Source organism: Emydura macquarii, unplaced genomic scaffold, assembly GCF_026122565.2.
Source record: "Emydura macquarii macquarii isolate MOO-44397 ecotype Brisbane River unplaced genomic scaffold, CSIRO-AGI_Emac_v2 contig_1551, whole genome shotgun sequence".
In the NCBI taxonomy this organism is placed as follows: domain Eukaryota; kingdom Metazoa; phylum Chordata; order Testudines; family Chelidae; genus Emydura; species Emydura macquarii.
In genome coordinates, this window is record NW_027131688.1 from 9,247,784 (window position 1) to 9,531,367 (window position 283,584).

Below are 283,584 nucleotides of genomic sequence, written 5' to 3' on the forward strand. Positions count from 1 at the left end.
CACTGCAGAGCATCGTGGTGCCATCTAGAGGCAGGCCTGCTCTGACACGGCACTGGTCACCCTCACCTCGGCACCATTCCCCGAATACGCCCCGTTTGGCACTGTCGTGGTCCCCGTGCTCTGAATCCTAGTCATCAGGCGCAGAGTCGGAATCCGATGTGTCTAGGCACAGCCAGCATCAATTGCACGGGCCTGGTCATAGACAAGAATGGGCAAAACCCCTTTATGAGACCATGGCAAGTGCAGTGGCAGATGCTGGTGCAATGGCCCTTTTGGACCCCGTGGGCTTACCATCAGGCCTAGGGGTCCTCATACAAAAGTTCCTATTAGAATGCCTCACAAGCAAGGGGCTGGAGACCATCAGCTACCTGACCATCTCCCTGCGGCACCAAGAGGGACAACAACCCCAGCACCAAGGGGAGAACGGTGCACAGTGTGGAATCTGGTACCAGTGAGGATCCTGGTACTAAGAGGGATGTCCCAGGGGAATCACAGGACACAGTGGGACAGGAAGACTCAGTCCTGTTCAAGGCATTGTCATCATCGTCTCCAGATGAGGCCGTAGCAGGGATCTCAGCTGTTCCACATCTGGTGGATAATAGAGCCCACCAGCAGCTGCATAGGAGGGTGGCAAAAATCTTGGGTCTCCAAGCAGAAGGGGTGCAAGAGTCAGAGGACGACATCTTGACGCCTGAGGGCCTCTCTCGGGTAGCCCTCCCCCTTATTAAGAGAGTTCAAGCCATCATGAAGACGCTGTGGCAAACACCTGCCTCTATTCCCCCAACAGCTAAGGAGATAGAATGGAAGTGCTTTGCCCCATCCACCGGACATGGGTATCTCTTTACACACCCGCAGCCAGGGTCAGTGGTGGTGGCAGCAGCAGCAAATGATAAAGAGAGACAGAGTCAGCAGGCACCAACCGCAAAGTCCAAAGATGCTAAGAAGCTGGATCTCTTGGGGAGAAAGGTATACTCTACTGGAGGGCTCCAGCCTAGCATAGCCAACCAGCAGGCCATCTTGAGCCGCTACAATTTTAATTCCTGGGAGGCTACGACAAAATTCAAGGAGTTGCTCCCAGCCAATGCCAAACAAGAGTTTGACGCGTTCGTTGAGGAAGGTAAGGCCATGGCGAGAACATTGCTGTAGGTGGCCTTGGATTCAGTGGACTCTGCCACATGCGCAATGTCCTCAGCGACTGCGATGAGAAGATGCTCATGGCTGCAGGAGTCATGCCTCTCCCCGGAGGTTCAGCAGACAATAAAAGACCTGCCATTCGAGTACTCGGGGTTGTTTCTGGAGCAAAACTGACTCCAAACTGCATGGCCTAAAGAATTCTAGGGCTACCCTGAAGTCCTTGGGCTTGCATACTCCGAACATCCAGAGGAAACACTTTAAGCAACAGCCTGCCCCACGTTTCTACCTGATAGAGAGACAGGATTACCCCAGAAAGAGGGGCAGGAGCAATAGGCTCAGAACACCACAGCCCCCGCCTAATCCGGGTCGGAGCTCAGCGAGACAGCCTTTGAACTCCAATCAATCATTTTGAAGGTGTGCCCAAGAGTGACGCAGCAATCCAAACCCAGAATCCCTCTCCGTGTTTCCTAGATCGTCTATCCCATTTCTACCAGGCATGGACTCACATCACCTCGGACGTTTGGGTGCTACCCACAGTAGAACTGGGATACTCTTTCCAATTTTCCTCCTTTCCACCCCAACCCCACCCCTTCCCTGTCCCTCTCAGGGACCCCTCTCATGAGGAACTCCTTATACAGGAGTTGCAAGAGCTTCTTCAATTAGAAACTGTGGAGGAGGAACTAAGGAGAAAGGGGTTCTACTCCCAATATTTCCTAAGGCAAAAGGGGGTCTCAGACCCATTCTCTATCTGTGAAACCTCAACAGATTCATGGAAAAAACCGAAATTTTGCATGGTCTCTTTGGCTGCAATCATCCCCTCTCTCGATCCCGGGGATTAGTGCACCGCCCTCAACCTAAAGGATGCTTATTTTCCTATTTCGATAGTTTCATCTCACAGAAAGTTCCTCAGGTGTGTGATAAATCACACTCACTGTCAGTTTACGGTCCTTCCCTTCGGACCATCAGCCCTGTAGGTTTTTACCAAGTCCATGGCGGTGGTTGCCACCTTCCTGAGGAAATGGCAGGTGCAAGTGTTTCCATATCTAGACAACTGGCTAGTCCAGGGCCGCTCCAAGGAGCAAGTAGGAGGCGCAAGTCAACCTGGTACAGATAACTTTCAACAGACTAGGTCTTCAGCTAAACGTGCCCAAACCGACACTACCCCTACCCAATGGATAGAGTTTATAGAGCTGTCCTAGATTCGGTTCAGGGAAAGGCTCTCCTGCCAGTGTCTCACTTCAAGGCTACGGGCTACATCATAAGTGACCTGAGTCGCTTTCCTACTACGACAGCAAGGAGTTGTTTGAAGCTTCTGGATCACATGGCCTCCTGCACATATGTGGTGCAGCACGCGAGGCTGCGGCTCAGACCTCTCCAGGCTTGGCTGGCATCGACTTATTGACTGAACAGAGAGAGGTTGCACAAGGTGGTTTCACTTCCCCCTTGGGGCATCGAATCCCTTCAATGGTGGCTCGACACACAGCTAGTATGTGCAGGATTCCCCTTTTCTAGACCCCAACCATCTCTGTCTCTGGTTACAGATGCATCCGAGTTGGGATGAGGAACACATTTAGGGTCTCTTAGGACTCAAGGCTTCTGACCTCAGGCAGAGCTGTCACTCCACATCAACGTCAGGGAGCTGAGAGCGGTTCGCCTAGCACGCCAAACATTCCCGCCTCACATAGCAGGTAGATGCGTATCAGTCATAACAGACCATATGACAGCGATGTTTTATATAAACAGACAGGGTGGAGCATGCTCCTCTCACGTGTGCCAAGAAGCCCTCAAGTTGTGGGGACTTCTGCATTGCTCACGCCGTACACCTAGAGACGTCTTACCTTCTGGGGGCCCAGAACGTGCTGGCGGACCGGGTCAGCAGATCCTTTCACAGCCATGAAGGGTCCATCCATCCAGATATCCTGAACAACATCTTCCAGCAGTGGGCAGTCCCCCAAGTGGACCTGTTCGCGACTTGACTCAACAGGAAGCATCAGCAGTTCTGCTCTTTCCTGAACCACAGCCCAGGCTCGATCACGGACACGTTCCTCCTTCCTTGGGGACAACACTTGCTTTACGTGTTTCCTTCATTCCCATTTGTTCAGAAGGTCCTTCTAAAGATCAAGAGGGAAAATGTGTCAGTCATTCTGATAGCCCTGGCCTGGCCCCGACAGCACTGGTATACAACACTACGGGAGTTGTCCATGGTCACTCCCATTGTTGAGTTGTAAAGTTTTAAGAATGTTTATGAGGAAGCAAATGCCATTTTGCTTGGCAGAGTGCCAGCACCTCCATCTTGGTGCCCCTTCTTCTTGGGCATTTTTCCCGCCTTTTCAGTCTGGGAGCGGGAAAGCTAAATTGACACATGAGAATCTGCCTAGAGACAGAACTGTATATAAGGTAGAAAAAAGCCAACAAGGGTGCAGTCTTCATGGATTGTCAAGAGGAGAGGAGCTGAAGAAGAAGGAGAGCTGAGGAGCACTCAAGCTAAGCCGAAATCACTTGCTGAAATCATTCTTGAGCTGATAAATCACTTGGACACTCTTGCCCTGTTCAGGGCTGCGCCTCCTCCGGTCATTGGAAGGAGACTCACCCGCCCAAGGCCCACCGTCTGTCAGCTGCCACCCACCTTCCATCATTCACCGGTCCCAGCTGATCCACCTACCTTCCATCACTCTCGTACCTGATCCTGATCCACCCTCGCTGGACTGGTCGTAGCCAATACCCCGTGCCGAGGAGAAGACCCAATGGTGATGTACAGCTCTTGTTCCTAATCCCTGGTTTATGTTTTGGTATGGGATCTAGGTTTAAACCTACTGCTGCTGAGAATCCTGAGCAACCCTTTTTCTTATTGTTAGTTTCCCTTCAATAAATGTTCAAATGTTTTAATAACCAGCCTGTCTCCGATGATTAGATGCGGGGAAGGGGTCCGAATCCAAGAATTAGGGTTTCTTTTGTAACACCATAGCCTTGCTGTTGGTGCCAGATCTACTCACGCAGGATTACGGTTGCCTGCAGCATCCCAACCTTGAATCCCTTCACCTCACGGTGTGGAAACTCCATGGCTGAACCCCAGAGAGTCTGTCTGCTCGGGGCCAGTCAGGGAGGTCCTTCTAGGTCGCAGGAAACCATGTACCAGGGTGACTTATGTGGCTAAGTAGAAGAGGTTCTCCATCTGGGCAGCACAAAAAGGCAGGCCCCCAATGCAAGCATCGCTACCCTGCATCTTGGACTATCTACTGCACCTAAAGCAACAAGGGCTGTCAGTATCTTCTATAAGGGTACACCTACTGGCAATATCTGCCTTCCACCTGAGTACAATGGGGCATTCGATCTTCATGGATCCCATGGTGGGCCATTTTCTCAAGGGACAAGGTGCAGTTGCATCCCCATCTGGCCTTCCTCCCTAAGGTGGTGTTCCAGTTTCATACGAGCGAGAATATCTTTCTTCCAGTCTTCTTCCCCAAACCACACACCAATAGCAAGGAACAGAGTCTACATTCCTTAGATGTTAGGAGGGCGCTGGATTTCCACATAGAAAGGACTAGGCCTTTCCGTAAGTCAAATCAACTCTTCATTGCCATAGCGGATGGGACGACAGGTCTACTGGTATCGTCCCAAAGGATCTCTTCTTGGATCACCTCCTGTATTAGGACTTGCTACGACCTGGCCACGGTGCCAGCTCCAGCACTGACAGTGCACTCCACCAGGGCGCAGGCCTCCTCGGCCGCATTCCTGGCACATGTCCCAACACAGGAGATCTGCCGGGCAGCAAACCTGGTCATCAATCCGCATGTCCACTGAGCATTATGCCATTACTCAGCAGGCCAGAGATGACGCAGCCTTCAGCAGAGCAGTGCTTCGGTCTGCGATTTTGTGAGCTCCGACCCCTCCACCTCGGTCAGCCTGGGGGTCACCTAATTGGAATCAACATGAGCAAGCGCTCAAAGAAGAAAAAACGGTTACTGACTTACCTTCATCACTGTTGTTCTCCGAGATGTGCTGCTCACGTCCATTCCCAGACCCACCCGCCTTCCCCTCTGTTGGAGGCAGCCGGCAAGAAGGAACGGAAGAAGTGGGGGGTTGGCAGGGTGCCATATAAGACGCCACGAAGGTGCAACTCCAGGGGTACCTGCATTGACTTGACGGTACTGCTAGGGGGGAAACCTCCCAGCAAGGGTGTAGGCTTGGTCTTAGGCCCAGATCCCCAAAGGTACGTAGGCTCCTAACTGCCACTGATTTCAATGGGAGTTAGAAGCCAAAATACCTTTGTGGATCGGGGTCTAAGAGCTGACTAGCCCCACCCTCTGGGTCGACCGTGCGGTGAGTCCGCTCTCAGGTGGAATCAGGCCATGGCACATGAGGTGCCGCCTCCTCCGTTACAAATGGGCAAGACGTAAGCTGTGGGTGTCACCCCACGGAGTGTGTCCCTTCCGCTCTGAGGGCTACCATTTCAGCAGTGCTCCTGCACCACCCTTCCATGTCACCTGCTTCTCCCTGACCCCACCTGGTTCTCCTGCTCCTCTCCCTTGCCCACTTTCCAGGTCCCCTCACTGTGCAGATGCCTTTCCCCCCTTCTTCCCCCACTTAGCCCTGACTTCCAGTTCCTTCTATGTCCAGTAGCCTCTCAAGCACCCTCACCTGTCTCTCCCCTCCACTTGCAGTGGTCACTCTCTCTCAGCTGTCAGCCTCATTTTCCACCTGATCTGGCCCCTCTCTCTCCACTTCCCGCCGCCTCCACCTTCCAGCCGCAGCTTCGCACAATTCCACCCCCTCCCTTGGCTCACAGGCCGTCCCTCCACTGCCTACCACTCTGTCTGCTTCCCAGCTGCCACGCCAGAGCCCCTGCCCTCAGTCCAGCTGACTGCCAACCCTCCCTGTGTGGCATGTTAAGAAAACACAGGGCATGGGGGATAGAAAAAAATCCCCTCTGTATACATACGATGCTACGATGTCTGGGTCCAAGCCTCGGGTTGTCCTACACCATCCCACTTATTTGATCCTCCCATTAGCCATCATTTTCTCAAACGGCTCCAAACTTTTTCACCTCCAGACCTGCCTGGCACTGAGGTCTAATGGAAAGTTCCAGCAAGCCCAATGTCCTCTGGGGCCCCGGGCACAAGGAATGTGGGCTTTGAGCTGATGCGCTTCTGAAACCAGAATGCATCAGCCAGGCTGTTCCCAATGTATCTGGTTTATAAGTCTTTGCCCTGAAGCTGATATCTGAAGGGAGAGCGCAGAGGAGAGAAGCTCACACCAAATGCATGGTCTTCTCTGTTTAGGGGGGTCTGGTGACTACCAATATAAATCAGTTAAGCCTGCCTCATTTCCCCCAGTGTGTGGAAGTTGGGAATACCCTTCTTCTGTCTTAACAACCAGTGGTGTGATTACTACTGCTGTCCACTAGATGGTGGTTTCCTCTAAGCACCCAGGGAGTTGATTTGGAGATTATATTTTGGCGGTTTTTTAGAATACTTTTAATTGTATGTGTGAATTTGTTGCTCATCAAAAGGTGCCACACTGACATGGGTGGAGATGGAAGTCCTCCACTTATCCCCAGAACAGCTCCAGGCACAACACCAGTGCAAATTCACCCACCAGCCTGCGTCTGGGGGGGAACCACTGCTATGGACCGGACTAACTAAGCCCAAGTCCACACCACAAACTTTCGGCAGCAAAGGAATGTCAATGAAGGGTGGGATTTTTGTGACATTTCTAGGCTGACGAAAGCCCTCGTGTAGACACAGCTGGCATAAAAGTACGTTTCAAGGGCCAAACCAGTATAAGCCATACTGGCAAAAGCACTTTTTTTGCTGGTATAAGCTGCACCCGCACTCGGAAGGTTTTGTTGTTATAGTTATAATGTCAACATTTGTAAATGGAGACTAGGCCTAAATGTAATCTTCTTGCCTTATGGGAAAATCCTATGGCATTTCAGTTTTTTATAGGGTTGGGTTTTTGTCTGGATCAGCCTGTAGAAAGTAATGGAAAATTAAACCCCTGCAGAATTCTGTGGAATGGTTGGACAGTCCAATGGGAACGGACTACGAAATGACTATACCACCACTAGTTTTGACTTTTGGCCCTTTTAATTTCAGAATTGCTCTCATTCAGTTCTCAGCCTTTCCGCTGAGTCTGCCAACCCGGTTTGCAACAAGAGTCAGCTGTGCAGTGGTGGTTTTTATGAGGTAGACACTTGTCTGTGGGGGGGGAAAGGCTGAAATCACTGAACTCAATGTACTTAGACTATCAAATGGCCTTCAGCTAGAAGCAACTTTTGCTCATTATTGTTACAAGCTGCATTCAAACTAACCCCTATAGATAAAAGGCTGCGGAACCAATGACCATCACCATAAGCTACCCCATTCTCTTGGCTTTGCCTACTACCTTATTTTATACCCTTAGCATAACACCAGTTAGGGGAAATTGGCACAATGCCTTCACAATGTTTATTTTCATTTAAAATGTATTCGGGTCAGTTTCACAATTAGTATCAATGAAACCTAAATCACAGACAAGTGAGACTAAAATCGCTTACATAGTTGTGATTTCTGCCTGCTGAGCTGAATTCAGGTGGCATATTACAATGTGTGTACAGCTAGTCTGTGAAAATATGCTCATTTGATTGTCACACCTTGTCTTTCTTCTCCTGCCTCTATCCATCTGTTTGTTTGATTCACCTGGGATGTGTTGTCATTAACCAGGACCCTGAGCTGTCTGGGTCAGAGACTGTCTCTTTGCTTCGTGTTTATACAGTGCCCAGAACAATGGGGGTCCCACCATGTGATTCTCAATTCTATTGTATTATAAATAATTCATTATTAGTAGAAATCATCGGTGTGTTCAAAATATTCATGTTCATGTTTCAGTGTTTAAAATATTTGCATGTGATTGAAATACACTGGGTCATTATTATTATTTATTTGTATTATCACAGTATTCGGCTCTTGGTTATACTGGTGTAAATCAGGAATAGAACCACTGCAGTCTTTGGAATTACTTTGAATTTACACCGGTGTAGTTGGACCCATTCACTGAAACAAGCACATTTGTGAAAGTTCAAACTTATTTTAATACCCAACACCATCTAAAACCACTAATGTAGTAGCATGGGTTTGGTTAATTTCCACAGGCTCTCTGGTCCCCTATACCATAATATTTTGATCGCACTCAGAGGTTGGTTTTTTTTCCCAGACAGTGCCACACAAACCACTGATTTGTATCACCACCAACAATCCCTGTACACCCTGGAAAGCATCATTTCACTGCACTGAGTCAGCCCCCGCCACAGGGAACGTGCACTTTGCAGAATGGTTTCCAGCCAGCTTGCAGACTTAATCCTGATCCTGTTAAATAGCCGATAATGGCAGGTTCTCCCTGCTTCATTCAAGTGGCTTAATCCACAGAGATGCTCCAAGACAAAGTGCTTGCATTCCAATGCATTGGGACATCCTTATGTGAGCATTTTCCACATTCTTCCCCTTTCTATTCGCAGATAATGGGAGGTGGCGGAGATATTCCCTTTAATTTTCCCTTGCGAATTAATGTTACAGTCTCACAGAGAAGACACTCTGTGTCTGTCAGGCAGAGCTCCTGCTTACATTGCATTGTTTCTCAAGCTCCAGGATTGCGAGGTTGGTTTTTTTGTTTTTTTTGAATGAGTATCCAATGGCTCATTGTAGCATGTGACCAGCCATCCAAATAGGCTCTGCAGCTGCACCAGTGTGGAACCCCGCCTGCCCCATCCACAACCACGCAGGCCTACTTTCTGAACTCCCTGGAAATGCCCTGGCGTAGAGGAGAGCGGATTTGAACCCTCTTCCTTTAGCAAGAGAGGTGGGGCTCGCTCTCCCAGCCGCCCAGAAAGCTTCCCTGAGTCACTCTAAAGGGCTGTCACAGCTCTTTACAGACCAGCTTTGTTACTTAGGAGGAAAGAGCATCTCTCCTATCCTCCCTGGTCCGTGGCCCATTCCCACCTGCTGCCATGTGTAACACACACACACCGTGGCATGAAAGAAGAGCTCATTCGCAGTTGATATTTGCAATACACCCTTATTAAAAGAGGCCTAGAGTACAGTAATGGTCCAAAGCTGGGCTTCTTATCCTAATGCAGGGTTCTTCTGAGGGACTGCTGCTCGATGCCACCAACTTATGTTCTGCATGTGCAGGCAATGAGAACAGTTCTTCAGCCTGTGGCAACTTTTGTACCAACACTCCCTGGATGCTGCGAAGGGGAATCCCTGCCCACTGGGGGTATTTGCCCTGTTTCAGATGCCGGAAGGGAAAGCTTTGCCAATTGCAATATTTGGAAAACACACACATATCATGCAAGCAAAAGCTCGGGCGATTGGGTGTATTTACAACATACACTCACACACACTGGGGTGTGAAGCTCTGCTGGGGGGCACACACACACACACAGTGGGTGCGAAAGGAAGCCCCTCTGAGTGTATTTGCAGCACACACAGCGGGTGCGAAGCCCAGCTGGGATGTTTTGCAGCACCCCCCTCCCCACACACACACACACTGGAGTGTATTACACACACACACACGGAGAGTGGGTGTGAAGGGAAGGAAGCCCCTCGGGGGTGTTTTTGCTACTCACACACAGTGGGTGTGATGCACCACTGCGATGTTTTGCAGCACACACAGCCAATCTCCACACACAGGAGGTGTAAAGCCCCGCTGGGTGTATTTGCAGCACACAAATACACACAGGGTGTGAAGCCCCAATGTGGTGTATGTGCAGCACACGCCCAGGAGGTGAAGGGAAGAGCAGCTGGGTGTATTTGCAGGACTCACACACAAAGGGTATGAAGGGAAGTCCCGAGGGGGTGTATTTGCAGCACACCAACACGGTGTGAAGGAAAGTCAGAGGGGGTGTATCTGCAGCACGCACACAGGGTCTGAAGGGAAGCCCTGCCGGGTGCATTTGCAGCATGGGTGTGGTGTGAAAGGGAAACCCACCGGGGTGTGTTTTAGCGCACACCCACACAGGACGTGAAAGGAAGCCCTGCCAGGTGTGTTTTAGCATGCGCGCACACACAGGGTGTGAAGGGAAACCCTGCCGGGGTGTGTTTGCAGCACGCACACACACAATCACACCCAGGGGGCGGCAGAGCCTGGGCCGGGTCGGGTGCCGCTGGCTGGGGCCCCGCAGCGGGGCGGGGCGGGGCCGGGCCGGGCCGTGAAGGGGGGGAGCGGGCAGAAGGGAGGCGCCCGCGAGGCCCGCCCGCTACGGTCTCCCCAGGCGTTGGCGGGGGCCGGGCGCGCGCGAGCGAGCCCATGACGTCATGGGCTATGCTAATGACTCGCATGTGGGCAGCTGAGCTGGGGCGCGCGGGGCTCGCTCAGTCCGTCTCGCCCAGCAGCCGCCGCCGCCGCCGCCGCCGCCGCCTCCTCCACCACCGCTGCAGCCCCGGCGCCGCACCGCCCGGCGGGATCCGCGCGGCCCCGCCATGGCACGGCCCGGGCGCCGCCACCGCCGCTGCCAGCCGCAGCTGGTGTGACGGCAGCCGGGCACCTGCCTCCGCCTCCCGAGGGAGCCGGGCGGCGGCATGGGGCTGAGCCAGGTGGGTGCCCGGCCTGGCCCCCGCTGCCGCTGCGGGGCGGGACGGTGCAGCTGGGGGGCGGGCGGAGGGAGCCGGGGCTGCCCCTGGCCCGGCACGTGCGCCCGGGCGGCCAGACGCTGCCTTGCCTGCGCCCTGCTCCCGAGGGTGCCTGGGGCCCCCCCAGCAGCTCCAGGGGCGCCCCACTGCTAAGGGTCGGTGGGGGGCAGCCCCTGACCTTATCCCTGCTGGGGCTGGCCCGGGCCAGGCCCCGCTCGCTTCCCTGCCCGCCCCCTCTGGGCTGGGGGCCGCAGAGGGGGAGCAGCTGGCAGGTGTGAAACATCCGGCGGGGGGGTGATCCGCGCCTATGTAAGACCAAGCCCCAGATATCGGGACCGTCCCTATAACATCAGGCCAGCGGGGCACCCTGGGGGCAGCGGAGGGAGCAGCTGGGGTGGGGGGGTGCTGGGAGCCAGCCTAGGTGAGCAGAGAAGAGGCAGAACAGTGCAACTTTTGGGGGGGGGTTGCAGTGCAGGGGGGCTCGTTGCTCCGCGTTGGTTTGCATTGTGCACGGCTGCCGGGGGTGCGGGGGGCCGCTTCGGTTCGCAGGGCGATGCCGTGAACGTAGAACATGCGTCTGTGAAAAGCGGGCTGATTCCAGGAGCGCTCCAGTAGGACACAGAGAGAGAGAGAGAGAGCCCCCCTTCCCCCCATTGAGCAGAGGCTGGGGGAAGCTATTTGGAAGAGGGGGAGGGGGGGTGCTTTTTTTTTTTTTTTTAGCAGCCTGAAAAGGGAGCGGGGGATCCGAAGAGTCCCTGGGCTGGCCAGTGCCTGCCGGGCGGGGTGCTGAAGCCGTGGGTGGGTCGAGTTTATTTTTGTCTCACGCTGCCGCTGCTTAGGGCCTCCATCCAAAGGGGCTGGCTCGAGATGCTTGATTGCTGTAGATGGAGCTGCAGCAAGTCGGCTGCTTCCCGGGGAGGAGGAGGAGGAGGCGGCGGCGGAGGGGAGAGGAAGGCACCAGGGCTGCTGCTGCTGCTTTGCATTAGAGCCGCAGTGTAAGTTCTCCTGTGCATGCATGGTCTGGTGCAGCAGTTGCATTTTAAAGCAGGTAGGTCCCTAGAGAGGCAGCAACAGGGAGCTCCCTCCTCCACTTTCTGTGCAGGAGGGAGGTTTCTTTCAACCACTTGCTGCAATGCCTGCATCTCTCAGTCACTGTGTTCGGGGGCTGAATTTTTAGAGGCTTGGTGTCTTCCTCCCTTCTTCCACGTCTCTCTCTCTCTCTCTTTTTTTATTTTCCTGTTATCTTTCCCTCCATGGTTGACCTGAAATCTCCTTCGCAACCGTAGGAAGTAGACTCCGCTGCTGTCATGCTGAATCATAGCGTTTCCTTGCAAAGTGTGTCATCGTCACAGCAATTCTTTTCTCTTTCCAGTTGTGAACATTTGCTTTGGGAGGAATGCGGGTGTGGATGGTCCAGATTGCCACCCAGGGGAGGAGAAAGCTGGAGACGCTAGGCTAAAATAACCCGAGGGAAAGAAGAAGAAGCTATAAACCCACTCCTGTGCCTTGCTGAGATTTATATATATGTGTGTGTATATACATATAATATACAATTTCCCCTCCCTCTTTCCCTGTGCCACTTTGTGTCATCATCTTTGGGGAATTTAACAAGAAACCACCAGAACACTCAACTGAAGACGGGAGGAGAAGAGAAACCACACCACATCTGAGCTGACGGCTGTGTCCAAAAATCCATCTTCTTAATAAACACGATTGTGAGACAGGCACAGAAAAAAAAACTTTGGAGGGAATTTTTTTTTTTTTTTTTTTTCTGCAGAGGGATTTTTTTCCCCCCTCCGTCCCCACCCCAACCTAATCATGATGTTTAGAGACCAGGTCGGCGTGCTGGCAGGTTGGTTTAAAGGCTGGAATGAATGCGAGCAGACTGTTGCTTTGCTCTCCTTGTTGAAGCGGGTGAGCCGAACCCAAGCTCGTTTCCTCCAGCTCTGCCTGGAGCATTCCCTGGCAGACTGCACTGAGCTGCACGTTCTTGAAGGGGAAGCCAACAACCCTGGTAAGTTTTGGTGCAACCAATCCATTTTGAATGCTACATTGTTCTCTGATTGATACCCTAATGATGGCAAAAAAGGGGAGGTCAGGGAGCTGGGGCTCCACATGAACCAGCCTCATTGTTAACAGCTTCCCGTTTTACATTTTATGTTTCAGATTGGTGATGACTTATTTCAGTTTGATTTTTTCACAGAAAACTACTACAGTCTATTCCGTGTGTAACTACGGTAGCATGAATGATTGATTTTTTTTTTTTTTTCCTCCCATGCAGTTTCCTGTGAAATAAGTAAGTCAGGTCACGTAGAGTCTGGATTTTCTAGGCTTCTTTTGGGCAGCGTGACTTGCTTTGCTTTAAGCAACATGCAGAAGAATCTCATCATTATCTTACACAAACGAGTATTTTGCTGAGCAATGGCCTGCTGAATTATCTTAATCTTTTGCTAACTGGTAATTTGTTCATCATTCAGGTCCTGTTTGAACATACTTTTTTTCCTGCAGCTCTGGGAAGATTTTATTAGCCCATTTAGGCTGCTACACATAATTCGTTTAATGTGTGCTGTCTATGGACTTTCCCGGTGATGTACATTGAATGTTTCTGAGCATGATTTTGATCTCATTTACACACCCGTGTGAGGAGAACTAAAATGAAGTAAGTGAAATGAGACTCAGGCTTCGTGTATGTGTGCAAGCATTCATGCACACTCTTTTAAAGAAACCTTCCAAAATAAAACCCAAAACTACTCTTTGCCGGGATTAGGTTAAACACATACCTAAATTACATGGTTCTGTTCCATTTGCAAGAACTCCCTCTCCCCCCCCCCCAAAAAATAAAATCCCTCCTATTCCTGTCTCAAATATTTTAATACAGTTTTTAGGATTAAACATGCACACCTTGGACTTTTGCACATGGTTGAAAGAACACAAAAAGCATAGTCTGTGCGGGAGGAAAAGTCTGTCAGTTGATAGGTGAAATTCTTTAGGCTTTATTGCAGTCGGATACTGAACAGAGCCCCCAGTGTTTACTGAGAGAAAAGAATGCAGAGTCCTCTTCCAGCTGTTCCATATTAGAGCACTGAGCCTGCAAGATTTGGCAGCTGTCTATGCTGCCATTTGATGACAACGTCCAGTGCAATGCTGTTAGACCTAGGATATATTTAAGTCCGCCTTTAGGAAACCAACTCGGGCTGTTCTAGTGTACAGACCTCTAGCATCACAATGGTGAACCCACTGGAATTGGATATTTCCTTATATAGTTTGTATGAGTGCAGGGGAAGAATGTTGCAGTGTACATTTCAGTGCAATACTACATTTTAGAAACAGCTGAACAGTCTAACCTCATACATTTGGGTGTGGAGGCCTCACTGAAAATAAATTGGGAAGGAGAGCACACTCTTTAAACTGATCTTCCACAGAATAAAATCACCGTTCATCTGACCTGCATTAGCAATTTATCTTTGGTTCCCAGGGTATGTGGCTGTGTACAAATGTATAAACGACTGATTTTTTGTTTTGTTTTACCTGGATTTCCTGTAATAGTCATGTCACACTTATTTGGCAAAAGATCACACACACACATGATTTATCTGCAGCCTGCAGTAGCAGTGACATACCTGTTTAAATTATGACAGAAAAATTTCCTTTGAAGCCCATCCAGCTACTAGGTCGTGTATGAATGAACGGGTTTCTGCACAGTGATCAGTTTCTTGCCAAAACAGTAGTAGACACTAAGGTCCTGATCCTTCCAGTACTTATTCATGTGACTAATCCCATTGACCCCAAAGGGTACAAGGATTGCTCCTGGGAATAAAGTTTGTGGAATTGGGCCCCTGGTTTGCCTCGTAATGATGACATTTGTGATGCTGATGGCATTGCTCAGATGTTTATTCTAATAATCAGCTGTTCTTTTAGGGCTTTTAGAGGCCCAGCAGCAAGACTTAAGAACCTTTGTTCAATTTCCGATGCCAGTAACCATTTCTTCTTCTTCTTGTGTCTTTGATGCTTGATAAACATAAGGCAAACACCCCTTTGCTTCAGAGAAGCGAGATGTCTGCTTTTTGATTAGGGTGATCCTGTTGTTACAGAGGAATGTCTGTTCTCTGTGTTTGGCAGTGACGAAATGATAGGAAGTGACTTTGTCTGGTATAAAACCACCTGTCTTTTAAAGTGCTTTGAGATCTCCCGTTGAAATAATATTAAATCGCCCTTATTCACCACATATTTCATACCTTGGCATTTGTCACTTGGCTAGACATGAAATCGCACCAGGTTGTTTAAAAAACCTCACCACCAACAATGTAATGGTGCTAGCCGTTAAAAACCATGGACTCAACAGGGACACTGATTTGATGGCTCATAACAACTGCCTGTAACACACACACCTGCCTGCTAACCCTGAATGGCCCACTTCAAACCCCTTTTGCATAACAATCTAACCCTTACTGCTCACTCCATCTCAAATGACCTCCTATGACATGCATTACCCCTTATGCTTAACTATCCCGACTTGTATCTAGCGGGCAGACACTCTGATTTCGTTCCCCAGGCCTGGCGAAGAACTCTGTTTAGTTTGAAGGCTTGTACCTTCCACCAACAGAAGTTGGTCTGATAAAACTTATCTCCCGTACCTTGTGTCTGACAACTACTACTACTACTACTAACTTTTTATTGTTTTTACTGCTTGAATTCCACAATTTACACAATTAAACTGGCTGGGTTTGTTTCTTCTGGGGGTGGTGGTCCCTAACAATATCAATTTGTGCCCTACTTTTTTGGCCTATTTTTTCTCCCATTGATATAGGTGAGAGTTTTGCCAATGAGACAGACTCTGATCCTGCAACTTCTTGCATGCAAGCAGACTGTTGTGCCTCTGTGTTTGAATTAATGGATCTGCACTTGGATGCAACAATCTGCCAAAGTACAAGGGGTTTTGGGACCAGAGTCTTAACTTGGGAACAGGATTGGGCCATAAATCTTTACAACTGGTGTATGGCTCTTACTATCAGTTAAATTCCGTGCTATCTCTAGCTTCCTCAGTGCAGTAAAATGGCAAAAAAGACCATGGCACAAACGTGTCCTGTTTTCTCCAGTGAAGCTAGTATGAAAACGTTATGTGAGTCTAATATGCCAGAATGAATGTTGGAATTGACTTTAAAGTTAGTCTCTCGTGGGAAAAGAGTTATTTTGTAGACACAGAGCCTGTGTTGCTTGTTTAAATCTGGCTGAAGTAGATAGTGCTGACCACTGTTGAAATGGGGGTGTAGGCTCATCACATTTCTTACTGGATAGATGTCCATCTTACAAGTATCATCCACAGCTAACTGGACTCAGCAGAGGCACCAAGGGCTGAATAGACATGGAAGGGAAAGCACCGTCTCACCAGCAGATCCCACAAGAACAGGCCTTGAGGGATTTTGACTGAGAATGGGAGGGAGCTTTCAAAGATGTATGGTTTTTGTTTTTTGCTCTGTGTGCCGCATGGACCCCCGTCTAATTCAGTGCTGCCAGCCTGCCGCTTCTCACAAATGTTGAAAATGAAATGAAAACCATTGAAAAAGAAAATGAATTATTTTTAATTGGCTGGTTTTAATAGTGAAGCAAGCACATTTATTTGGTAGAGTTTCAGCTTTCTGTTTTCTTCATGTGGTTTTCTTTAAAATAGTTCAGCTCTCATTTTTAGCACCTGCCACATGGAATGTAAATCTGACTGAAGTGCACAGCTACGGTGTAACTCTCAAAAAGGGATTTTTCTAAGAACCTTACTGTTGCTGCAGCCAGTTGGTTACCAGTGGCGCATACCAGACAAAATAGCTGTATACAAAATCCTTGGAAGAGGGGTCTCCGCAGGCTTTGCTGGCCTGAAAGCTACTCTGTCGTCTTTGAGTGCAAGAGAGTCACGCTTTTTGACTAGAAGTGATGCAGGTGCCACAGTGAATGTACACGGTGTTCTAAAACCACGCAAAAATGTCATCTCATTTAAAATGATTGGTATTTGATAGGAAACAAAAAAGCAAACCACACAATCTTCGCAGTTCACTATAAGATAAAATGTACAATCCATGCCAGAGATCTTGAATGGTTGTAGCAAACACGAGCATGCAACTTAAGAAATCCACAAAGAACAAACAAAGCAGAGAGAGCCTCAAACAACCGTTTGGCTCTTCAGTGCTCATACCACAGTGGGGCTGGGAAGGGAAAAAAACAACAACAAACAACAAGTAAAGAGATCCATGCTGATCTGGGCAATGGGAACTGTAGTACCAATGCAAGCACTCAGTCCAGAGTGAACTTAAATGTCTACATGGCCTCTTCCTGCTCCCATTGGGATCAGCTCCTAGTGCTGCGGGGTCTTGGTTCATGACTAGGGTTCCTAGGTGCTATGGTAATATAAATAATAATAGGGAAACTCCCGTTGATTTCACTGGGAACAGGATGGGGAGTGCAGATAGCACCAGTGAGGAAATCAAGTTCCTTCCTCCATAAAGATTGAGAATGGTTTAGCCAGTCACAAGCATGGGGTGGAGTTTGGAAACCAGGTTAGACGCCTGAAGCTTCTCCCATTGAGTGTTACTATTTTTTAGTATTATCATTTAAATTTGTTTCTAAATGTGGTTTTGCGGGGGTGGGGGGAAGCTGCCTAGGGAGCTTCAAACCCAGCTGGAAAGAGCTGTCAGGACATAACCCGCCTTGATGTCACAGTCACAAATAAAAGGTTAGCCAAGAGTGAAATTCAGCCCAGGCAGCAAGCTGGCACAAGGTGGGAAGTATTGTCAATCTGGAGGAGGACCAGAATATCAGACAAGATGATCTGGATGACCTTGTAAACTGGAGTAATAGAAATGGGATGAAGTTTAATAGTGCAAAGTCCAGGGTCCTGCCAGTAGGGACTAACACCATGATTTTTTTCCTATAAGCTGGGGCTGCTTCAATTGGAAGTGACAGAGGAGGAGAAAGGCCTGGAGGTACAGGTTGATCACAGGATGTCCGTGAGCCGTCAGTGTGACGTGGCTGTGAAAAAAGGTTAATGCAGTCCTAGGCTGCATCAGGCGAGGTATTTCCAGTACAGACAGGGCAGTGTTAGTACCATTATACAAGGCACTGCTGAGACCTAATCTGGAATAGCGTGTGCAGTTCTGGTCTCCCATGTTTATGAAAGATGAATTCAAACTAGAGCAGGTGCAGAGAAGGGCTACTTGGTTGATCCGAGGACTGGAAAACCTGCCTTATGAGAGGAGACACAAAGAGCTTGGCTTGTTTAGCCTAACCAAAAGAATGCTGAGGGGAGAAATGATCGTTCTCTATAAATACATCAGAGGGATAAATACCAGGGAGGGAGAGGAGTTATTTAAGTTAAGCGCCAATGTGGACACAAGAACAAATGGATATAAACTAACTATCAACAAGTTTAGGCTTGAAATTAGACAAAGGTTTCTAACCATCAGAGGAGGGAAGTTTTAGAACAACCTTACAAGGGAGCAGTGGGGGCAAAAAACCTAGCTGACTTCAAGACAGATCTTGATAAGTTTGTGGCGGGGATGGTGTGATGAGACTGTCTGCAATGCCATGTAGCTGACTTGTGACTGCTAGTAACAAGCATCTCCAATGGCTGATGATGGGACACTAGATGGGGAGGGCTCTGAGTTATTACAGAGGTTTCTTTCCTGGGTGTCTAGCTGGTGGTGGGTCTTGCCCCTATGCTCAGGGTTTAACTGATCACCATATTTGGGATCAGGAAGGAATTTTCACCTGGGTCAGATTGGCCCAGACGCTGGGTTTTTTTCATCTTCCGCTGCAGCATGGGACATGGATCAATTGCAGATATAAACTAGTGTAAATGATGGATTCTCTCTAACTTGAAGTCTTTAAATCATGATTTGTGGACTTCAGTAACTCAGCCAGAGGTTAGGGGTCTGTTCCAGGAGTGGGTGTGTGAGGCTCTGCGGCTTGCAATGTGCATGAGGTCAGACTAGATGATGAAGTCCCTTCTGACCTTAAAGTCTATAAGTCTAACCTTTCTTTGCTGTTTGCACAGTGCACTGATTACTGGGTATATTCAGGCTCAGATCTTTCTCTCACACAAGCCATCTATGTCAAGTGCTAAGAGCATCGTTATTGTTCTGGGGAAGCTTGACGCGAACTGCGCCACTCCCACCTAGTAGCATCCAATCAGTGAAAGTCCCCCGACCATTTAATTTGAAGACACTTGTATTTTTTAGCTTGGAGTTACGATGAACATCCTTTATGCTGAGCCATCGTGTTGACTCAAGCCAAGGTAGAACAACAGCACTTGCATTCCAAAAAGCTCTTGCCAGCCTTCAAGGCGCTGGCCTGCATGCATTGTGGGTGACGGGGAGCTGGAACCAGGAGGCATACCACCTTAGGGAAGCACAGTGCTTCCCAGAGCTCCTGGGTGCATTGAAGGAGAGCTGGCGCTTCCACCTCACCTAAAGTGGTGGAGCATAATCTCCGTTCTTCACCTGGCCTGCTCTTTTTGTTTGGGGGGGAAGGGGAGCAGGGGAGCCTCTGCTTTTTCCCTTCTTTTCTCTGAAATGATGGGGCCTAAAAGTTACCGCTCTTTTAAATGGAAAGCTAAGATTTTCATCTGATCACTTGACTCCTGGAGCTGGGGATTTAAGAACAACACCATATATTGCAAGCCTCCTGATAAAATTATGACAGCTGGCAACACTGTGCACAGAACTGTACTTAAAGGGCTTTCCAGAGCAGAATCACCAACCCCAAATCACAAGTCAGGCACTCCAAAACCATGAGTTTTGCTTAAAAATCATGAATGTTGGGTTCTTTAATTTTACCAACTGGTCTGCGAGTCTTTAGAGTTCAAAATTTTGGTCCACAACTCTGAGGGCTGAAATCTCACTTGGTTTTTTAAACAAAAGCGAAGATTTTCACATTGTCATGTGACTCCAGGAGATGGTGCTTTAAGAGAGAGACCAAATAACATGCGACTTGTGGTGAAATTGCAGGAGTTGGCAACACTTGGAATGATAGCACAAAGCAGTGAAACTTCTTGCATTTTTGAACCTGCTGCCTGACAGGTGCCCTTATTTGTGGGTAAATTTGTAGCTAGAGTGTAGGAAAATGGTTTCTCTTCCTTCTCCCACTTTTTAATTTTAAAGAAGAAAATCAGCTTGCAATGCTTATAGATTTGAATATGAACTAGAGGAAATATTTTCTTTGAACTTTACAGCTCATGTGTTCCACTCTGTATTGTCATTCTTTAAAAATTCAATTCCTTGTCATTCTCAGTCTGTTTCTGTTGCATTTGGGAACGCTGGAGGAGACCCTCAGTGGCTAATTAACACTTAAGAGTTCCCAAAGGAGGGAAATGCAAACATAGGTCCCAATGCTGCACTGAGAGAGAGCCATGCCGGCAGAAGAAGTTGCAGGATCAGGGCTGTAGTGGAGAATATGTTTGTTTCATATTTCAGAGTTAGTGAGTGGTACTTTAAAAAAAAAAAAAATCCTTTCACTTTTTCCTATTAGCAGGATGAAAACAGATTATTATCTGGTGGGTGCATTGCATTCCATGCATATTTAATATCTGGTCCGAAACATTTCACATGTAATAAAAGTTGCATTAGAAAAATAATTGTTTATCCTTAGCAAAATGGGAGCCAGTATGTAGTTAGAGTAGTACAAGCCTGTGAATCAAGACCGTGGTGTTCTATCTCCTACTTTGCTACTAGTTCACAAGTCAAGTCACTCACACCCTTTCCTGCCTTAGTTTCCCCATCTAGAAAATGGATAAAATAGTTGCTACTTCACAGGTGTGTGTGGAAACTAAGAGTGGGATTGAAGGCAATGTTAAAACTCCCACCCACTTCAGTGGGAGCAGAGTTAGGGTAATGTTGAATGCTTTTGAAATCCCACCTGAAATGCTTGTAAAGTGCTTTGAGATTCTTAGAGGAAAAGTCCAAAGTATTATTCGATAAATGACCTAGTTTCTTTTAACTTGGCTTCTTTCCGAATTAAATATTTTTATTCAGATATCTTTCTGTTACACTTTTTCTTTTGGAAAATGATAAGAACTAAATCTACTTGCTTCTCTGCATAAATGGGCGAAGAATAGCTGAGGAAGTTAAATGTAAAGAAGAGGAAGCGACAACAGAAGCTCAGTAGCTTATGGCAGTCTTGAATTTGATAAGCTACAGATTGATGGGCTAGGTCAGGAATTGTTTTAGATTGGTAGATAAATAGGGGCAAACCTCAGTGCCATAAATTAAAATAAGTGCTCACAGTGTATTTATAAACTGAGTTATCTTAAAATGAGATTAAATGGGAGAATGGGGCCCCGGTCTGTGAGTGCAGTCCAAATTCTTGCCAGTGGATGACAGTTTGTACCTGTGCTGCAAAGCATAGCTAGCTGATTTGGCATATTGGAAACTAATTGTTAACCAGGCTGGTCCCTGTATTTGCCACATTTGTTTCTGGGTAAAATGGCTTTCAGTATTCCCAACGGTCCTAGCAGAAGTACACTCGGAAGAACTTTCAGACCCAAATTATTGAAAGAATCCATTCATTTTGGATGTTTCAATTCTCAGGTGCCCAGCCTGAGACACCTCGCTGGGCCTTCATCTCTGTCTCTGGGAAGGACCAAAAAAAAAAAAAAAAGCTTGCTAGCTTTGGAAGGGATGTAAACCTACCTGATGCCAACCTCTAACTACTGGGGGTCAGGAAAAACCTTTCACGGTGGGCATGTTATCCCAGAACTGCCTACTCATGCTCATCTCTCTGCAGTAGCTGGCACTGGCTTCTGCTGGAAATGGTACTGGATAAGGCAAACTATTGGTCTGATCCACTATGGTAATTCCTGTGCTCCTACTAGTTTTGAAGCCTGGCCTTCCTTTCTCCTGTAGTTGTAGATGTTTTTGTGCTCCATGAATGTGAATTGTTCCAAGCCAGGAGTTATGTTTGCCATCAGAGTGAGTAACTGAAATAGTAATTAGCGTGAACGCTTGCTGTATTTTAAGATGCATTAGTCAGTACTTTAGCTTTCATGCTTCCCACTTGTATCTGATGTTACTGCAGATAACTGTTGAGAGTGTTCCCTACTGGTAGATTTCATGATTGCTGCAGTAGTTTGAGAGAATCGGAGCGGATTAGAAACAAGAGATACTTAGGGCCAAATCCATCTGGGTTTTCTGCAGCTTTGGGAGATCCAGAAAAGCAGTGGAACCACAGTGGTTGCTTTTGCACTGAGTCTGGGGTAGGAGACACTTGCACAATCCCCTTGTAGACAGCAGAGATCAGCACCGAGCAAGAGTTTGGTGGTGGTTGGAGGGTCCGATGGCCAATGGCTTCATGACCCGGATCCATTAGCCACAAGTCCCATGTGCAGTCCTCCAACCTGGCAGTGCATTTGTCCTGACTCTGGGTTATTGTGGACAATTCCATCTCCTCCTGGTCTCTGTTGGCTCCCTTTAATGTGGGTTTTAAGTAGAGTCACCAAAATATGATTTAAATTATTCCTCTTTTGGAGACAGAGTATGAAGTTGGATTATTTTAAGGAAGTTTTGCAGACAAAACAATACGTTACAGCATGGGTGTTATGGTTATTGTTTGCCCTGCCTTTTCCAAAGGGGGGGCCTTCAGAGTGAAGGAGAGAGGGTGTGAAGAAATGGCTCTGGGAGGCAGGGATACAATGTTCTCTCTCTTACCTGGCTGGAGTTAAAATTTGAGTGGAGTCCAGAGTCATTTATTGGCCTTTCCTTAGAGAAGGCAAATGCATTTGTCTCAAGTCAGAGAGCAGATACAGATGCAGAGTTTCTCTACTCAGAGATTCACACATCAGGTGTCTGGTTAACAGCTTGTAATTTTATTTATTCATTTTGCATGTAGTAACGTCTTTTCATGACACAGTTGTATCAAGGATTTTGGCAGGGGCTTTTACATACCCGCTTTTTTCTGCTCTGGGCTCTGATTCTGCAGGGACCTTTTATGTGCATAAACGGAAGGATTCATGTGCTTAAAGTTAAGCAACTTGCATTAATTGATCCAGGTTCAGAGCCCTAATCTGTAACAAGTCTATGCCCTCTTTACGGGCCTGAGTCAAAGTCGGAGGACATCAGTGAGCTTTGGATCAAGACCTAGATGGTGATGTGCTACTGCTAATTTTGGCTCTGATCCTGCAAGATGCTGAGTGACCTCCCCTCCTGTTGAAGTCGATGGCAGATGTGGGTGCTCGGCATATCTTAAGAGTGGGCTACTGGGCTTTTGAGACCTCTGAATATTCTCACGCAGTCTGAGTAAAATGGATTGGGCCAGCCAGATATGGTGACTTTAAGGTTTATGGGTTCTCAGGAGCAATTTCTTTTGGAGGAGGAATTTTTTGCGGTGGTCTGTATATGGTGCCCTTGCAGAATGGACGAGCTGAGTTCTTGGGACTATTCTTCCTTTGAACCAGTTTGTGACATTTTTGCAGTACTGGAATTGGAAGCATGAGACATTTCTCTGATTGTATAAAGTAATTCACCTGGGAGTTATGAGGCCTTTTCTCTTTTGCAGCTTGATGGCTAATGACATGCGTCAGCAGACGTAGTCATTTTGTGATACAGATACACGGCTCTCGGTAGCATGTGGTTGATTTTTTCTGACAGTGCTGTTGCACTACAGCTTCCACCGAGTGGGAAGGGTCCCCTGGACTTTAATGGCAGCTGGATCCACTCTAGTCTGCTGAGTTGCCATGCTTAAAAAAGAGTGTTTATTTTTCTTAAATTAAAACCACCTTTTTACACTTCAAGTGGCATCTCCAGGATCCTTTCCTGATTCACTTGACTCTGCTCCAAAGCAATAGATCACCCTAGGCTAGGGTGGACGCAAACACAGCTCACTTTACAAAACTCTAGCTCTGTCTAGTTATTACTTTTAGCTCGTAATTGGTTCCAGATTTTCTTCTCAACTTTAGTTCAGCCAGATAACTAACACGGCCTTGCTTGTGGTGTGTTAGTTTTCCTGCTGTTTGCCATGTTGTATGACTTGCTCTGCACATAGATAGGCTTCTGTGTTATGTTAGTAATTGTCTTCTTATTATGAAAAGTAACACTATGTGAGAGCTGGTCAAAATTTCTCCTTTGAAACTTTTCTTTCCAATGAAAAACAGTCTTTTTGTGAAAATGAAAATTTGAACAGAATTTTTCTTTTGATTTCTGATTTTAATGAAAACTGAATACCAAATTTTGTTGGTTTTTGGTTTTTTGCTCCTTCTCTTCCTTTTTTCCCCCCTTCATCTTTTTTTTTTCCAGTGGCAAAATGGAAGAAGGGAAAAAAATTGGGGAATCCAAAAAAGCAAAGAAAAAAAGTCAGATTTTCATTTCTTTGTTGAAAAATTACATTTTTTTTTTGTTTGGTGAAACTTACTTACCATTTCTCAACCAGTTTTAGTGTCCAGTTAAACATTTTCCTTACAGATTTTGTCTTTACCATTGGGATATCCCCACACATTTCTCATGGAGCACGTCAACATGATTTTTTTGCCTTCTCTCTAGCTGTGCACTGAAATTGCCAGTTGTGTCAGCAGAGCTCTGAAAAGAGAGTTTGTTAACTCAGAAACCCCACACCTCACAGTGCCAGAGAGGTGGATTTTAAAAATAGAAACCTTAGGCTGTTTCCCTCCAGATAACGTGAATGTTGAGACTATGTTGAGTTTAACTACCTGCATGACCCTTTCAGATAAGAATGACTATGCACTTGCAGTATTATGCTAAACTGATAAGAATTCTTTTAAAAAAAAAAAAAACCTAGGAAAAAATGCTTTATATAACAATCCGCTCAAATCAGAGCCGGTGCCACAGACTCCCTCCTTACACTCAATCTTTGAGGTTATTATGCTTGATGTATAAGAGTCTGACCCAACAAGGTGCTGCCGGCCCTTAGCTTCTGGTGGAAAATGCTCAGCTCAGGCTCGGACCCTTCAGAATTTTATTGTGGCTTAATCTGTATATCCTGAGAAGTGCAGAGCGTTGGTTCTCCATCAGGGGGTCCTGACGTGGTTTTGTGGGGCTGTGAGCCTCCCTGCTTCCTCCCAGCAGAGAAACATGGGGGGAGGAGGTGAGTGGTGACACACAGATCTCCATGCCCTCCCCTAAGAAGCTGGGGTGGGGTGGGGTGGAGAGCAAAGAACAACGCCAGGGCTCTCTGTATCCAGGTCACTTTCCTCACCTGGGCAGTGCTGTGAGGCCAGCCTCTGGAGCTGCTGCTCCCTGCCCTCCCTTTACCCAGCCTGACCTGGATGCAGGGAGTCCTAATGTTGCTCCTCGCCTCCCCCTCACAACCTCCTAGGGGAGCGCAGAGGAGCAGCGCTCGAGGGGGCAGCAAGCAGCATAACCAGCTGCCCCGTGCATGCAGGTCAGTTTCCCCAGGTGGACACAGGAGGGGGGGTGCAGGGGCTAGGGCGAGTGGAGAGCCCATGGGGGCCAGGGGCGAAGGGGGGTGCCCCTGGGGGCTGGGGCAATGGGAGGGGGTGCCCATGGAGACCGGGGGCGGGGTCACACTCAGAGGCCTGCTGTGTGAAAGGGGTCACCAATACAAAAAGTTTGAGAATCTGCGGTGCAGTAGCGTCTCCTGAAATGCCTAGAGTGAAATCCTGGGTGCATTGGAATCGGTGACAAAATTCTTCCTGGTTTCAGTGGGGTTAAGATTTCACCCCTACTGCCCAAACGGTGGTTTCCTGGGGGTTTGATCCTGCACCCAGGATAAATGAGTCTAATGACGTCAGTATTGGAGGCTCGGACACAGAGGGCTAATTTCAGCGCCCGCTGAAGTCCGTGAGAGTCTTTCTATTGATTTTGGTGGGTGCTGGGTTGGATTCTGGGTGAGAAAAGCATGCGGGGAGCCATTTTCTCCTCTCCCCCAGGACCATGAGCGTCAGCGCAGGGCCTGGCAGCAGCTGGGTGCTGGAGCTCCCCGAGCACAAAGTTGGGCTGGCTAGCATGGCTGATGGCGCTCGGTGCCCCGAAGGGGTATGTCCAGCCAGGCAGTGTACACTGTGTGTGCATATCCTCAGGCCAGGCTGGATGGGGTCTCTCTACACCATTTCACAGGAAGTGTAGTGAACACTAGGGATTGCTCTCCCCTGCAGATAAATGGGCTGCTCCAGCCACTTAGCTCCTGTCTCTTAGAGTGGCCGTTGGGCTGGAAGGCAGGAGCTAGCTGTTGGTGTTAGGATGGATATTTGGATCCCTTCTGTGCACATTACACGGGGGGTGTAGGCTGCTGTTACGGGCAGTTTCGATGTCTCTGATATCAGCGTGCACTTAAAGCCCTACACATCTCCCAGCTGACTGGTGTTTTGCGGAGTTTTTACATGCAAATCAAGGGGACATCGCCAACTTAAACTCCCCCCCCCACACACACTCACACACACAAGCACACACACTTTCATCAGCAAACTTTGTACCTAGCATTGTGACGGACAGCCGTGGGAGATACTAGAGCTAAAAGAGATTCAGTGAGCGAGCAAAGGGGATGGAGCTAGGAGTGCTGCCACATCCTTGGGCTTGAAGTAGTTTCTATGATACACAGGCTTTACAGTTTTGTTCAATAGCTCTCAGCACCCCCCCACTGTACAAATTCTAACGCCACTGGGAGTGAGTGACTTTTTTTTTTTAACCTCTGTTTTCCAGTTTGTTTACTCTAGATATTTGGCAGCGCCTTGGCGTATAGTCAGTTTCATTTCTGATGGTGCACGCTTTTGCCAAGGCTCTACAAGAGAGGGGTTTAACAGTAAGACCAGTGGCGGAACTGGTGGAAAGTGAACTGGCCCCAAGCAGCCAGGTGGGATGTGAACAGAGAGAACCAGGAGGTGAAGAAAAGGGGGAGGCCCTAATTATGTTTGTTGTTGTTCTCGGGCCTTCCCAAAGGAGTCTTTTAAACATATCCATGGCGGAGGGAGGCCAGCAACATCCTTATAACAATTTTTTAAGGATTATTTTTAAAATCCAGGTCCTGCTATTTAAAGGGTATCTTCTCAGGAAGTTAATTATTTGAAATTCATCAGCTAAAACAAAGAATCGAGTTTGCAGTGTCTCTTTAGCAGTGCACAACTTTGTGACTGTCAGCGTTGGTTGGGCCTTTTAGTAACTTTTCATCATGGAAGGATTCTGAAACCATTTGCTCGACATTGAATGCTTTGTATAGCAGATGTGAAATCTTGGTCTTTAAGAGTGCCTCTATAAATAAAGATGTATGCTACATTCAAATACATAAGGGGGGTAGCCAAACCGCCCAACCTTTTAAACGGCTTATTAGAGATTCCACAAAGAATGACTGTTTGGAGTGGTGGAGCTGCTAAAAGTGGTCTCTGTACTAATAAGTATAGTAAGCGTCTCTGCTAGTAAATAACAGGTGGGCTGTATTGACATGCTTTGCTTGAGGTCCTGGTTTTATATTTCACGCAAAGCAAATGTTGCCTTGATATGACTTTTGTGTTATGGTTCAAGTGTCAGACTCTGCATTAATTTTCTGCAAATTAAACTTGCAGCTTTCACTTTGTCCTCTTTTTTTTTTTTTTTTTTTTTGTTGGGAGCGGGTAAACACTAAGAGATCTCTGGACAAGTCACAGCAGCTGGAGGGTACGGGGTTTCTCTGTGGAGTGAAGGAATTTCATCAGAGAAGCTACTGTTCGACTGTGTTCTCAGCATTTTGGCAAGTGTTCTTCAGATTAACCCTTCTGTACAAACAGTTGCAAAACTATAATCAGGTGCTTCTGCGTTGTTCGAAGTAATTATATTTTGGCCATGTCTAAGTGCGAAATAGAGGTTGAAGAGTGAAGATGTGTGGGGTCGCTGCTTTAAATCCCTCTTCAAGCCAAATTCAGTGTTGTCACTGACGTTCAGTTATTTTCTGATTTTTCTCGGATTTTCCTGAGCAAACATGGTATCAAAGAGAGCTACCAAATCAGGGGCCCTGAAGTGTGGTCTGTGGAACACTGAAGAGGGTCACCCATCAAGTCAGAGTATCCAAGACTTTGGGACTGAACATGCAACTTTATTTAGACCCGTTAAGTCACACTCATCTCTGCTCCCAGCCGTTACTGTGCTCCCTGCTGAGGTAATACTGGTGTGACCACTGCTAGAATGCTCTGTCCTGTTCTGGTGTCCACAATTCAAGAAGGATGCTGATAATTTGGAGAGGGTTCTGAGAAGAATCACGAGAATGATTAAAGGATTAGAAAACCTGTTTAACAGTGGTAGACTCAAGGAGCTCAACCTATTTAGCTTACCGAGGAGAAGGCTAAGGGGTGACTTGATCACAGTTTATAAATACCTAAATGGGGGTGGGGGGAAATTGATAATGGATTCTTCAAGCTAGCAGACAAAGGTATAACAAGATTCAATAGCTGGAAGTTGAAGTTAGTCAAATTCAGACTGGAGATAAGGTACACATTTTTAACCATGAGGGTAATTAACCGTTGGAACAAGTTACCAAGGGTCATGGTGGATTCTCCATCGCTTTTGATTTTTAAATCAAGATTGGTTGTTTTTCTAAAAGATCTGGAGTAGTTCAAACAGCAATTAATTCAGCAAAGTCCTGTGGCCTGTGTTCTGCAGGAGGTCAGACTGGATGATCACAACGGGCCCTTCTAGCCATGGAATCTATGAATCTATTCAGAGCACTGCAGAGGTCACCTCCCCAATGTCGGGGTTGTGGAAAAGGCTTGCCCAGCCCGTGCCTCTACACCCGGGGGCTGCAGGGAGTTACAGTAGGGAGGGCATTTGCAATGGGCGGATCCCCCCCGAATGAAATAACACAGAAATCCACCCACAGAAGAGCTATTGCTAGTTAATCCGTTTTCCTAGGTGCAGTGTCTAGTGCATTAGGAATAAAGCAGTGATCAAAAACGCTGCCTGGACTGTGCAGGAAGGAGAAACACTCTGATGGCTGTCAGTCAAGTTTGAAATATTTTTGCCCTTATCTGCTTTCGTACAGGTTCTCTTCCCCTCATCCTCTAATCTGAATCTGACAGAACTGTTTACGTTGCTGTGTCCATTTCAGAGGTGCACATCTCATGTCAGTAGTTGCATCTCCTCCAGTAAACATTTCAGCAAATCTTTTCTTAGGAATGTCTCCGATTGCATATTAAAAAAGCCGCGGGAGTGCTTCGCTAGAGAAAACGATCGTTTCTTGCCTGACTTCTCACATTGAGCTCATCACCAGCAAAGGCTGTGCTTAAACCACAGAGGTAATGCAGGAGAGGAAGAGCCCAAACTCCGTGTGGGTGTGTGTACACAGCTTTTTAAAAAATGACTCGCGTAACAATATTGGCTCTTTCCCCAGTTCCTAGAGGCCTCCGCTGTTGTCTCTGAAACGCCTTGGATTGTGTGCACAGGGTAGGGGGTGAGGATGGGGGAATTTTCTCTCTCTCCCCCCCAGCGAATGTCAGGGGTCAGACCAGCTGGGACCAGCTGCTGGCCTGCTCCCTGCTTAACTTGGCTGCTAGGCAACCGGTGAGCGCAGCTGCACGGCCTTGGTAAGTGTGGCCCCCAAAGCAGATCAGCAGCTGCTCAACGTGTACCACGCCCACAGCTGTGCTTGCCCTTCTCCCGCCCGATTCCCGTCCTGCTCGTCTTGTTTCCAAACGTGCTCCTACCCCACCGACTGTCAGCTCCGGCTCCAGCCCTTGTTCCCCCTCCGACTCCTGGCTTCGATCCTCATCTCCCCTCTGGCTGACCCTCCAGCTCTGGCACTTGGCGTCTGTCCCTCCGGTACTGACCCTTGGCTCGTTCCCGGACAGTTCTCCCTGGAACCCAGCTCTAACCAGTAGGCCAAACTCTCCCTTCAACCATTAGGCTTGAGCACCCACGGCCCAGTCGGCTACAGTAAGGGTCTGGGCTGTGCAGTAACGTCGTAGCTGCTACACCGGTCTTCCGGGGGTAGCTGTCAGAGCTGTCCAGTGGGGGAGGGCAGTTTGCCCCAGACCCCCTGTTTTGAAAGGCCCCCCAAACCCCTTCAGTTTGCGTGAGTGGCGTTGCGATGTGGTGTTGCAACCCTGTGCACAAGGAGCCGGGAGCATGAGTTGGGCCCAGCCCTATGGGACAGGAGCCGTCGCCACGTGAGGTGAGGGTGTGCCGTCCTGGCGCCTCAGTTTCAGACAGGAGAGTGTGGGGGGCCCTCGGTAAAAACCTCTTTGCGGCCCTGGTTATCGTCATTCTGCACCCCTAGGTGAGGTGTTAGCATCACTGAATCTGTGCAGTCTCAAATCCCAGGGGGCAGGGGCTCTCCCGTTGCTTGCCACCAAACCTCTCCTATGCCCTGGCCTGTTTGGGGCCAGCTTAGAGCTCTCTCCCATGGCAGGCCGTGAAGGTACACTGGGGCGTGGAGGAGTCTCCTCCGTAGCTCCACCGTGAGAGAACGAGTATGGTGGGCCTTTTCCAGGCTAGGGGCGTCACAGGAGAATTAAACCCCATTACAGTGCGGAGTCGCTTGTAAGGCATTTCCCTCTTGAGATCACCTCTGACCCTGACCGTTCTTATCCATCTTTCTTCATTCTCTGCAGAGCACAAGGGCTGTTGTCTTGCTCTCACATCTAGCCTAGACAGGAAACTGATTTTGAAGCAATTGCTGTGTGTTTCTGTTTTTCCTGCGCTTGATTTCCATTTCCCCCTGCCTGTCCATGTCGCCAGAAATGTCCTTAGCTTTGTCTGTGGCAGGTCATGGGTGCTACCAGGTGTAATAAAGTCTTTGCCCCTAAAGCGTTGTTGCATTCTGAAATGTACTGCATGGCAGTATCCTGTCTTGTTAAGGGCCAGACTTTGCTGCTTTTGCTCCTACTGAATAGTGGTTCACACCACGTGCAGCTGTTGATTTCAGTGGCATCACTCATGGGAGAAGATACTCCGTGGTGTGAGCAACGGCGTCAAAATCCGGTCGGAAGTGAGGAGCCAGAAAACAGAGGGCTGTACTCTGATTCCCTGACTCTTGCTTAGCAGCATGTGACTCCACATACGATCCCATTGAGGCCGACAATGCTACTAGTGGGGTGAGATGCTCTTTGACGTGAGTCAGGGCTTCCGGGTTCTGGTTCTGGGTTTATTTACCCCAGATTGGCACTGCTGTTACCCCACTGGGCCGAGCTGGGCTTTCTGTTGCGCCAGTGTACGTGCAGAGTAGAGTCCCTCCTTGGACTTTGATGGACTCATTCTGGGTTTACATGGCCGAATTTGATCCAGTGACTTCACTGAAGTTGCTCCTAATTGATACCGGTTTAATAGAGTCACCAGGTTGTGGTCTTCTCAGGATGTTTGCTTCATAGGCCTGCAGGTGAAGTGCTTTGCAACAGCGGACACATCCTACATGAAGGCAGATCAGAGTTCCCGAATTTATAAGTAAAACAAATTGACGGAAGAATAGCCGTTGGTTGGCTCTCCTGCTTGTGTAACTTTATAGAGGGGCAGCTACAGAGGAGCAAGGAGCATGGCATACTGCAAAGTCAGCTCTCTTCTACCCAGGCAGGGCTGTGATAGAATCCAGAGCCGTTTGCTGCTGCTTGTTGTATTGGTCATATTGGATAGAAGTGAAACCACCAGCTTTTTTAGGAGGGCAGCAATTGGCTATGCGTATGGAGCTAAGGTCTTATCTACGCTGGGGATTTTTGCAGTGGTGTAGCTGCACCAATGTGTTGTCATTATTATTATTTATTTGTATTATCATCGCTCCTAGGAGCCCCCGTCACAGACCAGGACCTGTGGAAATGCCTAGTGCAGACGCACTGCTTCCATGCGAAACGTGGCTAGCACCATTGCAGCTTAGCCTGAAACTACAGTGCTGCCAACTTCCTCTCTCCCAACAAAACAATATTACAGTACTGCCAAACCCCCCCAGCGTCCCTTAGCTGTGTTGTCTCGGAAGTGCTAACAGGAGTGAAAGATAGTAAGTTATTTTTGTCGTTAAAGTAAGCAGAGCTGACTCTGCACACAATCAGAGAGCAGTTACACGAAGAAGGTGACATGTTTTGTCTTTGTCCAGAGTAGAACCTTTCTTTGCGATAAATTCCACTCACATTTACACTGGTGTAATGTGAAGTCAGTGAACCAGATTCCCAGTGGATGTAAATCAGTGTAGCTCCACTGACTTTATTGGAGGAAGGATGGTTTAGTGGAAAGGGTGCTGGACAGGGTCTCAGTCCGATTTCTGACTCCGCCACAGACTTCCTGTGTGACTTTTGGAAAGTCACTTAATCTACCCTGTGCCTTAGAGCCCCATTATGAGATAATGCTACTTCTTCAAGTTCTTGCTCGCATCCATTCCTTGCTTGTTGCGTGCACAGTTGCCGGGGATTTTTCCTTTAGTGGTATCTGTAGGACTGGCTTTTGCACCTTCTGGAGCCGTGCATCTATGTGCTGGTATAAGGGGCACCGCCGGCTCCGCACCCTCTCAACTCCTTCTTTTACCCCCTGTTACTGTCGGGGGACCTGGGCAGTCTCCCATGCCCCCAGCCATGTGGGGTAGGGTTTTTTCATTTTGCTGTGTTTGTTGGGTCTCATCCTTCACACTGTCCCAATGACACAATGTGCCCTTATCCTGGGCCCGTGGCTCTGACTGTAGCATCAGGCCTTGGGTTACAAGCCCTGCTATTATGCTCTGGTTATTGCTTGTATTATGGTAGTGCCTAGAAGGCCCAGTGCTACATTAAGGCTAGTAGTACTGGCTTTCTTTATTATTTTTCAAACCCTCTTGTCAGGTTGATACTTAAATTTTAAGGCCAGACGAGACCATTCTGATCATCACCTCTGACCTGCTGCATTACACAGGCCAGAGAATTGCACCCACTGACCCCTGCATAGAGCCCAGTAACTTGTGTTTGACGGACGCGTATCTTGGTTTGAGCCATACAGTCCTGTGTGATCCTGCTGCGTTTGCCGGGGCCACTCAGATCGCTGTTTCAGCCAATGTTAACAGTAGTAACAGAGCATTTATATCTGTTGCGTAACATCTTAACATTCCAGGAATACATTGTGGTTAATTCAGGAACAATTTCCAACATATTCTTTGTTGCGTGTGTTACTTCTGTCCAAAAAGCGAGTGGTAGTTGACATGATCTTACTACTTTCCTTTCCATGTGGCATGATGACTGAAGAGCTGAGATGTGCACAGCCAAAGCTTCCTGAAGCAAAGATCCAGACTGCTTAGCAGAGAGCCTGGTGACATAGGTGAAAGTAACCAGCAAACGTAAAACTCCAGCTTACTCTGCACTTAATTTGGTTGGCGCGCTCTTTAATTCACGTCGTTTGCCTGAAGATCTATTTTGGTTTATGTGCAGCTTATGTAAGATTTTTGACTATGAAGATGGTGTTTTAGCCATAACTGAAGTTGATGATAACCATAGGAAATGCTTATGAAAATGTAAACAATGCCATGCTTTAAAGAAAACCCTGAGTGTGTTTCAGATAAGGAGGGGGAATGCCTTGGGGGCGTTGTGTGCATCAGTTTCCATAACACCTGTTCACAGCGGGATGAGCTGTGGCCCCGGCACCAGCCCAGTGTATGGGGCAGTGCATTGTTGCACTGTCCTGGCATGGCCTCAGAGGCAGGTTATGACCCAGCTCTGATTCCTGGTTCTCCCGTGCTCTGGTGGGGAGATACTCTGACAGCTCTTGTACCTGGCGCAACGTCCATCCCATGTGTGTGTCTGTTAGTATGCTGGGGAGGCAGAACCAGGCTCCACCCATTCCCCACCCCACCCACCAGCCAGAGTAAATAAACGCTCAGTGAAGGACTGTGCCCTCTCTGTTCTGCTACCTGCAGTGTAAGGGAGTGAGGTGGCGTCTTACCCCCCACCCCATGTGGGTGCACAGGATAAGCCGTGATCTGGTTTAGGCTTTAATCTCCATCACATTCAAATGACTGTGTACTATATTTTGGAATGGCATCATAAGTAACTACTTCCCCAGCTCCATTGCATGGGTTAGACCAACGGTTCCCAACCTGTGGCCCGGGGGCCAAAAGTCGCCTGCGGGGGCTTTCAAAATGGCATGCGGCTCCCCTCCCGCTGGCTGCAGAAGGGAGCCGCTGCCTAAGGACCCAGATGGAGCGTGTTTCCACGGGGCTACGAGACCCTTGCAGGCTCCTTGATGTAGCCAAGGGGATGGGAGATCAGTGCTCCCCTCCCCCTGGCTGTAGCAGAGAGCACAGCAAAGCGCTCTGCCTTGAGTCCCTAGGTGCTGAGGTCCCTGCTGGAGCCAGAGAGAGGGGAGCAGTGAGCTTCTGTCCCCATGGTTGCAGAAGGGAGCCACTGCCCAGGGACCCAAGTGGAGCACATGGGGCTACAGGATGCCTGCGGTTTCCTTGCTGCAGCCAGGGGGAGGGGAGATCAGCAACCACTTCGTGAGAAAGTTAACACCCTATATGCCACTCTTTTGTGTATGATAAATAGTCCGGCAGCCATTCTAGGGGAATACAAATGTCCCTTTGGTTTATGACAGACAAGGCGGGTGAGGTAACATCTTTTATTGGACCAACTTCTGTTTGTGAGAGTGACAAGCTTATGAGCAACACCGCTCTTCTTTGGGTCTGGTTTATGATGCAGTTCCAGATCCTAGGATGGATAATGACAGTGGTTAACTTTTGAGCTGCCTTGTTTCCTGTTTGAATAGTGAGAAAGTGATTGAGGTTTTGCTGGTTTAGAAATTGTCTCTACTGGTGGTTTCAGTAGCACTGTAGATTAATTTAATAATCTGATATAAAACTAGAGAGTGAGGCCATAGTTACAATTCAGTCTCTTCCAAATCATTACTTTACAGTAATTTTAAAAAACCCTAAATAAATTCCAGGAGAAGAAACTAGAGTTTGTAGCACAAACCTGACAGCTAGCATTTAATATGATAAAAAGACCACTCCTAAAGATGCAGTTGACCAAGGCAACTACTACACACAATAAAATCTCTCAAACAGCAAAAACTATATTAAAACACTGGTTGTAATTTAAACCAAAATACTTTGAATTGGTTAAAATGTTCCAAATTTTGATTTTTGCTAAAAAAATGCAAAGGGGCTTCGGGCTCCATCCATCCGTTCTCCATCCAGACCGTTACTTATGTGAGTAATCTGCTTGCAGCTAATGGGGCTGTGCTGGTGAGTAAGCATTTGCAGATTCAGTTCCTTGGAGCTACACCTGAAACTGTTAACTTGGCGTGTGTCCTTTTAGGCCCCAGGTTTCAGCTGTGGGTGCGCACGTTGCAATCAATGCCAACACAACTGCCCAAAAGCCCCCAGATTTGTGCAGCAAATCAGGTGCGTCTGCCACAGCCCATCTGATTAGCACACGCAGGTGTCTGATTGCATGAACAACGGCAGGGGCTCATCCGTTGTATCAACTTTTGATAGTTTGACTCATTTTGTACCTTGCCACCTAAAGGGACATGCAGCTGGAGACTTGTTCTTTCAGGTGAGACATTCTAGCAAATGACAGGTGTAAAAATCCAACCAGTGGTGTGGAGTCATTGGTCTTTGTTTACTGGTGAGACGGTTAACAGTGCAAAAGAGGAAATCAGTCCAACTACAGTTCATTTCATAAAAGCTTAAGGTGCGGAGGGGATGTGGAGAAGTTCACCAAAGCCGGGAGAATCGGAGGGAGAGCTCTGCAGAGGATGTTGCTTTAGGCTGAGTGAGGAGTAGGGAGGGTTCAGATGGTTTCTGGGGCTGTCAGAAGCGAGGGGCCCTAAGAAATGATTTGGGGGAGGGGGAATTTCACCCTAAAAAAAAAAAGCAGTGTTCTGAGCCAATCAGAACGTGCCTCTGAAACAGAATTTCAGTGTAACTGGTTCACACACCCAGCAGAGTAAACTAATTGGCCTCTTGCTGTTTTATTATAGTGCCTAGATAAACTTGCTCAGAACAAAAACTCATGGCAGAGTTTTCCTTCCCTTTCATTATTATTACTTATTTATTTATTTATTATTTTTATTTATTTGTATTACCACCATAGACGCTAGAAGTGCTAGACAGAACAGAGAACAAAAACACAGTCCCTGCCCCAAAGAGTTTACAGTCTTACCGTGTAATGCCAGTAAAGTCACTTCCACAGCATGGGTGAAGTGCAGTGAAATCTTGGCCTCATTGAAGACGGTGGCAAAACTCTCATTGACCATCAGGGGATCTAGGATTTCACCCGTGCTGTTTATCTGCTACCATAAAAGGGCACATCTACATCAAGGTATTTGCTGGTTAGGGAATGTGCTTTGCTGAATTGATCTGCCACTGCTGGGATCTCTCTGCTTACTTTGGATAATTCCTTTTGCAAAGGTTCATAGAGTCATAGATTCCAAGGCCAGTAGGGACCATTGTTATCATCTAGTCTGACCTCCTGTATCACATAGGCCATAGAACGTCCCAAAAATAATTCCTGGAGCAGATCTTTTAGAAAAGCATCCAATTTTGGTTTAAATATTGTCATTGATGGAGACTCCACCATGACTCTTGGCAAACTATTGCGATTGTTAATTACCTTTACTTTTAAAAATATATGCCTTATTTCCAGTCTGAATTTGTCTAGTTTCATCTTCCAGACGTTGGATCATGTTATACCTTTCTCTATAGATTGTAGAGGCCACTTTTAAATATTTGTTCTTCATATCGGTACTTTTAGACTGTAATCAAGTCACCCTCAACATTCTGTTTGTTAAGATAAATAGATTGAGCTCTTTGAATCTGTCACTGTAGGGTGTGTTTTCTAATCCTTTAAACATTTTCGTGGTCTTTCTCTGAACCTGCTCCAGTGTTTCAACATCCTTGAATTGTGGGCACCAGAACTGGACACAGTATTCCAGCAACTGTTGTGCCAATGCCAAATATAGAGGTAAAATAACCTCTCTACTCCTACTTGAATTTCCCCTGTTCATGCATCCCAGGATCGTGTTAGCTCCTTTGGCCACAGCATCACACTGGGAGCTCATGTTCAGCTGATTATCCACCATGACCTCTAAATCAATTTCAGAGCCACTGCTTCCCAGGATAGAGTCCCCCATCCTGTAAGCAGAGTTTACATTGATCAATATTAAAATACATACTGTTTGCTTGCGCCCAGTTTACCAAGTGATCCAGATCACTCTGTCAGTGACTTGTTCTCTTCATTATTTACCACTCGTCCAATTTTTGTGTCATCTGCAAACTTTATCACTGATGATTTGATGTCTTCTTGCAGGTCATTGATAAAAATGTTAAGTAGCATAGGACCAAAAATGAATCACTGTGTGACCTCACAGGAAACACACCTACTCGATGGCGATTCCCCCATTTACATTTAGATTTTGAGACCTATCATTTAGCCAGTTTTCAATCCATTTGCTGTGTGCATTGCTAATTTTATACCGTTCTAGTTTTTTATTAGATTGAGTCTCATATCAGCTGCTCCATTATCTTGATGAGGATCAATGTCAGGCTAACAGGCCCGTAATTACCCAGCTTATCCTGTTTCCCCTTTCTAAAAACTGACACAACATAATCTTTCTTCCATTCTTCTGGAACTTCCCCAGTGATCCAAGACTTGTTAAAAATCAACATTAACAATCCATTAAGCTCATCAGCCAATTCCTTTAAAACTCTTGGATGCAAGTTTTATAGACCTGCTATTTTAAAAATGTTGAATTTTAGTAGCCTATAACATTTTCCAGGGATACTACTGGAATGAAAAAAGCGATATCATCAGACGATGAGACTATATCATCTGTTTCCCCCCAAAAAACAGAACAGAAATATTTATTGAACTACTTCTTTTTCTGCATTATTAATGATAATTCTACCTTTTCCATCTAATAGTTGACCAATAACATTGTCAGGATTCTTTTTGTGCCTAATATATTTTGAAAACTCCTTCTTCTGCTGACCATAGACTTCTCCTTGTGTCCTTTTGTTTCCCTTATCCATTTTCTACAATCCTAATTTCTGATTAATATTCATTACTATCAACTTTTCTTCCCTTTGTTACATATTATTTTTTTATTTTTTTAATAGCTGACTTCACTTCCCCTCTAAGCCAGGTGCATGGTTAATTAATATATTCATATATATAATGATTCCGCTTAATTGCAATCCTGATATTAGCAACTTCTGGTTAATTGAAACGTATTGCAGGGAGTCAATCCTGTCACATTGCCATCAATGTTAACGGGATTTGGACATTAGTCACTCTTTCTGGAAGAAACATGCCACCTTCAGCAGCCAGGGAAGGAAGTGCTGGGACATGCTTTCTTTGGTTGAAGCCCCACAAACCTGGTGCTCAGCATGTCCCAGTGTTTCCTTCTGGGGTTGCAGCTCGGCAAACCTGCAGACAGGGACTGCACAGGTGTTAAGGGGCTGCGGGCTTGGGGGAGAGGCTGTGGACTGAGCAGTAGTGGGGAGGCGGACGGAAGCCCAGATGCCCAAGCTGCCTGGTACTGCTCTCTGGACTGCGTGCATGGGAGGAAGCGCTGGAATGTGTTGAATGCTGACCCCGAGAGGAATGTGTGGAAAGTATCCAGGCTGACTCTGCTGCTGCCCTCCGCACAGGCAGATTTGCAGGGCTCCAGCCAGCAAAGGCGCATCCCAGCACTTCCTTCCCTGGCTGCTGCGTCACAAACCTGCTTTCTGCCAATTGGCAATTGCTGTGGAAAGTCTCTGATCTGGGGAAAGGTATGGCACAGGACTGTGTGCAGCCCAGACACCGTTCATTCCATCCCCCTCTGCCTTGCTAGCTGCCCTCTTCACTCGTTGCTTTGGAGACTTTCCAAGGAAAACATTGCTAGGGGAACCTCCTGCAGATCCACAGCCAATACAGATAATACTAGAAGCCAGCCTGCTGCCCTGAGGGGTAGGCAGATGGGAATTCATACTTGTCAGGATGAGAAGATGTGCAACTTCTGAAACTTGACTCGGTAAATTGCCTAGGTTTATAAGTGGCAAGTAAATGCCTTTGGGAGTGTGTCTAAATCACCAAGAGCTTTTACCTCCAGCAAGAGGCTCACTTCTGTGCAGAAAGATGACCAGGAGAGAGTGACTTATGTTCAGGAAGAGCTAACCCCATGAGCCAGCTTTGTGACTTTTTTCATCAGGCAAATGGGAAAGTGCTTAGATCAGGGGGCCTGCCGTCAAGTGACAGGGACAAAGGTATGTATCTCAAACAGATCTGTTCACTTCCAGGAGCAATAGGTTCAGAAGTACTGGCCCAGTACATTGGAGAAGAAATCCTGAGACTCAAACAATATTTGTTGTTGTTATAATATTTGTTAGTCTTTAAGGTGCTACAGGACTCCCGTTGTTCTAAACAATATTTGCTTCCCTTCATTTTCTACCAGCAGGAAGAGGAGCAGTGAAAGAGCTCTGTGAGCACACAGCTCGACACTGGCTTTCTCACTGCGTAGGAATGCATCTGTCTGATTTGGGTATATACCCTGGTTACTCCAGCAGTAGTTCTTCAGAGTGATGACGGCGTAGCTCTAAGCTGATAAATGTACAGCAAAAAGAAAATTTTTCTTTCTTTCTTTCGGTGGGCGATAGCATTGACTTGAAACCTGGCAACTTTTTTGAAAAAAAGGTAGAAGTTTTTGCAAATATAGAGTTTGCCCTTGAGTCCCCCGATAGTATTAAGAGGGTCAGGTTTCAGGAGGAACCTAGCTTGTAAGACACCGGGAGCCCAAAGCATGCAAGCTGGGGCCAAGCTGCTACCAGACAGACACAGGCCTCAGTGTATAACCTTCGCCCCGATGCAAGCTCCATAAAGATCTCTTTCCTGCAGTTCTGGCTGCCAGCTGCATTGCTCATTGCTAATGAAACGTCATCTCCCAATTTTTACAATCACATATTCCTGTTATGAAAGTCTTTTTCTCACGCCTGTTGTGTGAAAGACCCACATAAATAATGGGGGAATCCAACGGACAGTCCCGGAGAAAAGGTGACCCTGATTACACACAGAGGGCTGTCAAATTAATAAAATAAAGGGAGAAAATAGACAAGGATTTGTTTTCTCTGATCTCTTTTTGTTACATGATCGTCACTTAATGTATTTGCAAAAAATAGCAGGAAAGTAAGTTTCAGACAGAAGTGTGATTTGTAAGTTGAAGCTTTATTTAAAAATGTGCAGTAAGGATAGCCTCATGCTGAATGCAGTTACAAATATGAATAGTTTTCATGTGTTAAGAAGCATTCTAGGCTGGTTTTCTGTCAGAATGGTACTGGGAGAAGCACAGGAGGAATAGTGACAATTGCAAAGAAAGAGGAAAGGGTCTTTTCCCCTTGTTACCCACCTCTTCTCCCAAGATTTGAAGAGAAACTGAAGGGAAGTGCAGGGGATATATTTATTCCCTCCCACAACATCCAAATAACTTTGAGGTTTGGCTGTTGTTTCAAAGTTTCTGTCTGTTAGCTGTTTTAAATGTAGTAGACAGCTCAGACAGCATTCTATTGTAAATGCCTGCCAGGGAATAGGATCAGAACATGGTTTTGGTAATAACAGGTGCTATGTTTGTTATTAAATTCGGATCCACTAAAATGCAAAATCCAAATTATGACTCAGATATTTATTTCCATTTTACCTATTACACACTCACTTCTGCAGTAAGGGAGGTCATCAGGAATTTTCTTTGCCTGTCTTTAGAGCATATGGTGACACAAATAGGAAAATTTTCTAAGTGATTCATGGGGTTTAGGGATGTGATGCCTTTAATGTCAGCAGGAGCTGTGCACCTAGATCCCTGAGTTCATTTCTTTGAACTCTTGCCTCATGAGCATCTTCTACTGTAAAATGAATTCCTTTCAGATCTGAAATGTTATCATCTGAGAACTTATGTACATCGCTGTGGTCTGTTTGAACTTTTACATCTCGATCCATGAGTTTGAGTCAGAATATCAACATGTATTAGTGTGTTTTGGGGTTGTAGGTAATTGTTGATCCTTGCCATCCATGTGCTGTCTTCATATTGGGAGTAGAGCTTTTAAAAAATAAATCAATATATTAAGTTGCATGGCAAAGACAAATGGGGCTTCCCTACTTTAAAGACAGTTCCAACAGTTCTTTACATAAAAGCTTATTAAACGACCTTTTAATCTCATGTGATGCCAATGATAGAATTAAATTAAAGAAGCATTGTAGAAATGCTAGTTATTATCCTCTTTTATGTTAACCAAAGCTCTGGCGTGGGATCTGATAACGTCAACCCTTGCACCTGCATGGAGCTCCACTGAGTTTACTATAAAATAGAGACCTCAAATAATATTTTGGTCACTGTGTCCCAATGGAGAAAAAGATGGTCTTGTGCTTTAGATCAGTGTTTCTCAGCCTTTTTGATACCAGAGACCAGCTTGCTGCCTTCCTAGCCATGTCCGGGAAATCTCAGGAACTGGCGTCAGTCCCCAGACCAGTCATTAAGAAACACTGGTTTAGATAAGACTGTGTGTGAGGGGATGTGGGTTGTATTCTTGGCTCTGTCCAGCATGTCGCATGAGTCAGAGCACTCTCTCTCTGCCTCAGCTTCCTTCTCTGGCAAATGGGGATAATTTGCTTGACAGGGTTGTTGAGAGGCTTAACTAATGAACGTTTATTGAAGCATGCTGGGTTCTTCAGGCAGAAAGTGCTGTCATAAATACAAAGTGTGGGAGCATGCACAATACTATATAATACACATGTGCATATGTGTACATAAAAATGTGCTGACATCTCAATTTGTCTTAACCCAGTTTCTAAAAACTAGCTGTAAAGTTGAAAGTTTGACTATGGGAAGGATAATCCGTTGAATGCTGCTGTGTTGACCTCTGCCTTCTGAAGTGAGGTGTTTTTCACCTTTGCATTTTGACTTCCTAATTTTATGTTACGTTTCCTTGATCACAGCAAAGATTTGAAAGATAGGGAAAAATAAACAATCTGACAGCTACAAAAATGTACAACTCTTTAGTGGGCTTGGCCTTCTCCTGTCATTGGGCAATGAGGATTTTAAAAAAAGTTTCTCTGGGTAGAAAAAACCAAATTTCCTGTTTTTGTATCAGAATGGCCTGGAATGTTGCTGGCTGTAAACAAGTGAGCACGGAGGTGTCTGGGTTTAGTTTAACAATTATTTTGGGCATACTGTGGAAGTAGGGAGGATACCACAGACTTGTCTAGACTTTGGTAGTTCTTAATATGACAGTTCTGTAGTCTAAGGGGAGAACAGATGTGCTTTCATCACAGAATGTGATCACCTAATACAGAATGGGTCAAATTCCCCCTGTGCAGTGGGCCTGCATGAAGCCACTAGTCTGTAACTGAAGTCCCTCTGAAATCCTATTTTGAGGCTTCCCTGATGCATAGACCTGTTTCTGGCTCTTTAAACAGGGGCGAATTTCACCCTGTTTAAGAGTCTTGTCCTACTTAATATCTGACCTTTTGAAATTCCATTTAATTTTATTTTTCTGCACAGAAAACACTTAGATTCATAGCTCTGAAAGCCTGAAGTGACTACTCTGATCATCTTCTAGACTGTCCTGCATAATATTTGCCAAATAATTTCACCCCGTAATTCCTGCACCAAGTCCATGCCTTCTGACAGAGCCACATCTTATTTCATTGTTTTCCATAGAATCGGCAAAATTGGTTAATTTTTGTTTGTTTTTTCTCTGCTGGGGCATGGTTGATATGCTATCCCAGAAGGAAGAAAACTGGAGTGTGGTTAGAATTGCTGATGATAGATATCAGGTGCAGGTAGTTGCTTTTAGTTTTAGATGCAAGTAGCTTGTAACATTTAATGCTTGACAGGCTGGGAATATTATTTCCACCTAGCCACTAACTGATAAGAGCTTTGTGCTCGCTCTCTCTGCCTGAGCTAAGGAAGAGGGAAGTGAATGTTCCCAGCGCTTTCCCCTTTGCCACATAAGTCTGATGGCTCTCTGTCCCCAACCACATGGATCTGTTGGTCGCCACCACCAGGAGCAAACATCACATGAAGTCTTAGCGCCAAATCCATAGCAAGCTTAGGACAGAATATGAAGTAAAATAGTTTCTTATTAAACGTCGTAACTGCGCTTGCTTTTGCCAAGGAGAGCCAGGTTGGGTGAGAAAGGCCACCTTGTTTCAGTTTTATTGCTTGAACTACGTTTCCTCTGCTTTCGGTTTGTTTGCAGAGAATATTCAAACACATGATTCCACAGGCCTCGGCTTGTTACAGAAAAGGTTGGATTATTTATGTTCCATTGCTCAGGCCAAAACACGCCGGGTCCAGAACATTAACAGCCCAGCTCGGAGTCTCTTTTAATGGGGGTTCTCACCTGCTTTTTCCTTGTCATGCTCTCATTTCCTTTTTGCCTTTTTTATTTTAACCACTCTCATTCCTATCTCTGTGACCCTGGTGCTGTCCTACAGTTCATTAACTGGAAAGGAGGGTGACCATAGACCAGTGTTTCTCAACCTGGGGGGTTTAGAGGGGTCGCAAGTGCAGAGCTGGTATTGGGGGTGGCAAGAAAGGCAATTGCCTGGAACCACAGGGGCGCCATGAAACTAAGTTACATGCCTCAGCCCCGTGGGGGTGGGACTCAGGCTTCAGGGGTACAGTAGCTTGGAAAGGTTAAGAACCACTGCCATAGACCCTTCCTGACGTTTCAGCAGAACATTGGACGTGGAATCTTCACATTTGATTTCAGTATTTCAGTCTTTTTAACTTTATTTCTCAGTGGCATTCTTTCCCCTGCCCGCCATCATCTCTGCCATCCCCTCTTCCTCCCCAGTTCTATTGATCCAGCTAAATTCTGCTTCAGAAGCTGTATGCGTATGTTACGTTCTATCAGAATTTATCCTAGTACTAGCCTGACTTTAAATGTTGCGCTGTTATCACTAGCTGCTTTAAATTATTACCTTTCTGTGTGTTCATCAGGTTATGCCATAAAACTTGTAGAAGGATAGGCTGGAGGACAGTATGATAACAGGGTTTCTTTTGTGAGTAAATAACCAAAACCATTCTTTGAGGTCTTTTATGGCGTTTTTACTTAGTCCTTACTCAGGCAAAGTTTAAAGGGGGTATAAACTGATCAAGGACTTCAGCATTGTCTCTTGTCTTATACCTAGATTGTAAACTCTTTCAGGCAGGGACTGTCTATTTGTTCTGTGTTTGTACAGGCCCTAGCACAGTGGGGGGTCCTAATCCATGACTGGGGCTCCTCTGCTGTGGTAATGTACTAAATGAATAATAGTTAGGGTTAGATCCCACTGAGTATCACTTAGATTATGACAGATTTAAAATCTGTTTAAAGCATCGTGAGCCAAGCGTGTGCATAATACACCCAGATGCCCTTTAGAAAAAGACTAGGGATGTTTAGGCATCTGATGTATGTGCGTTCAGAACTTTTTCATAGACTCACAGCACTTTGTGCCATGATGAAGCTGTTACATGGTGGGTTTTGCTTTTGCTCTTATCACCTCTCCTTAACTCATCCGTTTTTCACTTCTGCCGTTTACCCTTGAAGTAGGGCTAGCCTCAGATACCCGTGAAAAGAAAGAAGTGGTTGCAAAATCCAGAGAAAGCTTTGTATAAATGACATAAATAATAACTGTGCTGAGGATTCAGAATTAATTTGCGTTCAGTTCGGCACACGTGCCCTCCTTAACCTTTGGTAGCCAGCTAAGTACGCACGAGAGGGAGATCATTACATTTATGGAATTAACCTTATAGTCGGAACAGCTTTCTCAGGGCTTGATGCTGCTAAGGTGTGGCAACCACAATTGCATGCAGTATCCCTGGTGTAGGCATTCCGTGAATTTATAAAGTGGCTTTATGATATTTTCTTTGTTATTTTCTATCCCTTTCCTAATGGTTCCTAACATTCTGTTTGCTTTGTTGACTGCCGCTGCACATTGAACAAATGTCTTCAGAGAACTATCCACAATGACTCCAGATCTCTTTCTTGAGTGGTAACAGCTAATTCAGACCCCGTCATTTTTTATGTATAGTTGGGATTATGTTTTCCACTGTGCATGACTTGGCATTTATCAACACTGAATTTCATCTGCCATTTGATGCCCAGTCACCCAGTTTTGTGAGATCCCTTTGTAACTCTTCGCAGTCAGCTTTGGACTTAATTATCTTGAGTGATTTTGTATCATCTGTAAACTTTGCCACCTTACTTTTCACTCCCTCTTCCAGATCATTTATGAAATATATTAAACAGTGCTGGTCCCAGTACAGAGCCTTGGGGAATGCTACTATTTAGCTCTTTCCATTGTGAAAACTGACTACTTATTCCTATCCTTTGTTTCCTATATTTTAACCAGCTACTGAACCATGAGAGGACCTTCCCTCTTATCCCATGACTCCTTACTCTGCTTAAGAGTCATTGGAAAGGGATCCTGTCAAAGGCTCTCTGCAAGTCCAAGTACACTATATCCACTGCTTCTTGACACACTCAAAGAATTCTAATTGATTGGTGAGGCATGATTTCCTTTTACAAAAGCTGTGTTGACTCATCCCCATCGTGTTCATCGACGTGTCTGATAATTCTATTCTTTATAGTTTAAACTAATTTGTCTGGTATTGAAGTTAGGTTTACTGGCCTGTAATTGCCAGGATCACCTCTGGAGCCTTTAAAAAAAAATCAGTATCACATTAGCTATCCTCCAGACATCTGGAACAGAGGCTGATTTTAGTTATAGGTTACAGTCCTCAGTTAGTTGGCAAATTCATATTTGAGTTCCTTCAGAACTCTTGGGTAATACTATCTGGTCCTGTCTTGTTACTGTTTAATTTATCAATTTGTTTCAAAACCTCCTCTATTGACTCCTCAATCTGGGACAGATTTGTAACCTAGAAAGAATGGCTCAGGTGTGGGAATTTTCCTCACATCCTCTTCAAATGCAATGCAAATGATGCAAAGAGTTCATTTAGCTTATCCTCAATGGCTTTGTCTTTGTTGAGTGCTCCTCTAACACCTTGATCATCCAGTGGTCCAGGTTTCCTGCTTCTGATGTTTTTTGTGTCTTTTCCTAGTTGCTCTTCATATTTTTTTTGGCTTGCCTAACTGTACTTTTATACATGACCTGCCAGAGTTTATGCTGCTTTGTTTTCCTCAGTGGCATTGGACTTCCAATTTTTAATAGATGTCTTTTTTTTCAGTCCTCTTACTGGTTTTTTGTTTTTATTTGGGGTTATACATTTAACTTGAGCTTCTGTTATAGGTGTGTTTAAAAAGTTTCCATGCGGCTTGAAGGCATTTCACTCTTGTGGCTGTTCTGTTTAATTTCCTTTTAATTAGCTTCTTCATTTTTGTATAGTCCCCCTTTTTGAAGTTAATGCTACTGTAGTGGGTTTCTTTGGTATTTTCCCCCTACAAAAATGTTAATTTTATTATGGTTGCTATTACTGAGTGGTTCAGCTATACTCACCTCTTGGACCAGATCCTGTGCGCCACTTAGGTCTAAATCAAGAATTGCCTCTCTGTTTGTGGGCTCCAGGACTAGGAGCTCCAAGGAGAAAGTTTATCTCTGCATTCCGTGCTGAGGTGATATATATCCAGTCAATATGGGGATAGCTGAAATCCCTCATTCTTACTGGGTTTTCTGTTTTTGTAGCCTTTCTAATCTTCCTGAGCATTTCATAGTCATTGTCACCATCCTGGTCAGGAGGTCGAAAGTATATTCCTACTGCTATACTCTTATCATTCAAGCATGGAATTTCTATCCATAGAGATTCCATGGTATAATTTGATTCATGCAAGATTTTTTACAGTATTTGACTCTATGCTTTCTTTCACATGTAGTGCCACTCCCCCACCAACATGATCTAGTCTGTCATTCCTATATATTTTGTATCCCAATATTACAGTGTCCCACTGATTATCATTGTTCCACCAAGTTTCTGTGATGCCTTTATATCAATATCCTCATTTAATATCAGGCACTCAAGTTCATCCATCTTAGTGTTTGGACTTATAGCATTTGTATACCAGCACTTATAAAATTTGTCATATTTAGTTATCTGCTTTCATGTGATGTAATTCAATGGGACTCTTCATTTGTCTTTTCTCTTCATTTCCTACCTGCACTTGAGAAATGTCTATCCTCTCCTCTTTACTAGGATATGGAGCAGTGATACTCAGCCCTACGTGGTTCAGGACCCAAATTAGCCATCAGAATTACTCAAAAGAGCCACAGTAGTGTGAACTCATTGTTTCATTCACTATAGTACTATTCATATTTAAACAGTGTGACGGGAAATATTTAGTTTTATATATAATATATATATATATTATTCTCACAGCAGATAAGTTAAAAACTTAGTGCAAGTTGATAACTTAATTGGATAATAACATAATAAAAGCATCCTGACAGGTTAATAATTTAGATTGCAGCACATGATATTAGAACACTGTGTGATTTAATTATTAACCAAAGAGCTTGCTGGAGACACATTGATGAGCCACTTGGAGCTTGGGAGCTGCAGTCTGAGTATCACTGATATAGAAGATCTGTCCCTTTTCTGCCAGCCTTGAGTTTACTTTAAGATCTCCTCTATAATCTTTTTAAATTTGACATGCCAGCAATCTAGTTCTGTTTTGGTTTAGGTGGAGCTCATCCTTTCCTGTCTCTCCTCCTCCTTTCCCAAGTATAGCTCGGCAAAGGAAGAAAAATGCTGCTTGAGAGTTATTAGTTTGATTTAAGGATAACTACTCTGTGTATTTTGACTGTTTGTGTTTGAACAGTTATAAACCTTTAGCTTTTGGAATCTGAATGTCTGCTGTCATTAAATAATTATCTGACTCCCCACCATCATTTTCCACAACTGTGGACATTTAAATTGATAAAAATGGGGAAAAGCTTAAAAATAAACATCAGTATTATCCATTAAAATGAGAAACAAATAAAAATTGAATTCTGCCAGCGCTACCAAGTGAAAAGAAAGGAAGGTCTTATGGGTAAGGCAATGGACTGAGATTTAAGAGGTCTGGGTTCAATTCCTGGCTGTCATGGGGGCGTGCTACACTCACCGCTTGGCAGTGTCTCCCAAGGGCGCATCTGGGGAATTAGCTCGCCACTGTCTGTGCCCCGTCCTGCAGTCGCTCAGCCTGTTGCCTCCATCACTCGCCCTGTGGCCCCTCTCTCGCGGTCAGGAGTTGCAGCACCTTGCCTTTGTGGCTTAGCCCTCCGGCCAAGTCAGCATCATCCTCCCCTCCCGGGGTATTATCAGACTCTCATCTCCACTCCTGTGGTGACTGTGCCACTCCCTCAGTTGCTGATAGGGGAACCTGGGCCCATCCTACACCGGGTTCCAATCCACAGGGACCCTCAAAGTGGCAGGTCAGGTCTATCCCTCCTCAGCTCTGACTGCTCCTTCCCTGGACTGCTTCCTACCCTGCCTTTCTCAGGCTCCTACTCTCCCCCTTGTATCAGGGAGTGTGACTGCAGGGTTCCTCACTGCAGCCCCCCACATCTACTGCCAACTTCCTCTCTTTATAAACCCACCCAGCTCCTCCCCCAGCTGGACTTCATCAACAGTTAGGCCTTAGCATGCCCTGGATTTCCTCCAGGTGCAGCCCATGGTTAATTTACTCCTTTAGGCCTTGTGTGGGGTGGACACCCCATCACACTGGCTCTGCCACAGATATTCTGTGTGACTCTGGCAAGTCATTTAGCCTTTCTGAACCTTAGTTCCCCATCTGTAAAGTGGTGCTGACGGAGTGCTGCTTGACTAGTGTTTTTGGGGCACTCTTATATGAAGGTGATGGAGGCCATAGACTAGAGCTTCGTAGAGATTAAGACCCTAAGGGTCCATTAGAACATCTAGTCTGACCTCCTGTATATTACAGGCTATTACATTTCACCTAGTTACCTCAGCACAGAGCCCGGTAACTTGTGTTTAGCTACAGCACACTTCCAGAAAGTCAGGCAGTCTTGATTTGAAGACAGCAAGAGATGTAGAATCTACCGCTTCCCTTGGTAACTCGTTCCGTTGGTTCATCATCCTCACTGTTAACCATAGGTGTCTAATTTCTAATTTGAATTTGTCTGGCTTCAGCTTCCAGCCATTGGTTCTTGTTCTACCTTTTTTTGTCAGATTAAAGAGCTCTTTAGTACAGAGCAGAGTTGCCAACCTTGCATTTTAGTTTTTACTGACATGAAGATCTGAAGTTGATTTTTTTTTTTTTTTTTTTTTTTTACTGACACGGTGAACTTTTTACTGACATCACTAAAAAAACCATAAACAATACAATAATGCCAAAAAAAGTGTGTACTCACTCACGATAATCTGTACACAGGAATTTGGAACCATGCAATTGTTTTATCTGCAGTTTAATCGATCAATCGGATTCTTGGGGTGTGTGCAATAAAAAACAGGAAATTTGGTAAAGTTATGATCATGCAGTTTTATGATACAAGAGGTGATTCTGAACGATGATCATCAATGTCAAAATACAATGTTTTTTTTCTACCCAAATTTACAGACGTTTTCATTTATTTACAGATTTATGGACAGCGTTAAAATTGTACATTTTTTTTACTGACTGTCCGTAAATTTACGGATGGTTGGCAACCCTGGTACAGAGATCCCCAAACTGTGCAGGGTGCCCCCTAGGGGGGCATGGAGGAATGTTCCAGGGGGCACGGCAGGGCCCGGGCCGCCCCCACAGGAAGGGGGCTAGGAGGGAGTGCTACCCAGCCCCATTCTGCCCTGAACTCTGCTCCAGTCCTGTCCCCCCAGCCGCGGCCGTGGCCCCGGCTGTGGCCCCGGCTGTGGCCTCTGGCCTGACCTCGGCTCCCAGTCCCCTGGCTGTGGCTTCTGTGCCTGCCTCTGATCCCAGTCATGGCGTCAGCGCCCAGCTATGGCCTTGGCACCTTGCCCAGCCCCCCTGCCACAGCCCATTAGTCCCCAGCCCAGCCACAGTGCCCATCCTTGGTGTCTGGCCACGGGCACCCAGCCCCCGGCCGCTGTGGGCCCTGGCCACTGTGGCCCCTGGGGTCTCCCAGCCAGGCACCGGCCTCCACCCCACTCCCAGCCTTGGCCACTGCTCTCAGGCCCCGGCTCCAACCGTAGCCCTGCTCCCAGCCCCAGCTGGGGATGGAGCGGGTGGGGGGCATTGACAAGGGTTAGGGGAGATGTGATGTAAAAATTTGGGGACCACTGCTTTAGTAGCTAGACTCTTATCCCATGAAGATACTTGCAAACGGTAATCAAGCACTTCTTTCATCTTTTTGATAAACTAAACAGATTGAGCTCTTTAAGTCTCTTACCATAAGGCATTTTCTGTTGTCCTCAGAGAATTTCTGTGCTCTTTCCTGCACCCTCTTCAGTTTTTTAACATGATTTTTAAAATGTGCACACCCAAACTTCACACAGTAATCCAGTATGAGTATCACCAATGCCATGTGCAGAGAAAAAATTACCTCCCTACTACTATTTATTACTCGCCTGTTTATACATCCAAGGGCCTCATTAGCCCTTTCTGCCACAGCATTGTACTGGGAGTTCATGTTGAGTTGCTTGTTCACTATGACCCCTAAATCTTTTTCAGAGAAGCTGCTTTCCAGATTGTCCCCCATTCTGCAGGTATGGTCTGCGTTCCTTGTTCCTAGACATATACCTTTGTCTCTGGCTGTACTAAAATACATTTTGTTCGACTAGGCCCAGCATACCAAGCGATCTAGACCTGCTCAGTCTGACTTCCCTGGCATCGTTGTTTATCACCCCGACAAACTTTGGGTGATCCACAGATTTGACCCACTGTGATTTTATATTTACTTTCAGATCATCAATGAAAGTAGGGAATAGTGTCAGAGCTCCTACTGATTCCCGTGGAACCTCATTAGAAACAGTCCCATTCAATGATGATTCCTCATTGATGACGACTTTGAGATTTGTCAGTCACTTGTTAATCCATTTAACCTGTGCTTTGTTAATACTGTGTAGTGCTAATTTTCTAGTTAGAAAGTTGTGCAGTGGTAAATCCAACACTACCTTACAAAGTCTAAGGCTGTTACATATATGCAGATACCTTTAACCACCAAACTTGTAATCTCAAGAATGAAATCAGATTTGTTTAACAAGACCCATTTGCCATAAAATTATGTTGACTGGTATTAATTATATTCCTGTTCTTTAATTCTTTATCAGTTGAATCCTGTGTTAGCTTTTCCATTATTTTTCTAGGGATTGATGTCAGGCTAACCACTCTATAGTTACCCATGTCATCTTGCTTACCCTTTTTGAATACAGGCATGACATTAGCATTCTTCTAGTCTTCTGGATTTCCCCAGTATTCCAAGATTTTATTAAAAATTAACAGTAGGCCAGCGGTCTCTTCAGCCAGCTCTTTTAGGACTCTCTTCAGTGTGTAAATTATCTGTGCCTGCTAATTTAAAATTTTTTATCCTTAGTAGAATTGTTTAACATCCCCCTTAGTATCTAATGGTCTGGAACGTATTTAATTGTCCTTTGGTGATACAAGTACATCATCCTGCTTCTTTCCACATAGAGAACAGATAGATAGACGTAACTGTTAAAGGAAGAACTTTCTACAGGAGAGGAGTTTTGTTGTTGATAAAGCATTGAAATTACACAGGTTTTGCTTCCATGCAACCAGTGCTTGAAATTTGCTTGGGGGATAATAGCAGGAGTGTAGGTAGGTGATAATGCTTTATCAGCGTTTCTCAACCTTTTTGGTACCAGGGACCAGCTTGCTGCCTTCCTAGATTGTGTCAGGGAGATCTCAGGGAACGGCGACGGTCCATGGACTGGTCATTGCGAAACACTGTGCTATCCCCATATTGTTCATTGTTGCATGCTGGTACATGCCATCCTCCCTGCAGTTTGAGCGCTGCATGCACACTGATAACTGAACAGTGAAAAATGTGGCCCACTACAACTGTTGAATTGTCTTTTTTGTTCTGCCCAACTGCATTTACTCATAGTTGCTCAGTACTTTCTTTGGTGCTAAGATTAAGGACGTAGGTGTGGTAACCATGTTTGTTTGGGAGACCAAGAGCCCAAAACAAAAATTAACAAGAAGCTCTTTGAGATTTAAAAAGAAAAACAAGGTCAGAGTATTCTTCATCCTGGAGAAAACGAGTCTTGGGGTCTTTTTTGTTTCGTTTATTGTTGGTCTTTAATTTTCAGTCCAGCATAATGAGACCGATAACCCATAATATCCTGTTTTGAGTTTATTTTCTGTTTAAAGTATGTATTCTTTTACCAACTTTTGTATCTAGCAGCATTTGCTGCTGCTGCTGTGTTGAGAGATGGCCTGTATTTGACAGAGTCTGTGTTTCCCAGTCAGGGAGCTAGGCATCATACTGACAGTACTCAGCACTTATTTAGTACTTTGCATCTTCAAAACACTGGACAACTTTAAGTAACTAATCGAACAAATCTCTGAGTTCATTCTGCTGCTTGGTCAACTTTGTTTTGAATCTTTCAGGCCAGGTGGTGAACTCTTTACTCAGATTGGTGAGCAGTTAAACACAAGAGGAGCCGTGAGGGTACAAGCAGATTACTTGTCTGAGTAATGGCTCACATGTGTAAGGATTGTCTTCATTTGAAAGTTAGCCTGGGGGTTAACTTGAAGTGGGTTAAGCTAAACAGGAACAAGGTTCTGTTCTTCTGTAATAAGTGAGTCCACACGTGGAGTTGATCGGGCACAGTTCCATGGGTGTGTCTACACTGCACTCAGAGATGTGACTGCAACGTGTGTAGACATACCCAGGTTAGCTTTGATCTAGCTAGATCAAGTTAGCTTGAGTAACAATAGCAATGATGCAGAAACAGCTCAGGTGGTGGGTGCTCAAGTATGTATCCAGGGTCAGGAGGGGTGGCACTAGCCCATGCAGCCGCCCGTGCTGCTGCGGCTTCATTACTCAGACTAGTTTGGGTAGGTCTACACGGGCTGCAGTCATACCTTCCCATTGCAATGGATACATATCCTATGTGTAGACACGTCCTGGGAGATTCACACTCTGGCCCTACAATAGCTCCTTTTCCCTTCATTTAACAAGGCGGAAGAAACTGAGCAGGGAGGCACTCTGCTTTAGTTGACTACATTTGCTTCTTAGTAGCTTCTGAGTTAAACACATTGAAGTTTGCGTACATGTCAAGTTTTACATACAGCAAATTGCAAATGCCTCAGATCTCCTTCTCCATCAGACCTCAGATTAGCTTTTTCCCTTCTCCCTGCCTGATGTGCAGTCGAGTCTGAATATCATGTCAGATCACAAAAGGAAGGAACTGTTCGAGTTCATAAAATGTTTGACATTTGAGAGTTGTTTTGAAGACATGACCTCCAGGCGAAGGTTTGGTGCTTTTCAACTCCCAGATTTCCTGTTTAAATTTTTAAATAGTAACACTTGAGCTGCATAATCAGAAGACAGTCTTTATGCTGGCTACCACAGAGAGGCTTTGAATGCAGATAATAAAGCTTATTAGACTTTTATGTTTTTTAAAATGCTCCATGTGGCATTTCTAGTGGCATTTTTGTTTCAAACTTGACTTTGAAATGAAAAGACAGTGTTAGGATCTAGAAATACCCAAGGCATTAGCTGTGCCTTTCCTCTTCCACACTTTCTATCCAAAGATAATAAAGGCTATAAGCTTAACTCTCCTTCCCAAAGATGCGGGGTTTTGTGTTGCTTTTTACTGCGTATTTTGGCAGCAAAAACTATCCTTGATGTTTGGAGGAAGGTAGAAGTAGATTCCAAGAGCTTTAAATGTGCCGGAGCATCAGGAATGAAATAAATCTCTTTGGGGACAGAGTGAGATAACAGAGATTGTTTTCTTTGTTTACTGTTGCTGTGAAGTCTTTATGAGAAAAGTTTTCATTTTAGGGAAGGAATATCACAAATCCTTTCCTTGGTGGGAGAAATGGTTCAAACGGTTACAATTTTCAAAGTGAAAACAGAACAAGGGAAGGGCTGGATTTTCAGCAACAAAATCTTGCTCTGTTTGCACAATTTTCTTTTGTCTCCAAGTCACTTTTAAAAAAATGACATTTATTTAGCAGTTTTTATGATTTAGCAGCATCATTTATAAGGCTGTGGCTTAATAATGCAAAACCAATGTAATTCCTTAGTATTCCCTTAGATCCTGGTACTGTCGCTTTCCATAGGAGTGGGCAGGGGCGTGTGTGTGTGTGTTTGTTTTAGAACGTCTGTCTTTTTTTAAATGAAGTTCAGAATGAAGGAGCGGCAGCTGGAAAGTGGAAAACTGTTGTTCTATTCTCCAGACTGCTGTCAGAAATCCTCTACAACACCAGGGGCTGAGTCTCTTCTCCCGCTCATCGATTGACACCAGAGTAAAACTCCATTGGGTTAGTTGGAGTCTCTTCTGATTTACACTGGTGTGAGATGAGAATCTTGCTGTAGATTATTTAACAGAGAGCCATGGAGCTCTGTTTCCTTTCAAGTGTCCTGCAGATCTCTAAGGGCACTGAATTTATCTAGCCTGTGGGTGGCTCATGGCTAGAGCCCCCTGTTTTTTCAACAAATGTGAAATAAAATGAAAAACTAACCCCACAGCAGCAGCTCGTCAGGCTCCTGTCCCATGTGGCTGGGCCCAGCTCCCTGTTTCAAGCATTGCCGCATGGTGCATGGCATTGCAGCACCACTTGCTCAGGTTTGGCCCATCCACTCCTCTGTCATGATGCGGGGGTGCTCAGGCCAAACCTGAGCAGCACTGCAACCCTGGACATCAGGTTGCAGCACCTGGAGTGGGGAACCGGGCCCAGCATGACAGGAGCTGCCGCTGTGGAATGAGTGCGATGTGGGTTTGCTCTGCAACCCCCCCACCAGGTCCCAGCACCTGGCGCAGGGAGCCCGACTCAGCCCCATGGGACAGGAACCGCAGAAGCTGCTGCTGTGGGGTGAGTGCAGGGTGAGCTTACTCTCCAAACCTGCCCACCTCTGGGGAAGGTCTGCCCCCCCACGGATAAAATAAACAAAACGAAATAAAAATAAATTTAAAAAATACATAAAGAATTGTAAAAGAATTTCCTGGGGCTCTAGTCATGGCCATTTGAAAGGCTTTTCAGTGATGGGACATTACTGCACCGAATTTTCCAGTTAGAGTGAACGTAGGATAACACGTGTCCAGGATCAGGGTGGGAAAGGCGGGTCGGGAAGTTAGAATTCCAGAACAGGAGAGCTGGGGGCCCTGGAAGTTAGGAGGGAGGTGGATTTGCAGAGCTGTGTGGAACACTCGCACAGTGCTTGTCTGTGCCGCTAGTTCATCACATTTCCGAGTCCCAGATACACATGGCAAATCATACATGTGTATAGGAATGATTTAGGGCCATATCAGCCCATTTTCTTGGAAGCCCTGAGAGCAGGGAAATGGGGGGAGACCTGGTGCACTGCTCCCAGTTGTCTGGGGTAGGACGCAATTAGGCAGCACTTTCTTTTCCTTCTGACATCCCAGGAAATTGCACAATTGCCATGGGTTTGGGACCTTGCATTATGAAGTGTGTGGCAGGGCAGGGATGGGATGAGGTTGGGGGAGAGCCACTATCCCACAGCATCATGAGTCCTGTGAGTGCACCAGGGATTTCCCTGCATAAAGAGATGCTGCAGTTGCCAGTACACCGTCAAACCCCACACCTTTTGGGGGGCAGGCAGGCGTGAGGGTCCTGTGACAGCACAGGTTCTGAGAGAATCATGGTGCTGTGAGAGCTAAGGAGTCCACAGCCCTTCGTGTGGATGGTTCACATCTTATGTCTGCTCTCTGGGGCGCATAATCCTATCTCAAGACAAGTTGATTTGCAGGAAACCCTTATGAGTTGAAACTCAGATTTTCTTGGCCCTCCTATCTTGGGCTCTTCCTGCAGAAAAGATGATTAGGCACATCGATTTTGGTGAGCATGGTCTAGTCTACACTTAAAATGTAGGTCGACATAGCTGTGGCACTCAGGGTATGAAAAATCCACACTCCGAGTGAGGTAGCTCTGCTGCCCTGACTCCCAGTGTAGACGCAGCTAAGTCAACAGAAAAATGCTTCTGTTGACTTAGCCACTGCTGCCTGGGGAGGTGGTGTTCCTACAGCAAAGGGAAAACCCCTTGTGTCGCTCTAGGTTGCGTCTACACTATGGGTTGACGCCGACAAAGCAACGGCTCTAACCATGCTGCTGTCGTTCCTGTAGAGTAGATGTGGCCCAAGTATCGGTAGCTCTCGTGATCTATTTTCACCCACAAAGCACTAAGTGTGAGCTTCAGTGGGGGTAGAGTTAGGCCAACGCTGAGCAATTCTTTAAAACTCGCCCCCAGATTTCTGCGTAATATCTTACCAAAACTGCTGGCAACAGAGAGAGCCCGCTGAGAGGACCCAAGCGTCATTTTCATGGGCACGGTTTTGCAAGGAAGAAGTTTTACTGCCCCGTGTGCAGCCATGCAGATGCGTCAGGGCTTTTGGTTACATTAACAGCCTGGAAAAAACTGAAATCTTCCATCCAGCGCCATCAACCACTTGTGCTGAACCAAATATCATCCTTGATGGCAGAAAACTGAAGAACAGCGATCACTTTACATGCCTTGGCAGGATCATCTCCAGTGAGGGATCCCTGGATCAGGAAATATCAAACAAAATACAGAAACACGCCAGGCTTTTGGAAGACTTCTCTGTAAGATACTCAACCAGCATACCTTCAAACTGTCAACAAAACTGGTGATGTACAGTGTGACAGTGATAGGATCCCTTTTATACAGGTGTGAAATGTGGACAGTTTACTGCAGGTACATCAAGCAACTTGAAAAATTTCACATGCGCTGTCTTTGGTCTGTTCTGAAGATCCACTGGCAAGACAAAGTGTCTCACATTAACATCCTTGAAAGAGCAGAAACAAACATGATTCTCGAAGTTCATCTTAGATGAACAAGTCCTGCAATCAGAATGGGTGGTGATAGACTCCTGAAGAAAGTCCTGTATGGAGAGCTGAAACTTGGAAAGCACCGGTGGGGCAGTCCACCTAAATACTTCAGAGACCCCCTTAAGTAGAATCTCAACTCATGCAGCATAAATATTGATCACTTCAAAGACACAGCCAAGGACAGACCTGGATGGAGAGCAACTGTTGATAAAGGCTGTAAACACTTTGAGAGGGACAGATGCGAAAAACTGATTGAAAGGGGCCACACACCGGGCCCAGTCTTCAGTGAGAGTCCACACGAGTGACATTTGTTTGACTTTGCTCTTCGCAGTTGGAACTGTGCAGTCCCAAGAGACCACACTAGATGCTGTGACATCATTGTCAGATATGATGGACCGTCATACACAGCAGTTTTGGTGAAGATTTCCCCTCCTGAGTTGAGAGATTCAGAGCTGCTGATGGCTCCTCTGTTAACTGTATATTCTGCTAAACGGAGATACTGGCTCTTCCTCTTGCGCCGGCCCTTTGTGCCCATTCTTTCTGCTGCAGAATGGTTTGGCATGTGAAAAGAGCTAGCAGGCACAGAACCATAGGGTGACATCTGAGGATCTCCTGAGATCAACTGATCTGACCTCCCTTGTTATTTTTCCAACATGGGCGTAATTTGCCAGCACTAATTTAAGTGAGTGCACCTGACTTGCCCATCTTGCATTACAGACAGGCACTTGATTTTCTGTTTTCAGTTGTGAGCACTTCTGAACGCTCCCTGATAAGTAAGGCTAAGATTTAGCCACGGGTATTTTTAGTAAAAGTCACGGACAGGTCACGGGCAATAAACAAAAATTGACGGAAGCCCGTGGTCTGTCCCTGACTTTTTTACTAAAAATAACCATGACAAAATGGGTCTGATGGGGGATGAGAGACTGAGCCCTGCTGCGGGAGAGGAGTCGAGAGGGATGGGGTCCAGCACCCCTCCAGTGGAGGTTTCAGACTCCAGGGTCCCTCACTGCCTGGGGTGGCAAGGAGGTGTGGGGCCCCACTGCCTGGGATTTGTGGGGACCTGGCTTGGAATTCCCGCCGACCATGGCAGCAGGAGTCAATGGAGTTTTCCCAGATTGACCCCTGTTGTAACTGAGATCAGATTTTGGCCCACAGAGCAGATACAACACGGGAGAAAAATCATTTTGCTCTGTTGCTCAACATGTTTCCTCAGTTAAATTCTGTCTGGCTAGCTAATCTTGTACTGTGCCCATCACTACGCTAGTGTCTAAATTCAAATGGTGAGCTTAATGATAAACATAAGATTCTTTGGGGAGGAAGAGAGGAGAGATCTTTTGAAAAGTGACCAAGAAATGACCATTCATGATAAGCCAGCACAGCTCTGATCTAAACAAGAGAGCTCTGTAGTTTAAAAAAAGGGAGCAGAGAAAAGTACTGTGTATCAATGATGCCTTCAGCAAAAAAAAATTATTCCAGATCGCAAAATGCAAGGAATCTGTCTGCTACAGAACTTTTTGTGAAACATCTTGTGTACACAGCAAATTGCTCTCTCGCTATTGTCACGTCCTTTGTTTTAATTTAGCCCTGCAAGCTGTATTTCATCCATGTGTTATAATTCTGCTTTTACACAACACTGAATTGCTTCTGAAATTCACCTTTTTTTGCAAAAACTTATGTTAATAGCATACCAAATTTAATCCGTCTTTCAAGAGATTATGCAACTCAAGAAAACAATAAGTATTAGCATTTAGCTGGTCCTGACTTCATTTTTATAGTTGTGACTCCAAAGGTATATTCAACCCTTTCAGATTTTCAGTGTGATTTCAGCCTTTGGAGGAATGATTTTTCCTTCTGTCATAGCTATTGCGATTGATTGTTTCCCTTCAGTAACGCCCGGCACATACATCCAAATATTTGCCTTAAAATCACCTAACTCCATTACCCAATAGTAGGTATAAAGAGAGCATTGCACATTGGCCTAAATTCTGCTCACATTTATACTTGTGTGAAGCCACTGAATTCATGGCGGTTGCTTGGGTGTAAATACAGCATTTACCCCATCACCAGTCTACCATCTGCGTGCTTGCAATGCACCCACTTTTGTGCTACCTTGGTGCCATATAAAGACGTTGAAAGAATATTAGCTGGGTTCTGTCACCGATTATCGACGCCACTTGTGGAGGAAGGCAAAACTCACTGTGTCTGCAGACGAGACCGTGCCAGTCCTGTTGCTATTAAGGGAAGTGCAACAGGACTGCTGCTTACTAAATAATCCCCTCGTGGCCAGAATTTTCTCTGCAGCAGCCACTTTCTGTCCTTCCTTCCAGACTCCCACAGCCTCTTATAAGTTCTGCTGCCCTCCATTTGGGGCTGGTTAAATGACTGCAAACACTTCCAGACAGTCCCACCAATAAAGTCCATCACTGATATTCAAAGGTTCGTGTTTTCTGGCTCTTCTGCCATCCACACAGAACTCTTCCCCGTTCACAGGGTCACTTCTCATAGCTGGCTGTCTCTGCAGTTTAGCTTTCTGGCCCTGGCTTCGTTCTCTTACCAGTGCTTTCCCTGGCTGGAGAGAGCAGGCAGGCTATATACTGCCGTCCTCCAGAGAATTCCTCCCAATTAGCTGGAAGAGAGCAGAGCCCTACCCCTACCCTTCGCTACAGGGCTCCTGATCCTGGGCCCTTAAAGGAACTGTCATGGGGTTCCTCGCCATCCAACTCCTAATGCCCCCGTGCTGCTTTCTCTCTTCTGCTACCCGGTCATTTCCTAGGCCTTTGTTCATTCCACCTCCCTGGATTGGGGTCTTCTGGCCGCCGCTCCTATTAAAGGACCAATATACCCTATTACAAGAAGGGGGGGGTCTGTCTTTGCACCCCATTAATGGCAACACTAGGTTTCTGGTGGTGGGAATCTTCATAGTGTAGGTTTTGCCATGGACCCTCTAAGGGCCACTTGCATGAATAAGCTGCCATCTTCAGTGCTATAATTCCTAATTGAAACACCCGTATTTTAATGGTGAAATGCAAAGATCTATGTGTGTGTGTGCGCGCAGTGAGGGAATAAACTGTATAAAATCCAGAATTCATATTCAGATTATGCCCTACAAAAAAGCATATCCATAGTTAGGTTCTGACCTCTGGACTGTGAGGTTCCTGAAAGCTGTGAGTGTTTTGTAAAACTGAGGCCATCTCTATACTACAGGGACTATACTGGCATAGCTACGGTGCCCTACCTCTGCCGACATGACCCTGTAGCGTAGACGCAGCCTATACCCACGGAAGGGGTTTTTCTGTTGTTGAAGAGGCTCTATCTCCCCGAGCAACAGTAGTTAGGTTGATGGGAGCATTCTTTCCTTGAGCTACCTGCATCTACGCTGGGGGTTAGGTTGGGGTAACTACAGCTCTCAGGGGTGTGGTGTTTTCACACCCCTGACCAACGTAGCTGGATCAACCTACATTTTAAGTGTAGACCAGGCCTATATGAACCTCAGTCTGGCCTGTGGAGGTTTTCCCAGCCTCTCTCAGGCCCAAATCCACAAAGGTATTGATTCTAAGTTTAGGTGCCTAAATATTTTGGTGAATCCGGACCTCAGACATTAGGGTGTTTGAGTGCAATATAAAAAGCCAGCCAGACTGTTTGGACAGGTAAGCCCTGTCTGTAGTAGAGAACTCTCCAGTTCCATGGCTAAACACTGCAGCTAGGTGTTTCTAGCACCCTTGTTCTAACTACACTTCCCTGTCCATACTTAATTGTGTCACATGCAGCATTTCCTGCACCAGTTCTTTACCTGTGCATTCCTGGAACCACTCTCTGCAGTGGATTTACGGGGAATGGCCTGCAAAGAACTGTGGGAGCAGAAGGGTATCTGGACCTTCTAGGAAAGTGCTTTGCCTTATTTTTTTCTTAATTAACCTTTATTTGTTAAAAAAAAAAAAAAAAAAAAAAATTTAACATTTATGTTGTTAAACATCCGGAGTGTTACTTCTCTGGCATGTTGTTCTTTACCAATTCTGCTGTGCATTTGTTTCCTTTCTGTTGCTGACTGAGGACAGAGGGTGATATCGCCAAGGCTGATTTTACTGGCTATTGTTAATTTGTCAGAATTTTATTGTTGATCATGGTTTGGCCCTTAGTGAATTGGGCAGTGATGAAATGTGCCATTCTCATGGTCCCAGAGACTGAGGGTCAGATTCACAAGGGTATTTAGGTACCTAAAGATGCAGATAGGCACCATGTAGCATTTTTTAAAAGCTCCTAAGCAGGCTAAGTACCTAACACCAATTGAAGCCAATGGGAGTTAGGCACCTAAGCTGCGTAAGCGCAGTTGTAAATCCAACAGGGTGCCTGGTTGCATCTTTAGACGCCTAAATACCTTTGTGCATCTGGTCCAAAAGCTCTCTAGTGATTCACAGCATGATAAGATAGGTCTGGGAGGGACACCTTACCTGGTGCAGCTACAATGCTGGGAAGTTCCTCCACCCTCACATTGAAATGGTTGGAACTGAACCAGTGTGGGCAAAGGTGTTTACAAGGCTTGTCACTTAGGAGCCAGGTATGTCTTCACTGATGGAGGCAAATTCGCCACTGTCAGATCAATTTCTCAGGATCAGTTGAGCGGGTCTTCACTTCCACTCAATCGATCTGGAAATCGACTTAATAAATAAATCCACTCCCGGAAAAAGTAACTCGGCGTCAGCGGGAACACATTTCCTGTTGGCGCAGCGTAATGGAGATGGCGCGCAGAACAGACTTTAGGAAGTCGACAGAAGATAGGCAAACTGCTATATGTTCTATACGTCACTTGCGTATCTTCCGTCAGCTGCCGCCAAATTTGCTGGTAAGTGTAGACCAGGCGTGAGTCTCTTTGAAAGTCAGTAGGACTTAGGCTGCTAAGCAGCGTATGCACTTGGGAACATATCGCCCGGTACTCTTCGTTGCAGCACACTGCTGGTGGAAGATCTGGCATTTTGGCCTGTAGCGCCCACATCCACATCATGTAGTTTTCCATAAAAACAACGTATCCATCCCTTAGCTTTGCCCTAGGATTTCACCACTGCCGGTGAAAGAAGGCATAGTCCAGACCTATGTTAAGAAAAACCCTTAAGTGTTTTCCCAAGGCAGCTTAGATATTCCACAAAGATGATTCCCATTTTGCTCTTGGAGAGCAGTGAATAAGCACAATGTATCTGGGCACGCTAATAATTTGAGCTTGTGTAATGATGCAGAACGTGTCCTTTGCCTTTGTGGATTTGAGTTGCACCCAACAAGAGTCTCTTGGTAGCCTAGACAGGTTTTCGCTGAAGACTCATGTGTAAGAAACCTTGCCATTTGCTGCATTTCTGTGGTGAGATCTCTGTGCTGTAGCAGGTTCCTGAGTCGTTTTCCTATCCCGCTCTTCACAGGAGTTTCCATAAGATTGTCATAGTCTCTCGTTCTGGACAGGTAGAGCTGAGGAAAAAAACAAGCCAACGTTGTACCTGCAGATTGGTTTCGTGACTCAGGGCCCCAGTCTAGGGAAAGGCCCTGGCCTCAGATTCTTCCTGCTTTTTTTGTTTTTGTTTCTAGTGTTTTTGATTTTTCTGGGAAGAATGTTCAACTCCTCTCTGCCTTGGAAGAGCCAGCCAAGGATTCTGCAGATGGAGAGTGAGGGTACAGCTTGTACACGGGATGGAGTGAGAAATGCTCTCGGTCTAGAAGCATGGGTCCGCCAGAGAGAGCACACTTTTGCAGACATTACCCTCTCTCTCCTCATGCTAACCAGGTGCACCATACCGGCTATATATAATATATATATATATATAATTTGTTATTGACAGACTGTCGTATAATGTAATTTGCCCAAAGGACCTGCCCCAATGCTTAGGGACATCCAAGAAAGAACAGGAATAAGGATTTAACAAGGGGATTCAGCATGATATTCCTTGTTTACTAGAGCCAAAATTGTACCTTCCACTGGCAATGTGTATGAATGGGGGACAAAGAGACACAGTCCAGTGAAACTTGTACTGTTTCCTTCCGGTTACCTTCTCAGGGGAAAGGGGTTAGAGGAGGCAAGTCGTGCAGCCTCCCAACTCTACTGCTTCACACGTCACCCCCTGCCCCTTGTGTAAAGGAGGACCTGTGGAGGAACCATGCAGTCATCAGACTGGTACCTTATACTCGGGCAAAGAAATCTGTGCAGACACTGTTAGCACTGCCTGCAGTTGCGGCAGATGTCCACTAGGGTTTGGGAATAGTGGCTCCTCCCCCTCCTGCGCCTAACCTTTCATTCCTGTGTAGATCCTGATCTGCACAGCAGCATTGGATGGGGAGGGAGGGTTTCCATGGGAAGGAGGGAACCATTCCATGGAAACCACTCCCCTGTCTTTCCCCCACCCTCCCTGGACTGCCAGGTCTGAGTCGCCTTTGCCCATGAAAGCAGCTGACCCCTTGTCATTTGGACTAAGGCCTCTTTACACTGCTCTGGAAGTATAGAGGGACCTAAAGGGGCCTTTAGTGTACATGAGAATCTGTCCCTTGACGACATGACCTCCAAAGAGTTTTATTGCTACCACAGGAATAAAGAAAACCGTGCCTAATTTTTCTCACCTTTTACATCTGCATTGTACGTTTTATACAAGGACGTGTGCAACCCGTTTCCCCCCCCCCTCCCCCCACACATAATGGCATTGCACAGTTGTTTTACACACTTCACTTTTCTAAGCAGACCTTTGCTTCCGCTTATATTATACTGTGTACAGCAAGAGGGTTTCAATGTTCAGCTGCCGCCGCCCAGCTCTTGGTGTCAACCTCATATCCTCCCGTCTCTGTTCAAGAAAGGATGCGTTTTGGTCAGGAAGTCTGAACAGCTGTGTTATTTATAGGAGAATATTTGTACTTGGAAGGGAGTAGCTTTGGCGTTTGTCTCCAGGGTGCCTATAGGCCGGTGTTGTGCATGCCTTGTTACTGCCTCTCCGCCAGCTAAGCTAGGGAGACTGTTAGCTCTTGCACCATTTTTCTTGTCCATCAGTTTTGTGTGTTCTTGTGTTGTGTGTCTGGTTCTCTGCAGCTGCCCATTGCCTGGTGTCATGGCTCTGCATCACAGTCTCGTTTTGCATCTCACTCACGTGGCTTTTTAACTCAGGCATTTTAGACAGGCTTCAGCTGTGCTTCACAGCATCAAAGGCTGCTCTGTGCTTGCCTCTGACAGCTCCAGGGATAGACTGTACCCCATGGAAAGCGAGGCACAGGTGGGATTCTGTCTCCAGTCCTGAGGAAATCCTGGGATGGTTCCTGGAAAGTGCATGCTGTGCTAATAGCTTCATCCCCAACCTTGCAGTGAGGGTGGCGTGCCAACTCCAGCCGCCGGTGCAGATAGGAGCCTCAGGTCAGCTGTTACCCCACCCTTGTCTGCTTCCTTTTGGGTCGCTAGCACAGTTCATTCGCAACACAGTTGTGCCCAGATGGGTGCCCAAGGTACAGAAGCCTCTTCAGCCCTTCCCTCCACCCTTGTGCACGCCATCTGGCCCATACGCTTCGTGGGCTGTGTCCTGCCATCCTCGCTCAGCTCCGAGTCAGGCAGAGCTCCCTGTGACGGCTTGTAGGATTTGCTCACGTGTTTGGATGACCCGTTAAGCCATAACACGCAGCTTCATTTGTCAGTGGGTGAAGGAGAAGGAACGGGGTCAGGTCCCATGCTGCTTTGGGGGATGCTGGCAGGGACGATGTCACCTTTAGGCCATCCCTGCCTCTCATGGCACTTGCTGGCCCATTTGCGTAGGGCCCCGTTGCCTCAGCGTTACTCCCTGGCCTGCTCCTCCTTGGTAGTAAGTGGGGCTGGCTCTAGGGGTGGGCGAGCAGGAGGGGCCACAGCACTTGGCCATCTTTTTTCCTCAGCCACTCTGGAGGGCACCGAAAAAAGCTTTCTGCTCTGGCTGGCAAAATGCCTGCGGCTGAGGGGCGGCGGGGTGGGGGTCAACTTTCTAATTCGTGAAACTGGACCGTGAGTGCTGTAACCCCTCCCTCCACCCTGCCTCTTCCCCCGAGGATCCGCCCCCTGCTCCGCCTCTTCCCCGACAGGGGTGGGGGAGCCGTGCTCCAGGAGTGGAGAGGATGACTGGGGCAGGGTGGGGGAGGGGGAGCCGCACTCCAGGGGTAGAGGGGGTGACTGGGGCAGGATGGAGGAGCCGCCGGGTCCTCTCTCCGCTGGAGCCGTTCCTGAGTGCTTCTCCATGCTCCAGCAACAGCTGCTGCTCTTCCTGCCGGGTCCTCTTTTCAACCGGACTGCCAGTCGAAAACCAAACACCTGGCAACCCTACCTACAGTCAGCCCTGGCAAGAAGGGTGCCTCAGAAGCTCTGCTCCCGTTGGTTCCCTGCTAGGGACAAGCCTTTCCTCGCAGAAGTCTGCCTGTTCAGAGCCAGATCCCATGGCGGGCAGGGGGTGCATTGTCTGCTTGTAGGACATTCGGGGGAGGCGATGGCCAAGAGAGTTGTTCCGTCTCGCGTTGCTCCTGCCCTTCCTAGCCACTCTCCCTCAAGGAAGCAGAGCTTGCACCCGGGGCCCTCTTCATGGTCCCGAGGAATGGGCAGGAAAGACCACACCACTGAGCTCAGCTGCCTGAGGTTGCAGAGGGAAACCTCTCAGTGGTGGATTAAAAGAGCAGTGAGTAATGTTTGAAAGACTCTGTAAAATACCTTGGTAAGTGTTCGCTTCATGGAGCGTATTTCAAGAATTCTCCTTCGCAGACAATCCCCAGGCACAGCAGATAAACTTGTTCCAGTAGCTGATAGAGGCACTTTTTTTTTTTCCCTTTCTAAATTCTAACTTAAAAATAGACACTAGTATGTGTATTTTTGGCTGTATCGTACTCATTTCACTGGTTTCCACATTTTACTTTTGAAATGAAATCATCCCTCAGCACATAACGAATGGAAACTTGTTTTAGCTGCCAAGCTCAGTTCTCCTGCCATTGCAACTATTTTTCCAAAGGCCTAGAAACACTATGCAGCTACTATCCATGAAGCAGAATGGAAATGTTCGAATTTATGCTGTCTGTGAAACCTATTTTCCAGAGAGAACCATTTAAGCCCCATGTACCATGTTTCAACTAGGTATGTGTATTTTTATTTTTGGGATAAAGGCAAAAGGCTTGATCCTCATCTACACTTTTGGCTTGTCTACGTGATGGGATAATTCAGCCTCCTCAGAGTGCTTTCTAGAGAGTTCACACTAACGTGTTGCACATTAATTGGTCTGTGTAGAGCCGGCTGGTGCGATTTTATCGTTCAAGTGCACTAGGGAATCATTTTAGTGCTCATCAACAGAGTCCACGTGGACCAATTTATGTGCAACGCATTAGTGTGCTTTGGAAATCATGCCCCCATAGAGCGTGCTACCTCACAGTGTAGACAAGTCCTCAGACCTCTTCACCCCATTCTGCCAATGTAAACAGGTCTCAAAGTGTGTGAATTCCATTTGCACCCACTCTAAGACCATTTTATACTGTCAGGAGTGGTGTAAAGAAGTCTTAGCATAAATGAGAATCAGCCCCCCTTTTATTTTAAATGAAGGGAGAAAGTAAGATTTTCATTTTATCCAAGTTGAAGTCCATGTGAAATAAAATAGCCTTTTGCATCGTTTTCATCTTAAATATGTAGTACAGTCGAGTAATGCAATGTTCAGTGTTGACTTTAGCTGCTGTTTTTCCCAAATGTGAGAATCAAGAAAAACAGGAGACTTAAAAAAATGTGTGTGGTTTGTTTGTATAGGGATTGGAAAACCTCTGAAGTTCTTTTTCACTACATGTATATGTAATCGTCAAGCATAGTTGTTTGACTGTCCTAACTGCTTATTTAAAGGTCAGAGACTTGGAGGTGTCCCAATGTATATCACATACCATGGTTTTTCCATTTAAAAATAGTTACATTTGCCAATAATGTGTAAATTGATTTTTTTTCCCCCAATTCATTTAAATTCTAGCGGTGGAGTATTTACACTTGCACAGAACTTCATGGAGCAGCTCTCTGTGGATGGGTGCAGTGACAGCAACAATCTATAGGAAAAAGTGTTTTTGAAATGCAGTTTGAGTCTGAAGTAAAAAGTCTTGTGGGGGAAAATAATGTATCAAAACATTTGCTTGTGGTTTTTCTTTTTTCTCTCTCTCTCTCTCTCTGTAGGGGGGAGGGGAGGGACGGGGGGACAGGGGAGGCAAAGGCGCAAAGAATTGCTGTCCAAAATGCTCAAAACTTGCATAGAACTGCACGTGCTCAGCACCGCTGAAAATCAGGCTTCTTATTTAGGTGCCTAAATATCTATTTAATTGCCTTCCTTATGACACCCAGGTTCACAAATCATGTCCATCAAGTTACCAGATTCTCAGTACCAAAAAGTCCTCTAGCCACAAAACATACCCAGCCACAGGCATGCCTCCCCCACACTGTTCCATTCCTGTGCCTTAGCTCTCATCAGGAGGTGCCGCCTCCCAGGGAGAAAGAGAATTCAGTCACCACGGCCATTCATTCCTGCCTGTACTGCTGAGATTCCCAAAGGTAGCAAGTAATCAGGATGATGGTTTTTCAATGAGTTTTTTTTTCATGCTACGGCTTTAGAAGTTTGTTTCTCTAAAGCCTTGTGCACATTCAGAAATTGCACCAGTTTAATTCAGATCAGTTTTTTAAACTGATTTGGTTATACCAGTGCAAGCCCCTGTGTGAATGTTCTTATTTCAGTGTACGTGTATGTCTACACTTTGAGCTGGAAGATGTCAATTCCAGCTCAAGGAGACATACCTGCCCTAGCTCTGATTGAGTTAGCACACTAAAAACAGAGCGTAGCTGTGGCGGTGCAAGTGGAGGGAAAGGCTAGCTGCCCCAAGGACATGCTACAGTGTCTCAGATGGATGCGTGCTCGGGGCAGCTGCTCCTCCTGCTTTTCGTGTTGCTGTATCTGTTCTCTGGTTTTTGCACACTAGCTTGATCAGAGCTAGCACCAGTATGTCTCCTTGAGTTGGAATTTACACCTCCATAGAACCATCGAAGATTAAGGTTGGAAGGGACCTCAGGAGGTATCTAGTCCAACCCCCTGCTCAAAGCAGGACTAACCCCAACTAAATCATCCCAGCCAGGGCTTTGTCAATCCACCCCTTAAAAATCTCTAAGAATGGAGATTCTACCACCTCCCTAGGTAACCCATTCCAGTGCTTCACCACCCTCCTAGTGAAAAATCTTTTCCTAATATCCAACGTAGCCCACCCCCACTGCAACTTGAGACCACTGCTCCTAGTTCTGCCATCGACTACCACTGAGAACAGCCTAGCTCCGTCCTCCCTGGAACCCCCTTCAGGTAGGTAAAGGCTGCTATTAAATCCCCCTTCATTCTTCTCTTCTGCAGACTAACCAAGCCTAGTTCCCTCAGCATCTCCTCATAAGTCTTGTGCTCCAGCCCCCCTAGTCATTTTTGTTGCCCTCCACTGGACAAATTTGTCCACATCCTTTCTGTATGGGAGGCCCAAAACTGGACACAGTACTCCAAATGTGGCCTCACCAGTGCCGAATAGAGGGGAATAATCACTTCCCCCCTCGATCTGCTGGCAATGGTCCTACTAATGCAGCCCAATATGCTGTTAGCCTTCTTAGCAACAAGGGCACAATGTTGACTCATACCCTGCTTCTTGTCCACTGTAACCCCCAGGTCCTTTTCTGCAGAACTGCTGCCTAGCCAGTCAGTCCCCAATCTGTAGCAGTGCATGGGAGTCTTCCATCCTAAGTGCAGCACTCTGCACTTGTTCATGTTGAATGTCATGAGATTTTTTTTGGCCCAATCCTCCAATTTGTGTAGGTCACTCTGTATCCTATCCCTACCCTCCAGGGTATCTACTGTTCCCCCCAGCTTAGTGTCACCTGCAAACTTGCTGAGGGTGCAATCCACTGCATCCTCCAGATCATTAATGAAGATGTTGATCAAAACCGGCCCCAACACTGACCCCTGGGGCACTCCGCTTGTTACCAGCTGCCAACTAGACATAGAACTGTTGATCACTACCCATTGAGCCCGATGATCTAGCCAGTTTTCTATCCACCTTATAGTCCACTCATTCAACCCATACTTCTCAACATGTAGTGAATTATTTCAGTTGAGCTCACATCTGTTCCTAATCAAAGCGAAAGTGAAATAAACCTTGTTTAAACCGTAGTGAGTGTCCATACAGCCTTTTGCACTGGTTTAACTAAATCAGTTGAAACTCTCACTCTAGATTAGTCAGTGCAACTTTCCTAGTGTAAGAAAGCCCTTTTCTCCAAGATGAATGGACCATCTATAATTCAGTCAGCAAGATAAAAGGAAGGAAGGCCTGTCTAGTTACAGATACTGTAGTTATGGTGTAGGCTTTTTCTAGAGCTTTCATAGTGTGTCCTGACTGTTCTTTAAGCTGGCTGGCACAATGCATGCTGATGCTGAAAGTTTTAAAATAGCACTTTACTAATTTTACGTGACCAGCATCCCAGTGCAAATGAAAATACCTTTAAAAACCTGTTGGTCCTGATTCTTATTTCACTTACATTGGAATAATGCTATTGACTTCAATGGAACTTATTTCTGTTTTACATCAGCCCTGGGAGAAGAGTTGGGCTATTAATGTCAAATAAGAAGTAGCTGGTTACTATATTTTCTCGGTTTTCCTCCACGAAATTTGTTCATGTGCATATGGAATTTAATAGGAACGTGCTTCCTTCTCTATGCTGTATCTTATAGTTTTGTGAATATAGGAAACAGTTACTGGTCAGAGCACTAACATGCAATTGGGTTAGCCTTGTTTTTGTAATTGATAACCTTTCCAGAGGGTTAAAGGTCTTAAGTCGTTTTAGTGGATCATATAAAGCATTATTGGTATGTGGGTGTCTGTCCCAACAAAATAAAATGTAAAACATCTCTAAAATAGATTATCTGCAATATGTGTGGCATGTGCAGAATACATGAAGTTGGGATGGGCTGTGTAACTCACTCATGGCTACGTCCCCACGCAGTAAAAAATAACCCTGCTATGTTTCCTTTTAACATACCATGTGACTTAGTAACTGCAATGACTGGCCTGCTGGAGATGAGCTCTCTTCAGAGGCTTGCTTTTATGTGGGTTACAAGTGCCTGTTATAAAGCAAAGTCTGTTCAGGGCTGCAGGGAGCCAGTGCTGGTATGTAGGGTGCAGAGGAGAACCCCACTGGATGACAGCTCTTGGAGTCTTGCACGAACACTGGGGTGGCTCTCACAGCAGCCACGCCCAGCAACATGCTGCAGTATGTACTGCCTCACCCTATAGTCACTTCACATCCCCGATGTGGGTTTTCACTGCCACTGTTGGTGTTAGTGTCTCCTGGTTGTTACGGGCCAAGGGCACAGGGACAGGTATCATGCTCGGCTCTTGGACAGAGTCACAGCAGGAGATTTAAACACACTGGTGCACTAGGCATAATTTAGCACTAAAAGTATAAATGCATGGGGCTGTGCACTAGCATCTGCAGTGTCAAATCTATTTAACCTGGAAGCCACTAACCCTGAAACGCGCATGTGCCCAATGAATAACAGTCCAAAGAATAAACTTTCTGGGCCTGATTCTCACCCGAAGGCCCCTTTACATGTTTTCATGGTAGAGTTAACAGGCTGTAAAATGGGTGGAAATTGCCCTCTCCTACCTCCCTTGAAAATACCCAAAGAGGCCTCTGCTCAGGGAGTATGTCTACACTGCAGTGTAAGCCCATGCTTTTAATTTAGGCTCAAGCCTAAGGCCATGTCTGCACTTACAAACTTACAGTGAGAGCTGTACACAACAGCTGTGCCACTGTCAGAGCACTTGTGTAGCCGCGGTATGCCATGGGAGAGAGCTCTCCCGTTGACGACATAAAACCAGCTCAACCAGTGGTGTTAGCTATGTCAGCGGGAGAGTGTCTCCCGCCGACATAACACTGTACACACAAGCGCTTATGCTGGCAAAATTGACGTCGTTCAGGGGGCTGTTTTTTCACACCCTTGAGCGACTGACAGAAGTTTTGCCGACATAAGTGCTAGTGTACATGGCCTAAACCCCCTTCCATCTACACACAAACTGTGCTAGCCTGGGGCTCAGACCAAGGATCTCACAGGGATGGGGGTTCTGAGCCTGAGTCAAGTCGGGATGCGGGTTCAAGCCCTATTGCTTTGCAGTATAGATGCAGCCCCACTGGACTCGTGCTCTGGGAGTCTCAGTCCCACAGGCTGACGTTCTTTGTCTTCTGGACAGTCAAGTTTCCCCACATTTCACCATGAACAAAGGGATAAAGTGGCACATTTGGGGAGGACACTAGGAAGTCTGGGATATGGGTGGTTAGGCCTGCATAATGCAGTGTAGATACTGGGACCCAAGGTTCAACAATTCCTAACTTGGGTTTACAAGTGAGTGTAGACACTCAAAAGCTATATAGGTTAACAAAACCAGGAGCTGCTAAATCTGATTTCTACTAACCCTGAGTTTACATTGCAGTGTAGACAGACCCTTTGTCTATTGTAGATCTGACATAAGGGCTCAGCCACACCCTTATTCTCAGTCCTTGGCCTATGGGACATTGGGGGTGGCACAGTGCACTGCACTTTAGCTAGAGCATAAGTTAGAACAGCCCTGAGGTTGCTCTGATTTACACTGATAATTGGTAGGTCCTTTTCCAACCCCAGAATATGGGGTCAGCAAAGTTACCTTTACTCCCTCACCCTCTCGCTGCATCATAGAATTAATAGATTTCTGATACATTGAACTGAGACTCATAGTTTTAAGGCCAGAAGGGACCATGATGATTGTCTAGTCTGACCTCCTGCCTAGCACAGGCCATAGATTTCCACTCAGTAATCGCTGAATCGTGTCCCTGGTGTGCATAATTGAATTGTGCACCTAGTGATGACAGCGTTTTATTCCAAGAAGCTTATTGTTGAACGAACACTGTTGAAAAGTGAATTTCTTCTGTACACCCAGGCCCTCTCTGGGAAGCTTTCGGAGAATGCTGGAAAAGTGAAGTCTCCCTATATCGTGTGATTTTTTAGCCAATTGATTACACCTGTTTTTGTAGCACTGTTAGCTGCGTGGTTGAATTCTAAAAGAATTTAAATGTCAGATCCCCAGCCTATTCCCTTGTGTTGATAAATGGATAACAGTGATCTAAAAGTAAAAATATGTGGCTAACCACTGTCATTTGGGATCTTCTCAAGTCCTACGGAAACTCCACATTTTTAAGGCCAACTTGTGGTATGCCAGCACATTCCAATACTATGAAGTGGAAGGAATACTGGTAGTGTGTGCTCTGATTTCTATGACTGGGGTGGGGAAATGCTGCTTTAAAAATACTCTTAATTATATTCTTTCCCAGCAAGGCATTGATGCCATTTTTAGCCCATTACAGATGCTATGATTTTCGCTTAAATGGGAGCTCATTATCTCATTGACCTAGTTTTTATTTTTTGCAGTTGAAATGTTCTATTTTCAGACACTTTATAGGCCCTTTTTCACATTCAGCTCTTTTCTCCCTTGCTGATCATAGTGTTTAGCTCTCAGTTGGGAAGTCCAGTTGCAGCACAAGTTGCTGTGCAGCGTCACCCTATTTGTAGCTGTTTTTTGTGTACTTAAACTGGGCCTCTAATTTCCTCCGGCCACGAAGTTCTAAGCAGCACTTGGCACTAGCCATTAGGTTGCTCTGTTACATCGGTCTTTCACCGGCACCTAGCCAAGTGGTTACGCTGCAAGCTGGCCTCTTCATGCCCCCTTACCCGAGAGGCCTTGACCCACAGATTAAGGAGCACAGAGACCCCCTGCTTCTGTGGTGGGTGAGGAATCTCTGGTGCCCAGGCAGGGTTGTCAGGCTGAGACGGTGACGGTAGAGCGGCTGGGTTCTGGAGAGGCCCAGGAGGAGGAGAGGGCAGCTTGTTCCAATGAGTTCTCTACGCCTTCCACTGAGCCAGTGCAGATCTTTCCCCCATCTCCCCGCTGGGTAAAGACCACACAGACCATTGCCAGCTTGAGGCTGCTATAACTCCTCTCCATGGAGTGGAGGAGAGAGGGGTGCTAGTGATCAGGAGTCTCAGACTCCCCCCAGGAAGGTTGGCTGTCGGGTGAGGGGAAGGAAGGGAAGGGTGGGCTGTGTTACCCTCCTGCCCCATGAACGCCTGTGGGGACAGGGTTCCCTGATGACTCTGGTTCTGTCAGCTGGCGCTACTTCCGGGAGGAGAGGGGCTGCACTGCTGCTGCTCACTGACAAACGCCTGCTTGTCAGGCAAGGCACTTCCTTCGCCTCCCTGCCTCCCTTTCCTCCCCCCCCCCCCCCCCAGCAATCCCCCCACCCCAGTTTATTGCCATGACAACCCACTACCGATTTTTGCATAGGAACAGAGGAATTGCCATAGTGCACCAGATCTGAGGTCCATCTATTCCACTCTCCTAGCTGCCGGTGGCCAGGACCGACTGCTTCAGAGAAAGGTGCAACTATCCCATAGTAGGTGGGGGGGGGAGTGTTAATTCCCCCCCCCCCTCCCAATAAAGTCTCATTCTAGAGGTTGGCGGAAGCCCTGAAGCATGAGGGCTTTTTTTTATCCACTCCTGAATTTTCATTTGATGCTCTGATGGCACTCTCGGGTGGGGCGTGTGTTGGGGGTACTCGGCCTCTAGGCTAGAGGGAGGGACTGAGGCAGAGTAGGGTTCAAGCAGCTCTGTGACAGGCATGGGGGTTCTTCCCTCTCTGCATCCACCTAGTGCTCTGCCATGGGAGAGCCCAGCTGGGCCATGGAGCTGTGGCCAAATTCAGGGCACGCAAAGTCCCATGGTCAGGTTTTGGCCCCTTCCCTCCTATGACAATTTCCAGGGCCAGTTTCATTCTCCCTCTGGGTCAGGAATCAGTTTCTTTGGAGCCAGAAATCTCTACAGACAACTGACGAGTACACAGCGGTGAAATGAGGGTGGACGCAGGAATGGATGGAAGAGTCAGGCTGCAACTTGTATTAAACTTTAACGTGAGACGGGCGCCCTAACTAGGCATTGAATTGGTTCCTGGGCAGGGATTCCAGGGCTCCTACAATATAACCCATAACTCGGTGTCGCTTCCTCCACAGAGCTGAAGGAGCCCCACAAGGCCCCCATTCTAAGTTATATCCTGGGAGCTGGGCAGTGCTGGCCAATCAGTGCCTCTCCACCTTAGCTGGCCAATAGGTGCCCAAGACTCCCGGGGGAGGAGGAGCTACATGGTGTCCCTCTCTCTCACTGCTGGGGCTGTCCCCCTTCACCACCAGTGGAGGCAGATTGGTGGCATTTGGAACATTTGTTCTAGGTGGGACTCCGTCAGCGGCCTAGGAGCCCCAGAGACCTGTTCCAACGTAGGCGGCTGAGGTGGGGAGGCTCACTTGCTGTAGCCTTTTATTTTATTTAAAACGAATCTAGTGATATTGTATTACAGTACTGTGGGTTTGGCTCCAGTGTCTGCAAGCTCAACAGAGTGTAAGTTACCTCTGCCACTTGTTTCTGATCTAGAGCCTCCAGGAACACATGAAGACCAAGGAATGTGTAACATACATTCACAAGAACATCTAATAGCTTTTATCAATGCTATTACAGTTACCAACAAAGTTATGATTATCCAAGAATATATCAATCCTACAAATATCCATGCACAAATTATAACTATGGTCATACTCATATTCCCCTACATAGTCTTAGAGTCTGATGGGTCTCTCATGGATTGATCATCAGTCGTGGGATGGTTCCTGCTGGAGTTTTCCCATAGGGAGCTCAGTTTTCCCAATCCGGTCACCCTCTTTTATAATGTGATTCTGTCTATACCTCATACTCTGCGCATGTGCGTGAAAGTGTCAACCCTCTCTTTCCTTATTTGTATTGTGTCCCCCAAGAATATTAGGGTACCTGTTTTCCATAGGTTGTGTATAGTTCCATTTATTCTCATTAGCACTGATGCACAATCTGTAGCCTGTGGTTAAGGCATGCATTAGGAAAAAATGTGCTTCCAGTGCGTTTTGTGATCTAAAATTAATTTTACAGCTAATTTTTCGCCATACTACCCATTGGCACATCTTTTCCCATAGTCTTGTGGCATTAGGTTATTCTACGGTCACTTACTTATGTCAAGCATTTATTAACTCTGCGGCCTAGTATGGTGGAACTAAAATCTTACAGACCTCTTGTAAAATCTTGTATGCCTTGTGTTTCAGCCCTACTTACTTAGACACCTAATTCACATATATCCTTTCTAACTACTAATCAATCTTACACTTTTAACATCACACCGCACACAATAAATGAATGATAAAGTGATTGGCAACAGCTGATCCATGCTTTGCTTTCAAATAGGGGACAAGGGTGGATTTCTTTTCCCTGTGATCCCCACAATAAATTCTCCTGCACCAGAGCAGGCTTTGTGAGAACAAACTATTTGAAGCACTGATGCACAAGCAGGTTGCTGTATCTGGTGTGACTGTCCAGTTCGTAATCGGTTTGATGTCTATATTTTATAATTCTTCCTGGGTCCTTACACCTGCTGAGCAGAGTTGTGCTGTGTGAAGGTGATTTACTCATCCAAGTGTTTATGAAGTCCTAAGAAAAGTCGATTTGTCCATTTTGCATGTTAGTGAAGGTGGCCTTCAAGAAAGGGGTTCAGTGCAATCTTTAAAAGAGACCGGGAAGTTTAGGTGAAGTGAACAAAAGGTAACTGTGTCAGTTGGAGTATTTAATATAGTCATGTGTCACTATATGGTGTTGCACCTGCAGGAAGGAAACATGCCTTAGAGTGAGAGACTAAAGAAACTCAGTCTAGTGTTTATCCAAGAGAAGGTTGAGGTGACTTGATCATGGACTGTAGGAACCTACAGGGGGAAGTGATTTTGGACAGTAGGTGGCTCTGATCTTGTAGAAAAAGACATGATGAAATCCCGTGGTTGGAAGCTGAAGCTAAACAAATTTACATTAAAAATAAGATGCCAGTTTTTAACAGTGAGAGTAATTAACTTACTTACCTGGAGAGGTAGTGGGTTCTCTGTCACTTGAAGCATATAATTCAAGACAAGATGTCTTTCTAAAAGATTCACTAGAGCTCTAAAAGATTGGTGCAGGATCAGTGGGTGGAATCCTTTGCCCTGTGTTATGCAGGTGGTCAAACTTGATGATCATAATGGCCACTTTTGGCCTTAAAATCTAGGGGGCCTATGAATATTCTCCCTAACTTCAATAAGGGGATGCCTCGCTCCACAGCTGATGTGTTTTGACACCACACTGTGGTCCAGACAATAAACATGTTTGTAAATACTGGGAGCTCCACATCAAGGGCAGATGGTCCTGTAACTGTGGGGGTTTTCTAGGCACATGTTCCCTTGAAAGCAGGGCAGAGGAGCTGAATCGTAGTGCAGTGATCATTAGCTGACCTGGAAGTTGGGTAATTTTTATCTCTTTTAACTTCTTTGCTGTGAAGTTTATGTTTTTTTACTGCATCTGGAGGGTCTTACTGCATATTCTGTGCCCAAGTGTGTATGTTCTCACCAGCTTGTCTTTTCTATTTTTCTTTCTACTCTGTGAAAAGCAAATCAATGCTTCTTTGCTTTAAAGTGGATTTTGACTGTTCCGTCTGGGGAAGGCATTGACTGGTGGTGTTGTAGGACATTGCATTCTGTCCTCAAGGGAGGCAGAGAACTGTGAATGGGACAACTTGTGTACTAGCCCAGGGCATGAAGAAAGCTGTGATCTTCATTAACAGCAGTGCCACCGAAAGGTACCAGTGTGAGCACAAGAGGGGTCTGTCCCAGCGTACCAGTAGTCCCCTAATTACTGATGAAGTATCGGTGCACATGATGCTGATGACACTGCCTAATCACTCGTTGCTTCGACTAGCCTCATCACAAATGACGTACCTTTTCTTCCACCTGCATGTGGAGTTGGAGCTAAATTTTTAGATTTGTCTCCCCAAGAGTAGTTTTCTGAAGTTGCAGGCCCTGGTAGACCTGTAAAGCTAAAACAAAAAAGCAGAGTTACAAAGGACCCATGCCATCCTGGGTCTATTCTTAGCCATCTGTTGATACCAAGCGTGTATTTTTAGAACTGCAGTCATGTGTTTGCTATATCTAGTGTGCTGTGGTGCCTTTTTCCCCATGCAGTCAAATGGAAGTGTTTTTTCCTTTCAGATTGCCATTCTGAAGGATCTTTTCCTTATGCATGGGCTTTATTATTATTATTTTTTAAACCTTAAAGGGGATACTTGAATGTTTTTAATTGACTTATTCTAAACAATCTTGTTTCTGATAGCGCACACTTTAAACAGCGTATCATAAAACAAACAAAAGAAGCCTTTCCATTTTTTTGAGAGAGAGCTTTTTCTGCTCCCCTGTTGAGATTTATAAAGGTATTTTCTTCTGTGGAGAAAACTGTCTTATTGACTGACTATACAACAGGAAACAGTTCAATTAATTAGATGCACAAAGTAGACAAACTTTTCTACCAACATCTTTCAGTGACGGAGATCTTAGGTGTTAGTTATAACTATGACAGCTACAAAATTCTCGGGCAGAAATATAATTTTCATGATGTGGGTGTCTCTGACACTTATGGACAGGAAATAAATGGTTTCACAGAATGAAACTTAACTGTGCAAGATCTATATTTTCCTGTTGAACATGTGAAAGCTAAATGAATGCAAGCTCCATGCAGATTTTAATCTGCAGGCTACTATATTACCTGGACAGACATGAAGATCTCAAAGAGACAGTCAGCATAATACAAAGAATATGTCAATGGTATAGCTATAAAACAGAATGTAGTTGCACACTAAATGAAGGAAATTGATCTTTAATCAATAAGGGATAACTCATATTCCAAAGAGCTGCTCAAGACAGTCTTTGCACACTCCAGACAGATGGATAGGCGTGTAAGATTTACTCAGAAATAGTATATGGAGAAATCTCCCCTCAGTCTTATAATAGTAACACCTCTAAATTACATATTAACTCATTTAAAAAGCAAATCTAGTCTGTCAGCCAAGTAAAACTTGGATCGCTTATCAAAACCAGAAATTCTTTGGCTAGTCATTGTGTCTGGTCACATTAAAGTGTGGGAGCCAGTGCTTTTTAAACCTGTTTTTCCAACCTTTATGATGTTGTTCTGTCACCTCCTGTACTTGATGAATAGGCTTCCCTCTCACACCATACCGACACGTTTTAATTAAACCCGCCTCTCAGGAAGTTTAGAAAAAGTAGTTTTTGGTTTTTTAAATAATTGTGGCTGAAATTCTAAACCAAAGAACTCTTCGATATTCTGTTTGGGGTTACAAGTGTGTATTCTGAGCAACGAAGTAGGTGCAGAACTTGGTTGAGTCTCAAGGTCTGACCATCCATAGGATTTAAACCATTTTAGGCTCGATCCTCAGATGATGATGCGGCAAAGCACTCAGTCTTGCTGGGACGGGCCTGAGGTACATCTGCCCCACCCTGGCCGAGTTTGATGCTTCTCCCCTCAGCACCTCTGTCTAGAGTGTTCGGGTTGGCCCTTGCTTTGTGCCTGTGGAATGCCCCTCCAACCCACGGGAGTGGTGGTGAACCAGTAAGTCTATAACGCCCAGACCCCGGGGAGTACCTTTCCTTGCCTCCTTCAGGGGGGCTGCAGTCATGGTGTTGCAGCTCTGGTGGTCAGGGCAATATCAGCCCTTCCCCCAAGCTGGTGCCTGGATTTTTCCCTTTGCTGTCCCCACTGGGGGGAGAAGCACTATCTCCTGTATGGGGGAAGTCTCTCTTCCTACTGCCGCAAACCTTCTGGCAGCTTGTCTCTTCTCCCTCCTCTCTAGCAGAGGCAGGATTTTAATAGGCCTGGAGTAGCCTTTGATTGGACTCAGGTGTCTCTAATTGACCTGAGGTAACCTCCTCCCAGCCTGCAGGAAAAAGGGTCCTTGGCATTCTAGGGCTGGCATACCTGCCTTCAGGTACCCTTTTGTAGCCATCCGGCCTGACTTTATCACAATATCATCCTTGCTCCCTGGGAGCGCCTAGAGTGATACCAGTTTAAAGCAACTGAGCATCTAGCCTGAAATTCCAATACATTTGAGAGACTCTCCCAGCAAACTAATTCTGGTTTTAGAACGGAGATCAGCTTCACATCCGTTTTTTCAGGACGATGCAGAAAACCAAACATGTTCCTGTTGCAATTGGAGCAGATGGACTGCTGCATTGCAGGACCCTCAGGAAGAGCAGGTTTGGCAGATGCATCTTTTGGAAGGCGATTAACAATTACTATTTGCTGGATTGATATTTTTGTCTTACGAAAATGACAAAGGTTAACACATGTATGCATAACAGAAAAAAGATCCTCTAATTGGTATCAAAGCACCTCAGAGAATAACATCCACCATCATGAGATCGCAGGCAGGACACACAGCAGGGAGGAAAATCAGCAGAGATGGGACCAAGTTGTATCCCCGCTGCAAGTTGTGTCGGAAGGGGCTTTAATTACCCGCCCATGCTTTTGAATGTCACATTGTAAGGAAAGTTATGCTCTCTGTATTTGTCACCTTGGACAAAGCCGTTACAAAGGGCCTGGTAAGACATGCCAAATTCATTCTCAAACTTCAAGGCTTGATATGACGATTATGGGACAATACCACAACAGCAACAACAGGAAAATGTTTTGCAGCTTGGAATCAAGTGTAGATGAATGATCCTGACCCTGTGAAGGTGTCCCACCAGCGGGCGTGTGCTGTTGAGGATCAAGGGACTTTTTTGTGGACATCAGGCCTCAAGCTGGTGGTTCCCATCTCAGGATTGGCTTACACAACAGAGTTAGGGCGATGCTAGGCCACTGACGTCGACCTAACTCTGCATCTGTCGACACTAAATGGCGCTGTCGCCAGTGTAGCTCGCCCACTGTGCAGACTTAATAACTCCACCTCTGTAAGAGGGGCAGCGCTTAGGTCGACGTGGTTAGGTCTCAGAGACTCCTAGACTCTAAGGTCAGAAAGGACCAATATGATCATCTAGTCTGACCTCCTGCACAACACAGGCCACAGAGCTCATCCACCCACTTCTGTAATAGACCTCTGACCTATGGCTGAGTTATTCTAGTCCTCAATCAGGGTTTAAATACTTTAAGTATTTTACTTTAAGTACTTTAAGGTACAGAGAATCCACCAGCACGTGCCCCGTGCTACAGAGAAAGGTGAAAACCCCCCAGAACCTTTACCAATCTGCCCTGGGAGAAAATTCCTTCCTGACCCTAAATATGATGATCAGCTAAACACTGAGCATGTGGGCAAGACCCACCAGCCAGACTCCCAGAAAGAATTCTCTGTAATAACTCAGAACCCACCCCATCTAACATCCCTTCACAGGCCATTGGCATATTTACTGCTAGTAGTCAAAGATCAGTTAATTGCCAAATTAGGCTGTCCCATCATAGCATCCCCTCCATACATTTATCAAGCTCAGTTTTGAAGCCAGCTAGGTTTTTTTTGCCCCCACTGCTCCTCTTGGAAGGCTATTCCAGAACTTCACTCCTCTGATGGTTAGAAACCTGCGTTTAATTTCAAGTCTAAACTTCCTGATGGCCAGTTTATATCCATTAGTTCTTGTGTCCACATGGCGCTGAACTTAAATAATTCCTCTCCCTCCTTGGTATTTATCCCTCTGATGTATTTATAGAGAGCAATCATATCTCCCCTTCTTTTGGTTAGGCTAAACAAGCCAAGTTCTTTGAGCTGTCATAAGGCAGGTTTTCCATTCCATGGATCATCCTAATAGCCTTCTCTGCGCCTGTTCCAGTCTGAGTTCATCTTTCTTAAACATGGGGCACCAGAACTGCACACAATATTTCAGATGAGATCTCACCAGCGCCTTGTATAACGGTACTAACATCTCTCTATTCCATGTTGTATTTTATCCCAATTACCGTTAACCTTGATGTCCTTAACTACTTTCTCTTTCAAAATTTTTTCCAAGACCTTGCATACTACTGAGGTCAAACTAACAGGCCTGTAGTTACCCAGATCACGTTTTTTCCCTTTCTTAAAAATAGGAACTATATTAGCAATTCTTCAATCATATGGTACAGCCCCTTGCTAATGGGCTTGCAATTTCACGTGCTAGTTCCTTTAATATTCTTGGATGGAGATTATCATCATCCCCCCCCGATTTAGTCCCATTAAGCTGTTCAAGTTTGGCTTCTACCTCAGATGTGGTAATTTCTACCTCCATATCCTCATTCCCATTACCCACCCTGCTACTATCCCCAAGCTCATCATTAGCCGAATTAAAAACAGAGGCCAAGTATTTGTTTAGATATTCGGCCATGCTTAGATTGTCCTTAACCTCCACCCCATCCTCAATGCTTAGTGGTCCCACTTCTTCTTTCTTTGTTTTTTTCCTATTTATATGGCTATAGAACCTTTTACTATTGGTTTTAATTCCCGTTGCCATCCCACAATGCCCCACACTGACAGTTCAATTGGTGCAAGCGCTCCTGGTGAAGATGCGCACCATCGATATAAGTAGCATAGTGTGGACATGCAGAAGCAATTTAATTACTGTGGTGACTGTGGGTCGACATAATGTAGGTTGATATAATTTTGTAGTGTAGACATACCACAGACTTGTGGAAAAACATGACCTGCTTCCATCACTAGAAGACGCTGTGGGAGGAATATTTTTCTTGTTCTTCTTTGTCATGCACAACCCATTTAATGCATTACCGTGATGTTTTCATTGCAATGAAATTACAAAAACATGAAGCAGTTGTTGCATCAATTTACATGATAGCATTTCTGTAGACTGTCCTAAAGAAGAAGAAAGGGAAATTTTGATTCCAAATTATAGACATTCCTGTAAGCTAAGATCTTTTCAAAACATGGACATATAAGACGGATGTGCTATCTTTTTCATCTCTAGAGACCTGGGGTTCAAATTTGGCAGAGATCAATTGACTAATCTCACTGAGATGAAATCTTGAATGGACTCCATCTACATTAATCCTTAACTCATATGTGTCTGTACCTCATGTCTTTCTCCTCTCCCCAGGAAGACAATTAACAGTGTTTGCTCAGTGACAGTTCCAGGACTGGAACAGCAGGAAGACTGCAACGTAAAACTGCAAAGCATTTACCACATTGTTTGGTCGTACTATGGTTGGTTCAAACCAAAGCACTGTTAATCCTTTACCATCATGAACGCTAATGTCAGGGCTCAGAGTCAGCCAGTACCGTGCACGGGCACCTCTTTCATGCTGCCATTTTGTTCTCCAAAATCCGAACTTTCATATAAAAAGCAAAAGTAAGTCTCTGGTAGTTATGATTGCAGAGAGCCTTGTGTAATGGATGCAGTGACTCCTGTCTGTTTTCAGAATCTGAAACAATACTCTGAGATGTGAACTTCCTTATTCATCCATTGGGGGCCGGGCTCACATAGAAACCCAGTAGTGACAATGCTGATATTTTGGGTGAGAGCAAAAATCTTTTCCCAACCACCCAAGATTTTCATCACCTATGAGTCCTGTGCAGTTAGGTTAGTAGTAACTGAGCACACCAGCCCACTTACAGAGGAAGGCTGTAAGATATAATCCTCGTTTTTTAAATATGATTTTTTATAACGTCTTTGATATATCCCATACTGTTTCCTAATTTCCCTTGTGCTCATTCTCATCCCCTCTCTTACTCTTCTCCTTAAACTCTCACTCTCTTCTGGCTCTTCTTCTGTCTCATTCCCCCCCCACACACACACACCTTGACCCCAATTGTTGCTTCAACCACCATCCCATCTTCCATTTCCTCTTTCCCCTCTAAACTCATTGAATGTACAGTCTGTGTCTGGAATTCCTCTCCACCCCAAAGCCTCTCTACTCCAGCTTCCACTGAAAATGCTCTCGCCAAATAATTAATAATAATCATGCGGGGATGGTGTGCAACAAATATTCTAGGGGGGATTTTCAAAACCACCTGAGTGATATAGGACTGTAAATTCTATTGGTTTTCTGCACTTCATCTGCACTTGTGCACCTGCATAATTCACTATACTGCTCATGATTAATGGGTCCATCCCAAATTCATGCTCATAAAACCAATACCCCACACCATCGTGTATTCTGTCGAGAGAGAGTGTCAATGAAAAAGTTCTCATTCTTGGACCCATTTTGTTGGCAGTCTGGAAAATGCCAGTGTTCTACTGGCTGGACAGTGGTAGCCGGCTAGAGTGTGTTCATACGGTATGAGTAATGTAAAAGTGCTGTGTATTTAAAGAAATTTGGTAGTAAAGTGAGATTTGTTATTATTCTCTTTTCTTCCCTGGGGCTAGATTTTGTTGATGACAGACGGAGTCACTGAAGGCATAAACTGAGATCAACAGCAATTTCTTGCAGTGTATGTTAGGTGTGATTTTACATAGATAGAGAAGTGTTATTACCTCCCTCCAAATGCCTGTTCATCTGGCATGGCAGCTTTTGTTCAGCTCGGAGGAGACGTGAAGGAGCATGATTGTTTGAGACAGACTGCGAGTCCACTGGCAGATTTCTCTCAGTGAAGAGTGTGAACAAATTTGCTCTGCCCTTCTAGACAGAACAGCACATCAACTTCACTAAGTTAGATCTCCAGTGCCCTGGAGAACAACAGAACCAGTTCCTTCCCTGAAGACCGCTCTTCTGCATACAGCTATCATAGAATCATAGAAGTGTAGGACTGAAAGGGACCTCGATAGGTCAGCTAGTCCAGTCTCCTGCACTCAAGGCAGGACTAAATAAGGACTAAGTCATGTACTGCTTTGGAAAGCTTTCTCTACTGCACTGGATCCACTGCCGTGTGGATTGTCTGAGGATCCCTCCAAATAATTTTCTGCTAGCACCACCCTTGTCTTCCCACATCACAATCCCCATAGAAAAGCAACGTTTATTCAAAGGTTGCTATGCCAGATGCTGTCCATTTCAAGGCTTCAGAGGGGCAGCTGTAGTGTGTTACTCTGGAGGGAATTCTCTGCCAAAAAATTAAAAATTCTCCACCCAAAAAAAATTTTTTTTACCAAAATTAAAAAAAAAAATTCTGCAAATGTTATTTGTCTATATATAAATGCAGAGGGTTCAGCATGGCAGGGAGAGCACAGGCCACTGGCTGCACAGAAGTGAGAGATGACCCCGCAGCCCCCCTTCACACCCCCTCCCGGACATGGACTTTGGTGGTGAGGCTGCCCCTGACACAATGTAAGGGCCAGGCCTGCCCCAGAAATGCACTGGGGGCCTGCCCGTCTGCGCCAGGTGCAGCAGGTGTGGGCAGGCAGGCTCAGCCTGGCAGGACCCAAGCGTGGGGTGAGAGGATTCTGTGTGGGGCAATCTGGGTGCGGGTGGCTCAGTGGGAGGTGCAGCTGTGTGTGGGATCTGGGTGCACAGGGGCTCATCGGGGGTTCTTGGTGCATGGGCAATGGGACTCTGCAGGGGGGTTCAGGTGAAAGTGGTTGGGGATCTGTGGGGGGGTGGGGCTCAGCAGGGGGGGTGGGGTGGTCCAGGTGCAGGAGGGGTGGGGCTCATCAAGGTGAGGGTTTGAGGGGGGGGCTCAGCGGGGGATGGTCTGGGTGCAGGAGTGGGGCTCTGTATGCAGGGGGTGAGGCTCAGCTTGATGGAGGTTTGGATGCTGGGGGCTAGATGGTGGAGGGGTTCTGGGTGCGGGGAGTGAGGCTCGGCAGCGGGGTCTGGGTATAGGAGGGTCCGGATGCATGGGGGTTGGGTGTACGGGGGAGCAGCTCCCCATACAGTGACCCCTCCCCCTGCAGCGGAAGAGCAATGGGGGCAGCAAATGGTGTGTTCGTGCAGAGCTGCCTGCAGCCGGGGGAGGTTTCTGGGGGTGGGGGTGTCCTGGCCCCAGCCACTTCTTGCAGAGGAAGTCCCATCTTCTTCAGGAAGGTGGCTCTGTGGCTACAAAATTCAGGAGGAGTCCTGATAAGAGGGGCTTTTTGGGTGGTGAGGGCTGGGAGAGTCAAGGGTTCCCAACTCAGAAGGTCCCAGCAATCCTGGAGGAAGGGAGCCATCAAATTCCCAGAGGCAGAAGGGGCTGCCTCTCTGCCCCACCGCTCTGGCTCTCCTCTGCCCCAGGCGGTGCTGGCAAGGGCCCCCAGTTCTTGGAAGGCGTTGTTAATGGAAAGTCATTGCAAGCATTGAAAGGCTACGGTTGAGTAATGCATAAAGTTTGAGCAAGCAATATTTGTATAAGAAGTGTTTGGAAAGATGTCTTATCTTTAGAAGCATTGATGCTTCATTAATCTCTCTTAACGACGCTAGCCCATACATTATGTTTCTTTAATAGATGTACTTACATCATGAGAAATAGCGTCACTTGGGCCTTATGTGAAAGGGGATTAGAAGCAACAGCCTCCTCAGGAAGCCCGATTATCCTTCATAAATATGTACCAAACATTCCGATAATAGAAGAGCCTCAGTATGTTACTCAGCCCTGGTCGGATGTGGTGATGCTCTGTCTGTCCAGATTTCCCTGCTCAGTGGAATGGAAAATACATGTTCAGTAAACAAAGAGTTAAAGAAAATTGCCAGGCGATGCTAACAGTATGTTTGTGTTTTGCTACCAGCCTGAGAACATCCCATACAGCCTGTCTGACAGTAGAATTTAGAAGTCTTACACTTCTTCAAGTGCTTGCTCATGTCGATTCCATCTAGGTGTGTGCGCGCCGTGAGCACGGTCACTGGAAGATTTTTCCCTTAGTGGTATCCGTAGGGTGGGCTCTGGAGCTTCCTGAAGCCATGCCTTCATGGCACTGTATATAGGGTCCGGCCAACCCCCCACCTCTTCAATTCCTTCCTACCTCCCGAGATGGTCGCTGGAACATCAATTTTCTTTTGCTTTGCAAGTGTCTTCCTAGTGGTTGTTTGAATTGATACCTGCAAAGAGTCAAATAGTTTGAGTTAATTTGTAGTTTTAGATAGGACCCTGTTTATCGGGGTTACCTCCCCTTCCCTGGCGCTGGGACACGTCTTATTCCTCTGGCTTTAAACTGCAAATGGTTTGCAAAAAGCCCATACCCAGGAGCGATCTTCATATCATTTGTCTAAAGTGTCTCGGAGACCCATCAAAGGGATCGCTGTAAGATCTGCAGGAGATTCCACCCTAGGACAAAGAAAGAGAGGAGTCAGAGATTGAAGTTCATCCTAATAGAGGCTGCTCTCCGACCACACTCAGCGCCGAGCCAATACCTAGTACGTTGGCTTCGGTGCAGCGTGCACCGGTGTATGTAAGAGAGAAGGCACCAAGGAAGGACTCTGTGTCTAGAGACCCTCAGCACCATCATGGATCACCGGCACTGAGGGACACCGCATGGATGCAGCACCGCTCGCAATCCACTGTACCGCGTAAGAAGCAGAGGAAAACAGATGGGGCACTCGCCGACACAGAGGGCTTACTGTATGCTCCATCATAAAAGAGATAAAATGGTACCCCACAAACATGGCCCCAGACTGCTGGGGCACTTAGCAGCATGCACATGTGTCATTCAGCAAGCCATACTACATCTCAGACCACTCCAGGCGTGGCTAGCCTCAGTGTATCATCCATACCGAGACCACATAGACAGGGTAGTCCCCTTTCCTCCCTCTGTGTTAGAAACCCTCCACACCTTCTCCACATCTTACCTTTCCCTGTTCCTGGTCACCGATGCCTCAGTGGTGGGCTTGGGGAGCTCATCTAGGGGGCTCAGGACACAAGGCCTCTGGTCCAGGCAGAGCTCCCACTCCACATCAATGTAAGGGAACTGAGGGCAGTTCACTTTGCCTGTCAGACCTTCCAAGCCCCCCTGGAAGGCGAATGTGCATCGGTCATGGCAGACAATATAACAGCAATGTTCTATATAAACAGGCAGGGTGGAGCACGCTGCTCTCTCCTGTGCCAGGAAGCCCTCAGACCATGGGACTTCTGCATAGCCCACTCAGTTCACCTCGAGGCATCCGACCTGCCTGGGTCTCAGAACAAGTTAGCGGACCATCTCAGCAGATCTTTCTCCAACCATGAGTGGTCTCTCTGCCCAGATGTGGTGAACAACATCTTCCAATGGTGGGGAGTTCCCCACATAGACTTATTTGCAACAAAACGCAACAGGAAGTACGTGCAGTTCCATTTCTTCCAGAACCACAGTCCAGGATCAATCACGGACACATTCCTCATCCCTGGTACAGGCCATCTGTTCTACGTGTTTCCGCCTATCCTGCTCGTTCACAAAGTCCTGCTGAAGGTCAGGAAGGAAAGGTCCTCTGTAATTCAGGGCTGCGCCAACACTGGTACACCACACTCCTCAACCTCTCAGTGGAAACTCCTATCAGTCTGGTTCTGGACTTGGTCACTCAGACCACAGCCACCTTCATCACCCCAATCTAATCTCTCTCTACCCCATGCCGTGGAAGCCCCACGGCTGAATCCTCAGGAACTAGAGTGCTCAGAACCAATCAGAGATCTTCCATGGCATCAGAAAACATTCCAGCAGGGCCACTTACCTAGCTAAGTGGAAGAGGTTCTCCATATGGTCAACACAGAAGGGTACTCCGCCTGCACTGTCATCAATACCTTTTATCTTGGATTATCTGTTACATCTCAAACAGAAGGGGCTGTTGGTGTTGTCAATCAAGGTCCACCTGGCTGCAGTCTCAGAGTTTCATCCCTGGGTTGCAGGCCATTTGGTCTTCACCAACCCTATGGTGGGGCATTTTCTTAAAGGTCTAGAAAGGTTATACTCTCAAACGAGTCAACCGATTCCCAAGTGGGATCTCACCCTTCTACTGTCAAGACTGATGAATCCTCCATTCAAACCTCTAGTGACATGCTTGCTTCTCTATCTGTCCTGGAAGGTAGCCTTTCTGGTGGCCATAACTTCAGCCAGGAGAGTCTTAGAACTCAGGGCCCTCACATCTGAGCCTCCTTATACAGTTTTCATCAAAGACAATGTTCAGCTGCATCCTCATCCAGGTTTCCTTCCAAAGGTGGTGTCACTGTTCCACTCAAACCAGGACATATTCCTTCCGGTTTTCTATTCAAAGCCACACGCCAACAGCTGAGAGCAGAGGCTGCATTCTCTGGACATTAGACATGCTTTGGCTTTTTGTATTGAGAGGACTAAACCCTTTAGAAAAACAACGCAGCTCTTATAGCAATAGCAGACAGGATGAAAGGCCTTCCAGGCTCATCACGAAGAATCTCTTAGTGGATCATGTCATGTATCAGGACGTGTTATAACTTGGCAAAAATACAGGCCCCAGTGCTGACAGCTCCATCCACAAGAACGCAGGTGTCCTTGGCAGCATTCCTCACTCAGATCCTGATATAAGATCTGACATGGTCATCTGTTCACACCTTTGCTGCACACTAGGCTATTACACAGCAAGTCAAAGACAGTGCTACATTTGGCAGAGCAGTGCTGCAATCTGCAGGTCATTGAACTCTGACCCCTCTTCCTATGGATCTGTTTGGCAGTCACCTATTTCGAATGGACATGAACAAGCACTAGAAGAAGAAAAAATGGTTACTAACCTTCCGTAGATGTTGTTCTTTGAGATGTGTTGCTCATGTCCATTCCAAGACCCACCCACCAACCCCTCTGTCAGAGCCAGCCAGCAAGAAGGAACTGAAGAGGCAGGGGGTCAGCAGGGTGCCATATAAGGCAAAATGAAGGTGCAACTCCAAGGGGCTCCCGAGCTGACCCTACAGATGCCACTAGGGGAAAAACCTTCCGGCAACTGTGTACGTGGTGCGCACACACCTACCTGTATTGGACATGAGCAACCCATCTTGAAGAACAACAGTTACGGAAGGTTAATAACAGTTTTTGCCTTAGGAAATCGTTTGGAATCACAAGGTTCTGTGTTTGGAACTCAGTAATCCCTGAGAGTCCAAGCCAGGTTGTGTTTGTTTGCAATGCATTCTGAGAGCTGCCTAACCAAGTAGTAGAAGCTGATTCTTCCATGCCAAGAAAACCGCTCAATTGAATTCAAGCTTGACACCACGATCCTTATGCCACAACAGAGATGTGAGAAGTTTTTAGTTCTGTCGGCAACATTCAGAAATGCCTCAAACAAAAATGGCAAATTTGCTCTTCTTGTTAGAACTTTCCCTGCATTTGCATTTTAACGTTATTTCCCTATTTCAAAACTCAAACCTCCCACCTCCCCTTACCTCACTTACCATTCATATCCTCTGGCATGCGGTCTTCTTGCTTTAGGTCACCAGCTGGAATGCTAAGTTGATGCAATGTCACTGCTAGGCTGGTTTGTGCCCCATGTGAACAGAGAAAGGAGTCTCATTCCAGATCCTCGCAAATGGGAATCCACATCGCAAACCCCACTCTCACCATGGGAGACCCTGTAAAAAGACAAATGAGAGAATCAGTTAAAAGAGTGGCCATACTGGGTCAGATCAATGGTCCAGCTAGCCCAGTATCCTGTCTTCCGACAACAGCCTGTGCCAAATGGTTCAGAGAGAATGAAGAGAACAGGACAATTTTGAGTGATTGATCCTGTCATCCAGTCCCAGCTTCTGGCAGTTGGAGGTTTAGGGACACCCAGAGCCAGGGATTGCATCATCCCTGACTATCTTGGCTGATAGCCATTGATGAACCTTTCCTCCATCTAACTCTTTTTTGAACCCAGTTGTGTGTTGTATGAAGTACTTCCTTTTATTTGTTTTAAACCTGCTAACTGTTAATTTAATTGGGGGATCTCTCATTCTTTTGGTAAGTGAAACGGTAAATAACACTTCCCTATTCACTTTCTCCACGTCAGTCATGATTTTATAGACCTCTATCAAATCTCCCCTTAGCGGTCTCTTTTCTAAGATGAACAGGCAGTCTTATTAATCTCTCCTTGTATGGAAGCTGTTCCATACCCCTAATCATTTTTGTTGCTCTTTTCTGTACTTTTTCCAGTTCCAATATTTATCCTTTTTGAGACAGGGCATCCAGAACTGCATGCAGTATTCAAGGTATAGGCATACCATGGATTTATATGTCGGGATGAAGATATTTTCTGTTTTATTTTCTATCCACTTAACACTGCCCAGTCACTCCTAGAGGTGTTTCCTTAAGTGAAAGCTGAGTCACAGAACCCAGATCCTCCACTGCCTTGCACCCTGGGTGATCATTTGCCTGCCCGGGGCAGAATGGTAGTATTTCAGACCCACTCTGCAGAGTGGTAAGTGACTACATTTGATGTAAGGCAGTTGAGACTCACAACCATTGGTGACCGGGCAACAAGGGGCGTGGGAGAATTTTAATGCTGTACTACTCCTCAACCATCAATAGTGACTTCACCAGTATGCCTCGTGAGGTATCGTTTTAAATGTCTTAATCTATTGAACATTAACATCCTGTTGGATTGCGTGTGTTGTCTTTGTATATGAAGTTACGAAGTTTTACTATGTATGTGTTACTGAAATATGTTGTGGGGTTGGGAGCACCCGCAACCAGCCTTTCAGGTACAACAGTGGAGTAGCCAGACAGTGGTTAATGACTCATCAACACCCATCAAAGAAGGAATACACTATTCTAGAGATTGTATACAATGGAGATTGCTTGACCAGTGGGGCTACCTGATCCCAACATCACACAAAGATCTTTCCAGCAAGCTGAAAGAACATATAAAAGAGGGGAAGTGATATCATCATTTGGCCTCTCTCGTCCCCCCCAACTCAATACCCGGAGAAACGTGTGGAGGACAAAGGCTTTGAATGTGGGAAGGGAATCCCACGCTGGAAAAGAGTCCTAGCCTGTGTATTGAGGAACTATGCCATCTTTCAGGGTGAGACACTGCTTGATTCAAATCCTGTTTCGTTTATAGAACTCAGAACTGCGAATTTATTTTTATTTCTTAAGTAACAAACTTTGATCTCTACGCTTGCTACTTATAATCACTTAAAATCTATCTTTTTGTAGTTAATAACCTGCTTTATATTTTACCTAAAATAGTAGGTTTCGGTTGAATTCCTTGGGAAATCTGAGCTCAGTTTACAAATGCTAGTATGTGTCCTCTCCACATTGAGGGAGGGGTGGACTGGGTAGTGAACTTACCCTGGCCAGGCTTCTGACCAGTGCAAGATGGTACAGTTCTGGGGTGCAAGGCTGGGGAGTTGGGGGGAATTCATAGAATCATAGAAGATTAGAGTTGGAAGGGACCTCAGGAGGTCATCTAGTCCAACCCCCTGCTCAAAGGAGGACTAACCTCAGCTATATCATCCCAACCAGGGCTTTGTCAAGCCTCAGCTTAAAAACCTCTAAGGATGGAGATTCCACCACCTCCCTAGGTAACCCATTCCAGTGCTTCACCACCCTCCTAGTAAAAAACTTTTTCCTAATGTCCAACCTAGACCTCCCGCCCTGCAACTTGAGACCATTGCTCCTTGTTCTGTCATCTGCCACCACCGAGAACAGCCTAGCCCCATCCTCCCTGGAACCCCCTTTCAGGTAGTTAAAGGCTGCTATCAAATCCCCCTCATTCTTCTCTTTTGCAGACTAAACAAGCCCAGTTCCCTCAGCCTCTCCTCATAAGTCTTGTGCTCCAGCCCCCTAATCATTTTGGTTGCCCTCCGCTGGACTCTCTCTAACTTGTCCACATCCTTTTTGTAGTGGGGGGCCCAAAACTGGACACAATATTCTAAATGCGGCCTCACCAATGCCGAATAGAGGGGAATAATCACTTCCCATGACCTGCTGGCAATGCCCCTCCTAATGCAGCCCAATATGCCATTAGCCTTCTTGACAACCAGGGTACACTGCTAACTCATATCCAGCTTTTTATCCACCGTTACCCCCAGGTCCTTTTCTGCAGAGCTGCTGCCCAGCTCGTCGGTCCCCAGTCTATAGCTGTGCATGGGATTCTTCCTTCCTAAGTGGAGGACTCTGCACTTGTCCTTGTTGAACCTCATTAGGTTTCTTTTGGCCCCATCCTCCAGGAGCCTGGAGCCTCCCTGTTATTGGTTCATGAGTGCCTGGGAGGCCATTCATGTGACTCAGTTGGGTGTGTCCCTGCCTCTAGATATCTGTGTAAGTGCAGTACCTGCCAAAGGTTTGTGGCTTGACACAGCATCACAGTGTGAGAGGGATGTACCCCAGGTTGGTGGGATGGAGGGCTCAGTGGTCCCACAGTCCAGGTTGCACTTCAGGGACTCCGTCACAAATAGTCACCCCAGTGTGTTGTACATTGTTTGTGTGAGTTTGTACAATGCAATTTGATGGCTCCACTTTAGACCAGTTCTCATTTCTCATCCGATAGACATTAAATCCTTGCTGTTCAACCCTTTTTCAGTGGACTAGCAGCCCCTACTACATGCCTCTTGGCAGTTATACACATGATGGTAGATGGTTCTTCCAGGCATACGTTTCTCTCACAACTCAGGGCATGTTTTCTCTATGGTAGGAAATGAAATGCTTCCCCTAATTTTGAGACCCACAAATCTAGCTAGGTCTCACAAGGTTGTTTTCTGTGAAGCAGGTAACTGGAAGGTCCAAATGAGATTGTTCTATCAGCGATCCTTGCCGCATACTTGTGAAAACCTCTGGATTAAGTAAGGTGCATTTTGCACCTGCCATCAGAAAGGCTGGGTCACTTGAACATCTAACCCATTCTATAAAAACTAGAAATGGATTGAAGCTGCAACATTCAGATCCAGATCTGGGTCTATGGGCTGGTTCCTGGCTAGGGTTCTGAGCTGGACTCATTTCTAGACAAATTAATTAAAATAAGTGTTCAATAGCCTCTCTGACTAGTGAGTGATTCCATAGCCAGGGAAGCACTCTTCCCGCTCTTCAGAGTCAGTGGGTGCTGGGGATTCTGCTGGTGTGGAACTGAAGATAGGGAGCTATTACCACTGGCCGTGGGTATGTTTGTCACAGAAATTGGCCTGAAGTGCTGCTGTGGTGACAAGTCCTGGTGTTCGACTGGAGAGCCGAGAAATACACTAATACAACTGCCTGACTTCAGCTCCACATCTGGCTAAGAGCCAGCGTGTGCTTGGAACCCAGGCTGTGCTAGTGAAACTGCAACACTGAAGTGTACAGTTTCTGCAACCTTGTGTGCACAATCTGTTTCCTAGTGGGCATTCTTTAACTGGGAAGAATTTTTCATGCCCTGCTTGGGCAAGACACATACCTAACCTTCAGCACCTGAGTAAACCTATTGACTTCAGTGGCAATACTCATGTGCTTAATATTAGTCGTGTGCTTAAACACCTTGCTGAATGTGGGCCGTAATCTCTAAACCTGATCCTTCTGCCATTGACGTCAGTGGCAGAAATCCCTTTCTCTTTATCAGGCTGTGTTTAAAATTGAAAAGCCATTTTTAAAAATGTAACGAACCCTGCAGTTTCAGGGCGTACGCCAGCAGACCCTTCCGCGTATGAGCAGGCCTACCAAAGTCAACTAACCTTAATAAAGAGGAGGTCAGTTGGATTATTTGCATCAGAGACATTGTGGTCCAAAGTATAGGGAACTGGAGCTGGACTCGGAAGACCTGGGTTCCGTTCCCAGCTGTGTCACTGACATGTTGGATGACTGTGATAAGTCACTGCTCCCCTTTGTGTGCATCTCTTCCTCCTTTTCATCTGTCCTTTCCTTTTCAACTATGTACACTTTGGAGCAAGGTTTGTCTTTTACTACATGTGCAGCACCTAGCACAATGGGGGACCGATCTTGGGTTTTCTAGATGCTATTTTAATACAAATAGGAAATGAATGAAGAAGGGTTTGCACTGTTGGGTTTCTAGACTTTACTTGCCTTTTCTTTCCTCCCCTTACTTAAGATATCCTTTATGAATGCTCTCACTTCAGAAGAATTTTCTACAGCGACCTGACAGTACTCCTTTCATTAGTCCAGATCTTGAAAGGTGCTAAGTGAATTCTGAGAGGTTCTGAGTAACTCCATTAATATTGCAGGATTAGACCCTAAATCTGCCAGAATGTTTTACCTTTTCCAGCTAAAAAAGGAGCACACATGCAAATGGAGAAGAGTGAAACACAAAGTCTGATCTTTTTGAACTTGAAAAATATTAACCTCCTGAAAGTTTTCACACTGAGTGGATGAAATGGAGTATGTTAACTTGTTTCCAGAGGTGACGTCTCTTCCCTTAGCAATATAATGCTGAGTTATGGATTAGCTCATGTTTAATCAGGACAGTGGGTAGGCATGCGTTTTCGAAGACTGTTGTTTTGAGTTACTTAAAAAAGCCTTTTGCCTTAAATCTGTATTTATGTTGCTTGTTTTTAGAGCATTGATTACAGAGCTGTTATTTGTGTATCCTTCCATGTATGTGGAATTAGACAGCCTCTCTTTGGATGCAGGGCTGCACAGCTCAGAATGACTTTAGTGGAGGGGTGTGTGTGTGCGTGCACGTGCGCGCGCGCGCGCGTGTGTGTGTGTGTTGTGTGAGCGTTTATGTAAGGGTAAGTCTGTGCTGCAGCTAAACTCCTGTGGCTGGCCAGCATCAGCAGACCTGGGCCTGCGAGGCTTGGACTGCAGGGCTGTTTATTGTGGGGTCGATATTCGGGCTCGGGCTGGAGTCTGGGCGCTGGAACCCCACCGGGGGGGGGTGGAAGGGGGAGGGTCCTAGCTCTTGGGTTCTAGCCTAAGCCCAAATGTCTACACTGCAGTTAAACCACCCTGCAGCCCGAATCCCAGTCAGCGGGCCCGGGCCCGCTGCGGGTGTAATTGCAATGTAGACGTACGCTAAGAGTGTACAGAGTCAAGCCTTTAAAGAGAAGTAAAATTCAGACTAGCCTCAGGTTAATACTTCACCTCGCCATAAAGGGCGCTTTGTTTCAGCAAGGTGCACAGCGTGCTGCTGCTAAGTGGAGGAAGAAGAGGCTGTGGGGGAGGAGAGCAGCTGGGCTGGCACAGGTAGTGTTGCCTCTGTGATTTACATAGGTCTTTGGCAGCTGCATCCAAAAAAGAGCAGTCACACACATCTTCCAGATCTTCCTGCTGGCTGGGATGAAAGCAGATCAAGTTTCACCCTTAAATAACTAACTTCTGTGCGTGTAAACTGTAGTGGCAGTTATAAAGTTTGAAATCTGTTTGGCTCTAGATTGGTTATTTTATCAAGGCAGGGTTTGCTAATCTTTATTCATTGATTTATTTCTCCAAAATACTTCCACCTTTCAAAAAAAAAAAAAAAAAAAAAACGAACAAAAAGCCCATCCAAACAAACCCAAAACAAAAAACCCCAAACTTCTTAACACTTGGTCAGAGACTGGAGTACTTCAGCATCCTGCTGTCTTCTATGTCTGAATCCTCTGCTACTGTAAATCCGCGTGGCTCCACTGAAGTTAATGCAACTTCACTGATTGACACTAGCCGAGGAACTGACCCTCAGTATGTTATCGAGGCGGTTTCGCACTTTGGACAAAAACATTTCCAGCATGTCAGGTTTACAAAAAAAGCCTTCTCATTGTTCATTAGTTTTTCATAGTTTTTCTTGACACACTTACTAATTTTCTGTCATGACTGTGTGTGTACATACAGGTGTATGTAATGTGTGTATATATATTTTTGTGGATTTATTCTTTGTTCCTTTCTAGTGTACTTTCCCTTTCTACTTGATACTTCCAGTTAAACATACTATACTCTGTGTGTGGCATCATGTACACTGCCTGCTGATATGAAAGTGCTGGTTATAAAAGTAGCACAAAACAGGAGTCCACTCCTAGGAATCATTACTTATGTGAGTCACCCTCTTAATGGGAATACTGATAGGAATAAGGGTGGCAGGATCAAGCTCCAGTTTATTGAGGGCTTTCCTACACCAGTGTGCCCAAGATGGCTAGAACCGAAAGGAGAAGTGCTCTTAAATCCATTTGGTATAAAGGCGCCATGCAGCAAATTCAGACCTTCCTTTGGAGGAGTGTGTCATACAAAAAAGATCCATCACATCCTTTTCTGAGGAGGATGGGAGAGGCTGGTCCAGGGCTGAGGAGATGGATGGTAACTTGGATCCTTGCTAGACCTTCCCTTCAGACTGCACAAAAGAACTCCAAGCCTTAGGGGGCTATATAATGTTAGAAATCCCTTTGTCACTTGTAGGTGTGTGCATATTGGAGAGCATTCAGCAGGAGAATCCCCAGACTGAGAACTATGTCAGGGCTTTCCTCTCGTCTTGGAGAAGCAATAAACAAAAAGGGCTCTAGCACCCACGGTGGATGTGTCAGTGGTATTGGTGAAGCAGGAAGACTTTGTGACTGTTCAGTGGTAGGGCAATTCAGTGCAGCCCCAGGGGAAGCGTGTGCAGTTCAAACTAGGTTCTTCAAAGCTGTATCTGAATCGTGAGTGGCACTCTTCATCCGAGTGCAGAGTCAGAGGGTGCCCCTACCGTGTCGACAGATGTGTACCCATATTCCAGCAATGGTACAGCTAATAACACAACCTGAATTCTTGGAGGTTTATGGCACCTTGAACGTCTTCTCTGACCACCTGTCTTATTCTGAGCTGTTATTCCTGCAAAGCAGTCATGCTTGCCAATTGCGTGAGTATTTTCTCATTGCTCATCATCTTGATGATGGAACAGTTGTAATTGCATTTAACGTACACAGGGAAGGAAGCCTCTTGCACCATTTGTACAGATCCAGCAATGAAACCTGGTCTGTGCTAGAAAAGTGTGCATGTGGTTTCCAGCAATGAGTGATGCCCCCAGTGGTATAAGTGCTAGTGTAAACAGAGTACAGGCACTGGAGAGAGAAATGCCACCTACTTGGGATAGGACTTGGCTGTCACTGCAAGAGAACTAGGGGAAGAGGGAAGATCCTGCCCGCAAACAAAAACGAAATTAAAACTCTCATTGATAAGGCAAATACAAAACAAAGGAAAAGCACAAAACTTTTTCTTAATATAGAAAGCCGAAAATGACACCGTTCTTTGCGCCTATGTTAACTGAGAGAATGCAGCAAACCTTAGGTGCTGGCCAGTGCTGGAAAGTTACCTGTGCACAGTTTGATGAGAGACTATTAACGTTTCAGGCCACACAAATGATTAGACACCATTGCCAACTAAAGATAATAGAGGACCAATAGGACTGACAAAGCAGGACATGTCCACTGTTAATTCTAGACCACCTCGTGTAGCCTTCTGAGCCACCTAATTCACTGGGTTTCCACCAGTTTACTAGCCCTATGATGGACGTTAGCTGTGAGCTGCTTCAGGATCCTATTCGCTGATCTGCAGGAATCTGTAACCTGCAGGACAGGAGAGGGGTCAGTGCCCCTTCCAAAATCTAGTCACAAGTTGCATGTGTCAGTTCTACGGTACATGTAGGTAGTGTGTCTCTCCCTAGGTTATATCAGCATCTCCTTGCCTATGGGAGACTGACACCTAAAGATGTTTGGGAAAATATAATTTCCCTGTCAAAAAATACAATGAAAATGAAAAGTTTTCATTTTTGGTAAAATTTTCTACAGGTTTTTTTTGTTTGTTTTTTTTGAGGGGGCGGCAGGGGTGTTCATCAGAAATGGAACATACAAATCCCCCGAATTTTCAACATCTTTTAAAAATTTTCAGCACCTGAAAACTGAAAAAAGTTTCAGCCAGCTGGGAGAAAAAAATAGATTTTACTGAAAATTATCACCCCACTGGCCAAAACTTTTCAGCTTCCAGGTGACAGGCACCAACTAATTTATGAAAATGCTTGAGGTTTGCTCATCAAAAACCAAAAAAAAACGTTGGGGTTTTCAAGTTTTGGGTGGCAAACGTCGTCATAAGCAGACGTTTCCCATGGAAATCTTCATTTTTGATTAAAAATCTCTGTTTCTAAAAATGTATTGAATGTACATCAGCTCCACTAATGAGGTTTTTCAGGAGGTGCAACGCATGGACTAGATCTGCTCTCTGTTTTGATTCCTTCTTTCCCTCTGCCCTGAAAATCAAGTTTTATTAGTTGGATTAACTCTGTTAGACATGATGGGCCTGACTTTCTTCTCACACAGGATTCACTCCATCATTTTCTGTGGAGTTATTCCTGATTCACACCAGTGTGAATGAGGGCAAAATCAGGCTAAGTGAGTTTAAGACAGGTTTGTGTGTGTTGTGTGTTTGTGTTCTGTCTTAATTCTGTATTTGCACTTGGACGGCATGTATTTTATACTGGGAAGGTTTGATGATGGCAGTGAGTACAAGAGGAAATGAACATACACTTTCAGCAAAAGCAAACAGTAGAACATCAGGAGTATTTAATTACGTGGGGCCATATCTTGCCTTTGTTTTTTATAATCAGATTTCCCCCTTGACCTCATGTAATTTAATGTTCCAACTTATAAAATGGTTAGGAAATGTTCCTAACGAAACAGTCATCATAAAGGGAAACTGCCAGCTCCATTTAGGTCCTAAACCTAAATCACAGCTGAGCATCAATAAATAGTTCCATGAATTAAAAACTTTTTAAAAACTTTTTAGTTCTAAAGGAACAACATTCCCCCTTGATTTGCAACCCAAGCCCTGATCACCCTGCTACTGCACTAGAACCAGAAAGTGAAACTGACTGTAAACAGAAGTGAAACTGACTCAGCCTGTTTTCCTGCTCTGATCTGAAGGCACTGCTAAAGGGCAATAGGATGAGGAGTGAAAGGTGACTTTTAACCTGACGTATTTACCTTTCAGATCATCACCACAGTAACACCTAGTAGCTACAATCAAGGATCAAGTTCCCATTTCGCCAAACCCGGTACAAATAAGGTTTGTCTACACTGCAGCGGGGGGCAAACCCTCTAGCCTGGATATATAGAGTCACACTAGCTCCACTCAAGCTAGCACGCTAAAAATTGCAGTGTAGATGTTGCTGTAGCAGCAGTGGCTCGAGTTACCTTTCTGGGTGCGAGCTCAGGTGGGTGACCCAAGCCACTGCCTATGCCCCAGTGACCATACTGCTATTTTTAATGTGCTAGCTCGACGCAGAGCTACCACAAGCGTGTCCGCCCAGGCTGGGACACGTGCTTCCAGCTGCAGTTAGACATGAAGACAGTCACTCCCTCAAAGAGCTTACAATCTACGGCCAGTCCTGCAGTTAGCTGTGTGGGCTCAGGCGTCTGCCGTGTAAAGGATCAGGGGCCCAAAAGTAGCAAGATGCAAGGGGTGGAAGAGAGAAAACAAGAAAAGTTGCTTTAACAAGTTGCTCTGCTACAAACTGTTAACTGTATCCTTTAATACAGTTCTAGAGCAATCAGTGGTTTTGCTGTCCTAAGGAAAAAAATTAAAGATTTCTTTTACAAATGCCTCTATTAAACCCTCCTTCCCCACCGCTGTTTAACATAGATGTCAGATTTTAATAAAGCATATTCCTTGGAGTAGCTGACTCAGCTTTTTTCCCCTGGAAGTTTCCATTTTTGTGTCTGATGAAAATGGGGAAAATTAGTACTCTCTCTGTGTTGCATACTATCATGACTCATTCCTGGCTTTGTAGAGTGTTTTGTAATGGGAAATATATTCAGACATATCACTGGTAGAGTGGATTTGTGAATAACAATGATGTAAAAAGAAAGTTGGATCGACGGCAGCACTCCTGGATTTTCTGCACCTGGGGTGCACCATGAAGCTGCTTATGTTGTGGGTTGTCCATGTCTGTGAGTTACGCATGCCACACAACCACAAGATTGTATTAGCTAAGCTTTACAGCTACAGCAAAATATTTAGCTTCTTATCCAGAAGGGAAATCCTGTTGAATCTTAAACCAGATCAGCTAAAGGACATTTTGTCTTCAGTATTTGTTCCATGACTACGACGGAGATTTTTAAGTGATGATGAACAGACCTACTAGCTGTCTGGAGTTTCATGTTGCCGAGCCTTCGTGAGTTCCTGGGTTCCAGTTGGCAGGCTATAGGAATTTGGAGGCAGTCCTCTGACAATGATGTTATTTTAACCATACCCCTGAGGGGTGGAGAGCACCTTGCTAGACCCTTCTGAGTAACTCAAGAGCAGCAGTGATGTGAAATGTGTAGTTTACTCTAGGGGAGGCATTGCAGTAGCTTTGGACGGATTTTAATTGTTACAATAGCAGAATGTGTGTTTAAAAGAAAAGTCAGCATGACTCCTCTCATCTCTTGTATGGGAGCTGTGGTTTCTTACCAAGGGCCTGACGCTGCAAACGCTGGCATCGCCGTGTAACTTTACTCACTGGAGCAGTGCCATTGATTTCAGTGTGGTCCTCAGGATGTGTAAAGTTGCTTGTGTGTGTATTCACAACCATAGGCTCTTGGTGCTCTTATAAGTGTACTAAGATGATAATTGAATTATACTCTTTTTCTATAAGAACACTTAAAAATAGCCAGTTTGGGGTCTGATCCTGTGAGCTGTGAGGTATTTAATCCTACTGTGAGGTATTCCTCTCCATCAACTCCCATTGATTTCCCAAAAAGCTGCTGGGTGCTCAGCACTTCTAAAAATCACTTATTCAAGTGCCTAAATATGAACTCTGGAACCTAACTTCAGTTCCTGGTGTTTGAAAAACTTGGCCTACAGTGCAAATATTAATTGACGACACTGAAAAGCCTTTTAACATTGTATCCACAGCCAGAGATACTTTGTAGTACTGTAACGAGAAATGTCTTTTCCCTGTCTTCCGACACAATGCTGAACAATCTCTGTCATTTTAATAGGACACAAGGGTGGGGAAAGATGCAAGTGTGATATGTGATTTTAAGGTTTGGATCTGTTTTTTTAGTTTTAACGAAGAAGTACTAATCATTTAAAGGGACGCTGTCATATTAAAATAATATATTAAAAAGTCAATTATCAATAACATCGTAAGACCTCAGTTCGTCAAACACTTCTGCATATGAGTGTTTTAACTCTGATGAGCAGTCCATTGACTTGTCTACAGTCTGTTTCATTTCCTGGTTCTCATGCACTAGAACAATAATGCACTTTGTGTTGCAGATACTAAAGGAATGTTGAGATACCCAAAACAAAACCAAATCCAACTTTTTATTGAAATCAAAAGAAAAAGAATATATAAATATTTCTATTCACGTTAGGCTTACAAAACTTTTCTTTGAATTACGGTTTGCTCCCAAATGATATGTAAGTGGCCCTATGTATAAGAAAAGAAGCAAAGAAAGAAAGAGACTGAATTTCTACTATCATTAGATCAAATTTTGTCCACCTTACACAGCTAAATAGTTCCACTAACGTGAGTGGGCCACTTGTATGAATAAGACGTGATTTAACCCAAAATCCCAATCTTGGGAGTTCTTTGTGAGTACCAATTGATTTTGTATTGATGCTGTGAGATACCCAGTAATAATGTCACTTTTTGTTTTGAGGTTTGTCCCCCTGTTCTTAAATCTTCCATGCGCAGTACGCTGCAGAAAAGACCATGGATCATTTTGTAAGCAGCTTTGATATTTTATTCCGACACCTCCCTGCGAGGGGCTGAGGGTGTTGTGTGAAAGTCTTCCATTTTGTCAGCCAAGTGAGAATATTGGGTTAATGGTACTAGGACTCCCAACTGGGTGCACCTTGGTAGAAAAAGTAAACCAAGGGCTCACAAGAGTAGATGTGACACTATACAAACATTCAAAAATCCAGAGTCAGGCCCCCCAAAATCTTAAAAATCATGAGCCTTTCAAAAGAGAATACATTTTAGCTCATTTTATTTGCCTTCTGGGTTTTGAGCTCTTAGGTGCACGTTTTTAAGTTTTTCTTTGCAACCATGAGGGCAAGAAACTTACTTTTAAAAAAAATTAAAGCTGAGAGTCTCCTGTAATCACCTGATTCTAGGAGCTGGAGCTTTAAGAAAAACACCAAATATTGCAAGATTTGCAGTAAAATCATGAGAGTTGGCAGCAGTGCCAGAAAACAGAATTGTCATGGCAGGCGGCCGATGGTCTGAGGTTTGAGTTTACGGCTCCGTCGCAATTCTCGAGAAGTGCTTGCTAATTGGCAGGAACGTTTTCACTGAGGTGTACAGGTGTTGAGCCACACGGCTTGGCAGCGAAATATCTGTGCTGTAATGGTGCCTTGCATTGTTTAGCATTTGCAGAATCAGGCTGTAGAGGTCTGTTTCTGCATTGCAGAGTTCCCCTGTTCGGTATGTGTCAGAAGGGTGCATGTGTGCTAAAGAAAGATGCACACAAAGTAAACACATTATAGCACTGTGGCAATGTTGTGTAGCAATAGACTCTATGACCTTGTGGTTTGCAGGGATAGACAAATGGGTTCAGATGAATTAAGGACTGGACTAAACCTCAAACTGAACCACAACCTTTTTCAGTGTCCAAAAAGGTTTGCAGAGCTTTTTATTTTTTGCCCTCCCTGGTTTGGGCAAGAATTAAAACGAGCACAAGAGGGGCTATTTTTTGCAGTATTTTTTTTCCACCCTCTCCAGACACTACTGGAAATTTCAGCAAAGGGGTGTGTGTGTGTGAATACTTAACTGAATCTTCTATGCTGTGCCCATTACAGATAGACACGTGTCTTGAGCTGTAATGCTGAGTTCCTGTGTTCCAACCAGGTCTCCGTTTCTGACTTGCTATGGGACTTTGAACAGGTTCTTAGACTTTAACGATGCGTGCTGTGCAGAGATGTTGCCAGGAGAAGTTAATGCATGTTGGCAAAGTGCTGTGAAGATGAAAAGTGCTGGGTAAGAGCTAAGTGTCCTTACCATGGAACACGTGCTAGTTAGCCGGTACATGATCCATGGCCGGAGGACAAGCGCTATGGCTGGCGTTTCCTTTAAGAAGGAGGAGATGGCGGAAATAAATGGGCAATACAAGTACACAGACCTAAGATTACATGAGATGAGGGCCAGGCAGGGTGAAAAGAATTAGCATCTGGTAGAGCGTGAGTGCAGCATTGATTCTTTGTGTGGATGCCCTGTTGGCCTCATTTTCCTGAACACTGTAGTGGATTAAACAAAGACCAACACCCAGGGCTAACCTCACCTCCCATCTGCTCGCTGCAATAAGCTGAGACTTCTGGGGCTTTCCTTGCACACATCTCAGAAGAACCATTTGGGCACCTGGGGCCAGATTCAGCCCTGCTGGCCCAGGAAAGTGCATATTGCACCCGCCTGTGTCAGTGAGGAGTGCCGAGGCCTATGGGATCCGTCCCAGGGGAAGGCACGCACAAGGGAGGAGCACTGAATCGACCAGCGCGCACTCATCCCTTTCTGGGCTATGTCAGCTACCTGTGGAGTGTCTTGGTGGAAGGGAGGACCACAGCCCACCTCCTGCTGGATTTTCTACTGCCAGGAACTCTACACCAGAGCCTGCGTTTGCTGCCTCCGAGAGGCAGTGCAGTGCAGTGGGCAGGGAATTGGGCTGGGACTTAGGCACACAGAGTCCTTTCCCCGGCTCTGCCATCGACCTGCTGTGTGACCGTGGACGAGTCACTTCATCTCTCTTTGCCTCTGTTTCCCTTCCCACCTCTTGTCCATTTAGATGGCAAGCTCTTTGGGGCAGGGCTGGTCTCTTACAATGAGTTTGTACAGCACCTAGCACAGTGGGGCCCTGATGGTGGTTAGGGTCTTGAGACACCACTGCACTACAAATCAATGATAACGGTGGAGAAGACCCTGGAGTGAATCCGCCCACTGCAAGTTTAAGTGGGTAATGTTCCTTTTAACATATGACCCAGTATCTGCCCAGACATGGCTGGTATCAAACACAAATAAAACTACTCCTAGACCATGACCTTTCCAAGATAATTAGTTACGTTGGTAGCTCTCTCTGCTAATTTACTTACCTCCCCCTTGCTTTCTGCCTCAGCTGTGGTAGCCTGGGGGAGTACTCACAACACACAAAGGACTCTGCTTTACAATCAAGGATGAGATACTAGAGAACTGGTAGGGGATCTGCTGGGGAGCAATTTGTAGAAAATTTAAGCTGAATCCTCAAGGAAAAGGACGGTGGTTTTAATGATGATTTTCACACCAGTGAATATTTCGAAATCAGAGATCCTCACAAATATTTAGAGTAATTTGTTGTAATTCACAGAAGCTTAAGAAGGGTTGTCTGGGTGCTGAGTGACACCTAGAAGCTAGAGACTGATAATGCAGCCATACTTGCAGATATATTGTACCAACATGGGACCATTACATGTAACAACCTACAGTATAAGAGAGGATGTCCAGTGGCTCAAACATGCATCCTTCCAAGTGCAGAAGATGGCTTCCCAACGTTGCCCGCTGCATTAGATAGCACTGAATGGCCCAGAAGGAAAAGGTTCTAAGCTCTGTTTGATTTTGATTCCTATTGCTTGATGTATATTGTTATACAGTATAATAGTAACTGATGGGGGCATGGGGTGAGGTAATTGCTAGTGTCATCTTATTCAAACTTGATTCCGATTAGCTGGCTACCTCGATAGGGTTAGTTTGAAGTGGCTGGTTTAGTTTCAGTGGTTGAAGACACCAAGGATTTTCAAAGACCCTATGGGATATAAGCACCCAACCCCCACTGAATTCCAGTTGCAGCTGGGCACCTAACATCTGTCAGCTGCTCTGAAAATCCCAACCTAAGTTACTTATCTGTAAGACTCTTCTCAGTGTGTGTTTGCAAACAGTTGTGTTTGCCTTGGGAGCTATTGTTCCCCCATGCCCTGATGAACACTCACTGATATATTCTGAACAGCATTTCACCCACTCCAAGTCTCAGTGGAAACAGTAACGCTTGGATGAGATTGTCTTTTTCAGCAGTTTCCATCTCCTAAATCATAACCCCTAAAACAGGTCGCTCCAGGTTCTCTGGAGGGGTCAGACTGTTTTCATCTCCTGCCTCTGGATTCCCTGCTGAAGTGGGTTTGCCGTGTTGCTGCAACCTGGCTTTGTTAGAAACCAGCAACGCCCCTAAACATCAGCATCTCATTTGCAACATTCCCAACAGCTACTGAAAATATTTGGGGATACAACTGAGGAGAGCTGCTTTGCAAGTTGGTAAATGGACCTGGAATCACACTATGAAAAAAGGTGAGGACCTTCCTGGTCTGTTCTGTACAGGACTGTTGAGACTGGCTTTCAAAAGGCAGCATGGCCTAGTAGCGGATGTCAGAACCTCTTGGTTCTACTTCCAGGTCTGCTGCACACCTAGGGTACAAGTGACGGTGTGATTGGAGCAGGAGTATCCAGGGGTGCTGGTTTTAATCTAGCTAGCATGGGGAACAATCGCAGTGTGGATGTGGTGGCACAGGGCCTGACCCAGCAAACTAGAATTCATGTCCAGCATCCCGGCAGGCTTGTTCTCTGGTGGCTAGCCCTGCGCGGAAGCCTATCTACACTGCTGTTGTTATCCGTGATAGCTATGTTAAAGCTATTATGGGCAAGGCCACCCATGTTACAAACACACCTTCACTTGTAGTATAAATGTACCCTTCCTGAATAGACTTACTTTGTGGCCATAGCGAACTCATTCAACTTCTCTGTGCGCCAAGTTCTGCTTGTTACCTTCACACCGATTAGCCGATCGGACAAGCTGCGGGCAAGGCGAGCAGGATTTGGCCCTTGGTCTGTTTGTAGGAGGAGAAGAACACGACTGAAAACATCCCTGTGGGATAGGTAAGGATCCAATTACTACTCGAAATCCTGCTTGCCTTCCTCATGTGGGTGGTCCCACTGAAGCCAGCAGTGAGTAGGATTTGGACCAGTGTTTGAGACCTGCGAAGTATTATGTGATTGTTCAGTAGTGTTACAAAAAAATCCACAATGTAAAGTCAACGGCTCCACTGACGCTTGGATGGGGCCAGGATTTTGCGCCCTGGGTTTGAGGTTAAGCTGGACTATCTTCTCCCACCCCTCCCTTTTTACATATACACATATGTTTTGGTTTACTTGTGAAATATTTTGCTAGCAAAACCCATTGAGATCTGGCAGCCCTCTGGATCCCTGTGCTTTAGAACAGCTTGAGAGATTGCTCTGAGATACAGAAGGAGTTGTGCAGCCATGAGTGATGGCTAAGGAATGGGTGGGGGAAAGCCAGGGGGAGGGGGAGATCTGGAGATGCTCTCATTACAATGAACTTCCCTCTTTGGTGTTTCCTGTTAACTGGGGGAGTCTAGTTGATGTTGTAGCTTTTCCAGTCTTCCCAGATGAATTTAATTGTGGATGATTTCATTCTGCCCTTTTGTATCCTGAAGCCAGCGGTTTGCGTCATACAGCAGTGAATTTAGGCAGATTTTATTTGCATGTGAGTCACTGAGCTTTTCCAGCTGAATGTCACTTACTTGGAATTTTTGTCTGATTTTGTTTTTGTTTTCATCTCTTGGTGTTTTTCCACTGTGCTCTTTCACTACCCAGAAAAAGATGTATAGGAAAAGCTAAATCAGACTCCAGCAGGGCTTTGAATTGGCAACTGACAAGGAGAGTGTTATGAATGTGCAAAAAAGAAAAAAACAAAAACCCAGCAACAAAAACTGATTCTGTATTTTGCTTTGAGGGAGGGACTGAGGCCAAGTCAAATTGAGGATTCTCATTTGGGAGTGGTGTTATTACAGGTCAAATGGAGTCAGTTACAAGCTCAATTGAGAGGACAGTCACATGCAGGAGCCATAAATGCTGATCACATGAGTGTAGTACAGAGTCTCTTTTACAACTCACTTTTATTTTGTTTACAACACTAAAAAGGCTATTTATTTTGCATCAAAATATAGAATATATATTGGTTATCCCTCAGTCCCCAACATTGCCTGCCCTTTACACAGAAGGGTTTATAAATAGACCAGCTCCTGTATTATGTGCAACTTCAGTCTCTTTATTTTTATACTGGAATCTGTTCAATGATTAACAGTTTAAACCATGTGCTGTATATCAATACCTCACATACCCTTCATATCTTATTTTTAGTATTATTTTCCCCCTTCTAAATCCTTTATCCATGTTAGGCAAAGCATTCCTGACATTCAGATAATTTTTTTAGCCTTTGATGAAACTTGTCTGCATTTCACTGGAGCTTTTCCTAAAAAGTTTGCATGGAATATAAAAATGCCAAAGGAATATTTCCTGTGTGCTGTGTGTTTGTGTACATAATATTCCACAGAAAACAATGAAGGCTTTTAGCATTCTTGTGGATTAGCCATAAATGAGAGATCTAGAAACCCCAGATTTTTTAAAAGGAAGTTCAGGTTCTTGTATCCTATGAAGTTCCTCTAAAAATCTGGAATTATATTAGTGCAGGGGCATATAGGACAGCGGAGTTCTGATGTGAGGAACAGTGGAGAGGGAATTTATATACCTCTGGTTCTTCTAATGCCGCTTGAAGCAGCAAAGCAAGCAACATTTGTGACATCATTTAGGTGCCCTGTCTCCAAGAGGTCATGGAGACTTATGGAAGCTCTCTGTAAAAATGGCTCTTCAATTCTGCTTTTAATCCTCTCTGACCTGTTTGATTGCTGTGCTTTCTGGAATTGGCAGAGTCGTGTGCAGGCTGTTCAAACGAAGGTAACTTGGTAGCGCTTTGCAAACCAGCCAGAGAAAGCTGTTGGACACAGGAGCCAGTATGGAGATCTTTCTTCTGTGCGGGGCAATGGCAGCCCGTCCACCGGGCCTGACATCACATGTTTGATAATTCCACTTCCTCACTACATTCATTGGAAACTGACCGTCAGAGGAGGACGAGGCATTTGTCATAGGGCAGCAGCCCTCCCCGAAGTAAAGCTTTGGTGCCGTTTCTAGATTCCTCCCTGCTTGTGCTGTGACGTCCTTCCTTCCCCCACTCCAGGGATGGACGCATGCAGCACGGGAGCTCTTGCTTTCTGTGTTCCAGGGCCTCTTTCCTGTGCGGATGACCTGAAGCAGAAGAAAGTATCCATCCCGAGTGAGTCCACGGCCACTGCCCAGAACGTAACTGGACCACACTTGTTGCTCTTGAACTTCCCTTTGCCTTGAGTGGGGAGGATCAAGCTAAGGAGCCCTCCTCACCTAATCGAGGTGAGAAACACGATGGCCTCCTGGTGCACAGGGGGTTGCCTGGCCAAGCAAGTATTGGCGAAATAGCAACAGGCCTTTGTGGGTAAAAGTGGGCTTATTCCTCAGGCTGCCAGTCCAGCCTGGCAAGACACCCACGCTGGCTCCTATGTCCAACAGATTGCTCTAGGTCTCTGGATGCTGTTGGAGACCGACTCTCTTGGGGATGGCGAGCGGCTCTGAGCGAGGCTGCTTGTTTGTCATTGGCTGGAAATGTTTCTGTCCTGAAAAAGATGATGTTGGTTGGGAGACTAATAAGGTTGGACTAGTTCCGCTTTCGCTTAGAGAGTGGGTGTTCTTGTTCCTGCCTGCTATCAAGCCGTCTTAACTCCTGGGGAGTTTTTCCTAGTCATCTGTTCCTCCAAATGGTCCCGGGAGTCCAAGGTATTTCTTTGGACTCTGCTTTCTCGACGGCTACCACCAAGTTTCTGTCTAATTTACCTTCGATGCTGTTTTGTACCTCTGCTTTGGGAGTAACTGGGAACCTTCAAGGCCTCTCAGCCCATCTAGCTCTCAGGTTCACAATGGCTGCTGTCCCATGTTTGCCGCAGGTTTCTTTTTGCCTCTGTCTAACCCACTCCGCATCCTGATTCAAGCGTGTGAGTTTGAGAGAGGCAAGTTGTGACCTTTGGATCATCCCCGGGACGCCTGGCCCGTCGCCTTTAGAACATCCATTTCTGACGGCGAGCTTTTTCCAGCCAGTCACTCTCGCCTCTTGCCAGCTGCAATGTTCCTCAGAGCCCCTGATTCAGCCCTGCTCCTTGCTGCAGCTTCCAGTGGTGAGTGCGCTCATCAGTTGGGCAGATTTCTCAGGCTCTCCAGCTGTTGCTCAGGTTTGCGTGCTTTCCCTCCTCTCCAGATATTAGCAGCACTTTCACTGTCCCGTCCCCTGCTAAGTGGGACCCTGTCTGCTGGGCCACCGCTTGTGAAATTAATGAGGAGGATTTTCTCTCCCGTGATGTGCTCAGAGCCGGTGGAGAGACAACAGGAAAAATGTTGAAAAGCACCTGAGGGTCTGGCCGCAGGGACACTTGGTCTGCAGCAAGCTGGGATGTCGATCTATGTCGCGCTAGCGTGCCACTCTCTAAATGTCTTACCGGATATTGGTGCCATGCACCAGTTGTTCCCTAGTGCACTTGGACCGACTGGTTCTGACTTGGGTGCCTTAGAAAATTTTACCAGCATGTCTTTTCCCTTTTCTAAGTAAGCCGGATGCTCCCGAGGTGCTATCCACTGACAAAGGTCACATTCAAGAGTTCTTCTAGTGCCAGGCTTAGAGTAATATTTCTAATTAACTCTCCTGTTTTCATGGTATGTGGAAAACAAAACCATAAAACTTTCCACCGGATGCATGGCAAGACAATTCAAAGCCTTGGTGTGTTTTGGTTTGGTATTAAATATATCTTAGAAAAAAGACTTTCTCTCCCCCTGACTTCCCTGAAAATTTCTGCTTTTGGAGTGAAAATCATGGTGTCTGTACTCAATTTAGAAAAGAAAAAACCTGCTCCTCGTACTCTCTCTTCAGAAGCGCACTTGATGGGGAAGCTGGTTATAGCTTGCCGTTACCAAGCACTGGAAATCTGTTCTGTCTGGTTTCACATACACCACCTTACAATAACAGGAGCACTGCTAAGTTTGCTAATTGTGGGGAAAAATATAGCAAAATGTTGGAAAATCCTTCTTCTTCTGCTAACATTACAGTACAATAGAACCAGATTTAATTGGTGGTTGTGGTTGTCCATATGGTGTGAGGGACACACTGTGAAGGTTCTTCCCTGTAATACAATATGTCAACAAAATAGTTAATTTTTTCTTCATAACACTTTTTTTTTTAACAACTCATGAAGAACAACGAACTCCCTCCATTGGCGAATTCAACACCAGCAGAGGCCTATATCTGTGCACTCACCGAGCTGGTGAAGTATTGGTTGTTTATCAGGCTATTTGGAAGATGATTTCATGAAGAGGCCTCATGGTTTTTTTTCTCAGTCTGGGCTCAGTGACTTACCCTTTGTCTCTGTCATCCCCAGACCTGTTGTGTCTGGCTGAAACATCCCAACAATTTTGTTTTCAAGCTGAATATAATAAATTATAGGGCTGCCCCTCATGGCTTTCCTCACACAAAACCAGTAACTCTTCTCAGAGGAGTAAAAAATAGACCTATTTGTAAGGGCTACAGGGCTGGGCCCTAGCTATGATTGCCCTGGAGAGCTTAGTGGAAAGATGAGTTCCCAGCAGTGCAGAACCAAGTTTTTCTTCTCCAAAGACCTGGCTTCAAAAGTGAAAATGAATTTGCTGCTCTTATTCTAGTCTCCAGTTAGGGTTCCCAGGTGCCCAGTTTTCAATGGAAAGTCTGGTCGAAAGGGGACCTGTAGGGTGTCCGGTCAAAAGTATTGACCGGACGTCAAAAGTCCGGTTGCCACCTGCAGAGGTGCCGGAACAGGGGCGTCGCTGCCTGCAAACGCCGCTGCCAGCCTGTCTTTCCCTTCCTTCCCCCCCCTCCCCACCCACCTGGCCCAGATGTGGAGATTGGGAGAGGCCAGACCGAGGGACAGAGCAGCGTGGGGGGGGGGGGGGGAGGGGAGGAGGGATCCAGGTCATCAACCCATGCCATCCCCTTCTCAGCCAGGGCCACCTTCTCCGTGCATCTCCTGGGCGGGCAGGCAGGCTCCGCGTCAGCTCCAGGTAAAAGCGGGGTGCATTGGCAGAACTGCACTGGGAAGCTTGCTTATGCGTTGCTAGCCTCGGACACGGCTCCTAGCCCCTTCCTTTCATAACTCCATTTTTACACACAGGCTATAACGAGACACCCTATATACGCACCGTATCATACACAGTGTATGGAGAGGCTGATGTGGTTCTCAACCGTTCCAGACTACCCTTTCCCTCATCTGGTTTGTCTTGCGTATTCCCGAGTTTCACCTCACTTAATAACGACTTGCTTGCAAAATCAGACCTAAAACACAAAAGCGTCACAGCACAGGATTACTGAAAAATTGCTTCCTTTCTCATTTTTACCATATAATTATAAAGTACGTCAATTGGACTATAAATACTGTACTTACTTTTCAGTCTATAGTATATGGAGCAGTATAAACAGTATGAAATTTTTGTTTGACTTTGCTAGCGCTTTTTGTGTTGCCTGGTGTAAAACTAGGCAAATATCTAGATGAGTTGATGTACCCCCGGGGGTACGCAGGGCCCTGGTTGAGAAATACTGGCCTAGAGAACATACCTGTTTCTGAACCTGTACCCATTTGTTGTTGAATCCCGTTCTCCGTGTATTTCTATGTTTAAATTAACATTCCTGGAGCATCAGTGTATGTATTCCACAGACGTTCAGTACGTATAGAACTACTACAGCAGGCAGCTATGAGATTGTTAACATTTTTGCCAATGTCCATATGGTATCTTTTTGACAATGCCTAAATTCATCCCTAGCATAATTCCGTTGATTTCAGTGGATGAATTAACAATCAGCGGGACATGATGGCTCACTCTGGTAGTTAACTCTGATGAAATTCCTTAATCCTATAATCATCATGGAAGTTAAAGGCAGAAAAGACCTACTTTAGTCAATGATATAATCTGTGCTCCTGTCAGTGCAGGAGTGTTCCCTGCTATAGATTTTCTTGCGCTTTGTCTTCGTTTTACTCCTTAGCACGGACCCCATCTGATGGTCCATATGCCTAGCACTAGACTACTTGCCCCGCTATTCTCAATAGTGCATTCACCTCTCCTCCCGTTTGCAGTCACATAACTTCTCTGTGGCAACTGTAGCAATTGCTTATGTGGAAAAGGAACATTAGGAAAGTATTTAATGTATTTTTAGCTTCCTTTAATGCGATGTAGCAGCTGGAAACGAGGAGGAGGGCCAGTACCTTGTGACCAGATGGCTTTTAGTGGATCACTGGCAAGTTTTCCATGGATCATTGGTAGCCCTTGGACGCAGTTTTAAGAGTCAGTGGCCTACAGTGTGAGGTTGCTGGCATTGCTGTTGCAGAATGCAGATCCCAATTCTGGGTGGGTATGTTTTCATTTTTCAGTTCGTGCAGCATTATCTCTCTCTGTTGCCTCTCATTGTGGTACTGATAACTAAACTCCCACTTACTTTTCAAAGACGACACCTACTCTTTAAATGCTTCGCATGGCCAAAAACAGACTGGTTAGAAAAAGAATAAAGTCAGGCCTGTAATGAGGTACAAAAAGACAGTCACATCAATGACCAGCTGGGGCCAACGTGAATTCCTTCATGGGTTCATAAATCTAGAAATGGGAGCTCTGGGCAGTAAACAATAGAGCCTAATTATCTTCTTGAACATCCATGAACAGGTCTGCTCTTTGGTACTCTTTAGTGAGTCCTGCTGGTCTCTGCTAGCTTTTAGTGAAGCGTGAGGCATGTTCTGGTGAGGGATCTTGGCCTACACTTCCCATATAGGCCCAGGTATTTTCGTGTGTCTGCAGGCGGGTGGAAGAGCTGCAGGGGAGGGGTGGCAGGCAAACAGCCCCTTCGCAGATATCCCTGGCCTCTGGCAGATCCGCTGACATGTGCTGCGACTGGCCATGTCATTGGTCTGGGGTAGGAATGGCCCCGGCTGCATTTGGCACAGATTAGAGCAGCCAGTGAGCCGGTGCGCTAACCTGAGGTTGGGACAGAATTGGCCCTCAGCAGCCTCAGAATAAAGTAGGTACAAAAGGTGGCACAAAGCCACCTTCTCTTCAGTGCTTCAACCTGTGTCCATTGAAATTAATGGCAAAGCTTCAGTGGGGAAGGATCCGGGTGCCCTGATCCTGTGCTCCGCTCAGCTCGACCGCAGGAATGAGCAGCCCTAAGGAGTGTAGCCGGGTCTGAGTCACGCCACCTCATGCATCACTGCTGCATCTTCTGGCCCAGAGACGCCTTTAGAAATGCTATCGGTGCACTGGGTTTGGACATTACTCCCTTTTCCCTCTGTGGCAATTTTGCATTGACTTGGATGGAGCAGACGCAGCCCTCGCTGTCCTTGGGACAGACGCTTCGAAGCCAGTTTCATGAAGCGCATCTAATTCTGCTGTCTCTCAATGTTGTGGGACTGGCAAGTTTGTAATAATCTTTACTGTGGAGATTGTTTTAAATGGTGTCAGTTACAGTACAGAAAAGGTATGAACTGAAGTTTTTATTCTGTGGCGCAGGAGTTTTGCCAGGTTTCAACAGCAGAGGGAAGGGATGCTCTGGATGGATATACTGAGGGAGTTGAAAAGATTTCACTGATTCATTTTATTCGATTTCTTTATCATTGGTCTTTCGATGTCAGGTTAACTCAGGAAGAAAAGAAGATGACACAATTTTACCCATACTAAATATAAAATTTTAAAAGCTCAGCATACAGGTGGCAACAATTAATAACAAAAAATTTAAATATTTGTATCTGAATGGATGCATTTTTTTCCCTAACAAATGCTGTATAAGGATCTCTTCACACTCCATCAAAATGCAGCCTCTTCTGGGGTGGAATATGGCAGCTGTTTAACAGCGCACAGCAATATTACACAGGAATTTAGGACAAGCAGTGAAGAATGGTGGATCTAACTGATCGTGCAGAAGGAATTAGGTAGGGGGAAGGTGGCTAGTTATCTACTGTAATGGGAATTTAGACAGACTGGGCCAGATCCTCCTTGATGTAAATTGTTATAGCTCCATTGATTTCAGTGTCGCTGTGACAGGTTACACAAGTTGAGCATTTAGCCTCTGGAGGTTAACAAAAGGATACAGAGTGACCTAAACAAACTGGAGGATTGGGCCAAAAGAAATCTAATGAGGTTCAACAAGGACAAGTGCAGAGTCCTCCACTTAGGAAGGAAGAATCCCATGCACAGCTATAGACTGGGGACCGACGAGCTGGGCAGCAGCTCTGCAGAAAAGGACCTGGGGGTAACGGTGGATAAAAAGCTGGATATGAGTCAGCAGTGTGCCCTGGTTGTCAAGAAGGCTAATGGCATATTGGGCTGCATTAAGAGGGGCATTGCCAGCAGGTCACGGGAAGTGATTATTCCCCTCTATTCGGCATTGGTGAGGCCGCATTTAGAATATTGTGTCCAGTTTTGGGCCCCCCACTACAAAAAGGATGTGGACAAGTTGGAGAGAGTGCAGCGGAGGGCATCCAAAATGATTAGGGGGCTGGAGCACAGGACTTATGAGGAGAGGCTGAGGGAACTGGGCTTGTTTAGTCTGCAAAAGAGAAGAGTGAGGGGGGATTTGATAGCGGCCTTTAACTACCTGAAAGGGGGTTCCAGGGAGGATGGGGATAGGCTGTTCTCGGTGGTGGCAGATGACCGAACAAGGAGCAACGGTCTCAAGTTGCAGGGCGGGAGGTCTAAGTTGGACATTAGGAAAAAGTTTTTTACTAGGAGGGTAGTGAAGCATTGGAATGGGTTACCTAGGGAGGTGGTGGAATCTCCATCCTTAGAGGTTTTTAAGGTGAGGCTTGACAAAGCCCTGGTTGGGATGATATAGCTGAGGTTAGTCCTGCTTTGAGCAGGGGGTTGGACTAGATGACCTCCTGAGGTCCCTTCCAACTCTAATATTCTATGATTCTATGATTCTATGCCATGGAATCTTTCATGGCCACAAGTGGTTTGGACATTATTTTTTATGCCTCAGCTGAAAGGCGGTACATACAATAGCGCAGTCCTCCCTAAACCATGCTGGGCTATTCATATCATACTGATCCCGCCAGGAGCTGAAAATTATGAAATCTGGCAGTGCCCAGCTCCTTGTAGAAAGCACTCAGAACCTCCCAGGATCAGGCCCTGCTGAGTAAAGATTTGTCTATCCTTGGATTTTCACCACCAGTGCAAGCCCTTTGTGTAGACACAATTTACATCAATGCAGCACCAGATTGAAATTGGGGTAAACTGCGCCAGCACAAGTAGTATCTATACTAGTAGTTTGCACCTTTTCAGCTACACCATTGGCTAAAATCCCAGCATAGCTGCGGCTTAGTAGTGCTAACTATTACATCACCAGTTCCCCTCCATTTGGTACACCTAAACTTTCCTTCTAGGACTCCCAGCTAATGACTAGCCAGGCTTGGCATTGCTTAGCTTACAAGATATGAAGTGATCACAGCCTGAAGTGGTTATGCAAATAGAGATAAAAACAAGCCTTGCTATGCTTGAATCACTCCTGCGGGGTTTTGGACTACTTACCATGATGCGTATTTTTTTTTTGAGTTTAATTTTTTTCATTGAATTTTTAATACAATGTCTAATTTTTCTCCTAGACTACGTCCCACTTGGAATAGTGTTGTCATTTAGCAAAATTGTTAGGTTATTCCATTTAGCCAATAACTTTGGGATGTGCACATCTAATTCTTAGCCACTTCTCGCTTGAACAAATTATCTGAATGCACTTGTGAGACTTCTTTTATAGCAAATGTTGTTAAATAGAAAGCAAGAGTATAATTAAAACAGCAATTCAAGTGTAATTTACTAACAACTGGAGCCCTCTGACTTGCCATTGTGCAGTAATAATACCAGACTTAGTATTTAAACATGCTCTGTGTCACTCCAAGAGTCCTTGGGCAGTTTTTAAAATCATCATAGTCTTTAATTATAATCCTTGTTTCTTATTATAAGCTGTCATCTAGTTTATAAATAGCAAATCATTAGTTCTTATCTCTCTGTCTATGCCCCAGATGACATATTTGTGTGCCTTCCTTGTGAAATCTGATGAACCATACATGACAGTTTGAGGATAGCCTCCTTTCTGCTGCAAAGCTTTTCCATTCTGTTTTGAAAATGACAGTATTTGTCTTGAGCGGTTCTTTAAAAGCACTTCACAGTGGTTTCATGTTTTGAAATTGTACCTTTCAGCTGACTTATCTAATGAGATGAATCTGTTTGTGCCCGTGGTGTAAGCTGCCCTTTCCTGTCTTCCGTACAGGGCCAGGATTTTAAAAATGGAAGCCTATGGCTCCCAGGCGAAAGAAAAAAGAAATTGCTTGTGCTCCCATGCCCTACAGTTGCTGCACCTGTATTTTCACATTGCTGGAATCACAAGTCACTATGGAGCACCAAACTTGCATGTACATTGGCTGGATTTTCAGGCACATCTGCAGTAACTGTGCATACAGTTGTGTGTCTATGTGTGTGTCAACATTTTTCATGCATCCAGGTGGGCCTTTACCTTTTGAGAAGTATAGCCCTGATGTGCTCAGCTTGATTCATTAAGGGCATTAGAAAATTCACGTGTTTGGCATATGGCTTGAGTGACTATCTGGCAGACCGGTTTGGGATGACCTTTTGGAATTAAATTCTTATGGTCAGCAGAGGTTAACGTTCTCGTAGTCTCCAGACATGGATTATATTCCTCTCCACAGGGTGCAGGTGCAGCTGTGTTTCCTTTGACCTACGCTGCTCCCCATGGAATTATACGTACACTAGGGTGGCCCGGAGCCTTTCTGATCCCATTCTAGGTACCTTCCCCACTCCCTGAGCTGTATCTGGCCAAGGCCCTATTTGTTTTCTTTATGCTTATCGGTGTGTGCATTTTATTTGCCCATGGTGCCGGCTGTTTGGGTTTTTTTGAAATCCCAGTTTGTTCGAGCATGCGTGGTGCGCTGTTGCCTGGGTCTGAAAACCAGATTGCCTTCCTTCCCAGGGCCTCAAGAAGGAGCGTGGAACGCAGCGGGCAGGAAGGGAGAGGTGTGTGGCGGCTAGAGAGTGGAACATGTATGCTCTGTAAGTTGGAGCGTGCTTTGCGGGAGCGGATAGGTTGAAGGCACGTGCCAAACGGGGGAGAGCCGGAAGGAAGACACCTGTCATTGAGAGGAGGATGTTCAGGATTCTTCTCCTCCGCCCACCCTTCCAGCTTCCTTCCTTCTGTTGTTGCTCCCTCCGGTCCTCCCTCCCCACCCAACTCTAGATGCAACATTCTGAGCTGCGTTCTGAGCACACGGCCACAAGGGAGTGGGGGAACGTAATCCAGGACATCCCGTGTGAGCATACTCCGAATTCAGTGTGGAGGTGGGCAGCTGACAGGGCGGCAGTGCCGCGGGGCCGGCAGTTGGCATCGAGGTGGGATGAGGCGAGTAGGTGGTAAGCAACCGGAGTGGCAACAGATGGTCAGCATGCCAATGATGTATTGAAATTGGGAGCATCTGGTTGGCAGGCCTCTGGGAGTGCACCACCAAAGAGAGAGCTGGTCTTGCTGCTGAATTTTCCACACCATGGCACTAAACTATTGTGGGCAAGAAATAATAGAAAGTATACTGTAAAATGAGGGTAGAATTGTGGCATTTTCAATCCTACTTTTGTACAAGGTGGGGAGGGCCCAGCCCCAATGGCTTCTTCTGACAGTAACCTGAAAGAATCTGAACTGCCTCCGTTTCTTGCTTCCTTGGCACTAGTTTTGAGGATATGAAAATTCAGAGCTAGGTCTCAGCATTCAAGCAGGAATGAACCCAGCCTTCCCTTGTGCAGCCTGCAGTTATGTGCCCACAAGAAGAATTGTGGATAGAAATCAAAGTGCATTTTGCCCACAATCAAGTATTTACAAATGCCCGTACACCTGCAATTCAGATGCACGTGGGAAAATTACTGGTGCATATTTTATGGGTGAAAACTCGCAGGCCCTGTCCAGACTAGCAAAATGAGAGGTGTTTAGCAAATACAGAAGTTCACACGTTTTAAATGATGCATTTTAAAACACCACTTAACACCTGCTGTAGACGAAAGGTGTGTTTTCACAGCAGCTAGAGGTGGGATTGTGGATCCAATAGGCATCTCCATGCTAGCTTTACTCTAGCTAGCACGGCTAAAAATAGCAGGGAAGATGCAGCAGCACAAGTTTCAGTGCTGGCTGTACCAGCCACTCAGAACCCTGGGCGCATACATGCATTGCCAGCCCATTCTAGGGCCTTGCCAGTGCATCTTCCCTGCTACTTTTAGACACGCTCGGTAGAATTAAGCTAGCATATACAGCCTACCTGAGATGTAGTCACATCTCCGATTGCCATGCATACATGCCCAGAGATAGTGGTGTGTGTTTAAAAACATAATGACTGGCCATAGTCAAGCCTAGGTACTCAGTGGTGTTTCTACACTAGGTACTCAGTGGTGTTTAAAACATGTGAATTAACACGTTAGCTAACACTTTTGCAGTCACACCTCATTTGCCTCGTCTAGACAGGATCTTAAGGCATACAAACGCACTGAAATCACTAAACCCGTTTCAATTCACACCTCTTTTGACCACAGAGAGAGAACAAAAATAACTCCCCCCCTTTCCGTAATCAGGGAATTGTGATGGGTGGCTGCGAAGTCACGGCATTATACCGCTGTCAGACCTATCACACTGCAATGCCAAGCGGATTTTTGTCTTGCGCTAGCCTTTCCAAAAAGGGGTCAAGCCTGTCTGTACTGCTGTGTGTGAGATCTGGGTGAGCATCCCATTTGTGGTCTCTCGATCACTAGGCGAAGGCTGACATAACTTGTGAGTGCTGCACAGATGCTGTGCTCCATAGGGAGTACATCATGTCATTCCACAGTGACTCTCTGGCAGAGGGGTAGACAGAGGCGCTGAGAGGTGCTCCAAAGAGGGTCTCTCCCTGTGTCGTGATAGTGACTGTGACCTTCGCTCTCTCACCTTGCGGATATAAAGTGTGGCATGGCAATAAAGACATACAAATTGCCATACTGCATCAGACCAGTGGCTTGCCTCGTCCAGGATCCTGTCCCTGAAGATGGTCAGCACCGCATGCTTCAGAGGAAGGTGCGAGAAATCTGTATAAACAATTCAGGAATAAATTGCTCACAGAGGAAGTTTGTTCTTAACCCCCTGAGTCAGAGATTATGGAAAAGGAGTGTGTCATCATAGATGCAGAGAACACTCCCCCACAGAGAAAAACAAAGGAAATTGTTCTCCTTCCTTTCCATCAACAACCCTCCTCCATGGACCTTTCGCCATCCCTCATCCTCAGTTTTTGTACTGATACTATCTTGGATGCTTGTAGTCACTACCTCTGAGTGATGGGAGGCCCAATGGGGCAATCAGAATGATGTGCAGAAGTGAAATTGCTGGCTTTTCTGGCTTATGCACACATGCAATCTACTCAAATCATGGTTCTGACCCAATTAAACATATGTTTTTTTGCTCAAGTTAGTATAATTTGCTCACTAAATCCAATTCCCACCTCTATCAGCTTGCTATGAAAAGAGAAATCAGATAATTTGGAAATGATGTCAGAGGAATAAAGAGTGTAGAGTTACACTGGGGTGAGGGGAGGAAATATCTCTGCAGAAAGTTTGAGTTGGAATGATCAATGTTTCCAGAAAGCCATCTAGTGGTTTTGTGCTAAAACAGTTGTTTGCTTTTAAACAGGAATCTGAAGCTGGTAGGAGTGTGTATTATGTTCTGAGAAACTGTCAACATTCCTCCAAGGAAATATAAGTTTAGAGCACAATTTTGGCCCAGTCTTGCACAGATTCTGTAGCAGAATCCGAGTCTTTAATAGTACGTTTTAGAGTGACTTTCTATATTTGAGAGACAGGGTGGGTGAGGTAATGTCTTTTATTGGGCCAACTTCTGGTGGTGAAGGAAACAAGCTTTCGAGCTACACAGAGCTCTTCTTCAGGTCAATAATTGTATTATGCCGATCAGAAATATTTAAATTACTGAAAGTACCACCGCTCGTCTTTTCTGAAGAATTAGTCTGATGATGTGTTGACATTCTTACAAACAGGGTCAGGTCTTCTGCTGATGTAGATCAGTGGAGCTCCACAGGCAGTCAGTTTTCACAAACTGAGTATCTGGCATATGTAGTGCAGTAGGTGTTTTATATGTTGTGTTAGTTATGGTTCGCTCTGTATCAAAGCTGTCCACTTCTTTCACAAAGAAGTAATCAGCTGCTGTTTAAAAATTGTGCTTCTGTAGTGAAATAATTCCACGGTTTTCAGCTACAGTTATAAAAAACTTGCAGAGGAGACACATTTTGCTGTTAGTGTGTGGGTGCTGGTGACCTGTGATGTACGGAAGGTGAAGATCTAGATGATGAATACCAGATGCACTCATGGTCCCTTCTGGCCTCACACTCAGTTCTTGCTGATTTTAATAATATTCATTTTTCCTTTCATTGAATATAATTTTTAATCTGTGTTTTTGAAGGGGTATCTCAGTACATTAGCACATGAAACTATTTTCTGTATAACATGTAATGTTAAAAAAAACTTTGGGCCAAATTCTGCCATTGGTTACATCAACACAACCTCATTAAAGTCTGTAGAGTAACTCAGGGCAGAATGTGGGCTGTTAGTCAAATAGTCCACATAAGCAGAGATTAAAAAGACTGGGACTGTTCAGTTTAGAAAAGAGACTACAGGAGGATGTGATAGAGGTCTATATAATCGTGAACGGTATGGAGAAAGTGAATAAGGAAGTGATATTTCCCCTTTCACATAACACAAGAACCATGGGTCACCAATGAAATTAATAGGCAGCAGGTTTAAAACAAATATAAGGAAATATTTCTTCACATAATGCACAGTCAACCAGTGGAACTTGTTGCCAGGGGATGTTGTGAAGGTCAAAAGTATAACAGGGTTCAAAAAAGGATTAGATAAGTTCATGGAGGACAGGTCCATCAGTGGCTATTAGCCTAGATGGTCAGGGATGCAACCCCATGTTCTAGGTGTCCCTAAATCTCCGACTGCCAGCAGCTGGGACTGCATGACAGGGGATGGATCACTTGATAATTGCCCTGTTCTGTTCATTCCCTCTGAACCATCTGGCACCTGGCATTGGCTGCTGTCGGAAGACAGGATACTGGGCTATATGGACCATTGGTCTGACCCAGTGTGGCCATTCTTATGTTATGTTCTTATATGAGGATATTCAGAAATGACTAGTGATTTTGGGAATCCAACTTGAGATGTCTTAAAAGGAGCCTAATTTTCAAAAAGTGCTAAGCCCCCCTCAAAATCAGACCTCTTTAAGGGGTCTCAAATTGTATACCCAAAATCAGAGTTACTTTATACTTAAATATGTGCTATAAAAGTGAATCCCACACAGCACAGGACATCATACAAAGGAATCGCTTGTAACGTTTTATTTACCTTGTAGGAATCTATTTATTTATTTATTTATTATATTTGTTCACTGATTTCACAACTTTTTTTTTTTTTACCCCTCCAACAGGAATCATTAACCAATGGCAGCAAGAATCCAAGGATAAAGTGATCTCCTTATTGTTAACCCACCTGCCTTTACTGAAACCTGGAAACATTGACGCAAAAGTGGAATACATGAAACTGTTGCCTAAAATCCTGTCTCATTCGATTGAACACAACCAACACATAGAAGAGAGCAGGCAGCTTTTGTCCTATGCTTTGATTCACCCTGCCACTTCGCTGGAAGACAGGAGTGCCCTGGCCATGTGGCTCAATCATTTAGAAGATCGCACATCAGGTAGTTTTGGCAGCCAAAACAGAGGTCGGTCCGATTCTGTGGATTATGGACACACGCATTACTATCACCAAAGACAGAACTCTGACGATAAGCTGAATGGGTGGCAGAACTCTCGAGAGACTGGGATATGTGTCAATGCTTCCAGCTGGCAGGACAAAAACCTGGGGTGTGAGAATGGCCATTTGCCCCTCTACTCTTCTTCGTCTGTCCCCACCACTATCAATACCATTGGAACTAATACAAGCACAAGTAAGTACCCTAAACGTAAATCACTGCCGAAAGCCATTGCTGGCATGTTTCTGCAGCATGTTCGCCCCACAGGAAAATATTTCCTTGCAGCACTTGTCATTTTAGAAGAGGGGCCAGTTTGAGCTTGGCCACGGAAAAGCCCTTCTTTATACCTGATTGCCCAGATTTGTCTTTTTGCTGTTTTGCATCTCGTGGGGTTTTAAACACGAAGCTGCTTGGAACAAAGATTGAACAGCTAAGAGGTTATCAGAGCAAAAATGTCCATTGTTGAAGGCCACCACTTTCCTTTCCCGCTGTTTGCTCCAGATTTTAGGTAAAATTTTCAGATGTGCCTAAGTGAGTTAGAACCATAAATTCCATTTTCAAAAGTGGCTCAGGCACTTAGAAATTGGAGTCTCATTGGAAGTAAATAGGATGAGACTCCCAAGTATCGAAGTCATTTTTGAAAATGGGACTTGGTTCCTAATTCAGATGAGCACTTTTGAAAACATTAGTCTTTACCTACATTCGGCAGAGATGTGACCCTTATTGGTAATGTGTAGATCTTAGCCATGCAGTCTTCAGGGTTCTTTATTTCTAAAGATGCAAAATTCTGCAGTCTTTCCCCATTGAAAGCTCTCAGGAACTTCAGTGGGAACTACACAGGCTGCGTTACTGCAGGCCGGGGCCCCAGAATTGGATAGCGCAGATAGTCCAGGGCATTGTGGCTGGCATTTTTAACCCGAGATTTAGGTAGATTTTGTGTGGAGACTTAGTATCCCCCCCGCCCCCAACAAACTCTTGTGCCTACTTACTGTTTTGGGTGGAGAACAGATGTAACATTATCACAGTGTGATTGGAGTCTGTTCCATTGACTGGCGCTTGCTCTTTGTGTTGAAGGATGTTACGGTGGCTGGCATGCCTTTTGCCCTAATGAAGTGCAGTCTGTACACAGAGACCTTCCTTACGTCACATTATGAGGAACTGTTGTGTCTCCATGTACTGGGTACCTACTGTTTTAGGGAGACAGGTCCAGCTACCTTTTTTTCAAAACCAGGTTCCTATCTCAGTTTTAATTGGATCAGCCAAGCAGACATCTTCCCTCGCCTCCCTGCCTCCTGCTTGGCCTTTTCCTGGCTCCCCTGGCTCACTTCAAGTTTCACATCCTCCCCCTGATAGTGCTTTTGCTTCCTAGCAGTGACAGACACCTCCCTCTCCCCCTCCTGTGCCGCAAAATGATCCTAGGGCCCAACATGGCGCTGGTCTTTATGTTCAGTGTCTGTATGGTTAATGGAGTTGACATTCTTCCCCCTCTGCCACTGCTCCCATAACAAGAAACTTCAACTCATCCTTCCCCCTCCCCTCATCCTTGTCCCCCAGGACAGGCACCTTTAACCCATTCGTCTTCACATGCCCTGGGACAAGTCCACCCTAACTCAGCCTCTGGTGGCATAAATATCTCACATACAAACCTCCATTCCCTCCCTGGGGAACAGATTTAGAAAGTTCTCCAGGTCATTCCTTTTGATGACTCTGGTCACCCTAATTGTACAGAACGTAGAGGTAGCTTCCTGGAGGGAAAGCTGCTTGCAGTAAAGAAACTTACTTGTCCATCAACCTGTGGAAACCCCAATTAAAAGTTCTGAGAGCATTAGAATGGTTCTTAAAGACTTGGTTGTCTCTGTGGATAGAAATTCCATGCTTGAACAATCAGAGTATAGCAGTAGGTATATGCCACCAACCATGTGACCAGGATGATGGCGGTGATTGTGAAATGCTTAGGGAGACTAGGGATGCTACAGCGGCAGAAAACTCAATAATAATCTGGGATTTCAACTAGCCTCATGCTGTCTGGGTGTATGTCACCTCGGGAAGGGATGCAGAGAGAAAATTTCTAGACACATTAAATAACTGCTTCTTGGAGTAGCTTGTCCTGGAACCCACAAGAGGAGAGGCAATTCTTGATTTAGTTGTAGGTGGAGCACAGAATCTGGTCCAAGAGGTGAATATAGCTGAATCGTTTGTAATAGCTATCATAATGTAATTAAATTTAACATCCTTGTAGGGGGGGAAATGCCAAAGAAATGAACCCCACACTAGCTTTTAACTTCAGAAAGGGGAACGACCTAAAAATGAAGAAGCTAGTTACAAGGAAATTAAAAGGAACAGTCATAAGGGTGAAATGCCTGCAAACCACATGGAGATTATTTAAAATCACCATAATAGAGGCTCAAACTAAATGTATATCCTAAATTAAAAAACAACAGTAAGAGGACCAAAAAATGCCACTGTGGCTAAATAGCAGAGCAAAAGAGTGGTTAAAGGCAAAAAGACATCCTTTAAGAACTGGAAATCAAATCCTAGTGAGAAGAAACAAGAATAAACTCTGACAAGTACAAGTATAATAAGGTAGGCCAAGAAAGAATTTGCAGAGCAACTAGCAAAAGATGCAAAAACTAATAGCAATTTTTTACAAGTACATCAAAAGCAGGAAGGCTGAAAACAGTCAGTTGATACACTGAATGATCAAGGTGCCCAAAGAAGACGAGATCCCCATACCCAAGCCATTCTGTTTAGATGACAAATTTGAGGAACTGTCCCAAATTGAGGTATCATTAGGGGAGATTTTGGAACAAATAGATAAATTAAACAGTGATAAGTCACCAGCACCAGATGGTATTCACTCAAGAGTTCTGAAGGAACTCAAATATGAAATTGCAGAACTAATAACTGTCGTATTTATCCTATCTCTTCAATCAGCCTCCATACCAGATGACTGGAGGGAGGCCAATGTAACACCTATTTTTAAAAAAGGCTCCAGAGGTGATCCTACTAACTTCAGAACAAGGGACATTGGTTGAAACTATAGTAAAGAACAGAATTATCAGACACATAGATAAGCAAGATACGTTGGGCAAGAGCCAAGCCAGCTTTTGTAAAGGGAAGTCACGCTTCAGCAATCTATTAGAATTCTTTGAGGGGCCAACAAGCATGATAACAAGGGTGATCCAGTGGATATAGTGTACATGGACGTTCATAAAGTCTTTGACAAGGTCCCTCTCCAAAGGCTGCTAAGCAAATTAAGCTGTCATGGGATAAGAAGGAAGGTCCTTTCCTGGATCTGTAACTGGATAGAAGACAGGCTATTCTTTCTCTTGTAATGTAGGCCTTGTAACTAATGGTCTCTTTAAGATGGAATTGCATATCCCGAGTGATGGTTATGAATTACCATTGTTACCTGCATTGCTAGAGCGCCCACCCCCATGGAGTGTAGGAGCTCCTGTGTATGGTACGTAGAATGCCGTGGGACAAGGAACATGGTTCTCCTTGCTGTCCCCTGCTCCACAGATTGTTTGCTGAAGGGTCAGACTCCAAGTGCTCCAGACATGATCTATGTGGACCGCTTGCCGCTTTTGCGGCATCTTCAACGAGTGCAGAAACTAAATGGCTTTTTCAGCGAGGGCTGGCTCTGTAGAAAATTCAATTTGATTGTTTCACAGACCGGTCACCCAAGAGGGGATCGTTTTCATTAGGCCCTGGTAGGAGGGAGAATGACAGGCTGATGGTGAAAATAGCCACGCGAAGGATCCAGTTGCACGGCCAGTGCCTCTTATGTTAATAATGACCACAACCTGTTTCACTTTTGCCACACAAGCTTCCTAACGGTCCTGAATGTTATGGCAGCCCTGCCCTCAGGTACCGGCTTTTGCACTAGGGCCTCTATTTAAACCAGCCACTACAAAGTATATTTTCATTACAACTCTATCCTGAGCTAGCAAGCACGGGCTGCCTCCCCCCGGTGTCCATGGAGTTAGACCGAGACATCTAACCAATCTCTGGTGATGAAGATGACCCTGTAGGTTTTTTTAAGGCTTGGGAGATTTAAAGGAGAGGGGAACGGCTGCAGTGCGTGGATAGGAAGTGTCCATACCAACAGGCAGATGTGCATTTTATTTTCTCTTTAGAAAAAGAATGGGGCAGATTTGCTGGTCTCCTGCGGGCGTGTGCAAAGGGATGTTGGGCGGGGGAGCTTTCACAGGGGCTATGCGCAGTTTCAGTCCCTGCCATTTCCTGAACGCAGAAACTGCACCCTGCTAGCTTCCACTAGGGCGCAAGCCACCACAAAAGGGGAGGGGGAGACTATAAGGTCATCCCTGCCCTCGACTGCACCCTCCTTATGTGTGGCTCAATGGGCGTGCTCTGCTATGTAAGCAAGCTCCATGAAGGATAATGCCTCTGGCCAGTACCCAGCAGACACAGTCTGGCCTGATGTGTGCAGGTTTGCAATGACTCTAGATGAGATTGCTCTGTGAACTGCAGTGTTGCCTGCGCTTGCCGTTGGATCGTGAATCTCGCAATATTTGGTGTTCTTGTTAAAGCCCCAGCTTCCAGAATCCTGTGATCATGGGAGAATCTCAGCTTTCGTTCAGTAAAAGCACGTTCCTAGCCTTCCTGGTTGTGCTGGAAAGCTGGCAGACGTGACCAGAGTGTGCCGCAAAGGCTCAGAACAAGAAGGCAAATAAAACAATCCTCAAATTTATTATTTTAAAAAATCCTGTGATTTTTTTAAGCCAATCTCATGATTTTGTGGAGTCCCTGACTCCTGATTCTTAAACACTTTGTGTTGGTAATGCTGAAATTGTAGGAGGTATGTTCACACAGGGCATTGGTCCCTTATGTTATGGGCTGAAAATGGGGCAGATACGACATGGGGGGATGAGTTTAGTCTCTGGGAGGGGAGGGAGAAGAGCCCTTTCTGAGTAGCAGGAGAAACAGAAAGACTGGAGACACTGATCTCCCTGTGTGAAAGGCAGTTGCATCAAACTCTCCTGAAGATGAAATGACCTGAGACAGGAGTGGTGGTCAGGACATTTACCTAAGGGGAAAAAAGCCATGAGTATGGTGAAACCAGGTTGGGGGAAAATAGCTTCTGAGAAGATGGTTCCAACAGTCTGTCTGCAGCAGGTGAATCATTGCTGGCGGAGATGCCCTGCACGAAGTTTTAAGTTCTAAAGTACAACACGCTTCCCACTTTTCAAAAAATCATAGCATTCCATTAAACTCTTTGGTGCAAAGACTTATCCCTTCCAGTACGTTTGTACAGAGCCTAGCTCAGTGGGACCTGATCCTGATCGCGACCGCTATGCGTTGCCCCAATGCGTAGAAATAAACGGAGACAATAATAAATAACTCCTCTATTTTCTGAAATGCCGAGACTTTTATGAGTTAAAACAGCATGCCAAAAAGCATGTAACTCAGCAGACCATCCCAGGCGATTCAGCAGAAGCACACCATCCAAGAGTAGCATCCTGTTTTGCTGGATGATGGATCTGACAGGGTTGGTTTCCTCAGAATTGCTGGTCCTCCTGTTGGGAAGCCCCTGTGCTTGTCTCTCTCTCCGCTGCCCCTTCCTATTCCATTTGCCTTTGCTCCCTCCTCCTGGTTCTCCTCACCACTCTCGTGGCTTGCTGTATGCTACCTCTCCTTTACATCAACGCTCCCTCACAGAACTTTCCTGCACAAAAAACACCCCTCACCCCGACGAGCTACTTCCTGGCACATTACAATGACTTCTTTTTGCATCGCCAGAGCAGTTCACTCCTGCCATCAAACTGCTCTGATTCCGCTGAGAGATTTATAGAGTCTGTATTCATGGAACCTTTGCACCTAGTTTAATGCCCGGGGTAAGTGTACAATTTTATAAAGCCAAGTGGTTCTGCAGTGTATCTGAATGTTCCCGCAGCCCAGCCCCAATCTTTAATGATACACTGTCGCTTTGATAAACGGTTGCAGTAACGGGTGCAGTGGTTCACTAATATCCTGTGTAACCCTGAGGTTTAGCTATGGCCCTGTGTTTCTACTCCAGTGTTTTTATATAACCACAGGTTCCCGGTGAAGGAAGCACATCATATTCTGTGCAGAGAACTGCTAGAAGGGGCAGCGGTAGCCAGTTACTTTCCAATACAGTTCCCCTAGCATGTTGCACTGGATCACACATGAGAATCCCAGTGTTACAAGGTGCTGACCTTCAAGCAGATTTGAGGTTGCAAAGCCTGCTGTTGTTTTTTGATGGCAACATGTTTTGACAACCTGCAGGCACAGCTGGCGACAACCCAATTGTACTTCATATGCTAGTCCATAAGCTTCCTTAACACAATATTTGCTTGGACATGAAGCACAGTAAGTCCACAAACAGAGGCTAAAAAATAAACATGGCTAGTCAGCCTTTGTCCCAGCCCCTCGAATCAATCAATACGCTCATTAATCTTCTAGTCCAAAGCAAATCCCTCAAATACGTAGTGTTTGTTTAGTCGGTTGGTTTTTTTTTAAAGTTCCCCTTTTACCCATAATAGCTTCTGTCCAGTCAGTGGTGTACACCATCAGTGTGTTCCAGGGCACGGACTTCAGCATGCCTTCTCTACAAAGGCGCTGCTTGTTTCTGACGTCAGATCTGGGCAAAGTCTTTCCCAGAGGAGTGGTGTGGTAATCTCGCTCTAGGGACACTTTGTCTTGTGCCTTGGCGTATTAATTATTATTAGTGTTTTATTATTAAACACTGTTATGTTTCAGGTTTTAAATGTGATCGCTTGATGTCCCTTAAAGCATCCGCCTTGTGAGTTGTTCCGACATTGTTTGCTTCCCTGTGTCTCAGTCTGGAGCCCAGAGTGACACACTGAGATCAGGCTCTGCTCTGCGGAGTGGCTCAGCGGGCATATCAATGGCTTTGGAACTTCACTCCACTCTCTTCCTTTCTTCCTAGTTTGCATTACAGTTGCTGTTGCATGTGAGCACAGATTTGAGAAAATGGCCAGTAAAGGGTAATACATATATTGTTTGTAGGTAGGATAACTATGGGCCAAATTCTGTTCTCCATTCCAACAAGGGTAAATCTGGATTAACTACGTTTAATGGAGTTAGTCTGGGTTTGCACCAATGTAAATGATAACGAGAATCCGACCCACTGTTAACAGCCAATCACAACAGTCGGACTGTCCAAACTGTCAGTGGGCAGGGTAGTAGGTGACATATCTTGTCCTCTGTACTTAATTTACAATATCCCATTAATAGATGTATCTGTTTCTATGGCTGGAGAATAGGGCTTGGTCTACACTGACCTCGGCGATTCGGCAGCAGTCGACCGGAGTTACGCAAAGTACACAAAGAACTTGCGTAACTCCTGGCAACTACTGTGCTTCTCTTCTGCGCGCCATCTTCACTGCACTGCGCCGACGGGAACCACATTCCCATTGACGCAGCGCTACGCCACTTGAGGAGGTGGTTTTAGTACATTGACTTCTGGATCAACTAAGCGGGTGTTCACTAACTGCTCAGTCGATCCAGATAAGTTGACTGCCGCCGTCAGTCTAGACATAGCCTAGAAGTGGACATTAGACAAAACTTCCAGTAGGACCCTGGGGGAAGGAAGAAACAAAAGAACCCTTGACTGCAGATACAACTTTGGGAGCTCTTTGTAGATTTGCTATTGTCACTGTTGTTTCGGTCGCTGTTGTATGAGAATGTCACTGCCCAGCCCCAATTCCATGCGGATCTGCTACTGTCCTCAGAGTGCGACAGGATGCCAAGCAGTAAACCCCCACCCCTTTTAAAAAGCGACTGAAAAGTTACGAAGTCCATATTTAATCAGGAAAAACTCCCATAGATTTTGGCGAGAGGGTCACCCAGGTAAAGACTGAATAAAATGTAATTAAGATTGTTATGATCTGTCCTGGGGACTGAATAGCAATTGTGGGGAGCAGTGATCCCCAAGGAGAAAGAAGACTCAGAGGAAGAGAGAACAAAGGATAAGAAAGGGGTTGTCCACATAGGGCTCTTAAAGGAACAGGAGTTCAAGGCACTGCTGTGTTCTCAGTATCACTGACATCATCGCTTTTGTGTCCTAACACAATAGGACATTTCTGAAGTCTGATTATCCTGTTCAGCAGTCCAAGAATGAAGATTATGGGCTGGACTCTCTTCTGAGCTACACCAGAGCACGCCCACGAAGTCTGTTTGTGGTCTCATGCTGGCATAAGTGGGAGCAGAATCTGCCTCATTGACTCCAACGGAGATACTCCAGATTGACACCAGGGTAGCTGAGAGCAGAATCCAACTCTGTGTTTTCACACAGTGCTCCAATTTGTTCACAAGACTATAAAAAGTCTGTTGTTTTTTAAATTACAGTTATTGCATGTCGAATGCCAGACCATGGGAGACATCTAGGCCTTGTCTATATTTCAGTTCTTACCGGAGCTTGCAAGTTAACTAGTTAATGATATGTTTGACTCTAAGCATGCTTTCGGTCTGCACACAGCATGTTAATTCTTGATTAGTAACCATGATACCTTGCCATGTGTCATTCCTACAAGGCTGGTGCATGGTTGACTTCCTGTACCCAGATCACAATGCCTTTATTTTGCAGTGTAAACAGGAGTGCACCCTTTACCCATTCTCTGTAAATGGTTTGATTGAGTCTCCTCCTTCCCAGCTCTCTGTGCAATAAAACACCCCAGAATACATTGCTCCATCTGCATCTGATGCCATTCTTCATGCATGTCCTCCCTATCCCCTGCTGAGGCATTATGGGTAGATGCCCAGTTTTTCCCAGAGTGCACAGGTTCAAACACAGGCAGGATGGTTGAAGTGAGTTGCAAACTTATTCAACTCATGGTTGCATTATGGAAAAAAACGACAGCATAGACCCAGTCATGGTTGTTGCAGCTGAGTCAGATGATAATTGCAAAAGGATCTGGTTACAAAATCATGGCTGCTCTGGCACTGTAGATAAAGCTTTAAAAAAAATCCCAGCATGAAACAATGAAAACTGAAGATCCTTTCTGCGTAAAGCCAAGGGGCAGTTGTGACGAACTGCCTTTTCTCAATGCGATTCTTACTGTGCCAGCCTTCTCAAAGACAAACTGTCTATAATTTGCCTTCTCTATTCTTCTGCCTACACAAACGCACTTCCTCTTAATGTTATCCAGGCATCATTAAATATTCTGCTGTTCAGTCAGCAATGGAATGAGCAGCGTCTTTTAAAAACTCAATTTAATAAAACCAGTACGAGCCTTTGGCTTCTCTCTCGAGATGTATGACGGAGAGGTAAGAAATGCAAGTTCCAGACCAATAGTTTATTACATTCAGGCACTGTCTTTTTTTTTGCCTATGTAATTGGTTCCACCTGAAAATGATCTTGCTGCATATGAGTTTTCATTTGTCAAATGGAAATACAGTACAGTTTAACCCCATATATGCTGTTAAATTGACTCTGCATCCTTTGCCTTCACGAGAAAGGGTGGTTAAGACCCTAGACTGACATGGAAGAGATAGGGATTCTGTTCCCACCTCTGCCAGGCACTTCCCGTCTCCTGGTGTGTCCTGCTCCCAATATATAACATAGGAATAATATTACCTCCTTTCTCTTTTTAGGGTGGGATTTTCACAAGTGCTTATTGCTGGCCTAACTTTGCTCTTGCTGAAGTCAGTGTTAAAATCCCAGTGGGCTGTAAGCTCTTAGGGGCTAGGACTGCCTCACTTTGTATGTGTACAGCCCCTAGCACCATGGTGCCCCAGTCTCAGGATGGGCTTCTAGGTGTTGCTGTAATGCAAATAAAAATTTCCTCCCAAATGCTCTAATTAAGCTAAGAGCCTGCCAGACTCACCCATAATGAGTAGTGGCTTGCTGTGCAAGAAGTCCCTTTGGTTTTTTAAGGAGGGCATAAATATGAGGATAAATGCAAAAAAGACTCCTTAATGCAACAAGGCTGAGAAGCCAAGCACTGAACTCGGTAGGTTCCCAAAGTTGTGGCCTCTCCTACAGTGTTAACTTGGCCACACCACATGTCCCATAATATTAAATGAGCCACATTCATAAAGTAAACAATAATAGGTCCACGTTTACACTGGCATCAACAGAGGGATGTGGGAGAGTCCCCTTTATCCCCCTCTTCCCCCCACCCCTGTCATAGAGTCAGTTCTGTTCAGGGTGGATTGACTTAAAACCAAGTGATTATTTAGCTGAGGTTAGTCCTGCTTTGAGCAGGGGGTTGGACTAGATGGCCTCCTGAGGCCCCTTCCAACTCTATGATTCTATCATGGTTTAAATCCGCAAGCTGGAAACCTTGATTTAAATGATCAATTCTAATCATGTTTTGCATTTGTACTTTTTGACTTATTTTCCTAAAGAAAAGTTGATCTGATTGGTTGGTAACCATTAAAACATGTTGATTTGCAATTAAGCATAGCCTTAAAACTAATTTGGTGCTTCTTTTTGCTATCCAGGAGGATACACTGTATTCTGTACGCATTTATTAACTTTTTACTGGATGATGATTAATTATTTTCTTGTGATTTGTGTCAAGCTCTATTTGGATGGAAATTTAAATTCAAATAAAATGCACAAAGCCAGCATTTTGTTTAAATTAGTCGATAAAACTACCTTAAATGTGCTGGATACATAAGAAAAAAAGTATATCAAAACATATATTGCATTTAAAACTAAATGATTGGTTAAACAAAGGAAGCATTATCTGTAATTAGTGAATTGAACTTATGGTTTCTAGTCACTATATCCTTCAAGATTTTAGAACTAGTAGATCTCATCTTCTCACACCTAGTTTTCATTCATAGATTGTGAAAGAGGAAAACAACTTTCCTGCTTTTTAAACTCCCAACTGGTTTCCTAAATTTGAATGAACTAGTCAATGAACTGACCTAGTTGAATAAACTTCAGTAAAGGAAATATTTTCTCTGCACCTCCAGCAGAGTCTGCTGCTGTCAAAAGCTGGTTTAGCACTTCAACAACCTCAGGTTCCAGTTGCTTAGCCAGTGACTTCCACCAGTTCAGTGGTCTTGACTTTCTTTAAAACTTGGCAGCAAACGTGTACTGCTTAATATTATTCTCCATATTTAAATGATTATAATAAGTTTAGGATTCAACATAGGTTGTCAATTTCAAATTTAGTTTTAAATATTTAATTTGAATAAAAAATCCAGCGTAAGTAAAAAATCCAATTTAAATAAAAAAATCTGATTGATTGAGTTTTTAAAAATCATCAATTTGTTATCCACCCTGCTTCAGTTGTTGCAGTCTTACCATGATTCTTGCTGATTCCATTAGAAGGTTGGTGTTTTCAAAGGGGCACCCTGCCCCACTGTATCCGTTTGTGTGCACCCCATCCAGTTCATGGTCTCGTTGGTCAGGGAAGGGCACAAGAATGGACCCGTTTTTGAGCTGATCATGTGAGAGATGTTCAGGGTAAACTGGCGTTCCATGGGTTGAGTTGTATGAAAATCCCATTCTGGGCAAGAGGTCAAGTGAGAGTGGGATATTTGTTTGCTATGGAGAACAGAGGGGAATATGGTGTAGAGTAAAAGTGCTTCCTAGAGGGATGCAGCAGTGGTTTAAGGCGTGGTCTACACTGCCGACAGCCATCAATGGGAGACATGCAAACTACATAGTGTCGCTTGTGTATCTCTCGTCGACTTACTTTCATTTACATGACGTCCACACTGTGCTACGCCGACAGGAAATGCCCTCTGGTCGATGCAGCCTTACGCTTTTCGTGGAGGTGGACTTACGGCGTTGACTGGAAAGCACTTCTGGGATCGATTGACCGGGTCTCCGCAGCCCACTCAATCGATCCCGCGAAATCGATCCTGCAGCACCAGCACAGCCCAAGCAGTGTAGACATACCCAAAATTTCTGTTTGGCTGTAACAGAACAACATCTGCACCTCGGGCCTCCAGCTTTGGTGACTGCAGCCCTTTGATGACTGGTGTCAGAAGAAGATTATTGCCAGGGATTTGGACAGATTACTTCAGAAGAGACGAGCTGTCATAATTCCAGTCACTTTCCGAACTGGCATGGGGAAAATAGACCAGAGAAGTGCAGGATGGGCAAAGTGTTCGGTAGCTGTTTATTATCAGTCACGCTGGGCCTGATGTTCTAAGATATTTAGGTTCCTAAAGATGAAGAGAGAAGGCTAATGGTATTTTCAAAAGTGCCTATACAGAGTAGGTGCCCAACTCCCACATGATTTCATAGTAGTCTAGCGTCTTAGGCTGTCAGTTCTTCAGGTCAGGGGCTTACGTTGATACCGCCTAGCCCAAAGGAGTGGGGGCCTCCGGGCACTACCACGATACAGAAATAACAATAAGAATTAATAATAGCAATAATTGGGTCAGCCCACTGTTGGTTGACACTGTCAAAGTGGGACAAAGTGCCCGTCTTCCCCCAGACTCATGCTTAAGAAACTCTCTCTTAGCTTTGCCACCCAATAGCCCCGTCTTTAACTTCTCTTTTTCAGGGGAAGGTTACTAAGGTGGGAATAGTGGGGTGACTGTTGCTTCTGAGTCCTCTGACTTCTTGACCCCAATCAGGCTGGCTTTTGATCTGGACATGGCACAGAAATGGTTCGTTTTGTTGATGGATGACCTCCTGGCAGTGGAAAGAAGTCAGACAACCATGATGATTCTTTAGAGGTCCCTTAGCAGCCTTTGATGCCTTTGATTAGGAGCTTTTGTTGACTTTTCTGCAGATGCCAGAAAGCCCAGAAATCAGCATTCTCAGCAGATTCCAGAGGATGGTGTTGAACAGTTACTCACCTGCTCCAGGAGCCTGGGGTTTACACAGCTCCTTGGGTTTCCCTTCCGTCACTCCTCATTGCACGCCTGAGGCTGCTGGAAAGGAGAGAAAAGTTGAGCTTCATGTGGATGATGGATCAGAACTGAGGCGCACTTTCTCAGCTGTTCCAGGGCCTAGCAGAGATTGTAGCGTGGATGACAGTAAGCTGCAGTGGGACTCGCTCCTGATAAAAACTGTTGCCCTTGCGAATGAAGAAATGTGCCTGCCTGGGTTTTCTCTGCATTCTGGGGGGCATTTTTAGGGCCCCCTTTGCTCCAAAAGTACCTTTATCCATCTGCACTGGGTTAGGTAATTGCAGCTATTTCTGATGCTCTCCCTGCCAGTCTCACACCTTTGAGCTGTAGATTGGATTATTGCAATGTATTCGGCCTGAGCCACCTTTAACTTCCACTTGGAAGCTACCACTAGTGCAGAATTCAGGGTCTACTTAATTAGTGCAGCTAGCCACAAGGAGCGCATTACAGCTGTCCCTCGTTGTCTTCCAGCTGCAGAATAAAGTGACAATTTGGATGTATAAAGTCTGATGTTGCTTGAGTCATGGCTATCTAAGAAACCCCCTCATTCCTTCTTCATTTACATGACAGTTGAGATCAGATGGGTTGGTTTTGTTGGCCTGGATGGTTTTGCTAAGTCTTAGATTTGAATATCTGGGGAATGGGGACTGGGCATTCTCAAGGCCCTCTGCTATGGACATTCACTTCCCTGACTGGTTCAAGGAAGCCAGAAGGCATGAGGTGAAGCTCATCTGTTTCTCCCAAGGCTTTGGCGTGGGTGAGGAATATGCTCAGTTTATTTTTGGAGTCTGCTTAGAATAGACGTTGGCCAGAATGTTGTGTTTTGTTTTAAGCTCTTTAAACATACCCAGAGAAGACTGGATGGATGAGTCCAGCAAACCTACAAATAAATAAAACCACCCTTTTTTTCCCCCTGCTACTGTGTAAGGAGGTAGGTCTGAGTCTGGTTTTGCCTCTCCCGTGGCCTGGCTCAGATTTTGCTTGTGAGACACCCCTGGATGTAATGGCTGACATTCTCAGAGCAGAGGGAGCGGACTCTTCTTCTTCGAGTGTTTGTTCATATTCGTTCCATGCTAGGTGTGTGCGTGCCGCATGCACAGTTGCCGGAGATTTTTCCCCTTTGTGGTATCCATAGGACCAGCTCTAGCGCCTTCTGGAGTTGTGCACGTATGTGCTAGTATAAAGGGCACTGCTGGCTCCGCACCCTCTCGGTTCCTCTCAGGTCTCAGGCAGGGTAGTGCAGGTCTTGACAGACAACGCTGCATCAGTGTTTTACATCAACAAGCAGAGAGGGGCTCGATCTTCAGCCCTGTGCCAGGTAGCCCTCTGACTGGGGGACTTCTGTGTGAAGCACGCCATTCACCTCGAGGCGTCACCTCTCACCAGAGTTCAAAATGTACTGTCGGATCGCTTCAGCAGTTCCCTTTCCTCTCACCACAAATGGTCTCTTCACCTGGAGGTTGTCAGTGTCATCTCCCAGAAGTGGGGGGCCTCCCCAGGTGGACCTGTTTACCACCAGACAGAACAGGAAATTCCATCAGTTCTGTTTGCTGCGCGGGCGCAGCAAGGGCTCCCTCTCCGATGCCTTCCTGCTCTCATGGGCAGGTAGCCTACTATACGCCTTCCCACCCATCCTCTTGGTCACAGGGTCCTCCTAAAGGTCGAACGGGACAAGGTGAAGGTTATACTAATAGCTCCGGCGTGGCCACGCCAGCATCAGTTCGATATGCTTCTGGATCTCTCAGTGGCTGCTCCACTCGTGCTCCCACTGCGCCCGGACTTGATTTCACAAGACCACGGCTGGTTGCTTCACCCGAACCTCGCCTCCCTGCACCCGATGGCATGGTTGCTGCGTGGCTGAACCCTAAAGAGCAGGCCTGCTCGGAACAGCTCCGGCAAGTCTTGCTGGGTAGCAGAAAGCCTTCCACCAGGGCTACCTACATAGCCAAATGGAAATGTTTCACTTGTTCAGCCTCCGGTTGGAATCTCTCCCTCTCCCGTCTTCTCTGCAGTCTATCCTGGACTATTTGCTCCACCTGAAACGTCAAGGTTTGGCTCTTCTGGTCTACTAAGATTCACTTGGTAGCCATCTCAGCCTTCCACCTTCTTGTGTAGGGCAGGTCAATGTTCTCCCACAAGAGGAAGGTCAGGTTTCTCAAGGGCCTGGAAAGACTCTACCCTCAGGTTGGTGACCCAATTCCCTGGTGACCCTGGTCCTGTCGAGGCTCACGGGACCTCCCTTCGAGCCATGAGCATCTTGCCCCATGCTGCTTCTCTCTTAAAAGGTCACCTTCCTGGTGGCAATCACCTCGGCCAGAAGGGTCTCTGAGATCAAAGCCCGGATGTCAGAAGAACCCTCTTGTATGGTATTCTTCAAGGACAAGGTCCAGCTGCACCCCCATCCAGCCTTCCTACTAAAAGTGGTGTTGCAATTCCACAACAACCAGGACATTTTTCTTCCTGTCTTCTTTCCGAAACCTCCCAAGACCGCTGAGGAATGTCAGCTCCACACATTGGATGTTAGGCAGGGCCCTCACCTTCTCTGTTGAGAGGACTAAGCCCTTCCATAAGTCTATGCAACTCTTTGTAACAGTAACTGAAAGGATGAGAGGCTACTTGTGTTATCCCAAAGAATCTCATTCTGGATAATCACCTGTATCCAAGGAGGTGAAGGTTCCACCTCCAGTCATCGTGACTGCTCATTACATGGGATCTCAGGCTTCGCCAGCAGCATTCCTCATGCAAGTACCAATCCAGGACATCTACAGAGTTGCAACATGATTGTTGGGTTATACCTTTGTGTTCCACTGCGCCATCACCCAGCAGTCCCGTGACGATGCCAGTTTTGGGAGAGCAGTGTTGCAGTCAGCACGTCCGTGAACTCCGAGCCCACCTCCAGGGGTACTGCTTGTGGGTCACCTAGCCTGGAACGGACGTGAGCAAGCACTCAAAGAAGAAAAAACGGTTACTAACTTTTTGTAACTGTTGTTCTTCAAGGTGCGTTGCTCATGTCCATTCCTGACCCACCCTCCTACTCCTGTCGCAGTTACTGGCGAGAAGGAACTGAGTGGGTGCAGAGCCGGCAGTGCCCCTTATATTGGTGCATATGCATGTGACTCCAGAGGGCACTGGAGCCGGTCCAATGGATACTACTAAGGCAAACATTTCCGGAAACTGCATGCGGCGCACACTCACCCAAGAGGGAATGGACATGAGCAACACATCTGGAAGAACAGCAGTTACACAAGGTTAGTACCCGTTTTTTCTTTGAGTATGGAGACTATGATTATCCCTGGCTGGTGCATGAGGGATGGTAGGGCTTGTGAACACACACCCATCCTTTGCAGATCTTTGCAGTGGCTGGGCAGAATCTGGTCCCCAGAGAGCTACCTTTCCCATCCCCCCCTAGCATTCCCTCCAATGGCAAGCTCCTGGCAATGTCATGAGAGCTGGCTTTCCTGTGACATTCCCAGCATTTACCAGTTTGTCTGGTTGGAAATCCCTAGGGAATATTCCCCACACCTTGTATTTTGCCTGAAGTGCGAGGCAAGTGAAAGGCCTGAAAAATGTACAGCTATTAGAGCTGGTTGAAAACATTTAAATTTCAAAATGTTTTGACCAAACAAAAGTCAAATTTTTCCATGAAAATTTTCACAAAAAATGTTCCTATTTTTGACCATTTTGCTCTAAAAACTGTATAGAAATTGCTGTATATAAATATGGTGTACAAACCGCTTCTCTGAACATGGGGGGAAATGGAGTGGGCTGGTCCTTATTGTATCTGAACTGGATCAGATCTGGGTCTTGGTTGAACTAGATCTTAGCTGTCGAAAGTTGCCTGTCACCAACATTTGGAATGGCTGTGTTACACTGATTCAGTAACATACACTGAATTAACCTCTGACATATGGTTTAAACAAGCAATGTACAAAATAGTTATTTTGCTTCATTTGCTAAGACTTTTAATAGCTCCCATAATTATAGCTTCCTTCCCTTTTTTGGATATTTTTTTTTGGGGGGGGGAATGTTTGCTGTTATGCTTAGTGATATTGCATCCTTCAAATTGCTAAAGGAGGGTGGGATAATAGGTCTAGTGATTTGATGTTTCCATACTCTGTATAAGCAACATCTGCTCCATGACTGCTTCCTATCAAAGTGCATTTAAGAGATTGCAGCAAGGATGTTTTCTTTCAAACTACATTAAGACTTTGTTTCTATCTCAGATCCAAAGCAGAGCTATCCAAATGCAAATGGATAAAATGCATAGCAATTAATGGCTCATTTTGGCAAGTCACGAACTTGAACTATTTGCGTTAAGTTTCTTGCTCTCGTTTGTTATGTAATTCTATTAGACGGTGGTTGATGTTCAGTGTTCTCTTGTGACTTCCGACTTTCCAGTTGGCTGATCAATATAGTTGGAGAAATTGTTTTCTTAGGCAGGAGAGATACATTTGCATCAATTTCTAGCGTGAGGAAATGTGCATTGCTGATAGAGGTTCAGGCAGACTTTTAGCACCTGTCAGTTCTCAGCTTTTGGAGAAGGTAGAAGGATGGGCAATGAGTTGGTGTTATACTGAGTAAGGACTGATATGCTATTGGGGCAGGTCTGACAGCAGGTCTGGAGTTATCAGGAGAAGTACCAAATATCCTTGTTAAATATCAAGTTGGGGATTATCAAGAGGATTATATTGCTGTTTGAGACAGTATGTGGGACAACAGATGGAGTCATGCCAGCTTCCTGGATAAGATGTGATGCGTAGTATCTGTTAAATATCTTTCACAGCTTCTAGTGGCGAACTGCATCTTGTATTTGGCCAGAGGAAGAACTCAGAGACCTAACAGGTCTTCCCCGTGGCTAACTGATATTATGCCATGGTCTTTTCAGAGCCCCCTTTGACGCAAGAGATGTATGAGAGGGAATGTAACAAGCCTCCGTAGGTCAGGAAGGACAGATAACAAGACTGCTGGGAGCAGAGCACAAACAGAACACAGTTGGGGCAGTGCATCTAGGGTATACAAGAGAAAAGGACAGAATCAGAGCATGAGAGAGGCTGAAGAGAGAATAAAAATAAAGAAGAAAAACTAACTAGTAGACCAGAAGGACAGAATGATACGATGAGATGAATGACAAAAGCAGTAATTCTTTTAAATTCACGTAACTTCCTGCGTGGTGTTTCCTAGACAGTTGTATATGATGTGACTTATGCACACATCATTTTTTCCAGTGGTTCATTACTGTCAAAAACATGCATTTTCCCAGTAGTATGTCCAATTTACCTATTTCTATGTGAATTTTAATGACTGTTTAGGGTTGTCAGACACTATGGCAATGGACCAAAGGCTGCCCAGTGCTTTGTACAGGCACATTTCTGAAATCCACCCTACTGTGTGCTCTCCAGGATTATTGGGTAACTTCCAGGGGGTGGGGGAGGCGCAGTGCAGGGCTTTCCATCTAACGTGTATTCTGGTGTAGAAGTTAGTGCTATCAAACCTACCTCTTCTTCTTCAGGGAAACGTTTTCTGAAAGATGGCGCTTTTGATGAGCAGCCCCCTGCAGGTGATTGATGCATGCAGCTAATAAATCTACAAATAAATATAAGCCCCTTTGCCTTCACTTGCCACTGTGTTGGGGATTAGTAACCAAGAGCTCATCACCAGCAGCCTGCAAAATGTCTTTAATAATCCAGCAGCTGGACTTTCAGGTGATATAAATCAGCGCAACTCCATTGTCTTCAATGAAACTACACTGATGTAAACAAGCCGCGGATTTGGCCCAGCATCTCTTCTCTGGTTAGAGCTTTTTAAATCTTGATGCAGTGTTGTGGCAAAGGGCAATTTGATTGAAAAGTTTCCCTCTGGGAGGAGAGAGAACAAACTAAACCTAATCAGCTTTCTTTGTGGTATGAGTCCCTCCAGCCCGATACGTAGTATCCAGCAGCATCCTCAGCATAACCTTGTGGGCTGGGTTAGCTCGTGTCTGGAACACATCAATACCTAAATACCTTTGAAAATATGGCCCATGGTGACTGAGGACTTGGTGAGAAAATTATTGTGGCATAACTTGAATATAAAAGATTGTGAAGTGCTTTGAGATCTACTGATGAAAAGTGCTAAGAGCCAGGTATCATTATTACTAGTATTAGTATTATTTAATATTATTATAATTATAAACCAGTATAGTTAAACTGATGTAAAAGGCTGGGAGGGGACTCCTATTTCAGGATAAGGGTGGCTTATTCCTATTTAGTTAAACCTGTTCTTAATCAAATTTAGCTAAACCAAAATAAGCCAATCTTATACTGAAATAAGAGCATCCACAAAGATTTTTGCACCAGTTTAGGTATCAGTTAAAATTTACACTTTAAGTTATATTGGCACAACTTCCTCATGGGTTTTTAAGAAGTGGTTCGACAAACACCTGTCAGGAATGGTCTAGATAATACTTAGTCCTTCCTCAGTGAAGGGGACTGGATTAGGTGACCTGTTGAGTTCCCTTCCAGTCTTACATTTCTGTGATTCTATAGAGAAACCCTAGGTAGCTTACCGCTATTCCTACGTGACAGCTGGGAGGGAAGGTCGTGTATGCAGGGAAGATAAGACGAAGAAGTTCAAGTGAGAACAGGTAGTTTGGTGGCACTTTCATAGGGAACCTATTCAGGAGTTTGCAACTCTTCAGGTGTCTGATTCTATTCTGGGGAGTGAAACAGAATTTGCTGTTCCCAGAGGTCTCCTCCTGTTAGGGGAAAGAGAAGATGAGTGGAGACAGCTGAGTCATCAGGCAGTTTATTTAGGAGACCTTGGTCAGCAAGCTGTAGGAAACCCCCCCTTAGGAACCAATAGCAAAATTAGCAACTTGCAGAGCAGTTATTGAGCCTTGGGTTAACAATGAAATGTTGCTGTTGATGATCTGGGACTCCCCACTTATGCACAGTGTTTAACTGTGGTTTGTATTTTAAAGGGATTTGAGTGTGTGAAAGATGCCACATGTACAGCTCTGGGGATTAGGGTCCTCTCTTCAACCACAGAATGAAAACACAGTGGACGAGGGTAGAGCCTTCTTCCAAAGTCCCATAATGCCCATAACCTAGTCAGCAAATACTGACCCAGAAGATGGAGGGTGAAATCCTGGCCCCACTGAAGTCAATGGGAGTTTGGCTACTGACTTCAGCAGGGCTGGATTTCACCCTGAGACTTTCGGTTGTCCTTTTTCCCACATGTGAAACAATCATCTGAATTTAAAATGGATAGATACCAGTCTCATGCCTCAATGCGCAACTGGAAGACAGTCAAATATTATAGTGATAAGTGTGGTATAAGAGTCTATGCAGAATAGAATATTACCAGGCCTCTACTGTTCTGGAGCAGTTACAGGGCCCTTCTCCAGAGATGGGTACATTTTGTTTACTAAAGTCATGGAATAGATGTGTTCGTGTCTTTGGAAGCAATCAGGGCACAAAGACTTACCAGCCATGATTGTGGATTTATTGCTAGTGATGTTCCCCCCCTGCAGTCTGGACTGGTGTGTAGCTGTGTCACCCCAATTTCTCACTCCTGGGCCCTGACTTACCCCGCTTTGCTGTGTGAGCCACCCATTACAGGGTTGGCCCACGCCCAGCCTCCTGCGAGTAATCGGTCCCTGCTTAGTGGAGGAGTGCTTCTGGCCAGCAGCTCATGGGATAGACCGCCAGCAAACACCCCCAGTCCCAGACGCAACCATGAGAATTGCCATCTTGCAGGGTTCAGTGTGTACACTGCACCCTGCCGACTCATTTACATTTGTCTGTCAGTTTATCAAAGAAATTGAAATGCACCGGCTCTGTCACTCTGTGAGGTCTCTGCACACACTCAATCCACGTGCGCTGTTTTAGATAAAACAAACAAATAAATGTGTTGACTACAGCAAGATTTTAAGTGAATCTAAGTCAGATTAACATAAATCAAAAGATTAATAATAAAGTTGATCACAATTAACTAAAAGATAACTCGTATCCTAAACTAAGATGAATATTTCAGTCTCTTTCAATCTGTGACCTTAGTTTACCACACAGGCTGGTTGCGTTGCCTCTTGCAACCAGGCTCTCCCTCCCCCCATGGGTACTTGCCAGTCTGTGACGTTGCTTGGAAGATAGATTCCAGGGGAGAGCCCTTGAGACCAAGATGCCTCTTTCTTTTTAACAAGTTCCCTCGACCCCCCTTCCCCTCTGGTCAGGTGATCGTCCATGTGTGGCAATAGACGTGATTTTTCCCTCGAGCCAAAGTGCTCACAGGTGCTTAGGCCCGTCCATTGTTGCTGTATGCATGCCTCTGCTGGGCATCGAAGTTGGAACCACAGCTTTGTGTTTGTCTGCATCTATCCAAGAACGTTTGGGGATAGGACACAGCGGAGTTTCATATCTGCACACATGTATGACATTGCGGGGAACATGCTACCATAATAATAATGTTCAGGATGTCATGAGCATTCCAGAAACACCTGACATGACATACTTTGCATTAGACAATACACAGTTACACTATGAGGGTGACATGAATGCTACACAAATCACACCATAAGGGTGTACATGGGGTACTGCGTGTCACACTGCTTATCAAAGGTCATTTGTCAGAGCAATGACAGTGTAGTGTCAGCGTATGCATTTGTGCTGAGCTCAAGAATGTCCCAGTCCTTACTGGGGCTTGTGCATGCTTCTGTCATATCAATGAGCAAATAACAGTTGTGCAGCGAGTTGCAACGGAAACCAACCTACCAGGTAAGAAATCACGACTTACCTTATTTGGACTTCAGTGGGTGCCGGGTTGGGCCCGACAGGCTCTGCTTCAAAAGACCAGCAGTAGTAGTAACAAATGGGTTATTGCTACTGTGTGTAATCTTTATCTTGAATGGGCAACTGTGCATTAACACCGCTATTGTTTAAAAGTGTCAGGTTTTAGTTTGCTTGAAAAGCTTTTTAGCAGTCAGTTTCCTCCTAATTTTCAGTCCAAGACAATGTTCGGCATATATAAAGACACAGACAGACAGACAAACACACACACATATATATATACACACACACATTTAATGTATAGAATTGCAGAAAGATAATTTGGGGTTTGCGTTGTGATTTTATTCCCCTCAGCTGTTGGCATACATTTCAGAGACCAGAGTTTTCTTCTTTGATGTTGCAAAAAATGAAGTTACCATTACAACAACAATAGCCGAAGAATGGAATGTAAAGAAAAGACTCCAAGGGTTAAGGGATACATTTTTCAACACAGTAGTTTCATCAAGATCCTTTTCATACATGTCTGAGCTTTTCCATTCATCTGCATATCACTAGCTCTGTGAGTGAACTACTGCAGGAAAGGGAACCAATAGCAGGTCAGCCTGTATGATTCTCTGGCTTTTGTTTCTGGGTTCTTCACTAGAGAAAGTAGGAGAAACAGCGTGAAAGAGGCAAGCGGTTTGTTTGCCTTAACAGGATGCTTTTCCTGGAACAGACTATTCCTAACGATCTGAATAGCAGCAGGGGGGAAAAGGGCCCGTTCTGTTCTGAACTTGCTGTTTCCTTGCAAATGAACTGAAGGAGCTGTTCAGTATTGTCCCAGTCTGGTCCGCAAATTGAGCTGTAGCGGAAAGATGCAGTGGAGCCAGGATGGGCTGAGAACACAGTGATTTCATATGGGAAACTATTCAGGATCAAACTGCTACTTTATGTGTCTGTTTTATTGGTATATAGCTTATAACAATGCTAAATTACTCACGCATCAGACTCAGCAGCCATCAAAGAACTCATCGGCGCATACCTCATGCTCTGAAAAGAGTGACGGTGCAGTTGATTGATTCACTGATTGACAGAGTAGAAAAATGTAGTTGTCAATAGGACAACATCCTTTGGTGACATATCCTAACAAAAGACGGTTCACACCCATGCCCTCTGAGAGTACACTGTTTCTTAAATTAAAAATAAAAAACCCGACCCAAGTGCTGTTAGGTTAGATACGTGCTTTGGACAGCGTTTTCTTAACTCAGCAACTAGAAAACTGTGTTCTACGTTGTATTCACATGGTTTGGCCTGGCACAGTGTAGAGCAACTTCAGGACTACTCTGAATTGTGCTTGGTTGCGATTGCCCTCAGGGGCCATCCAGCGGTTAAGAATCATCAGAGCGCAAAGGTGTTCTGGCCAGGCTTCCCTACCCCAGCAATATCCCTGGCAGGCCCCTTACACGGGAAGATCTGAGGACGGGGGAAACAGAGAGCCTTTCCAACAGCTCTGCGCCATCCAGTGAACCTCCTTGCGCCATGGGATTCTCCCCAGGTGCCAGATCTGAGAGGACCATAAATCAAGTCATTTGTGTCAAAGTCAACCACTGCATTGTGAAATAGCGGAGTTTTTAATTCTGTTTTAGAGGTAAAGCTTAGTGGTGGATTCACTGGCGCATCTCCACAACTGTACTAGGTTGAGATTCTCATGGCACTTACAGTTCTAGTCTCCACATTTTTAGATGGGTGAACTGAGGCAGAGAAAAGTTAAGCAACTTGTCTCACGCTGCACATGGCATCGATGGATAATGGAACCCGAATCCTGTGCTCACAGGAGGGGTTGCTTTTGCCTTCTGAGACACAGGCTGAACATTTGGTCTGCACTCCCAGGAAGCCACAGCACAAACGTCCTCCGCTGTTTCGCATGGTCATTAGTGAAAAATGCTTCTGAAATTAGCCCTTGTGTATACAAATAGGCAACCCCACTTCAAAAAGGAGAGAGAATAAACAAACCCCCATCTGCCTGGCCCACATCCTACTGGGATCCAACAGGATGAGATAAAGAGCTACCGTTCGTGTGGGAGGTGAACAGAGTCTATTTCATGGAGAGAGCCACCAAAGATCTAAACCAGCCCACCTCAGAATTGCCCTAAATAAGTTTCAGGATTTTCCAGCACCTCAGTGTTTTTAATTGTAATTGAGTTAGTGTTATCTCATGTGCTGAAGGAGCTGTGCGATTGCTACCAGCTGAGGATCTGGCCCTGACTGGCTACCACAGACCACACACCAGTTTTCCTGCATAAAGGATTGCAAATTGCAAGTCCCCTCTCCCACGGCTGTTTCTGCAGACCAGATGAAAATGTCTTCTCTGTTGTAAACCATAATCTCAGCCCTCTGGAGAAGAAGTTATTGGCCTCTCTTCGCTACAGTACGTTCAGAACCCAAGCCCTGATAGGAAGAGTCCTGCCCTCCAGCAGTGTCTGGAGTAGGTCAAGTCATTGTCATAGGGTTTTTTTCTATTAATTTTAAGTCTAAATTGGTTTGAAACCTGAGAGACTGCAGTATCTGGCAATTCCAAATGCCATTGGGGGGAAATGGCTCCAGGTCATTTAGTGCAACTTTCCCTGGGACGCAAACCATTTCATGTTCCTATGTAAGCCCTCATATTTAGTAATCAACCCCCAGACTGTGACTGGCCTTCGCTCAGGTACCTCAGGATGTTTGGGGGGGATGCACGGACCCTTCTCGCTTCTTCCAAGTGTAGGCGACAGGCCCATTTGCAGTGTATGTGCTTTCCTGATGGCTCCTTGCCAGCACTCCATGGGGAACAAAGCATGCCAGAGGTGCAGAGGGGAGACTGACTTACAGCCCCCAATCCCTTCACCATGTTATGGAGGGAAGCTCACCCCACGCCCCCATAAGAGGGTGCAGCAGAGCCAGGTGTGTCAGCAACCGACTGCTAAGATGCCCTGAAGGGAATGGGATCTTGGCATGAGTACAGGCTGCAGGGTTAGAGCAGCAACAGAGAAATGAAGTCTGACCAACAAGTACTTACGTCCCTCCGGACAACGAACTGCATGCTCTGTGTCCTGCCCCATTAACTACCTGCGTGCCAAATAAAGAGTGTCGGAGAGGTGTCTCCCCTGAATAACTAGTGGAGCAATGCTCTGGTCCACCATTTTGGCTAGCATTCATAGTGGTAGGATGTACTTCTGCAGGATGCCTGAGCGTCTCCTTCGTCCAGACAGAAGCCTTTCTTGGACCAAGAGGAGCTGGGGACATGGAGTTCCTCCTAAGAGGCACCCAGCACCTTGGGCGATCAGGCACTGAATTTGCAGTATTAATCAGATTAAAAGTATGTGTGAGTGAAATTGTGCATTGCGACTGTGTCTTGCGAGGAGCAGCAATTGTGTATTTAGTGCAAATTGCTGACAGAGGGATGCCCCTTTCTGAGACTAAATAGGAACGTTTTTTATTTCACAGGAGCTTATTGTGCTGGATGTTACATGACCATTGAGATGATGCTTGCAATGCAACCCTTTGAGCTTATTTAAAAGCTCTTTACTGGAATATTGGCTACAGTCTAGCATCTGTTATAATAGAGTAGGGTCAATATGGCCCATTAACCACTGTTGCTGCTTTGTGGTACAGAGGGTCCGGCTCAGTAGGGTCTAGCAGTAATTTGAACTGTTTAAACATCACACCACAATTCAGATTCTTTTTACTCCAATTTTTTTATCAAGTACAAATACATAAAACATGGAATTGTTACAAAGGCAGTGCAATCTATACAATGCAAAACCAATGCAGATTATACAATACATGCCAGAAAGGAGGATAGTATGCTGTTGATTGCATGGTAAAAAAAAATCACAAGAAACCAGAAAATTGATGTTGCAACTTTGTTTTCCAGTGCAAACATGGTCTCGTTGCGCATTCTTTTAATGTATTCATTTTGCAGTAGACATTACACCACATCAGAAAACACTTCATAAACAGAAATTGCCCATACTTCATAATTTTAGCACTTTAATGGACCCTGGTAGCGTTTGAAGTTCAGACATCATTGAGGGGGCATAAGATTCTCCTATTTACTACTGCCGTTAGTTTTCTGCAAAACTGTGTTAACAAGGTAGTAGCCAATCTGTTTACATTGTGGCCCTTGATTTTTACAGTGGAAAAAAAAATTTTTCAATGAAAGCTTAGTCTTTGCATGATGTAGAATGCAGCAAAAAATGTGGAGACCTTAACTTTGTGGGATAGACACTTCTTTCATTAATTCCTGCAGTTTTCTCCCACCTCTAAAGTTGTCAGGTCGAGGGGATATGATTTTGTTGTATGTTTCTGGGAGACTCTTTTTCTTCCTTTTATGAATTGCAGTGAAATGCAAGCGCTGTCTTGTCCCTGTTCAGACCCTTGGCTTGTATTAGGCCTACCTGAGAAAATGTGCAGTGATCTTATAAATGGGCCAAGGACTTCATTAAAGGAATAGTTTCAAAAGCGTGAGCCACATCTTCTGCTTCCATCAGCTCAGGATCTGACCCTATTGTTAACAAGCCTGCTTCTTTACTAGTAATGTTCTTGATTATTTAAAAGTAGATGAATCTAAAATACCTAGAAAGAGAGAGAGAGAGATTCAGTTGTACTGGGCAAATATAATACCAGGATGTACAGCACTTATGCAATGTATGGGTGCTTGCTAAACGTTTAACATGGGATTTTTAAAAGCATTTTTCATTCACCTATTTTAATGGAAGTCAGCAGGAGTTTTACCTTTGGCATTTACCAAAGCCAATGCTAAGCATTTCTGAAAAGTCACTCCTTAAGTTAGAAATCATGTTTCTGGCATGATTTTGCAATAGGCAGGCAAGAAACTAATTAGCCTACCTCGCTGAATTTCTACCAGTCCAGTTCATTGTCCCACATTTTCCGTCACTTCACTTATCCGTTTACTTCTTGGTAGGCTGCCAAGCACAATGTTGGTACCCGGCCCACTAGGAATAAACGTGTATCAAAGCCAGTGCTTCTGTAGCAGGGTTTGTACCAATACCGAGCAGCAATTCTGCTGTGCTTGGTATTCCTTTATTTATGTATTTATTTATTTCAAGCATCTGTCCCAAGATCCAGGTCCTCTTATAACAGTTAATATGTTCATTCTGCTGTGCTTGGTATTCCTTTATTTATGTATTTATTTATTTCAAGCATCTGTCCCAAGATCCAGGTCCTCTTATAACAGTTAATATGTTCAATTATATCTGTATAATTTAGAACATCTCAGCTGTTACTTGTAACAAGAGTAGGTCAGAAATTTTCAAATATGTGATTTTTCTGTTGATGATATCCCTTTAAGCAGAATTGTACCTACTACATCTTTCCGACGTTATCTGTTATGGTTTAGTACAGAGCTTCTAAATCATGGAGCTTTGTTTTTCCACAGTAAAAGGAGCAACACTAATTTGTGGATGTTGTGCACAGTGATTGATTTACATTCCTTTCCTGACCATCTTGTGGAATCCATCATCTTTACTTTTGCCTTTGTGGTGTCCTACTTACGGGATGCTAAGTTACGTTGGAAGGGCTGACATTTACAAACGTAGTGCGATATAGTGCTATTCACGTGTTAGTCTGTGCTTCACTTTTTAAAAAACATTTCTCTTGTCATTTGGAAGAAGTATTTTTTTTCTTTTGGATGTCTGAACTCTGCAACACATAACTGATGTTTTGCTCCCACACCCCACCTCCTCTCCCAGCTGCCCCCTACTCCATTGCATTGTTCTCAAAATGCTTCATTCTCCAGACAACAAGGATGGCCTCCACAGATAACAGCTTGAAACCATTGTGATAAATTACACCTGCAGCAGTACTTTCAAAGTACATGCCGCTTGGTAGGATGAGTCTTTTTTGGTTCTCTTTACAGCACTGAAGAGTCACTCAAAGTGTAGATTCTCGCTGTACGCTGGCGGATCCGGCCAGCGGGGGTGTTGCGGTCCTTCCTCGCACTCAGGCTCCGAGGAAGGCCACACTGCCGGGCTACAGGGGGAAAGTTAGTGGGTGTGATCGTGTCTCAAGCCTGCACCTAGTGCCCCCGACGGACAGGCAGGCAAAGAAGTCCATAGCCCCCAGCCCCTCAGGCGGGGTGGGGCTGGCAACAAGTCCATAGCCCACGGCCAGGGCGAGGCTGGCAAGAAAGTAGCCCAGGCCCTTAGTTCAGTAGTCTCCAGCCCCAGACTGTATGAACAAACACTTTGTGTCTTCTGCAGCTGCAGCCCCAGAGGAGACAAGCTCTGCATGGGTGGTTAGAAAAGGGGAGAGGAGAACACAGACCCACCCGACTCCGCTGCGTCCCAGTCCAGAACCCTACCAGTGGCAAAGGATTCTGCCACTAGGTCAGCGGGTCTCCAGCTGCAACACGCTGACACTGGTTCAAGTGTACGCTCAGCCAGACCCAAGTCAGTTGCCCCTGGGCTACTTCCTCCCACCCTGAACCTAGGTATCTGGAGCTAGGGGTTGTCCTTGGATTCCCCAGGATAGGTGGCTAGCGGGAGTCCCACCAGTCCCTTGCCATCGGCAGGTCTGGGAACTCCTTGGGGCCATCAGTGGATGGCAGCTTCTCCAGCACACAGGGCTCAGGCATCTCCAGCAAGTCCCAGGTGATGGGCAGCTCCTCTGGGTCATGGCTGGCTTCAGGGGGTCCTTCCCAGTCACTAGGGCCCAGCAGCCCTTTTCAGTCGCTAGGGTCTGGTAACCCTGGCAGGCCCATAAGACTCCAACTAGAGGATGGCTAGCCTTGCCCTGCCCTGCCCTGCCCTGCCCTGCCCTGCCCTGGAGCCTGGGTTGGGCTCAGACCACAGCCCAGGGGAAGGCACGTTCTTCTCCAGCAGCAGCTTCCCCCTGACTGAGCTGCTAGGCCGGCCTTTTATACTTCCCCTTCCTGTCTTGGCCCCGCCGCTCTGCTCCCAGGGTCTGAATCCTGCAGTTCCCTGATCCAGCCAGCAGGGGTGTCGCAGCCCTTCCTCGTGCCCCGGCTCTGAGGAAGGTCACAGCGCTGTGCTACTCTCTCATAACATATAGAATTCTGATTTTTAATCTAGTAGCTCCTCAATTGGCTGTTTCCTAAGACAAGACAATTATTTCATGTTCTGCAAGTCAATCTAGTTGCTTCTTACTAGTGTCACTTATTTTAATGATGTGTATGTTTGCCAGTGATAAAAACATAGGTCACCTTCTTTGTTTCTTGTGGTATGGTAAAGAGCTCCTTCATCTTTTCTTACGAAAGTCACTAGATTCTGCTTCATATTTTCTGAACTTGGAGGCTTGTTTCAACTATGAACCATTTACCATCAACAAACTATTGGTGGTTCTTCCTCTTTTGGGGTTTCAACAAGACCATGCTGTCAGTGCTGCTGAGTACCATTCACAGCATGAAATTGAGGTGATGGTCAGTACTGGTGACATTCACGTCAGGTATAAATAGAGCACTTCAAGTGGTGAAAATCTTCATAAAATTTGCCAACTGCTTGATTTTTGCCCCGTACGTCCAGCTTTTGGTGTAGGGCGTTGATATCAAATATTTCCTTCACCTGAGATCTAATATTGGAAGAACAAAGCTGTTGTGTGAAGAGTGACATGACATTCCAAATCTGTTGTGTACTGTGGAGTTAAAGAAAAGTGGAAAGATAGTGAAGATCCCATGGTTCCGTTGTCTGTAGCTTTTGTTGAAGTGTGTCACTAACTTTTCAGAGTCTCATTGCAAAGGCAAGGGTGTTTCATTCATCTTCCCTGCACTTTTATTAGGGCTAACTGACCCGTCTTGTCCAAGCAGAGCTTCTTAAATGTACCTAGTTTCCTGTCAAGAAACCCACAACCTCAGCAATATTTAATTCTTCTTTGAGTAGATGCTGATGTGTATTTCACTTAGGTGTGTACGCACCCAGCATGCTGAGATTCTGTCTAGCAGTACCCGTAGAAAGGTGGCCCTCGTGGCTGTGGCCCCCTCCCCTGGCTAAATGAGGTGGCGCTGCCCGACCACCCTCAGTTCCTTCTTACCACCCACAGTTGGAGTCAGAACTCTGTGTGGTTTTAGCCTCACAACCTCGCAAATAGACTTAGTCTAATTTCTGATTGTACATAGCTAGTAGTTAGCGTTAGTAGTCTGTTTCCCCGGTGATGCAGTCAGGGAGCGTTGTCCATGGTGTGGAGGAACAATCCCTACATGTGGTGCTTGATCTCTCTCAGCGCAGCTCACCTCAAGGAGTGTTGCATGATCTGTAGATCGTTCCAGAAAAGAACTCAGGTGGCTCAGGACCTTCACTTCAAGCAGCACCTACTTGAACAGGCCAAGTGGCCTGATCTGGTACTGAGGCCCTCATCAGGTGGAAGATCACCCATGGGCTCCAAGAGCACTGCTACGTCATGTTCTGGAGCAGGCATCTCTCCGAAGCAATGGAGGAGCCGTTTCTCGTCGACTGCGCCAAGGAAGTGGTCACATAAGACCAATTAAAACTGCTTCAGGTCTCAGGCTGACTCGTCTGCCTTCCCCAGGAAAAGCGCAGACTGGCACAGAGCTGGCACCAGTGCGCAGGATGGCGCAGATACTTCTGACCCTTCCTTGTACTGTTGACTCCAGTTATGGCCTCCAAGCATCCTTCAAGTCCAGTAAGGATGAAGGAGATGCTGGTACCAACTGTATATAGGAAGAACCTGGAACGATTTCAATACACGGTCCTCCCATTCAGCCTCTTTTCTGCCCCCTGAGTTTTCACCAAATGCATGGTTGTGGTTACAGGATATCTCAGAAAAAAGGAAATCCGCATCTTCCCATACGTTGACTGATTACTTACTGAGGGGCAGATCCAGAGAGGAAGTTCTTGCTCATATCAACCATACTTTGCACTTTCTCAACTATCTGGGTGTCTTCCTAAACACCAGAAAGTCAACCTTGGCTCCCACTCAAAAAATCGGGTTCACTGGGTCCCTGTTAGAGTCCATGGTGTCGAGCATGTTCTTGCAGACTGACCGTTTTCAGACAGTTTGATATCTCAGTCTGTAATCTCAGCCTTCCACTACAGTTCGAATGTGTCTGAGACCGTCGGGCCGCATGTCCGCTTGCACGCAGGTAGTCCAGTTTGCAAGGCTGTGCCTTGGCCCCCTTCAGATGTGGTTCAGGACGGTTTACCATCCTACCCTTCATTCTCTGGACAGTCTGGTTTATCTTCCTCCACCGGTCCTAGACTCCTTGCAGTGGTGGATCTCTCCACGGAATGTTTTCTAGGGTGTTCCCTTTGCCTGGCCCTCACCAACCAAATCATTTGTTACCGATGCCTCCCTACTGGGCTGGGGTGCGCACATGGGATCACTGAAGGAATAGAGACTGAGCAGCAGGCCTCACTCCATTTCAGTGTGCTGGAACTTCTGGCCATCCACAACGCATGTTGCACCTTCTGGGAGCCTATCGGACACTCAATGGTTGACTTACTTACTGACAATACCACTGCCATGTACTAGGTGAACAAAAAAGAGGGAGCACACTCCAGGATTCTGTGCCTAGAAGTGATCAATCTGTGGCAGTTTTGCATCGAGGAGAACATTACTCTGACAGCCATCCACGTGCCCATGGTACAGAATCATCTCATGGACTATCACCAGTGGTCCCTGAAGAGGAATTGTCCTCCAGGTCATCTTCACAATGTGGGGCGTTCCCAAAATCAATGTGTTTGCTATAAGGGAGAACAGGAAATGTCTCCTGTTCTTCTCTTGGGGGGCATCGGTCCAAGCTCCCTCTCTGATGCCTTCCACTGCAGTTCGCAGTCGACTATCCTATGTGTCTTTCCCCCATCCTAATAATTTCTTAGGTCATCCTCAAGCTCAAGGAGGATTGGGCCAGGCTCATTCTCATTGCCCCAGCATGGCCGAGCCAATGCTGGTTCTCCGATCTTCTGATGCTGTCAATTCAGCCTCCTATGTCGCTTCCCTCCATCCCGGCCTGCTCACTCAGAATCACTGCTGCACTTCCATTCCCTGCATCTGATGGCGTGGCTGCTGCATGGTTAAAGAAGAAAGGCAGTGCTCAGTGGCTGTCCAACATGTCCTACTCAACAGTAGAAAGTCCTCTACCAAGATGGCCTACTTGGCGAAGTGGAAGAGGTTTTAGGTGTGGTCTTTGAGCCACAGGATCCAACCGATGCGGACTTCTATCCAGGACATCTTGGAGTACCTTCTATACCTTCAGAAGCTGGGGCTTTCACTTAGTTCATTGAGAGTGCATCTGGCAACAGTATCTTGCATATCATTCCCCTGTTCAGGGAAAATAAGTCTTCTCTAATACCATGGTGACGAGATGCTTGAAAGGACTTCTCCCTCTACATCATCTGGTATGAGAGCTGGTCCACTTGTGGGACCCAAACATGGTTCTGATAGTCCTAATAGGTCCTCCATTTGTGCCCCTAGCATCTTGTCCACTGTCCCTCGTGTCAGAAAACGATGTTCCTGGTACCTAACGTCTGTGTGAGTTGCCGGCTCTGATGGCAGGCCCTCCTTGCACACAGTCCTCCAAAGACCAGATGACTTTATGACCACACCCAAAATTTTTGAAGTTGTTTCTCAGTTTCATTTGAACCAGGCAGCATATTTACCTGTGCTTCTTCCTAAATCGCATTTATCTCCAGAGGAGCAGTGTCTACATACCTTGGATGTCAGGTGATGTCTAACTTTGTGTCTGGCTAGGACTGAACCATTTCATGCTTCGCCTCGCCTGTTCACGTCATATGTAGACCTCATGAAGGGTCAAGTGGTTTCTTCACAGATCATCTCTAGATGGATAACATCCTATTTCAAGACTGCGTATGAAATAGCTTTGGCTACGCCTCCTCAGAGAATATGAGTTCATTCGGCAAGAGTGCAAGCAACATCAATAGTGTTTCTCGGTGACATTTCCATGTTGGATATTCGCAAGGCTGCCACGTGGTCATCCATACTTACATTTATGGACTGTTATGCCATTCCTGCATCTTCCAGAGCAGATGCGAACTTCAGAAGGGCAGACTTGTGATCTTTATTTAGGTAGACTCCGAGCCCCGCCTCCTGAGAGGTGTACAGTTTCGGAGTCACCTAAATGGAATGCACGTCTGCATCTGCTCGAAGAAGAAGGAACGGTTACTTACTGTAACAGCAGTTCTTTGAGATGTGGTGCAGACGTGTATTCCACGATCCACCCTACATCCCCTCTGCCTCATTCTCCTCTCATAGGTCTTCGGTACAAAGGAACTAAGGAGGGTTGGGGCGACGCCTCCTCATATAGCCAGGAGAGGGCCACAACCACAAGGCACCAGCACCAGCTTTGTATGGGTACTATTAGACAAAATCTCCAGTTCTGGTGTGCTGGATGCGTGCACATATCTAAGTGGGATACACGTCTGCATTACATCTCGAAGAACCACAATTACAGTAAGTATGGTTTCATATTTAACATTGCTCTTAAAGTAATATCAAGTACCCATTGACACGTCTTTTACTGTGTCAGGGAAAGTTGGGCAGGAATCACTTTGTTTAATTGAGAGAGAACCAATTATTCCACCTGCACCCATATTATTCTGCTATGTTCCTGAGAGGCACCAGATTCTCTGACAGCGAGAACCTGAAGATGGAAATGCCTGAAGACAAAGGAACTCTTTAGAAGTTGGAGGAGGCAACTGTCTCGTGTCATCATCTATTAGATTATGCACAGTAGCAGGCGACTTTTAAATGCGTGCCTAATAAATAAGACCGGCTATGAAATAAATAAAATTACTGAATTTCTCACTTGCTTTTTTCCCTTTTTCCACTATTTGTTCATTTTCTCTCCAGGGTTCTGGTCAGTCAAGAATGTCTGGGTGACATGATTTCCCCAGAGCAATAGCTGAAATGGAAACCTGAAGTATTTTTACTGCATATCTCTTCTCACCCTGATAATGAAACTTATAGCTAATGCAGTCAAAAATCAGGGATGTGGAGGAATCTTCCTGTGTTGTGAAACTAGCCTCTTCCTGCAGATTTTGGTCTTTTCTGCAAAAATTAAGCCTTCCTTTTAGAAATAAATAAATAAATATTAGCCATTACAACATAATCCATGCTGGCTTGAGTTTGCACCCAGACCGATTTAGGAACGTGTGCCTGAGGTTCTGAACACAGAAGGCTGATTGCCAAAACTTAAATATTAGGAAAGTTAACTACATCTCTGCTGGCCAGTCTGTCAGTAGGTGCATCAGACAGACTTCCCCAGCACAGCTAGAGGTACCTAGAACTTTCTCATGTTCTGTTTGTTTGAATAGCTGTGCCACTGAGAGACAGCAATTAAAACTCAGTTTCACCAGTTAGAGCAGTTTAGTAGAACCCACAGACAAGTGGATCCAGAAGTATTTTTGACTTGGAGAAACCAACCTCCACAAAGACTGACCAATTCCGTTCAATGCTCTACAACAGCGGTTCTCAACCGGTGGTATGCGTACCACCGGTGGTACTTACCGGAGGGCTGGGTGGTACATGCGGCGCTGAATCCGCCGCCGCCGGACGGGCCCTCCCACCCGGCCTTGGGAAACTGTGCCGCCGAAAATGGGGAAACGGCGGAAGGGTTTCGGCGGCGGGCATTGTTTCTGCTGCGAAACCCCGCCGCCCGTCTCTCCCCGCCGCCACGAAACCCCGCTGGAAATCCCTCCCGCCGCCGCCGTGAAACCCCGCCGCAAGTCCCCTCCCTTTTTTTTCCCGAGTGGTACTCAGGTCGGGTACAGTCGGGTCCAGTGGTACTTGACCTGACTGTACCTGGCCCAAGTGGTACTCGGGAAAAAAAGGTTGAGAACCGCTGCTCTACAATAAACCATGTTTAAATGGACATTTTGGACCCTACTTATCTAAATTAAAACAAACACATTAAATGCATCTTGTAGTTTGGTCAGTCTGTGTCAAAGTAATGACTATAAAATAATTTAATTTGCATTTTCTGAAGCAAACAGAGCAATCTTTTCAGATACTTTTCACCCCTAGAAAACAGCGATAAGTCCTCAGTTTCTCTCCTGTTGCCCACACACTTCAAATTGCCCGTATTTGCAACCAAAACAAACTGATGAGAAAGATTCATTGACAGGTGCCTACAAATGAATTAGATAGTACCTTGAAAAGGCACTGAATGAATGTTGAACTGTGTTTGAGTAGTAGCCTGAAACTCAGATCCTGCAATAAAAATAATTGCATTTAAATTATATTCAGAATTAAATACTCCTCCAGAAAAGTCTCAGACATCCTAAGAGTTTTTAAAAATAACTTTTTAAACTCAGAGCCAACTAAATACACACCCAGCTTTGAAATCTCTCCAAGAAAAGAATCCCAAATCGTTGTATTGTTCTTCTTTTCCCTAGCATTGTAAATGTTATTTGCCAAAAACAAATTGAACTAGGTCATGTTATATCAATCAGGGAAAATGCAAATGCATATATAACCGGAGAGACAAACCTCAAAGGTTTCTAAGAGAGAGATTCTTCGGAATCTGATTCATCTGTTTGTCATCTAGGCATATTTATAGCATTACTTTTGATGTCTGTTTTTCTGGAAGGCTGAAAGACCTGCACTTTATAGCACACCTGCTGGGCTCCTGTGTTGTGATGCTCTCATTTCTAATCATAGATTGACTGGGTATGACTACACTGCAAAGAAAGACCCACAGCACCAAGTGTCAGAGCCAGGTCATTTGATTCGGAGCTTGCAGGGAATGGGCTGCAGAGCTAAGAATAGCAGTGTAGACATTCTGGCTCAGGTTGGAGCCCAGGCTCTGAAATTCAGCAAGCAGGGAGGGTCTCAGAGCCTTGGCCCCAACCCAAATTGGAACATCTACACTGCTATTGATAGCCCCACGGCCTGAGCCCCGCAAACCCAAGTGAATTGACCAGGGCTCTGAGCCTCGGTACCATTCTTTGCCATGTAGATATAGATATGAGTCCAAGAGCTTAGTAGTATTCAGAAAGGATTAGACATTTATATGGACGATGAGACCTCCAATTACTCTAGATCGGATAACAACTATAAGGGATGTAAATGCTCACGCTTTGGGGCATAAGCTGACCACTTGCTTAGGGGAAGTAGAAAGAAACTTCCCCTATGAGCAGATTGTTGCAGAATTGTCCATTATGGAGATTATTTCACCTTCCTCAGAAACATCTGGTGTTGGCCAACAGAGAGGACACAGGACTAGGAGGAGCATGGGTCTGATCCAGTGTGGCAAGTTTTGTGGTCCTAAGTGTAGCTGTCTGAACATTCCTGCTCCATCTAAAACATCATCACTGCATCTTTTAAGCAAGACAGATCTAGTCTGTGCAGAAATGAAGACAAATGGCGGCAACAGAATACCTGTAGCCTCATACTCCCTGTGTTTTCTGTCCTGCATGTAACTATGCCCTTGATGCCAGGAATCATAATTTTAGAGTGACAAACAAAATGATTTTTTAAAAATTAGAAATCAAAACTGTGCAATATTTTTCCTGAGCGATTAGATCTCGATGCTGTGAGCCTCTCCTGCTTGAGCTGCTGCAGCTTTCTCTTTCCGAGAAGGCAAAAAAAAAGATCAGGCTATGACCCAGTGACCAGGGGTCAGTCACAAAATGGCAGTTCTGCAAGCAAGCAGCACACACCATGATTAACTAATTAGCTTCACTGGGGATTCTGCTGCATCCCAGAACTTGAGGGGGGGGAATAACCTGTTTAATTTTATTTTTTTTCAGTTCTCTCAGGCCAGACACACCACAGCCCTTTGAAACGATCTCTGTCCCTTACCCCACCCATGAGCGTGCCAAACCAGCCTCTAGGACATGGATGGATGTCTCATGAGGATTTACGAGCTAGAGGACCCCAGTGCATCCCATCCGATCACGCCCCCCTGTCTCCACAGAGCAGTGTAGCCTCTTCGGGAAGTGGTGGGAGTGAACATTTAGAAGATCAGCCTTCCGCTCGTAACACATTCCAGGAAGAAGGGAGTGGTATGAAAGGTGAGTGACAATAAGACACTTCGCTGCCCCCCGCCCCCGCAGCAGGTTCTGCTCCTGTTATATATGATGGCCTCGTTTAAAAAGAACAGATGGCAAGAGAGAGAGGGAAGGAAAAGATATTCCCCTAGCTTTCCCAGAGATGACAGCTTTTCTTCATTTTCATTGAGAATCCAGCCAGTGTCTGCTCAGGATATGTTTAAGTGCTTGCTATCCTAGCGTTATTAATGTTTTAATACCGGTATTTTTGTACAAAGCTTAGTCTGAGTGGAGAAATAAACATTGCCTTGCAAAAGATTATTTTCCTTTTAGCATTAGTTTCAGACTAAGCAAATGAGTGCCACACAATACCGTATGGGTAGTGTAGCAGGTGGGCATTTCTCTACACAAGGTGTCTTCTTCAATCTCTGCTGCCTTCATGGTGTCTGACAGCGATGCTTTGATGTGCCAGTATGCCATTTTACCGCAATTCACGTCACACTGTCAGCTATTTGAAGAGCTAGTTTGTAATCTCCGCAGCGTGCAGCCTTCAATTCAGAGTTGATGCTCTTGGGGGAGGGAGGTTGAATTGTTTTGTTTTTTATTATCGTCTAAAGTAGCGTAGTATGAGCTTAGCATGCCCTGTGTGATTTACCATTGCGGTGTGTGATGTAATGAGAATACCACTGGGTATTTGGAAAAGTTGTGCCTGAAAAAGGATATTTATTTGAATTGAATTTTTTCTGTGCAGTTCGGTTGAATTTTCCACTCTGCCTGTATTTTTAACAGCTTTTTAGCAATAAAAATAACTATTCTTTGAGAGAGGCTGCAGAATTCTAAGTAAACCATAAGGCCCCTATCCGGCAATCAGATCTGCAGGGTGGGCCTGACTGCAGGATCAGGGCCTCAGATGTCAAGGTTGGGTTTGGTTTTTTTTAAATATCTAGAATGTCTTTTTAAATAATACTGTGTTTGAGAATGGCAATAATTTACTGAACTTGACCTAATGCTGCAAACAAAACGCTTGCAAATGTCTCATGTACTCAGCTGTCACCTACTGGCACCATTTCAGTTTCACGTTAGTGCTGACATGCACCTTTTTCTGTCACTGGCCTCTGCGCACTGCTGTTGCTTCGGATTAGTGAGCCCTGTTCCCTGCTGTGGGGTTTGGGCCAAGTCACTTCTTGCCTCTCTTTCTCCCCCATCCTTTATCTGTCTTGTCAATTTGCACTGTAAGCTTCTGGAGTCAGGGGCTGTGTCTTAGGGCTTATTTACACGGGGAGATTTATTGGTATGGTTACACCAGTGCACCTTCCCATGTGGACACTCTTATTCTGGAATAAGTATTACCCGTGTGGTTATGTCAGTAAATTTCCCCATGTAGATGAGCCCGGTGTTATGCACATAATGCCCAGCACAATGGGTCCTAATTTCAGTTAGGAATTCCTGTCGTTATATTGACACTAAATAATAATCAGATACAAAATGTACTAAGGAGCCTCAAGAGACCAGTGCTAAGCAGCTAATCAGAATTAACAGCATCTCCTTTCCTTGATGCCTCTAGGAGCTGTCCCACCATTAGCCAGACCAAGAACACTTGAGCAAAACACAGTGGTGTAGTACTTACTGAATTTCATCCCATTTGTTTCAGACCATTTCTCCAGTTTGTCAAGATCATTTTGAATTCTAGTCCTCCTCCAAAGCGCTCGCAGCTCCATCCAGCTTGGTATCATTTGCAAGCTTTATAAGTGTACTGTCTATGCCATTATCCAAATCATTTATGAATAGAACCGGACCCAGGACAGATCCTGATGGGATCCCACTCGATATGTCCTTCCAGCTTGACTGTGAACCACTGATAACTACTCTCGGAGTATGGTTTTCCAACCAGTTGTTTACCCACCTTATAGTAGGTTTGTGTAGCCTATTTTTCCCTAGTTTCTTTATTAGAAGGTCATGTGAGATGGTATTAAAAGTCTTCCTAAAGTTGCAATATATCACATCTACTGCTTCCCTCCTAGCCACAAGGTTTCTTACCCTGTCAAAAAAAGGATATTAGGTTGGTTTCATATGATTTGTTCTTGACAAATCCATGCTGTTACTTCTTATCTTCTAGGTACTTACAAACTGATTGTTTGATTTTTTGCTCCATTGTATTTCCAGATACCAAAGTTAAGCTGACTGGTCTGTAATTTCTTGGGTTGTTCTTATTCCTCCTATTATAGATAGGTGCTATATTTGCCCTTTTCCCAGCCTCTGGGATCTCTCAAACATAATCGCTGATGGCTCAGAGAGTTCCTTAAATATTCTAGCATGTATTTTGTTAGGCCCTGCCAACTTGAAGCCATATAACTTGTCTAAGTAATTCTTAATTTGTTCTTTCCCTATTTTAATTATTTATATCTGTATATAGCATCAAGGCAAAAAGGGCAGAAATTTCTTCATCTTTCTCCACCCATCATTATTTGTTTTGCACCAACAATGTGCCCAACGTTGTACAGAACACAAAAATAAAGAAAGTTGCTGCTCCAACGAGAAACAGGCTTAGGGAAAGGAAACTCAGTTCCCCTCTCCTTTTTTTCAAAGCAGGCATCATTTACAAGACTGTTTGTCAGCAAGCACAACTGCTAGATTGCACACTGACCAAGATTAAATACGTACACTTTCAATTCCTTGCTTCCTGTGTTCTCCTAGATTCCTCACCTGGAATGGTCTATGAGCCAAGTTGTTCTACCATTCAGCCAGGATGTTCAGAGCCCTTTGTTCCATGATGATTACGCAACAGAATAAATGTACCTTTGAGCTCTTTCTTTTCTTCAACCTGTTGTCTCCCAGCTTCTTCATCTACAGCAGCAAGGAGATGGTATTTTAGACATAGGAACCTGGTGCTCCCATGCTCTTGAGCTGTTATGTGACACTAGAGGACGTCCTCAGGATGCAGCATAAACAAATACAATAGAAAAGGAATAATAGAGAGGACAGACAAACAGGGAAGGAAGCTCCGTGTATGGACATTTTATCCAGAATCCCACCAAGCATGCAGGGGGAGTTGCCCAAAATACTACAGTGGTTTGAGAGTTGCTGTTCAAAAGTTTTGTCATTTTCTTCACTTTCAGATCCACCTACCCTGACGCTTGGGTTCCATCTTTCTTCTTGTTCGTGCAAAGCAATGGCACCAGTGGTGGTCACTAGGAACTGAATGTTCTGCATTTCGCCCGAGTCCCCCAGTCTCTGAGATTTGTGTGCAGGTGGTCCCAGTGCAGGGGGGTACGATCGCCAGTTCTACTGTGCACTCTAGACATGGTCTGAAATGGACACTGAAAAGAGAAGTCAAGATGAGTTACAAAATGCCAGCGTTTTGATCATGTTTTTGGTGGAACTAAATAGTGGGCTGGATCGTCAGCTGATGCAAACCAGCGTTCTCCGGAGCCCATTATCATCTCATCTAAGCTATCAAATTATGTACTGCTAGGATGTGTAACTGGGCTGGCAGCATGAAATCTACCCCCCACACCTTAGAAACATTAAGTGGATTAGCATCAGCAACACACAGCAAGATGTATTATTCAGAAATGCAACTTGTGACTTTTCTATTTCTAGCCGTCCATTCCCAGCCCAGTCCTGCAACCCGGAGTCACTTGAGCATGCTTTGTTTGCATAAGTAGCAATGAAGCTGGTGGGGCTGTTCATGTAAGTAAGAGCCGCTTGTGTGCATCAGGCTTGTCGCGCTGGGTCCCAGCACACTGCAGAGACATCCATTATGTATTTGAATATAATAAAAAAGATGCATAGTGAGTGGCTTTGAAATTGTGAAAAGACAGAATGCTAAGAAGGATGCAGCCACACACAATTAATCCAGCTGCAGCCAAAGTGTAGGTCAGAGTCACTTATTTAGCCCCATAATATAACGAATATGTTCCACCCAGTTCCCTTATCTTTGCAGTAGATGTTGCCTTCCACCGAAAGGAAAGTGTGGCCTGTTCTGAAACTACATGCTGTGGGCCAGATTTTACTCTTAGATATATTGGTGCAAATTTATTTATACTGACGTATCTGAGGCTAGGTCTACACTTAAAATCTCTTCCAGCGTATCTATGGGTGTGTCTACACTGCAGTTAAACACCAGTAGCTGGCCCATGTCAACAGACTTGGGCGCACGGGGCTCAGGCTGTGGGGCTGATTAATAGTGGTGTAGACGTTCAGGCTCGGGCTGGAGCCCAGGCTCTGGGCCCCCCTGAATGTCTACACCATAGTTAAACAGCCCCATAGCCTGTGGCCTGCCTCCCCGAGTCAGCTGACACAAGCCAGCCATGGGTATTTAATTGCAATGTAGACATAGCCCCATAGTGTATTTTCGGATTTCATGCTGATGCCCATCTGAGTACCTTCTATGTAAAATCCATAGCAGTAGTGAAGTCTGTAGTGGATTTTATGGAGTCTCTGGCACTTTTCTCTTTTCAGGCTCAAAACTCTGCTTGGGGTTGGATTTTTTTTGCGGGGGGTGGGGGGAATGAGAGGAAAGGTAGTTAAGGATTTGGGACTAGATGTGAGTGTTCATAGTGTGGGCAGCTTGGTCTGTTAGGGATGTGATTATTTTGGTGACATGGTTATGATGACCGAACCCCCAGTGTAGATGTGGTTATGCTGGCATAAGGTAACTTGTTTTGCTCACCAAACCAGAATAAACTATGCCCTCGTGAGCACTTTTTTTGCCAGTATAAGTGCACCTCCATGAGAAGGGTTTTCTGGTATGGTTATACTGGGATAGCCGCACCAGCAAACCCACTGAGTGGAGACCAGGCTTGGGAGCAGAATTTGGCCCTTTGGCTCCAGACTTCTGTTTGAAAGGTAGAGTGAGCTTACAAGGGTTTTCTCACTAACAGCTAGAAACACGTGGCATTAAAAACACCTGTGGACACTGGACACAGTGTTTCAGAACGATCACCTGGTGACTGAGTAATTAGCTGTTCAGTAATTGGTGATTAAAGAATAACCCTGTGGGCGTGCAGAATAGCTCGGTGCTGCAGGGCATTGGGGAGTAATAACTGTATCATGCGTGCTGACTTTCAAGCACGGCCTTGGATTCATTAAATTGTTTGAGGGCTCCACACCTCGTAATTTCCTCCCCTTTGCATCCAGTTTTCCTTTCATGGGGCCAGAGTCTGTCTGACCCTTTTGCAGGTGTACAATGGAGGGGGGGAGTTCCCCTTCCCCACCTCCCGCCAGCTTGTAGAACTGCATTGAGGGGAGCTCAAGGATTCCCCCAGCTGCTTCCAGGGTGGTACCCCGAAGGTATAATCATACCACCACCACCACGTGCCCCCATTAGAGCCGGCTGGCCAGAGGCAGGGTGGGGAGCATGCTGAGCCTGCTACAGAGATACAGCGCTTCGCACGCTCTCTATGTGTATGGGGGGCTGAAGAACTCCGGTGCTGCCCTGGGGGTTGTGTGGGTCTGTGCTGCGGCCCCTACATTTTCCTCAAGGCTCCACGTTGGACTTCCTATGGGAGCATCACCAGTAAGAAGGGCCCCATCACAGGCAGGGGTGGGCCACAGCTGGGAGCCGAAGTTCTGCAGAGTTTGTGGGTTATTCGCACCTGAGGTTCAGTGCCGTCTGCTCTGGAGGATAATTGTTTACATCTAGCTTGCACCTGACTCGTCCCAGCATGCTCTGCTGGCACCGTGTGCGTATGCGGAAGACAGATGCCCATTGGGGACGTGGGGACAGATGTGGCTCTACTAAAACAGCCCTGCTACAGCTGCGGGGTTTTGTGTAAACAGGAGTTAAAATGCAGTCCCGAGCACCTGCCGGGTTGGGTGACATCTGTTTATATTAGAGACAAAAGGCTTTCTGATGCTGTGCTCTTCAGCTTGCCGTCGGTTTAAGTGACCTAACAGGACTCTTTGTAAGACTCTCGCAGGTCAGGGCTTTTGGAACAGATCTCTCTTTAGACCTTCCAGGTTTGGTGGGTCCCTGGCTCCCATGTTTGCTCTGCAATTGCCATTTTCTTCCTTGCCTCTCAAAATCTAGCCTTTGAGTCATTTCATTTAAATGCCCTTGGGGGTGGCTGGAGCCAAGGAACGTGAGCTAAACGCTGCTGCCTGGGCAACTTGGCTTTTCCTCTGTTTGCTTTTGAATTGAGTTTGGGGTGAGACCTTCAGCAAACAGCCCCTGTGTGGCAGGTGCCGTGGTGGGAAGCTCTCCCCAAGACACATAAAAGGGGCTATATTGTCAAATGAAGGATCGTAGGCCTGGTCCGCCCTGCCAGCGAAATTCGGCGGCAGTCAACAGGAGTTATGCAAGCTGCACAGAGTAGCTTGCGTAACTCCCGCCGACTCCGTAACTTCCCTTTAGCGCGCCGTTTCCACGGCGCTCTGCTGAGGGGAAATGCGTACCCATCGACGCAGGCGCTACGCTTTTTGGGGAGGTGGTTTAATTGAATCGACTTCTGGATCGATTGAGCGGGTCTTCACTGCCGCTCAGTCGATCCAGATAGATCGATCTGACGGTGGCGAATTTGCCGCGTTCAGTGTGTACGTACCATTAGGTTGCTCTTGCACCTACAACCATGTTTGTATGGGCCTTGTCATGTGTTTGTGCACACAGTTAGCCAGCGTGTGGACCTAATTTAGGTGGCTGCATTGGAAGGCTTGCCCCCACTGAATCTTTCTGGACTGTTAAATTAACTGAGCTTCTGATAACCATTTTTGTAAGAAACATCTTTCCAGGCTTTCCAGTCCTGCGTGGGGTAACATCCAGCTCAGGGAATTACGGCTCAGAGTCTGAGACTGGGTGCATATGCACTTCTGACACCGATTGAACTGGTTAAAGTTAAACTCTCTTCAGCTGTAACATGCCTTTGCAATTTACAAATCCCAGAGAAATGTTTCACGGAGGGGCAGGCCTGCCCTAGCAGACTGCCCAAGCCACCAGGGTGAGGAGAAGTCCTTCCCAACATACGGCAGAACCACTGCACTGCTGTTCTTGTGGCATCGGGGGGTGGTAATCCCACTCCCATCCCTTCGGAAAGGGGGAAATAGGCTGATGTCCCCGCTCAGTTTCAGGCCCACCAGTCCTGCCCTTCATCCTCATCCTCGCCACACTCTCCCTCTGTGGCCGCACAGTAGGCATGCCCATAGACTGGGACTCTGCAGCATGGAGAATTCTCTCCTCCAAAGCAGGTTCCCTCCACCCTGCCTCAGCACAGAATCAGAGTAGTTCCAGCGAGGACAGGGCTTGGCCCTACCAGAATACAGGACCGGGCGGTCTAGTGACGCCACCGTGATCAGAAGGCCCATTCTACTCCAGCTCACACCAACGGGAGTTTCGCCCTTGATTTCAGTAAACGAAGGGTCAAAGCCGAAGTCCATCCAGCTTCCAGGTTGTTGTGAGCTGAGCGTGCGCCACGTTCTTTGTAGGGGGAAGCACGTAGTGTCTCGGTCCAGCAACGTACCCGACGCCTCTGCCGAGTGAGATTTGTCCAGCCCTCTTCTCCGAAACAAAAGTCGTGTGTTGGGGGTGGGGAACCTTGGAAGGCGAGATCATCCCTCACCCTTGACAGGAGTATACTGCAAAAAAGCACCAACCATCCAGGTGTTTTCTTTTAACAGTGGCTTCTTACCTATCATTTGCATATGCATTGATTGCTCGATCTAGGAGTGGTCAGTCAGCTCTCATAACCAGACCACTTCTAAGTCACTTGCACTAAATACAGTAAAATGAGAAATTACCATAACCTTTTATCTGGTCAAAAACTAAGACAAGAGGGTGTCTGTTGAAAATGTCAAGAGCCCAGATGGACCCGTTATGCTAAAACAAAAATAGGTAGATTGAGATTCTGATACTAGACCCAGTTCAGCAAAGCATTTAAACATATGCGTAGCCACCAGCACATGCTTAAATTCACCCCTGCTGGGTTAAGTACTTAAGCATGTATCTGACATCAGTAGGACTTATGCATGTGTTTAAATGCTTTGTTGAACCGGGGCTGTAGTGTGTTGAACAGCAGAACAGAACCGAGAAGAAAGTCTGTTTCAGGTAATATGATGGAGGTTGGATTTCAGACTAAACTACACTTCTGAACTTCGTTACACACCCAGCTGTGACAGCACCTGGTTCTTCCATGTATTAAAAAAAACTAAGATTTCTTTATACCATTTTAAATGGTCATTTCAATTTTTTAGCACACTCCCTTTTCCCTCTTTTCATATATCAGCATGTGTGTTGTGTCTGTGTGAGAGGGGTGGTGGAAATAGTCTTTTGATCATTCGCATTAAAACCCACTCACTCATTTCTCAGGTTTCCAGATTCCAGAAAATGTGGAAAACGAAGGGCCTCTGGTGTAGCTACACCAGCGTAGATGCACTCTGCACTCATGTAAAATAGGGGTTCCATCAGGGCGCTGATCTCTCATTGTGCAACAGTGGAGTTTTATTCGTTCTTAACCCTATTTTAGGGGTTGGACGGCTGTTTAAATACCTAAATAATGCCCATCCCCAGTGATCAAAGGGGTCTGGTCCTAAACCCGGTGAAATCAATGGAAGTCTTTCCAGTCCAGGCCCTGAGTTTAATTATTTATTTGCCGGGTTTGCAACACTGTGAGACCCGACTCTGGATCAAAGAGTCATCTCCTCTGTCTTGTCTCCATGCTGTGAATGTAGTTCTGTCTCGGCTCTGACACTAGTATTTAAAAACAAGAACGTGAACAAGGAATTTAGAAGAATCTTCAAAAGACAGCAAACTCACTAATTGTGGCTCGTAAACTGAAATCAAATCTAATAGGTAACGCCCCACATCAAGGGACTGACCCTGCCAGTGGATATACATCTGAAACACCATTGAAATCGGAGGGAACTTGGGGTTTATATCCTCAGGCATGTTCACGCCTTCATTGCTAACGTTAAAGTGCAATAAAACTTTTGAAGCTATCAGTGCAACAGTACTGTGGGAAACACAAGAAAGCCATTGCCTAATAAACTCCTCCTGTTGTTGTTGATTTGATGTTACGTTGTTAAAGAGTGTCATCAAATAACAGGGCGTTTTTGTCTGTTTGTCTTTGTGCTGCAGATGTTCCTGCCTGGCTGAAGAGTCTCCGCCTGCACAAATATGCAGCTCTTTTCTCCCAGATGACATACGAAGAAATGATGGCACTTACCGAATGCCAGCTCGAGGCACAAGTATGTCTCAGATTAGCGAGGAAACAGTTAGTCACGCTGCATTTCTTCTGCTGTTTGTCACATTTAAAAATGCTCTGTTTGTGCAGGTTGTTGATAGGTTTCCCTGAAAACCTCCCTTCATTTGTTAACAGTGCAGAAAACCCCAAAACCAGTTGGAGAGAGAGTGGTGAGGAGCAAATGACACATGGTACCCAAAAGTGACTTGGCCAAAAGCTTGTCAGTGGAGTCATGGGATGAAATCCTGGAGCCATTAAAATCAATGGGAGTTGTGCACTGGCTTTCATGAGGCCAGATTTTCACCACTAGCAGTTAAAGAGGACATTTTCAGAGGCATAAATGGTATTCAGACATCCAACACCCATTGAAAATCAGTGAGAATTTGGTGGCTGACTTCTTTGTTCCTTTACAAATCTCCTTAATAGATTGCTTTCCCTGCTATCCCGGGGAGAAATAGATCTGATTAGCATCTTTACAGATAAAATGCTGCTGCCGGGTGCAAATAGATTCCAGTGTCTCTGAGCTATGATTCCAAAGGTGTGATGGAATTAATGGTCTAGTAACACTTCCATTGCAGGAGAAGGATACTGTGGTCTTTTGGGGTGTAAGGCCTATGGAACTGCTCAGCTGGTTTTTGATGGGGTCTTTTTTTTAACTTCCAATTTCTTCAGCCCCTTCTAAACTTTCTAATGTCTTCACTAAACACTGACTTCTACCGGAGGAAGGAAACTAGCAATGCCAGAGGCTAACTTCCCTTAAAACCGGGGTATGTCGTTGTTGTTAATCCACCTCTCTGAGAGGCGGTAACGAGGTAATGAATTCTCCCGCTAACCTATCTGCGTCTACACTGGGGGTTAGGTCTGCCTAACTACAGTGCTGTGGGTGCGAAATTTTTTGCAGCCCTGAGTGACATAGCTAGGTTGATCTAATTTTTAAGTGCAAACCAGTCTTAAGCTTCTCACACCTCTCTTAGGGCAAATGGGCCTGATTTTCTACACCCTTATTCCAGTTTTATGCCAGGGCACCAGTGGAGATACACCAGTGTGGAGCTAGGGTAACACTGTAGAGTTACCCCAGCATAAAACTGGAGAGCCACAGTGGTGAAACACGCTGGGTGCTGCTATTTTGGTTCCTAACTCTGAGAGGTGTGTTTCTGGGGATTGCTTTTGTCTCTGCATTGTCACACGTTGTGCAAAATAATTTAAAACTGGAGTGTGATATACAGCATGTCCTTCCCTGGAGGAACTCTTAATGACACAAGTGGTCCCATAGGAGTCAACAGGACTTCTCTTAATGTCAGTACAGTACATTCTACTCAGCCAGAGTAAGGCTTGCAGAGTCAGCCCCCTAGAGAGCGGTGAGCAACCGCAAACAAACTGTGAACAAAGGCAGCAGGTGGCAGAGCATAATTTTCTCACTTTCGACCAAGCGCTTGTTTGATTTGAATCACAGAAAGAGCTGTGTGCTGGCACCGAGTGCCATAGTTCTGCTCCCAGACCTGACATTGGATTTAAAAACATTTTTCTTAAGTCGCTGAGACCTTTCTCCCCTGGTGAGCACTTATAAATATTGCCTCTTCAAAGAAGTCATCCACAAGCGTGTGGGAAATCTATATCTTCAATGGGTTTCTAAGCTGTTTTCCTAGATCCTGTGTCTCTCTGATAGTCCCTGAATTCAGAGGTTTGTTGAATTTACAGTAGCCCTTTTCACTTATGAAAGAAAGGACTTTTGTGCATCCTGCTGTCTTATGGGAATGTTGACGTCGCATTGTACTCTATCTTCGCAGAATGTTACCAAAGGTGCAAGGCACAAAATAGTCATCAGTATCCAAAAGCTGAAAGAGAGGCAGAATCTTCTCAAGTCTTTAGAGAGGGTAAGTTATTTCTGCTTCTTTTTCCAATTCAGATAGTAGCCAGGAATTAATTCTCAGATAAAGTGCTTTTCGGTAATTACTGTGTATTTCCTGTATAGTACAGCTCTTTCACTGGGCATTTTCTGTGTTGGTTTTGCCACATCTGGTTCATTGTATCACAAACCTGATGCTATACCAAACACGGCATTTTATTGCCCATGGGCTTTTGTACAGAGTTGTAAGCTGCCTCCTGGTTCTCCCCCACCTCTGAGAGATTATAACCTGTACCAGCCTTTTGTACCTAGCACTTTGTACATGCCCTGGCATTGTCTGGCCCGTTAGGGTTGAAGCCAGCACTCCACCCATTCCCTGACCCTGCTTGTCCACTCTCAGGGGGTATGTCTGCACAACAGCTGGAAAGATGATGCCTAACTGGGTAGACATATAGAGGCGCTATCTCTGCTTGAGTTAGCATTCTAAAAATAGCAGCGTGGCCGTGGCAGCCCGGGGGGTGGCTCAGGCTAGCAACCCAAGTACAGTCGTGTCTTTCCCCCGACCCTGAGCCACCGTTCGTCCCGCCACAGCCACACTGTTATTTTTAGCGCACTAACTCAAGCACCACTCGCACAGGTCTGTCCACCCAAGCTGGGACTCACCCTTCCAGCTGCTGTGTAGATGTACACTGAGTGAGACAGGGAATGCCGCTCCACGTCACGGGTACTTGTACCCCTGATATGGGATACATGGAAGATGAAGCCACATGATCACTTATGTGTCCCTCTGCTGCCCTGCTCCCTTCTACACAATGCAAAGAGCCCCCATGAGCAGAGCTGCTTCTTCGAGTAGCATCCCAATGGGTGCTCTGCAGTAGGTGTGTCTGCGTCCCTGTGCTGCTGATCGGAGAATTTTAGTAGCAGTGTCCGTTCAGCCCGTGCATGCGCTGCTCCTTGCCTGCCACAAGGCTCGCCAGCATGCAGAGACTCTTAAACTCTAAGGTCAGAAGGGACCAATATGATCATCTAGTCTGACCCCCTGCATAACGCAGGCCACAGAACCTCACCCACCCACTCCTGTCATAGACCCCTAACCTATGACTGAGTTCTTAAAGTCCTCAAATCATGGCGTAAAGACGTTAAGGTACAGAGAATCCACCAGCAAGTGAGCCATGCCCCATGCTGCAGAAGAAGGTGAAAAACCCGCAGAACCTTTGCCAATCTGCCCTGGGGAAAAATTCCTTCCTGACCCCAAATATGGAGATCAGCTAAACCCTGAGCATGTGGCAAGACCCACCAGCCCGACACCCAAGAAAGAATTCTCTGTAGTAACTCAGAACCTACCCCATCTAACATCCCATCACAGGCCATTGGCATATCTACCACCAGTAGTCAAAGATCAGTCAATTGCCAAATTGGACTGTCCCATCACACCATCCCCTCCATAAATGTATCAAGCTCAGACCTGAAGCCAACTAGTTTTTTTGTCCCCACTGCTCCCCTTGGAAGGCTATTCCAGAACTTCACTCCTCTGATGATTAGAAACCTGCATCTAATTTCAAGTCTAAACTTCCTGATGGCCAGTTTATATCCATTAGTTCTTGTGTCCACATGGCGCTGAACTTAAATAATTCCTCTCCTTCCCTAGTATTTATCCCTCTGATGTATTTATAGAGCAATCATATCTCCCCTCAACCTTCTTTTGGCTAGGCTAAATAAGCCAAGCTCTTTGAGTCTCCTTTCATAAGGCAGGTTTTCCATTTTGCAGATCATCCTAGTAGCCCTTCTCTGCACCTTTTCCAGTTTGAGTTCATCTTTCTTAAACATGGGGGACTAGAACTGCACACAGTATTCCTGATGAGGTTTTACCAGCACCTCGTATAATGGTACTAACACCTCCCTATCTCTACTGGAAATACCTCGTTTATTAATACCTTGTTATTAGTCCCTAAATGCATGACCTTGCACTTTCCACTATTGAATTTCATCCTATTTCTATTACTTCAGTTTACAAGGTCATCCAGATCTTCCTGTATATCCCAATCCTTCTCTGTATTGGCATTACCTCCCAAATTAGTGTCATCTGCAAACTTTATTAGCACATTCCCTCTTTTTGGGCTAAGGTCAGTAATAAAAAGGTTAAATAAGATTGGTCCCAAGACCGATCCCTGAGAAACTCCACTAGTAACATCTCTCCAGCCTGACAGTTCACCTTTCAGTGTGACCCATTGTAATCTCCCCTGCAACCAGTTCCTTATCCATCTTTCAATCTTCATATTAATCCCCATCTTTTCCAATTTAACTAATAATTCCCCATGTGGAACCGTATCAAATGCCTTACTGAAATCTAGGTAAATTAGATCCACTGCATTCCCTTTGTCTAAAAAATCTGTTATCTTCTCAAAAAGGAGGTCAGGTTGGTCTGGCATGATCTACCTTTTGTAAAGCCATGTTGTATTTTATCCCAATTACCATTAACCTCAATGTCCTTAACAACTTTCTCTTTCAAAATTTTTTCCAAGACCTTGCATACTATTGAGGTCAAACTAACAGGCCTGTAGTTACCGATCACTTTTTTTCCCTTTCTTAAAAATAGGAACTGTGTTAGCAATTCTCCAGTCATATGGTACAGCCCCTGAGTTTACAGATTAATTAAAAATCCTTGCTAATGGGCTTGTAATTTCATGTGCTAGCTCCTTTAATACTCTTGGATGGAGATTATCCGCCCCCCCCCCCCCGCCCCTCCCACCCGATTTAGTCCCATTAAGCTATTCAAGTTTGGCTTCTACCTCGGATGTGGTAATTTCTACCTCCATATCCTCATTCCCATTAGCCACCCTGCTACTATCCCCAAGCTCATCTTTAGCCGAATTAAAAACGGAGGCAAAGTATTTGTTTAGATATTTGGCCATGCCTAGATTATCCTTAACCTCCACCCCATCCTCAGTGCTTAGTGGTCCCATGTCATCTTTCTTTGTTTTCTTCCTATTTATGTGGCTATAAAACCTTTTACTATTGGACCACAAAATTCACCCACTGCCCCTAAGGCCCACTCAAACTCCCCTGTTTTCAGCACTGTTTCCTGGCTCCTGTGCCACTGCAGCTGTGCACTCCTGATTGAGCAAACCCTCCTCAGCTCCTTGTCAACCGCCCCTGCCTAGAGACAGATCTGTAACTGGCCATTTCTGGATCGTTAACGATTTTAGAATTGCTAATTTTTAGCTTCCCTTGAAGCTTTTTCTTTGTTACTTTGTGTTTTATTTGGCTGTGTCCCCCCCCCCACCCCAGAAGAAAAAATAAAAGCACTTGTGGGAGGAGAGGGGACACCCCTGGACAAGGGTATGCCCGGCTCTCCAGGCTTCAAAAAGTGCTTCAATCGCCAGGAATCTATCCCAGTGACTGACGGACACTCGCGGTGCGTTCGCTGCCTGGGAGAGAAGCACATTCCACAAAAGTGTGGCTTGTGTCGGCTATGAAGCCCAGATCCAGGAAAGACAGAGAACCGAGGTTCAAAATTCTACTCCTGGAGTGGACCATTCAACCTCCAGAGTCCCAGCGGGAGCTCTCACTCTACTTCAAAGGGAGGTGAGCCCAGAGAGACGAGCCGCTCACCTAAAGCCTCCAAGAAAAGGTCCAGGAGTCCCTATAGCGAGCCCTGATCGAGCCAAAAACGATCCCCAGCTTGATCAATATCACAAGTGCTGATGGCACCAAAGCCGTCTGAATCTGGTAATCAGGGCATACGTGGTACCGAGCCAATGGAGCAAGTTGGACTGCCTAAAGGACCCAATGGGCGCGGGCAAAAAAACACTGGTACCGCCGGGGCGCAAAAGGCATAGAAGATCCACCCTGGGAAAGGCACCTCGGTATGGGTGTCAGCATCAGGACCGACCCTGGTACATGAGGGACCGACGGACCTTGCTGCCAGCTCCACATCTCTGACCCCATCGGTGCAAGCCTCTCAGAACCAGTGCCCGATGCACCCGTCTTGCCTCTACTCTACCGGGACCTCAGTACCGAGTTCACCCAGAGCCCTGGACTCTCTGCCCTTCTCATCGTCGGAGTCACAAAGTGAGCGAGAGGACGTGGGTTCCCCCCGCTCGTCTCACCCACCATCACCGTGGACATCAGGCTTATCGTCCCCCCAGTCCACAGCTTCCCTGGTTGGGTCAGCCATGGTACCAACCAGTGGGCCACTGCCCACCACAGTGGCCGTGCTGGGACCCTTGGTAGGCTCAGAGACAACAAGACTCCCATGCCACTGGTCTGGCACATCAGCAAACAAGGAGACACCCTCCTTCAGCCGTGTCTTCGAGGGCGTATGAATCCCCCAGACAGGTAAGGGAGGATGCAGAGGCTGAGGTGGAGGAGGAAGTCACTTCTCAAGCCCACTTCTCCTCGTTGTCACCAGATGAGACAGTGATGCCCCTTCCACCATTGATGGCTGAGGATTTCAGGCTATTCCCGGACCTGGCACAGAGGGTGGGGAAAGCCCTGCGAATACCGTGACAGGAGGTGACTGAGTCTCACCACAAGCTGGTGGACATTTTACATTCCTCCTCCACCTCCTCCTTATTAATGAGACACTCCTGGACCCCGCCAAACTCATATGGCAGACCTCTGCGACGGTCCTGCCAACATGTAAGCGGGCAGACAAAAAGTATTGCATGCCAGCAGAGGACACTGTGTTTCTCTCGTCCCATCCACCTCCCAATTCGATCATTGTGGACGCAGTCAACCCTAAGGGCCGCTAGCATCAATTCAAATCCACACCGTATGACTGGGACTGGAAACAGCTGGATCTGTTCAGCAGGAAGGCATATTCCTTAGCCACCCTCAAGTTCCACGTAGCAAACTACCAAGCCTTGTTGGCGCAATATGACTACGAGAACTACACGAAAATCAGTTCCTTTATTGAGAAGCTGCCTGATTCTCACAAGGAGCAGTTCCAGGCCATAGTCAACGAGGGCCGACTGGTGACTAAAATGGCCATCCAGTCCATATTAGATGCAGCTGACATGGCGGCATGCTCGATTTCCCCACCCATTGTGATGAGACCGGCTTTGTGGCTTCAGTTATGCAGCTTCCCTAAAGAGGGCCAAACTATGGTGGAGGACCTTCCGTTCAAAAGGATAAAGCTGTTTGCTGAGAAGACTGACGCATCTCTTCATATGTTGAAGGATTCTAGGGCAACTCTTCAATCCGTTGGGATCTGTACTCCTGCCTAGAAGAGAAAGTACAGCTCTCCACCACCATTCAAGCGCCGCTCATCACAGTACTCTCAGTATTAATCTCAATACTCATCTCAGAGATCTTACGAGCAGCAGAAGAAGAAGCCTAGATACCCCAAGCGAAAGCAGTTGGGATCTCAACCAACTTCCCCCCAGCCCTCAACCTCAAAGAGGCAGTTTTGATGGGTTGGTCAAGGTGCCTGTAGAACATTCTCCTGGCCTTCTTACGCTGTAAAACCCCACCCATCTCTTCAGAGACCATCTTACCCCATTCTGCAGTGCCTGGGAACAGATAATCTCTGACAAATGGGTGCTGGAGATCATCCAGGATGGATATGCCATCCATTTCTCCTCCCTCCCTCCTCCCAAACACCTTTCCCCATCCCTCTTCAGGGACCTTTCTCATGAGAGTCTGCCATGTCAGGAGATGAACCATCTCCTCAGCATAGGAGCCATAGCACCTCTTCCAGCACATCTGAGAGGCAAAGGCTTCTACTCTCACTACTTCTTAATACCAAAGAAGAAGGGAGGCTGGAGACCCATTCTTGACCTCACAGTGCTCAACAGATATATCAAGGCACAAATATCACCTCAGCAAGAAGGATAGGGGAGATAGCAGCCCTGATGGTGCATCCCTCTTCATGGTGTTCTTTCCTGACAAAGTCACGCTTAGACTACATCTGAAGTTCACTCCCAAGGTGACTTCTGTTTTTCATGTAAATCAGCTTATTCAACTTCCAACTTTTTATCCTAAACCTCACCAAGATAATAGGGAAGCCATCCTCCATACGCTCGATGTAAGGAGAGCCTTAGCCTTCTATCTGAACAAGACAAGAGCTTTCAGAAAATCCCTGAGACTCTTCCTCTTCATTGCAAATAGGTCATAAAGCACAGCGATTTCAGTTCAGAGACTCTCCAAATGGGTCTCAAACTATATCGAGTGCTGTTACCAGATGCGTAATGTAGCTCCCCTGTCTTCGATACACACACACTTGACGAGACAGGTCTCCTCTTCCATCGCCTTCTCCAAGGGCATCCCTATATCAGAAATCTGCAGAGCAGGTACCTGGATATTTGCACATATCTTTGTAGAACATTATGCCATTCTGGTGGACTCGCCTGCAGACGTCAGATTCAGTGCTATCATCTATAGCAGACTCAACGCTGAAACCTATCCTCCAGTGGTGGGTACGGCTTGGGAGTCACATACAGTGGAGCACCCATAGGGTCACCACTTAGAGATGCCAAAGTTACTCACCGTGTGCGGTAACGATGGTTCTCCAGGATGCGTGTCCCTTTGGATGCTGCATGGCCCGCCCTCCTCCCTTCTACTTCGAAGTTCTTGTCGGTGACTCTGCGGTGGAGAAGGAACTGAGGGGGATTCTCCCGCTCACACTGGCTAGCCTCATGGCAGGTGAGGAGCAGCGCAGGCGCAGTCTGAGCGGACACGGCTACCAAAGTTCTCCGATCAGCAGCGCAGGGACGCAGACACGCCTACGCCCATAGAGATACACATCTCAAAGAACTATCCTCGCTGCCCAAGGTGGGTTACTTCATCTTCACTATGCCTGGGACAGGACTCTTGGGTGGGGTCCCACCGCCCTGTCCTTGCCCTGCTTCTCAGCAGAACTGGTGTGGTTCTGCAGTGTCTGCAGGCCCCCATTGCAGGAGAGGAGCACGACTTGCCTATCACAGTGAGTTTTCGGCTGGCTGAAGAATCAGGAAAGCAGCGCTGCATCAGTTCACATTCAGCTGGTTCTCTTGGCAGCCAGAACAGATCAAACCCTTTGTTCTTTGTAATGTTTAAAGTTTAAATTCTGCTGAAGCTGATGGCGCCATTAGAAAGCACTGGCATAGCACACCTACCAGTATCAGCTCAGTCCAACACCTCGCTGTTTGTTGTTTCACTGTTACCTTATATTGAATCAATCATTCTGTGTAAGCCAGCTGCACAACCTCCAACGAGGGGCAGTTGGATAAGTATGCTACGCATTGCTATTTATTGGTGCTTTGGTTCGCTCACCACTTTATTTTGCATGTTTAAAATATGGGATTTTATTCATGGAACTGTAGGCGTTAGAAAAGCCGTATTTCCCTCTGTACATTAATAACAACAATTAAATCCAAGAGACAGCCCACTGGATTGAATTTGCTTTGTAGATGTGTTTTCTAGGCAATTTCACAGCCTCTCCTCCCCCTCCTCTTCGTGGAGTTTGAAACATGGTATTGACTGACTGTCCTTACTACAGGAATGTAATCTGAGTTTGGCTGACACCATGAGCTACACACGCTACCAGTTAAGATGGGATAAACAGTAGTGTTCGCTGTTGACTGCTTGCAACAGGATTTTCCTGGACTCTGGGGCTGTGGTTCTGAGGACAGTTTGAGCGGGGCCCATGATTAAAACTACCCATGGGCTGTATTACTTAGGAGCATGTGTCTCTGTTTTCCAACTTTTCCTTCCTTTATTTTAACTAACCAGGAGCATGTGTGCGACTTGATCTTCTGGGCAAGCCGCTCCTGTGTACATTTCCGCCTTTTTGGGAAGGAGTTGCGCCCAGTTAACACAATGGGAAATGTCCCCCTCAGCAGCGCAGGTCCCGACTAGCCGCACACCGACTCCATGAAATTCAGAGCGGTGGAGCTGGGAATGCAGATGGTGAAGAGCGAGGGGGAAAATAAACAATCGTCCCACAGCTCAGGCTGGCTTGTGTCACCACTTGTGCTTTCTCTTAGTGTATCTTTCGTATGGCACCGATCGCTCTTTCCCTGGGAGCTTGTGTGTTCTGTTTTTGTGTCAGAAGCGATGCCTCAGTGGTAGTTTGAGTGAGACCCAGTAGCCTGAGAAACTGGAGACAAATCTGGCCCATGTTAAGAGCAAGATGCGGTCCTTCCCCCGTTACTGGAGTTTCCCTGAGGGAGGGAGGGCAGGATTGAACCTGAACTGTGGAAGGAGAACGGCTCTGACGCGCACACAATATGCAGCTTGTTCTACTACTGGAACGACAAACATTGGGGAGGGGGGGAGGAGGCTTAAGATCACGTTTGAAATATGGGGTGAAATTCTGGCCCCGCTGGCAAAATTCCCATTGACTTTAGTGGGACCAGGATTTCACCCATGGAATATCCCAGTGAAATACCTCCCTCTCTGCACACTCCTCAGCCACCAGAAACGACCAACAGACCATCATGCCAACTCCTGCAGCTCTGCCTTCGAAGAGCTGTGATTCTGTAGGCCTGTTCCAGTGCTCTCAGACCATTATAATCATACCGTCCAGCTGCTTCACAGCTGAGAAACCGTAGGTGGCGGTGATGGTATTATTACCGTAACTCCCAGGAGCCCTCGTCATGGGCCTGGACCCCGTTGTGGTACGCACTGTGCAAACACAACACAAAAAGACTGTCCCTCCCGCAAGGAGCTTACAGGCTAAGTATAAGCCGAGCGATACGGCGTGATTGAAACAGAGGGGGAGCACCAGGAGACAATATGGCTCAGCATGACAGGCAGGGCACCAGCAGCCTAACCACTGTCAAGTTTTTTGTAAGCATCGTGGCAAAGGAGAGTTGTAAATCAGCAGGGGTTTGAAGGAGAATGAAGTGACCTTGCGGGTGTTTACAGGGAGCTCCTGCCAAGGGAGGGCAGCATGGGAGAAAGCAGGAAGGTGCTTGTTTGAAGATGTAATAAGTGGGGGATGGAGGCTGATATTCTTGGAGGCCGGGTTCAGCCCTTCAGCTGTGAATGAGAGACGAGAGATCAGGTGGCAATAGGTCATGAAGGGCCATGCAGGTGAGGACAAGTAGCTTATGTGTGATACGATAGAGAAAGGGGAGCTAGAGGAGGGATGCAAAGTGAGGGGCGACATAGTCAAAGCAACGGGGTAGGAAAATGATCTCAGCAGCATTTTGAATGGAGATGAGCAGTACAAGATTGCATTTGTCAGATCCAGAGAGAAGGATTTGCAGCAATTGAGACACGAGCTGATGAGATGCTGGACGAAGGTTTTAGGTGTGTGGATGGATGGATGAGCTAGACATGGGCCAAGAAGACAGTACTGAGAGCCAGAACCAGTATAGGGTTAGGTTAGAGACCGAACTTCGTTCAGGCTAGACAGCGCTGAAAACTCACGTGCTGTTCTCATGTGTTTGCTGTGGAAATTGCAAGGTCTCTGCTTTCTTGGATTGTGGGAATCTCACCAGATCTGCTCTCATGGGATTGCATCCCTCTTGGGCTGCATCTGAACTGGAGCTGGAAATGAGACTTAGCCAGTTTTGGATCCCACCTGATTCATGCGGTGGGTTCAAATTCAGGCATTCAAATCTTGAATGCACCTCCCTGAAGTGGGGTAGGGGTTTGGCAGGTGACTTGACGTTCTAGTTCTTGCCTGTTTTTGTTAGGTGAGTGAAGGACTCGGTTAATTAAATGGACCAACTTACTGAGCATGGCTCACACAGTACAAGTGCGGTAGTAGGAACAATGTAAGAGGCTTTTGCAGAGGTTCTTTTTCTGGAGACAGTGTCCTGGTGCCGTCAGCTGAGCTGCGGCGGTGTGGCTGGGCTCAGGGCAGCCAGCGGCGTACTGTGCTTGCAGACGTCCCAGCTGCTAATCCTTTTTGTTTTCTGAAATCTGCAGGATATCCTGGAAGGTGGCAACCTGCGCATCCCACTGCAGGAGCTGCACCAAATGATCCTCACGCCCATCAAAGCCTACTGCTCCCAGAATTCAAACACAGACGAGCATAGCCGGGTCCCGGATTCCCACCACCCACCTTCTCTGATCGGCTCGGACAGCCCAGGGTCTGACTGCAAGGACTCTGCCTCTGGGTGCATACAGCAGCACCACCTGGCTGGCTGTGAGGGAGAATCTGGAGGGGCGCCTTTGCCCGAAGGGGATCTCCCTGGGCAGTTCACAAGAGTCATGGGGAAAGGTCAGCTGCTTCCTTTGTCGTTATCCCTTCTGTTGGGAATAACTGGTTCAGAACAGAATTTATTTCATAACAGCTGCAGTCCCCGTCCACCCTCCTTGTGCCCCCACGCAAGCATCGGTCATAATAACATTCTCAGGGTCCCATCGTGCGAGGTGCTGTACCAACAGCTAGGAAGAGACAGTCCCTGCCCCCAAGGGCGCACAGTGAAATAATGTATGCAAGGTCACGCAGCAGAGACAGGACTGAACTCAGCTCTCCTGAGTCCCATTGTACCGTGCTGCCATCATTCACATGTGTTCATGGCTAGCACTGGCCAACAGGTGAGATGAGGAGTAGGTGGGGACATAGGCTTACCCTCCCTCCCCCCCCCCCCCCCCCCGCCAGTAGAGCAGGCTGGCCATAGAGGCAGGGGAGCTCACACAGCCCCCCATTAAGGGGAGTAGCAGGGGTGTTCTTCATTCCTCTGTGTGCTGAGGGGCTCCAGGAGGCGTCATGCCTGTTTGAGTCACAAAGCCTCCTTGGCCTATTGCACCGCCTCCAACATCAGGAGGTGCATCTACACTGAGCCTGGGCTCTGACTCTGGTTTGAGCTGAAGCCCAGGCCCCCTTTCTGTCCACACAGATCAGTCTGACTCGGGTCAGCAAGCCTTCAGGACTTGGCTCCCAGGACCCTGCTAGGGGGGCGGGTCAGAGTCCAAGTCCTGCAGACATGAGTCAGAATGGTGTGGTACGGACGTGTTGGCACAGCTGTGAGGCCAGGTCCAGCCAGTGTAAACCCAGCCAAGACAGTATGGATGTTCCAGCATGCGCTTGGAACCACTGAGTCCACAAGCCTGGGTCCCACGGAGCCAGGTTTCGTGTGCAGTGTAGACTTAGACAGGCAGGCCCTGTCAGGTACAAATAGGAAGGCTGGAAGTTTGAATCAGAGTGGACCTTCAGTATAGGACTCTGCACCAATTTTTATAAAACCCATGGAAGGATCTTCCTCTTTGTGGTGCATAATCCTAGAATCCAGTGGTTAGTATGGGGTGATCTTCGGTCTGGCTGCGTGCTTTCATTGACATCCCTTGTCTCCTCCTGTCTGTCAGGAACCGCCCAAGCCAGTGGAGTTTTTTACAGTCCTGACTTGCAATACAAGTCAGTCCATGTACAGAGCAGTTGCTTCCGTTAGCTACATGACCACATGATTCAGATAGAGAGAGAGCCTCTGGGATTGGCATTTGTTTAATGTGAAAGTTGTGGCAGGTTTGGGTTTTTAAACCATTTTCCTTGCTGTCTTGAGCTCTGACTGCACACGTTTAAGTGCTTTGCTGAATCGGGGCCTTAAAGCAGATTGCCCCAAGCAGTGTAAGCGCCCGTAATAGTGCAACCCGTGGTCTCTGTGTGTCCCTGCCCCACCACCACCGTTGCACTGTGAAATAGAGAAGGAGCAATCATACTGGGTAAAATCCTCTGCTGGTGCAAATTGCTTCACTAACTTCACTAGAGTTTTGTCCACTTATACCAATAGAGAATTTGTGCTGCCATGGTCAGTACAAAGGAAAACTAGTTTCTAGAACTGAGGAATGATATAAAAGAATATCTGTGAGGAATGGGGGAACCATGCAGATCTCTCTAAATCATTCCTAAGGTAATTTTTCTGTAATATAAGTGATTCACACAGAATACTTGGTGGGGCGCTAGAAAGGTTCTCTTCACACTCTCTTGGGATGGCCTGCATAACTTCTCATAGCGTCACCACTCCTGGCTAGCACTGGCCAACAGGTGAGATGAGGAGTAGGTGGGGACATAGGCTTACCCTCCCCCCCCCCCCTCCCCCGACCACTCCTGGGTGATTCATACTGTGAGTGCTGGATGTTTTGTGCAGCAGCTTGCTGTGTGGAGACTGGAGTAGCTTGGGGGGAGTGTGGGGGAGGCAGTCTATCAAAATAAAAAAGGTCAGAGTGCCATGGAGAAATTTCAGCCCCAGCCCAATTTCCACCACTTTCTGTTTAAAATTTATGAAAAGAAAAATAAAATACTAATTTTACATAGAAAATGAAAAGGGTAGAAAAATCTAACCCTGTGTATAATTTTCACACTGACGAGCCACCTACAGTTAGAGAAAAATAGTTCTCAGTGCCCCGTTTTAAGCCCGTATCAGACCTCTTTGCTAATTCTGGTGCCATGACCAGTGTCTCCATAATGCATGACGTTGAATGGCATGGAGATTTATCAGTGGAAGTTGGGGAAACAGCATTGTTAGCAGATAAACTCCTAGCCCTTCTCTGAACAGGGGCTATTTACTGGTTCACTATGATGGTTAAAATTGTTGGGAGCCATAATGTAGGGAAGGCTCCTCTAAGCAGTGGCTTGGATCATGCTTGCTTTCCAGCAGGTTTAACTAATCTGGGGGTTCTGGCTGTGGTTCTGCATGGCAGCTCCCATGGACTTTAACACCAGTTCAGTTGAGGCAGGGTTAGAATGGGTGGGAATGTTTCAGTAAATTCCCCCAGTGCAGAATCTGTCTTATTCTGTAGGTTCAATTGCACACTCTTTTTTGTGGCATTATTTCAAAATCTTGCTGCCAATCAGTGGGATTTTTGCCATTGACTTCAGAGATAACAAGGATTTGGCCCGGAGCAATAGATTTTAACCCCATGCTCTTTGTCTGACAGTGTTTCACATGTGAGAATAGGATCAGACAGAGGGAACCAGATTCTACTCTCAGTTACTGCTGATTTGCCCATGTATAACTCTAATGGAAATACTCTGGATTTATAGCAATGAAACTGAGAGCAAAATCTGGCCCTAAATATAGATTGGCATGGCTGGAATTGTAAAAGGGTGTCTTTCTACACAAGTGCTCCATTGATGATAACTCCTTTCAGACAATTGGAATGGAGTTCTAAGACCATTCTTAAAAACAACACGTTGACTTCAGTCCCATTTTCTGGTCAGCATGTGTTTTGCTAGTTATCCTTTTTCTGTTTGTTTGCAGTATGTACACAGCTTTTAGTTTCCAGACCTGATGAGGAGAATATAAGTTCCTATTTACAGCTCATAGACAAATGTCTAATTCATGAGGTGAGTTGTGTCCGATCTTATAAAACTGTTGTTCTCATTGCTTAGAAACGGTTTCCAAAGTTTCTGTTTATGTAAACATTTTGGTTTCTAACACAAATATTTTTGGGGGTATTAATAGTTATTCTGACTGTGGCAGACTGTAAAACCAATGTGGTGCACAGAATTGTAGGTCACTATGTCCCTGTACAATAACAAAGAACTGGAAATGAGAAACTCATCATGCTTCTGACAATATGATCAACAGCTGGATGACAGAAAAACCCAGCATGAATGAGCCTGGGGTTTCTATCCGACAACCCAAACTATCATTCAGCATTTCCAGCTTCTATTTTGTAGCAAATATTTTGTGATTGTGCGGCCAGCATTATGTGTCCCTCTTCGTGAGAGCTGCTAGTTTATGGATTTTTACTTTGAACCATAACTTGCTCTGAAAGGTATGTTATCACGTGTCCTTCGGGGTGACTGAAATGTATTTTGAGCTCCATATGCCATAGACATAGGGCACAAACTACCCTGCTGTGTGACATGAAGGGTCTATTTATCCTTTTACGTATACCGAGGTCCTGCCGCTCTTTTAACATATGTGCCGCACCAGACCTTACAAGATGCGTGACATTTTTTTTCCCACTGTCAGAAGATCTATAGTTTACACTGCCTTTATGTATACCGTGGTCACTTGTGTATAAAAGTGGAGTTTAAAGCACTAAGAAAGCTGAACTATCCTACAGGAAAAGGAGTGGCAGCATTTTGGCAAAAGTATTTGCCATTTTGGCAAAAGTTGACTGCTGTGAACACAGGTATATATATACAGTATGCGGGGTGAAAAAAGGCTATATTACAGAGCTCTGAATACCCCATGTCAGAAGCTGATACCTAAATAACAGAGCTGTCAGCTGGCTCTTGGACATTTCCCATCCTCACAAAGGCTCCGATCCAGGAAAGCACTAAGTATGTGCTTAGTGTAATTAACTATTGGAACAATTTATCAAGGGTCATGGTGGATTCTCCATCATTGACAATCTTTTAATTAAGATTGGATTTTTTTTTTAAAAAAAAAGATATTCTCTAGTTCAAAAAGAATTACTTTGAAGAAGTTCTGTGACCTGTGATATACCGGAGGTCACACTGGATGATCACAGTGCTCTGTTCTGTCCTGGAATCTATGAATCTATCAAGGGTTTTCCTGAATCCGGGGCAAAGACAGAGATTCTGGAGGAAGACACTAACATGCAGTGTTTAAAAAAAACAACAAAGAAACACTATGCTCCCAGAGTGCTTCTGTCAACAATAGTAACAAGTTTGCCAAGTGTTTTTCAGTGAATGGTATTGAACTGTCCGTATACATTGTCAACATACATTTTGCCACTTGAAATATACAGCAGCTGCCCTAGGAAATTTGATTTTACTATGAAATGCATGGTTAGTTTGCTCTCTGACCTCAGTAATGGTTCTGTCTGAGCCAGGCACATAGTTTAAATATAACCAAAGCTTCTAGTATACGGGTGTACAAAGAACTCTTCCACTTCAGTCCAAGTTCTTGGCGATTACATGAAAAGCTCCTTTCACGCTAGTTCTTCATTTATTTCCAGACATAGCAAGATTTTTTTCCCTTGATCTCTCCGTGGTGAGTCTTGAAGTAAATGCAGCATTACAAACTGCATCCATCCTAGCCTAAGTTTTTTCCCCCCTGTTTTCTTTATATTTCTGACATTAACCAAATCATCAAGAAAGAAAGATCAGGCTTTTATTAGAATGTGGTTAGACCTTTGAAATGTTCTTGTGGCTGGGCACATCTCAGCTGTATGGGAGTGTGTGACTCCAAACTTTTTTTCTGGGTGACATAAACAGCATTACACTGCTCTGGCTGCAATGATATAAGGAAGGTGCTTGTTGGTTTTCTCAAGAAATGTCTTAAGTGGAACAATATTTCCTCCCAGGCAGAGCAGGAGCAGGGGAGGGAATAGGATTTTCCGTAGCCCATGAAGCCACAGATTTTTCCTTGCATAGTATACATAAAATGTAAATGTAGAGCTTGTGAAAGGTGCAGCATTGAGAGGCAGAGAGACCACAGACCTCTCTTTATCCTCTCTATCCACACCCAGCACAGGCAGTGGCTGTGCACAGGTCCCCACACCACCCAGCCAGTGTGGCTAACCCAGTGGTTCTCAACCTATTTCCCATTGTGGGCTGCATCCAGTACTATCTGTTCGGCCCTGAGAATGTCACATGGGCCGCAGCTGTGTGCCGATTGGACCACAGGTTGAGAACCACTGGGTGGAACCTTCCCCTGGAAAAACCACCTTGTAGGAGTGAGAGGCTATTCCACGCTCCATCTCCATTCAGCTTTTGGGAGTTGCTGAGACATCTTCCCGGGGTGCCAATGGCTGTCAACCATTGTGATGGTGGGTTTTTTGGAGGACACTTGTCCCCTGGGAGCTAGAAGGCGAGACCACCAAACTCATGTCGCATTTGCTACTTCACAGCCCATCAGCTCTGTGACGGTTTTCAGTCACAAAGCTTGGTTCTAGCGAAAGACTTGACGGGAACGAAGCTGTTCCCTTCCTCCCGTACTTCAAACACATACCTTCTGAGGTGCCGTGCGGCAGTCACCATCCTGGCGGCCCGGGCAAATGACAAGGCGCTCCAGAGCCATCCATAACAGCTAGACTGGGAGCTGTGGAATGGCTTGTGACATTCGCTTCCTCCTCAGGTTGTGGGCGATGAGCACATTGACTCCATGATGTATCCTGGTCTCTGATGATCTGGAGTCGGATCAGGACTGCAAATTGTGCTGGGTTCGCCTGCAAGGCAGTGCAGCTGGGGGGGGGGGGTAGCAGGAAGTAATGAGAGCAGAGATATAAAAGGGGAGCTTGGAAGATGAGGACCAGACCCTTGATGTAGAATGTGAGAGGAAGTCAGTGAAGGGATTTTGGGAAGGGGGAGGGGCATAGTCTGAGCTGCAGGAGGGCGAGATGATTTTTGCAGCAGAATCTTGGATAGGCTTCTTGCTCATATCCCATGGTGAGGGGTGTGAAACAGGTAATAACAACACCACTTAGCCCTTGTGTAGCTAGCGCTTTTCATCCATAGATTTCCAAGCACTTTACAAAGGCAGTAAGTAGCTTTATCCCCATCTTACAGTTGGGGAAACTGAGGCATAGAGGCAAAATGATTTGCCAGAGGTCCTCAGCAAAGTCAGTGGCAGAGCCGGGACTGGAACCCAGGTGTCCTGAGTCCCAGTTCAGTGCTCTCTAAATAGAATTGGAGAGAGGTAAGAATCTGGGATGCTGGAGAGAAAACAGTGAATGAGCCCTGTATTCCTAAAGCCGACAGTTTGTCACTGGATTCCAACCAGTGCTAAAATAAGTTGCGCCACAGAGCAGTTTGACTCACAGCAACATGTCTGCAGTGTTTTTCATTTGCATTATGTATACACACGTTAATATCACTGGGATGCAAGGTAAGTAGATTGATCGTTAAACGTGACAGTTAAAATGATAATACTAAGATAGTTCATGTAATGTTGGTTAAACTGCCCATAAATAGAAGTATTATAGTTGTCTGTATGCCTCTGCTATCATGGGGCATGTAAATGAAAGCATGCGTATAATAGTGTGTTAGGAAATAGACAGGGGTATAAAAACCTGGAACAGAATAGCAAACAAACTGAAGGCCTCAATCTGTTTCCTGGAAAACAAGTGTCCATCTTGCAGAAACCACTGCAGTGGGTACCTGCTGGCAGCTCCCATCATCAATGAGATTGAGGGTTGAGCTGTCTTGTTATCATGGAAGGAGGTCCCTCCAGGTAGGTCAGACCAAGACATGCTGGGGGCGGCATATGAAATGTTGCACTGCAAGATGCTAGCACCGTTCCTGATGAGTAGCTAAACCAAAAGCCATCAGTTACCAGGTCTGTCAAGCCAGCACCTTTCATGAACACTAAACTTACTTTAAAAGTTTATTTAAAAAGAAAACGTAGACGTTTGTGTTTATTTTTGAAGATTTCTTGAAAATTTTAGGGTCTGCCCTGAGGAATGAAAATGCAAGTTACTAGAGCACAGCTGTTAAACAATCAGGAGCATTCATTTATCATTAATAAACTGAGCACTCAGGGAATTTTATAAACATACTGTGATCTGATTCATAGACTTTAAGGTCAGAAGGAACCATCATGAAATGATTAGGATCATTATCTGTCCCCAAGCCCTAATATGACTGAATTTCTTTTCATAGGCAACATTCAATACTTTGTTGATTATTCTGTTTTTTTAAAAAAGCATGAATTTTGGCTAAAAGTTCATAAAAGAAGTAAAAAGAATTGATGTTTGTTTTGTTGTCTCAGTAGGACGTTTTTTGTAGTGTCACTGAAATGGCGTGCATTTCAGCATTTGTAATGACATAGCAATAATAATAATTGCATCCTACCTTTATGTATCTTTCATTCTGGGCAGACCCAAAGCACTTTACACATACACAGTACGCCACTGAATTCCAGGGGCTGGGGGCAGCCAGGCAGTGGTATAGCATGCCTTGTAATGATGGGGGGGAGCAGAAATTAGGGTCAAGGACTCCAGGGAAACCCTTTCTCTTACAGGAAGTGTCATGGGATCTTTAACACCCATGCACAGAAGGATCTTTGCTCTTAAGATTTAATTGGAAAGGCCTATGCATAGGAAACTGCCTGGTGCTCAGTTTGTCTCCCTCAAAAGTGTATTGGGCTGAGCCAACCCTGCTAGGAGTTAAACCTGTGATTCAGGGCGTCTGTGTGTTTGCAACCTGAAGAAGCCTGGCTCGCTCAGCTGTCTGCTTTGGGTACCTGTTAACTGCCTGTCGTTTTTTTTTTTAATACCCAACTGCATAATCCGTAAGATGTTTAACTTCTTTTATTCCTTTTTTTTGGGGGGCAGGCGTTTACAGAGACACAGAAGAAAAGATTGTTGTCCTGGAAACAGCAGGTGCAAAAACTCTTCAGGTCTTTCCCTCGGAAATCCCTTCTAGACATATCAGGATATCGGCAGCAAAGAAAGTACGTTGGGATTTCGTCTCTCTGATGCAATGATTGTACTGTGTGGTTTGGTATCTAAGACTATGCCAAAGGGGCTGACGACACTAACGTTCACACTGTGCTAAGTGGAGCCGTCGGGTGGGTCTGGTTCACCGGGCCAGCTACCCCAAGTGCAGGCAGGGCTGAAATGTTTCACCTTGTTCTGTTTTAATGCAGTGCTTCACAGCCAGCTCTCCAACGTCACTCTAGAGCAGTGATTCCTGTTGTTCGTTATTAGCTCTGATTTGTATTATACTAGAACCTAGCGGTTCCAACTGCGATCCATTGTACCAGATGCTGAACTCAGAGACAGTCCCTGCCAGAAAGAGTTTACAGTATAAGTAGACAAAACCAAAGGGTGGGTAAAAAGTACTATCGTCCCCATTTTACAGATGGTGACCTCAGTCGTAGAGAGATTCAAGGTTTTGCTCAAGGTGACAAAAGCTGCCTGTGACAGTACCGGGATCTGAATCCAGATTTTCTGAGTCCCACTTTGGTGCCTTGCCAATAAAACCGTCCTTCCTCTATATGGAGTCCTCCTTACATCAGGGATTCTGATGGACACCATGCCTGCCCGTCTCCCAAACCCCCACTTTCCCCACCGTAACTGGAGCACTTGAAAGATCAAAAAGTAATAACAGGACTGTCCCTCTCCGTGTCCCTTTGCAGTTTGGTTTTCTCTCCTCTCTTTTGCTGCCCCTCCAATTTTGGTGTCATCTGCAAATTCGATCGCTGCTGGGTAGACACCAAAAAAAAAAAAAAGCAACCAACAAGGGTGCAGAGAGGCGCTGGGGCTTGTTCAGGTTAGTTGATCAGAAAACCTCAGGAGAGCCCTGGAGTGGGCTGCAAATGACTGGAAACACCATTACTTGAAGACTGACACTTGCTTCTCCACTGTGACTGGAGAAGCACTACGCCACAGACCAGCGCCTGGGTTGGAGAACCACTTATCAGGAGATATGCCATTAGGGTGAAATTGCCCCCCGTGCATAACTCCAGCATATGGCAGGTGCGCTACTTTAACGTCATGCCTAAATGCTCAAAATAGGGCATAAGTGGGGCATTGACCGAGATTGGCTTCTCTGCACCCTGCAAGGTGTGAAGTTCACCCTTGCTGATCTAGATCAAGTGTGTAGCTTTCTTGTTCTTTCTTTGCTCTTCCAGCCTGGGTGAAGCTGCAGGCTAAGACTTGAACGGTGCAGCTCTGTCTTTCGCATAGTTCCATAGGTATAATGGCAAAACCACTTCTTGGATGAGGCTTAAAGAAACTTCGTTCTGCGTCATGATGGGTAGATTTATACTGGTTTGAATCCCATAATCGTGTGTTTTGTTTTGAAGTCCTGTTCACTACAGCACGCACAAGTAGGAGAAATTAGGGCTCAGAGGAAGGTGAATTGAAACGTCTGTGATGACGAAGATGATTAAGAGTTGGAGAAGGAGCAAGGAGAAACGGGTGCTGCAAGCGCGATAAGAATTGTAAATCTCCCAATAGCTGCTCTCACTTGTCATGTTTCAAACTCGAGCAGATAAATAATAAGTATCCCAGCAATCCCGCCCATCTTTGTGTAATTGCTTAAGACAACTGGGCAAGAACTGTCAGAAGGCTTTTCACCGCCGTGAAATCTGCATGGTCTATTTGTTCTTTTATTTTTGGTGGTGTTGCTTTGGGTTTTGTTTCAATTTGTCATCACAGTAACTAACGGTGTTACGCAGAAGTGGGAAGGCCTTGTCCTAATTACAAACCAATAACGGTCTGCCACTGGAGATGTGTGTTTTTAACCAAAGTTCCCCCAACTGCCCTCCTGCAAAATCTCTCCATATTAGAGCCATCAACTTGTGGGAGGAGCTGAATCTGCAAGCACTTCTTCAGGATTCAGCTCATTGTTCAGCTGTTGCGCAGACTGCCCCGCACTTTCATTATTATGCCCCTTTAAACCTAAGTAAAAGAATTTAGCATCAGTTTATCAGGCTGTTGCTCCCACCGTATGTGTGGGGGGAGGAGGGTTAATGAGGTTTAAAGGCCTGATTCTTCACTCACTTCCACTGGTGCAAATCAGGAGCAACTCTACTAAAATCAGTGAAGTAGCACTGGTGTCTCATCAGAGTCAGGGAGATCAGAAGGAGGCCCTGAGAGTCAGAATCATGGACCCAGCTTGTTGTGGGGGCTTTTATTCATATATTCTAAGGCCAGAAGGGACCCCTGTGATCATCTAATCTGATCTCCTGCATAGGAGAGGCCAGAGAATTTCCCTCAGAATAATTCCTGTTTGAACTAGAGCATATATTTTAGAAAAACATTCAGTCTTGATTTAAAAGTATGTGGTTACATATAGTTTTAAGGTTGAGACTTTGTTCTTCTGACTTCAGTGAAGTTACTCTGGGTTAAGTCCTCTGTAACTGAGATCAGAATCTGGTCCTAAGTAGGTAACATTTGTCACCCATCTCCACTAGTCTCAGGCTGCAGATCCAACCAAGACCACATTGTACTGGTTTACAGAGAAAGTGCTTTTCACAACCAAATGGACTAAGAGATCTATGACCTTTCTAGCCCCATTGACTCTGGGTTTTCAAACTGTGTTAGCGCTGTCTTGAAGAACTGATTTTAAACTTGGCTCGTGCTGGGAAGGTGTTCATGCGATTTGGTAGCTTAGTGTGGATGGGTGCCTTAGAGACTGACATGCCTATTTCTAACAATTGTCACTCACACAAACACAATCTGTAGGATGATTCGATACCGGGTGTCAGATCCCCATGTCTCATTCTTTGCAGAAGTTGTCTTCATTCATCATTTCTTTTCTCTCTTTTTCTCTTTTTTTTAGTTTGCATTTAAAATGAGCAAATTTTAAAGAAGCCAAATAAACCAAAAATGTAAACCTCAAACTCCACACACACAACCAAATATAGGAATTAGGGAAATTAAAGCCTTAAGTAACCCAAAGAAAGGAAAAACATGCACACACCAAAACAAGCAGGGACACAAGGGACTTCGAAGAGGCTTGGATCTGGTCTCATGGACCCAAATCTTGAAGGTGCTGTGTGTTATGTTCACACCTTGCTCACAGAGAAGTTAGAAACATAAAATTCTTAGGCTGGATGATTGCAACATAACACTACTTTATTTCTTCAAATTTAGAATGGTAACAAACAAGGACCAAAAACAGAGAGAGAAAAAGCAGGCTGCTCTCTAACACACAGAGGCCCAACTCATCCCACTTTGCTCTAGGCTGGCCTCTTGCAGACTAACTCTGATAGATTTGCATGGTTGACGCTTCCCTACAAGGTCTTCTAGACTGCATGCCAGACCAGGAAACCCCTTACAAGTTAAAGTGATAGCTTATAATTTTAACATTGTTTTCCATACACCACACTCCAGCGCCCTCAACTCTCATTTTATGGGAGGCAGAGGCACTCAGCAACTTATGGCTCCGTAGGTAAAGAGCCATGAGGGAAGGGAAAACTAGGAAGCAAATATAGCTGAGAGGGGAACCAAGAATCAGCTTAAGACCTTTCTTTGTCACTGTGGGAAATGCAGAGTAGCAAGAACATCTTTAGAAGGCTGCAGGCCATGGATTGCCGAGTGCCAGTGTATCAGCTTTTTATTTCCAGTACAAGCTGAGATTCTGGAGAATGTAGCGAAGTTCCCAGGGTGCCTCTGGAACCCATGCACTTCTCCAGGCTAAGTGTCTGGATTTCTCCCTGTTTAGCACTTAAAAGATCATTTAGATCTTGCTAGCCATCAACAAAAACAAATTCCTCCTGCCTCTCTCAGGCAAGCGTCCCCCTGACTCCACTTGACTCACTCACAGGAACATGGTAAGCAGGGTTTGGCCTGAGGGGGCTGAACCAAAGTTTAATGCTAGCCCCCCGAGGCTTACGTGTCCTCTGGATCCAGTGAAAGCAAATATCTTCCCTCTTGTGGCGATCCTCGGTAAGACGGTTTGGCTAAATTGGCCTGAAGGAGCCCTGTCCTACTACACTGAAGTCAGTGAGAGTTTTACCATTGGTTTCAGTGGCAAAAAAGGTCAAGACTAAAGCTTGTTAGGCTGTGCTGTTTTCTAAACCATCTTCCATCAGGACTAAGTGCATGCAATTTGAATATACCGTCAAAGTATTTAGCAGTCCGCTCATGCTTGCAGTCTAAAAGGTAAAGATTTTGAATTTTCAGACCTGTTATTTTTTTTCCCTCTTTCCAGTCGAGGCTTTGGCCAGTCGAACTCCTTACCAACAGCTGGCTCTGTAGGTGCAGGAATGGGCAGACGGAACCCGCGCCAGTTCCAAATTCCCTCCCGGAACCTCCCCACCGCCCGGCTGGGTCTGTTGGGCCCCGGTGGACTCCTAGGCGCTGCACAGCGCAGCGTGGCTACCAACCCCACGATCTTGAAACAAGGAAGACAGGTGTGTCTCGGTCTGTCTGTGTTGTTGCATTTCAGACCACCAGTGCTGCAGGACTGCCGTTCGCTGCAAAGCTGCAGGGGAAGATCCGTATTTTTTGTGCACGATGAGAAATACCTTGGGTCTGATCTGACAAGATGCTGAGCATCTGCTGCATGGCAGGGAGCACCCCTGATTGCCAGTTTCAACAGGTGTGGGGGGCGCACAGGACTTAGCAGGATCATGCCTGTATATATTACAAGGGATTGGTCCAAATGTAGCTATTTACTCCCCATTAACTGACGAGAAAACTGCTACTAAAGAAAACAAGTTAATCAGCTCTTTGCTAAGGTTAGAGTGGAATGATTTTTCTGATTTTCCTCATCTGAATAATGTGTCTGGATACTTTTTTTTTTTTTACACGCAAACCCAGTGAGAACAGTCTGCAGGCATTTCCTGTTTTTGCTCTTTTCGGTGTAGAGGGGTACTGAAAAGGGACAAGGAGAGCAGGGAGAGAGGGACAAATCAGGCTTCAGAGAGGGATGGAGGAAGAGAAACGAGCTGAGGCTTTTTATAAATACATCACTCGGTGAGTAAATGTCACTCACAGAAAAAGCCCTTCGCAGGGGGAAAGTGACACAGTGACTAGAAGGTGTAAGGCTGGGGAGATCAGGAAAGCATTAGCATACAGAGCGTGCTGAGGTTTTTAACACACACAGACGGTGCTCTACATTAGCATTGTGCTGGCATTTGTTTTACAGTATTGGTTGGTGTGTTTGTTTTCCATAGAATCTCTGGTTCGCAAACCCTGGGGGTAGCAACAGTATGCCGAGCCGGACCCATAGCTCAGTGCAGAGAACGCGTTCCCTGCCTGTCCACACATCCCCACAGACCATGCTGATGTTTCATCAGCCAGGTAGGAAGAAGCCATTTGTCTTTTGCTTATTCATCCCCTTGTCGGAGGAGAGTACAGTATATTAAAATAGCTGCACGAGTGAACCCTGCCTACAAGTGCTGAGCCTCTACTGTCACAATACATTCTTGGGTGCTTAGAGAGAGCTTGCTTTTTTTAAACTGTGCATTGCAGGGGTGGGCTGGCAGTGAGCCAGACTATGCAAGCTCCGAGCCTGTTGCAATCTGACCAAGATATTTTTGACGCTAGTCAGATTACTGGATTGATTAAACTAGAGACATCACTGGAGGGATTTTGACCCTATATATAACAGACTGACTGTGCTAGCACCCAACATAGCTTCCTTCTGAGAGGCTTTGTATTACATTGGGAATGTGGTAGCTCTTGGATCACCTTTTTTGCTTTTACATGGACTGGAAAATCCAATGCAGAAGATAAATGACTTCATGCATTTTAGGGAAATTCTTTTAAGATATGCATTCTAAGGCAGAATTTTGACACATTGGAGACTTTAATTGTTTCCTTGCACACTTTGAATACCCTTCTGTGTGCAAGAACATCCTGTCATTCTTTTTGGTTTGCCAAATGTCCATCTGAATCCAGAGGAAAAAGCTCTGAGATTTTAGAGCATTTTTTCTAATATATCTTAACTCTGTGTATTGCTCCACTATCCGTTTAATGCAGCCTTTCTGCTAATGTACAGTAGTATTAATAATCTGCATTGTTCCAGCCATAAGCCACCAGAGAAATGAATCTCATTCAAAAGAAGTTTCCCACACCAGAATTTTACACTCTGGTTTCAGATGGGCCTTCTCGTGTATTATGTGTCTGCATTGTTTTGACTGTCTATTCTAGATTGCAAGCCTCTTGTTGCAGAGACTGTGTCTGCCTCTATGTATCATCCAGAGCCCAGTGTAATGGCAAAGTTTGGTAAATATTACACAATAATAAATAGGTTCTTCTTGCATGTTAGCCTGAAGCTGATGAGGACTCCAGAGGACTGGAAAGTGGCATTGCCAAAAATATGCGTAGAGAGCCAAGCAAATGATGTATTTATTTATTTATTTTTAATAGTTTGCATTTAGACAACACTTTTCCTAGGAGAATCTCAGAACACAGTGTAAACTCTAATGACTTAATCCCCACAACAATCCTGCGAAGTAGGAAAGTATTATACTTATGGGGTAAACAGAAGAGAGAGGTTAATTGAGTTGCCCAAAGTCATACAGCAAGTTGGTTGCAAAATTAGAATTGTAAACCAGGAATCCTGACTCTGTTCCTGCTCTCAATGCTAGACCCACAGGAACATCTATACTCATAGTCACCCTTATTTCTTACACCTCGTAAATGTAAACTGTAGATGCATTTAATGTTCACGTCTGTTAAATCAGAACAAAGCTGGTCTGTTTATTCAAGCAGAATACTGCATGGCGTGAAAACATAGCTGATCTAACTCTGATGGCTTTGTAGCATTCAGCCCCAGTTCCCTTCCCCTTGGATCTGCAAACTCCGCAGGGCATCACACCTCTCTCCCTTGAGGCGGACAATTTGCAGAGAACAAAAAGAGGGGAACTTCAGGACGTTTTTCTGCTCCTCCAGTCCCCTCCTTCAGAGAATCCAGCAAGAAGGACCTGACGCAGGTGGCAGGACGGGGAAGGGGAGAGGAATCTAAAGGGCTTGTTTAAATTAAGAATAAAGCCATAAGAATGAGCCAAAACCATCCTATGAATGCAAAATGTAATAGTAATAATACTTCGCTCTGAGAATTTGGTGCCAGTTTCTTACCTAGGATACTCTCCTGTTCCCAGCTCCCGCAAGCTGGCACAAACATCTGAGGGCAGAATTTTGGCTCCAGATGTATGTACTATTTAAAACTAGCCCCAAAACTTGATTGTACCAGGAACTAAATTATCACGTGAATGAGGAATTCACATCGATGACTGTCCATGAGGGCTTTAAGGAAATACTGCCGGCATTTTCATCTCGTGTGTATTAAGCCCAGATTAAAAAGCTATCTGGAAGAAAGAGAGAAAGTAGGACATATAAATTAGTGGGTTGTTCCACTAATCTTCAGAGCTGTTGGGGTCACCACCTGCCCTTAATTTCCAGTCATCTGACGGCTGAATTGGAACCCTAAAACACAAGCTTTCCCAGGTAACCCACATCCTTGCTTGGTAGCAACTGCAACATGCCACGTTTCTAAGATGCAAGGGATGGTTTCAGATAAGCGAGCTCTTTCCTTCCACTGCTTTGAGTGGAGGGGTTGAAAAGAAAATAATCTTGGAACTGCTCCTGTAAAATGCTAAATATCCTCAATCCATTGAAGTCCAGGGATGTTTCTTTAGATGTGCGGGGTCAGATCACATTCCTTTTAAGCTGTGCTGTGGGTGTCTCTCCTGCTGGTTACATTTATCTCCATATGAATCAGAGAAGTTAAAGTTGGAGAAGACCTCTTAGGTCACGCCTCGGTCATCCCTTGGGGACCAGCCCAGATCTCCACAGTAACACCAGATGCGTCAGAGGAAAGGGGAAAAAAAATCCCTCATAAGGCACCTACACAGTCTGTTCTCCAGGCTTTGTCCAGCATGGTTTCAAATGACCCCAGCAGTGGAGCTTATTTTTAGTTTCACTTCTGTCATTTGTACAGACAAGTTTTACAGTCCTCGTGTCCCTGGCACAGAGGAGTTTCTGATTTTGCCCTACATGCAACTTTCAAGTTCAGAAAAAAATCAAGCCCTCATCTCTGCAGACACCATGGCAAGTGTAATAAACCTGACACAATATACATCACAACAGGGGAATAGCCAATATTATGCCTCACTTTTATTTTAGGCACAAAATACTTTGTTCTAGAACATAAGCATAATTATATTCTCCATTACAGTATACTCCTCTGTATCCAAAACCCTACGATCTGAACTGCCCCGCTATCCTTGTCCCCCTGGTGTCTCATGCTGGGGGGATAATGCGGATAATAGAGCAGAGTCCCCCAGCCAGGACTGTGAGGAGCGGGACAAGCCCCCAGTCGCTGTACGGCTCTGCAGCCCTGCTGTCACAGGAGTGAGGAAGCAGCCACGACAGCGGAGCTGCAGAGGGCTCCCTATGGTTGGTGACACCCAGGCCCTGCAGGTGCAAGATGCAGGGATGGCTGCAGTCCTGGTGGGGCAGGGCAGAGACCTGGCTGGGAGACTGCATTGCCCCACACCTTGTACCAGCAGAGATTGGGTGTCACCAGCCCTGCAGCAGCATGGAGACCCCCGGCCAGGACTGTGAGGATGAGGACGACAAACCACCCTGCTGTTGAATGGCTCTTCTTAACTATCCAGACAAAATCCTTGTCCCCGTGCTATTGGGATAACTGGGCGTGCACCGTGCTGGCACTGCAGTTGTGCATGAAGGTCAGAGTCAAAATCAGGGCCCCGTTGGGCTAGGTGCTGTCTACGTGTGAGCTAAGGAAGAGTCCCCGCTGCAGAGCGCTTACAGTCTAACTAGACGAGGTAGACAAAGGAAGTGCAAGTGTATTTGTCGTACAGATGGGGCACAGAGAACCTGGCACTCCGATCCTCAGAGGTCTTTAGGCTTCCAACTCCCATTGATTTCAACAGACCTTAGGAGCCTGAATACCTGTGAGGATCTGGACCTGTGTGACTCGCTCAAGGTGACGCAGGGAACCTGTGGAAATGAGCCCAGCTCTCCTAAGCCCCGGTCCAGGGCCTTAACCTCAGGGTTATCTGTCCTCATCTGATAGCAGTCGTCATGTTCAGGAAAACCCCATGCCAGGCAATCCAGGAAGTTTTTGGGGAGTGTGGGGGACAGCTTCCTGCTGTAAGTGTTGGAGGAACCTACTAGGGGCCGTGCTCCTCTTGACCTGCTGCTCACAAACAGGGAAGATTTGGTAGGGGAAGTAGAAGTGGGTGGTAACCTGGGCAGCAGGGACCATGAGATGGTCGCGTTCAGGATCCTGACAAAAGGAAGAAAGGAGAGCAGCAGAACATGAACTCTGGACTTCAGAAAAGCAGACTTTGACTCCCTCGGGGAGCTGACAGGCAGTATCTCCTGGGAGGCTAATATGAGGGGGAAAGGAATCCAGGAGAGCTGGCTCTATGTTAAAGAAACCTTATTGAGGGCACAGGAACAAACCATCCCAGTGTGCAGAAAGAATAGCAAATATGGCAGGCGACCAGCATGACTTAACAGAGAAATCTTCGATGAGCTTAAACACAAAACAGAAACTTACAAGAAGTGGAAGCTTGGTCAGATGACTAGGGAGGATTATAAAAATATTGCTCAAGCATGTAGGGGTGAAATCAGAAAGGCCAAAGAACAACTGGAGTTAGAGCTAGCAAGGGATGTGAAGGGTAACAGGAAGGGTTTCTACATGTATGTTAGTAACAAGAAGGTCAGGGTAAGTGTAGGCCCCTTACAGAATGGGGGAGGCAACCTAGTGACTGATAATGTGGAAGAAGCTGAAGTACTCAATGCTTTTTTTTTTTTTGCCTCTGTCTTCACAGACAAGGTCAGCTCCCAGACTACTGCACTGGGCAGCACAGAATGGGAAGGAGGTGAGCAGCCCTCAGTGGTGAAAGAACAGGTTCAGGACTATTTAGAAAGGCTGGACACGCACAAGTCCATGGGGCCGGATGCAATGCAGCCGAGGGTGCTGAGGGAGTTGGCCAATGTGATTGCAGAGCCATTGGCCATTATCTTTGAAAACTCATGGTGATCGGGGGAGGTCCCAGATGATTGGAAAAAGGCAAATATAGTGCCCATCTTCAAAAAGGGAAGGAGGAGGATCCAGGGAACTACAGCCTCATCTCAGTCCCTGGAAAAATCATGGAGCAGGTCCTCAAAGAATCCATTTTGAAACACTTGAAAGAGGAAGATGATCAGGAACAGTCAGCATGGATTCACCAAGGGCAGGTCATGTCTGACCAACCTGATTGCCTTCTATGATGAGATGACTGGCTCTGTGGATGTGGGGAAAGTGGTGGATGGGATATATCTTGACTTTAGCAAAGCTTTTGATATGGTCTCCCACAGTATTCTTGCCAGCAAGTTAAAGAAGCATGGGTTGGATGAATGGACTATAAGGTAGATAAAAAGGTATAAGGTGGATTGTCGGGCTCAACGGGTAGTGATCAATGGTTCAGTTTCTACTAGGCAGCCAGTATCAAGAGTGCCATAGGGGGTCGGTCCTGGGGCCGGTTTTGTTCAGCGTCTTCATTAATGATTTCGAGGATGGGATGGATTGCACCCTCAGCAAGTTTGTGGATGACACTGTGCTGGGGAGAGTGGTAGATACACTAGAGGGTAGGGATAAGATTCAAAGTGAACTAAACAAGTTGGAGGATTGGGCCAAAAGAAATCTGATGATGTTCAACAAGGACAAGTGCAGAGTCCTGCACTTAGGAAGGAAGAATCCCATGCACAGCTACAGACTGGGGACCTATGAGCTAGGCAGCAGTTCTGCAGAAAAGGGCTTGGGGGTTACAATGAATAAGCTGGATATGAGTCAGCAGTGTGCCCTGGTTGCCAAGAAGGTTAATGGCTTATTGGGCTACATTTGTAGGAGCATTGCCAGCAGATCAAGGGAAGTGATTATTCCTCTCTATTTGGCACTGGTGAGGCCACATCTGGAGTATTGTGTCCAGTTGTGGGCCCCTCACTACATAAAGATTGTGGACAAATTAGAAAGAGTCCAGCGGAGGGCAACAAAATGATTAGGGGGCTGGAGCACAGGACTTATGAGGAGAGGCTGAGGGAACTGGGCTTGTTTAGTCTGCAAAAGAGAAGAATGAGGGGGGATTTGATAGCGGCCTTTAACTACCTGGGGGGGTTCCAGGGAGGATGGGGCTAGGCTGTCCTCGGTGGTGGCAGATGACAGAAGAAGGAACAATGGTCTCAAGTTGCAATGTGGGAGGTCTAGGTTGGACATTAGGAAAAAGTTTTTCACTAGGAGGGTGGTGAAGCACTGGAATGGGTTACCTAGGGAGGTGGTGGAATCTCCATCCTAAGAGGTATTTAAGGCCCAGCTTGACAAAGCCCTGGCTGGGATGGTTTAGTTGGGGTTGTCTCTGCTTTGAGCAGGGGGTTGGACTAGATGACCTCCTGAGGTTCCTTCCAATCCTAATCTTCTATGATTCTCTGATTCATTTCCCCAGGGAAAATTAACTCAGTGATTGCCTGTAGAGAGTTTCCTTTAAGAACTGCAGTGTCACTACTGTCTAGGGACCTTGGGGGAAGAAGATTTAAGGAAATACATTCTCAGTCAGCTGAGCCGTAGCATTGCCTCTTTACGTCTCCTGAGCACCGTGTTTACAGATGTTCTGATGAAGGAGTTTTGATTTATGCAGCTCTGGGTCCTTACCATGCACATATACCATTTTGTTCAGCTGTTGGCAGATCTGCAGCTTACAGGACTCTGATGCTCCTTCAGTAATGCCCAGCTATGGAATTTCACAATTCCTTTAGCGACTCTGACTGCCTTTACAGGCACTGTGGAGCGCACCTTCATTACAGAGACATTTTACTGTCTTCCTTAATAGACCTCGCAAAGTCCTTTCTTCCTGGTCCTTTCAAACCACGTGCGCCTCTTTCTGACACGAACCTTGTTTAAACATTTAAACCTTTCACTTACATCAGTTCGTCTCTGGTGGGACTCCAGTGAACTCCTCCTGCTTTACACTGGTGTAAATGTTAGTTTCTGATGTTAAAAGTGCTGCTAAAAAAATATCTGTCCATTTTAAAAATCAGTCCTTGCTAGAAAGTTAGTAGGGTTGAAATCTCAGTGTGGCCCTGGTTCAGCAGTCCTATAAAACCGTTTACAGACCCATGGTATAGGCAAAGGTCCAGATCCTCAAAGATATTTGTGGAATTAATGGACATTAGAAAACTAAAATCCTTTGAGACTCCGAGCCTGTGTGTCTGCCTAGGCCTAAATCTTCCAGGCAAGGGTGAAGTTGGCCCTATTGTTTTGGTTCATGTGAGTAAAGCAAAGTGACTGGATTCTGAATGAACTTGAGTGTTTGCAGTAATTGTGCTGGGGTTATTTTCTTCCAGCCTCTTGTCTCCAGCATACAGTTTTCATGGCCTTGCCTTGCAGAGACCAGTCTGAAACCAAGCCTCTAATCATCCTTAATGATGATTGTCGTAGCGCCTAGCAGCCCTTGTGCTGGGCACCTGTCTGAACACATCACAAAGAGTCGGTCCCTGCCCCCCAAGAGCTTACAATCTAGGTATCAGACTACAGAGAAATCGAAGGTTTGGGTTTCATGATTCTGCACTTCAGCACTCTGCGGGCACAGCCTAGCAAGCTGCAAACGTGTGAATCTTCATCAGTGATACTGGCTAGCAGCTGGGATTGGGTTTGCAGGTAAAACCTGTCTGATCTTAAACAGTCTTGTGTGTGTGTGTGAGAGAGAGAGATCCAAGATCTATTTGGGAAAGAAAGCTGAGTTGCAGAAAGAGTTGTCAGAGGGGCACAAGCAAAGTAATGCTCCAGTTATCGGGTTTGCACAGGGCATTTATCAGTGCAGAACAGAGTCCTACCTGCTGAAGTATTGCATTCGCCATTTAGATGTGTTGTGACTTTGCTCTGCCATTGCGGGTCTCCGGAGTGACAGCCTGTTTGTTCCGTTTCCTTTGCAGAGTTCCAGGTGCCCGTGACAGAACCTGACATCAACAACAGGCTGGAGTCCTTGTGCCTGAGCATGACTGAACACGCCCTGGGGGGTGAGTGCGTCCTTTTTCCTTCCCGCCGTTCTGTTGTCAACCACCGTGTCTGGGACACAGCCATGAGGATTCCCCATTTTAATTCTTCCCTCGTCTCCTTGGGGCCATCCAGCACAGCCACCGTCCTCTTGGCTGAAGGAGACAGGACAATACCGTGGCGTAAGCTAGTCAATGCTACCCATTAACATGCTGAGCAGCAAGTAGAGGCGTTTCTGCCATCAGGGCAGCTGGGCGACACCCCGGGCTGGTCTAAAACAGGAGCAGGATTAGGCTGCAAGGGCCTGACCCTCAGCTGGTGTAAACTGGCATTGAGGTCGATAGATCAGGGCCTGTTTACACAGCTGAGGAGCAGGCCCTGTGCATGGATTTGGGCATCTGACTCTAGATTTGGCTACTGGCTTGAACACACTGTTTCTAGATCACTGCAAGAGCCTGCCAACATGAGAGTTAGTGAAACTCGGGCTTCCCAGATGGCCTTTACATACTAGTGCCGCTAAGTCCAGTGTAAATCTGAACACAGTTCTGGTTATTTTATCCTGTGCCTTTCTCAAACACCCCTCACCGTCGGGTCTGGGTGTCCCATGGAATGATAGCCGTCAGTGTTCCCGTAGCGAGAGGAATTCTCCTCGGGGATCAGCCGCCAGGAGTTGATGTCCTGGAGAGCTGTATTAGCTAGCTGACGTCCAGCAGAACTGCAGAGTTGGGAACACCTTGGGGATGGCGGTTCTTTGGAGCCCTGAAATTTTCGGAACTCTGAACAAAACGTTCTGTCATAGAATCATAGAATATTAGAGTTGGAAGGGACCTCAGGAGGTATCTAGTCCAACCCCTGCTCAAAGCAGGACTAACCTCAGCTAAATCATCCCAGCCAGGGCTTTGTCAAGCCTCAGCTTAAAAACCTCTAAGGATGGAGATTCTACCACGTTTACAACTGAACATTGACTTAATTCCGTTTTGAAACTTCGCTCTGCAGAAGAAAAATGCTGCTTTTAACCATCTTAACCTAAACGAAACAAGCACAGAAACGGTTTCCTTCCTTGTCAAATCTTTTTTTTTTTTTTTAGCGGTTTACGTGTAACACAGCACTGTGTCGTGTTTGCTTTGTGTGTGTGTGTGTCCCTGCTGCTCCCTGATTGCGCACTTCCGGTTCCAAATGAGGTGTGCGGCTGACTGGTTAGGTCATAACTCTGAGTTTTTACTGTAGTTGATAGTGGTGACTTAACCGTAAATAGATGCATCTTCCACAGGCCCTGGAGGATTCTGGCTCACGCTGAGCTCTGGTGAAAGGCAGGTCCATAATCTCCAATCCTGACGATTATTATTGTTACCATGTATCACCTACGAATCCCAGTCAAGGATCAGGCCCTGTTGTGCGAGGCACCATAAATCACAAAGAGAAGAATCCCTGTCCCGCAGAGCTGACCGTGTAGATGTTATAGAGGACACAGTTGATGGGACAAACTGTGAAATGGGGTGGAGGGGGCGGACGGATCAGGTAACAGAACCAATGGGTTGGCCCTCTCACCGGGGCAGGGACCTCGCTAAAGCCAGGGGTAGATGTGACTGCATCCCAGCACACATAGGTTTTGTGGGTGTTTTCGGTTTAGATAACAAACCAAAACATCCCTACGCAACACTCCGGGTGCCCTTAACAGTGAACTAGCCCTGACTCTGCCAAACGAGGGCCACCCCGCCGTGAAAAAACTAACCGTGCACAAAGAACGAACCAAGGCAGCCAGTCGACGGCCACAGCAAAACAACCTGTCAAACCACTCCCCAGCAGAGACATCCTCCCCCAGCTCCCAAAACCCATCACAGAAAGCGTTTGTGCAGCGTGCCCAGAAATCCCTGGCCTATGTCAAACCAGCAGGAGGGAACCAGGGTCTGATGGTGGAGAACACCCTGTCGGCAGCCCCTGCCGGGCACCATGTCTTGGGGGGAGAGGCAGAGGTTCAGGTTGGGAGGGGCCAGACCGACTAGGGCTTTACCCCACATTGCCTTGGCTCAGGCCGCTCCGAACGACAAGTGCTATAAATAGCCATAAATAAAAGCTTAACAAACCTGTTTGGTTTTCCTGTTAAAACTCCGGCAGGAGGAACGGCAGTGGAAGTCTGGCGCGATTTCCAGGGCGAGCTGAGCCGTGGGACAGGGAGCAGTGTGTCCGAGCCCCGCGTTAGGAATAGCTTACTTGGCGAGTGCCAAAGTCAGTAATGGAGCAGGCTGTGGTGTGCGGGGGGGGGCGGCTGCCCTTATGCGCAGCTCCAGCTTTTTAACAAAACGGCCAGTGTCCTGACGCCGGCTGCTGCTGCGTCTCTTCCGGCAGCCCTCTTCGGTATTTCCTCGGTCTCGCTAACGCGCTAAATGGGCTGCATTATGTGGAGTGACGCTGGGGCGAGGCGGAAAAGGGGAGCTGCCACGTGTCTGGGATGACCGTTTGCAGCACCAGCCTGATTCCCCTTTCCGGGTTCGACGGGCGTCTCCCTGGGGGTTCCCCCAATGCCATCGTCTAGGTCGCTGTGTGTCACCTCCGGCACTGGGGGCAGCACTGAGCCCAGTATGCCGCAGCCCGGCTTCTCCAGCCAGACCATTTATGGTGCCTCCCACTCACGTTCTCCAGCCGGAACGGGGGCACAGCCGAGCTGGGGTATCCATCTCGTACTGTGCCTGCGCTAGGGAGGAGCCGGGAACGACGCCATAACCTGGACCTGAACTTCCCGGAGCCTTGCAGGTGTTTGGATCCAGGTTTCGGCTCAGCCCATCTTAGAGATGAGCCAGCCACTGAATTTGGATCCGCACAGTCCCCAAGTTTGAAGGAGAGGGTGGGGTTGAGCAGATGTTTCAGTTCACGCCCATCTTTGGTCTGCATCCATAATTCCAGGTAGGGTTGGAAATACAGTATTTTTATCTCCGATTAAGACTCTCCATAGCCCAAAGCCTGACGCTGTGTTTTTCAAAAGCCATCCTAAGACGTTCTCCAGCCTGTGCGTGACTGAGCACAGAGGAGCCGCGTCAACAAACGCCTGTTAAAAGACAGCGGGTCTGCGTCAAAAGCTTGCGCCCCGAATGCATTGGTCAGAGCTCGTGTCGGGTTAAAAACAAAACACCTTCCGCAGTGTTAATCCTCGCCACGGCTTTTCATTGTCATTCTTTCCACTTCATCCCCTTGCAGAGAGCTGTGCATGGAGCGTCATAGGCGCTGTGGATTTCAGTGGCCGGAGCAGGCGTGATAAGCCCACGCACACCTCTCAGTGCTTTCTGACTGGTCAGTTGGCTCCCTGAGGCCTTGCTGAGACATGACACCTATTGGAGGAGTTTTCTAATCAAACTCCTCATCCCCAGCCACCGAGCCCCAGATATCCCGACTCCTGGGCTGTGATGGGACAGGGCCCTGCTTGAAAAGAGTAGGGAACTCTACGTTACCAGGAGGGTGTCAGGAAGCTTTAGCGATAGAGGGGACCAGAAATTAACAGAGGGGACTTTAGCCCCAGATGCCTAAATCCTGGCCCCTGTGAATTGTCGAGGGAGCACCCTCAGCTCCCAGTAAAATGAGATGGGGCCGGCAGTGCTCAGCCCCTCCTGGGCCCAGCCTCACACATGGTTTTAAAGCGTCCTTTGTGAAATCACTGGCCTCTCTTTTTCATTGTCCCCGTTGTTGGCCTGTCCCCGTTCTGTGGCACTTTAAAAACAGAATAAACCCCAGCTGCCATTACTCTGGGCTGGGGCCCATTTCCAAACACTCCTGGAAAAGGGTCCGATGCTGCAGTCCCACTCAGGCTGGCAGGAAGGGGAGTTTTGCCTGCCAGTGTGCGCTGGACAAGACCTGAGAGGACAGCATAGATGTGCACCTCCTCTGAACCTTGCCTGTTAATTTAGAGCAAGAGAGTCTCTCCTGCTACGTTCTGGTACACGGAGCGAGCGGCTCTAAGGTCCTTCCAGGGGCTCTCCACGAAGCAGTCACTGCACTGCTCTGCAAGGCCTCCGTTCCCCATGCGCTGGGGCGGGATGGGCAAACAGATGACTTCCTTCCTGGAGCACGGGAGGGACCAGGGCATGAGTCAAGCTGCATTCCCTGGGCTGCTCCTGGAGCAGCAGAGCTACATCCTTTACTCCCCAAACCGTGGGGCATGCCCCTTAGGGGGGCATGTAGGAGCAGTCGGGGGCGTGGCAGGGCCCGGACCAGCCCTCACAGGGAGGGGGCCGGAAGGGAGCTTCACCCAGGCCTGCTCTGGTCCTATCCTCACGGCTGCCACCCCTGGCCAGGCCTTGGCTTCCGGTCCCCCAGCCGTAGCCTCGGCGCCCGGCCTGACCCCCCTGCTGCAGTCCCTCAGTCACCGGCCTGGCCCCAGTGCCCATTCTCAGCCCCCTGGGGGCGCCCCATCCACTGGCACCCACACCACTCCCTCGGCCCACAGCCTTGACCATAACCCCCGGCTCCAACCGCAGCCCCGCTCCCAGCCCCAGCTGGGGGCAGAGGGGCCGCAGACAGGGTCAGGGGAGACGTGATGGGGACCACTGTTTTAAAGATTCATTTGAGCCCCTACTGCATACCATTGGAATGAAATGATGTTCACAGCTAGAGAGGGCATGTAGGTGCCGTGCTGTGACTGGCACACAGATATGGAGGGTGGGTCTGAGGACCTGAGCCACCACGCTTGGATCCAGATCTGTCCCCAACATTCAGATCTCTACAGATGTGATTGAGGCCAATCTGCTGTGTTTATTTAAATTGGGTGTGTGTAACATGCCCATCTTGGTAGTACTGAGGCAAAGCAATGTCAAGTGCTGTGTGGCCGCTGCTGATTACGACTTGAATCTTTCAGATGGCGTTGACAGGACCTCCACGATATAGAAGATGAATGTGTAACCGGGACAGCGCTGGCCGTGGGAATGACTGCTGCGGGTCCAGTGGCAACCGTCTCCAGACTTGCACAGGATTCTCGCAGAGATTTTGCATTCTTAGTCTCTCTCCATCTCGCTCCCATTTTAATTTGGTGAATGTGTAGATTGTCCTTGTAAACGTGTCGTTAGAATTGGGCTTTGGTTTGTCATTTATCACATCCTCTCTAGAGAAAAGTGTTGGGGAAAGGGAAAGGGCTGGGAAATGAGGCATCGGTCTCCAGCTGGGGAGGATGGAGAGCACCGGAGGCAAACCCTGTCTCTGATGGAGGAAATTAAAACATATCACACGTGTGACCAAAAAACAAGGGGTTCACGACGCTAGGATTTCGCTGGAGCTCAAACATCCACTGGAGCTGCAGGGCAGTCAAAAAGGAAATAAGAACACCGCCACCACACCAACCAAATGTCCTTTCAACACAATTTAAAACAAGTACATTTCGATGTGTGTGTTGTTACATAAAAGCAGACAGAAAGGGTACGTAAGTGTGTAAAAGTGTCAGGTAGGCCTTTGTCTCATCTTCCTGTTGTAAAGGATTTTTTCGTTTTACTTCTGTTAATAGCAGCAGGTTTGCATTTGTCATAGCAGCCGAACTATGCTTCTAGGGGCAGTCCTTGGGTTAATCTGATCAGCTGGGATGGAAAGCAACTGACCATGACCATCAGAGAGGGAGGGAGGGATGGTGTGGAGTGGGCGGGGGTTATGTACAATTGGGCATGGAGAGCCAGTGCGATCAGTTTCTGTTTCTTGTACGTGTGAATACCTAAAAGATGCTGCATCATGGCTTTTACAGACCGGCCGCTACATCCCAGGCTGACTTGATCATTTTTGGAACTAGCTACAGTTTGCCAGCAAAATGACAGAGGGTGAGGGTTGGGCCTTTTCTTGCCCTGAGAAGTACCCAGAGGATGTGAGGAGGTAGAGAAGGATTAGAGGGGAAAGCAGGAGCTTCCTGTGCTAAGGGACCACGCGGGAGAGCAGCAAAATATAAGCAGTGCTGGCTGCAGCTGTCTATATAAATAGTGAGTACGCCCTGTCAGTGTTTATACTGGCACACAAACACTGCTGCCTTTTTCTTGGTCCTGACAAATAATGTGCGTGCATGTGGCCATAGCGTAATAAGCAGGCTAAACTGGACATGACATGTAAGGGAAAGAAGGTCAACACGTGGATGGATTAAAGATTTAAGAGACAGTAGTTTGGATACACATCTTTATGCTGCTGTCATTCCAGAACTGTAGCTAGAACACGTTGCTTTTTATAACTGAGAGCTAAATTTGGCCCTAGTTCATTTCATATGTGAATTTGATACAACTTTGATCAAGCAAATATTTAAAATGAGATCTAGAGCCAGTATCAAGTCGCATTTATGCCAGCCTATATCCATAGTTTCTCCATTGAATTGCAGTGGGTTAACTCCAGATTTACTCCCCAATGAGAACAGAATCTTTTCCAAACATTTTAATAACACGTCGTTATTGAATCCCCATTGCTTGCTTGAAACCCAGAGGGCCTGGTTATTATTTTTACTTACACCAGTTTTCCCCAATGTATCTTCCGTGGAGTTACTCCAGATTTACACTGGTGTAAGTAAGAAATGATTTGGTCCATGCAATATATAAAGAAAAGTAATATTGGTGCATACCAGGGCAATGTGAATCTGTACAATAGTTCAAAAATCAGCTTTGTCGGGGAACGTTTGGGTGGCTGACATTCTTGGAAAGTAGCTGTGGAATTGCTCAAAAAAGCAACTATTTTCAGTGCCAAACATTCAACGTGACTATTTTAAAAGGGGGGAATAAGGGCTAAAGCACAGCTTTGAAGAGGTGTTCTTACATGTACTATAAGGTTTGTAAATCCAATTTAGATGCAGCATTTTTACCTAACTTTATAAAAATAAAAGTGCCAAAATGCAACTTTCAAGCTGATTGACATAAAGTTGATATTTCTTGGTTTCCTGTTTACCGAAATGCATAATACAATGTGACTGAGCATGATTTGGTGGGGTAAAGAAGGAAGACGCTATGAGGGGACTTCGGAAAGTGGAGCTTAAAACAAAGATGATAATGAACTGCAGTGTTACGCAAATTGTACAGGAAATGAGAAGGTATTCAGATCTGAGTTGTATCTTGAGCGTTCATAGCTCTACACAACATGCAGCTTCAGAAAATGAATCGTGAACACAATCACCTGAACATGAATTCTTTTAAAGGAAGATTCGAAGTATTTACAAATCTGAAATTCTATTTATTCCTTTGCTGAACATAGAAACAGAGGTTATCTGATTATTAGATATATTATTTTGGATATATTACTTATTAACTTGCTATGGCTGGTAACCATGATAATGTCTGTTATTAACAACCACGTAATTCAATTTTTCTTTTTTTTTTTCTTTTTTTTAAAGCTTATTATCCATTGACAGTGTATAGGTTACGATCTACTTTGTTGTGTTTTGCTGTTTCTTGTTTTAATTAAAAAGTGGCTTCAGTTAAATTTTGGAAGTCTTTCCCAGTTCTGTTTTGAGGCCTGTATTGAATGCAGGTGTGTAGAGCTCAATTTAAAAAAACAAATCCTAAAGTAAAATAAATTTATTTATAAAACCAGTTGCATGCATAAGGCTGTGAAGTCAAATATTTAGTAATAAAGCGGCAGTGCCTTTCTTTTTTGTATTTACCCATTTACCCCAAATGCAACTGTTTTATAATAAGCAAGTATTAAATGATTTCAAATCTCAGAGTAACAAATATTTCACTACATAAAAATGTTTTGTTTTTTTTTCATTTTCTAACAAAAGCAGTGTGTACTTGGCATCTCTGCCAACTTCTCTTCCAGAAACAGTAGTTTGCTACATTATTATCATGTAGGAGGTTTTATTGGTGCTTTTATCCTTAGTGGTTTCTTACGGTTATTAACAGTAGGGAGCAGACGCACACAAGAGGCTGAGACGTACAAGGAATGAAACGCTGCCGAGGATGGTTTTTCACTGCTTCGGGGTTTCACTTCTGAATGATGGCCGACAAGAAAAACAAAACAGCTATTGTCTGCTTGGTGATGCTGTCTGCACTGAAAAGCTAACGAATTCCATATATCCAAGTGTCCTTGGCTGTGCCCACGCTGCAGAAATGAATCTCTTTTGCCTACAGGGGTCGAGCTCAGCTGCCGCACCCATCGGATTGCCCTGCCAAGATGGACAGGATCATCAGAGTCCAACACCGTAGCTCTAAGCGTGCAAAGTACCGGGCAGATCACCACAGGGCTCCCCTACTCGGAAAGCACATATATTAAGCACGTGCTTGAGTTCCACTGACTTCAAGAGGACTTAGGCGTGGATGTAAAATTAAGCACATGCTTTGCTGAATAGGAGCTGGACTAAGATGTTTTGCGCAAAGAGCATTGAACTGGGCTAACCTTGACCACTGCAGCCAGACACAAGCGTTTGCCTGTTGCGAGTGGGGTGTTGACACTGTCACCCTGTTGTCAAACGCGACTCATTTTTGCAGAGTGGACGCAGCCTTCTTATCGTCCCACATTAGGGCTAGAGCTGCCCCTTTCCTCCCACCTTCCTGGTAAGGGACAAGTATTCATGGCACTGAGGAAACCCTGCTTTTCTTTTGAGGTGCCATGAGCTGACCCCTGCTTGGAACCAGGCCTTTGTTTAGGTAGTAATACAGAAGCTGGACATCAGTCTGTTTTCTCAGATGGTGGAAGGCCGGGGCTTTTTCCCCAATCAGCAACAGGCCTTCTACCTGAACCAAGCAACAGTACATACACACGGTGCAGAGCGAGCATCGTGCAGACCAGTTCCACACGTGTAAGAACTTAGGACTGGGAACCAGAGCTCACATTTTTGTCAGCACTTAAAAATATTCCTGTTGTCAACTTTCTCTATCTTGGGGTGCAGAAACATGACCCATGCTAGGCTTTCTGAATGTGCCTGATGAAAAGTAGATCCTGCAGAAGTATAATTTGCACACAGTTATGATAACACTAAAGTTGATTTTATACAAGTCATCAGAGTTTGCAAAGGGAGTTTTATTTTTTGTATTCCTTTATCTTTACTTAAAGGTGAATGTGTATTCCTCTGGGAGGAATAGGAAGAAAACAGGAATGTTAATAATGTTAAACAGAATACTTCCTCCCTTATTAATATATAACCCTTCTGTATTTATGCATAATGTAAGCTTACTTTAAAAAGCTTTGAACTTTCTTTTGTTGCATGCCATCTTCTGGCAGCTCCTTACTGTACATGCATGCATTTAGTCCTGTTTTTTCTGTATAAAGTTAGTGCACAAAGAAATATTTTTGCCTAGTTAATGTTGCCAAGCAATGCATATTTTTTAAATTTGTCATATATGGAAATAGCATGTTTGTTACATGTAAAAGCTTCCTGATATACAGAAATACTAATGTTTGAAGATGCTGTTCTTTGCAAGTGTACAGTTTTCAAATGTTGTTACCAGTGAAACACCCTTGTGATTTCAACTTGCTACAATGTATTTATTACTCATTTCCTCCCATGTAACTAGGAATCATGGCTATATTTCATATCAACGTTATATTGAAAGTAAAGGGAGATGATTAATACAAGGTTTTGTAACACTGGGGTGTGTTGTCTTTTTTTTTTGTTTGTTTGTTTGTTTTGGGGAGGGGGAGTGGCATTTGGTTTTTTTAAAAACAAAACAAAACAGCATCATGGTACAAAGGAGTGAAGAAAAACAGTGGTTTACTTTTGAAGAGAAGTTTTATTTTATTTATGTAAAAATCTTGTTGCAGTTTAGGCCCAAATCCTCAAAGTTTTTGGAGTGCCTAACACCCATGGGTTTCATTATTTAGGTGCCTAAATACCTTTGAGGATCTGGGCTTTAGTGTTTATAAATTCCTAAGCATTGCACAAATGTTTAGCTAACTCTCCCTTGTGAAGTAGGTGCACTCAGTTAGTAGCAACCCCATTTATGGATGGAGAAACTGAGGCACAAATCGGTATCCCTTTTCCAAGGAGACACAACAAGAGAATAGCAGAGTCAGGATTAGAATTCAGGAATCTCTGGTTCTGTTAATCTGAGTCCACTAGCCATCCTGCCCTTCTGCAAACACCGTCTTCTCCATCACCATAACCAGTTTCTTCCAACTTCTTAGCAAAGCAGTTAAAATCATTGCAAAGCTGGTCCTGACTCTTCGTTTTGAAGATAAACAGAGAGCTTCGCTTCAATGTGTATTTTGAAAACACTCAGTCTAAGCTGGACATAAGGTGTACATTTTTAATGGTGAGAATAATTAACCGTTGGAACAACTTACCAAGGGTAGTAGTGGATTCTCCCATCACCAGCAATTGTTAAATCAAGCTGGGATGTTTTTCAAAAAGCTCTGCTCTGGGAATTATTTGGGGGAATTCCTGGCCTGTGCTGTAGAGGAGGTTTGACTGGATGATCACAATGGTCCCTTCTGGCCTTGGAATCTATGAATTGCTCCAGTGTAAATTTGGCTCAGTCTCCCATTGGAGTCAGTGGGACTATTCCCATGAGAGACGGCTGCAGGCACAAAGGTTTAGACCCTGGGCCTAAGACAATGCCTTTGGTTTCTGACACTATCCTGGTGATGAGTAAGTATTTTGTCATGGTGTTCGAGGGCAGCATGTCTGCAGCACCCCTGGGTTGTGTGATCCATCGAGCTGGCAAAGAAGAGGCAGATTAAATTCACATAGACAAACCTCTTTTTCATGTGAATGTAGCACACCTGGAAGGGACTGGATTTACCTCCTGGAAGCCCAGTCTCAGTATTGCCAGCCCCCAGTGTTAAAAAATCAGGAATCAGGCCTCCAAAAATCATCAGCTTGCCTTAAAAGTCAGCAGGGGTTTTTTAAACAAACCAACTTCTACCTTTGGTGCCGTGAAGCTGCATTCTAGTCACATTTCCAAGCTTTTCTCTGCAACCCCGAGGGTGCGAAACATGCTTTAAAAAACCCCTCAGCAATTTCTTCATTACTCCAGGAGCTGGGGCTTTAAGGAGATCATCACAGTATGAGCCTGATGATATTTTAACTGAGAGCTGGAAACACCTCTAGCTACCGAACAGGTATAGCAAAAACCGCAGTCCAGCAAGTTCTCCTCCCAGCGTGGGAGCTCACAGGTTAATCTCTCATTGCCTCAGTTCGACCAGCGGGATGAGGATGATCGTCACCTACCCACAAAGGTCTCTGGGCTTGGGAGAGAGGCAGGCCAGACAAGTGACTCAGATTGGCTCATCCCCACGAGTATTGGAGTAACACCCTGTGTCTCTTTTGTGCTTTCCACGCAGCGAGCGCTAGGCACGTTGTTATTACACGCAGGAGGTCCCCATCCTGCAGACAAACCCATGGGGGGGAGGCTCAGGAGGCAATGGACACGAAGAGCTGATCACAGTCCTCTCTGCCCCCACTGTCCATTCCATGGGGGCAGAAGGGCTTGGCCGCCTGCAGACTAGGCTGTAGGACACAGCCCCAACCGCTGCAGCTCCCAGGAGGAAGCCAGAGAGGAGGCCGTGTGCCCCTAGCCCACCACCCACTGGGGGACGGACGCTGGAGACTCCCGCTAGCCACAGCCCCCCCCACTTAACCAGGGTCCCCCTCTGCAGAAAAGACCCTGCAGCCCAGAGGCTGTAAACTCCACCGGGTGCAGGGGGGGGAGGGTGAACAACATGCAGCCCCCTCAGTCCTGTCCCTCATCTGCTCATGGCTCCTGGGACCAGTGGCGGGATCTCTACAGGGTCCAGGGGCTGGTAACTCCCCGGGGGTAACTGAGTTCCCCGTCCACGTGGAGAATGTGCGCAGTGGGTTTTCGCCACACACAGCTATAGAGGGACACGCTCCCCCCCCGCCCGCTCCATGAATTAACCCTCACCGCTCTCCTGTGCAGGCAGTAGCAGGAGCCTCCTTTACAGTGACGTAGCCGGGCTCAGAGAGGAGAGGTGACTTGCCCAAGGTCACCCAGGGAGTGGGTGGCAGAACTAGACCCCAGCTCTCCTTTGGCCCCCGCCTGTCGATGACCTGGGCCTCTTCTCCACACTGCTCTCCTGTTGTCACCGGGGCCAGTCCAAGATGCATCAGCAAAGCCCGATCTCAGGGTGGGGGGGCGCACACACAGCAATGGTGTTGTCTGACCGGAGGCGCTGAACAGCCAGGGCGCCCCAGGGGATGACCCGGGGGGAGCCGTGCCACGTAAGGTACTGAGAGCAGCTCGTTTGTGTCGCGCTGTCCTCTCTGTGGCGAGGCTCCCAACCGCCCAGGCCTGGCCGTGGATGTTGCAGAATGGTTCGCCTGCCCTCGCAAGAGATATTACCGCCCTTTGGGCCACGTCCGGCCCTGCCCCCCCCCCCCCAACACAGGTGGTGTGACGCACTCTGTGCTCGGCGGTGGGGGTCAGTCTCCCCCAGCTGTCAAACAGCCTAGTCCCAGGGCAGGGGCTGCCTCAGCCTGTTGGGGGGGAGGTGGTGCCTGAGAAAAGAGGAGGAGGGGGGCCAAATCTATTCCCCACTTCCCCCCCTTTAGATGGCTTTTTTGCAGCACCTGCAAGGTGGCAAGTGACCCCCCCCATAACAAGCCCTGGCCCACCTTCCCCACCCGCATATCCTGATGGCACCGAGCTGGGGGAACCCCCCCCCCGAGAGCACAGCGCAGCAAGGTGCTGGGGCTGCAGAATGTGGATTTCCTCCCCTTCCGAACAGCCCCCGGATGTTTCGCGGTGAGGCGCCGCCACCACGGAGGCAGTGGCAGGGAGGGAAGAGGTGCCCTGCTCAGTGTATCCTGGGGGGTGGACCTCATTAGACACCATAAACCTGCTGCCTGTGCACGCGGGCCAGGGGCCATCCCCACGTTAGTCATCCAGGATGACCCGGTTATTTTTCAGCTGCTCAGAAACTATTGACTCAAACCAGGAGCAAGGGCCTGTCCCTGTTTGCCTTTCCATGGGCATGTGGCTTTTAACGCAAGCATTTGCTGCACGCTTTCTAAAACGCACAGGGAGGGGGACAAGCCATCCACATGGACAGCAGGTGCGGAGCAGGCTGAACATCTCCAAGGCCAGCTTTGCTGCCGAGGCTGTCACTCACTCAGCGGGGGCTCACCGCAATGAGGTGTTTCGCCATCACGCTTTTACCTACAGGGCCTGCTGTAAAGTTGGCTTGGCCAGGTGGCCAGATGAATCACCCACACAGCTGACCTCAGTTATTAATCCTTACGCCCAGATTATGCCAGACTCAGCTTGATGCCAGTTATTTAAGCGGTGCAATGGCTCGGTCCCCGCTGCTTGTCATTTTGTTAGCCCCTGTTTACTCTAAGCCGGCCGGTTACGTTCAGCTCCCCCAGGGTCCCTTGACTGAGGGCAATGGCGTTTGCAACCGGGGGGGGGCTGAACTTGGCCCAGTGTGTTTGTAGCGGCTTTGTTCTAAAAGGTTCTTCTGCGACCGCCCAGGCGGCTGAATTTGGCGCAACCTTGAAGGGGAGCATGTGGGAATGGGGCTGAGTGCAGAAGGGCGGTGTCACCCCCACACACACACACGCACGTGACCCCCCCACCCCAAAAAAAGCCTGCTGCATAGGGTTTGAGCCCAGCAATCTTCCCCCTGTCCCTGGCTGGCTGCCTCCACCCCGGCCAGCCCCATGCACTCTGCTGCAGGCCCGATGCCCTGACCACAGCTGCACACTGTGCTCAGGCCTGCTGCATTCCGTTGCTGGTTTGCGGCATTGCTTCGAAGCACAGAGCCCCGCGCCCTTAGCCAGTGCCCGTGACAGGCTGGCAGGAATAACCCCTGGTCTGTGCACTAGGATTAGCTGAGTGTGGGCAGGGAATGCCTCCCCTCTGGTCAGCAGCCGGGCACTGTTCCCTGGGTCTGTTGTGCAGGTTTTACGCTGATTCCGGCTACTCCGCGACCACGCGGCTAGGAATCGCTGGGCTCTGTTACACCGGTTCGTAGGCTGAGTCTCTGTGGGTGCTGGCTTACTCAGACTCCTGGAGCGCTCCTCACCCCAGAGCTTGTCCAAAGAGCTACAAACAGCCATTTGTTAGGAGCAGCCTGTGTTTGCAAAAAAAAAAAAAACCGTTGCTCTTTTACAGCCTGACCCCTCTAGTGGCTGGTTCTTGCAAACAGCTGCCGGCAAAGATGCAGGCAGGGAGCAGAGCGGTTGTGGAGCCGGCGGTGACAATACCTCTTTGGGGCATGACCGAGCTGGTGCCGCAGTGCAATGAACGCCGCTGGCTGGGCGCTCCTCGGCCACGGCACATATTGAATGTTTTGTAAAGCTTTTAATAGGCCACAGATTGGCGCAACCTCTGTGTGTGTGTGTGTGTGTGTGTGTGTGTGTGTGTGTGTGTGTGTGTGTGTGTGTGTGTGTGTGTGTGTGTGTGTGTGTGTGTGTGTGTGTGTGTGTAAAAGCGGGGGACTGGTCCCGCGGTTGTGCGACGCGTTCCTGGCTCACACACTGCCCCGGTGGCGTTGGTTCGTGACAGGATCTTTGCTCCCCCTCCCTTTACCCAGGGCCTGCCTGACCACGAGGGCTCCCCTCTCCCCCTCCTGTGTGGCAGGGTCCTCGTAACCCCGGCACGGCTGGGCCCAGGATCGCTGGGGGGCTCGACCCCCAACCTTGTCATGGTCACTTAGGGCAGGGGCTGGGGTGTCCCCACTCCGGGGGGGGGGGGGCTCTCTCCACGCCGGACGCCTCCCTGACCCCCTCAGCAGTGCATCTAGTTCAAAGCAAATCCCAGCTATTAAACAGCCAGCAATTAAAAAGAAAAGCGGAGCCAGGTTAAAGAAAAACACCTGGCGCTGGCCCCTGCCACGGGCCACCCCCCCATAGCATCTCTGGGGTGTGAGGGACGGTCCCAGGCTGTTTGTCACATGGTGCAGGCCCCCTGCCCAGGCCTGGCTGCGCTGCCGGGCCGCCGCGGGTCGGACACTTGCCCTGGCAGTGGCCATGTGCCCCGAGGCGCTAGGAGGCAGGGCCATTCTCCCAGCGTCAGCCCCCCGTCGGGGTCATGACCCCCCCTCCCAGTCCGGCCTGCGCAGCCTCTGGGCTGGTGGCATCTCCCTGCTCCGGGCCCTGCCCAGGGTCCCCCCCAGCCACTCACTCGCCGCCCCCGGCTCTGGACGGCTCCAGCTCCCAGCCCCACCCTGCTTCAGTGCGGCCCGGCTCGGTTCTCTGGGCTGCTCCTCCGGCCGCCCAGCCGCTGGCGGCTGTGTCTCGTGCTGCTTTGTCCTTAGCTCGGCCCAGCTCTACGCTCTGCCCAGGCAGCTCCAGATCACACACGAAGGACAGGACCCCCCCCAACCTCCTGGCTCCCTCATCGGCCATCTGCCCTGTCAGTCAGGCTGGTTTGGAGCCTAGGCCTCCCCCACTGGCCCTGGGCTCTGTCCATCTCAGGGTCCTGCTTCCACATCGACCCTTCCCCTGTCCTTTGGTGCCGGGAGATGCCAACCAAAAAGCCCCACTAAGTGTCAGTGAGGGGCCAACCGTCCCCTGACACGTGCAACGGCCTTTGTGCCAGCGCCAGCACAGCGGTAGAGAGCTCCGCTTGTTTAGCCTCTTCACGCCAGCTGCGCCCAGCCAGGCCCTTGGCCTAGGGGCCACACATGCCTCTGTAAAGCTGGGCTTGAGAAACAGGGTCACTCCCCCCTTCCCCTTCCAAACAAGCCACTGCTGTGTGTCCTCCTCACAGCTGTGCTTGGGGGGAACGTGGCAGGAGAACCCCACGCACACCGCATCCTGTCCGCAGCCCCACACTGTCAGGATGTGCCTGGCTTTCCTGCAACAGGCGCACCTTGCTACCCACTGAGTCTTGGGCGCCTACGTTCAGCCTCAAACCCGCCTGCCGGCGATGACCACAATTTCCACCTCCCTTATTAGCGAGATCAGGACTGCGCCCCAACGGGTCAGGCCACATTTTGCTTCCGTCTAATTGCCCGCTGACATCTCGCGCTCTGCCTGGCACGCTGGCCCTCAGCCCCGCCCCGAGTCTGTCTGTTCATTCCCACCGGGCCGGCTCCTCAATGAATCACTCGCAAAGCACCAGGGGCAGCGCAGCCCTAGCTACGTTCCTGGAGCAGGTCGCAGCTTTATTAAGATGTCTCACACACAGAGGGCTCTGTCTGCTCTAGCTTTTGTCCCTATCTCCAATACAGGCAGGTCTGGCCGGCACACTGAAAGCATTAGAACAGACGCACCCAGCGCCCTGGGAACCTTCTTCGCCGGGCTCCTGATAACAAATATCGCTCCTGGAGCGTTAATGTCTTAGCTACATGCTGCATCTTGGGTCCTGGTCCCACACTTTCTGCTCTCTTTCCCACCGGGCCAGTCAGTCAATAACACACGGAGGCCGAATGTTTTGGCTGCTGTATGACTAGCACGGCTGGAAACTCCAGCGCTTTCAATCAACACATTGAATATACACCGGTAATCATTACACTGTGAGCCTTTCGACACCGTGCCACGCAAGCCCATTTCCTACGTAGCCAGACTGCAGAGCGCAGCTGTGGCAAACAGACTGGTTGGGTTTCCCTAGTTAATTCATGAGAAGGCGCTTGTGAAGGGCCCAGCAAATGGAAATTGCTCTTTAGGATTGAAGTCTGATAGAAACCGGGGAGAAAATTTCTCAGCCACATTAACAGGGAACTGGCTGGCTGGGAAGTAAAAACTCAGTCATCTGGTGCTACTTGGAGTAGAATCAGAGAATCATAGCATAGTAGAGTTGGAAGGGACCTCAGGAGGTCATCTAGTCCAACCCCCTGCTCAAAGCAGGACTAACCTCAGCTAAATAATCCCAGCCAGGGCTTTGTCAAGCCGCAGCTTAAAAACCTCTAAGGATGGAGATTCCACCACCTCCCTAGGTAACCCATTCCAGTGCTTCACCACCCTCCGAGTGAAAAACTTTTTTTCCTAATGTCCAACCTAGACCTCCCGCCCTGCAACTTGAGACCATTGCTCCTTGGTCTGTCATCTACAACCACTGAGAACAGCCTAGCTCCATCCTCCCTGGAACCCCCTTTCAGGTAGTTAAAGGCTGCTATCAAATCCCCCCTCAGTCTTCTCTTCTGCAGACTAAACAAGCCTAGTTCCCTCAGCCTCTCCTCATAAGTCTTGTGCTCCAGCCCCCTAATCATTTTTGTTGCCCTCCGCTGGACTTTCTCCAACTTGTCTACATCCTTTTTGTAGTGGGGGGCCCAAAACTGGCCACAATACTCCAAATGCGGCCTCACCAATGCCGAATAGAGGGGAATAATCACTTCCCGTGACCTGCTGGCAATGCTCCTACTAATGCAGCCTAATATGCCATTAGCCTTCTTGGCAACCAGGGCACACTGCTGGCTCATATCCAGCTTTTTATCCACTGTTACCCCCAGGTCCTTTTCTGCAGAACTGCTGCCTAGCTCGTCGGTCCCCAGTCTGTAGCTGTGTATGGGATTCTTCCTTCCTAAGTGGAGGACTCTGCACTTGTCCTTGTTGAACCGCATCAGATTTCTTTTGGCCCAATCCTCCAGTTTATTTAGGTCCTTCTGTATTCTATCCCTGCCTTCCAGGGTATCTACCACTCCCCTCAGCTTAGTGTCATCTGCAAACTTGCTGAGGGTGCAATCTACCCCATCCTCTGGATCATTAATGAAGATGTTGAACAAAACCGGCCCCAGGACCGATCCCTGGGGCACTCCGCTTGTGACCGGCTGCCAGCTAGACTTGGAGCCATTGATCACTACTCGTTGAGCCTGATGCTCTAGCCAGTTCTCTGTCCGTTTTATAATCCATTCATCCAACCCATACTTCTTTAACTTGCTGATAAGAATACTGTGAGAGACCGTATCAAAAGCTTTGCTAAAGTCAAGGTAAATCACGTCCACGGTTTTCCCCGTGTCCACAGAGCCAGTCACCTTTTCATAGAAGGCAATCAGGTTGGTCAGGCATGACAGAATCCATGTTGACTGTTCCTGATCACTTTCCTCTCTTCCAAGTGCCTTAAAATGGATTCCCTGAGGACCTGCTCCATAATTTTTCCAGGGATTGAGGTGAGGCTGACCGGTTTGTAGTTCCCTGGATCCTCTTTCTTTTCTTTCTTGAAGATGGGCACTATATTTGCCTTTTTCCAGTCATCAGGGACCTCCCCCAATTTCCACAAGCTTTCAAGGATAATAGCCAATGGCTCTGAAATCACATCAGCCAACTCCCTCGGGTGCATTGCATCCAGCCCCATGGACTTCTGTATGTCCAATCTTTCTAAATAGTCCTGAACCTGTTCCTTCAGCACTGAGGGATGTTCACCTCCTTTCCATTCTGTGCCGCCCAGTGCAGTAGTCTGGGAGCTGACCTTGTCTGTGAAGACAGAGGCAAAAAAGGCATTGAGTACCTCAGCTTTCACCACCTCCTCCGTCACTAGGTTGCCTCCCTCATTCTCTAAGGGGCCCACACTTTCCCTAATCTTCCTCTTGTTGGTAACATACCTGTAGAAATCCTTCGTGTTCCCCTTCACGTCCCTTGCTAGCTGCAACTCCAATTGTGCTTTGGCCTGACTGACTTCACCTCTCCATGTTTTATTTTTATAATCCTCCCTAGTCATCTGACCAAGCTTCCACTTCTTGTAAGCTTCTTTTTTTGTGTTTAAGCTCACCCTCATCAAAGACTTCTTTGTTAAGCCAAACTGGGCGCCTGCCATATTTGCTATTCTGTCTGCACATTGGGATGGTTTGTTCCTGTGCCCTCAATAAGGTTTCTTTAAAATACAGCCAGCTCTCTTGGATTCCTTTCTCCCTCATATTAGCCTCCCAGGGGATCCTGCCCATCAGCTCCCTGAGGGAGTCAAAGTCTGCTTTTCTGAAGTCCATGGTCCATATCCTGCTGTTCTCCTTTCTTCCTTTTTTCAGGATCCTGAACTCGACCATCTCATGGTCACTGCTGCCTAGGTTGCCACCCACTTCTACTTCCCCTACCAAATCTTCCCTGTTTGTGAGCAGTAGGTCAAGAGAAGCATGGCCCCTAGTTGGTTGCTCCAGCACTTGCACCAGGAAGTTGTCCACAACAGTCTTCAAAAACTTCCTGGATTATCTGTGCTCTGCTGTATTGCTCTTCCAGCAGATGTCAGGGTGAATGAAAGCCCCCATGAAAACCAGGTCCTGTGAACTGGAAACTTTCCCTAGTTGACTGAAGAAAGCCTCACCTACCTCGTCCTCCTGGTCCGGTGGTCTATAACAGACACCCACCACAACATCACCCTTATTGTTCTTGCTTCTAAGCTTAACCCAGAGACTCTCAACTGGTTTATCTCCAGTTTCATACTGGAGCTCAGAGCAGTCATAGTGCTCTCTTGCACACAGTGCAACTCCTCCACCCTTTCGCCCCTGCCTGTCCTTCCTGAACAGTTTATACCCATCCATGACAGTGCTCCAGTCATGTGAGTTACCCCACCAAGTTTTGGTTATTCCAACCATATCATAGTTCCTTGACTGTGCCAGGACTGCCAATTTATCTGCTTGTTTCCCAGGCTTCTTGCGTTTGTGTATAGGCACTTGAGATAACTAGCCGATTGCCCTACTTTCTCAGTGCAATTCAGGAGGCTTCCCCCTTGCACCCTCCTCCTTCTGCTTCCTCCTGGTGTCCCACTTCCTCACTTACCTCCGGGCTTAGGTCCGCGGCCCCCATCGAACCTAGTTTAGAGCCCTCGTCCCTAGGTTAGCCAGCCTGTCCGCGAAGATGCTCTTCCCTCTCTTCGTTAAGTGAATCCCGTCTCTTCCTAGTAATGCTTCTTCCTGGAACAACATCCCATGGCTGAAGAATCCAAAGCCCTCTCTCCAACACCACCTGCGTAACCACGCATTTACTGCCACAATGTGATGGTCCCTACCTGAGCCTTTTCCTTCCACAGGGAGGATGGACGAGAACACCACTTGTGCCTCAAACTCCTTTATCCGTCTTCTCAGAGCCACATAGTCTGCAGTGATCCAATCAAGGTCGTTCTTGGCAGTGTCATTGGTGCCCACGTGGAGACGTAGGAAGGGGTAGCGGTCTGAGGGCTTGATGAGTCTCAGCAGACTCTTTGTCACAGCCTGAAACCTAGCGCCAGACAAGCAGCACACTTCCCGAGTTTCCTGGTCCGGACAGCAGATGGATGACTCCATCCTCGTTAGGAGGCAGTCCCCGACCACCACCACCCTTTTCTTCCTCTTGGAAGTGGTGGTCGTGGAACCCCCATCCCTAGGACAATGCATCCCTTGCCTTCCGATCAACAGGGTCTCCTTCTGATCCATTCCCTCAGATGAGTCTTCCAAATCGTTCTTCGCCGTAATACCTGTGTTCTTTTAAGGAAGTTTTTAAGAATAGCTGCCCCATTTCTCAGTAACTTGCCACACCATCCATTCCTCAGGTACACAGTGCAGTGAGAATTTAGCACTCTGGAAAGGAGCCGGTTTCCCATCCCTGCACAGTGAGGTCACCTATTGAGTTCTGGGGCAGCAGGTGGGTGGAAGCCCACCCACAGCTGAACGCCCCCTCCCCTAGACTCAGGGGAGGAGCTATTGAACTCAGGGCTCAAATAATTACAGGAGACAACTAATGATAAAGCAGGGATAGGAGTGAGGGTTACAGGTTCCAAATCAAGGATCCAGAAGGGAACAATGAGCAGAGAACCTCGGACAGCGCCCACTGCCCCTTGACGGTGTCTAGGGAGTCAGTGGACGCAGGCCAGAGGAACTCTGCCTGGCTGCGTGAACCAAGGGCAGAGCAGAAATAGGTCCTGAAGTTGCAGAGCACCGCCCTGTCCAGCATCCTCCGCCTGGTGGAATAGATGGCTACCTTGGCCAGCGCCAGGAGGAGGTTGACGAGAAGGACTCGCAACTTTGTGGGGGCCACGGATGGGGAGTGCACCAGGTACACACCTGTGCTCACGGCTCCATGAAGGAACTGCCAGCTCTTATCCCCAGCGGGCCTCTGGACCAACGTGGAGTACAGGCTGGCCCACTGGGGTCCCTCACCCTCCACAGGTGGTAAAAGGTCCCACCACTTGGTCTGGGGCAGGACACAAGGGTGAGGAAATGAAAAGTATGGAGCACTAATGTTTACAGGTGTGTCCTGGGCATGGTTCGAAAACGAATCAAGTTATGGAGGGAAAGGGATTGGGGGGTATCACGGATCAAGGGCCTGATAACAAGATCCTGAGGGCTAGGGGTGAGGGACAGGTGGGGAGCACCCTCCCACAGGACCTGCTCAAGGAAAACCCCAGATGCGTGTGATAAGACCACACTCACCTCCTGGAGCACGTGCTGGGAGGTATGAGGGGTGGAGCGCCCCATGAGCCAACCAAGTGCCAAGGGATCCATCCGGTCCTCCCGGTCATAGTCCAGGAAGTCTCTGATTCGGGTGGTTCCTGCCAGGACCAACCTCTGACACACCGAACCTCTGACACAACCTGCAAACCAAACTGGGGATTGTGTGGCAGGGACTCTCCGAGGACATTTACCCCCCCTTGGTGATAGAAGACCAGCAGCTGAAAGAGGTCTTGCAGCAGACCCCTCGGATGGAAATAAAAGAGCTACTGGTCATATCAGAGCCCTTGGAGGCGGTGGAGGAAAGCATGCACCAGCGTGCTCCATGCTGGACTACCTACACCATAAAGGAGTCTCTGCAGGGCCTGGAGGTGGAAGACATGGACCTGACTGCAAAGATTGAGCAGGCCCTGTCCTCATTCCTCCAGGGGAAGACACAGCACCGTCCCCCCCGAGAGCTAGCGCAGCCCTGGCCAGAAGAACTCCAGTATTAGCCTCTGAAGCTGGGCTGGGTGCCTGAGGCTGGGATCAGGGTGTTGAACTGGTGCCAGAGCACGGACAGAACCAGCTGGTTGAGCACCAGCACCCACCCCCACAGAGATTCTGTAGAAGAGAAGAGTGAGGGGGGATTTGATAGCAGCCTTTAACTACCTGAAAGGGGGTTCCAGGGAGAATGGAGCTAGGCTGTTCTCAGTGGTGGCAGATGACAGAACAAGGAGCAATGGTCTCAAGTTGCAGTGGGGAGGTCTAGGTTAGATATTAGGAAAAAGGTTTTCACTAGGAGGGTGGTGAAGCACTGGAATGGGTTACCTAGAGAGGTGGTGGAATCTCCATCCTTAGAGGTTTTTAAGCTGCGGCTTGACAAAGCCCTGGCTGGGATTATTTAACTGAGGTTAGTCCTGCTCTGAGCAGGGGGTTGGACTAGATACCTCCTGAGGTCCCTTCCAACTCTACAATTCTATGATTCTATGAATGGCACCGGATCAGTCCTGTCCACCTCCACAGCAGCTCAGCTACCCTGACTTCCAAATCCTGCCAGTTTGGTGGGGAGGGATGGGTGGTGGAAAGATAAACACCGAGGTAGAGCAGCGGGCCCGCATCTCACTGAATGGCCTGAAGCACAGGGAGGGAACTCACCCGCCACTCGTCCAGGACCATCAGGCCAGAGCTCTTGACCCAGCTGACCTCGGCGAAGGAGGCAGCCGAGTAAACGGCCTGGCAGGCCTCCACCCACACCAGGTCACCCGTGTCCTGGACCACAAAGAGCACGTCGGCGGCATATGCTGACAGGACCACCCACAGCTCTGGCTCACGGAGCACCAGCCCCATCAAGCTCCTACGGAGGAGACAGAGGAAGGGCTCGATGGCCAGAATGTACAGCTGGCCTGACGGCGGACAGCCTTGGCACACCCATAGCTGAAGATGTCAGGGGCCAGTTGAGCTTGCCCGAACGCTCTGTGGAAGCGTACAGCACCTGGAGAAAGCCCACCCAACAGTGCCCGAAGCTGAACGCTCACAGAGTGCCCTGGCGACCTCTCGGTGAGGCTATTGGGCATTTCAACCAGCTGGTAACAACTTTAAGTCAGTGAGGTCACCTACTGAGTTCAAGCCCACCCGCAGCTGAACGCCCCCTCCCCCAGCCTGTCAGAGGGCAATCACCACTAGATAACAATGGCGATGATACACCAATTCTAGGCCTGAACCAGGCTGGCTGGTCCCTTAAACTGTTCAACCTTGTTTAGGTGCAGTCGGGAACCAGCTGTTAGTCCGACTAGAACGTGAATTCACACCAGAGCCCAGCAATTGCCCAGAGCAGGGGGGCAGTCTAGTTTTAATTGCCTGGTTTGGCTGGGAAGGCATCTGCAGATAGAACTGTCACGTAAGACTGGCCCTGACACTTCAAGGCTGTGCTGCGGTTCACACGCTAACACCATTCACAGTGCGGACCCGCATGAGCCAGACCAGAGAAGGAAAAGCCCTACTAGACCACCTACTTCATCAGAGGCAGTCTGGCCCAGGGGTTAGGGTTAGGATTAGGATTAGGCTCTGTCACTGATCAGCCGTGTGATCCTGCTGTTTCCCTGCCTACTCTTGTATATTTAGACTGGAAGCTCTTTGGGACAGGGAAGGCTCTTACAATGCCTAGCACGATGGGGGGCCCCACACTCACGTGGGATCTGTAGCGATGTCTGTGACACAAGCACAAACAACAGTCCGTGCCTCTGACGGTGCGAGGCTGGTCCCTACGCTAATGCCCATCAGGCTTCACAATTTTGCCTTGTGGCCATCCTGGGAAGCTCTCTTCTTCCTCAGCGGCCCTCTCCCCACACTTCTCTTTAACCCTTTCATCACCCGTCACTCCTGAGCTGCCAAAAGCTCAGACACTTCGTCACTTCCAAACAAAAAGCACAGCCGCGGCTGGCCGTGCGGTGCACAGCTCGGATCTCCGAATTCACTGCCAACAGCATTCAGCCTGGAGGACGATTCGAAGGCTGGGGCTAAGTGACTGCAGGCCTCACGTCCGCTGGTGTGGCCATGCGCCATCTCCACACTGCTCTCAAGTCGCTCTTTTATTTTCCAGCATCTCCACTTTAAGCGCGTCAGCCATGTGAATCAAGCATAACCACTGCAGAGATGTGTATCTGAGTCCTGCAGTGACTGGGTCAACAGCTCCGAGCAGCAGGAATTGCCCCATTCATCTTAGCCATGACAGCTGAGATGCCCAGGGGGCGATAACTTAAACGTCAACAGAACTGTTTCATTTTGGATGTGAGAAAGAAGAGGGAATGTCACAGTTCTGCACAATCTACTGAAAGTGATGGTGCATTTTTGGGGCCATGCGTGGGTGGCATTCTGGCAATGCTACCACTTTGTTTTTCCCCCTTTCAAGAAGGATCCAAACTCAAGGTGCCTGGAAGACGCCGGGCGCCCATTCAAGCCCCGCTGAGGGGTGGATAAGGTCCAGGAGCCCAGCAGAGCTGAGAGCTGCACCATCAATGTACTGCGCGGCAGCGTCGCATTCCGGGGAGTCACAGGATGGAGCTGATGTTGTGGAGGGACGCTTGGAAGACAACCAACTCCTTTCCCTCTCCAACCCCAAATCTGACCCCTGACTCAAGCTGCCAGGCGATAATCTGCTGGGTGGGGCTGGCCAAAAATTCTCCATGGATTATTTTTTCTGATGGCATGTTGGATTTTTGCCTAAACAAGCATCTTTGCCGGAAGGGTCTGCTTTCCTCGCCGAGCTCGGCTGGTTCTTGGGAAAACTGGAAACCCCAGACTGAAAAATTGGCTCTGTTTTGGCTGAATATATTTCATTTTGGGGCAGTTTGGGTGGTTTTCAGTTTTTTTCAACAACAAATACAACAACAAAAAATCAACATTTTAAGCCGGGGGGGGGGGGGGGGCGGCCACCATTTTCCGCCCAGCTCTGCTGCTGAATAGCAAAGACCGCCGGCTGCAGTGCTAAATCGGTTCCGTGGTGTTACCCAGAAAGATGCCAGCCTGTCTGAAAGCTCTTGTCCGGAGCCCCTCGCCTGGCCGAGTGCCTCACAAGGCTATCGCCCGTACTGCTGTTCAGAGCAATAGTTACACTTCGAGCGAAACAAAACACATAAAAGAAACCCTCCTCGTGAGCCCTGTCTAGCCAGATTCCTGCTGGGCGCACCAGAGGGCACCACAGACCCGTGTATCACCAGCTCTGCTGGGCGACCGCTCCGGAAAGTCCAGTGAGTCAGCCTGGGCGTTGCTGTGCAAAGGCGCTGGCTGAGTGATGCTGTCAGCCTTTCCTGGAAGGCCTGCCTGTCACCGCCCTGCGCTGCTCCCCTTCCCTGCAGGGGGGGGGGCATTGCCAGCTGGGTGCTTTGGAAGGAAAAGGCACTTGCCAGACAGCACCACAGCTCACTAAAGCGGGGGGGGGGGGGGGCAACTGCAGGGAGCCAGGGTTTGGCTCAGCCATCTCCCTGCAGAGACCTCTGGCTAGGCCTGCGGTAAAGGTACCCCGGGGACAGGGCCCTTATCTCCCCTTCCCTAGCCGGCCAGGGGAAGGGAACCATTCAACCGGGGCGCTTCCCTCCCAGCTCCTGGGGAGCAGCAGGGTGTATTGCCGCCTGGAGGGGCGTGGATAGGAGGTGGCACCGCTCTGCCTGCCCCGCTGGGGCTCCCTTGCGCTGCTACCAGCTCCTGCCCCAGACAGCGGCGCCCAATGGGGGTGATTTTGGATTCCCAGTGGGGAGGCAGGGCCGCTGGGGCAAGAGGGCAGCTGGAGCAGCCTCTGTCTTGGGCAGAGGAGAGGGAACTGCGGCTGCCTTTCACTGCGTGTGCTTCCCCCGGCCTGATTCCCTCCATGCTTCTGTCCTAGCCTCGTGCTGCACAACGTCTCGGACAGATGGGCAAGCAGCCCCCTCCCTGCCTCTTCGACTCGCCCACCCGTCCAGCGAGGCGGCCCTGGGACATCCGGGACATCCTCCACTGTGGGTTCGTCTCTCCCCATAGCGCCGTCTGCTGCCTGCCGCCCCTGCTCTCACCATTGTCCAAGCCGTCCTCTCCTGCCCGGACTCCTCTGATACGCTCTAGTGCTGCCCGCTTCCCAGCTCCACAGACGCCACCATGTGCAGGCTTCTGCCATGTGCTCACATCATTCCCCTCCTCCAGCAACTCGGCTGGCACCCGACGGTGCTCGGGATCCGAATCCCCCTGCCTTGTATTCCAAACCCTTCCTGGACTCGCCCCAGCCAGCCTCGGAGACTGTCCCGCTCCTTTCACTCCCGCTCGCTGGCCGCTCTCACCACTCGTGGTGCAAGAGCCTTCTTCTCTGCAGCTCCTGCCATCCCTGTCTGGCTCATCGGCTCTCCGGCCTGTCTGCAAAGCACGCTGGCTGTCCTGTCTCTCCTCCTCTGATGAGCCCCAGTGAAGGCAATACGAGCACTGCCAGTAACTCCAAGGGACTGGAGGGTCAGGCCAATAGTGTCGCTTTTTTTGAGTCCCCAGTAATATAGTAGGGACCCTGTTAAAGCCAGCCTGCGCCGCAGAGCATTCCCAACGGCATCAGCGGCGTAGCACTGGGCTCTGTATTCTCACCTAGGGCGTGACTGATCTGTCAGAGTGCAGGGACGGTGGCAAATGTTACCACTTATCGAAAAGCAACGTAAAAGCGCCCAGCCCAGCCTGGCACTTTGTTTTGTTGGTGCCATGCCCAACCCTCATAAAGCACCGGCTGATCGTGCGCTAGACGGTCCTTTTGAGCTTTGCCAGTGCGGGGTCTCGATAGATCAGCTGGGATTTAGGCGCAAAGAGTCATTGTTATCCATCTGCTACTCACGGCTACGATGGCTTGAGTGCAACAGCTGCCTTTCCTCACAGGGCCAAGAAAAAGACGCCGCCACAGTAGTAACAAGAATAACCAACATCAGAGCAGATCACCACTTGTAATAAGACGGAGAAAGATGATTTCATAATGTACTAAACCCTAAATATTTCCAACATGCCTACAGAATTCAGATTGAAAATAGTAAAAACTAGCAAAAAAACCCTAGATATTTAGCGTACTAAATACTCAATAAATACCAAGACAATAGGGTAATAATAATTCCTAGTTCTTTTCATCTGGAGAGCTCGCTGTTTTACAAAGGAAGCCAGTAACATTATCCCCAGTTTACAGATGGGGAAATTGAGGCACAGAGCGGCTAAGTACCCATGGTCACCCGCCAGGAAGGGAGCCCAGCTCACCTCAGTCCCAGCCCACTGCTCAGTCTAGTCGGTCACACTAACGCCCCTAAGAAATACTGAAAACAAATGAATGTGGCTGATGCACTTTTCCTGTGCTAGCGCTTCCATCAATCGCTAGCTATGGGGGACTCGGAGGAAGCCTTCACTGGGCCTAGGTTACCCCAGAATTGCCCGCGTCAGCTTTTCTTGCACCATCACCTGGCATTGGCCACGGTCAGTGACAGGCTAGATGGGCCACTAGTCTGACCAGTCTAGCAGTGCCTCTGTTCCTGAGCCCTGCCGTGTAACATGCAGCCATATTCAGAACACCGCAGGCATGCTCAGGCGCAGTATTTTGGGCATTGCTTTTTTAAACAGCCTGCTTGTCTGCCCTGTCATGAAAAGCCTGGCTGTTGCCTTGAAGAAATCAGGCAGGTCTGTCTCTGCTGCACTGAGTGATCCCTGAGGGCTAGCCTAGGCTCTAGGTTACAAGCTATCACCCAATGCACTTTTATGAGAGCAACGTGTTCCTATTGAAGCGTTTTCTGTTGTTGTTTGCACTGCTTCGATTCAAAGACCCCAACCATGGGACCCGGCAGGACCTAGCATGAGGCACAAGGGCAGTTACATTAAACCCAGGGTTTCATGCCATGGGGGATGATGGTTCAAACTTCGTTTGCAGTTTGGGGCAGGGACTGTCTTTTTGTTCTGTGTTCGTACAGCACCTAGCACAAGGGGGACCTGGTCTGTGACTAGGGCTTCCAGGGGCTGCAGTCCTACAAACCATCATAGAAGATAATGAATAAGCACTAGGTGAAAATACACCAAAAGCAGCAAAATTACCATCCCCCCCATCAAAGGGCCTGATATTTTACTTTGCCTTGTTCTGCTCGTCCGTGTTAAAGAGCTCGGACCATGCACAGCCGGGCTTATTAACACCAGACCCTTGTTTCCATAATGGACCAGTTGACATTTCCTTCCCAGCTGGCTGTTGTATACAGCATGAAGTAACAGAGCTGCTCAAGACATAAGACCTGTTAGTTCTTCTCCCCCGCCCAGTCAATGCGAGGCTTTCCACCGGAGCAGGTCGTAAAAATCAGCAAGGCCAGAGATGACAGAAGCCACCAGCAATTCGCCAGCCTTGTTGTCGGAAGGAGAACTATGACAGGCTGCTCAGTGCGGCTTTATTCACACAGATTGTCCCGGTGACAGCCACTGGGTAAAGGCAATATCTTAAAAAGCCCTCGGGTGATTAGGAACCTATGTCCCATTGGTAGGTTATTTGGCACTTGCTCAGGGCTAGATCCTCACAGGGATTAGGTGTTGTAATGCGCGGCGTCACAACGCCGACCTTGCCACCCAGCAGAAGCCATAGCCCCAAGGTAGGTGCCCGGTCTCCCTATCCAACACAAGGGGAGGGGGAGGGCCCTGAAAGTGGGCACCACAAAAACCAGCATGCTGAGCTGGGAGACACCTAACTAGCCAATAGGAAATGCCCAAAGGGACATGGCCTACGCCCGCTCCTTTCCAAGTGACTTAGGGTGTGTCTACACAGCAGCTGGACACCCACGGCTGGCCTGTGCCAGCCAGCTCAGGCTGCGGGGCCGTTTCGTTGCTGTGGAGGTTTCTGGGCTCCGTCTGGAGCCTGGAGTCCAGCCTCTAGGACCCTGTGAGGTGGAGGGGCCCAGAACTCGGAGCCCGGAGGTCTACACAGCAAGGAAACAGCCCCGCAGCCTGAGTCAGCTGGCACGGGCCAACCACAGGTTTTTCTGTGGTGTGTAGCCATACTGGAAGATGCCTAACGCTGGGCTGGAGGGAGACACCGACGTCCACAGCCGTGAACGCTCTCCTGGAGTTAGACGCCTCACAAGAGGCTGAGCTCCCCTTTATGAATGTTAACGCACACACCGGGGCTATGGGGGAACCAAGTTCAGTTCCTCTCTCTGCCTGATGTGGGCAGGGGTGTGAACCTGGGGCTAATCCCCCCACCCCGAAGAACACACACTAACTGCTGCGCTCTGGGCTATTCTGTGGCAGGGTTGTCTCAGTCTCATCTGTTGAATCTATTCCACTGTGTGTGCATTAGTGCAGAGGGACTGGCCCCTGGATCTCCCCCCTCACACGTGAGTGTCCCAGCCGCTAGGGCCTACGCTACAGAGCCAGTCTCACGCTTTCTCTGGGCCAATACATATGTCAGTGTTTGTACACAGTAGCTGTTTGAAGCTACTTGAGTGATTTCCACTGTGGGCAAGCAGCCTGGCAGAGCACACCCAGGCTCACTCTTTGAGAGTGGGACCAATAGGAACGCAAGGCAAGCGGGAGAAGTTTATAACTAGGAGTGGGAGCCAAAGTGAAGAATTCAGCCATGGAAGCGCACAAGGCCAGAGGAGTCTGCCATGAGGAGTGTGTTGCAGGGACTTTGCCGGTCCTGTCGGATTTGTCAGCAGACTGAGGGAAGTGATTATTCCCCTCTATTCGGCACTGGTGAGGCCTCGTTTGGAGTATTGTGTCTAGTTTTGGGCCTCCCACTACAAAAAGGTTGTGGACAAATTGGAGAGAGTGCAGCGGAGGGCAATGAAAATGATTAGGGGGACTGGAGCACAAGACTTATGAGGAGAGGCTGAGAGAACTAGACTTGTTTAGTCTGCAGAAGAGAAGAGTGAGGGGGGATTTGATAGCAGCCTTGAACTACCTGAAAGGGGGTTCCGGGGAGGATGTTCTGAGTGGTGGTAGATGACAGAACGAGGAGCAATGGTCTCAAGTTGCAGTGGGGGAGGTCTAGGTTGGACATTAGAAAAAACGTTTTTCACTCGGAGGGTGGTGAAGCACTGGAATGGGTTACCGAGGGAGGTGGTGGAATCTCCATCCTTAGAGGTTTTTAAGTTGCAGCTTGACAAAGCCCTGGCTGGGATGATTTAGCTGAGGTTAGTCCTGCTTTGAGCAGGGGGTTGGACTAGATACGTCCTGAGGTCCCTTCCAACCCTAATCTTCTATGATTAGACTGCAATGCACATCCCACTGGAGAAGGCACGGGCTAGAATTGCTGCAGGCTGAGATAATTGTAGGTTGTGGCTACAAAGACTCAAGGGCTGTTTGCAGGAAACTGTGGGACTATTGCTTGTTTTCCAACGTTAAGTCGCTAGCATACCCTGAAGAGGGTTTGGAACCCATCTTGTCATTATCTTTCAGTCCGAGATTGGTCTCTGTGTAATAAATAAATAAATATAACAAACATCTTGCTAGCACTAAGGTCTGCTCTGTGCCCCAGCATAAGGTACAGGAGAGGGGAAAGAACTATACCTGACATTAGCATAGTGCTTTCCCCTAATTTGTCACACAGAGTAGCGAGGGGGCGTGGCCTCCCTCAGAGATGGACAGGGAAGGATGGCCTGCCGCCCAGTGGGCGGAGCCAGAACAATACTTCCTGTCCCACTGGAAGCTGAGGGGCGGGACATGAAGTATAAAAGCTGAGCCAGCTAGCTCGGTTTGGAGGGAGCTGCTTGAGGGGCAGAATGTCTCTCCACTGGTGCTGCCGCCCCAGTCTGATCACTGCCCCACTGGGGAGCTGCCTGGGCCCCAGATCAGCTACTGGAGCCACCTGCCTGCGACTGGGAGGAGCTGCCTGCTGGGAACGACCTAGAGGAGCTGCCAGCTGCCTCTGATGCTGAGGGCCATGGGCCATCTACCCCGAGGAGACCGAATGCAGCCCGGAGGCCCTGGCAGGCACTCCAGAGACAGGGGGAAGGACGAAGCTCAGGAGAGCCGGACGACTGTCCAGTCTTTTTGTGCCCTGCGGCTGCGTCAGTGAGTGGGGGCTGGAGCTCCGCTGACCCAGTGACAGAGCACCCTGCCAGGGCCAGGGCTGAGACGCAGTGGATCAGGTGGGCCTGCGTCCCCCTCCCCCCTTTCCACACCATCCCTGGCGTGGTCACCTCACCCTGACCTGTAAAGCCTTTGTGGCCTATAGACTATTTGCCTATCCTGCCCTGCCTAACGGGCCTGGGCTATAGACTGCCTGTTTGCCCTGCCTAGGGCTCGATACTGCATAGACACCTGTGACCTGCAGAAGGGGCCTGGACCCCTGCCCCAAACGCCAATTCCCCTTTTTAGTTTGTGCACCTACAGGAGCACAGTAGCGAGGGGGCATGGCCTCCCTCCCAGACGGACAGGGAGGGACGGCCCGGGTGCCTTACACCCAGTAATTCCCAGCTCTGGAAGTTCACTTCTACCTCTCTCCCTATTGCATGGCTACAATGATAAACAATGATATAATATTGTTGTTAGACTTCGGCGTCAATGCCCCCTAGGGATGGGGGGGGGCATCTCACCCCACTTAGAGCCATTGTTTCAGGCTCTCTGCAGACTCAGACAGCCATTGCTCCACCCGTTTAGACTGAGTTCGCATTTGGAAACCATGGAAACGTACCTGCGTATTTTAAACACAAGGTGAGTTTCTGCAGGCTCTGAACATGTCATGCAGGCCACATAGCTCCATCATGCAGGCCAGCTTAGGTCCAGATGTCTGACATGTCTGATTTGTCAGCAGGGACTACTCACATGAATGAGGCAAGCAGGATTGTATCAAAAATCACGGCCGTGTCTATGGGACAGAGCACTTGGGGTATTTACAGCTAGACTAGAAAATGTCCCCGAGGGAAGACACTCCGTCCCCCCTGCACTGGGAGGAGGTTGAGCTAGACAAAAGTAGTAGGTCTTTAATAACGCTCACGTTGCGGGTTCTAGGACTCAAGCCATAAAGAAAAAAAAAAACCTCCTGGCATTTACCCAGCTAATCACACTGTACCAACACTGCTAGTACTGGAGACTGATAAAATGGTTTATACAGTAAGAATAAACCTAAATCTATCTTTCATGTATTGATACACTAGAATATTTTTGACTTGGGCCCTTGAGAAGGCATCTGCCACTCACTAAGTGCCCATGTTCCTCGGTAATGTTAGATAAATACAGATATGTGTGTGCTCATTAAAGGGAGAATAAACTTTGCTGCCCACAGGCTGAATACAAGCCTAGATAGGAGATTTTTAGTGCATTTTTTCCAAATGCATGTTACTGAAATAAAATGGCCCATGCACATTCAGAAGCATAATAGTGATTCCTGTAGGGCTGCTGAGATTCAGGCTTCAGGCTTCCGTGCACACGTTAATACACCATGGGGCTGAAACGCAGCATGAGTAATGCAGCTGCTGCTGTACAGAGCGGCACTGGGGTAGTTTGTTAGACTTCCAGTGGGAAGGAGTTTTGGGCTAGGCTGGAAATCGGCAACACGCAAATGCAAACTGCCCTGCGATTTCAAGTTTGTTTAGGCACCAAGGGGTGAAATGGATGGGGCTGGAGGATAGGCGTCCGTGGGACTACGGCAGACACGTAAACCTCTCAATCTGTGTCCATGAGCAGCGCTGTGTGGCTATGATGTAAAGTGTCCAAAGTGTCCAAGTGACGTATAGATTCTAAGGGCAGAAAGGACTGCTGTGACTATCTGGTCTGACCTCCTGTACAACACAGGCCAAAGAACGGCCCCAAAATAATTCTTAGAGCAGATCTTTTAGAAAAACCATCCGCTTTTAATTGAAAACTTGTCCGTGATGGAGAATCCACCACAACCCGTGGTCAATTGTTCCAATTCTTAATTATTGTCTCTGATAAAAAAAAAGTTTATGCCTTTTTCAAATCTGAAATTGCAAGAGCCACTCACCACTGAGCCAGAGAGCATCGCAATGCAGAAGGCAGTGTGGTTTGGTGGGTAGGCCAATGAACTGGGGCCCAAGAGACCTGCATGCTATTCCTGCAAGATCTCAAGTGAGTCATTTCCCCACCTGTCAACTGGGGCTAATGATACCTCTTGTAAAGTGTTTTTAGATCTATGGGTTATAGTAAAATCCTTTTCTGAATCCTAATATGAAGTCCAAGGGAGAGACATCAGGAAGAATCAGCTCCTGGGTTCTTCTCCTGCCCAATTCATGACAGAGACATCGTAGGAGGTATAAGTATTCCCTAGTGTTCTGGACACTTTACAACTGCACACGCATGATATACAAACACAAACGATCCACCCTGGAGAGCTGGTGAATCCTGTAGAAAAAATAGTATGTGCTAATGTAGAATTATAGATGTGGAAGTGACCGCAAGAGGTCTTCTAGTCCAGTCCTCTGCACTCAAGGCAGGACTAAGCATTATCTAGACCATCCCTGACAGGTGACTGTCCAACCTGTTCTTAAAAATCTCCAATGATGGAGATTCCCCAACCTCCCTAGGCAATTTATTCCAGCGCTTAATGACCCTGGCAGTTAGGAAGTTTGTTGCAATTTAAGTCCATTGCTTCTTGTCCTCTCCTCAGAGATTAAGGAGAACAATTTTTCTCCTTCCTCCTTGTAACAGCCTTTTATGTACTTGAAAACCCATTACTGTGCCCCCCCCCCTCAGTCTTCTCTTCTCCAGACTAAACAAACCCAATTTTTTCAATCTTCCCTCATAGGTCCTGCTTTCATGTAATTAAAACTCTATCATAATGGACACCCACAAGGGGGTGAATTAAGGTTGCACTGGCAACCTTAATTTTGGCATTTCCTAAGTACTTGACTTTACAACCCGAATGTTCTTCTCAGGTAATATTTTGGATGTGATGTAGCTACACGTAATGTACCGGGCACACAGTCGTACATTTGAACCATCACATTTGCACAACCTGGTAGGCATGCCATGCAGCAACAGCTAGTTTGTGTCATTGATACATACTGTGCAAATGAAAGCATGCAGGGTGCTGACCAAGCACTTTTAAAGTCTGGCCTGGCCTGTTTGTTAGGTTATATGTAACTACGTGAGTGCTGTGTATGTCATAATCTCTTAACCTCTGCTTAACTGTTGTGATTGAGATAAAGAGCCCAGCAAACACAATACTACATTACACTGTGCCTAAAAATCAATACGCGGTTTTAAAAAGTCTTTGTTTTAATATGCTAAGGTTTTAGTAGTCCCACTACAGATGTTTGTAATACTGACCCAGATCATTTTCTGGATGTCCCTTTAAATAGTCCAACCTAAAACATATTATAGAGCGAGCTAAAGTTTTAAATGCACTTGATGACAAAACCACGACTGTACCTTTAAAAAGGAAGGGCCCGTTTCTAAAGATTACCTCCAGGAGGTCAGCAGAAAGCATAGTCACGGCTCAAAGGGTGCAGCTGATTAGCGTCTTTCCCAATGCTGATCACTGGATAAAAGGCATTGGATTCAGGAGAATCTGAGCGGGATAGTGAACGGTGCCAGCTAATTACGAAACCATGACCAGCTACAGCCATGATGACTTCACAACCCCGACAGGACTTTTAGACTCCTCAGAACCACAGGCCTTCGTCTTGAACTGTGTGGCCAATAACTCAAAACACAGAGGGAAAAACTTTAACAGAAAGAATCCTGACCCACTGGGAGGGAAAGAATTGTTCCCACCCCGCAGAGAGCCAGAGCTTTCCTTCTTTTCAGGCCCTGTTCGGTACACGCCCTGGGACGATGCATGGAGGGGAAGGACAGGCTCGGCACCCAAAAGGCATTGTGGTAAAGCCACCTGCCGCATTTAAGAAATGCCAGACGCCTGGGCAAAGCTCTGCAGAAAGTGACCAAGTTTAGCGGTACCGAAAGCAAGCTGCGCTCACGAGAGCATTTCATAGCATGAACAACCTTCAAATGATACGGTCAAAATATTTTTCAACTCAAGTTTTAATAACCAACAGTAAGAGAACCAAATGAGCAATGTACTGAAGTCAGCGCTGGGCTCTTGGCAGACGTGGCACTGAACAGCTTAGAACTAAGTGTCTTGCAGATGAGCATTGGCAGGAACCGCCATCCAAAAAAAAAACAAAAAAACACCACGTGGGAAAAGTTTGATGAAGATATTGAAAAGAGAGTAACGTGTAGATACTGTTGGGGGCACATTCAGCAGCAGCAGCTGATTAGTTTATTAAACAGGGCTGCTTCTTCCCTCACTGTCGTCATGATAGGGAGGGAAGGAATATCACAGTCACAGTATTGCCAACCCGAACCATTCAAAACCCGAGTCAGCCCCCAACCCCGCCGCCAAATCACGAGAGTGGCTTAAAAATCCGGAGATTTTTAAGAAAAAGTTCTAGGTTCCTTTTTTATTTGCCTTCTGGCTCTTGAGTCTGCAGGACGCCGCGTTTCACGCTGTACTCCAGCCAGGCGAGCTGAAAACATTTTTTTCCAATGAAAGCACAGAAGACTCTCACCGGACGGCAGGAGAATGGGGCTTTAAGAACCCCCCCACACACACTCTAGGTGTTGAAAATGGCCAGTTCCCATAGAAATTTCTGTTTTGACATACAAGCCATTCAAAAATGTTTTGACAGAGACGTGCTTCTTAAGCCACATGTGTATTTAATATAGTTACAGATTAAGGCGAGCTTCTTTATGCATGAGAGCCATGTTTGGAAATGCCTTTGAAGGTTGCCATTGCAATAGCTTCCAGATGGAAGAGCCCATTTAAAAAGCACAGTGGGCTGGATTGGTCAAGACACGTTTCCCAGCCCCCTCAGGCAACACAGCAGGGCTCAAATCCGAATACGAGAAGTCCTGGATATTCTCCAGTACTGCAAGCAGACTGCAATTTTATCTTACCCCCACTCGCAGGATTGGCTCTCTTCCCCTACACCTAGCTGCTGTCTGACCAGGAAGTGCAGTACAAATGTAGGCACAGAGGTTAAGTAAAGGTTCGCTAACTGCCAGGTGGGTATTTTTCCTTCTCGTGTTTCATTTCTTTCTTCCCTTTGTAGCCCTTCGGCCAGTCGCAGTCGGCAGCGACACAGGCCGGGTTCGATATCTAGCGTTCCTTTCAACCACACAACACAGACCTGGCTCGAGCCCCCGCACCCAGTAACCTGGGACCATCACACACCACCCCGCGGGCGCCTCCAGGGGAAACACTTCCCCTCTCGCAAGCGCAGAGACTGAGTGTAGAAAAGAGACTTTTAATGAAAAGGGGAAAAGTAACCCGGCATTGACGTGGGAAAATGCCACAAGCAGGATTCACATACATAAAACCATGAACAAAACACACACCCCAGAGAACATGGGGCCAGTTCCTTTTGCCTCCGGTTCTTAAGTCCAGCAACAAGAAGTTCTTTTAAAGTGCCCCACCCCCAGACTCCTGCCACTCAGCAGTGTTGTCCGTAGCCAGGGCTGACCCGAAGTCTAGAGATGCAGCTGCCATGTTCACCTCCCCTGCTAGCTTGCTCCGCTGCACACCTCACCATCCGCTACCACCTGCTGCTCCACTCTGGTCTCTGCGCATCGGTCCCGTGCGGCTCCAGCCAGCTCTGCGTGCCTATCCCCGCTCAGTGGGGGAACGTCCGTGCTGCAGCTGGGCAGGTGCGCCGTCCCCCCCCCCGCAGATGATTTCAGCTGTACCGCGCACTTAACAGAAGACTTCGACTAGAATCTTAACGAGATCTCGCATTGAGCGATAGAAGAAGGAAGCTAAACCAAGCCCCGCCTGGGGATTTCTTCCTTAGAAATACCTAGCACCACCCCTTCGACCTTCACCGGGCTCTAGCATCCGAGCCCCTGGCGTAGCCAAGCCGGTTCAGATGACCGTGACCCTTCAAGCAGAACAGGCTGAGCACAGTTCTGCTGCCCTTTGCTCGTGCAATAAGGGGACCAACATTTCGCTACCCCCGCATTTAACACCAGCGTGCTCTGTAACCCAGCACCAGCCACAGGAGCATTGGGGCAAAGCCGTCCCATCATGCTGCGCACCCAGGCGGGGCAGGGGTGCTCATGAAAATACAGGCTGGCCCTGACGCCTGCTCCCCTCCTGCCAGCTGGCTCGGCAGGACATTCAGACCCGGCTTACACCCTCACGCCTTTAGTCCGTTCCTCACATGTGCTCACCCTTTATCCCTCCCCACTGGGCCCCCACGCTTTGATCGCTGTCTCCTCCCCCCCCACATGGTTTTCCTGCGGCAGCATGTTCGGGTGCTACAGAGGCAGATTTAAGCGATGGCTCCTCTGCAGAACACTGCAAAGGGAGCTCTGTGTAGATACAGGCGAGCCAGGCCCTCAGAGGGCCCCTGGCCTGCTCTCCTGCAACCTCACCCCTGACTGGCTTCCGTCCTGTCACACCCAGTCTAGAGCAGAGGCTACAAACCCAGGCGGTAAGATCCTCTGGCTGACTGCTCCCCGTCAGCCCTGGGCTATCGGCGGCACCCTCCTCTCCTCTGACTGCCATCGGCGTCTCTAGGCTGGGCTCAGGCCCCGATTCCCACTGCTCGTGGCAGGGGGGCTGTTTGTCCGGTATAAAGCTGGATGGCATTAGTTTGGTGGCACGCTCTCCCTGTCCAGTAGGGACTTAGCACTGCCCCTGGCTTTGTCTGGTGCGAATGATAGGAGCAGCCTGGATGCAGGAGGATGCCAGCGGGGGGGTGGCGCCTCTGTGTGGAGTGATGCAAGCAGGGGGTGAGCCGAGGGGGGCAGGCCCATACAGGCAGGAGCAGGGATGTCCTGTATTGTGGCGATGCACTAGTGGGCAGCTTCAATCCTGGGGAGGTTTGGTCCTAATATACCACGATCGCCTCCTTGTTGCTATGCAGGCTCAGACCCCTAAACTGTGGCCATCCCAGCCCGGGCCTGCCCCGGTTCTCTGCTGGAAGAAGGAAACTCGAGGTGTAGGCAATACCAGCCTCTGACTACACCGAGCCTACTTTGCCAAAGTTCTTTTGAGGCCACCCCTGCTTTTGTGCCAGAACTGATGCCAGGGGCGCAGAAAGCCAGCCTGGGAGAGGCAGAAGGGCTGGTCCAGGCCTGTGTGGCTGCCAGCCACCCGCACCCACTGGGTTTGAGCACATTGCGTCATAACAAACTCTTCTGGGACTTAAAATCTTGCCACAGTCTTGCTGTGGGACGTCTCCTACCCGCCCTGAAAAGGGGAAGCTGCAAATCCAAGATCATTTGGTGCTTCTGCTACATTTATGTACACAGAGCTTTCGTTCCGTTATTTACATACGGAAACAGTGACAGTGCTGCTTTGTACCTCCGGGTTCCTCTGCCTCCTAAGAAAAAGGAGTTCCCATGGCCAGCTGGCATGCACCCTGCAACAGACACTATTTTGGTTGTGGCAGGCCGTTTGCATTCAACTGATGGATGTTAAGACAGACAGAGGCTCAGGCTTCTGGTCTGTGAGGAAGGGAAAAGGCAGAACGCGAGGCAGGGGAGAGAATGTGTTGGGGCTTTCAGATATTTCCTCAGAGGCATAGGGAAGTATGACTATAAAGGAAACTGGGCCTATGTCCTGAGGGGGTAGGAGGCCGGAGATGTGGTCTCCAGCGCAGCTAGGCCGGTCCTAAGCCTGAACAGGTTGCAGTGGTAGTCCCAATAGTGGAGTCCCAATAGTGGGCCAGATGGACAGAGAGATGGACACATATACACTCCTCCTCCCTCACCCTCGAGAGTTTTGCTAAAGCAGGACCCAGAAGGACACACCACCCCTCTGTGCCTTGTCTATATCTATGCTGCTGCTGTGTGTACAAAGTGGAGGGCGTAATCTCACGCAGGTGCAAGTCACACTAATCCACTCCAGAGGCTATTACTGTAATGTTTTCAATACAATAGACTTTTAGGGGGTACAATCGCAGACTGGGTAGTATCCATATATACACGGGATGTAGTTAAAGCTCATTGTAGTCAAATACAAAGTGTTCCAAAAATGCACCACATCCTACAAAAAATCTGAACAAATTCCAAGGCCACATGTACAAAGAGGTACGTTTCAAGGACTGCAGACCGGGATGATGTAAATAATGAAGTGTGATGGTGTAATATGGACTTTATCCTGAACAGAGATAAGGGGTTAAAAACACAACCCCTGCTTTTACCTCTAGAAGAGTAAGGGCTAGTCTACCCTACCCAGGCTCTCCCGATACAACTATACCAGCATCGCCCTTTAGTATAGGCACAGTATATACAGACAGAGCGTTTTCTGGCCTGTTTAGCAATACCCCTCCCCGAATTACATTAGCTACGCTGACAGAACCATGCTGTTGTGGCATCCTAATAACACGAAGCCCGTTCTGCATTTGTCAGTATAGCTGTGTCTACACTGGGGGTTTTGCCAGCATAGCTACGTCAGCGAGGGGGTTTTGTTTTTTCACTCCTCTGACCAATGTAGTTATATCAGCAACTTTGGATCATAGATGTGACCTAAGACCGTGCTTTAGAGACTTGACAGTTTCAAGACAAGCACACGTGATCACAGGAAAACGTATCTGTGTGTAAAACTCTTTGGTCCTCGAGTTCCCTGTGATGCTAGGAGAGAGAACAGATCTTACTCTGAATTCCAGACAAGAGCGATTTAAGGCTTCTTAATTAAAAGACATTGAACTCAAGGGCCAGATGCTGCTCCCAGAATCATTGCTGTAGATTTGAGGCAGTATTATTGGGTGAGTGGGGGAATCCAATGAGTTACTCTGGATTTATCCTATGCAACACTGGTTGGTTCAGAATAGTTTGCCTGCTATACTAGAAAGGCATTTCTAGAGTGGCCACCTTATAGCGGTGAGATTAGCGTCTTCCAAATACTGCAGCTCTTTATTAACGCTTTGAATGTCGTAAAGTTAGTGTCTTTACTCAGCTCCACTATCAATGCATTTCTAGGGCTTGCTGGCAGCTGGCAATTAAAGTGTGACTGGTAGGGAAGGGCAGGCTTTGATGATCACATTCACCCTGTTGCAGAGCCACAGGCCCGATGGAAACACAGGCTGGCATATTTTTAGTTTCCTTTTCACATGAGATCAAAAGGGACATGAATGTCCTGGGCATAAATGAGCTATAATTTGCTGACTCAAGATCAAAGCTCATCTTTTAGGTTAGCATGTAGTGGATTTTACATTCACACCCAGGGAGACACAGTGCTATGTGAATTTGGACTCTGGCCCTCTGAAAGTCTACACAGGAGTTTTTGTGTCCTGCCCTTGGTTTTAGAAGCAAATGGGTGATTTTGATTTATGTGCCATATTGTCCCAATTAAGAGTTACAAAACACTCATTACATTTTCTCAATAATTTAGTACATTAAATCAAGTCCCGTTAACTGCCTGCTTTGCATGCAGAGGTTTCAGACACACAGAAAATATGTAACTTATTTTGGTGTCCCTGGAAATACCTTGTTCAGTTGCCTTCATGAAAGAAGAACAACTGAACACTTAATACCAATGTATTTATGGGGCTGCACTGACATGGAATTACGTTCCATCAGAAACAACCTATCCAGTGGGCAGAGTTCAGCAATCACTGCAGTGCTCAGTATTTGATTCACTGAGTTGGAAAAGCTTACAAGCTTGAAATTTTATAAGGGCTAGTCTATTCCTGATTAACTCCACATGTGAACACTCTTATTCCGGAATAAGAGTGCCATGGAAGTGGATTAAGATAATTTGGAATAAGGCACTCTTATTTCGGAATGAGAGCGCCCATACTTGGAGTTAATCAGGAATAGTTAATTCGCTTTAAATTCACACCCTATTTTATTCCAGATTAATTTTACATGTGTAGATAAACCCTAAAGGAAATCTTAATTAAATTATGCACTTAGAATATTTGAGTAATCTAGGCCAGTTAATACCTGGAAAATTCAGGAAGCAAACTCAAAACCGATATGAAATCTGTTTGGATTCATTAGCTCTTTGAAAACTGAAACAGTAATTTATGTAAAGATTCCTTAAAAACAAAAATTGAGTCATACAGTTAAAGTTGTATAATATTCTCATTCTGAGGCACAGAGAGAAAGGTACATACACCCCTTCAGTCTGAGATAAGATTGCGCCCCAAACTGTTGAAATTAATTCCCTGCATGTTGAGACTAGAAAGATAACAATGTGCCTTTGGAACGGACTAAAGCCACAAAAGATAGAAGGTGAATACTAACAAAACAAGTGTTACCAGACTGTCACATAAAAAGCTATAACATACATGTTCAAAGACTTAAACAGACACATCAGAAGAGTTGTAATTAAAGGTATAGTATGAATCCGGAAGTATCAGTGGAGATCAGTCAGGAGCTTCCTGCTAGGGATATGATGCGATATATGTGGCATGTAGATTACCCTACAAAGATCTGTAGCCTTTCAATATTTTCTATGTTGTGTTGTACATAACCTGCCAAACAAAGTTCTATTTTTGATAAAGAACCTCTTTTCACTTCCACCTAGCTGCTGTTTTTCCCAGTGGCAATAAACTGTACTGTAGATTGAGCAAATATATTTAAAAATTATTGGTAGCGGAATTATACTGTAACACAAGAGACAGTATAGATATCCACAGAGCCTACCTCATTGTTACTTTTTGACTTACCATCAAAATTCTTTCACGGCACAAATTATAACTCACAACTTAGTTAAAAATGAGATGTACAAACAGTTAAGAACAGATAGCGACACAGGACAGGACAATCTGTAGAGTGCATTCGGCGACTGACACAGTTTCAGCTTCTGATGAGGGTTAAGAACTCTTCACGAGTCTTTGGATCCTCCCGGAATACACCCAACATTGTGCTAGTTACGGTTTTACTGTTCATTTTCTGTACCCCGCGCATTACCATGCACATGTGTCTGGAAGAAAGAAAAGGGAAGGAATGTAAATCAGGCAGGCTTTATAAAGTGGCGAGTATTGCTCTGAGAAGCAGGGGACAATCATTTTACAATGCTAAGTTTAAACTGCAAGCATTTCAGATAACCCACTTAAGGCGGCTGAGTCTGGTAAAAGTACCAAGGCTGGCATTTTCAAGGGACCCAGGTTTCCAACTTCTGTTCCCTTTCAGTGGGATTTGAGTTCCTAATTCTTAGCAGCCTTTGAAAACCGCACCTAAAAAGTGGCGTTGTGTATTAATGCTATGCTGATCAAACCAACACATTTGTTTAAAGATTGGAGCCAAGTTCTGCTACTGGAAGTCCTCAGCATGTAATGATGACAGAAAATTGGTCATTCCAAAGAAGCCATGTTGAAGGATCTATTTTGAATTGAGATGTCACCACGAGGTGGGGTAACAAGACCATCCAGTGCTGACTAGCCAAGATACAGCCATAGTGCTTGTGGAGGTTCTCCCCATTATAGCACATTAGCCAAATTGTTACATGCCTCCTTAGCATGCTCCTCTTTTATGTGCAGGGAATGGGATGCCAGCTGCAGGAATGAGTGAGGCAATACATGCGGAATACATTTGGGCAGGTTGCCGTGTGTAGACGGAAGATCCTCCTTGCCAAAGCAATACACAGTAACAGTATGTTGCTACAGAGAACAGCTGCTTATGGTCACTTACGTGGCTTCAATAACCACTCCAACTCCAGTAGGCTGCAAGGCTTCTGTGATGGCTACTGCAATTTGTTTTGTAAGACGCTCCTGAACTGTAGGGAGAACAGGGTGTTCAGAAACAGATACAGCCATACGTACCAGAGACATGCCATACGTACCAGAGACATGCAGCTACTGGTTTTGTATCTCACGGAGCGGACACGATTTGATAGCAAATTCCTAGTTCCAAGAGAAGCAACCCTCAAACTCTGTACTTTCTGGATATATAGCTTAGGGAATGTTAGTGCAGGCGTCTCTCACATAGCTGGGTAGTTGCTAGTTGGGAAGCCTTATTTTTCACTTTCATATTTGTATGAAGGGGAGTGTACGTAGTGCCATCATTTATGCAAAATCTGGACACTCTAGTGAGTTTGGTTTTCTTGCATAGTGGTTTTCACCTATTCATTTATTTGACATAGGGCTAGATATCTGCTGCCAAGAATAGGTCGAGTCTAGTTACAGAGCAGTGAGGTGGGAGGCCAGGCTGAACCCAACCTGACCTGCATCCAGAGCTGAGAGCAGCTCCCACCCTCCTCCAGAAGTGGTTTTAGCACCAAAACACCGTGGGGCAATTGGGATAAAAAACCCATCATGAGATAAGAAGGGGAACAGGAAAGAGAAGCATCTAATGGAAATTATGGAGACTAAAAATGCAGCCCTTGGGGGCAGCTTCAATTTCTTTAGTAGCTATGTGGTCCTCAGACGTGCCTGGGGTTCTGGTGTATCCTTTCCTCTTACTGGAATGCGGCTCATCTTTGAGGATGGCTAATGTCACGTCTTGGCTTGGATATTTCTTTTAAGACTCAACGTACAGCATACTTCAGTACCACAACAGCTCTTTGGACAGCATGACCACTTCCTCATCCTCAAACGGCCAGTATCCTCACTTGGTCCTGGCCGCTCTCCCTTAATGACCATTTTTCCCTTGAGTCTGTCTCATAGCTAGAGTCACTTTTCACGGGGACACTGTTTTTCAGGATAGCGGCAAAGGGAAGAAAACATGACATATGACTAGAAATGCCTGGATCGTGACTACCATTTAAAGTCTGCCCAGATACAGCTCTGCTGTAGTAAGCTGCCAACATACTATGGCCAGCTTCCGCAAGGTGATGGCATCGGTGGTAATGTTCTCTAAGAATAAAAGGGGCTATTTACCCTGTAGTCTTCTACTGTAAATCTCCACAATCCTAGAAAGAAACGAAATCTGTGTTATTGCACCTTCCAGGTGAGGACTGAACAAGGGTCACACAGTGAACGCTGAAACATGTAAAAAGCCAGGCTAACGATCTGCCCCAGTGTCTGCAGAGAAAGAAAAGCACCATGGCAGCCTAGCTTCTGGCTTGCGTTTCTTAAATTACAGGGTTGTTTACAGCAGCTGGTCACTCTCCCAGCCTGCAACGGGATACAGCAGCAGATGTTTCATCCTTCCTGGTCCGACAAGAGGTCATCTCTCCCAGCTCCTCGGGGCTTTTGGTTGGGCTATGGCTTGGGTAGGTCCTGTTCTGTGACTCATTCGTTCTGTAGCATCTTTTATAACAGCTTTATTTTGGACTGGACTGAGACATCAAATGAAGGCTCCCCAAGGCTGTTCCTGAAGCTATGACACACTGTTGTACCTTCATGGCTAGAGACTGGGCCCAGCTCCATTTGAACTTCAAGGAAACAGATTTTTGACACTGGGATCGCAAGGGACCTACTTTGTTTTGGTACTTTAACCCCAAGGATATGCTGTAAGAGCAGTGTTAGATAACCACCTCCTTTTACTTCAAAACAAAACAGAACAGGGGCAATTCATATTGCTTTTTAATTGGAGTGCAGATTTAACCCACTTCAGGTGAAGTGTCATTGTGTAGACGGTGGGCTGGTGTGTCAACATAGTACTATGCTCTATACATTTAGAGAGACAAAACTTCAACTCAGTGAATCAGAGGAGTAGTTATTTATGCCAATCCGGAATGCTGAATAAGAGAGCTAATCAGCTGTGTCAAGAAGCTTCTGTACAAAGCTTCTATATTGGTCTTGCCCGTCTAGACAGAAACCAGACACACACGTTGCCCTGCCTGGGCCATTAATTAGACACCTGGGAAAAAGCAGGAGCGCATCATTTTCAGAGGAAGGGTTTTCAGAAAATAAGTCCCTCTATTGAAGAGCAATGGGGGTGTCACCGATCACTTTATAGAAAGTAGCACTAACACTGGTAAGAAATATTCATAAACAAATAAAAAAAATTGACGTTGACGAAAATTCTTAGACTTAGAATAGAAGAGGATCTGAAAGTACATATATATTTGTAATAGGATTATTTGCAATAGATTTGCAAGCCCTGTTTTTAAAATCCAGAGAAAGGTGTTTGTTTACTGAACACAGGTCATCCTTGACTATACAAACTCATTAGAATAATCCTATTAGGTTAGATTATACCCATGGTACCAACAGCCTCACAAATCTTCATTTGAGCCATAGGTTGCATTAAATAGGGCAAGGAAGGAATATACATTTTGATCATCCAGTCTGTTTTTTACCACAGTGTTTGAAAACAAATTAGGAACGTGAATAATATTTTACAGTCTAAAAGCCTGATCTTTTGCTATTGACAATGATGGGAATTTCACACTGACTTCCAAAGGGCAGGACCAGAGCCTGAAATCATACAGCAGGTCAATATTGCACACCCCATAGTGTGCTTCTATGCCAATTGCTAAGAGAAAAATGGAAAGAAAAATCATACACTTTTAGCATTGTGTGACCACCTCTGTTAAGAATCATTCAAGACGAGTGACTCTTAAATTGAGAGTTCCTTTGTACCACTGCAATCCAGAGACAATTGCAGACAAATGTAAACTCAATCCAATTGATTGGTATTTCAAGTGTAGAGTCTGAAAATGTCAAGAATTAAAACCCTTCAATAAATAAGGCCAGTCAAATGTTAGAGAATACTTTTAGTAGGGGCCAGTCACCTTCAGAAATCCTACTCAAAAATAGCAACAAACAAGTTATTCTTGAAGTTCCAGCCACAAGAGTGTTGATCGTCATAGAAGATGAATCATGAAATGCCATTCATCAGAAAGGTTTCTAGTACGAAGTGGCAATGAAAGAAAAACAAAATTCCATGCCACAAGCTTTTGTCGAAGTAAATAGAAAGATACAAGGTGGAGATACTGAAAATAGCCCAACAGATTCTCATCCTGCATTACTAGAATGCATGTTTTGTGTGTGTGAAGCACAACACAATTTCTAGAGCCTTTTGAACAGTCAGCCTGAGCCTGTTACACAGGGCAAAGTTCAGCTTTTCTAGCTACCATGCCATTTGAGATATGATGTGTGGAGTGATGCGCTCCCTGGAATCTGAGGTTATTTTAACAAAGATTGCTTGTTCATGGGGTAAGGATCTCTCCAGCTCAGTCAGATTTATTCTTAGTGCAAACAGAGTGAAGACTGGGACCAACTGCATTTCACGTGCTTCAGTGGCATATTTGACCCACTCCCTCCGTGCTAAGAAAACTCAGCATGCCTGTGGATTTACAAGTTTAACTCTCATTGGCGTTACTGGGAGCTACAGAGGATTTACACATGTATCAGACGGAGAATAAATGAACTACTACATAGTCTTTCCAAACAACAGCCAACTTCTTCAGAGTTTTTCCAGAAGGGAACCTTCCATTCTTGTCTCCTCTAAATAAGCAAATTTGTTGCATTATCATTCCATAAATGCCACTTTTGCTACTACCGATTCAGCACAGCACGTCACATATGGCCATGGGCTGGGGAAAAGCTTTTTATGTGACAACAAATAGGTTTCTGAAGTGCATTATTATTACTTTGGTTCCTAATCTGAAATTCATCCATGAAATTCATCTCTCGGCATGTTCGCTGCAGGATAGTGAAACAAAAACGTCAGATTTAATTGAAGAGTCAACTAATGTAGATATGAAAATCTTCGATTCAAATCATGACCATGATCCAGAAAGAGCTAGTTTTAAATCATGTTTACCATTCACAAGTTCTGGAGTTTGACCTTATAATGCAGTGTCCAAGCAAACAGATAATCAACTTTAGTGGTCTTATTTGCTTGCCTTCCAAAGACTGGAGTTCCTAAAAATAACCACTTGCCATCACTTTTGTATACCCTATACACCAGTGTTTTAGAGTAGCATTCAGCAGTTATGAATCTGTCCCCAATCTGCACACTCCCAGGATGTTGTGGTTTAAAGCAATAAACAGCTGCAATCTAGCTTTCATTTTCCAGTAGACTCAGTGAGAAGGATTGCATAAACCCAAATCCAGAACATGAGATACTACTATTGTCTGCTGTACTTTAGAAGGGGACCAGATTACAGATCAACACACTTAACACAGCCTGGAATGCTTCTGACAAATTAGCATCGCTTTCATTAAATTAACACTTACCTAGCAAGCTTGCTGAGACCCAGCACTTGTTTGTTAGGAAGATAACCTATATGTACCTAGAGAAAGGGGAACAAACCATTAACTGGATCAAAAGACTATTCAAGACATCTTTAACACTCATGCATAGTTTATAAAATATGCATTTGCCGCATGTCAAACTTTTAGGCCGACTCCCATTTCAAATCCAGAAGTTTTAGCATGGGGGAAGGACATGCCACCATGCAAGTCTGAAAGACGGAAGAGCACGTAGAGATTGAGAATGTTTAGTGAGTTCATAGTAAGTATTTTGGAAGAAATCACAACTCTTAAAACTCAAGAGTTATGCTTATACACCAAGTCTCAGAAGGGCTACACAGTACATGCCAAATTTAAGACAGGTGCAACAGGGAGATTGTTACAGCAAAATTAAGCTAAAATAAATGCAGCCTTCTTTCAGTGCTTAAAAAAAAAAAGTCTATTGGGAAAAAAAAACCTGTCTTTTTTACTCTAACTGGAAAATTCACATGGCAAGAAGCGTTAGTGTGCAAACTGAAATGCACTTGGAAAGAGAATTAAGGGACAGCTCTTGGGACATTGATACAGCAGAAGGCCAATGAGATTAGGCCACCTTCCATCCTGTTCAAATATGCATTTACTCTCTGAACATTCATGTTTAATAAGCAAATAGACAATATTGAAACAGTAGAGTTCTCATATTTCAAGACTGTCCTAAAAGCAGTGAAAATTTTCAGATTTGTGCTGGGAAAAGTGTGTTGGGTTTTTGTTTTGTTTTTTTCATATTGTGAAACAAGCAGTGTAGGGTTATTTCGTATCATTTTGCCTGGAAGACTGATCTTTCAGAATCCTATTTTGCTGTACCTGTGGCTGTAGGTATCATAATACCACCTAATTACCTGGCTAATTTGCTCACTCCTATCACTTTTCTGTTGGGTAATCAACCAACTGACACCTGAAAGACACGAAACATTTCAGATCAACGTAAGAGACATAGTTTTGCAGTAGTTACTTGGAAACAAGCAATGACTTTTGTTGCCCGGAGAGAACAGATTAACTGTGAAATTTTAGACAGAGCTACAAATACATCATTCACTGAAGAGCATTTGCAGCATGTTTGATGTACCCAACAGGAGAATGGCTAGTCTAACAGTACTTAGAAGCATATCAAATCATTTAGTTGACCATCTGTGACTAATCAGGGTCCAGACACCCCAAGGGGAGAACACATAACAAAAGGACCAATTCGGTGTTTACGAGATTTCTCCAAACCACACAGGCTAAACTGCTAGAATTTACAGATTGCCACAGAAATAATGAGAAAAGCAGTAACCAAAGTACAAGCGAATAGAAAGGTAGAACAGAAACGAAGCACTTTAGTTTCCAGACTTAAATACTAGCAATACAGCAGAGTGGGGGAGGAGACAAAAATGAGATGACCCTATCTCAGAGACATACATAACTGGGCTTCTCCTCATATATTTTATTTCACAAGAATATATTTGGGTACACAAATGGCATGGATGGAATTGCAGGCTATCGGAACACCTGCATCACTACAGTTAAGTATGCTTCATGGGGAGAAACTGGAGTGCGGATGTTCCATCCTCTGGTACTTTTGGACTTGGCGTGGGAGTCAAATGTGACTAACGATAGAGTGCCTCAGTTTTGAAGTGTCCAACTTGAAAGGAGCCTGATTTTCAAAGGATGGGTGCTCAGCAATGTCTGGAATTCAGGCCCCCTTTAGGCTATCATAGTTGGGGCACCCAAAATCATGAGTCACTCCTGGAAACCTTGACCTTACTATTCCATTGCTCATTTAAAAGCGCACACTAATCCGAGGTTTGCACAGTCTGCAGTGGTTACCGTGACGAATGTGCACTGACTGGCTTTTCAAATTGCTAATGTAATCTGTAAGGGATCAAAGCCGATGTCTGGGGTGAGTTGGTTTAATATCAAGATGCCTGCCCTGAAGGCTTGCGGCTGTTTCATGAAGAGCTTCGATATCAGATGTCAGAAACTATTACACTGATAAAGGTTGAGTGCTATATGTTGGGTTCTTAAATCCATAGAAAACTTGCATGAAAGTGGTCTTCAGAATTTGTATTTTCGGATTGCTATGATTCTAGAGATAATTGGCTTTAAAAAAAAAAAAAAAAAGACAACTACCAAAAACGCATGTGAACAAGAGGTTTGAGTCGTAGCTTACACTACAGTATCTGTTGTAGGAGGACGTTACCTTTCCAACGAATGGAACCAGGTGATGTTCACACAATGAGAACATGTCTATGTCCTTCACAATTACCATCTCATCGTGATCTTCATCAAATATGGCGTCATTCAGGATATCTGAAATGAAATGTTTTCATGAGATTATAGATATATAAATTACACACAGCATGCAAAATATGGGGAATTCTGTTTTTTTCTAATCACTTTCCCCAGGTACACCATAGTCAGGCAAACTCTTGACAATTATGGAAGCGAGGTCCCAAGGTTCAGCCGTTCAGCATAGACTAAGGAGACAGTTTGATTGGTACAGGATCACTTGTCATGTCAGACTTCACAGACACCAGAGAGTCATTAATGATAAGCTAATTTGTTCAGAGGACAAAACATGTATAGCTCCACAGAGTGCTGGGAAATGAGATGAGTAACCTAGGAAGTAAAGAATAGGGTATGTCTACTCTGCAGTCGGAGGTGTGTAGACACATGTAGACGTCCCAAGCTAGCTTTGATCTAGCTAGCTCCAACAATGGGAGGGGAACTGTCCAACAATGGGAGGGGAACTGTGGCCATACAGTACAAGCTCGCCCAGGACTCTAGGTAGGTACTCAAGCTGTTAGGCCATGCTGCCATGGCTTCACTGCTATTATCTGAGCTTGGTAGATCAAAGCCAGCTCAGGTACGTCTACACGTGTTGCAGTCCCACCTCTGACTGGTGTGTAGACATATGGTCCATTACAATCAATGCTGAAGAAGGTGTAGTTATAAAAGATCTTCTTGCGTTGGACAGGCTCCTGTGTGCACCCACTTCCAGAGGTCAAACTGGTCTAGGGTTGAGACGAAAGGCAAAGGGTCTCCACACACTCAAAAACTAGCACCAGAGTGGGGGGAGAAATGGGGGGAAAGGGGCCCTTAAAAACACCAAAGCATTGTGTAGGTCAGTTTTAGCAGTCTGACAAGATACTTCCTCCTTCCTGTTTCATCCCGTTTCATCCTCCTTCCTGTTTCATCCCGTTTCATCCTCCTTCCTGTTTCATCCCGGGCCCTGCAACAGGCCTCTACAAAGCCAGCAGATGGTTAGAATGTCAAGAGCTCTTTCTCAGTCCCTCGGCAAGATAAGGTCTGGGTTTATAGGCCTATGAGAAACTGATAGTCTTGACTGTCTGGCTCTTTATGCTCTCCCAGAGAGCATGGGGCAAAGCCAACCGGCTTATAGATGGATACCCCAGTTTAGCCGCACAGCCCATCTCCATCCACACCCACACATCCCCATGAGAAGCCAGTCATGTTCATGCAAAAAAAAAGTGGGGGGGGAGGGTAAAGGGAAATCCAAGCAGGTGGAGGGAGGGCAAACACTTGGCTCTTCTAGTATGAAACAGGCGCCTTTTGAATGTCATGGCTGGTGACTTTACTGTTTGCAGCAGAGAGCGGTCTACTTCTGGATTAAATAACCTCAGGCTGGCTCCTCACGTACTCCCAGGACCATGCCCTGCTAGATCGGGTCACAGCAGGGTAGTACTGCTTCTATGAGATCTCCGAAAAGCCCGCTTCTTTGGAGATGTTAAAAGGATGTTAAGGAAAGCCCGCGAGGTCAGAGACAGACAGTGTATTTCAAACAGAGAGAGACGCCGAGGTGAGCTGTTTAAATCAGTGACGTGAACTCGAGAGGCAGTAATTTGTTCTGTCTGTGCCAGGGAGAACTTTGCCATAGACTCCGGCAGCAACCTCCAGCTGATAAATCAGAGCAGGGCTGAGCTAACAATTAAGCGGGACATGTGGCCAGTTTGATGGCGCTAACTCTTCCAATTGCTACTTCTCCATGCATGTTAACACCAAGCATTTTGCAGGGCCCCCTATTGCTGCTAGACAACACCACAAAAAGAGCAAGCCTCGCAGAAGAAAGAAGGGTGTCCAATGACTGCAGTACTTCACTGCAACCTTTACTTTCGTCTTCAAGCGACTCAGTGGTTAATGTACAAATTCAACAGTTGTGGCTGCTGCGTTTGCTTCTATGCCTACCTCGGACACACGTCTACCCACCAGCTGCCATCTGTTGCCGATAACAGATCGCCATCACAGATCGTTTTAATTTCCTGCATGCTATCAGCAGTACCTAGGTAACCTTGGAAACCAGCATTTGCGACATTCTGCTGTTTCTTTGTGTTCATGACCAAGAACGGTTAGTGACCTGGAAAGCAGCGAGCCAGAACTTCAGAGAGTCATTGTGGGTTGGCCCTATCCATGGGCAGGGTATAAACAGGGGGCACAGAACAAGCCAGGCAACATCTTTACAGTGGCACTGAGCTCCGTCCCTTTCCCCTAGTCACTCCAGCAGCGGAGAGGGGGCCGGGGTGGTAGGAAGCATGGGGGGCACACTTCCTAAGAAGAATGGTTTCCCCGTTAGAGGAGGCAGCAGCAGCAGCAGGAGCAAATGATGGAGTGCCAGCAAAGCTGGGAAGGGACAGTGCGGAGAGCCCAGCAGCAGGAGTGGGCAGGGTGACGCTGCCAGCCTGCGCCCGGAGGTAGTGTCTGTCCAGCGTGCGCCAGCAAATGTAACTGAGGTCACTCCTCCACCCGCTATCGGCAGGGCCCCAGAGTGTCCACCTGAGGGAAGCTGTCCGCACCCCCATGTGCTATGGAGATGGGGCGGCAGGGGAAAGGCGTGTCCCTCCCCATTTCTTTCTGCCCCAAGTTCACGTTCCTTGTCCACCCCTTCAAGGCGCTACACAACTCCACTCCAGCTTGGCATTGCCTTCTCCATCTCAACGCCCTAGGCTCTGCTTATGCTTTTTGCTTTGATGAGTCCTGTACTCGAGGCCACTCGGGGCGTGAGCAGCTCCTATTCCTTTCAGCCGGGCTAAATCCCCACCCGGGGCTTCACCCACCACAGCCGTCACGTCTTCCTCGTTTCACTCCCCGTTCCCGACAACTTCCCTTCACTGGCGAATCAAGCATCTTCCCTCTTCTCCTGAATACCCATCCCCCTGCTTCAGACCCTTCTTCCCAGTAGCCTTACACAGCTCCTCCCTGCCCAGCACAGCTCCCTGCTGAATCAAAGCAGAACACAGATTGAATCCATCCTCTTTTCCCCGTCTCGTTCTCATTCACACTAAGCACCTCATGGGAGAGACAGTGTGTTTTCGTGTAGGGGTAAAGCGCCATGCGTTCTTACTTCTGCCCTTGCATGTGGTAGGCCATGCATCAGAGGGCTAGCATGAAAGATGCTGGAGAACTGCACGCTCCACGTGGACCATATCCAGCATGAAAGCAGAATGGGGAGAGTAAGATGTAATAGCAATGAGGTCTCTTTCTGGAGCACCATGTGTCTGGAGGTTCCATGAAGGACACGACTTTTAGCAAACAACTAAATGTCCATAGCCCATCACTGCGTGGGACGTGGTATAGCAAATCAAAATGTGATATGTGGCACGTGACAGCAGAGGGAATGCTGTCTTCAGTGAAACTCACGCTTCCCTCTTAAGAGTATTGCTGAGAGTGACCAAGAGGTCTCAGCTAAAAGATCCCAGAGCAGGTCTGTGACTCCACCAAGCCTTACAGGCATCCCGCCAGATGGCTATTAAAAAAGCAGCTGGCATTTACAGAACGTGGAAGCTGCTGTTCACAATAGGCGGGCAGTGATGGTAGATAGAGATTTACAAACACAGCTGTTACACAGTCAAACAAAAGGCTTGGAATGGTTGAGAATTTGGTACGTTTTTGCTCTGAATACAGGTGGTGTCAGCCCCCACACACATCCCTCATACGATAGCCTAGATAAGAAGTCCTTACCGTCAGAAGAAACGGATCTTTTCAGACTGGATCTTTTACAGGCTTCCAGTGAAGCAGCTCAATGCACTTACCGGGGAAGTTGTAAGGCTAAGTTGCGTTGTAAAGGAGACTAGCGTTATCCCCATTTTACAGATGGAAAAAGAGAGAAGGTCACACAGTCACACAGAGAGATTGTTGCAGAGACAGGAATGGAACACAGGCCTCTTGAACCCAGTCCAGTGCCTTAGCCATGAGACAGACTCAAAGCTTTTAGGGACTAAAAGCTAGTGCCATGCAGCCTTCAGTTAAGCAGTGCCCTGCGTATGCAAGAGAGCTTTGGAGACACATTATCCAACAGCTCCCGGCCTCAAAGGTTATGGCTTGGTTTACACTTAACTCCCGTTGACTACCGCCGAATCGCAGAGATACGCAAAGTACTTGCGTAACTCCCATCGACTGCTATGCTTCTCTTCTGCGCGCCGTCTTCACTTCACCGAGCCGATAGGAACTGCGTTCCTGTTGACGCAGCGCTATACCACTTGCGCGGGTGGATTAATAATGTCAGCTTCTGGATCGACTGAGCAGGTCTTCACTGACCGCTCAGTCGATCCAGATAAGTCGATCTGATGGCGGCAACTTTGCCGTCGTCAGTGTAGACACAACCTATGTCCACACACGTTAGACACCCCTGGCTGGCTCAGGCCAGCTGACAGGCTCTTGGGGCTCAGGCTAAGGAGCTGTTTAATTGTGGGGTAGACAGTCAGGTTCAGGCTGCAGCCCAGGCTCTGGGACCCTGACCAGCAGGAGGGTCGCAGAACTGCGCAAGCCTGAATTTCTACACAGCAATTAAACAGCCCTTTCGCCAGAGACCTGTGAGCTTAAGTCAGCTGGCGTGGGCTAGCCGCAGGTTTTTAGCTGCGGTGTAGACTTACTCGAGGAGTTTACAATTCAAGTGGACAATATGTAGATAAAAGCAGAGGTGGGGCTGCTCCACAAGACTTTACCCCTTTGCTTTTCACTTGGGTGGATCTTGTCTTATCGCTGATTCTGCGCCTAAAAGATTGTTGATTAGCAGCAAGACCGAGGCCCAGAACAACTCATCCAGGGCCATTTCTACTACTTTGATCACTGCAGGTCACCCCTTTCCAGCAACCCCACCACCATTGCCAGAGCAAGTGCCACAAGCAATACAGATGGCGCAAATGAGACGTGGCATATCCGAAAGGCGGAGTTAGCTAACTGAGTTGAGTTGAAATCAGTTTTTCCTCTGAAGGTTGCCTTCTACCGAGAACAATCCAGCCGTGTAAAAAGTGACATGCTGTCCAGTAGATTAAGGCTCCTTGTTTTCTGCAGTATGCATTTTTATGCCTCTTTTCTAGGAGTGCATGGGAGAGGACCAGGATTCCTCCTGGGCTGCAAAGGTCTAAAGAGCACTGCTTGTCCTGTCTCCTACATTTTTGCAAGGCCTCAGCTGCAAAATGGATATGTTTGCATGCTACTTCAACAGCTTGTCCTACAAGGCCGAGAGATGGAAGGGAAACTGCATTCTTCTAAGTGGATAACTCAGAGAAAAGCTAACTGAGTTGAACACTTAAGCCCTTTCCAAACACATTGTATTAATACGGCGGCTACAGTTCAGATCAAACACAGATGCCTTGGGGAGAAAGACAGGGGCAGGAAACGTGAGAAGTAAAGTTAGGTGTAATCTTTTAAGTTTCCCAGCAACAAGTTCTTCTCTGATCCAGAATTAAGGTACTGCTGTGGAGACTCTGATGTATAGTAACACAAACAGTAGACGTCCATTGAGAAGCAGCTCTGAGCGGAATTGAAATAAAACCTTTATCTACAAAATAACAGCGGATGAAAGCAAAAATCAGAATCAGATGAAAACAATGAACAAGAGACCTTTTCGGGATTTTGCGTCAGAGGAAAGAGAGGACCTGTTGCTATAGAAACTATTTGCATGGCTTTCATGTGACACAGGAAAGCAAAAATCACCGCTGGCAACCAAGGGGCAGACTCTGAGTCTCCTGACAGCTGGCTGGATAGGTCAAGAGAATGAAAGATGACAGCACTACACAGAGTAGGATCTTGATGCATCCTGTCAGTTTTACAACATTTTTGACACTCACATTTGCTTCCTTCGACCATGCATCGCAATTGTGAGAAACATGAAAAGTTCATCGGCTGCTTTCACTCTGACTTAAGCCACTTAAAAGCAGCTGATATTCAAGTTTCAAAGAAGTCCTTTCATTGCAACACACGTTTTCAGTTTAAGGGGAAAAATGTTTGCTAAGCCCTGGGTACTTTCCAGATACTAGAAGAATTGAATTTCGAAAGGGCAGATTACCAATAGACGGTGAGCCACAGTTAGCCTCTTGCTGAAGCACATGAAACTTGCTGCTCTGAGGCAGAGGTCTAGTTTTTATTCTGTGCATGGTTGTGTAATTCTTTTCCTTTCACAGGTATCCGTGCAAAGTGAGTGACACATGAAGTTAAAAGTTAAGCTAAAAGAGAAGTCGGTTTGCTCTAAAACAGACTCAGAAGGCGAGAACCACACACAGAAAAGCCTAGTAGTGTGGAACAGCTGTCCTGAGATTCAGATACGCATCTTTAATCAAGTCAGTTTAATATGTTCCAGGGCAAACAGGGTAGGATATGATAATAAATCTCTTTTAATTGACTGATTCAAAGCCAGCTGAAGGCGTCAGTTACAGGAACTGGACTGAGAACGGTGTCCAAATCCCATTGACACTCTTTAAGCAATCTCAGAGGCCAAGGAGTGAGAGTGAACTACCTTCATATAAAGTGGTGTGGCCCGTGTCGGTCAAGATCGAGGCAGACTGGCAGACCTGTGGGAAGGTCTGATTGTGTTCAGTGATGTGGAATGATAGACCTTTTAAAAGAACAAACAAACAAAAGAATCCACGCAAGATATTGCCAAAAGCTCCAGCTGTGCTGCATGTGGGTGGAAGCACCACGAGTATTGATTTGAAATTAATGTAATTTCAGGATGCTTCTAAAACCCTAACTTGCTATAGGGAAAGCAGCAAAAAATAAATCAAAGGTTGAAATCTTCACTCTATCCATATAGTAGTGTTATGAAGGGATTGCAATTAAGGAAAATATTCTTGACAGGCAAGGCATGAAAATTATGGTGGCTTTTAATATAAAAAGAGTAAAATACAAGATATCAGGATTCCTCTATATTTTTTACTAAAACAGATTGAACAGTAATAATTCTCAGTCACATACAGAGAGTTAATTTTGTTATGGCATTTTAATGGCTCAAGTTTTCAGAATGAAGGGATTAGGGAGAATGCAGAGTTTCAAGAAACTGTTATTAAAGAAGGAAGTTCCAAATTAAAGGAAGCATGAAAACATTGTTGCCTAAATAGACAATAGAACTAAAAAGGAAACAATACAAGAATTAAATAGGCATCAAATCCAGATTATTCCCCTCGCATATAGACCTGCCTGATTGAAACTAAAGAGAGAAATCTTACCTACAGGGGTCTTAGGAAGTCTGTATCTGTCATCGCCATCTCTCAGAAGGACTAGAATTGTGTCCTCAACCCCAGATGGAATTAATGGTTTCAGAAACAAGGGTTAACCCCTCAGTTAGCAAAAGCAAAGCCTGAAGAATAATTTAATACATATTTGATGTATTAAAAAAAGAGGAGGAAAGTCAAAATCAGCTGAATAACAATATTGCATGTCATCTGTACAGATTCATTTGGTTTCTTATAAATGTATTCTGCATGCAGCTTGAGCTTGGAGTTTATTCATATGAAAGATCACAGTTATTACAGTTTCTCGGATGTAACTAAGATTTCAAAATTCTTAAATTGTTTTTTTATGATACATTCATTAATATGAGGAAAAGCAGGATTATGTAGAGACTCATTAAAATGTATCAAGATTTCAATAAAGGTATTCATAATGTTACCATAATATTATAAGACCCATTAAAAATTGAACTAGAGATGGAAGGTAGAGAAATTTGAAACAATGGATTAGAAAGGCAGCGTAAGAGGAAGCTAGTTTTTAACGAGGAGGATCCTCAAACAGATAAAGAGTTTAAAAAATTAAGTTAATATCTAAAACCCAAAGAAGTTTTGACAAACAAGTGTAATTTGAGTGCATGAATAGTGAGAAAAAGTGGTTAAAAAGCCTGGAGTCTCAGTCCAATAGTTCAAGGGGGAGGAAATTTCATCCTATTATGTAGTCTTGCCACAACAAAGAAAGCTTCCCCACAAGAGAAGTTAATTGATATTACTGGCTCTCATAACAAACAATATGCACCCCTGCAAATTTACTGGTTTTGAAAAACGACAATTTAGATCTGTAGGAAAACCAGCATTTGAAAATTGATGCTATTTGATCCATCTAGCCAGTACATTACAAAATTATGTTTAATTACAAACAGATTGTTTGAGGACTAAGATCTAGCAATACACCTTTTGTCTCCAACAGCAGAAACAGAATGAAGTAACCCACCATCTCTTAGAAAAGGGTGGTTTTGCCAATCAATTGTTTAAGCTGCAGACTCTCTATTTTTATATCATGATGTTTATTTAGCAAGTACACTCCTCAGCAAACTTGTGAGTTTGCCCCCACAGCTGTCACCAGTTAAAATACCAAATCCACAGACAAAAGATGAGGAAAATAGCAATAAGGTGATATTTATTCAGCACTCTCCATCAGAGAGCACACAAACCAATGAGAGAGAGAAATCCAAAGTGTACACAATTTGACAGATGTTGGTCTATAGGTACTGGATATAACCCCAGATATTATTAGTTTTGCCTTAAAATGAGAGATTACAGTACAGGATCACTGAGTACTTATGGCTAAATTAAAACAACAACAACAACAACAACACACAAGCGTAACAGTTTGAACCATAACAAATGTTCAGGCAAGTAGGACTACTGAACAATTGAATCGAAAACTATGTGGAACTGTATGTTATGAGTTTTGTTTTGTTTTTTTTAACTACAGGTAAAAATTCTTCATTTAACACCTTTGAGGCAGAACAGAATAAGTTAACACACTCACTGTTTTTAGCAGAAAGACAAACTGAGTGCATTTAGGGCTGTTGTGTTCAACAAAAGGTGTGCGAGGCTTTTGCTGTGCGTGACTAGCACGGTTTTTCTAGTAGTTGCAGCCCTTAATGAACATGTTGTTTTATTTAGCATGCTTCAATATTCAAGTGTAAACAAGTTTATTTTCCTTCTGCAAATGCCTGGTATTTCTTCATGCCAGTGCTTGGTTTTTGCTGTTGTATTGCCGGATCAGTTACGTCTCATCTTTTTAAATTAGCTTTGTTAAAGTTCACTGTTTCAGAATGCTCACCCTTCTATTTAGATCAGCAAAACTGATTTCTACATTTTCAGATTTATTGAATTCTAGTTAGAATTTAGGGTTAGCCTGCCACACAATATTTCCACTTATTCTTGTTCATTTATTGTGTGCTTTTTCTGAAGTTTGCACTATTATATACTTCATAATGTTTAAATTATTTACCAGCCTGACCGACATCAGCCTTCAAGGAAGTTTAAGTGATAAAAGCATCCCGCATCTCCCACAACACAAAAATGGAACTTTTGACAGAGAGTGTGATCCAGATATACAAACACTGAATTAAAGACAACCAAATATTGACAGACTCACCATCTTTACTTTTATTTGCGGAAAACCTAATTAAATTTACAATTTTTTTGTTTAATTTATTCCAAGAACCAATTAGTAGACAGACAGACCCTCACTCTGATTATATTTTGTGGGAAATGTTAATTAGTTGAATTTAAGACAGGATTAAAAAAAAAATCCCATTTCTATATGACCCTGACTGCCCCAGGAAGTTTGTTTGAAAAGAATGTTTTTCCCCGCAACAGCCATTTCACAGTCTTCAGATCTGAGTGTTGATGTTTTTATATTTGCTGTTCATTGACTTCACATCACGGGGAAAAGTCGGAGATAAAATACAAGCTCGTTTCTATAATTCTCAAACAAGCTAATACAGATCAGTTGTACAGAATCATTTGCGCCAATGAAAGGGCCAATGCATACCCTAGAATAAAATTAGATGCTTGTTATAAATTGTTCTTGTTATACTAACTAAAGTACAATAATATAGGACTGCAGAACATAAATACCAAATAGAAGCATAAGTGAAGTAGGCCAGAAAATACCACTACAGCCATCATTACCAAAGTGGCCCTGAGATATATACAGTGGTAGTCCAAAGGTAACCTATAATGAGGCAAAAAAGTTAACCTGTAGCCTATTTGCTCTTTTATGATTTACAGAGGACTGAGTTTGGCAGACTGTGTTTTTACACTTTCCTCTCCTTCCTATAGGATGGATCACGTTATGATGTCTGTTCTATTAATTCCCTCTGAAACACCTGGCATTGGCCACTGTTGGAAGACAGGGTACTGGGCTAGCTGGACCATTGGTCTGACCCAGGACGGACATTCTTATGTTCCTACATTGTCATGAATCCATGTCTTGTCTCCCCAGCACAGGCAGACTACGAAAAAAACCAACAGTAGACTTAATGTATCACTGGTACCAAGGAAGTGAAACTGGATTACTTGAAGGGAAGTAATTGTGATGCTGGTAGACCAGGTGCTAGCTCTTACCAAGACTGTAGGCATCAGCTAAAACTAGACCAATCACCTATATGTTAGCATTGTTCAAGATACGTATTAGATTTATAGGAATGTGCTTAGACTATGGAATGCTTGTTAATTGCTGCCTGCATTAATGTCACTTGTAATGTTTGTGTCCCACCCTATAAAGTGATTTATAAAGCAAAACTTTACATCTGTAACAATGTTAGCTCTGAGCCAATGACCTTAGGGAGGGTCTAGCTTAAAATGCTGCACCAACACAGCTGGGCTGTTGTTCAGTTCAGTGAAGATGCTCTTTCGCTGATGGGACAGCTTCTCCCATCAGTGTAGATAACCCACCTCCGAGAGGCGGTAGTTGTGTTGAAGGGAGAAGCTCTCTGTCGACATAGCGCTGTTTACATGGGAGGTTAGGTCGGTATAACTATGTTGCTCAGGGGTCTGGATTTTTCACACCCCTGAGTGACGTAGTTACACCAGTATAGTTGTGTAGTGTAGACTTGGCCCCAGTCAGGGGGAATGGTCCCACCACCACAGAGAAGGACTATCAGAACTCAATGGGCCATTTTGGAACATCACAGTACAAAGACTTGGTTACTGGACCACTCATATTTGTAAAGATGCTACCTGCAAGAAAGCCCAGCCCATCAGCTTGAATGTTGGAAGAAGGGGATAAAACAGGGACACAAGAAAATTTTCTCTTTCTTTGCTGTTTGGACTCTCACGGGGCTGGAGCTAGGAAACAGAAGCAGAGATTCCCTGGGGTCAGCCTGGGTTAGCCCTAAAAGACATTCAGGGCTGACAGACAACTACAGCTCTGTCACCTTTTAAAACCACAGACTGTAATTCATTGGTCTATATACGTTTGCCTACTTTAACCTGTCAAGAACTCATTTCATTTTCCTAGTTAATAAATCCTGAGTTTACTATAGGATTGGCTACAAATGTTGTCTTTGGTGTGGTACAAATTGACCTGTGGTATGTGACTGGCCTCTTGAGACTGGAAGCAACCTGAATCTTTTGTGATCTTTGGTGTATGGCAGGGGTAGTCAATAGGCAGACAGCAGGCCAAATCTGAACCGCCAGAGACTTTTGAATGGACCACAAAATCTTTTTATTGACGTAATATTTTTGTATGATTTTCTCTGGAATCTGGCTCTTGACTATACCTTGACCAAGAAATTTGGATCTTGACAAAAAATAATTGCTTACCCCTGGCGTATGGCAACCAACTATCACTACGTCCAGCTTGCCTAGGTGGTAAGATAGACCAGACAGGGCCCAAGGGCACTGTCTGTTACTGCACGGTAAGACTGTGATAGGATTTCACATCTGTTACTGGGTTGCTGAAATCTAATGACAGAACACACCACCAGCTTGGGGTGCCTGCTCTGCTTTTTGACAGTCTGCCCCGAGACTGGCACGCATGGTCGTGAACCACTCCAGACAGCATGACTGTCATTTTTATCCAGGTGGTTCCACGTTTTTTTTAAATAGCTGCTCAAACCAAACAAAAAAGAAAACTCTTTGCTAAAAAGCTTTTCAGTTAAGGTTAACAATTTCCCAATCCCCTCTTGAATCATGAAAGTCTTCTTACAACAGGGACAAGAAGATGAAGTGTTTCTGCTCTTGCAAGGAGAAGTTTCCAAGCAGAAAAATACTTTAGTCCAACGGCTCCCCACCCAATGGGGGGGGCACCAAAGATTCCAGAGGATTCAGGAGGCTTCAATAACATTGAGATCACTTAGCCGCCTGAGCTCCACACCAAGCGCAGCAGCCTTGATCTCCACGTCGACTGGAGCAGCCCTGGCCAACCCGCCAGAGCCCCCCCCCATTAACCTCAGTCCATGAGGGACGTGTACCCCACAAGTGACGTGCAGTGGCAGCTGCGCCTGGGAAGGCTTCGCTTCTTACTCCGGTAAGAGTCATTTATAATTATTATTAATAAATTCAGTGTTGTTATATTATCATTGTATGTGTTTATAGGGGTTATGTGTGTTTATGGCCGGTGAGCGGGGCTGGGGCATGTGTTTTACCTAGTGTTAACTCGTGGGGCTTTGACTCAGACAGGCTGGGAACCATTGCTTTAGGCCTTTCAGGTCTTTCTTACAAACACCCTAAAGACACAGAGTAGGACAGCACCACGGTCCTTTTTTCTCCTTCGTGGGTCAACCTTTGAAAATACCAACTATAGATGACGGTGTACGATCCAAATACATGAAAACATGAGCTCTGGAAAACACCAGTCAGACACAGAGCTGTATTCACAGCTCTCCTGCTTTCTCCTTTCTGATTTCACCAGCTGAGATGGAGAGCTGCTGCAGGGCATGTGAGGAGAAACAGAGACAATACCAAGGGCTAGCCAGAAAGCTCCTGATTTTGCCCACCTCTTTCAGCTAACTCAGAGATCCAAGAAACTATATACAGCCTTCAAGGCAACCAAATAGACAAATGTGACACCCGCCTTTTCATTTCTAGACAACAGAGTTAAGCTGAACATGTTCTACATTCGCACATTTTATACAGTGTGTTCTCCTGACCTTACATTCACTTTATGGTGTTCACTAGGTTTGATGTCTGAGTGTATCGAACATCAGAGATTTCTCTGGGATCTTTACATCAAACTAAACACTATTTCTTTATAAATAAAAGCTACCACATCCAGTTGTTTAACTATAAACACAGAAACTCAGATCTGTGATTTAAAAACCTTGTTGTCATACTTCAAACACTTGGACTATTGGTAGTTATTTGAATTCCTTCCTTGGATTTAGTTCTCTGCAGCCACAGAAGTGTGACAAGATGGTTTCAGCACTCTGTGTATTACAACAGGACCAAGATGCACCAACAAGATCAAGGCCCCATTGTGCTAGGAGCTGTACAAACATAGTAAGAGACAGTCCCTGCTCTGAAGTTTAGACACAAACAGGTGCTATATTAAAAAAAACACCTTTCTATAACCACATTTACGGATATACTTTACGGATGTTAAATCAGTGTCAACTCTCAAGTCTAAGTCCTCTCATTGCCTGAACATTTTTCTAGGTAACCACAGGTTTCACCTCACAGCCACAATTGTGTCCTCTCCAACCCAGCCAATGGGGAAAAAAATTGACTGTCTGCTTTCAACTGCAGAATAAGAGGGGTTGTTTGCTGGGGGAGTATGAGCCGGGGGGAGGAGGAGTGGCTGGAAAGCGATTATTTTTCCCCTTATGATGGTGGGGGAGAAGAAAATGAGCACCAAATTTGCACTGCAGCCTCAGTTTGTCTTTGAAAAACAGCTAACAGTCCACAAATAAAGCCACAGACAGCCACCTCGCGCCTAACGCCTGATTACTGTGCAGAAGGTTTCTGCAGGGTACTTGCTGCCAGTTCTGCCCTCCTGTCCACCTACACGTCTTCAAAGCATGGAGGACTCTGCATATGCGAGGGGCTGCCAGAAGGCTGCTCCAAAGGGCTCTTCCATGAGTTTTTTTTTCCCCTGCCATCCTCCAAAGCTCCATGCCACACCCTCTATTACTGATCCCCAAAAGGAGAGGGGTTGAGAAAGTTTCTGCATCAGAACAAGTCAGATTTCAGTTTTTGAGTGTCGGCAGCAGGTGACTAATATTTTATACTCCTTGCTGTAATGCAGCCTGCCCCGGTCCGCATCTGACACAACACTGGGGCGTGGAGTGCTGTGACCTTCTGGCTCCCCAGGGATATGGAGGATGGGGACAGCCCTGTCAGAGTCCTAACAGAATCCCCAGGGGAGCGGGTGGCACAGCAGGAATGAAGCGCTACTGAATGAGCTAGAGATCAGGTCAATTCCCCCGCAGGCTGCCCACAGAAGTGGGGATTAGACACTGGCACAAGAGAGACAGGTGGCTAACTCGGGCATCTCAGTTGACATTACATGGTGGTCACGGACAGATGCTCTGAGGCCAGACAAATGAGAATCATCTACCAGGCAGCAGGCAGGGTGATGAGGAGGAAATTAGGAATTGACAGGGAGCTCTGAAGTGGTCTGCAGATGAGACTGATCTCCGGGTTCATCTTCCTACACCTTGCTGCTTGTAATAACTAGTGCTTTTCTGAGCCGCCTTTCATTTACAGCCAGTTGAGTGCCCACATCTGTACTCCTCTCTCAGGGACCCAGCATTGAGGACCAGCATGCAGATAAGTTTTCATTTGTGACAGGGTTTCACTCCCCTTTAAAAAAAAAATTCATTGATGTGGAACTTTCAAGCTTTCCATTTGTAAAATCTCAAGGTGTTCTGTCTACGCGGCATTCTCACAGAATAAGGATAAAGCAAGACTGTCAGGAACGTTACACACGGGTAGTTACAATCTCTATATTTGCTCAGCTAACTCTTTGAACCCTCACCAAGAGGGGTGAGGGGGATGATGCATAAATCTGTGTGTATAAAGCCAGGTTTGAAAAGTGTAGCAGATACCTATAAGCTGAAGGACTAAATGCACTCGTGAAAGGCAAGGGTGAAATGTTCCACTAGTAAAGTCTAAGGGCAATAGCCCAATGAGATGTGCAGTCCCACATGCCACACACGGCTGTTGGCAAGTGGAGAAAGCTGTTACCGAACCCTTGGGCTGGCTCTATTTTCACATAATTATCTGGGTGCAATTACTGTAAGATTCCATGTGCCTCTAGCTTTTGGAAGGAGGAGATGGCTTTTGCCCTTCCCTCCTCCCTACCCCGTTACTGCTTAAGATGGGGAGAAGGAAGAGTGATGGAAACCTTCCTCCTTCTCCTCCAGCCTTTTTTTGGTTTCTCCCCCCCTCCATCCGAAGAACACCAGAACCTGCTGCCTCTGCTGTGGCTCAGCTTTTCCATCCAGCATCCTTGACTCACTGATGCCAGAAGGTTTTGGATAGCAGCCATGAAACTGACCATGATCTTGTTAGTTTCACAATGCTGCTGTTTGACAAGGCTATGAACCAGAGTAGACAGTGGAACTTAGACTCAAGAAGACAAATTGCTTTTGCTTATTGGTTCACATTGGAAAGGCCCTTTGCCAACACAAGGTTTTTTAGAAAGTTGAAGTTTCCTATAGAAATTGCTAAGTTAGCAGGTACTCACTTGAGAGGGGTGAGCAGCAATGAGGTTTTCAAATCCTTGTATTATTATTTTTGTTAAAGTATCCCCAGTTAGGTTAGGGCCCTATTTTACAGGCATGGTAAAAGCCTATCTCTGACCAGAGTTTGTAGTCTTAGACCAGGAGGGGGAGGAGAACCTTAGGACCCTTCTTGCTTAGCTCAGCCAGCACTATTTGAATTTAAAGTTGACACCTGCAAAATTTAGCTGCAAATAGCTTGCAAGAAAAGGAGAAAAATGGAGAAAGTTGTTTCTCACCTACCCCATTATAAGTCCTTGTAAAGTAGCACTAAATTGACAATATTATGGCAGACCAGCCATGAGACATCGTTAAAGTTGCATCCGAGATTTCAGTTTATAAACTGTTTTTAAGGAAAACAAGATCACTGAGAAGCTTTTATTAAACTTGCTTACTCTGGCTTGCCTGTCACCTCACGTCTGAGGAGCAAGCCTAAATATGAACACAAGTATCAGACAACTGTTAAAACAAGTTACACTGGGTTAAAACAAGTGCCCACGCTTTCAAAAACAAAACAAACAAACAAAAAATATCCCCACTGCATGATGCCGTGGAAACTGGCAATATCGGGATGTAAGTAGGCACAACTGTCAGACATGTTTCAGAGCATGCTTGCAACCCCGTTAAATATACTATTCTGTAGTCAGGTCAGGGTAAGCACTGCCTTCGCTACCTACCCTGAAGTCTCCTGGCATCATGAGATCCTTAAGACATTTTTTTTTCCTAGTTGAGGCAGACCTGATAAGAGGAAGGAGATATTTTTAAAAGTATCCTAGAGACCCAGGAAATCAGAGGACCCCAATGACACACTTTCCTCCCCCTAGGAGTTTCCCCATTCTCTTTAGTTAAGCTGGCAGCCGTTGGAGTATGCAGGAAGTAGAATTTTGGTTTGAAGGCTATTGCAATGATGTGTTTCAAGAGTGGATTTTCCCTCTCTAATTTGTTGAGCACAGGTTGGCTCCACGACTGCAAGGAACTTATATCTCACTCAGTTTTAATCAAAAGCAAACCCTGGAGTAAGTGGCGGAGGGGGGAAAAAGCAACCATCCTAGTTGGTGCCATCGTGGATAAGACACTGAAGGCAAATTTCCTTTATTTCCTCACCTCCGGACAGGGTCAGGAGTCCTGAATGTGTTACTCCAGCAGCGGGATTGCTTTACCTGGCATGCTAACTTTGTTTAAGTTAAGGAAAGTTTTCTGGATTTAACACAAGTTTTGCTCTGCCTTTTCAGGGGCACTATTTTGCACTAGCCCCCAGGGAGAGCCCTGCATGGCCCTTCTCTAGCCCTCCTGCTGCTCTCCTGCTGGGGGGGAGGAGGACCCCCGCAACACACAACTTCGATATCCCAGCAGGTCTCCTGATGGTGGAGACACCCTGCACCCATACGGTCCTCTTAAATGATGGCTGTCCTGGTGTGGGGGACACCTGCGTCCTTTAGCCAGGGTGATGCCAAGGACGCTCGGGAACCCCCTACCCCGCCCACTCCTGAGATGGGATCCCAGGGGCAGGGTCCCCTGTGCACGCCATACCTGAGATGGTCTCCTGGTAGCCCTTGGTGAAGAACTGCATGGCAGTGGCTGCCCTCCAAGGGGTCCGGAGCAGGCCCTGCCGCGCGGGGTCCTCCCCCAGCGAGCGCAGGATGGTGGTGTAGGCGGCGGCCAGGCTGGGCAGGTTCATCTCGTTGTCCTCCTCGCTGCGGGTCCTCTCCTCCTTCCAGCTGTCCAGGCATTGCGCGCTGGCACCTGGCGCGCCGCGGGGCTTCTCCAGGGGCCGGCTTGGAGCGGCCGAAGGCGGCGGCTGCTGCTTCTCCTCCGCCGGGTACCCATTGCAGCTGACTGCCTCCAGCAGCGCCCCCAGTTTCCCCTTCTCCATCCGCCCAAGGACTCGGTCCGTGCGCCCAGAACTTGGGGGGCGGGCTGGGAAGGAGAGAATCACACTATCCCGGGGGAGGGGGCCCGTACAGTGCCCGGCACTAGGGGCGGGGGGGGGCTTCGTGCGCACTGGAGGGGTAGGGGGGTGTCCTGCGCCGGGCACTAGGGGGATCCGTGCGCACCGGTGGGGTAAGGGGGTGTCCTGCGCCGGGCACTAGGAGGGATCCGTGCGCACCGGAAGGGAAGGGGGTGTCCTGCGCCGGGCACTCGGGGGGGATCCGTGCGCACCGGAGGGGTAAGGGGGTGTCCTGCGCCGGGCACTGGGGGGGGTCCGTGCGCACCGGTGGGGTAAGGGGGTGTCCTGCGCCGGGCACTAGGGGGGATCCGTGCGCACCGGAGGGGGTAGGGGGTGTCCTGCGCCGGGCACTAGGGGGGATCCGTGCGCACCGGAGGGGGTAGGGGGTGTCCTGCGCCGGACACTAGGGGGGATCCGTGCGCACCGGAGGGGTAGGGGGGTGTCCTGCGCCGGGCACTGGGGGGGATCGGTGCGCACCGGAGAGGTAGGGGGGGTGTCCTGCGCCGGGCACTAGCCGGAGGAGTGCAGTGTCTGCGCCCAGGAGTCCCGGCTCTCCGTGCGCGCCCGGCCCCGGGTCGAGGAGCGGCGTCCGTGCGCTCAGCAGGGTCCCCCTGTCCTGGTGGAGGGTCACCTACCGGCTCCGCGGCCGGGACTCTCCCCTCGCGCTTCCTTCCCGGCACTGCTGACCGCGGACCGCCCCCCTCTTTATAGCGCGTCCGGCTCCAGTCGCGGGGCCCGCGCCGCTCCCATTGGGCGCCCCGGCCCGTGCGTCACGCAGCCCGGCCGCCTATAAGAGGATCAAGGTCCCCGCCACAGGCAGACGGAAGCAGCGGCTGCAGACCAGGCTCCTTGCCCCGCCCCCTGCGCTGGGCAGGCGGGGGAGGGCTCCAGCTGTCATGCGGGGATCGGGGGGACTCCTCGTGCCACAGACACCGATGCCTAGTGCGCCCCCCAACCTGGGTTTAAACACTGGGGCGGTCTGGCTCCGGATTCTGCTGCTGGTTACAGCTGCATGGGCTGGGCCGTTTCCACTTCATTGACCCGCGGACCTGCTAAAGCCCGCGGTCAGTATCTTGTCAGTACCGAAGTGACGGTACAGCTAATGCTGCTCTCCCCCTTCATTGCAAAGTGCCCAGAGCGACGCGGGATGCAAACGTCCAGCAACGAATTTCTCGCTGTCTGGCCCGCCCGAGTAAGAACAAACATATTCAGGCTGTAAGGACTTCGGTTTAAAGACACGTTGCTTGCTTCCTTGGCTACAGATCCGACCCCCACAGAGAGTAAAGCGCAAAGCAGGCAGCAGGCAAGCCATTCAACATCCCTGTCCACACTCCGCCCATCAATTCTCCTGCCCACATCCCTTCAGCCTTGACTCAGCCCATGGGTTGGTAAGTATCAGGGAGCCGACCTGGCTTTCATGAGTTCCATGAGACATGACTCTGGGTGTGCTTTGGTTTTGTGTGTGAGTGAAGTTGGGCGATGCCAGATTGCAAGTAGTGGCCGCCCTGCCATGTTGAAGGCCAGGTGTGCGAATGGATGCTCTCTCCGCACTAGTGCTTGTTCTACATTGGGCAGTTTTATGAAGACGTTAGAACTGAAGACGGCACGTGTGGGCAAGGAGTAAGGTCGGGGGTTGGTTGTTCAAAATGAAAATGGGGGCTGGGAGTGGTCTAGATCAGTGGTTTTCAACCTTTTTTCATGTATGGACCCGTAAAAAACGTCAGATGGAGGTGCGGACCCCTTTGGAAATCTTAGACATCATCTGTGGACCCCCAGGGGTCAGTCCGTGGACCATAGGTTGAAAACCACTGTTCTATGGTAAGGACAACCTTTCATGGACCCCTTCGACATAGTCTGTGGACCCCCAGGGGTCCAGGGACCACAGGTTGAAAACCACTGATCTGGTTCCTCAGATCAGGGGCACCTGAGTCTGATGCACAATATCCCTTAGAAGAATGTTACAGTTAAACTCCAGAAACTTGACAGAGGCAGAAAATGCAATGTGAAGGTAACATCTCCATTACTTCCAGACAACCATAACTCTGTCCTCTTTGGGGTGCCATGAGAAACCTGAGCGTCAGTACCTTATGCTTCCATAACAGACACTACCATTATTTCCATGTCTAGCACAAACGAACAGAACTCTCATTTCCCATAATCCAAAAAGTCCCTCCATCAGGCCCACCACCTACTTGTTACTGTTCCCATAGGGATCTAAATGGATGCATTGAGCTGACTCTATTACTTGCTTCCTGTACAATGAAAGACTAACAGAGCTTGCAAGTTCAGAGCTTGGCCTACAAACAAGTTTTGTACCAGTATAAGTATGCCAGTTATCATTATCAGTTATGCCAGAATAAGCACGTTTATACTGGATATCAATTTACCCACTGTATGGGGGAAAACGGTTACTAACCTTTCGTAACTGTTGTTCTTCGAGATGTGTTGCTCACGTCTGTTCCAATGTAGGCATGTGCTCATCCCAGGCACCGCTGCTGGAAAGTTTGTCCCTCAGTGGCCTCTGTCATGTCGACTCTCGTGCCCCTTGGAGTCGCACCCTCATAGCGCAGGTATATAGGGCTCTGCCGCCAGGTCCTTCGTGCTGGCTAACTCTGACAGAGAAGGCGGCGGCGGGATGGGGGCAGTTGGAATGGACATGAGCAACACATCTCAAAGAACGACAGCTACGAAAGGTTAGTAACCGTTTTTCCTCTTCGAGTGTTTGTTCATGTCCATTCCAACGTAGGTGTCTCCCCAACAGTTGTGCAGGTGGAAAGGTCGGAGTTCATCGGCACACCGATTGTAGCACCGATTGGCTGAAGCCCGCAGTGTCCCTAGCTTGCTGGGTGATGGAGTAGTGTGACATGAACGTGTGGACTGATGGCCCCGTCGCCACTCTACAGATGTCCTGAATTGGAACTTGCGCCACAAACGCTGCCGCGGATGCATGAGCTCTTGTAGAATAGGCAGTCAACCGAGGAGCTGGGAGCGTCACTAGGTCGAAGCACGGGTGGATCCAGGAGGTGATCCATGATGAGATCCTCTGGGCTGAGACTAGACATCCTCAAAGGTTGAAGCCACAATCTTCGCCTCATGACCACAGCAGAAGCCATCGAGCAGGCTACAGAGTCTGCCGCGTCCAGAGCTACCTGGAGGGATGCCTTAGCCACTGCTTTCCCCTCCTCCACTGGGGCCGAGAACTCACCCCTCGATTCCTGCGGCAAAAGCTCCCTGAACTTCGCCATTGCACTCCAGGAGTTAAAATCATACCAGCCCAGGAGTGCCTGATGGTTGGCAATCCTGAGCTGGGGGCCACCTGGGGAGTAGATCTTTCTGCCAAAAAGGTTGAGTATATTTTGGCATTCTTAACCTTGGAAGTCAGCCCCTGTTGTCCCTGTCTATCCCTTTTGTTCGCCACTGAAACAACCAGTCAACCTAGTGAAGGGTGTGCATATAACAATTCATACCCCTTGGGAGGGACAAAGTACTTCCACTCCATCCTCTTAGCAGCAAGCCGGAGGGATGCAGGCATCTGCCATACGGTTTTTATAGACTGCAGGATGGATTGTTCAATAGCAGCCTCATGGCTATCATGTGTGACGCTGCCAAAATATCCACTAGAGCGTGGGAAGATTCAGAGATCTCCTCCATCTGGAGACCAGGTTCTGGGCTACCCTCTGGAGAAGCTCGTGGTGCACCCTATAATCATCCTGGGTGGGCGCCATAGCAGTTCCCGCCACCACCTCATCGGGCAAGGAGGAAGAAGCCTCTACTCCTCCCTCTGCCCCAGATGGGTCCCGTGGGGAGAAATCCTGCAGTTCGGTACTGGGCTCGGCCCTGGAGACTGATCCCCTTCTGAGGGGGATGCTTGGGGAGGCTCTTGACTCTGATATAACGGAGTAGGACCTTCCAGACTCGGAGCCCTGGATTGATTGGAATGCCCAGTGATTCCAGAAAGGCCACTGCCGTGTCATTTTCCACTGTGCCGGTGGTCAGGCTCTGGGCAGCATGCCCTGGCCTGTCTGCCATACGGTGTCATCAATCGGCACGGTGTCTGCTCCTGTGGGAGGTGTTGGACTCTGCTCCCGAATCGGAGTCTGAAGAATCACTTCTCAGTGATGGAGAATGGTGACATGAGGGGGGAGATTGGTGCCAGGCCATCATGGCCAGTTTGCCCTTTGACGGCAGCTGTCTCAATGCTGCAGTGGTTCTCGTTGCTGATGATGGCCACTGCCAGTTCCTGAATGGCCAGGGATGGTGGCACTGGGAAGGAGAGAAGGTGCCTCACTGCCTCAAACGCCTCTGATGTAGATGGCAGCACCAGGTCCGTTGCACTCCGGTGGCTCTCCTTTGGCAGAGAGTGCAATGGTACCGGACTCAAGAGCGCCCTTCCATATCACTGCCCAGATAGCACACTGCTTTGTTTATTATGATTATGGTAGCACCCGTGATGTGCTAGGAGCCTTCTAGATATTCAAAAAAGGATGGTTCTGTCCCAAGGAGCTTGCAGGTTAAGGACAGACAGATGGATAGACAGATCAGGGGAAGGGGAACTATTAAGATTTTTTATACAAGTCGTAGACAGTGATACACACCTTAGAAATATATTAGACAGACAGATATTCAGATCATATACATACACCATCTCCACCCTAACTTTGGGGGTAGCTGGAGCTGGGAATTTGCTTCAGGCCCATTTCTAAATTCTAGGGGGCTATTGTTTATCTGTATTCTCTCCAGTCTCTCTCTCTTTCTGCAAGCATAGGCCCCGTACCTCACTGCGAAATCCCTAAAAGCAGTCCAGGTATGTTTTAACCGTTCTCTGGCTTTATACCAAGGCCTTACAGAGGTGAGTAGCCGCTTTCCTCTTTTCTCACATGGGGTCTGTCTGCCTGCGTTCTCAGTATCAAGTACTATAATTTGTCACGTGGCACCTAGGAAATGGCAAAAAGTCAAAGAGACAAGAACGGGGTGGGGAAACGTGTCACAGATACAGATTGTAGAACATGACTCATTCCCCTTCATCCTCCCGCTGGCCCCAACGTGACATTCACTAAAAACAAGGAAGTAAACAGAAACACACCCAAATACTGTGGCTCTGATTTTGATCTCTGTTTACACCCGTGTAAACCCAGGTTGGCTCAGCTGAAGTAAATGGAGTTACACTGGTACAGAGACAGTATTGGGAGCAAAAGCAGGGCTTCTATTTTTATTGCTCATGGCACTGGATCAGTAGACACTGCTGACAAATGGACACAGGGGAACAAAACCCAACCATGAGTGTATGACCCATCCTGCGGGAACCTTCCTACCTCCGCCAGATACCTGAGGGGAGTCTACCTTGGTTTTACAGTTTGGCAACATTTACGTAGCTTGTCATGCCAATAAAGTCTCACTGAATTGAACTGATTCAAATTCTAGAACATCTGGCCATATAGGCTGTGCCAGTGCCCTTCAGGCAGATGTGCGGATTAAGAGCCTAATCCAAAACGCATTGAAGTCAATGACAAACCTACCACTGACTGCAGTCGGTATTTCACAGGATAAAGATTTGTTCTGTAGACCCTGGTTTATCTCCTCTGAGTTTTCAAGCATCACTGAGCTCTTCTTTTCAGGTTTGCAGAAGCTGGTCTCCTCCACCAACAGAAGTTGGTCCAATAAAAAAAATATTACCTCACCCACCTTGCCTCTCTTATATTGTTTGCATCCAACATTCTCACGTGGTAAGTCATCACACCAAAGCAAGCCGCTTTCCATGATGTTGTGCATATCCGAAAGGTGAAGCACAAGAACCAAGGAAAGGAAGCGATAGACTGGACTTTACAATGGACAGCATTAAAGCACAGGGTGGGTGCTCAGGAAGGAATCTTGCCCTTTTCTGGTTGCCTTCTCCCCAATCTCCCCCAATGCTTAATTTTTAAAAGTGATTCTTGAAAAATTTGATGCAGGAAGGGGTGTAAAGCTGGAAGGAATGTAACTTGGACTGTGTACAAGAATAAGAGAGAATCTTCATTGCTTTTTTCCTTCTCCCTGTTATAAAATAGTTCCTGTCAAATTGTCCCCTGTCTGAGTTATTCCTGTCTTGGGGACCGAACATGCCCTGCCTCCAAGTTTTAACTCATAGTGTTTCTTACTAAGTGTTCTTTGGGTTGCCCCCTACAGAATGGGAAAGGAGTTCAGACCTAGACATCTGAAGATCTCCCAATACCTTTGCGACATCCATGCAGCGTCCTTGTGTGTTCACACCAGCTCCTCCCTTGGGTGGAGGAGAGCAGCCATCCTACCAGACTCCCCCTATCTGTCTTCCCCTGTCCATCTGTATAGTCCAGTCTCCACAGCATTTTGGACTGATGGGCTCACAGACTACAGCGCAGAATGCTATGGTGTCAACACTCCTTCCTTTCATCCTCACACCCCTACCGTGTGGATTTTCAGCTCTCCTCCTCTCAGGGAAGAGAAGGGGAGTCGTTGGCTAAGTGCTGCAATGTTAATAATTACAGTAGCAGTAAATGGTTGCTCTCACAGCTGCATCAGTTTTTAATCACCGTGCTGGGCTATCACTGCCTGTTTTGAAAGGATAATCAAGAGGGATGGCTGGATTAGTTAGCCTGAGCACAGTGGCCTTATCTTCACAAGACGTTTATAATAAAACATGAACAGGAAGGGCAGAGTCAGCTTACAGAATGCTAACCACAACTTTGTAGCAGATAAGGACAAGACATGTTCAATGTCACATGGGCTAGTCCTTGCTGATATATGTCAAGTTTTTAAAGAGTGACCAGAAGGTAACTCATTAAGATACTTGCTCCCTAAGGGTACCAAATTTGGTGGATTACAAAAAGCAGAGGGAAGCTGCATCGCAGCGGCGAAGACAACGTTGTGACTTGGGAGACCAGATCTTTTGAACAACACACAGTGAAAGCTGCAGCATTCCAAGTTCTTGGCTGATAAGGTGCTGGAAAGATGCACCTCTGTCCTCTGAGGGTATGGAATGCAAACGTGAGGAGGAAATGTTCATTTGGAGGAGAAGCGAGGCAAATCTGTCACAAGGATTATTGCTCATTTACGGCCTGATTCTAAGGCCACTGAAGTCAATAGGAGTCTTTCCACTGATGTCGGTAGGCTTTGGATCAGGCTTTTGGGACTCAAACTTGTGAGATAAGGAGTACCCCCAATTCTGATTCAAAGTCCAGAGGGGTTGAAGGAACTCAACACCTTTCAGGATTCAAGCTCTTAAAAGAAACAAGTTTTGCAGTGCTTGCTAATAATGAAGACTCTCTGTAACTATCTGCTGTAGTCTGCATTGCCATAACATTAACAGCTCCAATCAGAATAGGATGGTTCAAATAAATGCTGCTAATGGTATTTAAGCAGAATTTAACTAGAATGAGTAAGGTGAATAATGATATACACAGATGTACATATTGTACACAGCGATAATCAGTGACGATGTCACAAAGTACTTACCTTTTTCCTACAGACTATTAAAAACACATGGAAACATTTCACTCAGCACTATGATTCATCAGTCATTTGGATTTGGATCTGTCAGTTTAAAGAAACATTGAGTTAAATGAATTCTAGCATCTAGAATAAAACATGAAATAGCTGAGTATTTTAGGCACCATACACTCGTATGTCTTTCTAGGGGACAGGAAACACTGCAAGTTTCCACTTACAGTTTTCCTTTAACACACTCTTTACCTCAATTTACCTGCAAAAGTCCTCTGACGTTAGCGCAGAAAATGACATTGCAAAGAGCAATTTTGCTTGGCCGCATATGCTCCAAACCATACTACAGAGCTGTGGGGCAGGGACCATCTTTTTGTCCTGGGTTTGAACAGCACTTAGCACAATAGGGTCTTTGTAAATAATTATCATAATGAACACCTGAGAGCCCTCCCAAAGGAGTTGCTGTAGGGCTGGTGGACGGATTGGGAGTAAAGCTATAGAGGCATTGCTTCCCTCTTGCGTATTTCCCCACACAGATCTTCCGGTATATAGACAAACAACAAATATAAAATACATTCAAATTAAACTGCCTGGTGTTATAAATGTTACCAGTTGATTACAAGGTATAAAAATTCTAATCTGACAACAAATATGACAACTCTGTTTACACCAAAGATTAAAACTCCTCTTCCCTTAAAAGCAGCAATCTTCTATAAACCTTCATCTAAAACAAGATCAAGCCTTTGATTAAAGGAAACTAAAATAGTAGTTGTGTCCCTGCATCTCTCTGCTTGCTTACTTTGTGGCATTATCATCCTGGGATCAATAATGTGATTTGTACACTGGACACAGTTTCCTGGCAACGCACATCTTGGAACTATTCAGGTGAATTTCCTCTGTCATTCATGTCCAATCGAATCTCGCATCAAGTGGCTCTTTTCACAACCTTGGTGGATATTAGTTTTGCCTGGTTTTGGTGAATGAATAAATGTCGTATTTATAGGACACCTTTCATCCTGGGACCTCAATATGCTTTACCAGCAGCATACAACTGAGCTGAAGTGGGAGAAAAAGTGCAGCTCTCTCTGAGATGGATTATCACCACTTCCATATACATACACCAGCACAAACCACAGAATGGCAGCTATTGTGACCCCTCTTTGTTTACTCTGTTTTAGTTGTTTTTTGGTAGCAAGAGGATGCATCTGGTAGGAAACAGGTGAACTAAGTTCTGTTGGTCTCAGTCTAGTTGCTCGAGGCAGAATTGGACCCAGTGCCTTAGAAATACCATAGATAGGCTAAGTCAGAGGAGGGTTTTTTTTGCCACTCTACATTTCATTAGAAAGTTTCACACATTCTTCCTAAAGTGTACTTCACAACGTGGAGATGATATGGCCTAATGTGAAATAGCTCTGACTAGCAAACAGGGAGTGCGCTGTTGAGCCATCTCACAATGGGGTACATTTCCTGCCCCTTTTAGGGCCTGCGACTATGGCCCTATAATCCAGTGCTCAGAAGAAAAGCGTGCTCATTGGGACTGGATTAGGGGCACATTTCACACTGGAAAAAAGATTAAGCAAGAAACATCATGTTTCATATTCTGCTGTCTCAATGATCTGAATCCATCCCCAGCCAGTGGGCTGATAGAATTACGCAGCCCACAACAGCCTGGACTGGCAAATCCCGACATTTCACTTAAATAACCTCTGCTTCTGCTAAGAACACATACCAAATTAATTAACCAAGCTGCCCATGCATGTTGTTATAAGCTATTGAAATGCCCTTATTGACCAACGTCAGAGCAGCCATTTCTTTGAAACAACTTATAGCCCTGTGAGTTGAACATACATCCCAGTCATGTTGCACTACCCATTCTTGCAGCAACAAAAATGAGAAGTAGGAATTACCCCAGGGTTACTTATTTTTCTAACCAGTAAAGAGAAATACAAAGCAAATCATCTGTGTGCCGGGCGGGAGCATGTGTCTTGTTGGAGTGCCTCAGTGAATAACTATTGCAGTGGAAACCTTGAAGAACTGACAGATTTCTAGAAACCCAGTTTAGGGAGGGTCTATTTTAGTTAGACACAACATGCGATGTTAGGACAATATTTAAATGCACAGAACCAAGTTTATCCTTGGCGTCACTTTATGAATAATACTAAGGAACACAGAAGCTCTGAGCACAGCAAGCTGCACAGGCACTGGAGAGACATTTTTCTTCACCTAATGGAGATGAGTATCTTAATTAAAAATCGCATTGCCAATTCACTGTGATACAAAACTATGAGCTAAACTTGTCAGTCAAATGCTATTCCATAAAAGAATAACTCATTCTCATTTGAACTCCTGTGTAAGTTAGGGAAGAAAATTAAGAGGGCTAAAAATCCTTGCATTAAAAGAAAAGGCATAAACAATTAACTCCACAGTATTTATTTGACTACATCTTGTTTAAACATCAGGGATATTTCACATCCTGGACATGGGGCTGATCATTGCTGTTATTTAAAGGGCAGTGAAGGAAAAGAATGCAGACAAATCCAATATTCTGAGGCACACAGATGATATTTTACATTCAGGTGTCTTCAGATTCCAAAAATTGATCATCACATACTAATGCAAAACAAGTGGCGAAGATATTGAGGGGTGGGAGTGGAGACAAGGGAAGAAATGACTGGCTTTGTTTTTGCCAGGACCTTCGCAGCACAGGCCAGAGGAAAGAAGACATGACGAGCTACGCAAAGTACATTTCAGCAATTCTTTGTGTGCCTCAGAATCATCCTCGGTGCTCTCACGCGGCCCCCACCTACATGATCACTAAACAGCGCTCTGAACCAAGTGCAGAGGCTGTCTGAGTCTGGCAGACGTGAATTTGTGTCAATAGGGAGGATGCACTTTTTTTTTTTTTTTTTTTTAAACTCGGAAGACAACACACAGACCTTCGAAGTTGGAAGCTCACTCAGTTTGCGTTAGTTTTAAGGAAGTTTAACTCTCATCTGATGAAGGATTTTGCTCTGTTTTTGAATGAGGCATTTACAATCTCACTTTAAAAATAAATTAAAGATCCCTCAGTCTGATTGGCACAGCTTGACAGCCTTGCCTAATTGTCTTGTTTTGGACTGAAATGTTATTATGGAAAAAGTGCTTGGAAGGCCAAAGAACATGTTCCTCAGTATGATGATGTGTATTTTATTCAATTTATTTATAGCATAAATGTTTCTCTCTTGAAGTGGTGTGTGGGTTTTGAAATGCAATAATATGCCTGGTATTCAGGTGTATTTTGCCTGTGTTCAATTTAATCTGATCTTTAGGGCTGCTAAGATGTGTAACTCCCATTTGAAGTCAATGGGTCTCAGCATATCTTAGATTCATTCATATCTCGAGCGCTGCACTTATAAAACCTTTCTTTAAGATGGGGCCTCAAGGTGTTTCTTTATGTAACTGGGTGGATGGGCAACCTTTAAAAAACAAGGTTACTTACCGGTAACTGCTGTTCTTCGAGATGTATTGCTCATGTCCGTTCCACTATAGGTGTGTGCACGCCTCCGTGCACGGATACCCGGAACTTTTTTCCCCTTAGCAGATCCCGTAGGGCCGGCTCCGGCGCCCCCTGGAGCCCTGTGCACATGCCGCAGTATATGAGGCGCTGCCAGCCCTACGCCCCCCAGTCCCTTCTTTCTGCCAATTCCAGCAGTGGGGACGGGGGGTGGACTGTGGAATGGACATGAGCAACACATCTCAAAGAACAACAGTTACTGGTAAGTAACCTTGTTTTCTTCTTCGAGTGCTTGCTCAGGTCCATTCCACTATAGGTGACTAACAAGCAATACCTTTGGAGGAGTTACTGGTGAGCTGCCCTCAGCACCGCTCTGCCGAATCCCGCGTCCTCTCTCACCTGCTGGACGATGGCATAGTGGGACGTGAAGGTATGCACCGACGACCAGGTGGCAGCTTTGCAGATGTCCTGCAGGGGCACTCTCTCCAGGAAGGCTGTAGATGAGGCTTGAGTTCTGATTGAGTGCGCTGTGATGGTTTCCAGAAGCGGCACCTTCGCCTACTCGTAGCAGAACTTGATGCATGATGTAATCCATGAGGAGATGCGCTGGGTGGAGACAGGTGAGCCTTTCATCTGGTCGGCCACTGCAACGAAGAGCTGTATGGGCTTGTACGCTCGATGTAGAAGGCCGTGGCTCGTCTCATGTCCAGCGAATGCCATCTCCTCTCCTCCTCCAAACCCTGAGGTTTGGGAAAAAACATGGGGAGAAAAATATCTTGGTTATAATGAAATTGGGAAACCACCTTGGGTAGGAAGGCCGGATGCGGCCTCAGCTGGACCTTGTCCTTATAGAATACTGTATAAGGGGGCTCCAAGGTCAAGGCCCTAATTTCGGAGACCCTCCTAGCCGAGGTAATGGCCACCAGGAAGGCTACCTTCCATAAAAGCAGGAACAGAGGGCATGAAGCCATGGGTTCGAAGGGGGGGCCCACATGAGTCTTGAGAGAACCAGGTTAAGATCCCAGGGAGGCACCGGGTCACGGACCTGAGGATAAAGCCTCTCCACCCCCTTGAGGAACCCGATCGACATGGGATGGGAGAACAGCAATCTCCCCTCTAGCAGCTGATGGAAGGCCGAAATGGCCGCCAGGTGAACCTTCAATGAGGCCAGCGCCAGACCCTGGGGCTTTAGCTGGAGCAGGTACTCCAAGATCTCCTATATAGGTGAGAGACTGGGCGGAATGCCCCGGAACTCCACCCAACAGGTAACCCGCCTCCACTTAGCCCGATACATGACCTGTGTGGAAGGTTTCCTGCTGCTGAGCAGCACTTGCTGGACCTGCACCGAGCAGGCTCTCTCTCCTTGCATCAGCCACAGAGCCTCCAGGCCATGAGGTGCAGAGAGTCCAGGTCCGGGTGCAACAGGCGACCGTGGTCCTGGGTAGAAGGCCGTGCCGCCTCGGGAGCTCCAAGGGTGGGGCAATCGAAAGGTCCAGCAGCATGCTGAACCAGTGCTGTCTCGGCCAGGCTGGAGTGATGAGTATAACGTTCGCCCTGTCCCTCTTTATTTTCAGCAGGACCCTGGGTAGGAGCAGAATGGGCGAGAACGCATTCATGAGGGCCCCCGTCCAGTCCATGAGGAACGCATTGGAAATCGACCCAGTCTCGCAACCCCCGAGTGAGCAGAACCTCGGACACTTTGTGTTCCAGGCCGATGCGAACAGGTCCAGTTGGGGAACGCCCCACTTCCAGAAGATCATAGCCACCACCTCTGGGTGCAACGACCAGTCGTGGTGGGGTAGAAACGACCTTCTGAGGCGAGCCGCCTTGTCGTTCCTCACTCTCAGGAGGTGAGAGGCAGTCAAGTGGAAATCATGCCTCACGGCAAAGTCCCACAGGCAGATGGCTTCCTTGCAGAGGACCAAGGAGTGAGCTCCCCCCTGCCTGTTTATGTAAAACATGGCTGTGGTGTTGTCCGTCAGCACCTGCACCACTCTGCCTGTCAGGAATCAGAGGAACACCTTGTATGCTAGGCGAATGGCCCTCAGTTCCTTCACGTTGATGTGAGCCTTCGGTGACCAAGGTCGGCACCGCTCCGAACCCCTCAGTGCCGAGCTGGACTCCGGCAACCGGGTTCCGCGTTGTGGAATGCCAGTCCTCTGATTAGGGTCCTCTGATGGTGACCGGGTTCTGCGCCGCCTCGGTGAGGGAGAACTCCTCAGTGCCGGGTCCTCAGACAGCAACCGGGTTGTGCGCCATCTAGGTATGGGTGAACTCCTTAGTGCCGGGGAGCTGGAGCGGGAACTGTCCAAGCGCCACCTGGCAGACCTCGACCGGTGCTGCCTCCTGGCATGCGCTGCCTGCGGTGCCGGGGATCAACGTCGGCGCTGAGAGGGAGACTCCACGTCCTGTGCCAGAGCAAGTCAGCTCGATGACGCTGACCTGGAGCGACTGCTGGGAGTGGCTCTGCTCTACCCTCGGGGACCGTCCAGCGGGAGATCTTCCTCCCCATACTGTGGATCTCCACCACCATTCAGGGGGACCCAATGTGGGTTTCCCCTATGACACTGGCCCCTTCTCCCTCGGTGGAGGGGGGTGGCGGAGGTGGCGTAGGCAATGCCAACAAGACTCTTACCGCCAGAAAGCCTCCCGTGTTGACAGCGTCGGCAGGGGCACTCTCCCACTCCCAGGAATTGGGGGATGCTCCCGGCCCGGAGATGCAGGCACCGGAGAAGACTCGATGGGCCTGGTCCAGTGCATCTCCGTACTCGACCCTGCCCATACTGACGGTGCAGGGGAGTGTCCGTGCTCCCTACACTGCTTCTTCCTCTTCGGTGCCGGTGATGTTGCGTGGTGCTGAGTCGAGGCCGGTGCACTCTGTACCGAGATCACGCTCAGTGCCGAGATGGAGCGGGACAGCTCGGATGCTGGACGGAGCGCTGCCTCCATAAGCAGGGCTTTTAACCGGATCTCTCGGTCCTTCTGAGTCCTCGATTTAAAAGCCCTGCAGATCTTACATTTCTCTTTTTTGTGCTCTTCCCCCAACCACTTCAGGAAGCGGTCATGGAGGTCACTGAGCGGGAAGGCCTTCCCGCAGGAAGCACACAGCTTGAATCCCAGAAACTGGGGCATAGCCTGGCTGCTCGAAGTCCCCGCAGGGACTTGCCTTATCTCTAACTACTCTAAACAACACTCAACAACTACTTAACTAACTAAAACTAACTTAGAATAACAAACAAGTCCAAACAAGGGGAATAGTACTTGTTGAGAGCAAGGCTAGTTCCAGCAACCGTCACAGGCGGAAAGAAGGAACTGAGGGGGCGTAGGGCCGGCAGCGCCTCATATACCGTGGCATGTGTGCGGGGTTCCAGGGGGTGCTGGAGTCGGCCCTATGGGATCTGCTAAGGGGAAAAAAGTTCCGGGTAATCGTGCACGGAGGCATGCACTCACCTATAGTGGAATGGACATGAGCAAGCACTTGAAGAACACCACATCACTTTCATTTTGTGACCACTGCAGCATGATGTGTGCATTCCTACAGCCGACACCATTTTTTTTAGATTACTGGGTAAATTGCAGCAGTCACAGCGTTTAGCAAGAAGCATCTCTGACCTAGGCACTGAGAGTCTGAGACGGATATATATGGCCTAATTGCAATGATTCTCCATTGCAGAAAATTGCTTTATTGAGTCATAGCTGAGACTTTACAATGTCATCGACTGTGAGATTTGACGGCTATCTTGCTATGAGTTACTGTGGCAACCAAAATGGCAGCAAAAGCAGATGCCAAGTAAACTAAAACACATAAGCGTTCAGCAAAGATAGGTAAAGCTGTTCTTTTATTGTGAAGTCTTGTGAAAACTATAGTAACTGTTCCCATTTTGTCCATACAACTTCATAGAATCGTAAAGTTGGAAGGGACTTCAGGAGGTCATCTAGTCCAACCCGCTGCTCAAAGCAGGACTAGCCTCAGTTAAATAATCCCAGCCAGGGTTTTTCAAGCCGCAGTTGAAAAACCTCTAAAGATGGAGATTCCACCACCTCCCTAGGTAACCCATTCCAGTGCTTCACCACCCTCCTAGTGAAAAACATTTTCCTAATGTCCAACCTAGACCTCCCCCACTGCAACTTGAGACCATTTCTCCTTGTTCTGTCATCTACCACCACTGAGAACAGCCTAGCTCCATCCTTCCTGGAACCCCCCTTCAGATAGTTAAAGGCTGCTATCAAATCCCTCCTCATTCTTCTCCTCTGCAGACTAAACAAGCTTAGTTCCCTCAGCCTCTCCTCATAAGTCTTGTGCTCCAGACCCCTAATCATTTTTGTTGCCCTCCGCTGGACTCTTTCCAACTTCTCCACATCCTTTTTGTAGTGAGGGGCCCAAAACTGGCCACAATACTCCAAATGCAGCCTCACCAATGCCGAATAGAGGGGAATAATCACTTCCGACGATCTGCTGGCAATGCTCCTACTAATGCAGCCCAGTATGCTATTAGCCTTCTTGACAACCAGGGCACACTGCTGACTCATATCCAGCTTCTTATCCACTGTTACCCTCAGGTCCTTTTCTGCAGAACTGCTGCCTAGTTCGTCGGTCCCCAGTCTATAGCTGTGCATGGGATTCTTCCTTCCTAAGTGCAGGACTTCATTTTGTACAGCATCTTTTTGACATCACGCATGAGAAAACAGCTTTCTAGGGTCACATGCAATGACATGGTTGAGCAAAACAACCCCCCCCACCCCCCCAATAAAGTTAAACTGACAGAAAAGATATTTTCTTCAGCTGGGATTTGAAGAGGGGTGGCAACAGTGAAGAGATAGTTCGCTCCAAATGACAGGAGCCACCGCAAAGAGAATACTAAATACTCTAATACTAAAGAGAAGGAGGTCGCCCCTTGGTCCAAGTGGTTAGCCAATATTTGGCGCCTTGCTGGGCTGTTCCCGTTAGGAAGAGAAATTGATCGTGTGAGTCAGGCATTTCCTCAGCGCAATTGTATTTACTCACAAAGAATGTGCACAAAGTCCTGCTTCCCTGAACACTGAAGGAGCTAACAACAGCAGGCAGTTTCCTTGCTCATGGTTTCCGAGGCTGCCTTTGCAGCCCGTCCTGTGCCCCGAAGAGCTCTGTCTCTGCTCTCTCTCAGGACCATGCTCACAAATGCTGCTCTGGCTTTCTGCCTGTGACCCCAGTACACTGCAATCAATCAATGTCCCAGCATTTGCCATCAGTCCCAGGAAAATCCCTCTCAGGCCTTGTCTACATTAGAAAAATAAGTTGACCTAACATAGGTTGACTTACAGCCACTGCAATAATTACTGTGGTGGCTGATGTCCACTCTACCTTCCTTGGGTCAGTGGAGTGTGTCCTTACCAGGAGCACTTCCATCAACCTAAGGGGGGGCAGTGTGGGGAGCTGAGTGACCGGTCTCTCAGCTCCTGCCAGGAGCCCCACAGGCTCCCAGTGGGCTGCCCCCACCAATCCCCATTCCTCACTAGAAGCCAGCCCTGGGGCTTCTCCGCATTCCCACCAAGAGCTGGGGAAAACCACCCAGAGCTTCCCCCCTCCCATTCCCTGGGGGAAGCCACTCGGGGCTTCTCGCCCCTGGGAAGTGGGGTCCAGCTGCCCTGATTTCTTGTCCCCCCGGGAGCCACAGCAGCCCCAGCACCCAGTGGGGAGCTGGTGGAGAAGCAACCCAGGGCTTCTCCCTGTTCTCTGCTGGGAGCCGAGGGAAGCCACCCGGGGCTTCTCCGTTCCCTGCAGTCCTCCGGGAAGTAGGCAGCTGTGGCAATTTCATGGGGCAGTCATGAAACTGAAAAGGTGGAGAAACACCTGGGCTTCTCACCCTGCTACCAGCCAGAAGCGGAGACCAGCTGCTCAGCTCTCAGGGGGGCTCTCATGTCAATTTCACCGGTGAAATTGACAAGAACAACAGCCCCACAGCTGATGTAAGGGGGACGCAGTCTATATTGACACACTGCATCGCCCTAAGCCGACATGAGCCCTACACCTCTTCTCAAGGTGATTTTATTGTGTTGAAAAAACAGGGCAGTTTTGTCAGCGGTGGGGGGGAGGGGAGGAAAGGAGATTGCAGTGTGTACGCCAGCACTGTTTTGTCGATAAAAGCGGAGCTTGGTCAACAGAACAGTCTAGTGTAGACCAGGTCTTATTCTCCCTTCCCATTTGGTCTAGTGTCTTGGATGATGGCTTCTACTGTTTCTTCCATTTATTCATTACTTCTTCCATTTAACCCGAATGAAAGGTGGCTAGTACAAGGTCTGTGATTGCCAACATGTCAAAGACTTGCTTACTTGCAGCCATAAACCCCTTCTAACATAACAGGACACAGAGGGACAGTGCTAGAGAAGTAGACTGAGGGTATGTCTCCATTGCAATCATCGGGTCTGATTGCAGCTTGAGTTAATCTTAATGGAGCTAGCTCGAGTCCTGGTAGCAACAAAGCTGCAGCAGCGTGCGCTTCAGTGCAGGCAGGAACCCTGGGTAATTATTTGCCGGGCTAGCCTGCGGTGAAGAA

The 283,584-nt window shown here is 46.7% G+C and overlaps 2 protein-coding genes across 6 annotated transcripts; one reads left to right on the top strand and one right to left on the bottom strand.

Moving 5' to 3' along the window:
* The first annotated feature begins 10,087 nt into the window (after positions 1-10,087).
* Positions 10,088-205,743, top strand: SAMD4A (sterile alpha motif domain containing 4A). Of its 4 annotated transcripts, none has more exons than XM_067554803.1 (13): positions 10,088-10,151; positions 12,112-12,753; positions 120,595-121,113; positions 157,232-157,495; positions 166,539-166,648; positions 168,432-168,518; positions 178,352-178,646; positions 181,627-181,712; positions 186,620-186,738; positions 190,950-191,151; positions 191,917-192,043; positions 199,688-199,771; positions 204,592-205,743. In XM_067554803.1, exons 2-13 carry the CDS (start codon positions 12,558-12,560, stop codon positions 204,618-204,620), a joined length of 2,118 nt encoding a protein of 705 aa, XP_067410904.1. In that variant the 5' UTR covers positions 10,088-10,151; positions 12,112-12,557; the 3' UTR covers positions 204,621-205,743. The 4 variants fall into 4 exon arrangements, with proteins under 4 accessions (XP_067410904.1, XP_067410902.1, XP_067410905.1 ...); XM_067554801.1 differs by lacking the exon at positions 10,088-10,151 and adding an exon at positions 10,517-10,703; XM_067554802.1 differs by lacking the exon at positions 10,088-10,151 and adding an exon at positions 11,501-11,787.
* Positions 205,744-240,348: 34,605 nt separating this feature from the next.
* GCH1 (GTP cyclohydrolase 1) lies at positions 240,349-266,113 on the bottom strand. 2 transcript variants are annotated; one of them, XM_067554805.1, is made up of 7 exons: positions 265,689-266,113; positions 255,207-255,305; positions 248,655-248,764; positions 246,422-246,477; positions 243,170-243,201; positions 241,983-242,067; positions 240,349-241,275 (listed from the first exon to the last, which is right to left on the bottom strand). In XM_067554805.1, exons 1-7 carry the CDS (start codon positions 266,029-266,031, stop codon positions 241,149-241,151), a joined length of 852 nt encoding a protein of 283 aa, XP_067410906.1. In that variant the 5' UTR covers positions 266,032-266,113; the 3' UTR covers positions 240,349-241,148. The 2 variants fall into 2 exon arrangements, with proteins under 2 accessions (XP_067410906.1, XP_067410908.1); XM_067554807.1 differs by lacking the exon at positions 255,207-255,305 and having other exon boundaries at positions 265,689-266,111.
* Between the last annotated feature and the right edge of the window lie 17,471 nt (positions 266,114-283,584).

Coding starts and splice junctions, on each gene's coding strand:
- SAMD4A (XM_067554803.1), top strand. CDS start 12,558: ATGATGTTTAGAGACCAGGTCGGCGTGCTGGCAGGTTGGTTTAAAGGC. Junction 12,754..120,594: donor AGGGGAAGCCAACAACCCTG/GTAAGTTTTGGT, acceptor CCCCTCCAACAG/GAATCATTAACCAATGGCAG. Junction 157,496..166,538: donor AGAAGGGAGTGGTATGAAAG/GTGAGTGACAAT, acceptor TTTGTGCTGCAG/ATGTTCCTGCCTGGCTGAAG.
- GCH1 (XM_067554805.1), bottom strand. CDS start 266,031: ATGGAGAAGGGGAAACTGGGGGCGCTGCTGGAGGCAGTCAGCTGCAAT. Junction 246,478..248,654: donor TGGTTCCATTCGTTGGAAAG/GTAACGTCCTCC, acceptor CCCTTTCTCTAG/GTACATATAGGTTATCTTCC. Junction 243,202..246,421: donor GGTCTCAGCAAGCTTGCTAG/GTAAGTGTTAAT, acceptor GTTTCTTTCTAG/GATTGTGGAGATTTACAGTA.